This window comes from Perca fluviatilis, chromosome 8 (assembly GCF_010015445.1).
Source record: "Perca fluviatilis chromosome 8, GENO_Pfluv_1.0, whole genome shotgun sequence".
NCBI classification, from domain to species: domain Eukaryota; kingdom Metazoa; phylum Chordata; class Actinopteri; order Perciformes; family Percidae; genus Perca; species Perca fluviatilis.
The window spans coordinates 10642343-10930700 of NC_053119.1; the positions used below are offsets into that span (position 1 = coordinate 10642343).

At 40.7% G+C, this 288358-nt stretch overlaps 9 protein-coding genes across 14 annotated transcripts in view; 2 read left to right on the plus strand and 7 right to left on the minus strand.

The window, feature by feature from the left end:
* Positions 1–1573: 1573 nt before the first annotated feature.
* scamp2 (secretory carrier membrane protein 2) lies at positions 1574–20336 on the minus strand. Of its 2 annotated transcripts, XR_005640086.1 has the most exons (10): positions 20163–20336; positions 12466–12543; positions 12002–12088; positions 10126–10237; positions 9543–9671; positions 7076–7235; positions 6070–6171; positions 5568–5620; positions 3639–3756; positions 1690–1827 (listed from the first exon to the last, which is right to left on the minus strand). XR_005640086.1 is itself a non-coding variant. In XM_039809213.1 (9 exons), exons 1-9 carry the CDS (start codon positions 20217–20219, stop codon positions 1681–1683), a joined length of 990 nt encoding a protein of 329 aa, XP_039665147.1. In that variant the 5' UTR covers positions 20220–20336; the 3' UTR covers positions 1574–1680. The 2 variants fall into 2 exon arrangements, 1 of the variants encoding a protein (XP_039665147.1); XM_039809213.1 differs by lacking the exon at positions 5568–5620 and having other exon boundaries at positions 1574–1827.
* A 2948-nt stretch (positions 20337–23284) lies between these two features.
* Positions 23285–37525, plus strand: mpi (mannose phosphate isomerase). Its single transcript, XM_039809184.1, has 9 exons — positions 23285–23348; positions 24147–24274; positions 26123–26149; positions 26239–26325; positions 31567–31708; positions 32252–32431; positions 33589–33762; positions 36214–36422; positions 36716–37525. The coding sequence occupies exons 1-9, from the start codon at positions 23333–23335 to the stop codon at positions 36932–36934; spliced, it is 1182 nt and encodes a 393-aa protein (XP_039665118.1). The 5' UTR covers positions 23285–23332; the 3' UTR covers positions 36935–37525.
* A 3985-nt stretch (positions 37526–41510) lies between these two features.
* Positions 41511–44276, minus strand: trex4 (three prime repair exonuclease 4). 3 transcript variants are annotated; one of them, XM_039807490.1, is made up of 2 exons: positions 44013–44276; positions 41511–42945 (listed from the first exon to the last, which is right to left on the minus strand). In XM_039807490.1, the coding sequence occupies exons 1-2, from the start codon at positions 44089–44091 to the stop codon at positions 42293–42295; spliced, it is 732 nt and encodes a 243-aa protein (XP_039663424.1). In that variant the 5' UTR covers positions 44092–44276; the 3' UTR covers positions 41511–42292. The 3 variants fall into 3 exon arrangements, with proteins under 3 accessions (XP_039663424.1, XP_039663422.1, XP_039663421.1); XM_039807488.1 differs by lacking the exon at positions 44013–44276 and adding an exon at positions 43541–43641; XM_039807487.1 differs by lacking the exon at positions 44013–44276 and adding an exon at positions 43378–43493.
* A 7265-nt stretch (positions 44277–51541) lies between these two features.
* LOC120563355 (DNA polymerase III subunit epsilon-like) lies at positions 51542–62982 on the minus strand. The gene is made up of 3 exons (XM_039807485.1): positions 62692–62982; positions 56243–56294; positions 51542–52399 (listed from the first exon to the last, which is right to left on the minus strand). Exons 1-3 carry the CDS (start codon positions 62692–62694, stop codon positions 51864–51866), a joined length of 591 nt encoding a protein of 196 aa, XP_039663419.1. The 5' UTR covers positions 62695–62982; the 3' UTR covers positions 51542–51863.
* Positions 62983–63876: 894 nt separating this feature from the next.
* LOC120564603 (DNA polymerase III subunit epsilon-like) lies at positions 63877–72503 on the minus strand. Its single transcript, XM_039809736.1, has 3 exons — positions 70617–72503; positions 68372–68423; positions 63877–65520 (listed from the first exon to the last, which is right to left on the minus strand). Exons 2-3 carry the CDS (start codon positions 68421–68423, stop codon positions 64940–64942), a joined length of 633 nt encoding a protein of 210 aa, XP_039665670.1. The 5' UTR covers positions 70617–72503; the 3' UTR covers positions 63877–64939.
* Positions 72504–74822: 2319 nt separating this feature from the next.
* LOC120564602 (unconventional myosin-IXAa-like) lies at positions 74823–237306 on the minus strand. The gene is given in 44 exon segments (XM_039809735.1): positions 74823–75525; positions 76083–76225; positions 77045–77124; positions 77127–77267; positions 82082–82205; positions 82670–82801; positions 83826–83931; positions 84058–84186; positions 85232–85424; positions 86119–86180; positions 86971–87082; positions 87180–87227; positions 87715–87903; positions 88965–89081; positions 90201–90424; positions 90645–90748; positions 91127–91245; positions 92728–92928; positions 94249–94330; positions 94847–96052; positions 97309–97610; positions 100312–100461; positions 100544–100666; positions 101394–101504; positions 101664–101744; positions 102357–102479; positions 102602–102641; positions 103187–103330; positions 103688–103763; positions 106879–106998; positions 108982–109177; positions 112344–112485; positions 114587–114708; positions 126868–127002; positions 129398–129514; positions 139193–139282; positions 146923–147049; positions 148389–148489; positions 155557–155610; positions 158783–158882; positions 162277–162339; positions 163669–163763; positions 200630–201599; positions 236966–237306. Coding segments are annotated over 43 exon segments (7404 nt in total). The 5' UTR covers positions 201533–201599; positions 236966–237306; the 3' UTR covers positions 74823–75148.
* A 5521-nt stretch (positions 237307–242827) lies between these two features.
* On the plus strand, positions 242828–250772 carry psma4 (proteasome 20S subunit alpha 4). Of its 3 annotated transcripts, none has more exons than XM_039809737.1 (9): positions 242828–242930; positions 243393–243423; positions 244589–244631; positions 244876–245038; positions 245683–245760; positions 245877–245965; positions 247443–247573; positions 248622–248745; positions 250510–250772. In XM_039809737.1, the coding sequence occupies exons 2-9, from the start codon at positions 243421–243423 to the stop codon at positions 250662–250664; spliced, it is 786 nt and encodes a 261-aa protein (XP_039665671.1). In that variant the 5' UTR covers positions 242828–242930; positions 243393–243420; the 3' UTR covers positions 250665–250772. The 3 variants fall into 3 exon arrangements, with proteins under 3 accessions (XP_039665671.1, XP_039665672.1, XP_039665673.1); XM_039809738.1 differs by having other exon boundaries at positions 242854–242934; XM_039809739.1 differs by lacking the exon at positions 242828–242930 and adding an exon at positions 242968–242987.
* Positions 250773–257091: 6319 nt separating this feature from the next.
* oaz2a (ornithine decarboxylase antizyme 2a) lies at positions 257092–270875 on the minus strand. The gene is given in 6 exon segments (XM_039809740.1): positions 257092–259719; positions 260983–261068; positions 261632–261804; positions 263365–263445; positions 263447–263513; positions 270665–270875. Coding segments are annotated over 6 exon segments (648 nt in total). The 5' UTR covers positions 270775–270875; the 3' UTR covers positions 257092–259588.
* Positions 270876–287625: 16750 nt separating this feature from the next.
* Positions 287626–288358, minus strand: part of ppib (peptidylprolyl isomerase B (cyclophilin B)) — a 4824-nt gene continuing 4091 nt past the window's right edge. Inside the window, exon 5 of the mRNA XM_039808193.1 lies at positions 287626–288048. Within this exon, the coding sequence (XP_039664127.1) occupies positions 287926–288048 (123 nt within the window). The 3' untranslated portion in view covers positions 287626–287925. The remainder of the gene's footprint in view (positions 288049–288358) is intronic.

Here is a 288358-nt window from a genome sequence, read left to right on the forward strand (position 1 = left end):
ACTTGAAATTCTTTCCAGAAGTAAAACAATCTATAAGAAAAGGTGAACATGCAATACCGTAGCTGCATACTGGTGATGTTGAGACACTGGTTTTCTTCAAAAGGAAGGTTAAGTGTTAACTTATGGCAAGATTACACCGCTGTAGTAGAAATTTCAAATCAGACACACATCAGGGAAATCTGATTTAGGTCCTGCTTCTCCTGTCAAACCCTGCGACTGTCAAACCTCACTAGAGCTGAATACGGGTACATTTCTACACCGTTAATCTTCATGAAAAATAAACTGTTCCTCCTCTTGCATTCACCGTTAGTCGCGAAATTAATATAATAGGCTCAGCCCATTAAACCAAACTGTATGAATTGGTGTCAGTCTAGCTTTAGTGCATTTTATTAGTAAAATGTTCCATTTTTAATATAATCAGTAATGCTTTGGTTTCCTTAGAAACAACTCTTGAAAGGCAGTTATCAAAGAAGAAGTTGAAGATACTTCATAATGATATTTATGATAAGAAACACATATCTGATGCTTTAATATGTATTAAGTAATAATTTGGCCTCAAGTGAAATCAAATTATATACTCTCTGTATTCTTAATTACAGTAGAAATTAAATTAGCTGTTTACAAGCATGACATGCAAAACACTCTAATTTCCTCTTGGATGTGATCTTTATGTAGAAGCTTTTTCATGTGATACCAAATAACAAAATATACAGTTTTTCCACTTAGTTTTTGACACCACAGCAGTTTTTCAGAAAGATCTTGGCAAAAGTTTGGCTTTAGACAAAAGTCAAAAGGCACATGTTTTAAAAACATAGTACTACAATCTGAAAGTGATGGGGGTCAGTTTGAGTATTTTTTTCTTATTGAATAATTAACCATAGATTTAAATGAATAGTTACAGTAACATCCCAAAGTCTAAGGCCAGACAGATTACAATAAACTGCATGATTTATCGGTTACTTTTCTTCCTTATTAGACTGAAATTTTGTGACACACAAAAGAGATGTTTTGCTGAAATAGGTTCAACATCTTAGAAATGCCTTGGAGACATAACAAAAATGCAGAAACACTTAATCTTATTTATATTAGGCTACAGGATCAGGGTCCAATAGCGATGTGGAGAAACAAAAGTGTACTGCACCGACATGAAGACATGTGATCAGCATGCCAGTACACACACACACACACACACACACGCACACGCTTAGGGTCACATATTACACTGAAGAGCATTGCCAAAAAAGTGCGCACAAAATATACAAAGCCAGGACAAACTGAAATAGCTATCAATCAACTTCATTCATGCTTTCTACCCCAGAATGCACTTGATGTGACTTTCCCCTCAACTGCTTTTTACAAACAGAGCTGACGCAGTCACTTTGCAGGAGACATGCGGAATGTGAGAAGCAAAGTTAACATGGGGAACTACATGTGCATTGATAGTGGGGGTGAAAGGAGGGAGGCTAATAATATAGCCTCACCTAGCTCAAGGTCCATACATTATAAGGTTAGATTATACAGCCTCTGGCTACAGAAGACCAGTTTCACAAAAACTCTCTCAATGAACCTCAACTTCCTGATTCATTTTACCCTTTTTTTTTTTTTTTTACTGAATCATCTAGACCTGATAACATATAGACCATGACCTGTTAAATGGAGCTTCTCTCGGTCTTCCATTAGTTAGTTTCTCTGGAAGGCTCCCTGTGCAGCGGAGGATGCTGCTCCAGCAGCAGCTGTTTGGAAGGTTCTACTGGTGAAGACGCCCTGCGAGAATTCCTGCTGCGCCATGTGGAAACTGGCCCCGGTCCGGCGGTATATGCTGTGGACCTGAAGAGAAAGGAGAATGTGAGCAAATGGCCTCTGAAACCAAACCTTATCTCTATGCTCACATGTTTAGCCACACTGGCAAAATGGCTCTATGAATGGATATATGCTGGTCAGTCCACCACTTTGGTCCAGACTGAGATATCTCAACAACTATCAGAGAGATTGCCATGACATTTTGTAAAGATATTCATGTCCTTCTAAGGATTTAGGATTTGTTTTGGAATAACTTTACTGCCAGCGGGTCAAAACTTCAGTTTGGTAATTACTTTGGTTGGCACCTCCATCACTCTCAGCTGTACTTCGTGTTTAGCGCTAAGGAGCAAATGTTAGCATGCATAAAACATTCTAAGCATTAGCATGTTTTCACATTCTAATTGTGAGCAGGTTAGCATTGAGCTGAAAGCACTGCTGTGCAGAAGTACAGCCAGGGTTTCCCGCAGCACTCTGCAGCTAAGGCGGCCACCTAAGCAACACACGCCTGCCGCCTTAATTACGTCGTCAAATAAAATGTATATGAGCGATATCCGCCGTGTTACTCTGTCCTGTTTTCTCCCTTTCATTCCAAACCACACAGTTGACAACCTGCAAGTGGAGGCGGTGGAGACATAAACGCCATGGGCTGCTGTGGACTTGTCAGTCTCGCAAGCGGTCTCAGGAAAGTGGCTGCATGTGTCCGACAATGCACAGAACATTAACCGGTACAAGCCTACAGCTGTCCGCGGACACGGAGTGCGGAAAATGTGTCAGAGCCTCCCGGACAGGTGAACTGAGACTCCGTTACCTGCTTGTCGGTCAATGGTTAATGATCGGTTAACATTTCATTTCATTGTTCTATCTTTTGGAAGGCTGGCTGCCAAAAATCGCCACTTACAAGCTAATTAATTAGCCTGAGGTAAACGATAGCTATCAGTAAACAGAAGTGACGTGGTGGTTGGCGTCTGGTGTGTGCGCCAGTGTTTGTGTGTGTGTGCGCATGTGCCCGCCCCCTCCCCACAAAGCTCCGACATGCAGACAGAAGAGCAACAGAAGAATGGCAACCCCAACCCACCCTACCACCTTAACTAACAAATTTTCTGCGGGAAACCCTGACCGCATCACAGATCGATCTGCTAGCGTGGCTGTAGACTCTTGTTGTTAAAACTCTGGTGGCTGCACTTCCAACAAGTTGGAGAGAAAATACTGTTCCAATAGTTCCAATATGTTATGGGTTAACCTTTAAACCACTGTTGTTGCTGCTGGAAATGTGTTGCTGTCAGTTTTGGCGACTATTCATAGAGGATGGAGCTGTGACATATCAGCAGGTGTTACAAAACATTTTCTTCTCAAACCAAAAAAAATGACAAAGCAGTTATTTTTTAATGTTTGCTGTGTATACTACTTCTTTATTTCCTCATCTGTGGACTGAAGTTGCAATTCTAACCACTGATGAAGGATTAATGAGTTTAATTTACTGCATGAATTATAATGAATAGCCATTTTATAACAGATACAGTAGGTACAATGTAGAAGCAAAAATAATGTAATCAAACAACTAATAATGTTCAAGTTTTTCTTAAGTATTTGCAACCAAGAACATATACTCAATTCACATAAAATGGTAGGCATGCATCAAAACTCCCTATGCCAAAGTTGTTCTGAGATTTGAATGCAAACCTCAATTTGGGGGTCACAATTCCAGACTTGTATGTTAATATAACAAAAACTAAATCCCCAATCCCTCTCACAAGTAAAAGCACAGATTAATCAAAGGACATAGCTGCTAACCCACACGTTAAAACTGAAAATATGAAGAAAGGAGAATGAAGTCTCACCATCTTGAGCAGGATGACTGACAGCACAGCGCAGATGGTGAAGAGGATGGCCACTATAATCATGATGGCTCCCACGGCTTTGTTTGTACTCATGGCAGTGAAGGCAGTGATCCAACCACTGGAGTCAACAAACAACATTAAGTTTTAGATGATCTCACAAACAACATTGATTAAACTGAAGGTCATTTTCAACAGTCTGAAACATTTGTGTACAGGTACACACAGTGTCCATGTATTCTGGACAAGAGTTGGGTTACATTAAGGGAGAGAAGAAGAATGTGTAGAAGCAGCGTGAAAGAAAAGCCGAGAAGAAGAGGCAGAGTAAAAGGTTGCCAAAAATGGGACATTTCATATCACTTAAGAAACGTAATAATGAACATAATAGAAGTGGTATTATTACAACATAAGTGCATGTTCCAAAAGATCAAATAAAACGCATTTCAAAGTGTGGGTACATTTTCATATTAACATCCTAACAGTGCCTTTGTTGTTCTCAGAGTAGGTTGTTCAAATTGTGCTGCTTTGTGATTTGCATCTCATCTGCAAGGGAAGCACTACAAAACAAGAAAGGGTCCCCTTGACTGTGTCTGTTTTGATATTGTGCGAAGCCAGGACAAAATGAGAAGCATCATTATAAAAAGGGAAAAATGGGAAAATGAAGTGCCAATAGGACACGGGTCATTCTGGAAAGTGCCGTTTTGAAATCAAACGGCGTATTTCAAGTGTACATCACCAAAAGAGTCTCTGCACACTTTACAGGCTAAAATATAACATCAGACACACAACTATGAGGCTTCACATGTAAAATACACACTCATGGGCCCCTGGTTAGCTTACCTGGTAGAGCAGGCGCCAATATATAGAGGTTTACTCCTCGACGCAGCGGCCGCAGGTTCAACTCCGACCTGCGGCCGTTTGCTGCAGGTCATTCCCCTTGTCTCTCCCCTTTCAAGTCTAAGCTGTCCTATCCAAATAAAGGCCTACAAATGCCCCAACAAACCAAAAAATACACACTCATACATAAAGACAGAATCCCAAACACATATGTAAGAATGTTAATATAACATGCCTGTTAGTTAAAAAAGTTCATATATGGGGCGGCCTCTAGCTCACCCAGTAAGTCCTGCAGCGGCGCAGCTTCGAATCTGACCTGCTGCCCTTTGCTGCGTGTCATCCCCCATCTCTCTCCCACTTTCCTATCTATCCACTGTCACTACATAATAAAAGGGAAAAGCCCCAAAACAAATCATCTTAAAAAGTTGATATATTGTAGCAACAATAACTAAATCCCTGTGTTCACAGTGCCCTTGTCTTTGTTGTTTCATGTAGCTAACCATATGCTTGTTTTTTAATTACATGCTTACTTGTGTTTAATTTGTAGATTTCAGGACTTTTGTTATTTCTCTAGGTGAGATTCCTTCTATAATTTTTTTGTGGCATTATAGGCCTTTATTTGATAGGACAGCTTAGGTATGAAAGGGGAGAGAGAGGGGGAATGGCATGCGGCAAAGGGTCGCAGGTCGGAACCGAACAGACGGCTGCTGCGGCAAGGACTGAGCCTCTGCATATGGGCATGCACTCTACCCAGTGAGCTACCCAGGTGTCCCTTAGGAGTTTTCTTAATCTCACCTGCACAATCTTTCTTTTTTTTCCAGTTGTGTTCCTGCTGCCTTGATTTTATTGTGCAAAAATGAATACTAATACTCTGAAAATAATCACCGTAATGATGGTATTAAAAAATTGTTGTTACCATCAGAATGTTTTACCACGTTATATAGTAAACCGGTACACTGGCACATTGTATAAAGCCCATCATTTTACCAATGAACTCGTATTTTCGAAAACCAAAATACAAGTTAATAAAGACAAAGCAAGAAGAGAGTGAGTGTTGGCAGAACGTAGCAGAGACAGAGAGCAGCAGAAACTTACAGAGTAACCAGCAGACAGAGAGGCAGCAGGCTAGAGGCTGAAGGATGAAAAGTCTGTCAGAAGAGATGAAAGAATGCAGAAAATGAGTAAAAGAGAGAGATGACAGTAGCTTATAGGCCAGCTGATTGGCAGGGCTTCTGATACTAAAAAGGCAAGGAACCACAAGTGCACAGAATACTCCTTCAAATCAATCAGGAGTCAATGAGGAAATTGTTATTATCATGTTCAGATGAGCTATTATTTAATTGCAAATGTGCCAATTTGGATGTAAATAAACTCACCATTAATTTTCATGTTTTTTTCTGACGGCGTGTTATTGTGCACACAATTTTTGTTTTACATTTTTTTAAATTGACAAACCACTGTTTATTACAATGTATTTGTTTATGAATCACTATATCAAATTTGGTGGCCAAATCTAACTAAATGACTGGGATTGAGAATTGCCATTATTATGTGAACCCTCCAAATGTCAACATGAAACATACAGTGTGTGACTCACCTGTTGCCCCACTTGGGGATGCCTACAGACTGGATGATGAAGATCACCACTTGGCAGAAAAACACAAAGAAGAAGAAGAAGAAGCTGAAGGAGCTGTCAGTCCTAAAAATGAGAAAACAAACATTTCACTCAAAACATTACAGGTTTGAAAATATCTTTCAAAGGATCGCTGACAATTTCAAAATAAAAGTGACAAAATTATCATCTAATGCATTGATTTGTTATGATTTTTTTCTTCAAGTTACATCTTATGGCAGTCCCTCCCGAAAAATGTGATTATGCGATCGCATAATTCAATGCATAATCAGCCAAAGTCCACATATTTATGCGGGAGCCGCATTTATTCAAATACACCGCACTTTGAGCGCATTAATTGCCGAATTCCGCGCAAAATATGCGGGGCTTGCATGATTTCATAATCCCCCTATTTTCGTTGCAAAAAAGTCACATATCTTAGCAGAAAGTTGAAAAATGTTTCCTTTACTTCACACAAGAGCAGCCATTTTCCCCTGTTGCCATGGGAACGTTATGAAGTGACGTTATGAAGTGACGTTATGAAGTGACGTTATGAAGTGACGTTATGAAGTGACGTTATGAAGTGACGTTATGAAGTGACGTGATTACGCGACGTGAACATCATCAAACTTCCCTTTTTCATCAAACCGCAGTTTTTGCAAGTTCCCGCAATTTCATCACATAAAATTGCATAAATATCCCGCATATGCTTACTGTGCATTAAAGGATAAAACAATAAGCCACAGAGCTTTAATAGAAATGTCCTTAAATAACTTTGTATGTTTTGCTCTTAATTACAGATGAGTGGTTGACATGGAATATAATTATAAGATTTCATCTCACAGTTATCTAGCATTGGTTTGAAGAAACGGGCAAGGTTATTATAATTATTATACTTATTATAGACCGCTACATTAATCGACTGTGGTATTGCAAAGGCCACACATACAGATTTTCAGCCACATGGTGTCATTGATGAAGGGAGACTCACTTGAAGGCCTTGTAGATAGGCCGGTACCAGCAGAGGAAGGAACAGGGAGCAAAGAGGATGAGCCAGAGAATGGAGAGACCAAAATCCACACCATAGGACGTTTCAGTAGTGAAGAAGGCCAAACAGGCCAGCAGGTTGAGGAACAGAGTCACACAGTTGACTGCAGAAACAGTGGAGAGAGACGAGAGTCAATAATAATACTACTAATGTAGCTCAGCGTAAATTCTTTCAGGGAGACTTCAATAACTTTATCACTTTTCTCCTAAACTGATCAGCTGTTTTCGAGAGAGTCGATTTTCAGTTAAACCAATCAGATTCGGCCTCGTATTTCACAAGCCAATCACAGCATGACATACATGTCTTAACCCTTGTGTTGTCTTCCCGTCAACCTTGAAAAAAACTTTTTTTAACACTTACACATTTTCAGCACTTATTTCTATGTCACATATTTTCGGATATAAAACAAAAATTGAAAACGGGTCAATTTTACCTAAAGTCAACACAAGGTTTAAATCTGTTCTCTCCTCTGCGGCTGTCAGTTGTCATTTCAGGCAAGAGTGCGACCCCCCTCCTCCCCTTCCCCCTCCAGGCATCTTCACCCACGGCACTCTCGGTTTTCTTTCTGGCCGACAGCTCTCTTTGACTCCTTCATTCCGGTCTTCGTGCCCCTTTCACCACCACCACCACCAGTGTCTAGACTCCATCGAGGATATGGCTGGGTTTTTTCTAACCCTAAATATATACTTTTTTTACGATGGAGTCTAATCTCCAAAGACTATGTACATTTCATATTTTGCATATGTAACTTACAAATAAATCTTGCATATCTGCAACGAAGTTTCTCCTGATTGAAATATCAACATCTTCTTCATTTATATAGCAGGAATACCTCAATTCGAACCGCTGTAAATACTGATAAACATAACAAAACTTAATAACATTATAGTAATTGTTACTAAGCACTTAAGAAACATAATGTGATATTAAGCAGTACTAATACCATATTGGAGATCTAAAAACAATATGACGTCATAAAGGGTTGAAGTGCTCATATTATGCTCATTTTCAGGTTCATAATTGTATTTAGAGGTTATATCAGAATAGGTTTACATGGTTTAATAAAATACAAAAAAAAGACCATATTTTTGTTGTACTGCACATTGCTGCAGCTCCTCTTTTCACCCTGTTTGTTGAACTCTCTGTTTTAGCTACAGCTACTTCTATTCCATCTTTGTTGGGAGTCGCACATGCGCAGTAGCTAGGTAAGGACTACTAGCCAGTCAGAAGCAGAGTATGAGGGCGTGCCACGCTAGCAGCTAGGTGAGCATTATAACGTGTGTTACAAAGTGACCCACGTTTGTCTCTGAAGTAAAGGCTGGACTACAATAGAGCTGTTTGGAGCAGTTTGTGAACAGTGTTTTCTGTTGGAGATGGTAAGTCCCTTTGGGGTGGACTTTGGGCTTTTTTACTTTGTAAACCTATAACATGCACAAAAACATATATAACACTAAAGGAAAGGGAAAAAGCCAAAAGCATAATATCAGCACTTTAAAAAGGCAGAGAACCCTAAAACTTTCTCATAAACTAAGTGAATAAGGTCAATATTTATAAATCTACATGAGTAAATGAGTAAATAAAACGTAGTATACCGAAATAAAAAAAAAAAAGACTTATTTATGCTTCTGCGTAAAATCTACGCCGTGGCTACGTACGCTGTACGTGGAGACACTGACCTACGCCATAGCCTGACATGCAACTCTTGAAAAATTTAACTTCACGTCGCGGCGATGCACGGCGCTCGGCCGTGGCTTTATAACGTTGCATTTCCCCCGGCTCATTTCCTGGTTCTCCTTCTCCATAAACAACATGAAATCAAGGAGAGGGTTCCCTTTACCTGCTCCAGATTTCCCACCGTGGTCAGGAAGCATGGGGGAGACACTTTGTTACTCACACACACACACACACACACACACACACACACACACACACACACACACACACACACACACACACACACACACACACACACACACACACACACACACACACACACACACACACACACACACACACACACACACACACACACACCTCTGCACAAATCCATAAATCAAGCTTTAGATGTTAAATGCTCCACATCACCAGCAGGTGACAGTATGATCTGCATGCAGAGTGTTTATGTTGGCATTTTTACAGCAGCACTGTTATTACTGAATGACATCCATGATCATAATTCATGTGTACACCAGCCCTGGTTACTGAAAGAAATTATATGTTTTGGTTTTAAAAAATTTCAGAGGATTAAAACACATTAAAGTTTTTAAATGCTGCATAGTGAGATATCTCAGGTTTTGTGCCATTTTCTGTCTACAAAAAGGTAAACATGCCCATACATATAAAAGTATACAACACATAGAATTGCTGCTTACATGTCTGCCATGGTGCACACTCATTTGAATGTACTTACACATCCAGAGATAGTATATCATCTTGCAGACTCTCTGGGACTCTGGGGGGATTTCTTCTGAGAAGTCCTGATAGAAACATGGTTTAATTGGGAAGCTCTTGGGAAGTGGAGGCCAGTTGTTCTCTTTACCTGTCAAGACAAGAGACAACATCGATCCTGTTAGCAAGGAACAGCTTGTCTCTATCTGTGGGGATTTTATTTAAATATTGACACATTCAGATCAGATACAAATAAATAATAAAATTCACATATCAAGTGTGTGGAGGTCATTTTCTTGTCTCCTGATTATTCATACATTCAAAATCTTCTATATATCTTTATATAATATTATAGAGAGAAAGAGAGAGAAATAATACTACACTAAACAGAACAGCAATAACATAAGTAAGTATGCAGACAAACACAGCTGGTAGATTTCCCATGCTGCATGTTAAAAACAGTTTACTTTGCAGCAGCCATTGCAGCAGTGCGATAATTTACAGCATGCGTATGTACATATAGACAGCACTGGCTCTGGACTAACACGCTATGCAGCACTGGAGAGGAGGAGAGGAGAGGAGGGAGGAGAGGAGAGGTTAATGACCTGTGGGGCCTCTGCTCTGTATCTCCTGCTCTCTGCGGTCCAGCTCGGCAGCTTTTCTCTCCAGCTCTTCCTGCTGCCTCAGCAGATTGGCCTGAGCTGCAGCAGCAGTCGCCTGAAGAAGAAGAAGCGGCGTCAGAAACACTTTACTCAACAAACGCATTGAATGTAAAGGAATTTATTATGCTGACATTTAGTGCAGAGACACATCCGCAACTCTCAGGAGTTTCACATTACGTACAAATGGTAGAGATACAACTGGACGGATACAAACTGATTCACTACACATAATTATATTTTACATATTTACATCTATGGAAGACGCGAGCCACTGTAAATTAATTCTCAAGCTGCATGTAGACTTCAACAGCCATTCGGTGTTTACAAAGGCATACATGTATTTTTAAAAGGCCATCATGCTGTATGCAAAACCAAAAATACATATTTATGATCCTCATATCGGATGTCTGACTTGGCAGAAAAAGGAAGGAGACAGGTGTCATCTGTAGTGCTGTTCATGAATATTTATAAGATTACAGTGGAACAAGGAGGCTCATTATAATATTGTGTAAATTGAGTACATGTTTGTGTAGATACCAAACAACGTCAAGTAACACTTGCTATCTGATGAGACAGTACTGGGAGGCAGAATGGATGGTTAGCTCTTAGTCACATCCTGTTATTATAGATATTACAGCCTTGTGTCTAAAAATGAGCAAACTGTTGGCTAAAAGTAACATTCATGCTGATTCTATGCTGTATATCAGATGTTGTTGCGCTCTCTATTCTTATGTCTACGTAAACAACTACTGAGTAAACATGACATTTATTAATAATGCAGTTGTGCCTTGAGCCAAATAGCATACACTGTCTCTCCAGGGGTCTTAAAAACAAGATGTGGTTTGTCTGTTTAGCCTTTTAGAGAGTAATGTCTGACTTTAAATGATTCATGATCTGTGTCATTGTTTAACAACAGGCTTAAAAGACAGCACCAAGATGCATCATCCACTAAGTTTGACAAAAGTTGATTTGGTAGCATCTCAAATATTTCATTTGATGTAAATGTTTGGATGTTTGATTGTAGAGCCCCCATAAGACCCGTTAGTATTGTTTACTTCAAAGTCTCTCAGATTCAAGATATCTTTACGGTCATTTTTAGCAAAATCCGGAGTAAGTAGGAAACGGTACTGGATCGGTCAATAGTGGCTACTAGGGCTGCGTTCTGTTTGTTTTGTGACCTTGTACAATCCTCTCTATGTCCACTATGCATTCTTGTGTGTTAAAGGTAGAGTCTGCAATTCCAATCCAACACATCTTTTGTCAAAATCAGTGAATATCTCCTGACGGTCCGCTAGCTGTTTGTTCTGTGTGTGCGCCGTTTACACACAGCCCTGGCTCCGTGAAAGGGAAACAAACAAAGTGGCTCGGGCCAAGCCACACAACTATTTCATTCGTGTTATGAACGAGACAAGGTAAAGGCCATGGATGTATGAAGAAGAGAAAGTCAGTGGGAGCGAGAGGGCCGGTTAATCTGGCACATGCTAACGTTCTGAAGGTGCGCTGACAGGAGGGGTGTATTGGTTTGGGTGTTGAGTTCAAATATCAACCGTCTTTCTCCAGAACCGCAGATTCCACCTTTAAATCATGTTCTGTACCACCTTTATTTTGTGGAAAACTGAGGCATACAGCTGCACCAACTGTGTGAACATTAACATAGCTGCAATATACATTATATGACACACAAAATAGGAAGAGAACCCAGGGAAGTAGCATCCTGCAAATCTACTTCAGAGCAGTATTTTTCAACTGCAGCAGGTACAGTAAGTGGAGGGTTTGGCAGAGAGAGAGAGTATGCAGTCTCCAGCAATGTGTGACTCACCTGCGGACTGGGCTCTGTAGACGGCTGTAACACAGCAGGCTGGTAGGGAGCGGTGGAGGCTGGAGTGGTATGAGAAGCTAGGTTGTCCTGAAAAACAATAATAGGCAAACAAATGACATGATTGTGAGGAGATGTACAAGGATGAGACAACAAGACCAAGACAAAACAGGAAAATGACAGAACAAGGAAATTAAAAGTGAAGGAGAGTAAATGCAAACAGGAGGATGGGAAGGACAAGAAAAAGAAGAGGAGGAGATTAAAAAGGAAAATGAGTACAAGACCAAAACATACAGGCAAAACAGCAAGTAGGGGATGGCTGCAAGATCAAAAAAAGAGGAGAAAAAATAAAAGACAACGACGGGGTGAAATAAAGAGGGTAACAAAATATAGATTAAAAAGTATAAGAAAAAATAGCGGGGGGGGGGGAACAAGGAGATAAGGAGGACACGTTTTAGAGGTCTTACTGTGGGATGGGCAGGGAAAGGGTTGTACTGGTCCACTGGCTCTATGTTGGAGGTGGTCACTTGTGTGACCGAAGGGTCCTGGAACACAACAAACACGTGTCACTCTTCATCAGTCAGTTCATCACCAAATATATTAGGGCTGGGACGACATGCTTTTGTCCCGATTCGATTCTTTCACGAGATAAGGGTGCCTATTCGATTTGTGTTCCGATTTTCAATTAATTTCCGATTCTAGAAGTATTGCAGTTCGATAGTGTTGAGTATTGTGATTTTCTTTTCCATGTTTAACAAAAACAAAAGTTAAATAATACACTTCTAGAGTCAATATATCATGAGACATTTCTAAAAACTAATTGTTTTCTAAAAAAAGAATGCACATCACATGTCAGTCATTCTGACATTTGTTTCATTTGTAAAGAAGAACATAACATGTTTTTTTCTGCTTTCGGTCTGTTTTGCTGGAAACGGATATGATGTAGTCGCCGTCGGTGGTACCGTTAAAACCAAGGTTTTATAGTTCTTCATTTTTCGTTTGTTTTTATTTTTATTTCGTTTAGAATTTTTGTTTTCAAATTCAGTTTAGTTTTATTTAGTTTTTAAAGCGGTTTGCTAGTTTTGTTTAGTTTTTAGAAAATGCTTACGGTACTTTTACTTTAGTTTTTATTAGTTTTAGTCTTTTTTGTAATATGGGTTATATGTCAGGGACAAGATTCAAAAAGGTCAGAAAATGTTTTGTGTAATAACTCAACAAAAACATCATACAGTTTTAAAAATATGTATTCACAATGTAGTCAATAATAACACCAGTACATAAAATGTACATATGATGAGCACAAATATGTAAACAGTCTACACAAGACGCCACAGTAAGTGCAAAATGTGTAAGTAACGTGTGCCAGGAAAAAAACTAAATAGTCAATAGACTAAAGAAGACAGACATGAACAGGTGTTTTGAACTTTGGTTCGAGTAAAGTGGCGAACTTTTTGAAGTCAAATCGACTCACACAGTTGTGTAGACATCCCCGTATCAATACACATATTAACCCACGCGTCCTCATGCTCATGGTGTTCCTGCGTATTTACTAACCAGCAGCTATCGGGTCGCGGGTGAAAGCCCTCCTGTAGTGTTCTCTGTCCTACGGTTGTCTCCGTCATGCTGCCTGGCCCCTGTACCCATAAATCCATGCGCTGTACCGGGATTAGCTTCTGTTTCGGGGAAAGGGGGCTTTGCGTTCTCCTTTACCTTGTTAATGTAAACTAGGTTTTAGCCTCCTTGTGTGCGCTTCTCAAATATACTTTACGCCATGATGCCAGGCGAGGGGCATGGACTATGTTGTGTTCAATTTGACATGGAATGTCGGAATTTCTGGGTTCACAGTTTTAGTTAGTTATCGTTTTTTTGTAATGCCTCGTTTTTATTTTTACTTCAGTTAACGACAATGTTTTTTCCCCACCCAGTTTTCTTTATTTTGTTCATTTTCGTTAACCTTGGTATGAATAGAACATATTTAGGTGAATCATTGGGAATAAAATTAATAAAAAATATCGATTCTGGGGAAAAGAATCACCCATTTCCCACCCTTAAAATTATACAAATAAACCTGATCAACAAAATGAATTCTAATAATTTTACTTGCTTGACTTCTGTTATACTTTGCTGATTGTCTAGTTCAAAGACGCTAGCACAAAAAAAAGCTTAGCTAAACTGCATATTGGGGGTCATTGTGATTAAGTTTGGGACCTTCCAAGTACAGGACAGTGGGAGTGGTCAGCAGCAGATCACTGCAGTTAAAGAACTGCACTTCTTGGCATTTAAGCGGATACAAAACTCTTTAGCTACACCTTTCAGTTTGTTCAAATGAACTCTAACCTCCAGTCTTGACATTTCACCTTCGCAAATATTTACTGCTGTTTATCTGATCTTCAGAAGAACTCTTCCTTAGAAACTTTCATTTCCTGAAAGACTGATGGTAAACCTAAAAACAATATCAGCCCAGACTATGAAATCTGGTACCATGCATTGACCAAGTCATAAAATCAAGTACAATAACATCCAGCTGTTGCAATAACCTCTCAGGTCCTGATGAAGCACTACCTGGAAAGAACCGTTTCTTTACAGGTATGGTAAACATGAATTAAATCTAGTGTATGATCAACAACGTGACGATTAATTCAGTTGTTTCTAACTGATATGAGAGGCCGGTCTGCCGCACCTGACGAGTTTGAGGGCCAGTTTAAGTTAGTTTAAGACGGACGCAGTTGTCAATTTCCCATCCAGCGCCCACGTCGTTTAAATAGCAAATGCACCTGCACCCATCTTTGCGCCCATGGGTGTGCTGGTCTTACAGGGAGGTGTGTTCAGGTGAATTTTTGGCGTATTGCTATCTTGAGGCAGCGGGAAGTGATCACGCCATTGACCAACAAAAATCTGGTCTAAAGTCAATAGAGCAGCATTTCATTGTTATTTTAACAGCGCATTAGTAAAATGCGCCTAGGCTTGTGCAGAGCGAGAGCACACTATGCTTGTCTCACACACACACACACACACACACACACACACACACACACACAAACTTGCAAAAGATTACAAATAAAAATATTATGTTGCAAATCCGCCATCATAATAGCAATGCGCCAATGTGAGATGACTCTCTGGTTGGTGTATTGCATGTTACGCCCAAAACACACCTATGACTTAATGAAGACACTAAGTACAACCCTTATGAACCATGCGCCCGGCGCACGGCCCTGAGTCTGACAAAAGCAGATTCTGCAAGACTTTGGCCCTCATGAATTCCATGAATTTTCCAAGACATTCCTTGACTAAATCAAAGCACTCCTGTGACCTAACAACCTAGATTTCTAACACTATATGCCAGTTGAACAAGTAAATAAATAGTCCAAGACAAGTTTTAAGAAAAACTACCAAAAATGATCTGGATACAAATGGATTTTCTGCTTTTTTCAATTTTATATCATTGTAAACTGAATATTTTATTTTTATTATTATTATTATTATTATTATTATTATTATTATTATTATTATTATATATAATATTCACTATTTTCTGCCATTTAAAGACTGAACAATGAATTGATTAATTGAGAAAACAACCAATAGATTAATTGATAATAAAAACAACAGTTTGTTGGGACGTTTCTGTTACTATGCCGTTTGGTTAACAAGGGATCGGTGCAGTTTGAAGATCTGGAGTCCAGCCCTGCTATAAGCCATATTCTGGAATACATATAAAGATCCCATGATATCCAAGAAATGTAACGACCGTTTTCCTTCATGAACAACTGATACATCTTACACTTATCTGCATATTTACAGTGGAGCATTTTTAATTACTATTACATTACAGTGCCCAGATTAGAGCTGTGACTGATTAATCAATAAGTCAATCGAGAGAAAATTAATCTGCAACTATTTTGATAATAAATTAATCGTTTTAGTCATTTTTAAGTATAATTTCAAAACATTTGCTGTCTGTTTTACATATCTGATAGTAAACTGAATACCTTTAGGTTGTGACATGTTTGGAATAAAACTTAAATTTTTAATATTTTACCTTGGGCTGTGGAAAATTAGCCTGATTTTTTCAATATTTTCTAATATTTCATAGACTAAACGATTCATGGAGAAAATAATCTGCGGATTAATCAGTAATGAAAAGAACTGTTAGTTTCCGCCATAGCCCAGATAACATCTGTTACTTGATCTGTCATCAGTTGTTTTAATAGGAAAGGCCGCAGAATGGATTGTGGGTATTGTAGGACTTTTGTGAGATTGATATACAGTTAAACTAAAGCACAGCTAAACTAACAACAGTCTGAACCATTTTTAGAATCAGTACGAGTAGACAGAACATGAATCTCACATGATAACCAAACACGTCACTCACTGGACATGTGATTAAAAGAGTGACGTTACTCACTATTGCTTATCTACTCATGACACACCTGTAGACATTCCCAGCAGGAAACAGAGGGATGCCTGAGCAGTTTCATCCCTTAACACTTTTAGAGGGAGCATTCTGGAGAATAAATGTGGCTCAAAAAGCTGTTCAAAAATACAACTAATCACATCCTTGTATTCTATTTATTAACTGCCGACTTGAGATAAGTAAAAAAAAAATGTTGGTGATCACAGCCTGTGGTGATATTCAAAACAGCCTATTATGCAAAATGGGTTTATAACACCACAGTGTGACAGCTGGAAAATATATCTGCTGCGACTGGCGAAAGACTGCTTGCGTCTTGCGATGACACAGCACAGACAGCAATGAATGAAAAAATCTTTCAAACCAAATTGATGACAACAACCAAGCCTCTCTGAAATAAGTACTCGTAGTGCTTTCCATTTACCTCGGAACTCGGAAGACGAAGCTGGGAATGACGTCACAGCCGAGTTGAATGCGTTCCATTTACAAGTCGGATTTTCATTGTTTTCATTAGCTCTAGCCAGGTTAGCCATTGTTAGCAATGCCAGTTTATAACAACGCATTATGCTGTTTTTTTGTGCGTACAAACAGCGTAACATGTCCACAGATAGAAGTTGGACAGGAATGTGTGAGACACAAATAACACAGAAGTGATAATAACTGTGTTACTACAGCTTTCACAACTGTTGATGCTCAGGGGGCACGTTTCCGACTCTGATCTCAGAAAATCCGAGTTCCAAGTACAAATGGAACGCACTATAAGTCAGGACAAGCCAAAACAAGACGCCGCCATGTTGAAAATAACAGCAAAGGAGGTGTGGAGACGCACAGAAAAACACCTCTCCATTGATAATGATGTAAAGTTCTATATTGGTCATGTCTGAAAATGTTACTAATTCTAACCTAAAACAGTGTTAAAGTAAATTTGTGATGAAATCAGCATGAGAGTCTTGACTGATAAGTCTCTGTAGCAGCGAACAGGACTTGCTGTGATAACCATTGATTGCCTAGGTGTGGCTGTTGTACCCATTTCATAACTGCACTTAGAGATTGCTACCAAATAGACTTACAGAGCCAACTATTTTTAGAAGTACATGGTCATAAAACCACGCTGTAGATGACGGGGGGGGGGGGGCACTTTAAGGTCACAAAGGTACACATTTTCAATTACTTTTCAATGTTGCCCTCCTGAAATTCTTTCAAAAGATGGCAGCATATTAACTGTTTTAATGTCACCGCAGACTGCAGGCTTGTAAGAATAATACAACAGCTTGATAGAAAACTGCTACACTACAGCATAGACAACATAATGCAGCTGCTACAAGGTTATTTATTCAGCCACTTCCACACCCAGCAAACAAACTGGACTCCACTGACGTCACAGCCATTGTGCACCTGATATAATAGTGTGACACTGCAAAACTACTGTAAAAGTGACTGCGTTAAGTAATGAAAACTGAAACCATCAGTCTTAATTGTAAAATATAGCCTAGCCTGATATAATTAATTTAATATCAAATTTGTTACACTGTATGTGAGGCCTGGTTGCCCTTAAGCCATTCACTTCTTGTTTTACCATGCAAACTGTATGTGTCTCTGCAACAAGCTGAATTCCTCTACATATTGGCTACAGTGATGTATGTGTGACTAATACTAATAAATACTATTTGTGGTACTTACCATTATGGTTATAGGATGTGCAATGCCTGATAGGGTACTAGTGCAATACTGGTACTCGTATAATATATATATATATGCTAGGTTATATTTGATATGGTATTATGCAATTGGGCTTATTGAGTTAACAGGAAATGTTCAATCATTATCAACATTAAGTGCAATACGAGGGGATGTGTTGTGGGTTCTCTTCTGTCCTTCTGTGATTGTCAGGAAAGGTGGGGGGGGGTATTATGTGAGGTTTATTAGATGTTCATTGAACCATTGGATGGGATAATGTATGATTAGGTTTCTATGTAGGTTAACTGTATGTTTATTGTGTGTTTATGCGCAATGTGTCGCCATTTCATTTCTCTCGAATGCCCAAGATGAATTTCTCCTATAGGACACAACAAAGGCGTATCTTATCTTGTACTTAACAAATGAGGCAATCCTTATTTTAAATGATTGAATTCAGCAAGTGTGTTTAAAAGATATAAACAGGAAATATTATAGCACACAGACCTAATGTGATGCTATAACCTAGATCCGATCTTATCTTACGTACGGTTTTCAAAAGGCACTGTAATCTGATTGTGCGAGTTGCTCAGCGGGCTAACTCATACATTATACACTCTCTATAGTAATTAATGAGTTCACCTTTTCTGTTGCATGTCAACCTCTTCCCACATTTCTGAGGAAGGTCCTTGTGACCAAAATGTCATGCTTCTAACACTCCTATCTAAGCAGTTATAGAGAGGGAGTTTCTCTTCTTGCCGATTTATTTTACTTCAGCTACTTTGTACTACATAAAAAGAAAAAACAGATGGAGTAAATATACAGCTTCATGACTACTACAGAAAAGTAGGCTAACAGCTACAAAGAAAAAACTATTATCCTTGACAAAAAATACATATACCAGACAAGGTTGTCTTGTGTTAGGAAAAAGCAAGGCCAAGAAGATTAAACCTGTGTGTGTAAGTGTGCAAATAATATTAATAATGATGATAATTATCAAAAGATAGCTAATATAGAAATCTTGCTGAAATAAGTTGGAATTTATCAGGCAGAAAAGGTCTATCAAACATACGATGCAGCGGTATTTACAGCATACTTTACGGTAAAAGTACAATCAAGCATTATTGAAGTTTGACATATATTAGAAAATAAAGGTCGCACTTTGCTGCTTCTATGACAACCATTATTTTTTTATTGCGTTTCTCGTAAGTTCCCAAACTTTATGAACGTGCAATATTAAAATCACTTGAGTGCCCCTTTAAAGGCCCATGTTGACACAATGCATCTAACTTGTCTCAAATTTGGAAAGTCTAGAATGCATCCTTCATCCTAATGTGAGGATACATGAAAATATATCCCAAGGAACATTGCGTTTCAAAATACTAAATAAGAAAGACATTACATTATTTGACATTTTTCATCTACATAATGAAACACTTTGTAGGTCAGGAAGCAACAAGTGTTAGATGGCCTACTTCTAAACATTGCTAACAATACTAACTGAACACAGCAGGCCATCCGTTTCAATACATTTTTAGGACATTAAGACAATGAAGTTACAGAGCTTTTTATAGACTGAATAGACTTCTAGGCTACATCCTGTAGGTTAAAAAAATATTTTCAAAGAGCAAACCAGCAGCACCAACAGAGGTACAGTTAGCTTGAAATTGAGTGTCTGTGGGTAATGTAGGTGACATACAGGACTCCAAAAAAATATCAAATCACATCCAACCTATCATGAAAATACACCAATGATACAAATTACTTTCTATGTAGCTATAGTAACAGTTGTAATGTGTAAAAAAGGTTTAGCACATTGCTAGCTGGCTACAGTTTAACTTCCTGCAACTAGCACGAAGAATACCCCGCCCTCTTTTTAACAAGGACCGCTGATTAGTTGAAGGACTGCCAATCATGCCTTCTTTGTCAAATGGCTTTCAAGAGAGCAGAATTAGATCCCTCCCCGACATCCACCCAACAAGTTTCCTGACGTGCTGGCTACCTTTTCACGAATGATATGTCAGCACCAAGGCTCAACTGTGCCTTCCACCTACAAATTAAAAAACACACACTTACATTGAAAGGGTTGTCGTTGGCAGGCTCTGCGAACGGGTTGCTATCAAATCCCGACATTTTGAAAAGGCTGCGGGCCGGTTTGTCCTCTCTGAACAGGGAATAAGCAACAAACTCTTCTACGTCGTTTGAGTTGCCTCTTCTACCACTTCCTCGAATGAAAGTACAGCGCAGGCGCACTCAGCCAGTTGGACAGTGACGTGTATGACACACATACAGTGTTCACGAAGCAAAGCGCGCCACCTATGGATTTCAGTTATATAGTGTAACGTTAAAGCTGCATTCTAAATGTCCCTATGTTTTGCAAAAGGAGGTAACACAATCGTAACTGAGCCTATGGCCCACTGATGAAAGTATTGCAATAGGCCTGCCGCCTATTTATATATTTGCAGTATGAACTGGTGTCTGGCATGACATCTCCCGGAATAAACACGTACAGTTTTTCCCCGTTGTAGGCCTATAGGCTACTTGGGCTACATTTTTATTTTTTTATTATGCACTCAATTCTGAAGTCTTGAAGCTTGTGTATCAACAAAAAGACTCCAGACCATAGAAATATGATATTTTATTTTAAGTGAATGATATTCTATTTCTATGCTCCAGACTGCTAAATTCCCAGCACAATTCCATTGTTTTCACTGAATTACAAATTATAAATCAACCAGGACTGAAATCTTAAGGATTGCCACTTCAATTTAGGTTAAGTGTAAAATGCTTCTTTAAAATGTTACTTTAAAAAACGTGAGTCTTTACAACAAATGTTAAATAATATCCCACCGCCATGTAGCCTAGTTCTTGTAATGAACTGCTTCATAATGAGTTTGCAGAGCGACAGTAGGAACTGGTATTTTGTCAAAGGTCACGATTGAAGATTTTTTTTACATTAACCCTTGGATGCTTATTTGAAAAAAAAGAATATCCAAACATATTTATTTACACATAATTTTACAGATAATAAGGTCAGTTTACTCATCATGAAGATTATTACTATTTATTTATATTTTGTCTTGTTTAGCTCTGGTGAGAGCATTCTTAAGTCTGAGAAAACGATCACCAGGTCTAATGAAAGATGCACTGAGTTGCATAAGTGTAGGATACAGCTATTGATTCATAGGACTAAAGAGTAAGGGTACCTCGACCTTTGATGCAATGATTCTCACCTTCTTTTTAAAATCTGTCTCTCACAAGTCTCTCCACTCATTATGAGTGCAATACTAAATTGCATGAGCAACCCTTTTAGTGAACTGCTAATATGAACAGACATGGTTTTGCTGTTTTTTTTCTCTTTATTGAACACAGTACAAACAACAATGTGAACCAATACAGAAAATAGTACTACTACTAATAATAATAATAACAATACCGTTATAGAACATTCAATACAACATTACATCAGAGGTCTATTTTCAACAGTAAATGTTCCTAAGAATAAATATTAAAATAAAATTATCTATTTTATCCCCAGAGCCAATTTGGTTGCTACATCAGCAGCACAAAGACAGACATAAATACAGCTAGAGGACCTAAAACATTTTATATATATATATATATATATATATATATATATATATATGGTCAAGCACCATCCTATCTAGAACAGCTCTTAGTACCTTATTGTCCCACTAGAGCACTGTGCCCCAGAATGCAGAGTACTTGTGGTAGCTACCTAGAGTCTCTAAAAGTAGACTGGGAACCAGAGCTCCCCTCTGGCTTGGGGGGCAGACACCGTCACCTCATTTAAGAGTAAACTGAAAACTCTCCTCTTTGATAAAGCTTATAGTTAAGAAGTGAGGAGTTGCAGCGTCCGCCTAACCCGGCCCACCTGCTTCTCTTCGTAGTCATCAGATTTATTGATCATATAATCAATAATATAGTGAGAGTAGAGGGAGGCAGACCAATACAGCCTCTCATCAATGTTTTCATTTGTTTCCTTTTGTATGCATCCTGTCCCAGAACTGCTTGTTACTAACCTATCTCTGGGGAGTTTACTCCCCGGAGTCCTTATGTTTCTTCTTCGCAGAGCCATGCTCTGCGATTCCCTGCAACGCCCGGCCGCGTTCTGCTGCGTCCGCCGCATCCACCCATGCTCTACAGCGCCACGTTTCATCCCGCAACGTCCTGCTGTAACATGAACTACAACGACTACCTTCAAAGTCACTGTTCCACTATCTTTAATGTGACTATTTTGCCACTGTTCATCACACCCCCAACCGGCCCGTCAGACACCACCTACCAAGAGTCTGGGTCTGCCGAGGTTTCTTCCTAAAAGGGAGTTTTTCCTCGCCACTGTCGCAATAGCTACTGCTAATGCTTGCTCTTGAGGGAATTACTGTAATTGTTGGGGCTTTGTAAATTATAGTGTGTGGTCTAGACCCACTCTATCTGTAAAGTGTCTCTAGATAACTCTGTTATGATTTGATACTATAAATAAAATTGAATTGAATTGAATTGAATTGAATATATATATATATATATATATATATATATATATATATATATATATATATATATATATATATATATACTACAGCTCCTACATTTGATCCTTGGTCTTTTTTTTGTTTTATGTTATGTGCCTTGTACTGTTTTTGTCTGTAAAATGTACAAACATTTCAATAAATACATGGTTTAAAAAAGAAAGAATAGAAACTATACAAGACCATTAAAGAAAGAATTACAAGAGTCATGGCGTATATAATATGATACCACTATATAATATGATTTAGTAGTGATAACATAAGTTAATAGTTAACATGAAATAAATAGATAAACAAAATATAAAAATGCGCAGCATACATAAATAATAATCAGAATATCAAACATTATGTATTTTTTCTTTGCAATATATAAATACCAATAAATCAAGCTTCTGTACAGCTTTAAGGATTTTTGCGAGCAATATGAAAAAAATACTAATAGTTAAATAGCATAGATTAGACAAAGTTAGTCTTAGTGCCTTATTATTTTTAAGGTCTCTTATATTGTTGCCATATTAATGCAGTTCTTGATCATAATAAACAAGTCCAACCTTTGGTTTGGAGTCCGCCCATTCCTTTTTGTGAATTTTCCTAATAATAAAATTAACTGAGAAAAAAAAAAAAAAAAAAAAAATCTACGAAGTCGCGAGCCGAGTCGTGACGTCACCAACGGGTCTGACAGCCGACGTTGCAGCCATGGAGGAAGTGAGAGGTGAGTGAGCTCTTCTCCTTCATAACTGTTTTAAATCCTCTGTTCCGTCGATAAACATTTAGCTAGCTAATGGTGCAACGCTTTATTTATATTACATGATACCTGATACAGGTTTTTGGCACGATGAGGTTGAACCAAAAAGCTCGTTGTTTAGCATCCACATCAATATTTCAGCCGGCGTTTTGTTCAACGTTAGTGTTTAGAGCAGCACTGTTAGCGCCCCAGTGAAATAACATGTAGATAGGCCGTTTGACGACATATCATATGCAAAACGTTACAGCCATACGCAAGGTATAGCTACATTTTATACAAACCGGGGAACAGACTAGTGCAGCCTCGCAAATGTGAACCTGCTTTACTGTGTGCGTTTCTGTCAATGGACTTTGCATCGTCAGCTGGCAAATAATGAATCCCCGGCGGAATCCGTTTCCCCTGTTTTGCTGTTTTGTAGTGAGGGTACATATAAGGCAGGCTGTACGCGATTATTTCTCCCTGTCAACATATGCCACGCCTAAGTAAACTTCGCAGCTGCTCTGAGCAGCTTTAGCAGACTTTATTCCAAACTGTGTGCTTTGGAATACCTGCTTTCTCCTGTCTCCTACTTACATGGGGTAACAGTGTGATAATGTAATAGGTAGTTAGACAATCAGTGATAGACACACAGACTCAGGTACAAATGATGTAGACCTACACCTGCAAAGTTTAAAAGGGATTAAAGGCCCCTTGATTATACTCCATTCAGTTCTGTATTCACTTTTTGTTTTAAGAATTGCCACACTAAATTTGGTCTCTCCTCAGTGTTTCCTCTGACCTGTGCCGTGCAAAATTATGCGTGGGGGAAGGTCGGGCTGGATAGTGAAGTGGCCAAACTCGTGGTTGGTGGAGATCCAGTAGCTGTTGTAGCGGATGGCAAGCCCTATGCAGAGGTAAGGTCATTACTGGGAAAGGTACTGGTTCAAATCACTAGACTGGTCCTTCAGCAAGACCCTCTGATAGTGGTGTATTTGTATCTGTTTAAGATGACTGGCAAACATACAGATATATAAAATGCATGAACATGTTTTGACTACAAATTGCAGGTTGCAATATAATTCCCCAAAAATTATTTGAAATTAAAATTAAAGGATCCCCATTAGACATTTAGTGTAGCTTGTTAGGATAACTACACTTGTGTGGAGATGGTAACACCCATTGTCAGCATCTTTTCCTTCCATCACTCCTTCCAAATAGGACAAATCAGATGAGCCGTGTGAAACTGGTATCATTTACAGAGTTTAAAATGTTGTGTTATTGTGCAGCGTGTTGGCAAAGAGCCTTGTTCTCTCCATGCCTTTCACAAGTCTTTCTTTATTTAGCTACAACAGCTCTGCAAGGTTTGTCATAAAGGTCATTAGTTCAGGTTATGGCAGTGGTGACATTTTCACGTAGAGTAAGCCACATGTCACATGCCATGGTTGGTTATATAATAGTTCATGCTTATAGTCAGAGGGCGGTATGGATGTCTAATCCTGCATTACAGTATCTGATTTATGAGTCTGCAACATGTTAGGCTAACAGTTTTATCCCTATTATGTTGAATCCCTATTATTACCATAAATGTTAGTTGTGAAATTAGCATGATGCCTGTTTGTCTATACATTTATTCAGTTGCATTCCAGTGTTTTTATTGATTAGATTTGTTTTGCATCCAGGGAATGGACATAACCGAGCAGTGATAACAAGTTTAAACCGTGTGTGCATTGTTATGCAACATGACAGGGTTTATTTAAAAAGCAGCAATATGTTAATACAATAGAACATGATTTAAAAAAACAAGTAATCTGTGGGAATTAAAAAAAAAAAGAGAATCAATGACAATCTGTTGTTAGAAAGGCTACAGGTTTGAGCCTCACTGATGCAGTCAAAAAGTGTGTGTGCTTGAGAGACCGTTTCCTTCATTTACATTTAAGGCATTAGTGTAGCACTAACACAGAGTGAATTACACTCACTGAGATACATTCATATCCTTTAAATACATTGATTTAATGTAAATGTAAAACACCAGGCCTTTCTCTCAGCGGGCCTGGGGATAATTGGGACTCCCTTAGGAACCTTGTTAACCGAGGATAAAAGAGGGAAGTAACAGAACTGCCATGTTTAAAAAAAATAAAATAAAAAAATAGAATAATTATATTATCGAGAATAGAGACCACTGAAGAAATATTAAAGTTCATTTTACTTGAGAACCCAACAAGGAGGCAGTTACAGTACTCACAGCATGAGTACAGAAGTGACCTAACGAAAAGCTCTCTACAGCTGCTTTTTATAATAAATGTAATAAATCATGATACATAGTAGATGTCGTCAATTGTTATCTTGTCAGAGTCGATGACGTCTCCCCTGTCTGGTCTGAGAGGGCATGTATGCCCTCAGGAACACCCCGTGCTTTAGACAAGGACAAGCAATGGCTCCAGTTATCTTGTTTAGAGTATTCAGTATAATATTATTCTATGCAACAGTTTAATAATAACAAGAGAGAAAGTATGTAAATCAAAATTTCTCTAACCATTTTATTTATTCTGGGATTAGTTATACTTACTACTTACAGTATATTAGTTATATATATTAGTTATAATCAGGATTAAGCACTCGTTAAATTTCACATTCACTGTCCAATTTATATTTTTCCAGTTAGATCAGGATTTTCACCCATCAACTTTCCAGTCACAAACTTATTTCTGTAACCTTGGGTCTACTGCCTCAACACACTAACTTGAAAATGCTATCTCTTCCAGCTGTGGATGGGTGCCCACCCAAAAGGGGCCCCCCCCAAAAAAACCCCCCCCCCCCCCCCCCCCCCCCCCCCCCCCGGGCCCCCCCCCCCCCCCCCCCCCCCCCCCCCCCCCCCAAGCCCCCCCCCCCCCCGGGCCAGCTGCCCTTCCTCTTCAAAGTCCTTTCTGTCAACACAGCATTGTCCATACAGGCCCACCCCAACAGAGTGAGTACACAAACGTAAATGCGTAAAATGGCTCAATATTCAGAATTGGGAAATTATTTAGCATGGATTAAAACAGTGCACTGTTTTTTGCGTTTGACTACAGCCGATTCAAATATGAACCAGAAATCATTAATTGTGATAAACTTCACCACTCAAGAATCAGCACGTCCAAATCTCAGAATTAACTATCGGTGGTCGAGGTGGATTATGGGTATTTTGTAGCCCCCACGTTTTCATAAAATGAAATGAAAACAATGATATTTCTGGTTCTGCTGCATCGATTTTAATCGTTGGACTACTCTTAAGACATGTTGCCTTTTTTAAGAGAAGAGGGCTGAGTGATTGGGGAAGCTAATACCTATTTGATTTGCAATGTAATTTGAACTGTCAAAGTATCTTTGTATTATTTCGTATAGTTGCTTAAAATGAGAGGTTCTTTCCCATTAAACAAAATCCACTGTTCAACCAGTAGTTAGTTGGTTCAGTTCAAAGCTTAAACTCTTTATGTTGTGGTCTCTTGAAATGTCTTTTTGGAACTAAGGACACTGAAAGTAGTTGAAGGCAAATTTAATCAGTATTGTTATGAGAGTGCTATGCACAAATCTACGTATGGAAATACTGTATTGAACATGATTTAAATACTGTAGTTTAAGAATGAACCATGAATATGGAGTTATATTCCTATCTTTAATCAAGAGCGCATTCTTTCAATTTGAGATCATTTCTCACTGATATTACGTTCAGATTTTGGAAATAATTTCCCTCAAAACCTTGCTCTCACACTCAAATAGTCACTGCTCGCACTTGGATTTGCTCTGCTTGTGCTCAAAGTTTGCTTTCGCGCTTGGATTTGCTCTGCTTGTGCTCAAACTTTCTACTTGGACTCAGATATGTTGTTGTTTGGACAGATTTCCTGCTCTCAGCTTTGAACCTTCTCCTCGCACTCAGGCTGATTCTGCTCACTTGCGAAGTTTCTGCTCCGCATTTCTCCTCCGGCGCTTGGATTTTTTGTGTGTAATAACCCTATCAAAAGTCAACAACCAATAGAATGCCAGCTGTAGTGTTGACCAATGAAATGATCCCACCCCGTTGAGGGTCGTCGCTTTACTTTGTAGAACGTTGTTGAGGGCGGCTGCACTGTAACCTGACTGTAACCAAGTTTATATATCCCGCGCCCGTTTATAGCTTTATTATAAGTATATGTCAAAATATGTGCACAGAATGGTCGGCGCTTTCACCTGCACCCGTCAGAACCGGGAGAAAGCTTTGAAGTGGGGCCGAGCTATACTGAGTAAGGGTGAGTAACATAACCTTAGCCCTAGCTAGCTAGCTAGCATATGGCGCTAGCATATAGCCTAGCTTGATGTCCAGAAACAAATATATGTTCTTTATTGTATAGCTAGCTAGATTGGAACGACATATGGCCGGACAGTGTGTGTATATGTGATGACCCTACTTTGTATTTTTTCCTCGTTTGGTTAACCATGTTCCTGGGATTTGGCTAATTTCATGTTAGAGCCAGTAGTAAAACATAAACTGTAATATAACTGAAAGAACACAAGAAACTGGATTGTTTGTGTCAGTTTTTGCATCACTGTTGTTTGTTGTTCATCAGAATTTAGTCTTCATTCCTTCATATAACATTAGTTTGAAAATAGATTCATAGCAATCTGTATAAAACGTAATGTTAAGTTCAATTTTATCACTATAATAAAAACAGATCTAGAAATGATATGGTTTCTTATTTGCTCCTTAAATAGCAGTTATTTGTTTAATTGATACAAAGCAAACTGAACTGAAAAAACAAGTATTTTGTTTTACTTTCTTTTCATCCAGGTGGGGCTGAGGGTTTGACCCTGTTGATCTGTGTGTCATATCACCAACCCATGATAGCTAGAATTCACCCTGCTACTCCAGATCTACCTGCTGTATGGCTGGCTACAGACTACAACCATCTGCTCCTGATCTACCTACTGTACGGCTTGCTACAGACTACAACCATCTGCTCCAGATCTACCTACTGTATGACTGGCTACAGACTACAACCATCTGCAAGTTTTGTTTGTAGTGAACATCATCAACAGCTGCACTTAAAGTCTCTTGGGTTCATATGGGACTTGGTTGTTCTCCATACTGCATCAAACACTGTATTATTTTTTTGTGTTATATTAGTACAGACAACAGTAAGTATCATTACTTAATCACAGTATATATTATTCTGGTGTACACTGTTGACTTGACTCCATGCTATTGACTATACTTTAGCTTGCCACCTCAAAACTTTACCTTAATTGCTCTTGTATAGTTAATTTATCTTCTACTAGTTGTACATACCTCCTATTTAATTGAATTATTCTTAATTTGTGTTGCCATACCTGAATCATCCCTCTTGTGAACACTAGGCCTATCTTATCTTTATTCATAACCCTGCTCACAAACTCACCTGAACCTGGGTCATCTGTTTGCCAATATCAATGTTCCTGCTACAGTAAATCCTATAGGCACATTGTACTGCTTCACCGTAGTATGAACCATACACTTTTAAGGTTTTGTGTCAAATATTGTGCAATTTGTTATGAATTACTCATTGTTTTGACAAGGTAAATTAAAGCTATTTACCAAGTGTCAGCTCTGGTAAATTTAATTGTACTGTTTTTTTTTTATAAATGTTATGGAACATGAAAAACAATTTGCCTTGATCAGGGTTTTAATTTGTTGCAAATGTGAACATGGTTTTAATCATCTGTATCTTATTGCTCTGAAAACTACAATGATTTAAGAAATAGCAGTGATACTTATCAACATTTATTGAATTGATTGAATATATGGACAGACATTACAGGCACCTATTCATGTCAACAGAGAAAACAATAATTTTCTCTCTTTTATCACTTTGATTATCAGCTGATGGTGCAGAAAAGGGTGGAAGTCCTTGTAGATCTCTGGCACTTTGAGGACAGACCGATCCAGGAACTCTCCACTGTTGTCTTTGTATAGTATGCTCCTATTAAAGACAGATTCATAGACATAAAAATTTTATTGGTGTATAGCTCGGCTTTAACATCATTACTATCTTACCTTACCTTCTCTGATTTGGTTTTGTGGACATCAGTAATTTTTCCTCTCCCAGGCCTGGTTGTGCACCCTGTGAATTTAAGCAAGAAACATAAGTGTATGTAACATGATTTTACTATTATATTATTATTATTTTTACAATTGCATTATTATCAGACTTGCCAACCTTCTTGGTTTTTGCTACTGCTGCCTGTCCTCTGCACACAGGTGAGTGATGTGCTGACTGGCACAGGTCCATGCACATAGTGCAGCTGTGATGCAGCTCAACGGTACTTAAGTCACACCTGGAAGAAGAGAAACAAACCAACAAAATACTTGTTCTTTCTGCTCAGTTTGCTTTGTATTAATTAAAAAATTACATTTAAGTTGCAAATAAAGCATATCATCTCTAGATCTGTTTTATTAGTGGTGAAATTGTACTTAACAGACTGGGTCCGTGTACTTTTTCGTTCATTTGATTTTCATTTCATAAACAGGTATTAAAAACAAATGGTTATTTGATTTTCGTTTTAAATCATGGGGATCAGACCTCGGGTGCTGGGTCTAATATTCTAATATTAGCTGCTGCAGCTAGCTAGCAGCTAGCTACCAGCCCTGTGAGCTTGGTCCCGCGGTTGGTTCCGGTGCTGACTGACTCTGGTCCGTCTGCAGAGCTGCGTTACCCGCTCTAGCTGACCTTGGGAATCTACCGCGCTTCATGTTATTCATATTTTATTTACTTTGCAGTGATATGCTATGCACTGATGTCAGGCAGGCTTGCTGCTGCTTTTAGTCTGAGCCTGTGAGATAACTAAACTTCCTTTGAATATAACGTGCATATAAATAGACGGAATAAATAAAAGTCCCCGGAAATAAATATAAGTAAAACATATGTATTTAGGCTATTGAACTATAATGACTAATGCCTATATATGTATTGCCTCATTTATGTATTTCATGTTCCATTTCATAGCCATATTTATTATGTAAAGGGGACAAAAATGGGACGATCAATTCGTCAGGAAGTTATAGACTACAGTTTCCCTCAACAGCAGCGGGACATTCTAACGCGTTAACGTGAAAAAGCGCGTGGTAACTTAATGTACCTAAACAATGATCAATCAGATATCAATCAGTTATCAGTCACATAACGTCCATAATAATTGGACTTTGGGTTAGATTTCTTTGACAGTTTTCAGTGGTTATGAGGAGCAATATGAGAGAGAAATTTGGTAATCATTGATCATTGTTTAGGTACATTAAACCACCTCTATTTGTTTCTGGACATCAAGCTAGGCCATATGCTAGCTAGCTAGCTAGGTGCTTAAGTTATGTTACTCACCTTCGTAGTTGTGGACATAACTTCATACGTCCCACTTCAAAGCTTTCTCCCGTTTCGCTGCCGGGTGCAGGTGAAAGTGCGTCGACCATTCTGTGCACATTGTTGACATATACTTATAATAAAGCTATAAACGCGGCGGGGATATATAAACTTGATTACAGTCAGGTTACAGTGCAGCCGCCCTCAACAGACGTTCTAAAGTAAAGTGAGCGCGCACCCTAACGCGGGGTTGGGATCATTTCATTGGTCAACACTACAGCTGGCATTCTATTGGTTGTTGACTTTTGATAGGGTTATAACACACAAAAATCCAAGGCGCAGGAGAAATCCGAGAGCAGAAACTTTGCAAGTGAGCAGAATCAGCCTGAGTGCCGGGAGAAGGTTCAAAGCTGAGAGCAGGAAATCTGTCCAAACAACAACATATCTGAGTCCAAGCAGAAAGTTTGAGTGCAAGCAGAGCAAATCCAGCAGCCCGCACAACTTTGAGCACAAGCAGAGAAAATCAAAGCCGAAGCACAAACTTTGAGCACAAGCAGAGCAAATCCAAGCGAGCAGTGACTATTTGAGTGTGAGAGCAAGGTTTTGAGGGAAATTATTACAAAATCTGAACGTAATATCAGTGAGAAATGCTCTCAAATTGAAAGAATGCGCTCTTGATTAAAGATAGGAATATAACTCCATACATGAATGGCATGCTAATATTTTCCGTATAGTGTATTTGGCCAGTTGGTTTGAACAGTATAACCATTGGCTTTGTGTATGAACGGAATAGAGTTTAGCCTACACGCTTTCTTCCCTCTCTTCCCTTTTTCAGTAACCCTCTTCCTTTTCTGTCATTTGGTCAGGAGTTAGCTGCTCGTCTCCATGCTCAGTTTCCGGAGCACTATCCAGACAACAACCACAAGCCGGAGATGGCCATTGCTCTCACCCGCTTTCAGGGCCTCTGTGGCTTCAGACCAGTGGAGGAGATCCTGGGATTTCTTAAATGTGAGTTTTACAGGTAGTTACTGGGGAAACGATGCTGTTTTATGGTGTTGAAATTAATCAAATAATCGATGCATCGAATCGGGGACATGGACAATGCTGCATCGATAATCGGCAGGATCATAATCGATTATTTCTGTTTACAATTTAATGTAGGCCTAACAACCTTTCTGTTTACATATTCTGTTATGTTTTGCCCTTTCAGGAAGTGCCATGTGCTCAGTGCTGTAGTTTTATGTATCCAATTTATTTAGTATTAGAGCACTGCAGAATGTTTTGTTTTTGAAGCTTGAAAAGCTATGAATTAAATATCCTACATGGCTTTAATAGAAAAATGTATTTGACGCATCATGATGCATCGAGATATCGAATCGAATTGAATCGCTGACATGATAATCATAATCGAAGTGTGTGTGTGTGTGTGTGTGTGTGTGTGTGTGTGTGTGTGTGTGTGTGTGTGTGTGTGTGTGTGTGTGTGTGTGTGTGTGTGTGTGTGTGTGTGTGTGTGTGTGTGTGTGTGTGTGTGCGCGCTTGTGCGTCCATCAGCTGTCCCAGAGTTCCATGCTCTGGTGGGCAACGAGGCAGCAGGCGAGCTGCTGTGCAGCATGGGAGATGCGGTTCATACGAGCCAGGTGCTGAAGAAGTGCTTCACCAGGATGATGAACTGTGAGAAGAAGGTGTTCGTAGATCAGCTCAACATGCTGGTCAAGAGAGTCACAGAAGAGGGTGAGGAGGCGGAGGGATGTAGCTAATGATGGAACTTCTAACGGCAGAAAACAAATGCCAAATCCCTGGTTTTATTCAGTTAGTTTAGTTGGTTAGTCATTAAGCAGTACCAGAGTGCGGAGGTAAATGTGTAGCATTGCATCCAGTGCTTTTCTCTGTTGCACGCGCACAGTCTATTTGACCATGAGAGGATTGCTCAATATGTGGAAACAATCTGGTATTTGATGCATGTGGGTTAGAAAGAGAGATATGCACACCGCCACCAAGTTGTCTTACTGAAGTTCACCTAAAAACTAATACAGAGGAGGGCCAGCATCCTTGCAGGGTTAGAAAATACAGCTGCAAGTTAGGACACTAAAATACCACCAGGAGGCACCAACATCAGACTTTTTTTCTAATCCTACAAATAGGGGGCTTTAAAGGAACACGCCGACTTATTGGGAATTTAGCTTATTCACCGTAACCCCCAGAGTTAGACAAGTCGATACATACCCTTCTCATCTCTGTGCGTGCTGTAAAGCTGTCTGACGGCTCCAGCGGCATCAGCCCATCACAGAACAGGCAGTTGAATGGTTCCAGTAATCCTACTGCTCTGAATAAGTGACAAAATAACGCCAACATGTTCCTATTTACATGTTGGGATTTTTAGAGTCACAGCGTGTACAAAAAACAACGTAACATGAGACACAGCCATCTTCTAACCGTAAAACAAACCGGGAACTATATTCTCAGGCGGAAGAATATAGTACTTGGCGTGAGGTGATATGCTCGCAGCAAGCCTGTCTGAGAATGGCTGTGTCTCATGTTACGTTGTTTTTGTACGCGTCATGACTCTACAAATCACAACATGTAAAGAGGAACATGTTGGCGGTATTTTGTCACTTTGTCCAAGTCAGACAGTAGGCTAGTTGGAACCAGTTACCTGCAGGATCTGTGCGGGCTAAGCTAATGCTGGAGCCGTCAGACAGCCTTACAGCACGCACGGAGATGAGAAGGGTATGTATCGACTTGTCTAACTCTGGGGGTTACGGTGAATAAGCTAAATTCCCAATAAGTCGGCGTGTTCCTTTTTAAAACAAATTTTATAAAAGGCACTGATCTTTTGAAACATGTTTAACTGGCATTATCACACTCGTGGGTGTTTATGACCCGTGCAGGTGCAGCAGGGAAGGACACATCAAGCAGCAACGGGGATATGCTGCTCCGTCTCCACTCCCAGTATCCCGGAGACATCGGCTGCTTCTCCATCTACTTTCTCAACCACATTGTCCTGGATCCAGGCCAGGCCATGTTTCTGGGAGCCAACGAGCCTCACGCTTACCTTTACGGAGGTCAGATGACGCTTTTTGTTTATATTCATGAGATTTAGTGCTATGGATCTTATCCAGGCCGAATGAGTACAATGGTAGAATGTGGCCAAATTCTGTTAGAATAATTTACATTATCAAAGGACAGACGGAACCACTGAAGTTATATCAGTTTTGTTTACTTGCAGGTAGGGTCAGTTTACAGCACTCACAGCATAAGTACAGAAAGTGACTAACATAAACCTAGCTTATTTATGTGTGAAATACAATCATAACAGAATTTGATGTCGTCAATTGTCTACCTTGTCAGTTTAGATGTCCTTTCGTCTATCTGGTCAGACTCGATGGCGTCCCCTTTATCTGGTTAGAGAGACACATGTTCTGTCCTCGGGCCCCAGTCAAGATAGCCAATGACTCCATGTTATCTTGTAGGGGCAAGTAGTTTTATGGTTTCTTACTATGCAAATAGTTTAATTTAACAGAGAGGGAAGAATATTAATCACTATAATATTATTATATGCAAACAGTTTAATAAATAACAGAGAACGTATCATAATTTCCCTAACAAATTCCTACATTGTTGTCACTCCAGCGTCTCTCCGGTGCTGCTGTATGACAGAGAAGCTGCAGTAGTATTAAAGGATAAGGCCGATATTTTTCTTATTGTCAACTAGGGCTGAAACGATTCCTCGAATAACTCGAATAATTCGATTACAAAAAATCCTCGATGCAAAATGACTTGCCTCGCCTCGAAGCTTCGTTAAATCAATGTTACCAACGTTGTATCGCTGACGGACGGTGTTTCCGCACGGAGCATTATTACTGTCGCACAGACGCGGCTCAGTCTGCTGCTCACGACACATGCTAGAGTGTAAATAGCGAGGGGCTAAGAGAAGAGACAGGCTGGAGAAAACGACAGAAAGGGTCCAAAGTTTGGAATCAGTTCAAACGTAATTAAAACTAAAACTCTGTACAGTGTGTCTACTGCAAAAACAAATTAGCTTACCACGATAATAGCACGACGTCAGTGCTTTAGCATCTCAACAGAAAACATGGAGTCTAACTTAATCATCCATTCCACGAAGGGGACCCGACAAAAGTAAATCACAGAGTTGTATGGACGATGAAACTACACTAAACACAACAACTACCACAATCAAAGACAAGAAAATACGTAGTGGTGACCACGATCTGATCTAAAGAGTCTGCGTCTCCCTCTCCCTCTCCCTCTCTCTCTCTCTCTCTCTCTCTCTCTCTCTCTCTCTCTCGAAACAGCTGATCAACGATCTGATAGCATAAGTGTAACAGAGCTGTGTGACATTATAATCAAATATATAAATGAAAATAGGTTGAGTATAACTAATATTTACATATAGGCCTACTGTATATACAGATCAGTCTCACTTGTAAACTTGTAGTTCTGAAAGTTAAGTTGCACAACTTAATGTAATGTTTGTGTATGTTTAATGTATGCCTTAGTTTGAGGATGATATAATTTGAAAAAATAAATCTTTAAAAACAATGTAATATGGCACTTAAATGCACTTAATATGTTTAGTTTTTTGAGAGATCATATTGTAAGCAATGTAGGCAATACAAATGTAGCTTTTTTCCAAAAATGTTGCTTTTTTCCCTAGTTTGGGTTGTTTAAAAACACAAAAAAAGAAATTATCCGATTAATCAATCGATAAAGTGCTAGATTAATCGATTACAAAAAGAATCGATAGCTGCAGCCCTATTGTCAACCGATCCCATGAAGCCAAAAATTGACAATGTGTAAATCCTTTCTGACTTTCCTCCCCTGTCTGGGGCACCCTGTCCCAAGCCAATTGGTACCTACTGAGTACATACATCTTTAAGAGGCTCAGTAATTTTCTAAAACAGCTGGCCACTAGTTTTTAGCAAACATTACTCAAACAGGAGTAAAATGTGCATTTATTTGGGACTATTTTTTAGTTGTGGATTAATATACATTTGGTGCCATGTGCGAATTTCCAGCAGCTGGACAGTGTGTGTGGGATTAAGTCAAAATAAAAAAAGTGTGTGTGTGTGTTAATGAAGAGACATGTTGGCTAGTGTAATGGTGTGGTTCATTCATGTGTTTTTAATGTTTTTGGAGCTGTAAGATTTGTTGTGTTTAGTGGTGGAGTCCACCTTTATCTGGCAGTGTTGCCTTTGCTATCACTGTTCCTGTCCACCTACATGTTCATCCTGCAGTTGTGTGTAAATTCACACCCGCTGTCAAAAGGCATTCTGGGAAATCACTTACGGTACTATAAAAGTAGATAAGGCATGTGGAGGAGAAGAAATAGCTCCTGTAATGCATTTAACCCCACAGGCTGGTCTAAGCTGTATCTAACATTGTAAGAGTATTTGAGAATTGATTTTTTTTTCTCCATTTGAAGCAGGGTAGACTGCCCACTTAGCTTATTTAAAACTTGCTTTCCTTTTCCGTCTATTCCTCCATCCATCTAGACTGTATCGAGTGTATGGCCTGCTCAGACAACACGGTGAGGGCCGGTCTGACACCGAAATACATTGATGTCAACACGCTGTGTGAGATGCTGAACTACAGCCCAGCCCCCGCCAGCTCCAAAATCTTCCCATGTGTCCAGGACGCTTCAGATCCCTGTGTGTCCCTGTACGACCCCCCAGTGCCAGACTTTACTGTAATGAGAATACAGGTACAGTAGGAAACCTCAGCTAACTAAATGATTACCCATTACGAGGCAAAGGTGTAATTAAAAAATGATGTGTCAATATGCAGAGAGGACAGATAAGCTTGCGCTCAGACGCTTTTGGAACTCATATTTGGCACCGAAAGATAAATGATTTTTAGTATTTTTTTCGGTGCCATAAAAGTATCGACGTTCGGTACCCAGCCCTACCCAGGGGTATGATACATTATTATTAGTAATGTCTAATGAAGTTGCATCCAGAAACGTTCTCACCTTGTTCCGTCCCATCTGTCCTGCAGGTCCCAGCCTCGGTGAAGCAGTACACTGTGGCTCCGGTCGACAGCGCCAGCATCCTCCTGGTCATCGAAGGCGACGCCACGGCAACCTCCGCTGCCGCCCTCTCTGACGTCACACTGAGGCGGGGCACTGTCCTGTTTGTCTCAGCCAATGAGAGCGTCTCCCTGCACATCACCTCCCAGTCAGGGATGAACATGTTCCGAGCATGCTGCCTCCTGTAGGCGTGAGTCTGTGTGTGAAAGCTCATACTACCTGTGTTTGGTTTCCTCTGGTTTGAATCAGAAAGGTCTACATTAAGGATTGAGTCATGATGATGATGATGATGATGATGATGATCGCTGTGCACTTTTTAGTAGGTAGTATGTTAAAGGAGCTTTCAAACACATTGTCTGTGCCCGCTGCTCCCCCAAACCTGAATCCACCTGCAGACTGCACTAGTCGCTGCCCAAGTTCTTTCGCTTTAAAAATCCAGCTGTAATCCATTGCTGCTGGATCTTAATTGGTTAGAACTTGTTTACCTGTAGTGGTGCAGTGACTAGGGTTGGGCATTGAGAACCGATTCCTACTTGGAATCGTTTCAACAATTACGATTCCAGTGGAATCGTTTCTTTATTGGAATCGTTTGGAGGATTTGGTCTCAAATCTGATCATAGGTTCCAAATTTAACATACGCAAGTTTAGGTTTCCCTAGTGGCCAGGTGCTTGTTGTGTTGCAGCCACGGAGCACAGTAAGCGGCGCTCTAGTGTGGCATTATTTTACGTTGGAAAAAGCCCGGTAAAACTGCAACCCACCATTGAATCAAAATAAAACTTTCCTCTTATTTGTGAAATAAGCATGTGACCCGTTTCAACTCCACCCCTCAAAGAACCGGAATCGACAATCGATAAGAACCGGAATCGAAAAGAAGAATCGGAATTGGAATCAGAATCGTTAAAATCTAAACGATGCCCAACCCTAGCAATGACATCTTTTTTTAAAAAGCAGAAGATGTGCATATCCCAAATTCTTTATAGGTGCTACACAGAGGACCCATACTAACAATAAAAAGTAAAAGATGTCAACAACACTGAACAGGACCAGATAGAAATAAATAAAAATTGCACATGACACCGTTTCGCCGACTTGACTTGATTATGATGAAGATTGAGAGCCTGAAATGTTGCATGAAAGTTTATTCTTGACCTTGGAAACCGCAGTTGAGAAAAATAACCTCATAAGGTCAGTTTAGTAGCTGTTCTTTAACTGCTCAGAAGAAATGAAAATGTGAAAATCTGCGGTTCCATTATAACAGGGTAAACACTATCTGACGAAAAGCTCTAGAACAGCTAATAATTCAAACTTTTGGTGAAATAGTTTTCCAAAAAAAAAAGAAATCTTCACAACAGAGCAAACTCCATCCACTGATGAGGAGTGTGATTGTTGAAAGCCTGGAAAAGGCTACCAAAATCACCTTAAAATATTGTCAATGTGCATTTTTCTTTGTAATTGGTCCTTCAGTGTTTCTGTAAGTTTTCCTTTTTATTCCTAACACACACTAACAGCTGCATGTTTTTATCCTATTAATATACATTCAAACAGCACTGAAACAGGGTGGGGGATATGTTTACACTGGTGCAGTACACTGCCACTCACTGCTTTGTACAACTACAGTCCAGAGCCACCTTGTTGAGGACTGAGCATGTCTGTTATATGAGCCAGCAGTTAGTCTTTTCACTGGTGCAAACTAACGGTTTCATCATTTTAGATTAGCTTTAACAAGTAATTATCCACCTCTGGGGGGGAAAATACATTGTTAGTATATCAACAGTAGTGTAATACTGAGATGCCTGTGCATGTTTGATTTAAAGCAGTGATACTGGAGAGGGCCTTTTCAATCTTAACTGTCACAGTGAAGTTGACCCTGGAAAGTATCACTGCTGTTAACTGTTACCAGCGCATGTTTACAGTCTGGAAACTTCTCCTCAAAGTAGTAAACAATCATAAAGATAAAAAAACAAAGAGGGCCTCTAACCATGGCCGTCCCAGTAAGCACGACTACATGGGAATCAGAATTGCATATTAATTCAAACTTTAAAAGTCATATATGACTAATGTTGTCCTACTACTGCTGCTTGTTGCATATTTATACAATTTGACCCAAACCTGTTAACACGTCCACATCTTGTACAGTTGTAGAACAAAATGCTGCAATCAATTTAGAGTATTATAAGAGGAAACTTAGTCAGTATTTCCGAGTATTTTAAAACCATTGTTTTTACAGACTTTGCATGTTTTGTTGTTTGTACTGATACTTGACATTACATACTAAGAAATATGAACTCTGAAACAGCGCTGTACGAGGTATTTACCTGAACATTATATCACGAGGTGAGTTAATCGTGACAGTCAAATCTTTTCCAACATATTGCTACAATATTGTAACTAGATTATGTCAGTATGGTGCAAATTTCTCCATAATATTCCAGTTCAAACCAGGGTCCATCTGAATCCAGTCAATCATGGAGTGGATTTTCTTGTTGTAATAATTTGTATGGGTTATCTTGAATTCAATATTTGAGAACCAATGATCTATCTGCCTGCCAGCCTACCAGTGACTAAATATTTACCTTAGTTGACCTGAATGAATGACTAGAGTGAAACGAGCCAACGCTGGTAACGCTTTGACCTACTTCATGACCACGTTAGTGATGGAGGTGGATCTGTAAGCTTGTCCCTAATGAAGATGCACTAAAACATTGTTTGTTTGTTGCTGAAATTGTTCAGAAATGGAAGACTTTTCAAGAGAGGGATGTTTATAGTAAAAATCCAGGGATTTTTTCGATTATAGAACCATTAACTTCCTTTATCTCTAGAATTGTAGAGCCTCCAAATATTTTTGTCAACAAACAACCTACTATTTGCCGTCTTGTCAAAATGGTTTAATTTAGTAAAGTTGTAGAGGTCACTGTTTCAAACATTATCGGATTTAGATTTTTAACTTTTAATTTAACCATCACAGACTTTTGTTACTGATCTTGCTTTGCGTCACCTTTTTAGTTTGAATACTGTACGTCTAGGACTTTGCACAGAATTTATTTTTCCTTTGACTCATGGCCTTCAAATGCACACAAAGCTGAAGGCCACACTGTTTTACCTTCATGGTTTTATTTAACTATAGTGAGAACAATTTTTGGAATATTTCTCTAATGAGGGCATGGTTTAGCATTTTAAAATGGTTTAATATGGTGATGCTGTCGTCTGAGACTGCAGAGAACGTGTATGTAAATGTGATTTAATAAAGCCTGCTTCCATTACTCCTCCATCTCAACTCCTTGTTTTTTGTTGGATCTGTACAGTTTGTTGTTTAAACCAGAGAACTTCAACAGGGGGTCCGGGACCCCTATGGGGTCCTCGGAGTTGCTGCAAGGAGGCCACCAAATCATTGTTTGAAAATATACATTAACATGAATCCAACATATTTGTAAAGCTAAATCTTTTTTTAATTTACACAACATTCATGATAGGCTTACTGGCCTGTAGGTAAGGTAGCCATCCACATATAGAGTTAAGCTCAATGATTCACTGTTCAACATTTTAACATTAAAACATGATGTATAAATATATATATTTATACAGCAATATACAATATTTTGACTGATGTTAATAGCTTAGTATTGTATGCACCATAAAAGGTATATACAGGCTCTAGGCCACCCTACATGTTATTGTAGGTCCATTTCAATATGCAACTCAATTTTATACATTACATTTAGTAGGTGTAAGAAAAAAATCGATACACTTGAGTATCGTGATATTTTATTTTGCAATACTGTATTGATTTTCAAAAACGCTATACTTTAAAAAAAAAATCCCAATATATCGCCTTACACACAGTATAGAAATATATTGCAATATATTGAATCGTGACCCATGTATCGCCAGATTCTTGCCAATACACAGCCCTAATATTTAGTAAGGGGGGGTCCCTGCTCAGTCTCTTTTTCAGCTGAGGGGTCCTTGGCCTAAAAACGTTGAAGACCCTGGTTTAAACCCTAAAGCCCAGTTCAGACCAAAGATTAGACTAGACTAACCTGAAGCCGCCAGATGGATTGCTTCGCATTTGCTCGGCATATCCATCTGCGAACTTTTGGGAAGGGGCGAAAATACTGGTTAGCTGAATGGATAAACCATCTGTCTATAACCACCTATGTTGGTGATAGACGGGCCAAATCAACCAATCAGATCAAACTCTTGCCAAAACCAGTTGGGAGCTTATATATATATATATATATATATATATATATATATATATATATATATATATATATATATATATATATATATATATATATATGCTCCCGCAGAGGCTCAGTCCTCGCCGCGGGGGCCGTGGGTTTGCTTCCAACCTGCGGTCCTTTGCTGCATGTCGTTCCCCCTCTCCCCCTTTTCACGTCTAAACTGTCCTATCAAATAAAGGCCTAAAATGCCCCCAAAAAAAGAAGCAGGTTTACGGAGTTATCTGGATAATTTTGCAGAGTCTAACCTAACACAGTTCCTTTTAGAGTGTAAGAGATTGCCAGATGTCAGGCTTTATCCCAGCAAGCGCTATATAAATTCAATTTATTATTATTATTATTAATGTACATCCGCTGAGCCAGACTAAGAGCTGGGCAATAATTCAACAATATCGCGTGTTGACTTTGAGTAAATGATATCATATTAGGACATTCTTCTTAATATTGTGATATTTATTGATTGAAATATTCACAAATTTATCAAGCACGAACAAGCAATGAAGTATATAATTTGGGACACGCTGTAGAAATGTAACATTTATTTGCACATTAATTTACCTCCAATAAAAATGTTCTTTAGAGCTTATCGAAACCTTGAAGTAAATTCAGAACAGAAGTACATAACATTTTCTCGGTAACAAACCTTTATACATAACCTAGTCACCACTATTACCACACATTGATGACTAAAAATCAAGCTGCCGGGTTGAAAGTGGAATAAGAGAGAAATCTGCACACAATTATATATATATTTTTACCATTTATAACCACAAAAACAGACGTTTGTTAAGGAATACTCTTTATGCCTGTTTGTTATTCCTGAAATAAACAGTGAATGTGTTGATAATGGTGCAATAAATTGAAGTGCATGTTTTTGGAATAATCAAAAAGGGGAGAGATTGAAGTTTACGGATTTTAAACTGACTGACAAGGCCAATCGAGGTAGTCTAGAAGAACTAAACTATTAGGCAAAGTACAAACCCATCTCACCCTGATTTAAGTGCTGCATCAGGCTGAAGTAGTAATGTGTGACTTCCAGATGTGCAGGTATTGTCTTCGTACGTTTCCCTCACCTTTCTAAAGCTTCCATGAACTGTTGCAGGAATAATCCATTTGCGCTGTGGTTGTTTCCCTTTATGCTTCACCAAAGAGGATGTTTGAAGTGATTTTCTCCAGTCAGTTTTTCCATTTGTTCCACCATCAACCATTGTAGTAAGCGGACAGCTTTGGCTCGGTATGCACAGAAACAACAAAAGCCCTCTTTGTTCTTTTGCCATCAAGCAATCCAGTGGGTTTCGTATGTTTTAACTTGTGGCTTTGTCTTCTTTCTTCCCTGTCTGTCTGAAGTTCTCCCACAGGGTGCGCTGTTCTGGCGGCTTACAGGGCACTTTAGATTTAGCAGCTTTGACAGCAGGTTTGTTTTCCATGGTGTCCAGAGTAAACCTATGCCTACAGATCAATTCTGGTGTGGGCTGAAGCACACTAAACAGTGCCTGTAATGCCCGCACATCCTCCAAAGCATCATGGGCCTTGTAGCTCACACCCAGGAGCTCCCTGACCAGGTTCTCCTGTCGAAAACTCTGGAGGCCGCGGTCCTTCAGCATCTCCCGAGCCAGTGGTAGAGTGTCAACACAGCCGGAGACTGCCGACTCAAACTCTGCCCTGAGGTCCAGTTCATCGAGAGCTCGAGCCAACAGCGGACAGTCGAAGCGGCGGATGTTGTGGCCAATGACAAGCGGGCCTCTGAGCATCTGAAGAAAAGCTATAAAGGAGACCAGGACCTCTCGCAGGGAGTTGGTGAGGACCAGTTGTCGATGGAGGTACAATCTCTGTCTGCGGACCCTGAAGCCGGTCACTCTGGCTGCTCCTCGCTGCATTCGACACCGAGGGATGACGTAGAGGTTGAGAGAGTGGCTTCCACTCACTGCAGCCAGCTGGACGATCTCACAACTCTGATCTAGTGAAATGAAACATGACCATTCATATCCAAAACCTTCAGAGGATTTTTTTTTTTTTTCTTCCTGGAGAGGGACACTGGGTGTTAAAGCAGCTAATGTAAAACATGTATGAGATTGTAGGCTGAATTACAAACTGTTAGGTTAGACAGTACTTAATTAACAATAATTAGGCATGGGAGATATGGGTAAAATCATACTATATCATGATGATAGAGCAAATTACAGAGAAAATGAGTTGAGAACATGTTAATGAATAAAGTACCCTCTCTGTTTTTGGCTAATTCAGCAAAAATAAATACCTCACAAATGAAGGTTCTAAACTGAGTTGTCTGCTAAATTGCTCAGAGGGGTCTGACAATGGAGAAAAAAAATAATTAATTAGATAGATAGATAGATAGATAGATAGATAGATAGATAGATACTTCTCTAACCTCCTAGATTCCCCCAGTCCATCTCCTCCCTCCTATCAACCCACTTAGTAAAAAAAATAGATGACATATGCTCTTCATTCTCCACCACTCTTCCTGAAATCATCTTCCCATCCAACACATCCAGTACTCTTTCACCCTTCTATCTCCAAATCAAATTACTTACTTTGATTACCTCCGCCCGCCCAACCACCTGCCCCCTTGATCCTATCCCTTCTCACCTTCTCCAGTCTATATGGACCTTTTTCACAGCAGAACATTTTTGACTTGTCATAGTAGGAAAAGCACAGCTGAAATTGATAACCTTAACGATGGCTCAATCCCATCAAGTGTCCCAGTAAGCTATTTCAGTGAGTCAGCATGCACAATACCAGGACCTCTCCTAAGTGGAATGCAGCCATCATTGTTGTTTTGGAATACACCTGTGCTTTTCCTACTAGGACATGTCAACATGTCTGCCGTCAAAAAGGTCTCCCTTTCCTCACTCATCCCGTCAACATCTCCTTATTATTTACTGGTGTCCAGCGTCTATCCCCCAATACAGGAGTGCACTGTACTGGCAAAACATGGAAGCTTTATACTTATAGCCATACAGTTGTATCTGTAACGAGTCATAGAACAGCAGAAAGTGGTCTTACTCAGTCCAGTTGTCTCCAAGTCAAAGAAAACCAGCGACTGTTGAGACTTTCCAACTCCGTCTGAATCAGATTTTTGCATCCCCCCCACCGCCGCAGCTTCAACGACGTTTCTAAGTCTGACAGCCACAGTGAAGTTTTGTACAATAAGCCAAAGAAAGACACACTCGCAATGCGTAGTTAACTACATAATGGCGTCGGTAAACAGTCGAGTCGTGTTGCGTCTTGTGAAGATTTCTCTTTGTGTATTTAAACTCCCGCGTACATCAAAACTTTCAAAACAAAAGCCTCGTTGAGATATAATAAAAAAAAAAAAAAATAGAACAAGACAAACAAGTTGCAGTGTAGTGCTTAAAAGATGCACTGACCAAACCATATGTAGCTTTAAACTGTACAGTGTATGTTTGTAGCAAATTAAAGTATTATCTTTTTTATTATAAGAGAATTACTTTCTAATTTACTTTCCAGATTTGCGCAAACTCAGAAAAACCCTTTCTTCTTCTGTGAAAAATGAACCAAATACAAGCGTCTCAGGCACAGTTCTGCCCCGCACAGGAAATAGATGGCAACGCAACGAGGTGGTTAAAAATAAATGTGAATGTATATGATATATATATATATAATATTTTTTTTTTTTTTTTTTTTTTTTATTATTTTTTTTTTTTTTTTTTTTTTTTTTTTTTTTTTTTTTTTTTTTTTTTTTTTTTATATATATATATATATATATATATATATATATAATGTGCATTCACCTTTATTTTTATTTTTGTTTATGGCTATATTATTACAGTTTGGTAGGTAAGTTGATATAGCAGCACTGATACTTTCTACATATTTTGTAAGAAAGACTAAGAGCAACCAATACACTTGACTTATTCTTATAATAGTATTAGCACATAGTATGTATTTTACGTTGAAATGTACACGCTTGCAAATCAGCATAAAACATCTACATTTAAAACTAACTTAAACTTTTGATGGGTCAACTTTAACTCACCTCTCTCATCTCATTCCAGATTTCCTCAATTTTCCTAAATGCTGTGTGACAAACCATTGGGGAAAAGTCCTGAAGATTACACATGTACACTGCTGTATGAGCAGTTAATGAAAATAATGATAGCAGAAAAAAAAAAAACTTTTAAACAAAGCACAGCATGCCTTTTGGCTCCATTCCATGTTGGTCTATTAAGGAGAGATTTCCTCCTGTATGGTTGCAAATCGGAATTCAAAAAACACCAAGTTATCTTGAAGAATCGAATGGAAGTTTAATGTTTACTGTGGGGAAATTGTGCTACAATTCACTGGGAAAACAAAAGATACAACAATTGTGAATATGACATATGTTACAGTACTATATTAGACAACAAAGCTGAATAATACAAATTCTTATACAGTATGACAATTACATATCTGTGAGTTTGGGGTGTAAAATGCATTATTTGTCTCAAATCACAAGACATTTATTCTTCCCATCATTTCACTTTCTCCTGAATGTTCAAAATATCAATCTGTCCAAACAAACAAGGACATGATGAGAACAAAACTTGTTATTTTTTGCCTGATTGTTGTTGCTTCTTGTAGCCTTTTCTTTTTTTAAGATTTTTTTTTGGAGGCATTTTAGGCCTTTAATTCCACAGGACAGATGAAGACATGAAAGGGGAGAGAGAAGGGGAATGATATGCAGTAAAGGGCCGCAGGTCGGAGTCAAACCCGCAGCTGGTGCGTCGAGGAGTAAACCTCTATATATGTGCACCTGCTCTACCAACTGAGCTAACCCAGCCACCTTTTTGTAGCCTTTAAAAAAATGCTTAGGTGGAAAAGGTAACTCTTGAAATGTGCCATGTATTGGGACTCCATGAGTTGAACAGCTCCTGCAGCATTGTGGCGTCCTCCACTGCATCATGGGCGTTGTAGGTCTTTCCCAGGAAGTGGCGGACCATATACTCCTGAGAATGACTGCGCAGACCTGGGCTGAGGTTCTTGCTTAGCAGGAAGGTATCCACATACCCAGACACCACCTTCTGGAACTCCTGCCGCAGGGAGAGCTGTCGCAGCACTCTGTTGAGCACAGGTGCATCAAACCGCTTTGCATTGTGGGCTGCCAGCAGCACGGGCCGTCGGAAGGAGCGCAGGAAGTCGATGAAGGAGGTGAGAGCATCAACAAGAGGGATGGTGTTAACAGGAGCCCCGCGGAGAAACAGGCTGTCGTCACTGACGGTGAAGCCCGTCACCTGCCTTGCGCTCTCGGTGAGGGTCTGGCGGGGGAGGGTGTAGACGTTAAAGACCCTCTCTCCACAGACGGCTGACACCTGGATGATGTCACACGCTGTAGTGTCTGAGCAGGGGATGGATTAAAGGAGGATATAAGAAAAAGAAAATATTAAAACATATAGGTTACAATAGGCCAGAGATCTTCAACAGTGGATCCGGGGCCCCTAGGGGGTCCTCAGAGTTACTGCAAGGGTGCCACCAAATTAGTGTAAATTTTTTGAACTATTTTTCCAAAATTGAAATGTCTTAACATGAATCCAACATATTATATATATAAATCAGCCTATTTGTGAACACATTGATGATAGGCTTACTTGCCTACAGATAATGTAGTCCCTGATAGCCACCCACAGATACAGTTATTACTAAGGATTCACTGTGCCACATGTATGTTTAACATTAAAACATGATTTATAAAATCATGCCAACAAATATTTGAATAGCTTAGTATTATATGCACTAAAAAGGTATGCATAAAGGCTTTAGCCCGCCCTATTATTGTAGGCCCAGTTTAATATGCAAGTATGCAGTAGGGGTGCCTGTTCCTTCTCTCTCTCAGTTCAGGGGTCCTTGGTTTAAAAAACATTGAAGACCCCTGCAATAGGCCTTTCATTAAAAATTATAAGTCTTTTTGTCAGCAAAGTGCTCAGTGTTGTGGCTTGTCTGCATTTCTCAGAGATCTACTGACTGTGTGATATACACTAGAGGCCGATATGACAAAATATACCGCGAAGGACTATAACATTTTTTCTAAAATTAAAACAATCAATCAATATTATTTATTTGTCAATCATATAAACATCATATAAAAATACAATTTCAGTGAAATGTAATCTGAAATTGTATTTTTATTGGATTTCACTTAAAGTCAAATGTATATTGCCTTGCGGTAACGCTGACATATTAACACGTTATATCTCATTTGTTTAATCCATACAGTAACAGAACTGTTTTGGTTTTACGGGGGGGTTATGCGCTGGACTATTTCTTGGCCGGTAGCAATGGCTGGATTTTGTTACCTTTGAAACGATCCAGGCTAGCTATTTCCCTCTGTTTCCATTCTTTGTGCTAAAATAAGCAAAGATAAACTAAAATACTGTAGCTGACGTCTTGTTGCACCTTCTACTTCTGAGTCTGAGTTCAGATAAACTAAAAACCTAACATACTCCTTGTTAAGATCGATAGATGTAAGAAGCTGGAATTCTGAGGAAAAGAAACTTTTTTTCTGATATTTCAAACTGAAAAGCAAGATTAAATATAAAAATATATAGTTATGTATAAATAAACTAAATTCAATTTTCTGATAGATATTTTCAATTTGATTAGGCTCCATATGGTGTTTTGTTGTCAAGTGGCCTGAGCTTGTTGGGTATCATTCCTTAAATATAGACAACAATATTAAAAATGTTAACAGCAATGTCTTTATCTAAACATCTTTGATGTAACTGTAATGGTTTCTCTTCACTCAGAGATCAGCTGAAAGAGTGATGTGTGCTTTTTTGGGGGGGTAGGTGGTGCTCTCTGTCTGCCTGTGCAGCCATTGCATGCAAATACTGATTAAACATAATAAAAAAAGTTTTCTGTCATGACATCCTGCTAACTGTGTGGTGGTAAAACCACAGAGTTATTTCACACTTCCACACAAAGTCAAAACCACAGACTCAGGAACTTTGCTTTAAAGTTACAATGAAATCCGTCCTCTGAGCACCTGGTTTCAGCCGCACTGTTGCTTCAAAGTTTCAACACCCACCTAGGGTGATTTTGACAGGCATACTTAACAACCAGGGCTGCAACTAATAAATATTTCCATTATCAATGAATCTGCAACCTTATTTGCGTAATTAATCAATTCATCGTTTGGTCTTATATATGACCACATCATGCACATCAAGTGTTCAAATTTGGTTAGGGTTCCAGAAAAAGAGAGCCTTAATCTTGCCAAGCTTACAGGTGTCTATAGTTAATATTTTAGGATAATGTACTATTTGTATAACGTATGCCAATTTAATCTATATGTTGCAACTTTCCTATGAATCTGTCATGTAGCAGAGGCATCCGGTGGCAGCTACAGAAAAAGCATCACTGGCTGGTTTGTGGTTTAGCAGACATGTCCTGTGCTGTAATCTATTGGTTCAAAGTGTAATGCAGCCAAGTGACGCCCTTTTCTAACCAAGCTTTAACTTTTCAAGACATCATGAACTACAAGACAGATGCATTCGTGAGATTAGAAACCAATAACAATTGAAACTGAAATGCACTCTTATCCTCCAGGTCACATAAAGACTGCAGCTGATGGGTGCCTGTTAACAGGTGGAGCCTTCAGACCAGATTGGTAAAACCAATAATGACATTGGCTTATATCAGTTCAGTTTGTAAGTAGGCATACTGATAAACAATGAAGACACTGCATTTTTGTTAGTTGATTCTATGCCAGATGGAAATAAAAAGAAGATAATGTAGTCATTTTATGTGCCGTCTACACAATGAATGTATTATTCTGACATAACATTCTTAGTAATGAAGGCAACATGAATGGCTCTGGAAAAACTCCAGTACAGTAAGTAGTCTATTTCCAGGATTTTGGGACTGATGAAGTATTAATAGGCAGACAGACATAAAGTTAGGGTTACCTAATCCAGTGGTCTCCAGGTCAAAGAAAACGATGATGTTATGAGCCATCTGCAATTTTTAAAGAAATAGACATTTAAACATGAGCTAATACACCCTAGTCATGTTTATATGCATTAAAAAATAAATAATATTTAAATTAGTAAACTTTCACAATTGAATAGCTATAGCTATTTAAAAGTAAAGTTATGTTGAACATGATAGCTGATAAAGTGACAAATGTTAAAAAACTAAAGGCTGAACTCACCGTAGACAGTGTGATGTTGTGTCAGGTTAATTGCGAGTCAGATTTCATATGAAGTCAGCTGTGTCTCGGTTATTATCTTCATGTAGCGACTCGTTCGGGAGGAGTCAACAGGTGAATCACTGCCACATCATTTCAAAACTGACAGAAACGGAACTCTACTTTCATTTAAGTGGAAAAGAAACTCGATGTATCTAATTTTTTTTAATCTGATGAATCACCTCCCCTGCTCGGTAACGCTGCTGTGGTCGGCTGCTTATCAACAAGGTCTCAGTTCAGTTGCCAAACAAAAGCTATTATCTGGGAGAGTAGAAACTTCCCCGCTGTTCGTTTAGTTTCAGTTCTGACCCGCTGGGTGACGCATAGTTATAACATCGTGGTAGCCGAGCTGTCGCGTGACAACCTATGAGAATTATATAACTATATTATATTATTACATAACTTTAAAAATAAACAGGCCTACAATTTCAAAAATCAACATGAAATATTATGACTAGCCTACATTATAAAAAATAATACGCATAAGCAATATTGTATGCAGTTTTGAAAAAAAAAATTGGCTAAACGTTTAGCCTATTTTTTCCCCAAAATTGAATAGATAATTGATTTTTTTTACATTTTATATTTTTGTTATATATATATATATATATATATATATATATATATATATATATATATATTTTTTTTTTTTTTTAATTTAATTTTTTTTTTTACTTTGGGTCTTGATAGCTTTGAAGTTCCTCAATAAATAGATAAATTTAGAGCTGCCTGTGCAATCCCTCAATTAATCAATATGTTCACTGTAAAATAGGTATATAGTAACATTTAAGGTCACTGATAAACATTTAAATCCATTTTAAATAATTGTAGCTTAAGATAAAACCTATAGCCTAAAAATCGACTGTAAAATGGCAGAGTACCTCAGCCACATGCTACACTTTGTAGAAGAAAATACATCATCTACAAAGTAATAGTTTTAGTTCCTGCTGTTCTGGATGACATTTGGCTCTGTGCTGAGATAAACTACAGGCTGTTAGTGTATCCTGATTTAATTAAGTGTTTATAGCTTTCTGTTGAGAGAGTAGCTATTTTACTTTAATGACAAATCACCTTCTGCTTTGTGAAAGACATGTATTCAACCCTTTTAGTATGTATTGCAGCTGCCTTTACAAAGTATGTACTGTTGCATGCACTGTGCTTCAAATTGGAACATACTTGTTATAACATTGCACCTTGCAACTTTGACCATCTTGCTCCTATATCCATCGCAGGCTTTTGCCAATAAGCTGTTAATAAGCTGTCATCCATCTGTGCTCTCTCTGCGACTCGGCGATGTGACCCAAGGGCGTCGGACTGGGGGGAAAAAGGGGACTGAGTACCCAGGGGGCATGCTGCAAAATGTGACAGCATGCAGCAGTCCACCCTAAGGGACTTACCATTTCCAACAGAAAACACTGTTCACAAACTGCTCTAAACAGCTCTATTGTAGTCCAGCCTTTACTGCCGTGAGGAACGTGCGTCACTTTGTAACACACGTTATAATGCTCACCTAACTGCTAGCGTGGCACTCCCTCATACTCTGCTTCTGACTGGCTAGTAGTGCTGAGTTAGGTACTGCGCATGTGCAACTCCCAACAAAGATGGAACAGAAGTGGGATGTCTCACTCTGTAGCTAAAACAGAGAGCTCAACACACAGGGTGAAAAGAGGAACTGCAGCAATGTGCAGTACAACAAAAACATGGTGTTTTTTGAAAATTAAACCATGTAAACCTATTCTGATATAACCTCTAAATACAATTATGAACCTGAAAATGAGCATAATATGAGCACTTAAAGTCGGATTTTACACTTAGAAAGTCGAGAGAGTGTCCTTGCGAAACCGGACATCACAGTCCAACATGGTATTGGTACTGGTATTGTTGGCAAAGTCCCCCTACCCAGTGAAATATGTTTTTACAGTCAACCTGGTGTGACCTCATTCCCAGTTCTGACCTCCAACTTCTGAGGTAAATGGGATGAAGCATATCTACTTTTACGTGACCAAAAGTATGTACATAGCCCTGTCCACATACTCTTGTGTACTTTTAATGGCTGCGCCATACATCTGCATAAATATGACTGGATGTTACTAGTCCACTGGTAGCCAAATAGCTGATGAATGAGCCAGTGATTGTAATACACAAATGAAGCAGCTGCTGCTAATCACCCAAACAAAGCGTAGGATATGCTCCATTAAAAAGGTACCCTGTAGGATGTGGCAATGGACACACATTCCTGTTGGTGGCAGTAACATTCAAGGAAATGCAAAAAATTTACCAGCAAAGTCAGTAAAGAAACAGACTGCAAGCTAGTGAGTGTGGATGTTAAAAATACAGATTTTAAAATATATATAAAATAATCATCTTTGTTTTATTAGGCGTCAAGGATACACACAATGTGTTTGAGTGAGAAACCGTATATGTATGTCACATACAGTAACAGGGCAACTTGAATTGTGCATCGTATATTGAAATGAAAAGGATCATAAATGTTTGAAGATGTGAAACTGGAAAAGACATTCAAACTACTTTCAAACAAGAAATTTAATCTACCTGTCATTTTCTTCTTAATGTTCACAATATCAGTCTATCCAACCAACCAACCAACCAACCAACCGGAATTACATGATTTAGTTGTTGTGGCCTTATTTTTGTTGTTTTCTGTAGCTTTTTTAAAATTCTTCAGTGGAGAAGGTAACGTCCGCAACATCCCAGCTGCTGGGTTCCCAAAAGTTGAACAGCTTCTCCAGCATCTTGGCGTCCTCCAATGCATCATGGGCATCGTAGTATTCTTCCAGGAAGTAGTCGACCAGAAACTTCTGAGAATACTTGCCCAGACGAGGATAGAAGTTCTCGCTTAGTATTAAGGTATCCACAAACCCAGACACCACCTGCTGGAACCTATGCCAGAGGGAGAACCTTCGCAGCAATCTGCTGAGAATGAGTGCATCAAACCACTTTGCATTGTGGGCCGCCAGCAGCACGGGGCCGCGGAAGTCGCTCAGGAAGTTGATGAAAGACTTGAGAGCCCTAAAGAGAGAGACGGTCCTAACACGTGTTCCATGGAGACACAGCTGGCCACGATTGACGGTGAAGCCCGTCAGCTCGCTGGCGCGCAGCTCGATGGGCCGTCGGGGGAGGGTGTAGACGTTAAATTCGTTCTCTTCGCAAACGGCCGACAGCTGGGTGATGTGACACGATGCAGGGTCTGAGAGCAGAAAAGGGATGGATTAAAGGAGAAACCAACCCAAATCTGGGATACAATATTTTAAATTATAACACCGGTTATGTCCTTGATTGGCGCTTTGCTGGACACTTTTATTATATCTTTCATAATTCAAACAATGCTTGGCTGGAAGTTTTCATTCTTTGATTTTCTTTTACTGCTGGTAACACATTTGCTGCTCATTATCTGACTATAGTCCTGAAGCAACAATGCTGTTATGAATGCACAAAGGATATGTCATTTTACATGTGCGAGTTCTGTCTGATGTAGGCTATTATATGTCATGCAGTATGTAAACACCTTCTCTGCTGTGTGGGTTCAGGTTTAGTTGTCACTTTGTGCAATAAAATGGTTAATTTTATAACAGTGCTGTGCAGAGCCAATGCTGCTGGTTCTGACGGTGCAAATACATTTTAGCCTTAATAGGTTAAAATCGACAGGTTTTTGTCTATATTGTTGTGTACAAAGTTTTTAGACTGAGCTTTGTTGGTTGAGCAACATGTAGACAGTACTGCTATTGCCGTTGTAATGCAGTAGAAATGTCGCTGTTTTTATCAGTTTGTCCTTTTTGCTACTTCTACGTCTGACCCACTCACTTTTGTACTGGCCCGCCCAAAATACTTTTTCTGCCACTGGCTGTATGTATTATTATCAGCTAGAGCGTGCAGTGCATGCTTGACGTCACTGTTTGTAGTACATTATCGCTCAGCAGCGTGGATGCTCACACCATTATAGTTATGGTTATAGTCATTGTTCTTGGTGTGGACGGCCCTTTAAGGCGAGGAACGAGAAGCGAATTGCCTGTATGTGTGAAAACAGCTTTATCTGGCGCATCCGTTTTTTCTGTGTGGAATATATAGCATAATTAGATTATTTTGTCATTCTTTCTTTCAATGGTAGGGGAAACCATAGATATAAAACAATATCTGTTCTATATCTATGGGGGAAACACTGCTATGGACGTTGCCTAGCAACACTTTAGCTGCAGGAACTCTGAGGAACGTAAACTTTATTTCTTGATATTTGAAACAGAAAAGGAAAATTCAAAAATAAGTCATTTTTGTGGAAAAATCTACAGCTAGGCCAGAAGTCTGCAAGTCCTCCACAACACTTAAATCTCTATTTAATCAATATAGACTTCTTCAATAGTCAAAGAAACTGTCCTTCAAAATCTCTCATGTTAAGAGCTTTTTCATACACCCTTGGTTACAGATAATCTGTATGTTACTCCCCAACTCTGGTCTGCAATGTTTTAGTCTGATCCTTTGCCCCCCTTATCTCTGGAATTTCCTAGCAGTCATAATAAAAAAAACGTTTGGCTCAAACATATTTTACAACACTCACTGATTATTATTAGAACAGAAAAAGAATACCAGATCATGGAAGAAAATGAAGGATTGATTTTTTTCAATTTAATTACAAGTGGCATGGAATTCATAATTTAATTTCTTATAATGTATACTCTTTATTGATTTAATTACAATTTACACTGTTGTTATTACCCACTTCAACACAGGCCTGAAATACGCACACACACATTCAGGTCCTATACATGCACTAATGGAGAGATGTCAGAGTGAGTCAGCAGCGACTGCTGAACAGGGGCCCTGAGCGGTTGCTGCCCCAATGTAGAAATTACAATTTATATTTTACATTTATTTAGCTCCTTGCGGGAGGTGAACTGGCATCTCTCCAGCTACCAGCCCACACTCTTGACTTGAACCAGCGACCCTCTGGGTCCCAACCCAACTCCTTACGGACTGAGCTACTACCACCCCCACGTACAACTTGGCGCGTATTAGCTCTTCATATAGATTATAATGTTAACATCTTTGGTGGAGAGAATTTTCAGTGTACTCTCTCATGCTGGGTAAATTGAGAAGGAGGTACCCCAAATCAGTGGCCAACATAACAGCAGTAAGTCACGAGCTGTCTCAGACAAAGTGTTCAACCATCCTGCCTGCCGTCCTTCCTGATTATCAAGGCCATATGAGTTAGATTACACTCCATACACACAAAGAGAAGACACAGAGGAGAAACATACGCACACACCTTAGATAGAGCGATCTGTACTACTGTAGGAACTTCAGAGTTGGGGTGGCATAACATGAACCTATACTTTGTGGTTAACTTGTATTTAGGGATGTCTCGATTTGCTTTTTTGGCCCCCAATCCCGATCCGATTTTTTAAATAATGAATATCTGCCGATACTGAGTACCGATCCAATACTTGTATTTGCTCAGATAATAGAGCTGCACACCGTTTTTTTGTTTACAAAAATAACTAAGTAAACAAACAAACTAAATATGTCTTGAGCTTAACACATTTAGTGCGGCAAATTAGTCTTTTCACCACCAAGGTAAATTCCACATGAGTGTACTTATTGTGGCAATAAAACCTTTTCTGATTCAGATTGTTTTTCTCTCAACACCAAAACAGTTTTCTTTAGGATCCCAGTAAACCCGCAACCAAAAAATAAAGTCTCAAGTTCCCCACTAGACAGTGGAAACTAAATTTAGTGACGCCTCTTGCGCTTAATAGTCAATTTAGATTTTCTTCTTGCGTTAAACTCTGACATCGGCTCCAGGGAATAACAGCCTGTAAACTACCGTAGTTTCCTGGTGGAATTATGGAAGAAGTGTGGAGAATTGATGTACTGGTAATCAGCTTCTGTAAAACGGATGACTAAGAAAGACAGAAGGGCTGGCAAGCTATGAGACACTCTCTGACACTCGCTACAAGCTCATGTAAATGATTGGAGTACGATAATCGAAAAATGCCCACATCAGCTCCGATCCGATACTTGCAATCGAGTTCGGGACATCCCTACTTGTATTGCTTAATCCTAATTTTCTCATTAAATGCTTTTGCATTAGTCATCAGAGTCTCATTAACGTTCTTCAGTCTCCGAGTTAATCTTCTCCTAACATTTCTTCATCAGTGTGAACAGCTGACTGTCGTGCTTTCTCTACAGATCAGCTGACAGAGATGGATCTATTGTGATTTGGATAGGTGGTGCTCTCTCCTTCGCAGCCATTGCATGCACATACTAATGAAACAATAAAAGAGTTTTCTGTCATGACATCCTGATAAATGCGTGATGGTAAAGCGTGAAGCCTCGGAGTCTTTTAACACACAAAATCAAAACCACAGACCCAGGAAGCCACAATAAAATCTGTCCTGCTGTCAGCTTCTGGTTTCAGCCACAATGTTGCTTCAAAGATTCAAGAGCTTTGACAGTAAAGGTAATTTTGACATTTTGACATACTTAACAACCAGGGCTGCAACTAGGCTTGGGCAGTATCTATTTTCCATACCTTTATACCTTAAATAACATTTTACCAGGTTTGTGATTTTTTTCAATTTTATTCAATCTGCATGTTGCAACTTCCATATAAATCTGCCATGTAGCACAGGACAGAAGAACATCATTGGTTAGTTTGTGGTTTGGCAGACATTGCATCTGCATTGCATCTGTATGTGTCATCATATCCTCCTGATTACATAAAGACTCCAGCTGATGCGTGCCTGTTAACAGGTGGAGCCTTCAGAACGGATTGATCAAACAGTTATGATGTTGGCTTTATGATCAGTTCAGTATGTAGGCATACTGACACCCAACAAAGGAAACATTAAAGACACTACAGGTTTATCTAAAAACAAACAGTTGACTCCACGCAAAATGATAAACTGGGTTAATTGAAGATACAAATAAAGGACAGTGTTTTTAGTCACGCTTTTCTACACAATGGTAGAACATTAAATTATTATTTTGACATAGAATTCAGTATTAATAAGACAAACAGACATAAAGTTAGTGTTACCTAATCCAGTGGTCTCCATGTCAAAGAAAACGATGGTTTCGTAATCAGCCATCTGCAAGAATTGAAGAAGAAATTGATTTGAACATGAACTAGTACACGCCTAAGTTATGTCTGATTTGTCTGACAAGGAATTCAAAATAATAATCAAAACAGTAAGCTTTCAAAATTGAATTGCTATATAAAAGGAAATGTTACAGGTGAATGTCATGGATGTACTGTATGGTGAAGGTAGGGTGCACCCTTCCTGTCTGTTGCCATTTTCTGTTGCCAAGAAATGGCTGGCACACTGGTGTGTTTATTTCACACATCATGAGGAAAGTGCAGGCTAAAAGGACTGAAGAATTGATGGTGCCTTATGCAAGTTTAGCAGCTTCTGCATAAATACTAGAGTTGGTGTACCGGATTGTGCAAACCTTTACTTCCTTCCAGAGGAAGTGTGTTGTACTTAGTGTTGTGTGGTAATTATTTTGTTTGGTCTAGTTACCACTGCTTCCCTTTTTATTAGAGTAGTTTTCAGTTAACAATTTGAAACATGGTATTTTGGTCAGGGCTATGAGGAAGGGTATAGGGCTGTACCGAATACCAGTTTTTGATCTTCGAAGCTTCGGTGCTTTTCAACAGCGAATATTCAAAGCTTTGGTGGGGGCCGCAGCGGCGGGGGAAACCAACATTTCCAAACCGCACCTGAAGGCAGCTTTTTTTCACGGTAAAAGAGAGAAGCGAGATGAAGCAACTGCTTTGTTGTTGCAGGTAATCTGTTCGCAATATTTTTAGGGTCTAATATACATTGATTTATGAGTGGATTACAATCCTGTAGGCCACTGCACATCGTAGTATTTGAGTGTGTGCGCAAGCGTATGCCAGAGTGAGGGTACTCGAAAGTGCTCGGTGTGTGTGCACCCACATAGTGAGTGTGTCTGTGGGAGTTTATGTCAGAGCAACGGGGTTTGGAAATACTCTCCCTGAGTGTATGCATATGTGGGTGTGTATGTTAGGGGGATGGAGGAGGTGGAATGGCATACATATTTATATTTAAATCAATATTTATATTTGGATTTATATCAGTTTTTATGATGACTGCCTTGTGTATGTTTTTTATCTGCACCTAGACCACCAGAATGTGGGTTAATACAGTTTACCTTGATTTTGTTAATAGGATTCTAGATGCTCACAGGTATACAGTGCAAAAAATATACTTTATAATATGTAGGTTTATGTTTCTTTTAGACATGACTTACATTTTAGTCATGTCTAAAAATATTATAATAGATGCTCAATTCAAAGCAGATAACCAGAAATGAAATAGCTGAGGCCATATTACTCAAATCTCTGTTTAAACGTTGATTTGCACATAAGTAAAATGCAATAATATAGAATCAAATCAGCTAATACAGCTTAATCAGCTGAATGCAGTATTTCTGAGCTACAGAATTGCTCTTTTTTATTCAGGCTAACGACAAAATATTACCAATCTAATAGCCGAAATAAACGCTGCCTACAAAGAACAATTAACTAATAATTTTCAAGTTAAGGACAGCACTCAGTGCTTGTAAAGCAACACCAACTAGAAAATACATTTCCTGCAGAAAATGTGTGTGAATGCTGAATAGCTAAATTGCTAAAGCTAAACTGGATTAATAGCTTAAATCTGTAAGAAGTTGAAGTAGTGAGAATAGTTGGAAAAGTGGGAATTGTTTTAATTGGTATGACTTCCATTGACAAGTTGAATAACACCACTAATGTAAAAAAGAAGTGGAATAATTAAAGGTTTTTTGAAAAGCTAATGCTAAAGCTAAACTGGATTGCTGGTTAAAATGTGTAAGAAGAAGGTGAAGTTGTAAGAAATGTGGAAAAGTGATAATTGTTTTAATTAATATATCTTTAAAAGTTGAATAATAGCCATATTGTATGAAAGTTGTAGGTGTTACAACAGTGGCAAAGCAGTGGCAAGCGAACTACATATTACTGTCTGTAGTTGCAATTTGACTGTCTGGCAAAAATGCTGCGTCATGCTTACTAATCAGGGGCCACGTTTGTAAAGACAGAGGAGATCCCTTTGATCTCTGATGTTTGTAACAAAGCCGGTCTACGGAAAGCCGTTCCACTCCCTATTCAGCCCCATTGTACCGAATTTGGTTGCAGTTCCACCAGAGTTCCACTGGGGGTGATCGCAGTCCAGTGCAAAATGAATGGGACTCTATGGAGTCCCATTCATTCATATGGAGTCTATGTGGACACTGTTGAGGAGTACAAGTACCTGGGGGTGTACTTAAACAATAAACTGGACTGGACTAGACACGCCGAGGCTGTCTACAAAAAGGGCCAAAGTCGACTCTTTTTCCTGAGGAGGCTGAGGTCCTTTAACATCTGCCGGACAATGCTGAGGATGTTCTATCAGTCTGTTGTGGCCAGTGCTATTTTCTTCGCTGTCACATGCTGGGGCAGTGGGATGAAGGTAGCAGACACCAACAGACTGAACAAACTGATTAGGAGGGCTGGTGATGTCGTGGGGGAGGAGCTGGACACACTGATGACCGTGGCTGAGAGGAGGATGCTGTCCAGGCTTCAGTCCATCTTGGATAATGTCTCCCACCCTCTCTACGACACACTGGCCCAGCAGAGGAGCACCTTCAGCAGAAGACTCCTCTCACCCAGATGCACCACAGAGCGCCACAGGAAATCGTTCCTGCCTGTGGTCATTAAACTTTATAACACCTCCCTCAGAGAGTCACACACCCCCTCTCTGTAATCATCTCATCTCAAACATAGACAATAGACAATCACTTCTCCTTTTTTTTTTCGCACTATAATCATCTCAACAGACAATTCATTTTCTCTTTTTTATTGCACTATTTGCACATTATCGCTGTACATTTCATATTTTATATATTATTACTGTATATTTGTTTTTATTATATATGTTTAAAGTATTGATAATATATGTTGTTTTTATTTGTTGTTTGTATATCTGGAGTGGTAACGAAAATAATTTCCCCCTGGGATTATTAAAGTATTTCTGATTCTGATTCTGATTCTGATTCTGATTCTGGAGCTAGACGGCTAAATGTCTCTTTCGCCCGATTGTCGTTGAGAAACCTCAGATTTGATTGTAGTTTTTGCAAGTTCAACATGGGTTATAGGTCGAAAGTTGAATGAACGAGTACTTATGTCCTTTTGATTTCTTACAGGGGGAGTCGTTGTTGCCCATAACATGCTAGCATTCTGCTAATGAATGCTGATTGGTCAGTGAAGGTCTGATTACGATCGGAGATCCAGCTTGACGCCTCCAAAGCAGAGCCTGAATGTCAGAGTGAATATTTCGGCTTGGTCTTTAAAACATTAGCAAACCTCTTTCTAGCATGTGTAATGACAGGGAGAGCCGAACCTGTCAGCTGTGTTGTCGATGCCTCGAGAGAAAAAAGGAAGCGACTCAGAGCTTGCCGTAAAGCAGTATCTCCGGCTGTATATGTGTATGACGTCATTGACATTTTAAAAAGACTTTAAAAAAATCTAACACCCAGCACTGTGTATTTTCTTTGCCTCCCCTTTCGAATGCAACATTATATCCTGAGAAAAGTGGGTTTTGAGGGGTATAGCTCCATAGAGCCCCATTCATTCTGCACTGGCCTGTGAGCGCCCCCTATATGGAACTCTGGTGGAACTGCAACCAGTTCAGAACCCGGAAGTAACGAGGGAGTGGAACTTCTTCCCTTGTTAGAAATCCTTTGGCAGCACATATGAAAACTGGGCTGGCTTTCTCAATCAGTGACATCACTAGTTGAGAAATTTCATACAGGAATGTGGGCGAGGCATTTTTAGGCAGTTGAGAAAAAGTGTATACAGTTGAATTGCATAGAGTCCCATTCATTCTGCACTGGCCTGTGAGTGTCCCCTATATGGAACTCTGGTGGAACTGCAACCAGTTCAGAAGCCGGAAGTAACGAGGGAGTGGAACTTCTTCCTATATTAGAAATTCTTTGTTTGTAATCAGCTAACAACCTATCACTTGTGTCAGACTGCTGCCATTAAGGGATGTGTGGGCATAGCAGCGATCCAAAAAAGTGGTTTGCTGTGCCTTTGTGTGGAAATGTCAAGGATGATTAAGATGGGCAGCGAATGGAGGAAGATTTGGAACTGTTGTCATTTAATTTTTATAACTTATTTTATGCATGCAGCCACAGCTATTCAAGATTGTACTGCTGCGAGGTGCGTGGAAAGATTCACTCAGAAGGCAGAGTTACTAATTTCCAAGCTAGGTTATTGATAAAAATAGGGCCGATGTGCTGGAAATGCCAGGGCCGTTTTTTGATCCAACCTGGTCTCAGGTTTCGAATCTGTGAAACTGCCACAGATGTTGAGTTAAGGGGCCATGTTCATTTCACGGAATTCTGTGAGACCAGGTTGTTTGATCCCAGTCTGTCACTGCCCACCACGCAATATACACACCCATTATAAACTTCCTGAAAGGAACACTAAACTTAAACTTAATGTTCACAAAAACTGTTAAATATAAACTTCTGAGATAGACCCTAATAGGGGAAGTTTTTGTGAATGGTTCAAGTTGACTGGTGTCTGTAGGTGAAAGTATGAAGTAGGAGATAGATTTTGAAGTAGAAGAGGATTTGAAGCCTGCTCTCATTTTTTTTCAGACTTTAAGGGGCCGTTATTTATGGAATGTACCACCGGAGGAAAATAGGGGAGGCTCATGTCTATTTATTCTTTATTGAGGGGAGGGTCATCCAACATTTTTCAGTCCAGGGGGTCACCCAACTTTTTTATTCATGAAACAGCAAAATTTCAAAGTGGCTTGTTTGGTGCATATTTTTCCATGTAGCTCTCAGTCTCGGCCCCCGCTACCAGATGGGTCTGACCCATGAGTTTGCTGTGGGACAGGGAGAGCTGCCCCCCTGGTGGCTGAAATGAATATAATTGCATTGTTTAAAAAATGAGTGGAATATAATTACGTCTGGCAAGATCAGATATTTTATAAATATCTTAAATAACACAAAACAACTAAATGGTGGTAGGTAATACATCAGATTTCATATACTGTCTGGACATCTTACTGTGACAAGGTTGCAATAAAGGTTTCCTAAATGCCACATTTGATGTCAGCTTACTAATTGATTGCGGGTTTTGTGTAGATTTTGACTTTTATACGTTTATTCCACTTTGTTTAAACGGCGAAGTGGAGGAAGCCTAGTGACGAGTCCATAGCAACCAGTTTGTGTGTTGAATGTTACCCAGAGTGCTTTGCTGAATGGTCTCAATGTTTTATTGTTTTATTTCATGTGAATACTAGTTTAGAGTAAGTAGTTTACCAGGACAGAAGGTATTGATAAATTGTTGGGGGAGGGTCAAACCTTCTTTCCAAATCGTATTGGAGGGTCATAGACAATTTTTTTAACTGGCAAAGGGAGGGTCATGTCTTTTTTGGCTAAAGGTCCCAAAACTTCTCTGGTGACCCCTTAAATAAATAACGAACAGTTCCTAATTGGCGAAGAAAAATGTGTTTAAAGCTTAATATTTTAAAAAGGTATAAATAGCAGAACAAATGTTGAAGAAGTCACATTATGTGCTTAAAGAGCTGAACATTTTGATATTGGAATGTTTACAGAAGTTAGAGGTGACCAAAGAAAGTTGAAGAATGAAGAATCGGATAACTGTGAACGCAGCATTACACCCGGGTTGAACGATTAAACGTACAGTAACGTTACTCTCCGCCATTATACAACAAAGAGAGGCAATGACAAACGAGATTACAGTGCAAACCACAATAAAAAAAAAAAAAGGTATTGTGTAAAACTAACAATAAATATCGGCATTACTTAATGGTAGTTGATTGCACACACTGCAAAACAAACTTAAGACAGGAGCACTGCAACACTAAAATACTACAATATCTTTCTGCAACCGCACTCTCGTCCGAAGCTTTTACGAGCTGAATTTCGAGTGTAGGCTACCGATCCTGTTGATGCTTCTCTAAAAGCCAATTTAACCTGAGACCATCCTTCGTCACAGCTAGGAAATTAAGGGGCTTTCCGTAGCAAGGAAGCTTTATGAAACAGAAAACATACAGAAAACTGTATGAATTGTGGACGGATTTCATCATGTTTAACAGGAATGAACACTGGCGCTTAATGATGAACACTTTTATTAAAAAGGCTGTATCGACAATAGTTCAAATTTTTCATGTGTGTTGCCTGAGCAAGCGCTGGCGCTGTGTAGCCTATCCTATTGAGCCAAACTACAATAAGGGATAGCCTACTCTACATTTCTTTTTAACTTTTTTATAGGCTACTTTAAACCCCCGGTGTCTTCTTTCCCTCATCCCCTGCACATAAACGGGGATGTAACATAAAAGTAAGTCTAGTAAAAGTAAGGCTTTTTTTAAACTAGCTGACAAAGTGAGAATTGTAAAGAAACAGGAAAAAAAAGTCTTAACTCACCATTGACAGTTTGATGTTTTCACTGAGTTCTGTGAAGGATTTAAAATGAAGTTAGCTGTAATAACTCGGTTGTCTTCATGCACCGACTCTTCAGCCCGACAAAAACGGAGCCGCGTTCGTCTGATGAGGAGGCAGCAGCAGTAGCAGGAGGGGGCGGTGACAACACCTTTCTAGCAGTCTTAATTCGCTCTCACAGTTGTTTGTTTGCTTTCACTAACCTTTTCTAGCCTCGTGAGACCGTCGTCTTCGCGAGCTCCAGTTTTCCACCCATCTGGCGTAGTCAAACCCTACTGTCTATGGGTTAAACCATAGACAGTATGTAAGAAGGGTTAACCTTTTCAGGCGGAACAGCCAATCAGAGGGATTGGCTTTTCAGCCGAAGGCCGGCCGTGGCCGAAAAGGCCGGCAGGTCGACGCGCGGCAACGGTGCAGGACACCCACCATATGACACCGCACAAACAGAAGGTCGCTCGCCTCCTTTTGCTTTGGTGAAATATGTATATTGAACCCTTTAAGTACGTACTGCAAAAGTATGTAGCCTACTGTTGCATGCACTATGCATAGCCTACAATTGGATATACTTCATTTTAACATTGCACCTTAAACTTTGACCATCTTGCTCATATATCCATCACAGGCTTTTTTGGCATACTGCATTTGACATACTTTGAATTGGGACATATTAAATAGTATGGTAGTACAGCAATGGGTATAGGAATACACCCAAAGTCTTTAGAGAAATGAAAGTGATACCACATTAGATTGAAAGAAAATACCATCACAACACTAGAGTCACAATAGACAGCAACATCATATTATTGTCTGCAGTATGAGTTCATTATATTGAATGATGCATTTACAGTACACCCAGCTGTTTCTGCTGATGGCAATTGACACGATTGTCCATACCTGACACTGACAAACCAGTTGTTAGTAATAGGCAGACATTTTGACTTGTCATAGTAGGAAAAGCACAGGTGACACTAGTAAAATGTTGATGGCCAACACCCTATAACTGAAGCATAAAGATAAATTAGCCATCATTAGTTTTATCATTTACATCTGTGCATTTATCTATCTATCTATCTATCTATCTATCTATCTATCTATCTATCTATCTATCTATCTATCTATCTATCGCTGCATTCCATTGGCAACAACGTCACACCTGAGTTCCAGTACAAGTCGGAAAAACAAGGGTCTTTATTTATTGCTCTTGTTAGCAATACCAGTTGATAACTCATTTAGTTGTATTTTGCACGTACAAACACCAATAGCAATATGTCTACAGATAGAAGATGGACATTACTTTGTGTATCGCTGACTAAATGAGACACAAATAAGACAGTAGTGCCAATAAACAGTACATTCATACAGCTTTTGATGCAGCCATGTTTGATTGGGATGTCCGGGTTGGTGAAGTCCTCTCGACTTTCTGAGTGGGCAATCCGACTTCAGGGGGTGTTGACATTTCCGACTGGGAACTTAGAAATTCCCACTTCCCAGTTCAACTGGAAAAACCCACATCGATCCATCCCTTGGTGCGTTCCAGTTGAACTGAAAATTCCGAAATGTCAACTGGATCGCCCCCTGAAGTCAGATTTCCCACTTGCAAACCCCAACATCTCAATCCAACATGGTATTGGTACAGGTATTGTTAACAATGGCTAACCTGGCAAAGTCCCCCTACCCCATGAAAGATATTTTAACGACATGTTACTGGAACAGTCAACCTGGTGTGACCTCATTCCCAGTATTGACCTCAGACTTCTGAGGTAAATGGAATGAAGCATATTACATGACCAAAAGTATGTACATAACCCTGTCCACATACTCTTGTGTATTTTACAGTAAAAGGTACCCTGTGGCATATGGCAATTGACACACATTTCTGTTGGTAGCAGTAATATGCAAGGTAATGCGTACATTTGCCAGAAAAGTCAATTAAAAAAAGACTGCAAGCTGAGTGTGGATGTTAAAAATACTGGATTTAAAAATATATATCAAAAATCATCTTTCTTTAAGATACACCTGTGTTTGGGTGAGAAATAGTAAATGTAACCTAACAGGTCACCTTTATTGTAAACTATACATGTTATGCTGAAAAGGAACACGAATGTGTGACGATACTCTACGTGTTGGAAATAGAAAAGACATCCTTTCAAACAAGAAAATTAATCTACCCGTCGTTTTTTTCTCAATGTTCAAAATATCAGTCTGGCCAACCAACCGGGATTACATGATGGAATTAATATTTAAATGGAATATATATATATTTTTTGTAGCTTTTTAAAACAAATTCTTCAGTGAAGAAAGTAACTTCCTTAACGTAGAAGCTGGAGGGACGCCAAGAGATGAACAGCTTCTGCAGCATCGTGGCATTCTTCAATGCATTATAGGCATAGTAGGATTCTCCCAGGAAGTAGTAGACCAGAGACTCCTGATTATGCCTGGGCAGATCAGGAAAGAGCTTCCTGCTTAGTATGAAGGTATCCACAAATCCAGACACCACCCGCTGGAACCTCTGCCAGAGGGAGAACCTTTGCAGCAATCTGCTGAGAATGAGTGCATCAAACCTCTTTGCATTGTGGGCAGCCAGCAGCACGGGGCCGGGGAAGTTGCTTAGATAGTTGATGAAGGAGTTGAGAGCATAAAAAATAGGGACGGTCCCAACAGGTCTTCCGTGTAGACACAGCCGGCCATAAGAGACGGTGAAGCCCGTCAGTCGACGGGCGACTGGATGGATGTCCCGGAAGGGAAAGGTGTAGACATTAAATCTTTTGTCTTTACAGATGGCCGACAACTGGGTGATGTGACAACTTGGAGTGTCTGAAAGAAGAAAAGGGATGGATTAAAGGAAGGAACTGAGAAAAAGGAAATTGAAATTATATTAAGGCTTACTTTTACTAGCTACACAAGATAGGGTATTTTGGTATGAAATGGTTATGTTATCAGAATCAGAAAAAGGTTTATTACCACAATAAGTATACTTATGTGGAATTTGTAATGGTGAAAGGTGCATACATAAACATATCTATATATATTGGGAACCGAAATCAGTTAAGAAGTCTAGCAAGAAATTATGATTTCAATTGTTGATAGATCTCCTGCCTCTATAGACATACATGCATGAGGGAGGCACAGCTCTAATATAGCAGCGTACTAATATAGCAGCCGTGTCAACGTATCACTCCAATAAACAGCAGCAGCCAATGCAGTATCTACGTGTAGATATCTATGGATGTTGCCTAGCAATGCAAGCTGCAGAAATTCTTAAGAAAATAAAACGTTATTTCTTGATATTTAAAACAGCAGTAAGGTTAAAAAATAAGTCATTGCCGTGGAAAAACCTTCATCTGAGCAAGAAATCTTTACGTCCTCCACGTCAAATACAACTTTTCAACAATCAATATACACTTCTTCAATAGTCATTGAAGAATAGTTTTCTATGTCCTTTAAAATCTCGCATTGTAATGGAAATTTTATAATCATGCTTATTTGTAACAAGAAAACATATGAACGCTGATGTATTGAAAAGGTTATCAAGTGCAAAGGGGAAACTGGAGCAGACTACAACGGACAGTTAGGACTGCAGAAAAGATCATCGGTGCCAACCTGGCCTCCATTCATGACTTATACACTTCCAGAGTCAGGAAACGGGCAGGAAACATCTCTGCAGACCCATCTCACCCCGGACCAGCTTCTCCCCTCTGGTAGGCGCTACAGAGCACTGTACGCCAAAACCAACAGACTCAGGAACAGTTTCTTTCCACAAGCCATCACTCTGTTTACTGGTTCCACTTATTATTTATTCATCATTCTCTACTCCAGAGCTGTTCATATTGTAATATAATACTTATATAATAACATAATACATATTTATTCCAGCATCCTTTGCACTATGCTCCATAATTAAAATAATAATAATTTATGATAAGAATTATTTACTCCTGCAGACTTTGCACTCTTCATTGCACTACTGCCTCAACCTGTCTATATTGTTTCTGTTTATAGTGTGTATATATTGTTTGTTTTTGTTGTTTGTTTTGTAGGAGTAAGCACATTGTGAGCATTGTATAATCCAAAGCAAAATTCCTAGTATGTGTCCTCATACCTGGCAAATAAAGCTGATTCTGATTCTGATTCTGCACCTGCTAAATAGACATTATTACACATACTGTGGTTTGACCTAAGGGTCATAGAGACGGCAAAGGTTCAGACTTTAGAAGCGGGATGGTGACGAGACATAAATCACACCTTGACAAGTGCATTCAGACGTTTCCTGCTCTTAAGGCTTCATAAATTTGACCCTTTAGGTGTTCCAGTTTTCTAGGTATCAGAGACCGTTGACCGTTTGGGTTTTTCCTCTTCAAGTGTTCTTTGTTGTCTGTGTATAAAGGAGACTGACTTTCTGCATGTACAGTACAGGCCAAAAGTTTGGACACACCTTCTCATTCAATGCGTTTCCTTTTTATTTTCATGACTATTTACATTGTAGATTCTCACTGAAGGCATCAAAACTATGAATGAACACATATGGAATTATGTACTTAACAAAAAAGTGTGAAATAACTGAAAACATGTCTTATATTTTAGATTCTTCAAAGTAGCCACCCTTTGCTTTTTTATTAATAAGGGAAAAAATTCCACTAATTAACCCTGACAAGGCACACCTGTGAAGGTAAAACCATTTCAGGTGACTACCTCATGAAGCTCATTGAGAGAACACCAAGGGTTTGCAGAGTTATCAAAATCACTTGAGTAAGTGCTGCCTGTACCACTGTCACCACTGGCCACTGGTTACGGTTATCTGGTTGGTACTGCCTAACTCGGCTCTGCAATGTTTTAGTCTGATCTTCTGCCCCCCTTATCTTGTGGTCGTAATGAAAAAATTTGAGGCCTTTACTGCAGTTATTGATTTAAAAAAAAATATCTTACAACACTATGAGTACTAAAATAATACCACATCATGTAAGTAAATGAAGGACTGATTTTTTTCCAATTTGATTACATATGGCGTGGAATGTACAACTTGTTGCGTATTAGCCCTTCACATAGATTACATTGTTAATAAATTGTTAACTTTATGTTAACATCTTTGGTGTGTGGAAGAGAATTTTCACTCTCTCACACTGGGTAAATCGAAACAGTGGTACCCCAGGCACCTACTCTGATAAGAAACCATTCTGCCTGCCTTCCTTCCTGACTGTCAAGGCCATAGGAGTTAAATTACACTCCATACACACACAGAGAAGACACACACACACACACACACACACACACACACACACACACACACACACACACACACACACACACACACACACACACACACACACACACACACACACACACACACACACACACACACACACAGCTTAGATAGGGCAGAATGTACTTGAGAATGTGTACTGGGATATCTGCAATGTGGCTTAGGTGAGCAATGTTTGTGTTTAGAGTCCAATAATATATTTGTATGCGTTGAAAGTTAGAGAAAAGCCTTATTTGGTTATTTTTAATCTTGTACCGTATGTCCAGTTTATGTAGAAATATTACATGATAACATTGACTGTTATCAAATAAGGTAAATCAAAGGTAGCCTTTTATTCAATCTAATTGAAGACACTGTGAATGATAAGTATTAATGAGGAGACAAACATAAACATAAAGTTAGCGTTACCGTATCCAGTGGTCTGCAGGTCAAAGAAAACAATGGTTGCACCATATGCCATCTGCAAGAATTTAAAGAAATAGACATTTGAACATGAACTAAAACACCCAACAGTCATGTCTGATATGTCTGACAAAGCATTCAAAATAATTATCAAAATAGTTAGCTTTGACACTTTAAAGGTAGGGTGTGCCCTTCCTGTGTGTTGCCCCCTGTGTTTTTCTCGTCGGTTAGGGATTGTCTGCCAAACCAGTTTGGGCAAGTTTTTGCAGCTTCTGCATAGTTGGTGTACTGGACTGTGCAAACTTTATAGTGTTGTGTGTTCATTATTTTGTTTTGTTTAGTTAACCGCTGCTTCCTTTTTTATTAGGATAGTTTTCTGTTACAATTTGCAACACTGATTTGATAATACTTGTGATACTTTTATTTTTAGGTTAGGGTTGTTCCTTCAGCAATTACACTGGATGGATGGATAGATAGTACAAAAACATAGGATCTGATGGTATTTTGGTAAGGGCTATGAGGAATGGTAATATATATATATATATATATATATATATGGCCAATACATACATTTATTAGTGGATTATTTTGCTGTTGGATATTCTCAGGGATCATGTAGCCCACTGCACATCGCAGTATGAGTATACGTGCCAGACGTATGTTAGAGTGCGGGTACTTGAAAGAATGAAAGTGCTGTGTGTGCGCGCACATACGTGTGTGTGTGTCTGTGGGAGTGTATATGTCAGAGCGAGGGTTTTGGGAAATGCTTTATTCAAAAAACGAAAAGAATGTAATGTCCGCAACACTGCTTTAAACTCGTTTCGACCCAACTGGGTCTTCTTCAGGCAAGAAGACCCAGTTGGGTCGAAACGTTGCATTTTATATTAAATATGGGAGTTTAAAGCAGTGTTGCGGACATTACATTCTTTTCGTTTTAAGTGCTTTCATTTGTCCTGCACCTGCCAGAAGGTGGGATGTGCACACAATTACTTTTATAAAAAATGCTTTATTCAGCCAGAATAACTGATGTGTCAACTGTGTGAGTGTTTAAGGCTTGTAAAGCAACAACTCCGTTAACATGCAGCATTATGCACTGGTTGAACAATTAGACATAGGCTACAGGCAGTACTAGGGACGTTCTACCAGAAAGGTACATTTCCACTTCTAAAAAAAGTCCTCTGGGAGGCCCGAGTTGGACTCGGTTGACTTGTTCTTATACTGCACTGTAAATTTTATTCTCATCTTGTATCTGTTTTTAATTGTTTTTAACTGCTCTTTAATGTTTTATATAAAGCACTTTGAATTGCCCTGTTGCTGAAATGTGCTATACAAATAAAGCTGCCCTGCCTTACAAAAGTTTCACAAACTAAATTTCGGTCTTCTTCCTGGGTAAACCCTGATGAACTTCCGGAAGTCTTCTGCAAGTCACTCTCAGTTACAACTGAGAAGGGTCTGGTGTCAACCAGGCTAGCGAGCAGGGGCTTTCCATAGAAATGAAACTTTAAAATGTATGAATTGTGGACAGAGTTTTAAACCTTTAGTAATAATGTTTAACAGATATAAACACTGAGTCTGAATTTATAAGGATCGATGAATAGGAAGGAAAATGTAGGCTACAACAGAATTAAATTGTGCAAAAAATAGGCTTACATTTTAGCCTAAATTAATGACAAGATGTGCTGTCCCATTCACCCAAATGTTATTTAAAAAAAAAGGTTTCAGGTCTGTTTACACAAAAGGGTGTGTCATCTCTCCTTAGAATATGATAAGTCCAACAGCTTTTCTGACGTTAAGGCCAGCTGCTCTTCAAATTTTGGCAGCTATTTTGTTCTTTCTTTCTCAAATGGATAGAGTAGCTAATATCTTCAGTATAACATAAATGTAGGTATGTCATGCGTTAGGCTTTTCTTTTTTCAAATGTAGGCCTATGGCAAGAAAACATACAGTATCGTTCAAATTGTAGGCCCTACATGTGTGCTGGTGCTGCCTGAGCGAGCAAGCACTGACGCATCTCCACAGCGCTGTGCAGCCTATCCGTTGAGCCAAATTACAATCCCTTACATCCTTTACTTTGTTATGCTACTTCAAAATTTGAACCTCCATTGTCTTCTTTCTTCCTGGGTTATTTTGTTATTCCCCCTCATCTCCTGTATAGCTACTTAAACGGAGATGTTACATAAAAGTAAAGTTTAGGCTATTTTTTTGCTGAAAAAGTGAGAATTGTAAAAAAAGAAAACATGTCTTAACTCACCTTTGACAGTTTCTGTTTCAACGGAGTTGTGTGAAGGATGTAATATGAAGTCAGCTGTAATAATCTCGGTTGTCTTCGTGCACCGACTCAAACGTAGCAAAACGTTATTTAAACACAAACGGTGCGCGTTCGTCTGTAAAGTGAAAGAGATGAGGAGGCAGCAGCAGCAGTGAGGGGGCGGTGACAACAAGTTAGGCATAAATCTCTCAGTCTATGTGCGCCTGCTCTACCCACTGAGCCAACCCGGCCACAGGGTCCAATGAAGTTTTAACAAAAGATTTAATAAAACAAAATGACATGACAAAAACAAGTTTACCCTTGGTCACATTTAACAGTCCCAAACATCTCCCAGCTCCACAAATATGTTCCCTTGAAGTCGTGGGCAGTTCCTCAAATGAAAACTCTCCCTATTGGTCAGACGTCTCCCAAATTAAGGTGTTATTTCCCAGTCCATGCGTTTTGAGGTTACAAGATCAAAGACTTTACCATTGTGAGTGTCAATTCTATTCAAGCTTACAGGAATAAACATTTCTATAGTTCTAGTCAAGTCTGCACGACAGCAGGGGTCAGCAGTGAGACAAAAGGTTTCTTTCAATATGCTAAATGGCTTACATTGATCTAATCTATCTGAGAGAGAGAGAGAGAGAGAGAGAGAGAGAGAGGAGAGTATGAAACAGAAGGTTATGGATATTAACAGTATTTGATTCAATACTATTTGCCTAACCCGGCTGCAGCATACATGGAATACATAAAAACATAAAAATACATGGTTATCAAAACATCAGCATTGTTTTAACTTTTTTAAACTCAACAATTGTCAAACACATAGTAAAGAAATACAAAAGCTTTCATAATTGATCAGTCAGATATTTAGTCAGGGCTTTAGTCTGGCATTGCCAGACCTTTCTCCAGGGCTTTACATCTGTAGGCCTATACAGATGTTATTTTAAGAATCCTCACATCCCACTTACCAGAAGTCTTTATGTTGCTATAAATACATCAATAACAGTCCAATGTTAGTATACAATAATAGACAATGCATAGTTTATGATCTGTTAAAAAAAGATTAAGACTCTCTGACTACTAAATGCCACCATCAGTCACATAACATGTTAACAGAATAAACCTACAAATCAGACTAAAAAAAAAGAATCAAAATGTCTATAAAACATCATTTTGTTGATTTAACATCTAAACCAATCAGCTCTTAGATCAGATGTGAGAGCCAGGGTTGGGGAAAAGTCCCTGCATGGTTTGATCTAAGACAGTACAATCTTTAAGCTACGACTACGACAAGACAAGCTCTTTCTTCAAAACCCCTGGAATGCTGGCCAGTAACACATCTGAGATTTACAACATCCTGCAAACAGCAACGATCAAGATAATACCCCTTTTCTCCTGAAATGAGCGTAAAACGAAGCAAGCAGGAGAGGCCATCACACCCCAGTGTAAACTGTTAGCACCACTTTGATGATCCCCCCTACCATTGGCCATTATAATAAGAGCCAGTCACCCACAAAGATTAGTAGTTAGATTAGATTTACAGCGCTGTGGAGATCTGGCAATGCAAGACTAGACTAGATTAGTTAGACTTGTATTCCATTGCCTTTAAACTAGGAAGAGTACTGCTAACACATCCACCATCTTTGATAACACTAATGGCATGTGTAGCAGGCTACCATTATACACGTTTCACTCTCAAAACAGAGCTACAATCATACATGCACAATAGATAGATAGCACAATAGAAATTATGCAATTGTTAAATTGTATTAGCATTCAGGAGTTAAACCTGCCTGTTCATTAACAATGAATGTAAACATAACAGGGCACTTTTGATGTCAACTGTACATCTCGTGCTGAAATGTTTGAAGATATAATAATGGGTTGAAAATGACATCCTTTTCAAGTAAAATACACATTTATCTGTGGATTTTTGTCAGGCAAAATATTACTCAACTCATTTGTGTTTGGCTGCAGTTTTGCTTTTTTAATAAGCAGATGAATTCCCCCCATAAAGTCGTTTTTATTACAACCATAAACATGTTTGCATCATTAAAAAAAGAGAAATATAACACAAATTGCACCTTATACATAACCGTGTCCAGAGTGGCGCAGACAAAGAGACACAGCGCTTTTCTTTTTTTCCCGCTTCGTAGCACAAACATGACAGACCGAGTGTGGCATGTTAAAATGTTGCCATGATTAATAGTAGATAATGAAACGTACACAGGATAATATATCCTTTTATAACACCTTTTATAACAGATTCTTTTAAACCAATGTACACCCCAAAAGCATGATCATAAATAGTACATACACTGTGTATAAAAAAGGGAACAAAAACAACCAGAGAAAGCAAAGCATGCCTTCCAGTGACAGGTACATTCACTTTTTTTGAAAATCTTTTTTTTGCCATACTGACAGGCTGGACATGTACACAGACCATCCCATTAAATATCAGCTTAAAGGTATTTGACCAGGAATCAGTTTTGTCCTTTCAGCTAACCTCCGAAACAGCGACGCAAGTCTCCACAACTGCATCAAAACTGAGATCAGCACGGTCTTTAGGGAAACTTCCAGCTTCAAGGAACAATTGATTAACACTGATTGTGTTGGTGAGATCTGAGCAAAGGCGGCTCAAAAGCATCTGATCACAGACGCAGCAAGCAAGGAGAGATATTGCAGCAAAAGTACGGAGACATCATTGCTGTTAAGCTACTGAATAGGGCCATACAACTGATTATTACGCTGACTGTTTACATAGTGTATGGACAGAGACAGAAAGAGAGTAAGAATATTCAGAAACACGTAGACGGTCTGAGTTCGTGGCTACTTGTTTTCGTCTGGTTAACAGGAAGGTTAAATGCTACCTCTCACAGCTAGAGCCGGGAGAGGATGGAAGAGCTACTGTTATGGTAAAAGAGAAGAATAGAGTATTCTGGATGGCTCAGAGGACATTATGGACGGTTTGAGAGTGTGTTTGTGAGTGCATGAGTTCCCCCACTGGTGCAAAAAAAATAAAAAATAAAACTCAAGACTAATTGAACATTTCACAAGTCTGAGTAAGGTAGTGTCACTTGATGGTTGCAGAGACTTTTTTCACCTTTACAAGAACATGTTTTGGGGGGGAAACTCTAGTGTATGTGTGTGCAGAGAAGACTACACATGCACAAAGTGGGAGCTGATACAGTGGCAGGAATTATTCATTCATTCACTCACACATGCATGCACGCACGCACGCACGCACGCACACACGCACACACACGAAAAAATGGCTTTCATCTGAACAAAAAACAAACCATGAAACAATATTGACAACAAAAGCATGACATCTTTGATATCAATTACAACACCTATAATACAGCAATAATATACATTTATATATATGTAAAAAAAAGAAAGAAAATAAATTCAAGTCCTGACGTTGTAACACTGATGTTTCTGGAGAAAAAAAAAAAAACCCAGAAGGGACAACAAAAAGCTTGCAGGCAAAGACAGATACAATACACTTATGGCTGATTGACATTTGACACCTCAGGTAAAGTAAACGTGACACCAGACGCGTAGCACTGTGAGCGCAGATCGACAGCTTTTCCTTCTATTATTATTTGTCAAAAGTATAACCCGAGGACACCCAAAAACTGGCTCTATTCATTGTGAAATAGGAAAAGAGAAAGATAAAAACAGATGACAGTAAGCAGAACAAAACCAGCACGGAAACAAAAGTGGAACCTAAATTCCAGACACTTTGCTTTGCAAAATAGAGAACAGGAAATAGAGATTAATCAACAATGAACGACCCAGGAGCAGCACTGGAGTTTCTTCCTATGTACATTTTTTTCCTCTGTAACATAATAATAATAATTAATAATAATAAGGTTTCATATTTCTGTACAGTCTCTTCAAACTGACGTAGGAAAAAGTGTGATGGAGAAGCATGCAGCCTCTTGGCTGGTGTGTACTGTGTAAACGTAAAAAGCAGACTTAGCTTGGCGCTGGTTACAGACAAAATGTCCGCCAGTTCAGTCAGTACGGCTACATTTCTTCTGGGTTGCTTTATCCACCTGCCCACATGCTAAAAAATCAAGATGGGGCACTATAAGATTTGGCTTTGCAGGTGTGGGTTTTCCTCTCTGTCTCACCAACCGTCCTTCCCTTCTTCTCTCTCTCCTCTGACCAACCCCTGGTGCTCCAGCAGGGGATTTGGGGAGGGTCGATAAACATGGCCGACCATATGTTCTCACTTCACTCTCTCTCTCTTTCATCAGCCCTCTTTCTTTGACCTGTCATTCTGTTCCCATGTCATATTTCCAGTCTCGTCTTCTTTTTATTCCCACAGCGCTCTGCTCTGACGGACCAGGGGAGGAGGGGGGTGGGCACTGAGGAGGGGCAGCAGGCGACACTGGGCGCCAACCTCGCCCCGTGGCCAGCCTCGTTCAACCCTGGACTCTCCCTCCTCCTCTCCCTTCACGTGCACCCTTCCTGCACGCCGACAGGCGGCTTCTGGCGTTTTCCCTCCCTCCTCGGCTTCACACCATGAACTCGTTGCTGCCGTACAGAACCAGCTGCTGGGGGCCCGAGCTGAAGTCAGACTCCCTCCGGTGGCTTCCTGAGGGCTCGCGGGGGGAGCTGCGGCTGAGCCTGAGCCTGTGGCGGGTCTTACCAGCTCCGTGGCTCCCCTCCGCCTCGGCCAACGGGGCCCCCAAACCGCAGGAGGTGAGCAGGGGCCCGGAGGAGGAGGAGCGGAAGCGGTAGTGAGGGGAGGGAGAGCCGGAGGAGAGAGAGGAAGAGGGGTGGTAGGAGGAAATGGTGGAGGTCGAGTCTGCAGAGTCCTGGGAGTCGGGCTGGCGGCGCAAAGCTCGTCTGCCCTTTGCTTCAGACTTTCTGAAGTGGTAAGTGGCGCGCTCTGCGGAGAGAGGGAGCAGCAGAGGTGTTAATAAACACATTACACAACACTTAATCCTGCCCAAGCAATGTTATTGATTAAACTAACCATGCTGACAATATACTGTACAGACACATTTAACCCCTTCAAAAGTGAAAATGTGATTACAACACTTATTCATCATCATCAACATCAACTTTACTGCCAGACTCAAGGTCCATTCAGAAGACACAGACATGACATACAACATACATTAAAAAGAGAAAGATAAACATACAGCATATACAACATACAGCTTTAGTCAATCAATTAACCTTGGCTGACTTATAAACAGTAATCAAGACACAGATGCATCTCTCATAGAAAAGTTGAGTAACTATGGCCACGTTCAGACTGCAGGCCAAAGTTGTTTTTTTTTGCTAATATCTGACTTTTTCATGGCAGTGTAAACAGCCCAAGTCACATGACATCCAATCTTTTTCAGTTCAGCATGCACACACACACACACACACACACACACACACACACACACACACACACACACACACACACACACACGGACGCACAAGCACTCGTACCTATGGGCTCTGAAGTGGCTCCCTCCGTCTCCATGGTGATGTTCTCAGAGCTGTCTGCTGTGCCGATTGATGCTTCAGATTCAGGAGTCTCATCGTCCGACGTCCGCGGCTCCAAGATCAACATCTCATACGTCAGCTCCTCCCTGCCGACACACACACACACACACACACACACACACACACACACACACACACACACACACACACACACACACACACACACACACACACACACACACACACACACACACACACACACACACACACAAATAACAGGTTACAGGCTATCTAAATTATGTTATTTATATTTAAAATTTAGGGGCTTTCCTAATGCGTGCAATTAACAATTTGTACTACAGGCTGACCTTAAGATCCAACTTGGCCTGTGAGCAATCCATACTAAAGATATGAAAAGGTAAATTTTGGCCTGATAAGAGATTATTCTGTATAAAATAGCAAAACATTGCCGGTGCAACACAGATGTCTTCTTACTTGATGGTTTTATTTCTTAAGGTGCATAACAGTGACTACGTTTCGATGTAAGGTTACATCTTCATCAGAGTCCATCAAGTAAGAAGACATATGTGTTGCACCGGCAATATTTTGCTATTTTATACTGTTGTGTCCTGCCTTGGTTGCACCGGATTGTTGTGGTCCTGTAGAAGCGCAGAGAACTCTCCTTTTTACAGGAGATTATTGTGTATTTGTGTGTCCCTGAAGGGATCAATGTAACAGATGCTGAGTAATGACATACTGCGAGAGCCTAAGGGAAGAGAAAGAAAGGTGCTCATTCCTACACAGCTACCAGTTTGCAGTTTTCTGTGTGGCCATGATTGAGGGATCCGCTGAAGTGTCTAACTAATTACTACCTTTCCTGTGCTTTGGTGTACCAACTTTGTGTGACACATTAAACACAACACTTCCAATGTCATCCGAACAGTTCAACCACGGAGACGTCGTACTTTTCTTTCTGCAGACTCTCAATTTGCTCGGTGAGGATTCGCTCTTCCTGCTGCATCGCCAGCTGCTGCGGCTCGTTCTGCCCCGCCTCTGCTGCCTCCTCTCCTCCTCCTCCTCCCCTCCTCCTCCTCCTCCTGTCTCTCCATCCACGACCACAGCGGGCACTCTGGGGCTGAGAGGAGGCGAGGGCGTGTGGGTGCTGCTTTGCCGAACACGGCCTTTGCACTGCAAGTTCACACACAGAGCAAGAGAGTGCGTTAGTGGAGGTTGTAATATATTTTATATTATTTTATTTAATATTAATTAAAAAAAATCTTTTTTTGTTGCTGACAGTGACAGCGATGGAGCACAGACAGCCGACTCACTATAGACACGCTTGGATGTTTTGACCACATACTGGCTACACAGATGATGCATTGGCAACATCACGGCTAAGAAACTATGAGGTCAGCTGATTATTACCATACACATAAACTTTTGCCACACACACACACAAACACAACACACACACCACACACACACACACACACACTAGGCATTACCTTAAGTTTAGCTGTGTTAGGCTGCATGTTAATAAGTTGTGGAGCAGAAACAGAAAGCAAAGAGCAGTCAGTGCTGCTCTCTCAGGGCGCTCACCATATAGGGCTAACCCTGCATCCTTTGCGGAAAGCCACGGTGACAAGTTTGACACCCAAAGCATTTTTGATCTGAATAAATAAATAATTGATCGGTTTCTTGTTCAATACATTCCTTTAAAAAGAATCAAAGCCAATTTGAAAAGTCCAAGTCAAGTTTAGAGTAAATAGAACGGACGTCAAGTGTCAGTGCTCTGTTTCATTATTCATCGAGTCTCTAAGCAATAAACGTGATTGAAGTCATGTGTAGTCCAAGCAGACATTCTCTAAAAACACAAACAACCAAACAAAAAGATTACCTAACACTACTCATGTCTACTGTATTTCATACTGTACTTGAACTCAATAATGCCTGCTGACAGCCACATAACAATACTGAATATAACAATATCACACTGTTTTTACATTAAATGTATATGTAAAATTTGAATTTAGGTAGAAACATACAACAACAATATTAACAAGCAATGTTTATTTTGGGGGGTTATCGCTCGAGGATATTATGAATTATTCCATAACCGTGTTAAGCAACAACGCTGACAACAGTAACAAATACACAAACAGAAGGTCAGACATCCTAAAAAAAGCTACAGACAGACGTGACGAGTACTGTGGCTGGAGGTAACAGACAGTTTGAGTTGACGGATCAGATATGCTGACAGACAGGACAGGACCATGGATGTATAATAACGGACAGGACTGGTGGCGGTGGTGGGCAGACACATGGAGCGAGAGGGGCATACATACCGGGGTGGCAGTGCGGGTTATGCTCATAAACCTAACCGCAATTAGTACAGGTTTCTGGAAGGAGGGGTGGGGGAAGGAAGGAAGGAAGGAAGGAAGGAAGGACAGAATAGGGTTAGGGAACGGTGATAAAGTAAGAATGGATTTGGTGATTTGCAGTTCTAGACATTAAGATTAAAAATGAGCAAAATTTGGTTGAGAAGTGAGTTTTTTAAGACACTTTATTTAAATATATCTGTTTCAGTGGTGGAATGTAACTAAGTATGTTTACTCAAGTACTGTACTTAGTAAAGTACAAGAACCTCAAATTTGTACTTGAATATGTTAATTTTATTCTATTTTATACTTCTACTGCACTACATTTCATAGGCTAATATTGTACTTTGTGCTCCACTATATTTATTTGACAGCTAATATACCTTTTTGGATTAAGATTTTACAAAAAAAAACATGTGATCAGTATATAAAATATGATGGTGTGTTATAGATGGGACTACCCAAAAGTATAGGCTATAAAGCATTTAAAATGAGCTTCACCTCGACAAGCTATAACATTAAAGTAGTTTTTACATCAATAACTACAATGATATAACACTGACAGGGCCCATTCTGACAAATACATATTTTTACTTTTGATTCTTTGAGTACATTTTGTTGATAATGCTTTTGTAGGGAATGCAGAACCTTTACTTGTAGTATTTCTGTAGTGAATTATCACTGTTATTTACTTAAGTAAACGATCCAAACATTTTTTCCACCACTGTATTACCTAACTACATGTTGAGATATAATCTTTGAAAAAAAAAAAAAAAAAACATCACTTTTTGACATAATTTTGCCTAGCTTTAAAGTGATGGTTCGGAGTAGTTTCACCCTAGGGTCCTTTGCACCATGACCTCGAGCCAAACACCCCCCCAGAAGCTTTTTTCACCTGGGTCGAACATTGGGAGCGTTAGCGTAGAGTAGCGTTATCAGCTGAATAGCTTAGCGCAGAGGCTAATGGATCCGAAGTGTCTCTTAACATTACCCAACTAATAATGCCCGAAAGGATACCAAACGTCTACACTAGTACAAATAGGTTATGCACTCATAAAACGATGGATTGTAAAGTTTGTAAGTACACCAGAAGTTTATGAACACTTGCCTGCTCTCTTCTGCTCTCTGCTCTCTGCGCCTGCTGCTGTTACTACCGGGCAGTAAGAGTGCTTAGGGACATCTATAAATTACTACACCGAAAGAGATGCAACAAAAATATTTATTAATTTAATGATTAAATAAGGTAATGTCTCCAAACTTACCTCAATTATTACTTGTCTCCTGCTAGTTATACTACAGCACTTACTTAAAAAATAAGTTAAACTAAAAATATTTTTGTTGCATCTCTTTTCGGTGTAGTAATTTGTAGACGTCCCTAAGCACTCGTCTCACAGCAGCAACAACAACAGCAGAGAGCAGAAGCCAGCAGGCAAGTGTTATTTACATAAACTTCTTGGTGTACACAAACTACGTACTTTCAATCCATCGTTTTATGAGTGCATAACACCTATAATACTAGTGTAGACCTTTGGTATCATTTTGGGCATTATTAGTGGGGTAATGTTAAGAGAACACTTCGATCCATTAGCCTCTGCGCTAAGCTATTCAGCGACACTTGCTACTCCGCTAACGCCCCCCAATGTTAGACCCAGGTGAAAAAAGCTTCTGGGGGGGTGTTTGGCTCGAGGTCATGGTGCAAAGGACCCTAGGGTGAAATTACTCCGAACCATCACTTTAACCAAAATATCTAGACATCTTTTGATCTGCAAATCTTTAAAGCCATGCTTATTGGGATAGTTTAGATACAGCTTGTTGGTAGAGAAAGTGGAGAGGCTTGATATCACCAACAAGTCAGCAGCATCTTGCTGTTACTGTTTCTTTGCCAGAAAGACATATTACAGAGCTAGTAACTTCATTCATTGTTAAAATATATTAATAGGAAGTTACATAATGAGTGTTAGTCACTGCTTCTGCTATTTTGCATGAATAATACAATGGAAAGTTTTCATAATTCTATAGTTGAGAATTGGGGCCCTATCTTGCACCAAGCGCAATTGACTTTGTACACCGACGCATGTATCATTCTTATTTTGCAACCGACGCACAGCAGACTTTTTCCTCCACAGACTCACGTCGGTAAATTAGGGGAAGAACTTACGCTCCCGTTCAGCAAAAAAAGGAGGCGTGTTCCGGCGCAAACGTTCCCTGGTGCTATTTTGCAGTTCCCATTTTTGCTAATCATACATAAATATAAGGAAAAATATGACCTTGTTTTACACAACATTTCCATGAATCATGGATGTGTTGATGACATAAATGAGGAAATATTAGAGGACTTAAGGAGATGTGATGTTGAACTGCATGTGCCGATGCCACTTAACCCAAATGCGCCAGCAGCAGCATGGGAGAGGAGAGACAGAAGAGCTTCATCGTCTATAGTGAGGTAATCCCGGTCTAATGTTGAGACTACATTGCAAAAATATCACCATGCATTCATAACCTCGTGATTCAGTGAGAGGGAGCCCAAAACATCGGAAAGTATGTTTTTGTGACATTTCTTTATTTACATTTTGTCAAATAGAAAAATCAATAGCAAACGTCGGTCTCCTCGGCTGTGAACCGCTCCTGGCGTGCACCCATGGATGTATTAAGAGCATGCGCCTAGTAAATCCGCCATTATAATAGCAATCCGCCATGGAACAAGCGTGCCTGCTTTTAAAGGGAATATGAGATAACTCTCTGATTGGTTTATTGCACGTTACGCCCAAACCACACCTATGAGTAATGTAGCTACATCAGACCAACCAATTTTAGATTTGCGTCGGGTGCAAGAGTCATTTATCCCGCCGGTATAATAGCAACAGCGCCCGAGATCCGCCCACAAAGCTACTTGCGTTTGGCGTTTGATACTTGCGTTTCAGATCGTTAAATTAGGGCCCTTGGTGTGAAAAAAAGCTATAGTATTGCGACAATCATGTTCAGCTGTTTGTTTTTAAATTTGCCCGTTACCTGCGTAGTTATCTATGCTTATTTTCTCTTCTTACTTGTGATTTAAAATTAATTTAAATGTCCAATCTGAGCAACATTACTATTTACTAATTGACAAGTGGCCCATTTTTGTCTTGTATATGGATGTTCTGAACAGAAGACATTTTTTTTGGGAGTTCCTGACAGCCTGTTTCGGCATCTGCTGCGACTGTAAAGTAAGTTAGAAGATAAGAGGAACATGAAGGGTTTAGTCAACATGGTTAAAAATGTTCTTATAAAAGGGAGGGTTGTGGCACACGTGTAGCCTTGATGAGAAGAATTTTAAACATTTATAGTGTCCCCTTGAGTTTTGTCAGCTTTTTGCGTGTGCTACAAAAAAAAACCCACAGCAAAATCTGTTGATGAAAGATGTATGAATGAACTCCTGCCATGGCTGTGTGAAAACCATGGCAGCTGCCCGTGGCGCTGAAAACTGTTGTGTCACCATTTAAATGATGAGTGAGAGGAACAAGTAGGCAAAACATCCATGTCAATGCCAGGCAATAAGGATTATTCACACTTAACATCATGAGTATGTAACTTAGTATAGAAGCCTCGACGGCTGCAGTCAGATGACTGACAGTAGTCTGATCTTACCATGGACTTCCTGATGTGGGTCAGTCTGCTCTTGGCTTTGCTTTCTGCAAACTCCAGACTGCTGATGTCCTTCAGACGAGCTTTGTACTTGCTCATCTGCTCGTTGATGATCAGCTCCACACACCTATAACCCATAGGAGTGATCACTTTAGAATTGAACAGAATACAAATAGAATAGAGCATTGAGTTGCACCAGCTATTCATAAATAAAAGTCTTTTCTGCTCTCCAAGTTTGTCCCTACAGGCCTCTGTATACGCTTGGTGGTGACATTGAAAGCATCACGATATTTGATTCATCACTGTGTGGACAGTTAACTCTAACAGTTAACTGGTTTAAACATGGTCAGCCTCATGTTGCAACACACTTTGAGTGTGAGATCAATAAGAAATAATATACGTAGGTAAAAACAAAAACAATATACCTTAATCTTTACAAAAATAGAAATGAAAACATTTCTATTCTATACACTTTTTTTTAAATCCATAAAACGTTTCTGTTAAGCAGTTATTTTCTTTACAAGACTTATTTAGTGAGCCAAAGAGTTTATTTGGGAAACCACAGAGGATAGTTGAGGACAGTGGACGTACGCCGTGGTCTTGCTGATGTCTTGGACGCTCTGCAGCGGGTCGATGGTGTCGGGGCAGCGAAGGATGCAGGGAGCGAACACGATGGCGAGGGCGTTGGCTGACATCCTGTTAGTCTCCTCCTGGAGGGCGATCCTGAAATACAAACACATACACACACACACACACACACACACACACACACACACACACACACACACACACACACACACACACACACACACACACACACACACACACACACACACACACACACACACACACACACAATATAATCCTGGTAATCCAAATGTGGGCGAGACAGCTAATCCAGCGTGTTTGATAATCAGTGAGAACCTGAAACCACCGCTCAGACACTTTGCTCCCAGGCAAAAACATTATACAGATCAGATATTATTTCTAAACCCATTTATTAGACGCAGGCTGTCTTGCCTGAGGCCGTAGTGAGATAAGATAAGATAGACTTTATTGATGCCACACTGGGGGAATTCACTTGTCACAGCAGCTCAAATGCAAACCAACAAAATAAGAAAAATACACATTAAATATGAATAGAATTGAAAAAAACACAAAAAACATAATAGGAAATACTCTAAGAATAGGGTAATAATGGTAGTATGTACACTATAAACACTTCTTTTATACGCAGGTGGGAATAATATATAGAGATATACAGATGAATATGAAACAGCATATTGTACAGGTCACAGTAGGAGGTACAGAGTAATAAATAAATAACTATGCATAAAGCAGAATATGTTTAAGTGTTGGCTCATTTTGTTGTGCTGATGTAATGCTGGTGTTATCTCATCACTTACCTGATTTTACAAACAAAACGTTTGAGCAGTATATCAAATATGATGCTGTGTTATAGATGGGACTACCCAAAAGTATAACAAGCATTTAAAATGAGCTTCACCTCGACAAGCTATAACATTAAAGTAAGTTTTACATCAATAACTATTGGTCCGGTATTATAATGATATAACACTGACAGGGCCCATTCTGACAAATACATATTTTTACTTTGGATTCTTTGAGTCCTTTTAGTTGATAATGCTTTTGTAGGGAATGCAGAACTTTTACTTGTAGTATTTCTGTAGTAAATTATCACTGTTATTTATTAAAGTAAATGATCTGAACACATCTCATCACTCACCTGACCAGATGGAAGATGAGGCGCTCCAGTGTGCTGAGGTGCGTCCTGCTGAGCTGGTCGATCACCGAATACACCCCGCGGATCACCTCCCGCTTGTCTGGCTGACCTGGAAAGGAAAACAAACACACCCTCAGACCGAGTAGTGTCCTCCCTTCGCATACGAATTCTCAGATGGATGAGCCTCCGGACAGACAAACAGCAGAGCCACTGAAGGGGCTGAATATAAGCTTACCCATGGCCCTGAGGAACTCCTCGTACAGCTCAAAGGTCATGAGAGGGCTGGGCAGGTCACGGAGCCACTGTTTGAGAACGCTGGCAATGACGTGGATGTTGTAGTCATCCAGGTTCACAACGCTCACATCTGGAACACACACAGATACGTTCAGGTGAATCAACTGCTCTGTTTGTGACTGTATATACTTTATTTAGAAGTAGTAGAAGAAGACCTAGTAGTAAGACAAGATTATATTCGTTTTTAGTTTATTTCAGTTTTGACTTTTCAATTTAATTTTTGTTTCAGTTTTTCAGAAAGGTTTAGTTTTTATATATTTAGTTTGTTTACAACAACTTCCGGGTAAAAAAAACTCCTGCGTCCCATACATACAATTTAACAGCGCTGAGCAAACATGGGCAAGGAACAACTGGATATACTCTCATCTCATTCATCTAAAATACATGTGTGATGCTTTCATATGTAAACACTTTGACTTTGACTGACATTAGGTTGGAGACCTAATTTACCTAATTTAAAGGAACACTGTACAGAAAATAAGCACAGCAGAGACGACAGATAGGTCAGACCTCCGTGTTGAACTGTATATCTTTAAACATTACAGTTATGGCTTGAAAGGACAACAGAAATAAACAAGTTTGCTGACTTCACATATCTCAGCAATTCAAATCAACTGCAGTTTGTCTACCCAGAAGCGATTTTTATGTTAGCGCGACATTACAGTTATTCAGTCTATATCGCTATATCGTTTATTTAGAAGTAGTACAGAATACCTATTACTAGAGTAGTAGTATAAGAAGAAGAAAAAGAGGAAGTAGTAAAAGTAATAGTAGAGTCTTAGTAGTAGTAGTACTGCTCATCTTACTTCTATGACTCTCCTGCTACAAAGAAGTAGTAGAAGTAGAAGAACAAGAAAAAGAAGCAGAAGAAAACTAGTAGCATTAGTAGTAGTAGAAGAGAAGAAGAAAAAGAAGAGGTAGAACAACAAAAAGTAGTAGTAGTATATTTACAATATTTGATGACTTCCATTTCAAAATCAGCTACTGCTGTTAACTCTCAAATATCATCACGTTAGCTAACATTGTTTTCACAACAGAAGCACAAAATGAATGAATTAAGAATGACACAGACGATACACAGATACTAAAGCAGAGGATTTTAGGGTCAGTCTCACCTGTGTCCAGCCCCTGGCGGAGTTCTTTGATCTTATTGGTGGAGCCCGACTTCCTGTAGATTCCCTCCGTGTAGAGGCCGTGCATCTCAATGTAGTTGATGAGTTTCTCCACCAGCTGGGGAACCGTTCGCTCCTCGCTGGTTAGACGGGACAACTCCACGCCAAACTGCCGCGACGACAGCTCTGGGTCGTACTAGTTGACACAAACACAGCAACACGTTCCATTAAAGCCTACTGTGTGTAACTTTGTCTGACCAGTGGACTGTGGCCCCTGTAATAACTACAGCATGATAGTGAATGATACAATAGATAAACTCACTCTGTAACTACTTAAACTACTTAGGAGCAAAACCTCTCGAGTGTACTGAATGGAACATAGTTGTGTTTTATGGCTTTTAATGAGAAGAAGTTTTAGTCTTTTTAGATATTGTATATATAAGGTACATATTTCACTTGAAAAAAGTTGACAGCAGAGTTTGCAACTGTAACTCATTAGAGAGTAATAAACAAACAAACACTTTTAGCTAGAAGACCTAAGGACTGAATATAATTAATTTTTTGTGTGTTGACAAAAAAAGCAGCAATTATGGTCCTTGTTGTTATTTAAGTTATTTCTAAATTTTTATTTTTAGGTTTACAGAGTTTACAGAACAACAGTTTAGAGAACATATCTGCGTATTGAATAACTACATCAGAAATCCTAATTAGGTAACATAAAGCCAGAAAGTAAATCAAGTAGGCTAAAACTGAATAACTGCTTTGATTAGTGATACATGATAACTGATGTGCTATGATATCCATATCTATTGTTGTCTTTTTGCATTTTAACACCATTATGATATTACAGCATCATGAAACAAGAAACCTTCAGATAGAAAATCTCCTACCTTTTTACTGCACTTGGTGGTCATCTTAGAGCAGCACTTTCTGTGACAGGCGTAGCGACACACTGCAGACAACAGAAAAACACAATCAGACTGATGGAACTCCTACAATCTCCACACATAAGCAACAACCGCTGCAGTCAGTCACAACCTCAAAGACTAAAATGTAAATGTCGAGGCGGCAGAGAGTTTGGACGTGATGTCTGCTGCTCACTGAAAGTGCAGCTGGAGCTTATAACTAGATAGAAGATGGATTTATGAGGTTTAATCAAATTTTTTAGACACTCAGGGAGACTGCGTGCGTGCGTGCGTGTGTGTGTGTGTGTGTGTGTGTGTGTGTAAAGAGTAGGAAAGGGTGTAATGTGCTATGTGGGTGGAAATAAAAACTACAGACATGGGAGTGCCTGTGGGTAAGTTGGTTAGGAGAACATTAGGAACTGCTGGTGGTGTGTTTATCGGTGTGTGTGTGTGTGTGTGTGTGTGTGTGTGTGTGTGTGTGTGTGTGTGCGTGCGTGTGTGTGTGTGGGGGGCAACCATCCAGTAATGCGGCAAGTCCACGCATCACAACAATGTACAAGTACCGCATTTTCTGTCCTATTTCTTCTTGTGTGTCGATATTTATAAAGTATAAGGTCTAGCTGCAATCTTGCCTATCAATACTCATAGTTATTTCTTTGTGAGCTCTTTGTGTCACCAAAGAAGAGAGACGTATATATCTTTTTGCAAATAAACCAGCATACTGTAGCAGTGTGAAAGCAACCTATCTATTTAAGTGTGTGTGTGTGTGTGTGTGTGTGTGTGTGTGTGTGTGTGTGTGTGTGTGTGTGTGTGTGTGTTCTTGTGTCCAATCCTCACGTTTGCAGACACAGGCTCGGTCCATCATCCAGATGAGGGAGGAGCAGTACTCGCAGTAGGTGGGGATGCTGTACTGTGTGGACTTGAAGATGTGGCCGTTGTGTTCTTCCACCTACAGGGAGGCAGCAGAGACACCAGTCAGCTCAGCTGGTATCATTGCTTTTATTCCAAACACTTTGTTGCAGTATACCATTACATTTACAACTTACAATGTCGGTTTCCTTTTTCCTCGACTTCTTACGTTCACGTTTAGGAGCCTGAAAAGAGACAAATGTTTTACCTTGTGCATTTTGTTTACATCTTGTGAGTTTTGCACATGCCATTAATTGATATATATTGTATTTATATTATTTGCATTGCAAAATGCAGTAAGTAAGTAAAACAGTACATAATGTTCCGGTGGCAAGCGGGGGAAAATGAAAAAAGCCAACCATTGTTCTTTGAACAATTATGATTAAAATTTCATTTAACAGGTAATTTCAATTTTAGATCCCCTTTGACTGCATTTTCCTTTAGCAAAACAATCTCTGGTCTCTCGTATAAGCTCCGCAGAGGAACAATGGACCCTAAATCTCTTGGGAAAATGATCAGAGATTGTCGAGTAGAAAATTCCATCTGCATTTGATAATAAATCTAAATACTTAATATTACCCGCAACCATTATTTGGAATTCAACCTGTAGTTTTTTTTTGTTCATGTCCTGACAGTATTTCTGTCCATCCATCCAGTTTTTAACTTTCTTACCCTGCCGACAGTTCCCTCCATGGGCTTGTACTCAGTCATAAACTCATCCAGGAAGACCTTGAAGGTGTTGACCCACACCTTCACCGGCGATTCGCACCAGTCCCTCTGCTCCAGACGCATGGTCTTCTCCAGGATGTGCTCGAACAGGGCGTAGAGATCCTTGTAACGGATACTCTTCCCATCATCCATCTGGTGGTGAGGGCAAAGGAAGAAAAACATTCAGAATCAGCAGTACTACTATTTGGGTTTCAAATGGAAAATTAATCCTCTAAAACAGTGGTTCTACACCCGGGGGAGTAGGAAGCCCTAAGGGGGTCGCAAGATCATGTCTGGGGGTCGCCAGATGGTTGGTGAGAAAAAAATTCTAAATGAAATTACGTATTCTAGACTGGGGAATGGTTTCTACATTACTGTGTGAGTTCGGTACATTTCATGTGGTATATTCAGAGCTTCATTTGTAAGTCAGCAGGTCCTGGAACACAGAAAGGGGTCTGAAGGCGGGTCAGGGACAGAGAAAAAGTCACAAATGCATCACAAATCCACAGAGCCTGGAGCACATTGGACAATGCTAGGGGCTAGCTGCTAAAACTAAAACTGTAAAGCAAAGCATTATTTGTTCCCATGTATTAATCAGAGCATTCACACAAAAAAATCACTCAAAATTAGTAGTGGGAGGTGAGTAGACACCTGTTGCAGCTCTCTTTCTCTTGTTGTCAAGGGGGGGGGGTCGCAAACACCAACCATATTATTCGGGGGGGGGTCGCGACTTGAAAAGGTTCAGAACCACTGCTCTAAAACATCAGTAAACATTTATTACTCATCTATTCAAATTCAGAATATTTAGCTATGCGGTGCCTCAGTATGTCAGGGTCGCGTTATTATGGATCCCACGTAACTTCTAGGCAAGTCCCGCCCTACGAAGCAGGCCGATTGGTTGGGGTTAGGCATTGACCTCGAGTGGTTAGGGGTCAGGATAGCTGATTGGTCAGGGGATAGGACCTGAACAAATCGGGTTACGTTACTTAGCGTAAGCATGGACGCCTGGGCCAATAGAAGCGTGTGACTGCTATTGAAGGGCGGGTCTTGCCTAGAAGTTTCATGGGTTCCATAATAACGCGTCAGGGTCAATTTCGTATACTTTAGTCCCAGCCTTCCCTGTCTCAACCTTCCTAATGCAGAGCTGAACAGAGATCCTGTGGTGCCTCAAGCAGCTGAGGACAAACGGAGAGAAAAGAGCAGAGAGGACTCACCGCCAGGGCAGTGGAGTAGGAGTTGAAGATGTTGATCCTGAACTCCCTCAGCGCTTTCTTGAAGACGACGTCCACCATGGTGTCCTTCTTACCGTCTTCAGACTCCAGGTCGGCGATCTGAAGGGACAGATGATTTTCAAGTTAACAGCTCAGCTCATGGGAAAAAAAGTCTTGCTCAGCTCAGCAACTGTTTACCAAGACATCTTTTTAAAGTTGTCTTTATAGTGGACGCTGTGCAAGGAAACTTTAGCACACAAATATACAAAATATGAATGTACTATTTTGAATCTGATCCTAGCATCATCTTACTTAATAGTAGTAGTAGTTAAAAGTGTATTAGGACACTATTCACATAACAGACACAGAGAGTGGCTGCATATTCTTCGTGTTACATTTACAACTTTTATACATGAATTATAACATTATCTGGATGACTGAGAGGATTTTATGAGTTTAATTTTATGAAATTCATTTATAAGTGCTCAGCAGCTGTGTGATCTCAACAAGCAACGTTCTGTTAAGCTCAGTTGTGTTGGGGTGGCGCTGGAAATCTCACAGACAGATATCTCAAAACCGGGACGAATTAAACCACAATTATGTCCTTATAATTTGGGGGAACTGACCCTTTAAGATTTAGGGGTTCTATTGTAGGTGTAGAACAATTAAGGAGTGCACCTTTCAACTACACATTCAAGATTACTTTGAACCCTGAGTTTTAGGTAATATGATGCAACACTCTTACAGGACCGGCAGAAACTCACTATACTGTGCGCGCACGCACGCACGCACGCACGCACGCACGCACGCACGCGCGCACTCTTCTCCGGCCGCAGGGAAGAGGACTATAAAGGGTAAGGTGTGGATCACAAGTCTATTGGTGTGGGCTATTAGTAACCTTAGAGCCCCTGACCTGTGACTAGGGTCTGTCTTGTTCTGATTCCCCCACACTCACAGACGGAGTGGGAGGGGACACTCACAGAAAAGACAGTTTATCACGATGAAGAGCTTTGTCATGCACTCAAGAGAGTAGATATGATACGTTTTTTTTGTTGTTGTTGTTAATGTATGTGCCAACACAGTAGAGCAGGGAGCAGAGCATTCACAACTTTACCTTGATGAACCTATTTCACTGCCTTTGCCTTTAATGATATGTTGTTTCCTGCCCTGCCTCCAACACACATGCACACTCAACACACACACACACACACACACACACACACAGGTTTCCCCTCTGACCTTCTTCATGAGGAAGTCGTTCATGCTGCGGTAGTCATGGGCCGAGCTGAGGATGTGCAGTGCGTCGTTTTGCCACTGGGCGGGTTCCAGAGCGATGCTGCTGATCTTCACACTGCGACGCCTCCTCATCTTAGGAGACGGCTCCTTGTTCTCCTTACTGTCCCTGGCCCCCAGGGAGGGAGCTGCCTCCAAATCTGGACTGTGAGGAGGAGAAGAAGGGCCTTCTGGTAGGATGGACACAAAAATGGAGAGATGGTGGATTACTAAAAAAACGATTCTTGTTAATCAAGAAACTTAAATCTGCATTCATTCTTCATAAATCATATTTTACCTTATTAAATAATATTCTATGGTATACTGTATTGTGCTACTCATCATGACTGCTGACCTCCATGTGGAGGGTTAACCAAAACTAAAATATGTCTGCACAGTGACTTTTTATACCATGTGTCTCTGCCGATTCGCTCCTGCTGGCCTGCTTCTCTCTCGACAGTTTCTTCTCGCTGTGCTTCGTCTTACTCCAGAATCGTATCCTTCCTCTCATCCTGCTAAATCACACAACACAATAGATTCATTTAATTTAAGTATACACAAATGTCCACCAAAAACCTGAGGAAAAGTCATGAAAAAAAACCATGTGATCGGAGTTATTTAGGTGGCCCAAGAAATGCATCTCTATGTCACACTGCAGTTACTAAATCACCACAGGTTCAATACGAGGTCAGCCAGCAAAAAACAGAATCGTTTTCAAATTTCCCTGCAACAAACACGCACAGTTGTTCTCTTATTTCATGTGACACTGAACGTGTCAATTTTTCTTCTGCTACAGAAATGTATAAGCTGATTCAAATGTATTTAAAGACTGAAGTTATAAGGTAGATTTTCGGTGTAAAAAGATGGAATTAGAGACTCTCTGCGGATCTTACCTTCCATCCTGACTGGAGGTTTTCCTGAGCACCTCCACCTTGCCCAGGTCTCCTGAAGACATGGTCTTATGGATCTTCTTCTGGTCTTTGTGAGATGGCTGGAGAGCAGATAACGACAACTGGGTGAGAAAAATAAACCATGTTTAGGGTTGAAAAAGGATGCTGGGGCTTTTGGCGACCGCCGCTCCTGTTTAACACAAGTTGGTTACTCTATGTTTGTGCCTTATGGACAGAAATATTACATGTTATGTAGTAATATGTTTATATAATTTGTTCTACAACATAGAGTATAGAATGCATAGTTCCACATCACTGCAGTAAATGTTTGTAAATCATGTAAAAGGAATATTGAGGTTTCTGGTTCTAGTGATGCAACTAAATGCACTGATGTAATAAATCTAGCGGATCTAAAGAGATTGAGTGAAATCAACAATATCACAGAGAATAACGCTGATGTAGAGAGATTGAGAGAAAAACAGAAGTAATGCTTGCAAGATCCTGTTAGAAAACGACGATGTTAGTGAGAAGTCACTGAGCTGGAGTATGCTCCGTCATGCAGGAGCAGCAGACGGCGTGCAGAGCAACACCAGGCGTGTTGTTGTGTTTTCAGGACAGGCCAAAAATATGAGAAGATCTTAATTCACCCTTTTATGAAAAGATCTTCAGTCAGCTCTTCCTGTGAACATCTCTGTTTATTGTTCTTAAAGAGGAAGTAGATACAGGCATGTATTTGAATAGATTTTGAGTTTTAACCTTTAAGTTTTCCTTTAAGTCAACTGCCACACTGTGAGACGTTTTCTTCTTCACCTGTTTATAGATTTCAATTCGATAAGGGTGCCAACAGCAGCAAACTCATCATTTGAGACTGTTGCCAGTGCTTTTAATGACGAAAAATAAAAGCAGCCTCAACTAACAAATACCTTTTCATTCAGAACTAGTGCTAAAACATGAACTCAATTATTAGATTAATTGATCAACAGAATGAATCGCCAACAGTTCTGACAGACAATCATTTAGCTTGTTTATGCACCAAAAACACAACATTCGCTGGTTCCAGCTTCTAAAAAGCAAAGTCCTGCTGCTGTACATCATCATAAAGTGATATATAAAGTTAGGGTTTGGCTGTTATATATAATTGTTATAAAATTGTTTCAGTCCTTACATGTGGCATGTGTGTACTGAAGGAAAACTATGAGATTAAACTCCAAAGTGTTCCAAGTACTCTCGTGTGATGAAAAGGGGAGTGGAGCCTAGAGGTGACAACGTAGATGTCTCAGCTTGGGCTGATTTTCGAACCAACAGCCAGCAGAGCAACGTGCAAAGCGATCGACTACAGACCGGCCACGGTGACGGTCTGGTTGAGTGAAGTGGAGAGAACATCAGTCTGTTTGGTTTCAGACTGCAGCTCAGTAGTCAAACAGTCCAACATGAGTGAACAGTACGGCGACAGTGGGGTTAGCAGTGTTAAAAGGCTCCGCCCCTGCCGCTCAGACAGCTCCACCTGAGAGGAAAGTGGTGGTGGAGGAGGGAGGGGGCCTGAGTGGACAGGAAAAAGTCGATTGCCCGGAGGCCACGGGACCTCCAGAGCCCCGGTGTTTTACCATCTCGGAGTCACTGTGACAGTCAGCCTCGGGGTGGGCGTGTGGGGGAGACAGGGAGGGGGGCAGCGTGTGGGAGTGGGCGGGGATGTAGTATTCATCGTCGTCGTCCGACTGGGTCGCCCCCTCAGAGTTACAGCGGGTGAGGAAGTCGGAGCGCGTCCGGGACATTCGCGCTTTCTTTTTGGGGCCAGGGCGGCCCACCTGCTTCCAGGCAACCACAGGAACATTAGGTCAGCCAGTGTGTGTGTGTGTGTGTGTGTGTGTGTGTGTGTGTGTGTGTGTGTGTGTGTGTGTGTGTGTGTGTGTGTGTGTGTGTGTGAATAAATATGAGATCTTGAATTAACTGAACCTTAGTTGAGCCCTAATACTTTTCTTTTATGATGTAACGACTTCTTACATTTTGCAAAAAATGAACTACTTTAACTACGCATATTGCATTTGATAAAACTTTATTTTCTTAGAGAAGAAATGGACAGGAAGATAAGGCTGTTTGAAGCTCTGCACAGGGTTAGTTAAACATTTTTACGGGTTTATGTTCATATCTATACAGCATATATCTATACAGCAATACCATCTGTAAAAGTGTATCTATGCTTTTTATTCTCTTATTTATCAATCTGTTATGTAGATCTGCTGTATGTCTACGCTGGTTCGACTTCTGTAAGTTTATTTTCGGTATATTTTAAGCACAGAGAGCGGATGAGAAACCAGTTAATTTAAAATCCTTGTATGTGTGACCTTAGGTGGCAAATCAAAGTGAGTCTGATTCTGAGGTTTTAGCATTGAGTGGAATTCATTAGAGGTAAATATTAGAAATGGTAAAAAAATATAATACATTTTCGGGATCGGAAATATACTCAACTTATAATGAGTCATGATTAATCGCACCTGATTAGTGTGCACACACAAACAAACCACGGTGTTAGCGTCAACCATGTCTGTGTGTGTGCGTGTGCGTGTGTGTGTGTGTGTGATGTGTAAAGGCCGTTTTATAGTTCTGCGGAGGGTCCACGCAGAGCTTTCGCCATAGCCTACGTAAGTGGCCTGATGTTTATACTTGTGCGCTGGTGTGTGCGTCAAGCCGGCATGTGTGTGTGTGTGTGTGTGTGTGTGTGAGTGTGTTAGAGTGAGGGAGAAGCGAAAGAGTGACGGCGATTAGCTTCAGAGCGAGTACTGACTCTAGAGCCATAGTGAGAGAAACAAAGCGTCTCCCCTGTGTTTTCTGACCACGGTGGGAAATCTTTAGCAGAAAAAAGTGAACCCTCCCCTTGATTTCACGTTGTTTATGGAGAAGGAGAACCAGGAAATGAGTCTGGGGAAATGCAACGCTACCAAGCCACGGCCGAGCAACGTGCCTTGCTGCGAAGTGTAGTTACATTTTTCGAGAGGGGCATGTCAGGCTACAGCGTAGGGTCCAGCGTAGACGCAGAGGGGTCTGCGGGGGTACGCCATCGATTCGACGCAGAAGCATAAAACGGCCTTAAGGGAGCATGTGAGTGTGTTCTGTTCTGGGTGTCCTACCTCTCTGTTTCTGGATCCAGATTTAGAGTCGTCTCTGAACATGGCCAGAGATCTTTCCTGGTTCACCAAATCCTTATCTGACCTGCAACACAAAACCAGACATTTGTCGACTCTTGTAATAGTAATTGCTGATTATATATTTATTTTCTCCTCTTCCATAACGGAGATTCCTTCTATAAGCCCCTAGTGGTTTTCTTAATCTCACCTGCACAATCTTCATTTTATTACTTTATTTTCTTGTGTTACTATTTCTTTAGATTTTATTGTGCAAAATAAACAAACAAAAAAGTTTAGCAAAATCCCAAATCTACACACACACATATATATATATATATATACATATATATATATATATACACACATATATATACACACACATATATATATATACACACACACATATATATATATATACACACACATATATATATACACACACACACACACACACACATACATTGCTCTTTTCCTGGATTTTGAGATGTTTTAAAAGCACACTTTGTTAACAATTATACTAATAAACAAATAAATCCTGAAGGTAGAATTGTGTGGCTTCCCTAACCTGCAGTCTTTTCCTTCAGTATAAAGGTCCACTTACTTGGAGAAGGGCAGCTTGCGCCTGGGTGGGGAGAACACAGCGTTGGGGGATTTCTCCACCATGTTCACGATCACAGTCTGGCCTGAGCTCTTCTTCTGAGCTTTTGGTGGTTTGGTGTCCAGGACCTGGCTGGGAGCCTCCTGTGCCGGCCGGATCGCCTTCCTCTCCGGCTGACTGGGGAGGACAGCGGGAACACTGGACTTCACTGGACTGGGCTCCAGGAGGATCTGGATGTCCACCTCCGAAGAGCAAATCCCTGATTCTGGACTTGCTCCGTGGGCCGTTGAATACGGGACCTCAGAAGACTTGTCCACTTCAAATACATCACTTTCAGTCTGGGTTGCAAACCCATGAGGCTGTTCCATCTCTGATACCACGTCCGAGCCTGCAACAGGCGTCATTTGGGAACCGGATGATGCTGCTCCAGTTTCAGAAGCTCCTTCTAGGGTTTGGGCTGCCAGCAGCCCCTCCTCCTCCACAGGACTCTCCTTCTGCATACTGATCAACACCACTACAGGCCGCCGAGACGCGGACATCCTTCTCTCTCTGTAAGACTTGCTGGGGCTTTCGAATTTTGGTTCATGAACTGGACTTTGGTCGGAAGCAATATAAAACGTTGCCCTCGGACCCTCCGCCTTGTTTGGCGGCTCCATCGCAGGCTTTTCGTTAAAGTTTGAATCCCTCAGTCCCTCATGTAGTTGGATATCCGCTAATTGGGGATGTTCTTGAGGTTCAGTCGACTGGGAAGCAAAACCTCCAGAGCCTTCAGTCTCCATGTCTTCCACACTGAGCAGTTCAAAACTGCCATGACTGGCTGGAGATCCCCGAGGTGAATGTCTGCGAGGGTCTTCCAGCTGACAGGTGCTGCTGTCTGGGACAGAGTCTTCTTGCAGGCTGGTGCTTCGGACCTTGAGAAGCTCCAAGCTGAACTGAGCCTGCTCCAGCTCTCTCATCCGTCTGCTCTCGCGTTTTGACCGGTTCTTATGGCTCGTCTCGTCTGTGCTCCTACTTCGCTCCGAGTCCTCTTCTTTTTCTATCTCTCCCACATCTAACAGAGCAGGCTTAGAGTCTTCAGACAGTTCTACAGAGAGGTCCTGGACAAAACCTTCCTGTTCTGATGAGGTGAGGTCCTCCATGGTTCCTGCATCCATCTCTGCTGCTGGTGGACTCTCTTGTCTTTCATGCTGCTTCTTTACCTCACTGAACCTGAAGACAATGTCAGTGAATAATACAAATGTGTAATCAACACCAGTCTCCATACAAAACAGGCAGAAAACTGAATATTAAACACACCAACCATGATTTTGCTACAAAAAACACATAGCACCTTTTTTAGTTTCACTTACACCTGAATATTTTTGGCCACTTGGGGAAACAACTGTAAACGCTGCACAACACAGCATTTCATTCTGAGTCATGTGTCTGGACATTTGATGAAAGTTCAATATTGACTCCTTTAGCTCGGTTTTTGGTTTCTACCCACTTCAGGAGGGAACAAATCTGTCTTTTTAGCTGCTAAATGCTCCACTATGTTCACCAGCTAGTGGCTAACTGTGTCTGTCTACTGTCTGCTGCTGAGCAGGTAGTGTACAGTGAGTTTTTAGAGCTTTTTCACTGAAGACAGTTGATGGCTGTGGCTGAAAATCTAATAAAAGTTGTCCTGTTTCCTGCTGCATGAAGATGCTGATCACAATATTTAAACAGCAAACCAAGTCGTCCTGCAACAAGCAAAGCTCAGAATATGCTTCAATAAATAAATAAATAAAAATGGGGAGAAAGTGCACACAAGAGCTGCTGATTGTGCACCAGAGCCCCTTCAAGTAAAAGAAACTGCACCCTCAAACTACAATGTTTGCAACGCAATATTTTTTAAATCAAAATTACACCTAGATTTTTTATTGTTTTTCTAATCCAAGTTTTCAAAAATGTTGATGCCTGATGAAGTCCATAATTCAAATGTTGTCACCTGTCTACCAGGCAGCTGTGCATTAAATAAATAACAATTAATCTAATCTGATTTTCACCCAGTATTGTAACTGAAGTAGGGCTGAACGATTTAGGGAAAAAAATCTAATTCCGATTTTCCTGCCAGATACTGCGATAACAATTCGATATGCAATTTTTATTTAGCTACATATTGCACCTTCTATGATCATGTTAAATAAAGGAATACAAAATAAATGAAAAATACACTGAAAATAGGACATTTCTGTAAACAATCTGTCCCAGCATTTAATTTAGGAAAAAGCTGTAAATATAATAATGAAAAGAGGAATACATTTTTTTTAAATCAAATGTGTTACACCAAACGTGTTACACCAAACATTCAACTAAATATTTCACATTCAATAATCGCAGTCTTTACCATTACCTAATTGCATTCTTTCAAATCGCCATTTCGATTTGATAACAATTAATCGCTCAGCCCTAAACTGAAGTGGTTGCAGATCACTTTCATTCACCTGAGCCGAGCCAGGTGTCCCCTGCCCATCGCCTGTAGCTGCGTCACAGTCCTGTACGCCCGACAGTAGCGGCTCCTCTCCCTGAATCCTCTCCAGGCTGTTTGAACCGTTACAGCTGCCAAAGATCTGCGATGACAGTAATGTCTCCAGCTCCTCTGTATAACGATGGCAGAGTCCCGCCGCTGCAGGAACCTCCTGCGCTCCCTGTAGCTCCTCCAGGCCGCCTGCAGACACACCGCTGCCTCTTCCTCGTCACCCGAGTCCATGGTGGACTCTTTGAGAAGGCACGATCGCCACCATCGCTGCAGAAAGACAGAAAGAAAAGGTAGTAGATCAAAATCTTGTTTTGCTTTTCTTTAAAGTACTCATATTATGCTCATTTTCAGGTTCATAATTGTATTTAGAGGTTGTACCAGAATAGGTTTACATGGTTAATTTTAAAAAAAACACCATATTTTGGTTGTACTGCACATTGCTGCAGCTCCTCTTTTCACCCTGTGTGTTGAGCTCTCTGTTTTAGCTACAGAGTACACACTACACACTTCTATTCCATCTTTGTTGGGAGTCGCACATGCGTAGTACCTAGGTTAGGACTACTAGCCAGTCAGAAGCAGAGTATGAGGGCGTGCCACGCCAGCAGCTAGGTGAGCATTATAACGTGTGTTACAAAAGGCGCTTTTCCATTACATGGTACCTGCTCGGCTCGCCTCGACTCTCGCCTTTTTTGGTTTTCCAATACGAAAACAGGTACAGGTATTTTTTTAGTACCACCTCAGTCGAGGTTCCAAGCGAACTGAGGCGATACCAAAAGGTGACGTCAAAGCGACAGAGGGGGGTGTCCTGAACAAACCCGCCATTTTTAAATAGTTTAGCCAGCTTTTTTTTTGCTGCCTCCAGCTTAATTTGAAACAAAATGTGTCTTCTGGCTGTGGCAACAACAACACACCTTCGACGTTCTGTGTGTGTGTCGCGTTAGGTCACGGCAGTTTACTGCGGCGCTGCTATGATGACCAGCCATGCTGAGGCGTACTAAAAGGTACTAAAATCTGCAATGGAAAACGGACGCACAGTGCGTTGAGTCGAGTCAAGGCGAGTCGAGTTGAGGCGAGTCGAGCAGGTACCATGTCATGGAAAAACGCCAAAAGTGTCGCACGTTTGTCTCTGAAGTAAAGGCTGGACTACAATAGAGCTGTTTGGAGCAGTTTGTGAACAGTGTTTTCTGTTGGAGATGGTAAGTCCCTTTGGGGTGGACTTTGGGCTTTTTCACTTTGTAAACATATAACATGCACAAATAAAGATATACAACACAATAAAGGAAAGGGAAAAAGCCAAAAAGCACAATATGAGCATAAAAGATTTGACCAAAAACATGCCTATTTACTGATTTTCCCTTTTAGTTTTTATATATTTGAAAACTTTGGGCAGCAAATATTGATATTTTTTAAGAGGAAATGGTTTTATTCCCCCTTTCTGACCCTCTAAAAACACCTCACTTCCTGCTGGGTTGCCCTGAAACCTTTTTTAGGCAAGACCCAAAAAAGTAGCAGAGGTTTGAGGAATTTGATATTTCTGTTATTCATGGAATGCATGAAGCATGAAGAACCGATCTGAAAGACATCACTGGAACTTTTGACAAACTCAAACAGGCTAAAAATACCTTGCATCATTTCGGTTAGAGCCTGGAATAACTCCGTTTTCTTCTGATTCAGAAATGTATTAAATGACAGATTGTATTCCTGCCGCGTGCAAACAGAAACTTTATCAACAAGCTACTGAAAACGTTTTTAACTCTTGATTTCTGACTAACTTTCCTAATTAAAAGGACATTTTTATTAATTAAGTATGTGACATTTCAGATACTAATTTTCAGCCTTGAAATAACAATTACGAGACCTCAAATAGATTGAAGCTGGTCGTTTACACTTTATGTTTTACTAAATGTTATCTGTACTGTTATCTGTGCTTCATTGGCTCCTGTTCACTGTTTCACTGTTTCTGGACCGAGCGGGATTGTTTTCTTTCAGCCTGACAAAGATTTGGTCAGCTCCTCTCTGAGGACTCTAGTAATAACATGCAGACAGTGGCCTGAATGCTGTGTTTTCTTCTTGCGTCAATCCTTTCACCGTTTGCTTTCTTTCACTCTCACCCTCTCTCTGTCTCTCTTTTCTTATCTCCTCAGAGATATAACAGTATGGCTCTGTAGTATAACAACATATATTTTCTTTTCTTTTTCAGAATTACTGATTCATCACGGGAGGCTTGTGTCATGTGGACACATCAACAGTTTTGTTGTCATTACTTAGAATTCCTCATTGGGGGGGGGCGGCGACAGAAACTACGCACTATAGCTTTAAGGAGTCACTCCAGACTGAAAAGAACGGTTTTGTTGCACCTGTAGCCACACCCAAACATCACTGCAGCAAGAACAGAACATAATATGTTATATCTTTAATATGTTTTATTTATTTATTATTATTAGTTATCATCATATCATTATTTTAGTTATCATGTTGTTCCAGTATCTTCTGACATGTTTCAAATGGTAGAAATCTCATTTTGGAATGAAAGCCAATCCCTCAAGAAGACATATATGAACTTAATATTACAGAATCAGAGCAATATATAACTAAATAACTAGAGTAATGAGTGGAAACTGTTGTAATGGCAAAAATGGGTGTCATCTCTAATCGAGAGGCTATATTTAGAGAACCCTGTATATGTGGAGTAAATGCACCACTATTAATCACTTAACGTCGAAACAGTCTAAGGGTAAGTAGCTTTAATGAACTACAGAAACTCCTCCTGAAATGTTGGGAGGCAGACACTTGGCTGTTCAGGATTGTTAAATTGATTCGTGATGCACTTACAGCAATCATTTTATAGCTGATCATAATTTGTTATATTGTTTTGACTGCATGGACGAGACTGAAGGAATGGGGATGTAGAATTACTCGACCTTACAACCTCTTAGGCTGAAAACAACTTATTCCCACCACATCTCACCTGTATGACAAAGGCGGCTCTCCTCATGTCAACAAAGTGCTTCCTCTCCAGGACGGCCCTGAAGCGGCGCTGCAGCGTGACGATCCGCCGCAGGACTTCCTGGTGGAGGAGGGTCTGAAGACGCTGACGCTCCGCCTCCCGCAGGAACACCTGCATCACACAGGAACATTTAAATAAGCATGGTACTGGAGCAGAGAAGATGGCACACCAAAGATACATCTACAATCCGTACCATGGTGTTGCCCACTTGATACCCAGCAGGAGGGAGGTGGATCCGTCTGAAAAACTCCCTGATGCCTGACTTGGTTGGGCTCGTGCCTCGAGGCAGAAGCACATGAAAGTGATGCACAAAGTCCTGCAACATGGTGTATGTGTGGTCAGTAAAGCAGTTTTAGATATGCATGAAAAGATAAATACAAAGCAACAATATAATGGCCTTTCAAACATGGAAATCAAAAAGAAAAATGCTTACTATGCTAACAAATAAACAATATGTAACTAGGGCTGAAACTAACGGTTATTTTCATAATCAATTAATCTGCAGATTATTTTCTTGATGAATCGATTAATTGTTTAGTCTATAAAATGTCGGAAAATAGGGAAAAATATCCATCCTAGTTTCTCAAAGTCCAAGGTCTTGTCTTTAAATGTCTCGTTTTGTCCAAAACCCAAATGATAATCAGTATAATATGATATAAACAGAAAAGAGATGGGAATCTTTGGATTTATTAGGCTGAAAACAGCTGTTTCTGCCATTTCTTAAGATTATTTTTTGGGGTATTTTTGGAGAGGGGGGAATGACATGCAGCAAAGGGCCGCAGGTCGGAGTCAAACACGAGCCCGCTGCGTCGAGGAGTAAACCTCTATATATGGGCGCCCGCTCCACCAACTGAGCTACCCAGGCGCCCTCTTTCTGCCATTTCTGCATGAAAAAATACTTTAACAAATAGTCAATTATCAATGTAGTTGTAGATTATTTTTCTATCGATCTACTAATGAATTTGTCAGCTAAACGTTGCAGCACAATATGTAAGAATAATATGGCATTGGCTAATAGATCAGCTGCAGTAGGAGAGGATTACCTGGAAGGTATACTTGATGCTGTATCCTGATTGTCGGATCCGGACGGTTTCCAGCATACCTGTGTATCTGAGCTGTCTGAGCACCAGGCTGTCGTTGAAACGCAACGGCAGCTGACGGAGACAGACAGACAGACAGACAGACAGACAGACAGACAGACAGACAGAGAGAGAGAGAGAGAGAGAGAGAGAGAGAGAGAGAGTGAATATAATGAAACAAGAGTCGGCAGTCAGTCGTTAAATACAGCTTCTCTTAAGTGCAGCAGGAATTACCTTCTCAGCGTTGGAGCGAATACATTTGACAAAGTACGGCTCCGATTGATCAAGAGTCTCCATCAGCTTATTGAGGGACGCCTGCACACACACAAACACACACACAAACAAACCGGTAACGTCACATCCTCATTTAACGTAAAGACAAAGCCAGTGGTGGAAAGTAACATAGAACCATTACTCAAACACTGTACAATGTTGAGGTACTTTACTTGAGAATTTACATTTTATGTACATTAATCTATCAATTAGCATAATACAATACTATAATAAACATGATTCTGAAATGGGGCCATTCTGCATAATGAGTACTTTTACTTTTGGTACTTGAAGTATATTTTGGTATTGCTACTTTTACTTAAGATAAAGATCTGAGTACTACTTCTAACACTGGAAAAACGGCACTTTTATGTTGCAAAATAAGACAACATTTATGATTCAATATTGAACTCTTTATCGCCATTTCAGAACAGTTGATAAGAATTTGTATAAAGTAATGTTAATAGCTCACATCATAATTACTGCTTTTATTCAGGCAATAATATGTATTAAATGTATTAAGTAGTGTTTCAATTTGATATTCTTCTACACTTTAATGCCAGTTTATATTCATTATCTGCTGTTGCTGCGGCTGAGTCCCTAATGTTGTTGTAATCCACTGATCTTCCAGCAGGGGGCGACGGCAGCACTGACCTGGAACTGTGCGCTGATGCTGGGCGGTTTCTTCTTCTTGTGCAGGTGGAGCAGAGACTTGGTGATGCGGTCGTGGAGCGTCACGCTGCTCAGGTAGCGCAGAGACTTCACGTCCAACAAGTGCTGCATTCACAAAACCAGATAATATAAGAAGCTGTGTCTGGGAGCTGATACCTGTTGTATCAATCGGTCTTTGATAACCGTTTCTGAAGATGTTGTTATGCTGTGACGTGTTTGTGTCTTACCTTGGGAAGGCTCGGCTTGCTTTTGACGTTTTTGTTCCTCCTACAGGTGAGAAATATAGTTTTTATGAAAAGATATTAAAAGAAAAATTCAGGGTATGAAACTACCATTTAAAAGAGCACATACATTCATCAAGTTGGGGATAATTTTTGCAGATATTTTTTTTAAATGGATAGGGGTGAACTAGAGATACCCCCCCCATTTTAGTCCACATATGTTTCTTCCTGTGAATACTGTGGCTGTACTACACAACCTACTACACAACCCAAAAAGCAAATGGAAAGCTGGAATCCTGGATCGGCTGTTTCTCATACTCGTTTTCCGTTTCTACCAGCTAATAGAGGTAGCTACACATTGCTGAAAGGGTGTGACAGGGTACATATGCTGGGGGGAAACTCCTAAAAAAGGGAAAAAACTAATTCCCATATCAGGACTAATATTAGACCCTGAGTGATACACACATTTTCATATTCTGATTTTGAATTAATCAGTTCAGACCAACAGATTTGTTTTTTAGACAACAAATCAATAGCAAAATACTGGAGTGTGTGTGTGTGTGTGTGTGTGTGTGTACATGTGTCACTCACAGTAGGATGCCCTGAGCTCTCTCCAGGAGCTTGCTGCTGGTCGAGTTGAGGAAGATCCCGTCTTCTTCCAGGGCGGGACTTCCTGTCGAGGACACGCGACCAGACCTGGAGCTGCGACCGTTACAGCCGACACCAAAGCCATCCCTACAGCAGGCAGGGGGAGGGAAGGAGAGAGACGGAGGGAGGCAAGGAAAGATAGAGAGAGGGAGTGATATTCAGTTAGGTTCGGCAGGACTAATTTGAGACAATGTTAATATCAGAAATACTGTTTATTGCAGTTTTACATTTCGATTTGTCACACTTTTTTTTTATGAAGATTTTCCAAGGACCACACGACACACACAGAAACAAAACAAATGAGATATTTCCCTATCCAAAGTTTTTAGGATAGAGGGTGTTGTACGCTGCGCAGATTTTAAAGCCCCTTGAGGCAAATTTGTGATATGGGGTTGTACGAATAAAATTGACTTGACTCCAATACTTAATTTGGGTGGTACTCACCAGCTGGCCTTCTCATTCAGGGCGTTGGTGCCTTGAAGATCTGACAGAGGTGTGCGGGGATTCTTCCTGGTGATACCTGGACGGCAGGAGAGGAGAATAAGAGACATATGTGATTTAAAGCTCACTGGATTTATGTAGTAATTCATCTCCGACCACAGCATGAAGATCCACCTCTCCCATCACTTCACCTTTACCAACAACCACCACGTTTTCTACAGAGCTTTAACCCATATCATCCCAACAGCCTCCCTCTATCCCTCTCTTATCTGGATATCTACCTTTATCTACAACTAAAGCTACATGTTGCTCTTGTCTTAGACTGGCTTTACTTTTCCACAGTCAGCCCCAAAGGTTTTGTGTGTGTGTGTGTGTGTGTGTGTGTGTGTGTGTGTGTGTGTGAGTGTTTCAGTGGTTTTGGCAGCGGGACATTAATGCCGATGGAGACATTATATATGAAAACAAGCAGCTAATGAGCCGGGGGTTTCCAGTTTACATTTGTGGTTTTCTCTTGTTAAAGTTTAAACTCACTGCTTTTACTATGCCATGACTTATTTTAAAGAACTGAGGTCAACTTTGTAGTCTGTATACTTTAGTAAAGGTGATTCCTGAAGCTGTCAAGATACTAAATGGAATTAAAGGAATAGTTCCACTTTTTGGGAAAAGCGCTTGTTCGCTATCATGCAGAGAGTTACCATCCTTATGATTGTACCATAAATATGAAGTGATGACCAGCAGCCAGATAGCTTAGCTTAGCATAAAAGACTGGAAACAAGGAGAAACCGCCTGACTCTGTACAAAGATAACATCTGACTATCCAGATTCAAAAAAAAGAATGGTTGAAAATGATGCGGCAGAGGTGGAGAAGAGTATTTCAAAAATGCTGTATCCTACATTTCCCATAATGCAACTTGATAGCGTCTTTTTATTAGAAGCAGCACCCCTGGTAAACTCCCAAATCTTTCAAACTCCACGCCATCCCTTTGTGACACAGGATTTCCGTTTATAGTCTCCAAACCCAAGGCGAGATAACCCCTGACGATATCAACAGGGTTATTTTTTTTACATATTTCTCCAGAGCCACAAAAGACATCATACAACTGTTTTTTACAGGCTAAGAAGTATAAACCATGACTAGTGCGCTGGTTTTGATGAAAATCAGTGGAGTTTCCCTTTAGTGAAGGAAACTCTGGGGAATTTCCTTGGAAATTTGAGTTAAATCCCACGGGAGTAATGTATGCATGAAAACAAAGTGCTGTTTTACAACATGAGGACACGTGACAGTGGGAGGTTTGGGCACACGATGACACACTCAGCCGCACATGTACAAACAAATTCGTACACATCTGAAATGTGTGACAAACGACAACCAGAAAATCCGAAGGGTGTCATTAAACCCTGCCGGTTCCCATGAGCCGGATTCATCTGTCTGATCACTCATGCGTGGGAATAAGTCTCTGCTGTTAGGTGAGTCAGTTGGAACAGAGTGCCAAATGATCCAGACGTCTGATTTCTAATATCTTATTAACAGCTGTAATGAAACCAGCTTATTAAGGCTGAAAATCCTCAGCGATCCATTATTCTCAATTTGACCACCAATGCCTTTTTCAATACAGGCTGGAATTCATTTCTTGAAGAGAATGGCTTCTGATTGGAATAAAAAAAAAAAAAAAAAAGAGGACTTCTCGCTTCAGCTCACCTCGATTCAACAGACCTTTATCGACAGGAATCCATCCCATCATAAACCCCATTAACAGTGAACACCTTTCTAATGCGGCCTAAATGAGTTGAGGGTTGAATATCACTCCAAAGTTGAATTAATGTAGCTAAAAATGTAATGTTTAAGTCCAGTTTAAACCATATTAAACCATTCTTCCTTTTTTTTTTAAACGTTTGTTTATTTCCATTTTTATTTTTTGGGGCATTTCTGCCTTTATTTAATAGGAAAGCTGAGATACGGAGGCGAGAAGACATGCAGGAAAACCGTCACAGGTCGGATTCGAACCCTGGACCTTCTGCGTCGAGGAATAAACCTCTGCATATGTGCGCCCGCTCTACCAACTGAGCTTACCGGCCACTATGTTCATTATTTAATTTTCTGTATTTACCCACATTTATCTTGTTTACTTTTATAAGGATTACTTTCCCTGTTGCTGCAATGGTTCTTTGGGCAACTTTCTATTATTTGTGAATATGATAAATAAAGTTAAAACACACACACACACACACACACACACACACACACACACACACACACACACACACACACACACACACACACACACACACACACACACACACACACACACACACACACACACACACACACACACACACAAAACACATAAGTTGAACCTGAAGAAAAGAAACTACTTTCTAAAAGCTCCTAACCTTAATAACTTTAAGAGGGTGCTAATCCTCACCAGTAAACACAATGTATTACTTTTCCAAAGGCATTGTCACTACAACTATCACTGTTGACCCAACAAACATATCAACAGAACTTGAAATAAAATGTCATACATATAGTTAAAGTAAAAAAAACAAAAAAAACAAAAAAAAACTCACTAATCAATTTGTAGGGGAGAGATTATAAAATAGGAATATCTAGTTTATTGGATTGAAGCTAATTATATTTCAAGTGTATTTCAGTTACACTGTTTTTCACCTTCGGAAAACAACTCCGCAGACTAATCCATTTTGAGTAAAACGTCACGTCACGGTCATACAGTGGTTACTTTAATATTTGCCTTCAACCCTTTCACGTCTGTTGTGTGTGCAGATGGCCCATTATTATTTTAAAGGGAACCTTTCCATATTTGATTATCAAAAGGTGAAACTGTTTGCTGCATGTCATTCCCCCACACTCTCTCTCTCCTTTCATGTCTTCAGCTGTCCTGTCAAATAAAGGCCTAAAAATGCCCAAAAACTAATATTAAATTTTTTTTTTTTTTATAAAAACACGGAAACAATGTGTGGAAATCAGCTTGAAGCAAAAAGATTCTGTGTTTTCACAATTTAATTTGTATTCACTGAGACTGGCTGGGACTGACCTGTGGCTGTCTACTTTCTATCAGCAGAAACATAATCTGTTCACTGAGAACAATGTCCTCCTGCGGCAGGAAACAGGAGACCTTTACGATCAGATACAATATGGCGCAGAGTCTTGAGGTAGGCTACTTGGAGTTACTTACTGTATTTCTCGTCTTTGCATCTCTGAAGGATCTCGAGGCTCCTCTGGTGAACCGGGTGGTGAAGGAAACTGAAGCTGTCGACGGTTTTGACAACAGAACAGGAAACTGCTGCATCGTTCCCTAAAACAGAGAGAAGGAGGGCAAAAGGATGAGAAGAAGAGACTTAATGAGGCATCTCCATTTTAGAATAGTTTTATAATTAAAAAAAAGACACAAAACAAGAAAATAAAAATTATGAATAAAAAAAAAGGAGGTGAAAGGAAAAGTGGGGCGAGATGGTGAATTAACAAAAAACAGGAGAAGAAAAGCAGCAGAAACAAAAGGATGACGAGGACGATAAGAATTAGAGAGAGAAGGAACAAAGGGACAAATCCCTCCGAGATAAGTCAGTGGTGACATTTTTGAAACACTGCTCTGTAACACTCCTCCCAGTTTTTGAAAATCAACATTGCAGAAGAAGATCAAAACCTCTCTTCTTCTTCCTCCTTCATCTTCAACAGCAGAAGCACAACTCCAAAACTCTTCACCTCCTCAAACACACGACGTTGTTGTTGGCGCAGTTAGAACGAGAGTTTGGACATCACAGGACGAGCACAGCTTTCTTTACGGTAATTAGCAACACAGTTTACGTGTGTGCTTGGAAGTGTAGAGTGAAAAAGTTAAGATCATCTATTAGTCTATAAACAGTAAACAGTCATGTACTTGGGAGATAAAAAAAAACAATAACTTTTGTAGTTATTCCTGTTTCTGACTAAATGCAAGAGTTATGCATTTTGGGCTCAAACTGAGGTTCAATCATGTAAAATAACATAATCAGGGCTGCAACTCATGCATATTATCATTTGGGGTTATTTCTTTGGTTTACCTGACTGTTTAGTCTACAATGTCAAAAACTAGTCAAACATTGCAGATCCCTTAAATGGTTTGTTTTGTCTGACTAACAGTCCAAAACTCAAATATCTTTCACTTACAATGATATATAAAACAGAGAAAAGAAAACAATCATCACATTTGAGAAGGTACAGAGAACAGCTTTTTTTGCTTTGTGAATTACATAAGCAATGCATTCAATATTAAAACTGTTGATGTGGGTCCACTTATCAATGAATAGACAAATTGTTTAAGCACAAAATATAATAAAATAAATCAAATATAATGTTACAATATAATATGGACATCTGCAAGGGAGGTCATCTAATTTTGGACTAAACAGAAGGTTAGTTTGGTGTTTAGTGATGGGGAAAAAATATTTTTTGATTGTATTTTGTTTTCTTGTGTAGCATGAAGACTTTGCTTCAAAGCGTGATTATTTCTCTTTATCATAAACTATTCATAAAATAGGCATCAATCATTAAAAACAAAAACAAATATTTATGTATTATTTAATGCTGCGTTTCAGACAGTTTTTAGCCCGTAAGTTACGACTTCAAGTCACGACTCACGAGTTGGTAGCGTTCCAGGCAAAGTCACCACAAACCCTTCTTGCTAACGTTGATGTTAGCCATCTAGGTTACTTTATGTTGCCTATTTATGTTATATTTATTTCTACTTATCACTGTTAATAATAATAATAATGGTGTCTGTACAGCATCAACGGGGGTCGCCATTGTTGTTTATGTGTGTGTAATGTCAAAAACCGTAACTGGGAGTACAACCATCTGGTACGAGTTCACGAGTAGTAAGTTACGGGTTTGAATGCCGTTCCAGGGCACTTTCACAGGTAGAAGGTTGTGAAAACACGAGTTACGGGTTGCCTGGAACGCAGCATAAGTGTAACAGTCAAAGCTAACCTGCATCATCAGGACTGTGTGGAAAAAAACTGATTTGATTGACAGTAACTAAGCAACTGTCATCACATTCCAATTCTAATGCTGAATCTTGATTGGTGCACAGAGGTACATGACACCAGCTATTTCTAACTGAAACCAAAAAAACACATAAAATAACCAAAACTAAACTGTGGCAGATCAAAGTGTGTTAATGTATGAACCTCATACTCATAGTAAGAAGCTGATTCAGAATATATGTTTTCAGGGATTTTAACCTTTAAGCTGCTGCCACGTTCAATAGTATATTATATTGGACTTGAAGACCTTTCCTCACCAGTTTTTTTGTGGGTGTGTCTGCGGCCGGCCTCCCTGAAAGCCACCAGGGCTCTGAAGTAGGCTCGCAGCACGGCCCAGCGGAAGGTCGCCATGGGGTCGATTCCCATCAGGCCGCAGATGAAGGCGTTCTTGCTGCTCTTGAGCAAGGCTACGATATCGGGACGCATGTGGTCAGTGTTCTTCTCCCTGAAGTCCTGGATGAAAGAAAGACAAATGTGCATCAAGACAAGCGTTTAGGTACTCCTCTGAGGACTGAGTTTGTATCATTATTAGACACATTGGACAACCATAAACAGTATGTGTCTTTTTTCACTATTGATATTTTCTCATCAAAATGGCAAATTTAGCAGTTTTTGTGTGCATCACAACATCAAAATAGGAAAATCATAAACCCAAACAGAAAATGTTGCCTTGTTCTGGGCCCTTGTTAAAAGCCAGTTGGGAGCACTAATTATTTATTCGAAAATGTTACACTGCTGTTACTCCACAAGTAAAGGATAGAGTTAGATGAGAAGATCTATACCACTCTTATATCTGGTAAATATGAAGCTAAGTAAACAGTTATCTTAGCTTAGCTTAGCATAAAGATTGGAAACAGGGGGAAACAGCTGGCCTGGCTCTGTCCACTGGTAACAACAGGACCTTCCAGCACCTCTAAATCGAGCAATCATGAGTTGATCAGTGAACTTAAAGGGTAACTACAACTACTATTTGTTTTTTTTTCAACCTGGACCGTATTTTCCTATGTTTTTGCATCTAAGTGACTAATGGGAACAACAATCTTTGACATTGGTCCAGTATTAAGCAAGATCGCTGCAGTCGGCAAACAAGCTACATTGTAAGTTAATAGGGCAATTGTCCAGCTTGTATTTACCTTCACAAAAGTTCTCCTTTTGCCCCTGACAGGCTCAGATTAATATTTTAAGTGTCTGACAACATTATGGAAAGGATTTCTAAGGAGGTTGACCTTTCTGTTAAAGAGTAAGATCCTTTTATTAAACATAAAAACATCTGTGAAATTGCTTTTGCTAAACCCACCAGACTCCATGTAAATGAACAGTAATTTTAGCATCGTAAAATACACTTCATTCAAAGTCAACAGAAACAAAATAAAACTATGAAAAGCCATTTCCAACCATCACAACTCTAGTTTTGGTTGAAATAAACACATAGTTTACCAATTTATATGTGAAAATGTGATGGCTCTACACGCTAAAAGTATTGCTTTTTTAAAAGGAGTCTGGTGGGTTTAGTGCTAGCGACTTCAGAGCTGTTTCTGGTTAAACAGAAAGGTCTCAAAGAGGTTGTAAAGGTCTATCTCTGAAGGGATCCTTACCATAATGTTTTCAGACACTTACAATATCAATCTGAGCCTGTCAGTGGCAATTGCCCTATTAACTTACATTGTAGCTTGTTTCGCTGCAGCAAACTCGCTTAATACTGGACCGATGTCAAAGATTGTTGTTCCCATCAGTCACTTACACACAAAAAACATAGGAAAATAGGGTCCAGGTTGAAAAAAACTGTTGTAACCCTTTAAGAGGTGCTGATTGGACAGTTGGCAGATGGTCGATTTTGGACAGAGCCAGGCTAGCAGTTTCCCCCTGTTTCTTAGGCTTTATGCTTAGCTAAACTGTCTGCTGGCATATTTCATTTAATTTACCAGACAGAGATGAAAGTGACATGGATCTTCTTATCTAAATTCCAGCAAGAAAGCACATAAGCATATTTCCCAAAAATGTCAAACTATTCCTTTAATCTCACTATGGAGCTGGGAAAAAAAGGCAAATATCTGAATCATCAGCTTCTGAATGTAATGATCATATATAAAGCAAAGTTAAACAAACTGAAAATATATCATTCATTCATATATAATTTTCCATACACCTTCCACTTCTTCACATTAAATATGAGGTGCAGAAACGCTTAAGCACACAACGTTAACCACCGTCTCTTCTTCAGCCTCATGTGTCTGTAAGCAATTAAACACCTCGACTGAAGCTGCGCTATGATAACAGAGCTGTGAACTATAAACCCTTCAGCATTTTTCTCTCGCCGTATGATTCGAGTCAGCTGTGCGTTCACTACCGAGCCAACGTCAGACACATTTCACGACTGTGGCTCTCGCTACACAATTCACACGAAACAACTCCTTGGCTCTCAGCAGATATGGGATACCTTTCCACGTCCACGATAACCAACAGTTATGGATTTATGATGTACAGTCAAACAACAATATGCTCGCCCCGTTCCAGCACATGTGCTTCTTATCAAAACGCAGCTGGAAAGCGAACACAGAATTTGATTTAGCTGAAAAAATATGTTGACAGAACAACAAGTAGGTCTGCTGCAGAGTTTCATAAAGCTTTAAGTGACTCTTCCTTTATCTGTTCAGAGATTACATTTTTAGACTTTTACCACACACACACACACACACACACACACACACACACACACACACACACACACACACACACACACACACACACACACACACACACACACACACACACACACACACACACACACAGAAAAGTTCTGTTTAATTTACATTTTAGGAATTAGGAAAAGATCCAATCCTGATTTACAATACGCACCACACAATCTTAACTTCTGTTAAAGAGCCCTTTTTTATTTTTTCAAGGAACTGATGGCGAGCATTCACAATTTTGTGAATAAAGACATTCTTTCTTCGCAAAATTGCCGCTAATTGTGACGGAAATGGTTCTTTATTAAGTCACCCAAAGGAAGATCAAATCAGACAACAGTGGATACAATTTGGACATCCGGAGCTCAGTTGTAAAACCCCCAAACAAGTTTCCTAATTTGATTCCAGCCAATGTAGTTTTGGCATCTGCATGGTATCTTGGCTCTTCAAACCAGGTAATAACAAAAGAAAAAGCATCTGAATCAGCATCAATCCTGACTGTGGTTTGCCTCCTTTGCTTGATTTTGTTCGGCTGTGGTTCTAAACATGAGCGACTGCTGGAAAGAGATGTCAACATGTATCTCCTTGTACCCACAGATCCCTGATAGATCCGGGTCTCTTTCTTTTTTTTTTTTTTAAACTGGTTTTAAGCTTCAGTTTTATAAAAGTGTGTTATGTTCTTGAAAGATAATAGACTCACATTTTTGGGTGCCTTGATTCGGTTATTAGAATGTAATAGCATTGTTCTTGTGACAAAAAAATGAATTGAAAAAGTAAACGCTTCACAGATATTCATATATGTTACTAACTTAATGTACTGGAGGATGCTTTACACACACTAACCACATTATAGTACAGTTATAATATCATTTATGTGCATTCTCACATGTAGAAAAGCCCACTTACAGTACTGACACACCCGAGCATCTCACCTTGACTCCGTACTTGACTTTACCAGCGTAGTGTGTGATGATGAAGGCGGGCTCCATGACAGCGGGGAACTCGATGTAGCTGTTTCCTTCATGCTGACGCTTGAACTTGTCCAGCAAGGTCTGATTGGAAGCCTGGGGGAAACTAGAGGAAACATGACTTTAATAAGGCGCAGGTTTAAAACTCAAATGATGGGGACTTAAAAAATAGAAATCAAAAACTCTAAAATGAATCAATGACTTTAGACTTCATGCCCAACAATGCGCCTTTTGTTTGGGAAACTCTTTTTTTAACTTTCATCTACTTTTGACCACAACACAGTGCAAATGTAGCAGCAGATGATTGTCCAACTCCTTTTCCCTCACCCTCCTCACCCTCAGGGATTAAAAACGGTCACAAACTTAACTTAACCAACGTTGCAGCACATCTACTTGCACATTCTTCTTTGGTGTTTTCACCTTTGCTTCATTGACATTTTACCCATTTACTACTAACCTCAACATACCTAAAGGGATATTTCACATCATCTAAAGCTCTCCTCCCTACACCTCTGAAACGCACTGCTGGCTGAGCTATATATCCGCAGGGGTCTTACAGCTTGATGCTGTTACTGTAGAAATGAACCCCCACACTCGCCCCCTATCCTGCAGTAACCTAATCCACTTCTCCAGAGGCCCTGAAGCTCCACTAACTGTGAATGATGAGATCTCTAAGCGTCATTCTTTCTTTCTGTGTAATCATTTAGCATGAAGCTCCTTCCTGTGGCAGCATAAATCCCAGGAGAAACCCTGTCCCCCTTCATTTTTACTTCAGAGATCCCCCTTTGACCCTAATTCTGAAAAGTGGTCCCCCCTGTGTCACACACACACACACACACACACACACACACACACACACACACACACACACACACACACACACACACATATATATATACACAAATATATACACACACACCATTTGGTCCATTCCAAGGATCATTCGATCCAGATGAACCAGCTTTGCTGCTAAGTGGCAAGTAAGATGACAGCTAACATAGATAAATATGGCTGTGTGTGTACCGCCTGATGTGTTTTTATGCGAGTGGTGGTGGTGGTGGGGGGGGGGGGTTTGATTTATGGATGAGAAAGATGCAGAGGCAGAGTGCTGACCTGCAGGAGGAGAGTGTTTCACAACAGAGAAGGGAAAGAAAACGTGATCCAGAGATGCTGGCGGAGGAATAAGAACTTCTGCGTTATGCTTTAGTCAAGCTCTGGTAGAATTCCAAGTGTTGGTATCAATCAAGCTAATGAGGAAAAGTCCTGCACAGGGAGCAGTTTGTCTCCTCGATTCACCAGTCGGGTGCTAAAGAGGCTTGTGCAGGGTGATATCAACAAAGTATGCTACAATGAAATATGTTTTGCTTTCCACAACATTCAGACAAGCTCGGGATGTAAATTATAGCAGGGTTTCTGCAGGTTTTACAGAGTCAAATGGTAGACCTTTATGAATGAAATTTAAGACCTATATCACGACATCAAAGTACAACGAAATGCAGAGTCACAAAAGTACATAACCCTGTATAAAACCCTGTATAAATATGTCTACTATGGCATTGGAAACCTACACAAGGAAAAGACTTAAACTTAAACCTTTTCAAACAATACTCTTCTCTCCAATTGGTTTCCCTCAAAAACTCAAAGCCTCAAACAACCGATAATAATCAAGTGTATTTAAAAAGTACAGGCTTGATTTTTCAAAAAAAATACTCTTTTCTCATGTGCTTATTGTTTAGAGTTCATTTGAAATAGTGGAAATGTTGTCCCGTGGAGCTAGAGTTAAGGTCAGGGGATCACTAAAAACATTGTCTGGGGACCATGAATATCAACAGCGAATTTCATGGAAAGTAAAAAAAACAACCACCAATCATTTGATCTATTGTCAGAGTTCTCAGGGTTTCTTGAAGTGTTTTGTAATGGACTTGCCATGCCTAAGAAATCATTACATTTACGAGCTTATTAGACTTCAGGAAAACATGCAGAGGTGCTAAATCCCACAGCTAATGCCACATATTTAATGGGTGAGATGACTGTTTTAACTGTTATCTAGTACATTGATAACGAGATGAGATGGATTAAGGATCTGTCTGATTCAGCCCAAAGTGTAATTTAGAGGATTCCAACCATAAGTACAAAACCTTCTTTTAAAGTTATACGGCTAACTGCTGCTTCCGAAACTATGAACTCTAATTTAGCAGGTGGCGTACTTGCACTCCTCGTCCAGCAGGTGGAACAGCGCTGTGGGTTTCTTGCTGATGAGGTTGAGGCAGCCGCTGTTGTCGATGTACTCGATGTTGTGCCAGGTGATGCCCTCTGCCCTGTACTCCTCCTGCAGGGGGAAACACAGAGGAAGGAAGACTTTGGGTGAATAAATACGCCACGGGCAAATTAGTTACAAGTTCTGTCAAAGCTGTGACAGAGAAAAGGGCATCATGTTCAGGTTACTTAATAGACGTTCACATACACGACAAAAGTGCTATTGTCATCTAATGTTTACACAGATACCATCTGGGGTCGGTGTCTTTCTTGAGGACATTTTTATTATATGTTCAGCGGAGAGGGCCGTCTTTTCCTTACTTTTTTCAGCGAGAGATTCAAGTTTCAACAACTATCATGTAGTCTATATTCACGACGTTCCACTTCCGGGATTGGTCTGTTGGTTGGTACGGATGTCACTCTTTTCAGCCGGATGTCTGTTACCTACCGTTTTCTTTGTGTTGGAATTCTAAACTCCGGTGGATTCATGAGGTCTATGGTTAACTGCTCCTCAGATCTCTGCAGGGTAAATCCAGACAGCTAGCTAGACTATCTGTCCAATCTGAGTTTTCTGTTGCATGACTAAAACAACCTTTGAACGTACACATGTTCCACCCGAGGCTATTTAGCACCGGGGCTCCGTCCGGCGGTTTAAATAAACGCCAATAAACCAGAGGACGTTATTCTCCCATCCCGGAATGCTGCGTGGACTCGCCACACCCTCCTCCGCAGCGCTGTGGAGGAGGGTCTGGCAATGCAAGACTAGCTATCATGTGACAAAAATGCTCTCCACCAGAGGCACGTGGACTTTTATAACAAAAAGTAAAGTGTGTCTCACAAGCGCCAGAATGTATCATACTTGTGCATACTCTCCACGGTTTAAAAACAAAAAGGCCAACCACTGTTTTTACAGCAAAAAAACCTAAATCCCCACGATGAAAACACCTGGCTACTTGTAGATTCTCAGTAAAACCACAGTCAGCTGGTAACATCTATGCGCCCCCAGGGGCCAATGACAACTGAAGTATATGACCCATGTCCTTTTACTACCCCTATGGGAGAAACCAGTGAGAGACACCAGTTACAATCCCAATGCTAGCTGGGAGGAACAGTGGGGAAAAAGTGGAAGGGGAGGTACTTAGTTAACGTTCTCCTCTCTGTGGAAAGCTACTGCTGAGGTACAGTTGAAGGTATGTAAACAGTTCCTGCAGGTCACAGTGTGTCTTACTGTTGGACTGCTGGAAAAGAGCATGCACACTCAGCAAACCAAAGCACAACACTAAAATGTAAGGGTCAGCAGTGGCGAGGCAGGGAGCCTAGCTGAACAAAAGTAGAAGGGATGGTGTCTGTTTCATGAAAATCAATAACAACAATGATCAAAGCACTTAAAATGGCAGCCTCGAGAAGCTGCAGCATTCTTTACATCCCCCCATACCAAATGATGGAAAGAACAACATACTGCTAATGCTGCTGTTCTTAGAGCGTTGCCAGTAGTTAGATACTGTATAAAGCAGTGGGATCATTACAAACAAAAGCATGTGCAACGTTGACAGTACATTTCTTGCCGCTTTACACTAGGGCTGGGCAATATATCGATATTATATCGATATCGTGATATGAGACTAGATATCGTCTTAGATTTTGGATATCGTAATATCGTGATATGACATAAGTGTTGTCTTTTACTGGTTTTAAAGGCTGCATTACAGTAAAGTGATGTACTTTTCTGAACCTACCAGACTGTTCTAGCTGTTCTATTATTTGCCTTTTCCCCACTTAGACATGATGTCCACATTACTGATGATTATTTATCTAAAATCTAAGTGTGAAGATATTTTGTTAAAGCACCAATTGTCAACCCTAGAATATTGCCGCAATATGGATATCGAGGTATTTGGTCAAGAATATCGTGATATCTGATTTTCTCGATATCGCCCAGCCCTACTTTACACTGATGTTTCTTCAATATAAATGGGACTTTTGTGAAATTTGGTGGAGCAAAGGTTGAAGGGGGTAACAAAAAACAAAGTCTCATCCTATGGGTGCCATGAATATGCCCGCCAACTTCATGAAAATCTACTAAGAAATTCAGATTACCAATTTTCAATTGTTATCATGGACAACGTTATCTTTGAGGGTAATTTGTGACCTTATGCTGGCGGTAGACAAAACCAAGCAAACTTTACATAACAGTTTATTAATAATTCCTTCAGTTTCAATAGGGCATTCGCCGCTGTTGGCGCTCGGGCCCTAATTAAGTACAAAAACAAGGAGATAAAGTGTAAACCACACTTTAAAAGTTATAACTAAATAATGAATTATAAACTAAGAAAAAGCCAAACAAAACAAGTGGGTTTTAAACTGCTATTCCAATTCTGTAGAAATATTAGAAAAATAAAAGGTCAGAGGAGTCAACAAATCATTAGGAATCATCTTTCAGAAACCGTTAACAACAATACCAAATGTCATGGCAATCTAGCCCAAATGTCAAAATATCCTGCTATGGTGAACAGATGAACCTACATCTGCATCCTTAAGGCGTTGGTGTGCTACAAACAAACACGCAGAACAGAAATGTGCATAACCCTAAAATAAGCTGTAAATGTGACAGTTTATTATGTTTAGTTTGTGTGTTAGTATGAGAATATTGTATGTATTTGTGTGTATGCATTTTAAATCTCGCTTTTTGATAACGAAGGAATCAAATGAAAAACATTCTGACAATCAGTTTGAACCCAGTAACTAAAATGGGTTAGGGTTAGTCAAGTCAAGTATTCAAAGCAGAACTGGAAGATCATTTTACACATGCGACATTCGACATCTGTCTTCTCCTCTTTTTTTAGGCTGCTGAATCACTGACGAGGCATTCAGACCATGTGTTTGTTTGGTTTCACTCAGAGGTTGCAGCGGATCCAGCGAAACAAATACGGAGCCATGAAGAATGTTGCGTGCGTGTGCTTTTGTTAAAAACTCATCAAGCCGAGCACTCGCAGATAACTGACTCAGTTTATCTGGCCGGCTTTGTTGTGTCTGAGTGAGTTTTTGAACACTTGTGTTGACTCACAGAGACAATTAGATGCAGCCACACAGATAACTAGATAGACATGCATCCACTCATCAGCCATTTTATTACATGCACACATTTACGTAAACAGCTCGGCCCTGCAGACCGACAACTGCAAAGCTGTGAAGCACGCAGAAAGAAGGTGGTTCAGTTACGGTTCGAGTGGCTGCTGAGTTTCATCATTAAGTGCCAGACATGCCAGGTCCAGAAACTAACAAACAGCTGCTTTATGAGCTCTGATCTCACCAGATGTTATTGTCTGAACTGAAACAGTTAGTTTTTTCGTTTAGCCAATTCATTTATTTTAAATTGATTAATTGTTTCAGCAATTTTTTCAAGCAGAAATAAAATTCCGCTGGTTACAATTACTCAAATGTAAAGATTCTATTCTTTTCTTTTTCCTTCATGATGGGGTATGTGCGTGTGTGTTTGCATGTGTGTGTGTGTTGTGTGTGTGTGTGCATGTGTTTGTGGGGAGGGGAGTGGGGGTGATATTATTGTCTTTGTTTTTATAAAGTGAACCACTTTGTGTTGCTTGACTTTTGTATGAAAAGTGCGACACAAATAAAAATTGATTGATTGAGTAAACTTAATGTTTGGGTTAAATATAATGTGAATCTTTCAATATTTTCTGACATTTATTGACTATTTCTAATCATTAATACAAAATGATTTGTCTATTAAGAAAATAAAAGTGAACTGAAGTCCTAGTTTGAAGACATTTTAGTTATCGCTTCAACCTCTCTAAACTCCTAACTGTTGGTCCTCTAATCCAGTGGCGGAGGGTCCAAAGCATCGCTGGTTTATTCTTTTCCGGCCAGGCTGTTTTTAGAGCAGTCCAATTACAGCACTGATGTAGACTCAAAATGGCGAGTGAATGCAACTAAAGAAATGGTAAAATAGAAAAAGCCGCAGAGCTCTGGACCCTGAGAGCTGACTATTGGAGTTTACAGAGAATGGAGACATTAAATCAAAACACTGCAGCAGATAGGAGAGGTTGGACTTCCCTGAGCTAACAGTAAGACAGTAACAGAATAACATCTCAGAGCACACAACACACTTTCTATTGAAAGTGGTTTTTAGTCCTGTCAGCAGAGATGACAAAGATGAAGCCCAAATTGGAAGACTTTACGTAACAAATACTTATTCTGACAATTCCTGGTTACTATTAAGGCTTGCTTTAAAACTTGGACAGGCTTACGTACAATTTTGAGGTACTTTATTTGAGCAATTCCATTCTATGTTACTTTGTTCTTATACTCCACTATGATTCAGAGGCAAATGTTGTTATTTTTACTCCACTACAACTATTTTAAAGCTTAGTTACTTTGCAGATTCAAATTAATTAGTGCAGTGCTCGTTGAAAATGTGCGTTTGGAACATCTTTGGATTGCTTGGCCTGTGGTATTGCTGCTTGTAGAATTTATCAAAACCAAATTGTACCCCAAAATTACTTACAGAAGGATCCCAAACCACTTCAAATGCAACTCCCCTGCATACCCATCTACTTAATTACTGATTTACCTGACAGAGAATGTTGCCGATTCAGAATGCACAAAATCACAATGAAAATGTGGAGTAATCAGACATTAGTGTCATGGACTCATGGCAGTGTGCTACCCACCTGGCCCGTGATGAGAGCTAAACAGGACATATCTGCGTTAATCACCACCAGAACCGGACTGTTTGTGTGTGTGTGTGGAGAGAGAGAGAGAGAGAGAGAGAGACGGTGTTGTCTTGTGTAGTATGAGCGGATGAAAGATCCGAGTGAGTCACGACTCAAACAGGTTTAGTGCTCACTCAGTGTGTGCATGCAGTGTGAGAGGGGGAGTGGCCAGCGGCAAAAGCCAAAGCTTCTTTTACCGATATATATTTAACGATATCTTTTGCATTTCTAATCCCAAAAAAATTTGGCACTGCACTTACTCGTGCCCGAAGCAAGACACCTGTCAAGTTTGAAATCCACTGAACTAACGGTTCGAGAGATATGCACATAAAACCCAGACAGACAGAGAGACAGACAGACATTCCTGCAATTTATAGATACAAAATATTATCAAGAAATAAATGATGAAGTTTTATGATAGATTACACTATCCAGCAGTATTTAAAGTATAGTTGAAATAAACCTCACCTTTACCAGCTACAACACTAGAGTGACGCTTACACAATAATAATCCAGTCATATTATTCTGATGGGCCTTTCGGCAAAATGAGAGTGCTTTTAGCTTTTTTTTATGCTAATACTGTTCTCTACTCAAGATCCAGGACTTTTACTTGCAACAGAGTATTTGTACACTGTGGTAATAAAGTACTTCTTCCACCACTGACATTCCCTGATGTCCACCATATTTCTAATTAATAATTTCAAGATTCAGTGTACCCAATACTCCCCCAATAATTTGCAAAGCCGTAATAAATTAGGTGCCACTATATCAAGAGAGAGACACAACAGATACACAGACACAGATGTACAAAAAAAAAAGTCAAACCAAAACCAATCTGCGAGCAATAAAAGCTCAAAACCGTCTTGCTGTGCTGAAGAAAGCAGGGAGTTCTGTTGTGGTCGATTTGTGGCTGTCCCTCCAGCCATTAGTCTGCTCTGTGTCTGTTCTCTGCTGGGTAACGCAGCACAGCTTTCAACCAGGCCTGAATTGTGTTGAGCTGTTAAAGGTGAGGGAGGTTTGTTTGTGTTGCTATCTCTCTATTTTTCCTTTCTTTTGTATTTCTCCCTCCCTCAGCACCCTTCTCTCTTGTTATGACAGCAGAGTGTTTTTATTGAGCAGGCAGGAGGAACAGCGGTGCAATCATGAGAGCTGGAGCAAGTTCTGGTGGTTTAAAAAGAGAGAGAAACTGACAAAGACACAGACGCAAGAAGAAGAAATGCTCTGTGAGTTTTGCTTTTTATGATCCGGCTAGAAAGAGTTGGACACTGTCGACCAGCGTGACAGTGGTGTGAAGGAATGAGCTGGACTGATCGGAATAAGGGCGTAGAGTGCGGAAAACCTGCATCAAAACATCAATTTACAGATCTACATAGAATAATCGCTGCTTTATCAGTGTGATCATTAAATACATAGTCTGTGATGTTAATCCAATACACTTTCTGTCAAATTCAGTGTGTGGTGAAAAGAAATCCAGTGTTAATACACAGTCCTGGCTGTGTATATGGAAAACTAACAGAAAGGAGTGCATGAGCCACAAAACACTATTCCAGCCAATCGGCAACAGGGGGCGACAGTTGATGGTAAGGGGGGGGGGAGGCAGCATGTGAATGTGCCGGCCGGCCAGTAGTTATCTGTCCGTGAATCTGGGGGGCGGGGCTTCTGAAGGAAAGGTTGTATAGATAGCCGAAGTCCCGCCCCTTCCGGTGGACCGCATGGGACCTTAACTCGGAAAAAATATGAACGGTAGTGAACGGGGGGAGGCAAATTATTTTTTGATCCCGTTTTAATTGAGCCATGGATTACAAATATGATGTTCGTCAATTTAAAAGATAATTTTTCAACCGAAGAAAGTCTCAGTTAGCTGTAGGTTTGTCGTAGTAACACTTAGTTTTGTGTGAAACCGCTCAGTGAACTACATCTCTCGTCTCACACAATCTACGTCACCTAGCTCGATGCTCAACTTGCTCGCTAGCTAGCTAGCTTAGCTCTGTTCCACAACACGTAACGTTATCGTAACTGATGTGTTTTATCCAGTGAAGTGTTTTCAGCAGATAAGCAAAAGAACACGCAAGATCCTCTGCTCATTTGTTACATCCCCGGTATGATACACACAGACATCGTAGCTTCAGCGAGACGTCATCCATGAGACACTGAAGTGCGTAGTCTTTCAAATTACGTATTTTCACAGTCTTATACTTCAACAGTTTAACAATAAACGGAGACTTTCTTCGGTTGAAATTTTTAAATTGACGAACATCATATTTGTAATCCACGGCTCAATTCAAACGGGATAAAAAAAATAATTATTAGCTCTCCATCTCCCATGGACCGGAAGTAGAAGGGCGTGACTTTGGCTCTCTATTTGTTTGGCAGTTGAGTTCAAATATCAACAATCTTTGCACAGCATCGCTTACTGCACCTTTAATAAAATAAAGAGCACGTTTAGTTACAATCTGGCCATTCCTATTAAACATCCTTTAGAGAAACCCCCAGCACTCATTTCTGCATTTACTGTTGGACAATGAAGTCAATACCAGTGGGCAGCAGGAATCTCCCCTTCTATCAGATGAAGGTAAACCGGCCACGTTTTTTATTTCTTTGCAGATATCTCACGAGTTAAACATGATACCATGTTTGCCTAAGGCGGTGGCTGTCGTGTGTTTTCCTACTTTGATATACCGTCCTCACACAGAAAAGAAATCAAGCACCAATTGGCATGTTGAGTGTAAACACTACACTCAAGAGTCAGACACACATCTCCCTGAGGGTTGAGGTTGGTGTGGTCCGATTAGCTTTGGCTGCTGTTCCAAAGGTAAACACACACGCTGCCGATAAGACCAACTGATTGGTTGGAGGGAAGTGAAGCCCGGAGGAAGGAGAAGAGGAAAATCCCCCTGATGGAAAATCACCTTTCAAAATCAGAATGACGGACAAAAAAAAAGCAGTGGTTCATGCTTGTACAATTTCATTGATTTGGTCTTCACTAGATTATCAGATAAGTTAAGTAAAACTTTCAACTGAATATACAGTATCTTCTCATCCTAGATACCTTTACGACACCTTAAACTGGATTTATAAATATGCTGTAGCCACTGTAGGCTACACCATAGCTGATGTGCACCCCCTTAACGATGCAGATACATATCGGGGCTACAAAGATACTGTGTGGAGACCGCGAAAACAACTTGGGCTGCTTGTGTTTTCTCCAACAAATTTCTGATATTTGTAGATACTGTACTATACAGGTGTTAGTTGAGAGTTAAGAGTGGACTAAACATGAGAAAGTTAAAGGTCCTATGACAGGCTGCTTTTTGGATGCTTTTATATAGGCCTTAGTGGTCCCCTAATACTGTATCTGAAGTCTCTTTCCCGAAATTCAGCCTTGGTGCAGAATTACAGCCACTCTACTTTCCTTAGGATGTGCCATTTCTGTGTCTGTAGCTTTAAATGCTATTGAGGAGGAGAGAGGTGGGGCAAGGTGGAGGGTGGGGGTGTGGCCTTGACCAGCTTGCGGCCACGGTTGTAGTTCTATTTCCTCATGGGTGGGCCAAATTCTCTGGGCAGCTGTGGGCGGCGGGCACAGCAGAGAAAGGGGAGGTAACCTTTCCCCTTATGACCTCATAAGGAGAAGATTCCAGATCGGCCCATCTGAGCTTTCATTTTCTCAAAGGCAGAGCAGGATACCCAGGGCTCGGTTTACACCTATCACCATTTCTAGCCACTGGGGGACCATAGGCAGGCTGGGGGAACGCATATTAATGTTAAAAAACCTCATAAAGTGAAATGTTCATGCCATGGGACCTTTAAAGAAAGTCCCTCCTTTTCAGTAACACATATTTAGATAAACCTTTTCTACTGCAAACCTTCTGCTCACTGAGATCACTGTGAATAAAACAACATGAACAACAATTGCACAGAATAGTCTCATATTTAAAATATTTATATATAAATATTATTAAAGCAACAACAAAAAATGTTTGCAGGCAAGCAGAGGGACCAAGCTGGAGATTCAAAGCAATTTCCTTTTCATTTAGATTTTCTAATAAATTGGTAGTGAACTCACAAGTAACAAAAACTACAGCATCGTGAGTACTGTGTAGTTTGGTGAGTTTATGTAAGCCAGGAATGTTTTCGTATCTTCTAACCGAGTGCCAGCAGTTAAAGGCTCAACATAATGCAACAGATGAGGTGTGGAGCGCTTTCTCTCCGTGTGACGTCAAACTGAGGATAGAGGGGGCCCGTGGCGTGAACTGCACGACTTTATTCAAACAAACACAAATCAGTAGAGATCTGGCAACCCTCGATCGGGGAACTAAACCAACCTGCCTCAGAGGGGCCTCAGAGGGGCCCCACAGCTCAGCGCCACCTCAACTGTTCTGTCAAATAAACTCAGGAGAGGCAGAAAGCCAAAGGTTTGGACGACCCCAGTGATTAAAGGATAATAAACGTGAACTCTGCTGGAACAATATTGGGCACCGTCCTGTGAGGGCGAGTGTTTCAGCAGCACTTTGACACTTATTAATTGAACATAACACAGAAAAAAAAAACTTCAAGTCAAAACAGAGATAGCCTCGATACCACCTGCTGTCACAGAGTGACTGACTAACACAAAAAGTCAACAATTTACAGAACCAAAATGACATTGTGTAGGATGTCTTTCAATTACCTCTGTTCGGCCCCTGATTGAAACACAATCTTAAACATCGGGATTTGATTCAGCACAATGCAGTTTGTGTAAACCCGAACTGGCTTATACAAGTCTGTGTTGGACAAACAAAATAACACAAATTATTTCCATAAGTGTTACTGTCTCTGAAAAAGGCATGACCAGGTTAAGTGTGCGGGGATTGACTAAAATGAAGATCTGTCCATTGACAGATACAGCTGCATTCAGTACTTGTCTTTTCAAACAATATCACCAATCAACACAATCATTTATTGTTTCAAAGAATCCAGTGGATTGTACATTAGATATTTAAATAAGCAGCATATGATTCTGTTGTTAGGGTATCTCTTCAATGTCCAGCCGGGGACAACAGATAAAAAGCTCCTGTCTCATTTACAGTTTACACCATGGGATATGGTTATACTGTACATGTATGCATGTATGCATGTATGCATATATATAGTTTTTGTATGTTTTTTTAATAGACATTTATTTCCAATGTTCAGCATTGGTTGATTAGACTGACTGTAATTTAATTTCTATATTTTTATGGATGAATAATAAATAAATAAACAGGACACATAAAAGAAGTTTTGTACTTTAATCTAAGAAGTAGTTTTTTGAAGTTTTTCAGCAAGAGCGCTTAATTTCTTCATAAATACTGTATATATTTTAAGAATTTGTTTCTATTGTCAAGCTTCGATCAGTTATTTTAACTTTTTCCTTGTATGACCACCAGCTTCAGTGGAAAATCTAGATGTAAAATTAAAGCCCCAGGGTGCTTAACTGTAAATTTGAGTCTAACCTTGTTAGTACATGTTACATTTTGCTGTGTGTGTGTGTGTGTGTGTGTGTGTGTGTGTGTGTGTGTGTGTGTGTGTGTGTGTAGACCCTGAGGGCTAACTGTCAGAAACAGATAACAGAACCATTAGTGCATCAGCAGTCTGTGATCTTCATTGAGGCTGAAGGGACAAGATTGCGCTCGTTTACTCAAACATTGCTCTTTTTTCCACTCCGTTCCTCTTCTCATTCAGCCCACAGCGATGGGCCCGCCTGCTAAGTTGCCACGACCTATCAGGACTCCGTATAAGGGAGACAAAAGCCGACAGCTTCTGTGACACAGTACAACTGATTAAGAGATTCTCTCTCTCTCTCTCTCTCTCTCCCTCTCTCTCTCTCTCTCTCTCTCTTTTTATGTATATGATAGTTAAGTGGTTTGGCAGTGTGTATCTGAATAAATGAGCATAATGAATACATAACAAAGCTGGTCAGGGATTAGTGGTTCAGTAATAGTCCTTCTGAGTGGAAGAGAGAGAGGGTATTTATGACGCTGACATCTCTCTGATCACCACAGCAATTACGAGGAGAAACAGTGATGAAATTACACCAGAAGAGAAGTAAACAAAAGGGAGAGTGGGGCTATTCGAAAGAGTAAACAAAAACAAACAAATCCAGTCAGAGAAAATGTACAAACAGCTAAAAGGGTTGGCCGGTGCTAGCAGCATTTAGCTGTCAGGAAACATGCAGCTCTGCTTGACTTCTGCACTCTAACCCAGCCCGTCAGCCTCTTCTGGTCATGCAGCACTTTTCCTCTGACCTTTTACTTTAATGGATGTGCGTGCTAACTTAACCTAGCTACATAATTACAGCTGCTTGGACTGTAATGTCAGGGGGAACGTGGCTGTCCAGCACAAAGCGATCATACAGTATAAGGGAATATACAACTTGCAAAGACTGGTTGCTTGCATAAGTGAACAGTCTGGAGCCACTGCTAATGAATATTTGTGTATGATAAAATGGGGGTTTCCAAGCCAAGCAGCCAAGCACTAAATATGACTGAAAGTTTAACTAGATCACTTTACCTAGTAGCTTGCAATTATGCATGTGACAATTCTGCTACTGAAAAAATGTATGTTTCTTACAGTATATTCATTGTTACTATAACCATATATTATAGGGTTGGCCCCTCAGAATGAAGAGTCTTGTTGAGGGTTGCTAAGGCTACCAACCTACACATTATCAACCTGTAGCGATTGTCAGAAAGCATTATGTTAAATGTAGAGGTGAAATATATATAATAAATACTAAATGCAGGTTGAGGGGTTGAGAAATCATTTGAAGCCTTAATCATAAAATACATAGCAGTGAGGAAGCCACATTTTCAGTTTTCATTGAAAAGCTTGAAAGACAACTGTCACAGATCATTTTTAGGATTGCACTCTGTCAATAAAAGCAAAAATACTTTCTATCTCCCTTAAGTAAAAATGTTGAAGGCTAACTCCTGTCCTCAGCTTTTATTTAAAGTGCTAGAGATCAGATCAAACAACCAAGATGTGTGACAAACAGTATTCTCAGAAAACATGGACAGCATTACAAAAGCAGCTCCTCTCTCTCACAGGGTGTTAAACCATATTGTACTGCGCTCAGAGCTCTCCACTGAAGAGGAAGTCATCTATTTTCACCAGTTTGACGTAACAGCAGAGTCAGTCAGGAGGGCCTATTCATTCCTCCATCAGTTGGCCCATCAATCAAAAGCATAAGGGCGTGTTTAGAGGTGTGTAACAGCAACAATAATGTGACGCCATTGCATCAACTCACACCATCACGATACCAAGACACACTGTAGCAGATCACGTATGAATGTTTGAGTGTTGCCAACATCGCCATAGAGGCAGTAAAACACAAACGGCAATGAGGTGTTATCAGCAGCTGCAACAATAATAATTGTCTGGATGGTGGAGAGGGAGAGGAGAGCAAGAGGAGAGGAGAGGAAGAGAAGAGGGAGAGGAGAGGAGAGGAGAAGAGGAGAGAGGAGAGGAGGAGATAACACTATACCTGCTCTAATTTGAAGATGTGTTGGTTGAAGTAGTGCTGCAGTCGTTCGTTGGCGAAGTTGATGCAGAACTGTTCAAAGCTGTTGTTCTCATAATCCTCAAAACCAAATATGTCCAGGACTCCTATCGACAGAATCTGTTGAAAAATACAGACAGTTTAGTTTCTTCAGGATATGAAAAAATATGCTCTGGTAACAAAGTGAACATCAGTACAAATGTTTGATTCTTTATTATTATTTAGAGCTATTTACTTATATTGTGTTTCTTTGTTAAAACACATTCTCTAAAGCTCCAGTGACTCCGTTGCCCCCTAAGTGTTAGTAAGATTCATGACATCATAGATTATTATTATGCACCATCTGAAGGAGGCGTCCACTCAAAGCCTTTCATTAAGAAATGGACTGTAAAAGCTGTTTCCAATTTAATTTAATTTAATTCAGCAGTGTTTTATTTCTCTCTGAAGGGCAATTTTTTAAAAACCTACATGAGCACACATACATAGAGCTGCATATTTAAACTGTTATCTGTACATAAGAACAATGACCTTGACAGAAAGTGCAACCTCATCGACCCCCTGACAGAGCAGAGTGAGGACAAACACACACACACACACACACACACACACACACAGATGGTGTCAGTGCCAAGGGAGGCACACACACCGCAGTTGGACAGCATAGGACCAAAGGGGGTAAACCGAGCTGAGGGGAACTTGATGCCATCTGCCCAAATGTTTTTGGCACACAAACACACACACACACACACACACACACACACACACACACACACACACACACACACACACACACACACACACACACACACACACACACACACACACACACACACACACACACACACACACACACACACACACACACACACACACACACACACACACACAAATGATCTGTTTTCTAATCCTTTAGATGCTTCCACAGGGTTTGACTTGCCAGCTGCCACTCCAACACACACACACACACACAAACACACACACACACACACACACACACACACACACACACACACACACACACACAAATTCCACTATGTGGGTATGTATACACACACATAGTGGAATTTTCATATCACATCACTCCCTGCTTTTGAGAGGATGCCAAAAAGCAGGGAATCAAGTCTTCACAGACAGGTAGACAGACCGAAAGGCAGGCAGGCAGACAGTCAGACAGAAGCAGGATGAAGAGCATGACTCGTGAGGAAAAGGTGAGAAAAGACAAAAAACAAAGGGAAGACATGACCAGAATGTACAGTATGTATGTTTGCAAATTTTGAAAAGACTTCCATGATTGGCTCTCAAAGGGCCACTTTTTCCAAAAGAGATGAATTTGGTTTTTGCCGCTCATTTTTTGTATTGGAAAAGGAATTGACCTCTGCCTTTTTTTCTTGCACAAAATTGAGAATTAATAAAAAAAATAAAATAAAAAAGAAATGTCCTTCATGCATAAAATAGACCTTTTTCACAGTAGACTTTTTAACTTGTCATATATAGAAAGGCACAGGTGTATTCAATACTGTTAACAATGTGTATCAGGGGCGCCCAGATAGCTCAGTTGGTAGAGCAGGCGCCCATATATAGAGGTTTAATCCTCAACGCAGCGGGCCCGGGTTCGACTCCGACCTGCGGCCCTTTGCTGCATGTCATTCCCCCTCTCTCACCCCTTTCACGTCTTCATCTGTCCTGTCAAAAATAAAGGCTAAAAATGCCCAAAAAAACTATGTGTATCAGTCAGCATACACAGTAATTTAGTAAAGCTAAATGACCTGCAGCCCTAATTAATATCATTATTTACACATGTGGTTTTCCTCATATACTGTATTTTACTATACTACCATCATACTGTATGTTACCATGACAATTACAGCTGTAATGCCCAAAAAGTATGCAGCATACAAATGCAGAGATGTGCGAAACATGTCTCCGGCTTTAATTTGTTTACGATGAAATTGGAATTTAGTATGAAATCAATAAAACTAAAAACAACTAATTATGAGCTTGTGGTACAAATTGTTTTAAAACTCATCAACAGTACCTTTAAAAAAAGATATGGTTTTGATATACATTAATATGTTTTACTTAGTTTTGTTATTGTTTGTTTTAGTTTAGTTCTGTTATACATACTTTTTAAGTGTGTATTTGTTTCCATGTCATCTGTTAGTGTTGAATTGCAGTGTTACATACCTCTTTTGAACAATTAACAAGATGCCAATATGTTGTTTATGTTATTGGTTTCATAAAGTCTGGGGGGGGGGATGCAAGGAAATATCAGGCTCCCGGAAAGGTATTAGATAGGTGGTTTCTGTAGTTTATCAGCGTTTTAAGCCCCCAACGTCTCTAGGCACTAGGATTAGGCATTATTAGGCAATGGTTAGGGTTAGGGTTAGAGTTTTGTGCCTTGAAGTCAATGGTCGCAGCGCTGCCTGGAAGGACACATTGGGGGCTTAAAACACCATCAAGCGTTTTGTATATGAGCACATAGAATAAGTGTGTGTGTGTGGGTTTTCATTCCTACCTTTGACTTGTCCTCCAGGTCCTTGTTGTTTAGCAGAGCATGGTTGGTCCTGAACACAATCCAGTCAAACAGCGCGCTGTACAGTGACTTAGCCATGGAGTCCCTCACCGTGCCCGCCTACACACACACACACACACACACACACACACACACACACACACACACACAAAAAACACACGCCACACACACACACACACACACACACACACACACACACACACACACATACAGAGAGAACATGTCAGCTTCCTCCTGATCAAAAACATATGGATTTCTAAATCTGGAACAGGAGCCAATACTGTTTTATTACTTTCACTCCCAGCCTCACTAAAGTACAGTAACTCTCCACTGCTGCTTATTTTTATTTCACAGTGGTGGTAGTGTTTCTGTGGTGCCCCTTATGTGTTATGAATACAGAGAGAACACTTATGCAAACAGTAAAACATTTTCTACTTGTGTGCTGGTCTTTTTCTTAACGGCATAACGCAAAGTCATTCTGCAGCACGGCTCTGGACGACAGAAATCTGACGACTTCCCTATATCAAACCCTGCAAATCAAACACCTGCCAACTGCAGCAGCTTAGCAGCAGCTTAGGTAGCAATGAGACAACACAACAGTAATGTTCCCGCTCTCTTCTCTGGAACCGGATCAGTGTCATATTAAATGTGTAAGGTGGGCTGAGAAGAGGTCTAATGAACTGCTCTCACAGGAAGTAGCTGAGTCATCGGATGGGACTGACAGAGAGAACAATAAGATCCAGAAACCACAAGGTTTCAGAAATGCTATGGTGAACAATGACTCAATGGATAGCGTTTTAAATCAATATTTCAGACCAGGCCACTATAGAAATATAGTTTCATAGTATTGCCGTCAAATAATTAATCAGTAGACTGACAGGAAATGAATCGCCAACAATCGTTAGGTCATTTATTTTAAATGACTGTGAATTTAATATATTTGGTCTTTAGACTGAAGGTTGGACAAAACAAGCAATTTAAAGAGACATCGCCATGGGCTCTGGGAAACTGTGATGGACATTTCTTTTTTTACTAGGCTATTTTCTGACATTCTATTGACTAAAGGAAATTAATTAATTGATAATGATAAATAATGGTTAGCTGCCTTTTGACCCATATACACCTAGTCAAACACTGTGAAATCCTAAAGGAGTAGTTAGACATTTTAGCGCAATAGCTCATTTGCTTTCTTACTAGAATTAGATGAAGAAGATCAATGCAGTCTCATATCTGTATACTAAATTTAAAGCTAGGGCCAGGAGGCGGTTAGCTTAACTTAGCATAAAGACTGGAAGCAGGGGGAAACAGCTAGCCTGGCTCTGTTTAAATTAAAATAAATAATCTGTCTTCTAGCATCTCCAAATTTGACTAATCAACATGCTATTTCTAAGTTGTTTTACAGTTAGCTTTGGTGCATGTGTTTTATTACCTTTGGACAGAGCCAGGCTAGCGGTTTCCTCTTGCTTCCAGTCTTGATGCTAGGCTAAGCTAATCACCCGCTGGCTCCACCTTCATATTTAGCTTATACTTACAGACATGAGAGTGGTAGCCATCCTCTCATCCATATATCTACATTACGTTTATTAGGAAACAAACAACACTAGTGTAACACTAGGCTGTTTAAATAACAGTCAACTAGCATTAAGTACCAACAATGCAAACTGTCTGAAACTTTGCAACTGTAATATAGAGAGATACCAGAGAGCCACAGTAATACCACAAAGACATCTTAGGCTGTTGTTATTAATAAATTGTTTATAACAACAGACACTTTGTATTCAGAGGGTAAACACGGAGCCTGTGTTAAAGCTCCCAGACTGCTCACAACTCTGAGTTATTGTTCTTATGTTCGGGAGTCTTGCTGTGCAAAGTGCTGTAGTATTTTAGGTGTTTTCAGTCAGGAGCCAGAGCCTTAAGTGCCTCCAGACCTGCAGATCACTATTTGGACAACTTTTTCTTCATGGATTGCTTTTTGATCCATAAAAAACAGCACTGCCAAGAGGAGCCATTATTACGCCTCAACAAGCCAAAGAGCAAATATGTTCTCTCCTTAGACATGATGAAAGGCATGCTAAGCTAACATAAGCAGACTTAAATGGAGTATTGGACACCACAGCACATTCTTTGGCAGCAAGAAGTGTTATGATTGAATGGGGAGTGGAACAAGACAAAAAACTATTTTCAGAACCCCGAAATAGTTGAGACCCCAATAATCCAATCAGAGTAGATTTGATTAAGCAGAGGTTGAAAACAAATAGTACTACTAATACTCTACTTCATCAAACACTTAACTGGTTGACTTGTTAACCACAGAAAGGTAAGGTTGCAACTTTGGCACCTAGGTGTCTTAATGTCAAAATGATCTTTTCCTTCACTTTTCTCTACAATGAACTTAGCGTCATCATGACATCTAACGCCTATCAATACCAACATGCCTGACGCACACCCAGCCTGGTTCCAGTCCAGTTCTCAGATTTGTTTACTGTGGATTTTGTCCCATATCACTTACATTGAAACTGATTTGGGAATGGATCTCTTAACGGCCGGTATAAACAGGAGGAATGATTGCATTAAACAAAACCTGTTGCAATGATGTGGGCACCTGACTATTGTTTTGAAACAGAGTTGAACATTTCTTTTAACTATCCTTTAATTAATTTGCCTGGTTAAATAATGATTGAACTTAAAATATCACCGACAGCATACACTGTGTTACAACCCTGGCTCAGAGGGACGCAAGTTCAGACAAACCAAATTTGCAAGAGGAAGTTGGTCTGATGCTTCCTGAAACAATGAACAAAAACAGGCACACAGAATCACACTACAAGGACATCAAAAGGGAATAAACCTGAGTCTTGAATCAGCTACACAACAGAGACCTTTGCGGGACACTGTGAACCCGATTAAGCTTAGAAAACGCCGCCTGCCGAGGCCACATGCGGCCAACAGCCGTGATGAAGCAAAACCATGCATTTTAAAAGCTGCCTCTTCCCTCTTGCATTTTTTATTGTTTAGGATATTTTTAACAAGCAGGCTTGTGACGTCCCTGCTCCCACAAAGTTATGTAAGATTGTTATGAATAATACAACGTTTGATAAGAAGCGTCACGATTTGAATGCTTCAGCAGGAACTCGAGGGATTGGCAGATGAGATGTGAACATTTGACATGCTCACTGAGCATGAATTGTCTCTGTGTTTGCCATGTCATTTAATTATTCACCACAATGGGACCAGTTACAAACTAGGAGGGAACATGGCTGGAAGCAAATGGGTTGAAAATGTTTTACTGGAGGGCCACCCAAGAAACTGACAAAATAATTAGCAGGACTCAGAGACTTTTGAAAAGTGTAACGGTCTTGGCTGTTAAACCAGGTCTTAGCTGGTGTTTGTGATTATAAGGTTCTGCCGAGGGGAAGTTGTTGTTCTCTTTCTTTCCATTTCTTTATTTCTCCTGAAAACCATAGGAGGTGTGAAACACCAGCATGAGCTCACGCTGCACGTGGCCTGCTAGCTTCCTCGCTGCAGGATGTTTTGTGTTAGCGCGTGTTTCACCACAATATGCCAATCTGCATGTGTTTTTAATTTGTATTTATGGAGTTGTTGTTTTTGTCTATCAGTGTAAATTGCATACATTTTACAATCCCTCAGCAATGGCAGATTGCCTCTACGCTCTCTATGAGGCTTTGACAACTTTGAAACAGCAGAACCTTTTACATGAATGAGTGTCTCATTGCTAACCCCTCACTTCCCCTTCCCCATGCCTGTCTTCAAACAGGAAGAAGGAAGTGGTGGAGTCAGATTATCTGGAGCCACATCAAAAATGTCAAAGTCAGATATAGATCACACTTTATCTTGACTGACAGGGGCTCACACACATATGCACCTTAACAGACACACACATTCATGCAATCATGATCTCACAGATGCAAACTCTTGTCTCACTTCTCCAGACCTGAAATAAACGCTGTGTCTAAACCCGAGCTAAACCACAGAGGTCGAGACTACTAGCGCCCAGCGTGGCTGGAATCTATAATTCCCCATCATTTTTCAATAAATGTTATCAATGATAACTTGATAATAGCTGTTTTTAAAGTGAGATTACACTACGCTAGAACTTTGGTTTGTAAAGATTTGTGGCCTAATATAAGTCCCTATATTGTTATTGGTTTCAGTTTTATTTCTCTCTCCATTCATGCTTAATGCACTGTGAAATACAGTAGGTCTCAACATTTTTTTACTTTTTATACTTTATATAACAAGATGCCAACAACACGCTCACAACAACTATGTTATCATGCTGATTCTTAGCAGATATGTTTACCATTTTAATGTTGTGTATGCTAACATTTGCTAATTAGCACTTACCACAAAGCACAGCTGAGGCCATTTCTGTGCTAAATGTGTGATTTGAGCTGAATGGAAAAAGAAAGAAAGAAAACAATCCTAGATTTCCCAATCACACAGCATCACTGATAATACAAACCTAAATATTTTTTCTGCGTTTTCTGAATTAAGCATTAGTAGCCTTAAATACAATCTTCAACCATAAGCTGCATGATGGCTTATTTTTTAGAAATATGTCTGTTTAAATCTGAGGACCTGTGTGAAGCCGGTTGTCTTGACCTGAACAAAATGATACGATTAGGGGAAACGTGAAAAATAATCGAAGGCTGGATTCAAAAGAAACATCATGCATTTTCATGACCCATTCATGTTTGACTTTATTGTTTTAAAGGATTAGTTTGGATTCTCCAAAGTCACACAGTAACACAAACTAAATAACTGATCTAGGCAGCAGTAGACCAGCAACTCCTGTGTTCTGTGAAGCAAAATTACTGTTTTTGTCAAAGGAGTCTGGTGCGATATAAGGGCTTCAGTTCCCCATCAGAAAGGACTGTCTGATAGCAAGGTAAAAGATATATCGTGCATATTGCGTACACTTAAACTTATACACTCACCTAAAGGATTATTAGGAACACCATACTAATACTGTGTTTGACCCTATCCCATCAATATGGGTCAACATTTCTAAAGAATGACTTCCAACACTTGGTTGAATCAATGCCACGAAGAATTAAGGCAGTTCTGAAGGCAAAAGGGATCCCCCACACCATTACACCCCCACCACCACCAGCCTGCCCAGTGGTAACAAGGCATGATGGATCCATGTTCTCATTCTGTTTACGCCTAATTCTGACTCTACCATCTGAATGTCTCAACAGAAATCGAGAGTCATCAGACCAGGCAACATTTTTCCAGTCTTCAACTGTCCAATTTTGGTGCGCTCTTGCAAATTATAGCCTAATTTTCCTATTTTAAGTGGAGATGAGTGGTACTCGGTGGGGTCTTCTGCTGGTGTAGCCTATCCGCCTCAAGGTTGTGCGTGTTGTGGCTTCACAAATGCTTTGCTGCATACGTCGGTTGTAACGAGAGGTTATTTGAGTCAATTGATCTTCTATCAGCTTGAATCACTCGGCCCATTCTCTTCTGACCTCTAGTATCAACAAGGCATTTTGGCCCCCCAGGACTGCAGCATACTGGAGGTTTTTTTCAGACCATTCTTTGTAAACCCTAGAAATGGTTGTGTGTGAAAATCCCAGTAACTGAGCAGATTGTGAAATACTCAGACCAGCCCGTCTGGCACCAACAACCATGCCACGCTCAAAGTTGCTTAGATCACCTTTTGTTCCCATTCAGTCTGGAGTTCAAGAGATTGTCTAGACCTGGACGACACCCCTAAATGCATTGAAGCAGCTGCAATGTGATTGGTTGATTAGATAATCGCATTAACGAGAAATCTTACAGGTGTTCCTAATAATCTTTAAGGTGAGTGTATTTGCCCCCGTCCACAGCAGTACATTGCCTAGCTTCTGTCGGTACTCCTGCGTGCTTCTCCAAAACTGGGGGCGTGTGCCGACCGCCATCTTCTGTAGCTAATACACTGACTATGGATAAGTACCTCATACAACCCAACTTCCAAAAATCCAAACTATCCCTTCTACAAACTCCAGATGCTGACCTCCTTATAAGTTGCCAAGCACAGTTTCTCTGCTTGAAATGGGAATTACTTTTACTCTCATTATTACTCTGGAACCAAAACCAAGCAATACATAAGTGAATTCCACGTGACTCAACCAGGGCCCATCCAGTAAATTTAGGGATCTTACTGGCTATAGTTCGGAACATACCAACCTCTACTCTGCAGCACACCAAGGTTCAGCAGGTCACACGGCAAAATCTCCCCTTCTCAATTGTGGGTGGATGAGACAGCTGCCCAGCACACTTTCTCAACATTTCTTATCCAAGTAGGAAGAAATAATTTGTCAGAAGAACCGGTAACATTTGCCAGGTTCTTTTTTCCACATTTCCTTTGTATAAAAACAGGCGTGTTATGGATTCCACAGGTGGCCTCAACTCGCTCCCACGGCCCCGCAGTCCGATCAGGGCAGGGCCTCACTGACGGTGTTCTCGTTGTGTATGTGTGTGTGTGTGTGTGTTGTGTGTGTGTAGGTGCGTGTGCGTGCGTGTGCGTGTGTGTGCTTTGTTAGGACCAATTTGACTGTTAGACATCAGACATTTTTCACTTCAAATGGCTGTTTGAGGTTAGAGACTTGTTTTAAAGGTTAGCGTTAGTAATGGCTGGGGTTAGGCATATACTGTAGCTGATGGTTAAGATTAGGGTTAGTGGCTAGGGAATGCATTATGTAAATGAGGGTGCTGGCAAGAGGAGAAATACAAATTTGCGGGTGAGTGTGGTAAGGATTCCTTACCTCAATGTCTGTTAGCTTGACTTAAAGTGCTTATAATCAATATTGTTGTATTATATGTATTTTTACCTGACTCTACAGTGCCCCTCAGCTCTAAAGCGTTCACAGCATCTTTCAGCTCTTTATTCGATTTTAACAGCCCGCAACTTTACTGTTTGGGTTCTCTCTCACTGCTCTTATCAGTGTTGTTTCAAGATGCATTAAGCTTTAGCGGCAGAGCTCTTTAAACCCACTGTATGCTATCTGACCAGGACCAGACAAAGTTTACATATACTTATACAGTATTTCCCTCAGGAGTTAATGGAGACCAAAACAGAGCTAAAAGTAGAATTTAAAAAAACAACAACATAGAATAGCATCTGTTTTTAGAGCAAGAGACTGAAAGATAAAGAGCTTTGTCTATTAAGATTGAAAAGGGCTATCTAAGAGCAGTCCATTTACAGCTGCATTCTGCTGCCCCCAAATAGAAATAAAAATCAGTTGCATGTTCAACTTCGGAGAGATATACTGTATGTTAAAGGACAGTTCCGGCGCAAAACGAACCTAGGGGTTATTAACTGATGTGTATCTACTCTGTCGCTCTCTGGGACATGTTTTCATGCTAATCGAATGAGTTTGGAGCTTTGACGAGGCTACCGCGGATCGCTGGTTAGCTTACAATGCTAGTATTTGGGGCATGTGGACACTCAAATTAAATCGTTATTTAATACCACTAAAAAGGCTCGAAATATCACCACACCATAACGTTAGCATAATGAGGGTCCCTAAATGTGAACCGAAGCATTGACAACATTGTAAGTGTACAGATAGTTTATTAAAAAGATAGATTATAAAGACAGTCGCGTTCATGTTTACTTGCGGGAGCCATCTTCTTTTTGTCCACCGAAGTCGATTTACGAGTCGTTTTGCGGAGTTACAAACCGGAAGTTGCAAAAAGAACGCCCCTGAGGTCGTATATACGACTCGTCAAGTCGTCTGAACTCAGAGGACCCCGAGTTCACTTTCAAAGATGGCTACGTCGTGCATCACACGTAGTAAACGTGGTTTTCTACAATTTTAAGCACTTTTGTCTTTGTTGTAACCAAATGAAGAAGTCGTACACATAGCACTGTATACTGCTACCTATAGGCATGTTGCTACAGTCTTATTAGGAGTTAAATACCGCCTAATTAGTTATTTTGTAGCTTGTGCAGCTGAAATTGGCTAGAGACGCTCGGTTGCTATATGACAACAATGGCCGAGTCTTGAGCAGAAAGCAGAGCAGTAGCCTACCCGCGGTTATTCGTTTTTCGACACGGATGTGACGTCACACTCGAGCTACTAGTCGCGATTACAAGACAAAAAGAACGCACCATGAGTCTGAGAGTCCCATACTGTCTATGGAGATTGCACGGCGTTCGACTAGTCATGACTGGTTTCCAACATGGCTCCCGCAAGTAAACATGAACGCGATAATCTATCTTTTTAATAAACTATCTGTACACTTACAATGTTGTCAATGCTTTGGTTCACATTTAGAGACCCTAATTATGCTAACGTTATGGTGTGGTGATATTTCGAGCCTTTTTAGTGGTATTAAATAACGATTTAATTTGAGTGTCCCCATGCCCCAAATACTAGCATTGTAAGCTAACCAGCGGTCCGCGGTAGCCTCGTCAAAGCTCCAAACTCATTCGATTAGCATGAAAACATGTACCAGAGAGCGACAGAGTAGGTACACATCAGTTAATAACCCCTAGGTTCGTTTTGCGCCGGAATTGTCCTTTAACAGACCGTTCTCTTCTCTTAGAGCACACATTTGGGGATATTCCATTATGCTATTCTATGATTTATGATCTTTCCCTTTCCCTCGGTCAATAAGGGACTTTCAAAGATTGAAAGGTCGCTGCCTAATTCTCTCCATCGCTTTCTTATCGATTTGCTTCTTGCTCCTTTCAAGATAAGACCACCTTGTGAAGGATAGTAGGGAACTTCCATGGCATGACATCAGATGCTGTAGGACTGGGTTTATCATAGCAGCTGCCTGTGTCCATGATTAAGTTTTAAATGACACTGTCTGACCCTCTGTTTTACAAAAAAGGGAATGACTGACGGGGAAATAGAGAGACAGAGACAAACAGAGACAGACTCAGGATCTGGCTTTTGGCCTCTGTACTGTATATTCCAGTGGAGGTTGCACATTCCTGAGACCAGACCACATGACTGGAAGGATGGGGGGGGGGGTTGAGAGAGGGAGCAACCATTGTTGGGCTAAACTAACCCGTAGATCAGATGAGGGAGGTGGAGCCGAGCAGGGTAACAGACTATGTATGTGTAGCATTTCCTTCCACAGACAAAAGGCCCTACAGACATGAGCAGAAGGCTGGACCAAATTCAATTCTATGCTAAAGCATCAAAGGCTTTCGGGACGGAGAGATAAACGAAAACCAGGGAATATTATTAGATTCACTGGCACAGTGAGAGAAGTCTATCTAGGTCAACTGAGGCATCCTGGAGGTACATTTTGTCCAGAGGGCTGTACAGATGGGGTTAAGTCGCCCTGTTCCTTGACAGGAAACAGGAAGTTGCAAAGGAAGAGACCTATATCAAAAGAGCCTTAGAAAGAAGCGGTGGGGGCTGGGGAAGTGCCACAACAAGCTCCCCAGACAAGCTCCACAACATGCACACACAAACACAGACTCTCGCTTACAGCTGACGCACTTCATACCAAAACATTTGGCTAGCGTATGCTTTCTTAAGCCACACCTCTACTGCCACCCTCACACAGGCCCTTTTGAACATTAGTAGCATACTATAAAAAAGTGTTTACATTCTCCCTTAGTGTTTAGCATCTTCTGGGTTTCATTAAAAGTGTGCTGGCAGTAAGGAACCAGACAGGCTCACAGGGGGTTTTACCAGTAATAGGTTATCAATTTTAGAAGGTCAGATAAAGTTTGTGCGTTTGAGGTGGATAGGTGTCACATTTTGATGTGGTGCAGTATGTGGAAGTTGTGGTCACTGAAGAAGTCACCTCAGCAAGTTTGTAGGGCACGATGAGCCTCTCTCCGACGGTCACCGTCTTCCTGGTGGTCAGCGCCTCCAGCAGCATCTCCTCTCTGACCTGAAGAGGACAAGATCAAAATCAGAGTTAGGTGTCACTTAGAGCTCTTACAACATTGTAAGCATTATACAGGGCCCCTGATCATATTAAATGTTGAAGCTGAAGAGAGCTGTAAAGGTATAGACACATAAAGCCGACGGCTGACCGTTGACAGAAAACCCAGTCGATATGATCCCTCGTGTCCCCGAGGTCCAAAAAACTGCCACAGAACAGACCAAAAAGACGAGACGTAATACATCTCTATAACAGCAGGCGGCGCTAATCTGTAATGTTGCCCAAGAAATGAAAACCGGCAGCTGATTGGACGAACGCGTCACATGGGTTTGTTTTCTCCGGAAATTCAAAGCCTGACTGTCATGGCCAAGGGGGTAAGCTTCGCTTCAGAACTCGAACCTCCGATGGCGCCATTTTGTTGCTACAAAGGTATCACCTCCTGTTAGCATTCCACTGACCGCCATTTTTTTTTTTTTTTACGTCACTTGACTGCGAATAACTTTACATCTGAAGCGTTTAAAGACTATTTGTCCGTTGTTTAGTTCTAAAGAAACACGACAATGTATAAAAGGCTCCATTACCTTGTACCTCACGTTATGGCTCCATAGCAGATGTTTTTGTAAAAATAGGCTAACGATTGTGTCATAACCAAGTGACTTACTGTCGCACAGTAGAGGAATTACCGTATAGTACAGGAGAAGCTTGCAGGCAGTTTCGACTTACATTAGCTGTTTAGGTCTAATTACTAATGTTAACTAGCATGTTAGTTAGCAATAATTAGCCTGTGCTTGTGTTATCTCCTTACATATACCTACGCTCTCCGTCTCTGTAAGATTGGGAATGATTGAGATTTCTCTTGGCACGGCTACCAGAAGACTTACTAGAGCAACTATTGGTCCATTATATATATGTCAATGGTCATGGCGACGTCCGAACATGGCCGCCATGACCATTGACATATATATAATGGACCAATAGACCCCGTTGCTCTGGACGGAGACCAGTGAAGGCTATTAGAAGCACTTTTCCGGTGATCACTAGCTTTACGGCGCAGCCTCCAACTGAGAGAGACAACGTAAATGTGACGTGACCATGACCGAACATGTCAGTTCGGCCAAAATGAACGCCGACAGCCCCTCAGACGGACGACGGCACGGGACACACTGAACAGATTTGAGTCACTGACCTCGCCAGACTGTCCCACGACCGATAATCAGCCTGGTGTGTCAGCGCCCTAAGAATTATTTTTGGGGGATTTTATTTAACGTATACGTGATGAAGTAATGGTAATAATAAAAGGATGATAACATGCAGTAATGGTACAGTCCAATAATGTCAAAGGGCATCATTCTATTAAAGGTTTCTCAATGAATTTAATATAGCACTTCCAGAAAGCTGGAGAGCTCACAAGAGACAGATTCTAAAGAAGAATTATTGAAGATTTAAGCAGCAGAAACCGATATATCAAGACATTTAGTTCCTTGTATGGGTCAGGCTCCAAAAAACGCAAAATTCTACATTTCCCATAATGCAACAGACCTTTTTGTCAGACCAACCACGCCTGATAAATACAACACACTGTATGTCAAACTACAAAAACCCCATTTGTAATGCAGGCTTTACATACACTGTTTTCACAGAGTAAGTACTGTAGCACTATACATGACTTGTGAAGGGACCTTTTCTTTTAAACGTTCCTCTTTACACTCTTCATTCTTTTTTAGGCCAAGGACCCCTTAGCTGAAAGAGAGACGGAGCAGGGACCCCCTACTACATATATTGTATAAAACTGAGTTACAATAGTCTATATCCTTGACGTTCCACTTCCGGGATTGCTTGTTGCCACCGGAAAATTCGCCAGATTTCACTCATTTAGGGCAGATATCCGTTGCTATCCGGGCATCCTTTGTGTTAGCATTTTAAACTCCGGTCGATTTATGAGGACTATGGTTAACCTTTTCTCAGATCTCTGCAGGGTAAATCCAGACAGCTACCTAGACTATCTGTCCAATCTGAGTTTTCTGTTGCATTACTAAAACAACTTTTAAATGTACACATGTTCCACCAAAACAAGTTCCATCCGAGCCTATTTTGCAGCGGCACCGCAGCTTTTCTCCAGTGCTTAGCACCGCCCAAGACGATTGTGATCAAAGAAATGCCAATAAACCAGAGCACGTTTTCCTCCCATTGCTGAATGCTGTGTGGAGTAGCCAGACCCTCCTCCAGCGCGGGTTGGAGGAGGGTCTGGCAAAGCGAGACTAGGCTTACAATAATGTGTAGGGCGGCCTAGAGCCTTTATACATACCTTTTAACAATACTAATACTAAAAATAATAATTGTTGACATATTCATTAAACATCATGTTTCAACGCATTCTCACTGTGGATGGCTACCTTACGGCTACCTTCGCTGTAGGCCAGTAAGCCTATCATCAATGTTGTGTAAATTAACAAAAAGATGCATCTTTACTGTGACGGCTCCTAGGCCTCAAAACCTATTAAGTCCCTTTGGTTGCTGGGATCTGGGGATTGGCTAATAATGACTGACACCTGGATGAACTGATTGCTCACATGTCCATAAATAGGAGTGCCTGGGCAATCATTTTTCCTCTTTCCCTCCTCAAGGTTGCTTGGTTTGTTTGGACTTTGGGTTGAGTTACTTTTAAGTTCTAACATTGCTAAAACTACACACATCCATATACTACAAACATTAATGATAAACTGTGGCCGGGTTGGGTCAGTGGTAAAGCAGGTGCACATGTACTGAGAGGTTTATGCCTCGACGCAGACGTCCAGGATTCGAATCCCCTGCACTTCTTCCCCCTCTCTCTCCCCTTTCTCACCTAGCTGTCCTGTCAAAAATTAAAAGGGGGAAAAGCCCAAAATAATAAAAAAAAAACATTAATGATAAACTGATAGCACGTTTACCTTTGTTTATTTAAATAAATTAAGTTTGGTTGCAGTTTATCAGTAACCCAGCAATCAAAGGGTAATAGGTTAATAGGTCTTGATGCATAGGAGCCGTCACATTACAAATAATGGTTTGCAAAGATCTCTGGTTTAAACCAAGGTAATTATTTACTTAATATATCTAGTTGTATATTGCAGACATTCCCATTTGGTTATTTCATCTATAGTATAAGCTGTTTCTCAACTGACTTTCCAGAAAATCTCATAATATACATGGTGACAGAAGATTTTTTATCCATATCCTTCATCCCTAATTGACCCTTCAATCTACTAATCTGATGCTCATAATAACTCTGCTGTTTCTAACTAACACAGCTGCCAAGATTAACACGTAAACACTACTCTCTGCCCTCACACACAGTACAATACGATGTGTCCCACTGGGAGAAGCAGATGTACACACACACACACACACACACACACACACACACACACACACACACACACACACACACACACACACACACACACACACACACACACACACACACACACACACACACACACACACCACACAACCCACAAACACAAACAAACACAAACAAACACAAACAAACAAACCGCAGCTGATGTATAAAAGGCAAGGGTGTTAATGTTATAGTTAATACCATTATGGATATAGTTTTTCAACTGGCTTTGTGAAGGCTTTGACATAAACAGAGAAGTGTGTGTGTGTGTGTGTGTGTGTCTGTGTGTGGGGGCGTGGGGGGGGCCACATAATCAGACTTCATTTCACACTGCCTGGTAATCCCTCGACTGAGAGCAAAGCCTATTCTGTAGCCTGGTGATTGGTCTTTAGCCGGTACATTTCCATGTATTAGTCGCTTGGTAACAGGCTTGCTGCTCCGTCTATGATTACAGCTCTAATACCATAATACTCAGAAGTTTGTAAGCAAGTTTGGGTTCAGTGATTCTGTTCTCAAATTAACCATTTCTTTTTTCTGGGACATGAATACCTCGATTCCCATTCTAGGTTAGTAATCTTTGTGGTCTAATGCTATTGATGCCTTGTCCCTACATTTTCGCTATATGCTACAAACAACAAGACATTCTGAAGAAGATCATAAGACATATTTTAAGACACCTACACTCTTTTTAAAGTGACATTATTATATAGTTTTCAGTTTAAATAGCCGTTACCAGAGTTATCTAACATGTACTATAGTTAATTAATGGTCTGGCAGGTAGTAAAACTGTACGGTACAGTACAGACATTGCCATATTGTTGACTGAAACCTGTCCGACATAGCAACAGTAACTACCAGTGGGGGTAATGGGTGCTTGGATTTGGTCAATAGGGCTGTTAGTTGTTCTCACTCTGCCACCTCCTTCGTATTTAGTTGATAAAGTCAACCACCAACTGGTTTTGATGTTCAATAATGCAAGAAGCAGTTTTTGTAAATGTTTTGCTTCTTCTACTCTAAAATATACTTAGTTCGAGTCCGCCCTGTGAGGATTTCCTGCATGTCTTCCCCCTCTCTCTCCCCTTTCTCACCTAGCTGTCCTATCCATTAAAGGCGGAAAAGCCTCAAAAAATAATCTTTAAAATATACTTAAACGCTTGAAGAAAAATAGCACTGCATGGTTACTGGTAAGGAAAATAAAACAAAAATCTGACAGGACTTTATCAAAATGTATTGGCCTATGTCAGATTGTGATGAATAACCAAAATTATTTTGGCCTCAGGGTCCAAAACTGTGTTTCAACATACTGTTTTTAAGCATTAAAATACCATCATCAAATTCAGGCTTTAGTGGGCTTTGTTCTCACAGTAAGCTACTCTCTCAGGACCAATTACCACTTTGCACAGGAATGTTTCTGGTTAGGTCAAATCACTCAACTCTACAGCTCAGAGGATCCAGTCTGTCAGTCGTCATCCAGCCTCTATGAGCTCTACTTCCTCTTCCAGTTCCACCTCCACAGGAAACAGGAAGTCCTGAAGTTTCATTCCTAATCATTCATCTCGTCTACACTTGTGCCAATCAGTTCTTCTCCATAGAGGACCTTCACATGAGTGTACCACAGTAATAGTGAGAGCGGTGGTTCACATCCCATCCTGTCTGTCTATGTTGTTTTACATATCAAAGCGAAGGACGGACTAATTCCAACATTTGTTATTCATGCAATCCTCAAACTTGAAGCCATTCCAGCCTCGATGACTCAAACTAAACTGCATTTAGCAAACCTCAAGAACCTATTTCAGCCCATTAGCAGACTCTCTTATGCAAAGGGTCTCAGAATAAAGTCGTGCATCAACAATACAACCTAAGTGCTAAGTACTTTTGATGGTGCCTGTCTGGGCTGTACATCCATCCATTTTCTTAGCATCAAGTTAATTAAATTTTAAAAGAACTTCGAAGGCGCTTGCGGTGAAAATCATAATAAACACATGCTGTGCTGTCAAGTAACAATGAACTAAAAGGCAACACTGTACCTTTATAGCTAATTTCCCAATATCTTTCACCAATAAATGTCAGAAAACTGTACAATTATTTACTGGAAAACATTATTTATTTATTTATTTATTTTTTAACATTTACTGCATGCAACCAATAAAACCATCACATATTTATTAATTATCCGCCCCCTCCCTCCACTCCTCACATTAAGTAACACTTATTTCCCATTGGTTGACTCCTCTTTTGTCCCACTGAAACATTAGGTCGCAGCAGGAATGTTGCCAAATTACAGAGAGCCCTGAAAATGCTGTATCAATGTGACTCTTTGTTTGTTTGATTTCATTAAGATGTTTTTTGTTCTCGGTTTCTTTCTTCTTCCCTTTAAGAATGTTTTATACGTCCCTGGGGACAAACAGCCATTGCACCAACTCACAGACATCCAAATAAACTTGAACTTAAAACACTAACCCCGAGCATGTGGCCAACATGTGACTGCCACTCTGGACCTCTGGAGAGTAAAAGAGACCAGTCTGGATGTTATAGAGGAACCCTGGCAGTCAAAACATCCCCGCTGTGCTGTTGACAGGAGTCTCCGGCACACTTCGGACCTTGTTTTGTCAGCGACTCAACAAGCACATCCGCCTAATCGTTGAAGTTTGTAACAGTGACTGGGGAGTGCCACCATCACTCAATCCCAAGGCAAATCAGAACAGCATGTGGATGTTTGAGCTGTCCTTACAGTGCACACTGAGGAGTGTGTGTGTGTATGGTCTGCACTCAGTGTCAAGAATGAACTCAAATTCAGCACATCATAAATTTGTATACGCTGCGTGGCAGGTTAACCCATGCCAGGAAATGTTTTCCATGTCTGTAAGAGGCCAAAGCAGTCTAAACCTACAGACCAGACTGATTAGTGTCTGTTGGATAATTACTACAGTGTCTAGATTGAGGTCAGGAAAATGTACAGTACGTATAGATCAAAGCCTCAGAAACTGCTTTTCAGTTTAGTTTTTGCTTGTGCATACAACAAATAATACAACAAAAATGAGGTTATAAAAATACATTCAATTAAATGAAAGAAAAAGAGGAATTATGAACCAGCATTAGACTTTCCACAATGCGCCGATACTGTAGTCTATAAAGCAGCTTTATTTCCACAATCGGAATATTGTTGCTGAAACCATAGGTCGCCTGAACTTCATCTGACCTTTATTTACAGAAACAAAGTGCTGCCGCTGCGCAAACTAATCTGCTTGCAATTACCGTATGTGGTTAGACAAGTAGTGACTGTATTGTGCAAGCAAGGATGTGATTGGACAAGCACTGACCATCCATAAGTGACTGATGGATACAGCTGACAGGCAAAACAAGTGCTTTACAAAACCATTTCACCTCAAAATTAAGGAAAAAAAGGTTGTTAATAAGTAAGCCATGCATGATCCACAAATGATCCTTTAAAAATAAACATTGGTAAAGCTTGTCTTGGTGTCGGATATGTATTTATTATCATTATCGTATGATTTACCAACGCAGGAGGTATTGAGACAACAACAAGGACCTGTTGTTCCTGGTGGCAAAGCTCGCCTACGCAACAGCACGGCAGCACAAGAGGTCTGGAAATAGCCTGAACACAAACAGTACTTTGTGGAAGCACTAGATGGTTGGACAGCTCTTTGGGACCTGAAGCACCTCTTAACTTCTGCTGTCACCACAAGCTGTGCTCGTATGCAGAGAGCCCTCAGCTCTCTAAAAGGCTTTATAAAGCCCACATGGGGGGGAGGGGTAAACTCTGGCAACACGAAACACGATTTTTTTCACAGTGTTTAAAAAAATACACAGCAAAAGGAAAACCCATTCGCGCAAATGGATGCTACTTGTTTTTGAAAGTTCACTAAGTCCTTGGAGTTTTAAGTATCTCCAGTGGGCATGTAATGGAATAACTTTGGGAGACGAAATGGCAAAGAAAGTATTTAGGGAGAATAAACAAACCCTGTGGTAAAGCCCTGCTTCAACTCTGCATTTTTATTATCCTTCAAAGTATTTAAAGTATTGCATTTCAGCATAAAGTCAGTGAGACAAAAAGTACTGTATTTTCTGACCCGGACATGTCATATTTAGATGCTTTGACTTTCAGATGAAAAGGGGGTTTATCATTAAAACTGAATTATATCTCGCAAAAATATTTTTTGCCACACACAATTTGTTTATGTGTTTGAACCTTACTAATAGCCGACACATGAGCTTCAACACAATGAAAAGGCTGCATGGTGCTGCTCACCTCTAGCAGCTCCGAGACAATGGGCAGGACCTCTGGGTTGCAGATGTCGATGGAATCGTCCCTGTAGGTCTTCTTCTTGTAGCGGATGTTTCCCAGGTGGAGGATTGCTGACAGCAGGGAGAAGATCCTAAAGAAAAAGAAAGGCACTTATTGTTAAGATATTTACATTATTTGGGGCAACTAAGCTTTGGTCTTAATGAGCATGTTTTACAGTGAATGAAAGAGTTTCTGTGCTAATAGATTCTTGACCAGGAGACCTTGTCATTGTGTGACATTTCTGCTATGGGATGGTCTCTCTATTACAGCAAACTGACTCTTACTAAATGAATCTGTTGAAATGTTTATCTTTAAATACTTCTCGAACAAGATGTCAGTTTTACTTGTAATCTCTGACGAAAGCTGTAATTTTCTAAGAACCTGAATTTACAAAGCTTCCTGACTGATGCCTGTTTGCTTACAAAAGGTTAAGAAACGTGCAATGACCTCAGCCAATCTATTCTCCTATACACTATAAAGGTTTAAAGGAGGAGTTTGACATTTTGGGAAATATGGTTATTTGCTTTTTTGCCGAGTGTCAGATGAGAAGATCGGGACCACTCTTATGTCTGTTCCTTAAAGGTCCCATGGCATGAACATTTCACTTTATGAGGTTTTTTAACATTAATATGTGTTCCCCAGCCTGCCTATGGTCCCCCAGTGGCTAGAAATGGTGATAGGTGTAAACCGAGCCCTGGGTATCCTGCTCTGCCTTTGAGCTCAGATGGGCCGATCTGGAATCTTCTCCTTATGCTGTCATAAGGAGCAAGGTTACCTCCCCTTTCTCTGCTTTGCCCCCCCCAGAGAATTTGGCCCACCCATGAGAGAGAGACATCATGGCTTTCAAACAAGCAAAGTGGCAGTTGGTCAATGCCACACCCCCACCCTCCACCTTGCCCCCTCTCCCCCCCCTCTCCTCCTCAATAGCATTTAAAGCTACAGACACAGAAATGGCACATACTAAGGACTGGGGCTCTAGTGGCTGTAATTCTGCACCAAGGCTGAATTTTGGGAAAGAGACTTCAGTTACAGTATTAGGGGACCACTAAGTTCTATGTACAGTAAAAGCATCCAAAAAGCAGCATGTCATGGGACCTTTAAGAAAAAAAAAAAAAAAAAAACTGGCAGCAAACTATAACTTTAAATCTAGGAAAGACAATATAAAAAAAACTAAAGTAAACTAGAGGCATGTTTTGTGAGAACATCAGATGAAGAGTAGGAGTACTTACGGAGGGATCGGTTTATTTAAGTTCACTAATGTTTCCATCCCTAAACCACATCTGCTGAGCTGATATGTTTCCATAAAAATGTAATACAATAAATGTCTGCACATTCACTGCACTTAAAACAGTCAAACGATTTTAACAGACAGGGCTGAGGTTCTTATTCATACAAAATAACAAATGTATACGTCCTGCAGCTCATCTTACTGTTTGCGTGTGGTGGGTAGGAAGCCGACCATCTCCATAGCCAGCTGCAGCCGCTCAAAGTCATGTTTCAGATCCTCTCCTTCCACTGTGAAGCAGTCCTGCTGGTGTCAGGTGGAAACACACAACCACAGAAAAAAAGAGGAAGACAGAGATAAACATCAGCATCCCAGAAGATTTTTTAAAATCAATAAACCCTTACACACTTAACGAATACCTGTTGATAACGATTAATACTATTCCATTAAAGTTAGTGAAGACTTGGCACACTAATGGATGTATCTATTTAAGCTACATGTATGTATCTATTGTACAAGTGTCCTGCAAGAATATACCTTATTGTGTGTGTGTATATATGTGTGTGTGACTGAGCAGGGTTTCCCCACAGTATTTCATATGCTTCACTTTGACTGAAACAAAGATGGCCTCTGCATACATCAGAGGAAGTTATTGAACCTGAAAATGAAATAATTTATAAAGGATATCATTAAATTAGAGGTAAAAACTAAGTAATTGTTTTGCAAGTCACAAGTAAATATCAAGTCTTGGCTATGAAGTCCCAAGTCAAGACCAACATGGCCCAAGTCAAGTCCAAGCCCTAAACTTTGTGTTTTTTAGTCCTGACATCGTCATGTGCCCTTCACCAAATAGAATGGCTTTTTTTTTTCTTTAACAAGAAATAATAAGTGCTTTTCAAAATATTTGTAATTATGACTTTCAGATACATTGTCCAAAATATAAAACCAAACTGACTGAGGTGTGTGTCTTGTTATTCCTGTGATACTGTCCTTTCCTTGATCGGCTGCAGTCGGATTGATTAAAAGAACAGGAAAATCAAGTTTTTTTTTGTTCCTTTGAATCATTTTATTTATAACATAATTCTCAATCGTTGGGCCTCAGGGGAATGTCAAGTCATTCAAAGTCAAAAGGTTAAAGTCCAAGTGAAGTAACTGGTATTGAAATCAAAGTCGAGTCTTTTGAATTTTGTCAGGCCGAGTCTAAAGTCATTCGATTTATGACTCAAGTCCACACGCCGCTCCTCTGGCAGCAAAGGCCAAATCTTTAATGGACCACCATGTAGAAACTAAAGTGATTACAGGGGACTAAATGTTGTCATGGTTGTCTGACTCAGCTCAGCAGATGACTCATTATTCAATCAAATCATACATTCGCTTTGAAGTGATTAATTAAAGCAGCAAGTAGTGATGTCAGAAAAGAAACTAATTCTATTTGGGTGGAGGAATCGGCGGATCGATCCAAATATCGATAATATCGATACCAACGTTGGTGTTGATATTGATCAATAAGTGTAATGAGATCGATACTTTACTTTCAGTTTCTCTCAAGTATGCACCGCTGCGGCTTCATCAGAGAGGCGACCTGTCTGTCTGTTTGTGTAAGCTGCTTTCAGGCGCTCCTGTCACAGCGCAGAGCAGGCACACACTTTGCTCCTCCTCCCCCCTCTTGTGATTTGATGTTGTCACGTGACTCAGCGGCGCCAGGCAAACAAGCAAACAAGGCTCGGTGGCGGCGGCGGCCAGCAGCACACACACACACAAGCAGGACAGAGATGGAGCAGAAGAATGGCAGAGGGGAAGAGGAGCGCTGTGTGGCTATATTTTCAGGCCAAAAATGAAACAACGGCAAGCTGTATAATTTGCAGTGGCTGTAAGATACAGTGTTAACACAACAAATGTATACAAGCATATGAAAATTCTGTCCTGGGTTTTAACTTATTAATAATCCAAAGGAAAAATCCCCCCCAAAAATTTTGCAATTTGATGATGCATCCACCTTAATTATTAAAAGGTATCGGTATCGTAGTGGTTTTGGCAATACTGGCCCTGTATTTACTTGGTATCAGATTGATACCAAATTTTGCATAATCGTACACCACTAACTGTGAGACACTTATATAATATGGTGATAGCAAAGGAGGGAGAGAACGAGGATGGGTTTGTGTACAACGACTGTGTGCATGTGTGTCTTCAGGCCCTCCGGTCGGTCAGCATGCCTCTGCTCCGGCAGCGAGCCTCTCTCAGGCTGTAATTAGCACATACCACGGTGACCAGCCAGCGAGAGAAGACACAGGAACCCATAATCCACACTCTGGATTGCCTCTTCTACGCTTTAACATTCAACACTCCTCTGCCTCTCCATTGTTTTCCTTTGGCTCAGAACTTGTCAGGAACTGCAGAGGCAACAATGGACTTATTTCTCCAGCGAGCTTCTCCAATTGCAACAAAAGGGTTTTTGAGGCTTCTCGATCTATGGCGAGACCCGGGAAAAGCTAGTTTTCAAATTGCCGGGTATGTTAGACCTCAGCGCCAAGCAGCACAATGTGATATGTTGAAGGAAGTTGAGAAAATAAAGAGATCAATTTTGGCCAGTTGAGAGGGAATACTTTGGTCGAAAACCAAAACCTTAGCTATTGGTACTACTTGAGTGCAGCAAAGAGATGATTAAGAAACAATCTGTTCTTCATGCTTATTTTAAACAAAGAATCTTTTCTCACTCACAACTTAAAATTGCAATGTTATGCCAGTTGCAACACTCCTGGTGCAGGCGTACACCAAATTGAGTCAAGTCAGAAGCCCAGCTTGCTGACGCAGCACATGGAGCTTTTTAACAGATTGCTCAAGGATCCAGTTAAAAGTTATGTGCATCCAGTTGAGGCTTTCCTGTTACTTACCATGACTTATTCATGACTTATGTTGTCAAGACACCGGGTAGATTTTGCGCCAAAAGCAGCATGCCACCCCGTCACTAGACATTCCACACGACCAAAAACCATAGACAACCAAACAGGCACAAAATGCAAAACCCACAGCGGCTCAGAACCAAACACCCAACTGCACACATAAAATGCAAACATCCAGAAAATGTTTGGTCTTTGGGATCTTTAGTCACAAACTTAATTTAGTTTTTTTTTTATTTTTTTTTTTTATAAAATCACATTAGTTTATTTTCTATTTTCGGCTCCAGACGTTACATCTGGAATCTGTACACATCACTGTTTGAAACACTGGGTGCCCTGCATATTGACCAATGGTGGAGGTCAAGGGTTAAAAAGGCCCAAAGGGCTGGTCAGATACTCAGACAGCAGCTGTCAAGAGCTGCTGAGCTTTCTCTATCTGTGTGTGTGTGTGTGTGTGTGTGTGTGTGTGTGTGTGTGTGTGTGTGTGTGTGTGTGTGTGTGTTTGTCAAGACAGTGACATCATCTCCTTGGACGCTGGGGTCACAGACTGATGAGGTCATTGACTGACCCTTGAGGGAGACAGTGTGTCAGCAAACAGTGAGACGGGACGGTTGTGTAAGGAAATAAAATGAGAGAGAGGAGCTGAGGGATAACGCAGTACAGAGAGAGAGACATAGTCAGTGAAGTTAAAGGAATAGTTCAACATTTTTGGAAATACACTTTTTTCTGTTCCTTTGCAAGAGTGAGATAAGAAAATAGGAGACACAGAAAATAGTAAATGGTCTTTGTTACATTTTTGCTTATGTATTAGTAGACAAACTAAATACTAAATATAGTGTGTGAATAAGGCAGCGTTAGAGTTGTTAGTAGTTTTTTACTTTAGACTGAACCGGGCTAGCTGTCTTTCTGCTAAGCTAGGCTAAACACATCCTGACTCTAGCTCACGCATTAATGTCAAATTTCTTATCTCACTCTTGGAAAGAAAGCAAAAAAAAGGTTATTAAAATGCTGAAGGACAGTTGACTGAAAATCTCTCTGTTGACTATTGGATATTAACCCCCCATAGGCTGTGTCTGATAAAAAACATGAATGAAAACATAATCAAAATTTCCAAAGGAACTTCTCAAATCACTCCTGTAGCATAATCTACTCCTCCAGCGTTGCTCTACAAGTTCAGTATGTTCCAAACAATCTTCACTTTGTCTATAAATTGCTTAATATGCTACTTCCAGAGATTGTTCTGCAGGAGGGATTTGAGAAATATCCATAGACAATTGTTTATGATGATTCTGGGTTACCATTGGAATCTATTGTCAAAACTTTAGAGCCCCTTTTCAAGCATACAGGAGGGGAGTAGTTGATATTCAAAAGACAGATTTTTGGCGAAGTACTCCTTTAACTGTTTGAATGTGAAGCAGGACATAAGTACTAAAAAAAAGAAAGAGAGAGTGTCCAATAGACAAGGCGTATATATACAAACCGACTCTCATGTCAAGTGTTTGCTCGCCGGAAAAGTCAAAGTTAACATAATCTCCTATTGGGAGATACTGAATCCCTTAACCACACACAACAAATCCCACTGACCAAACATTACTCACTTCAGGTGGAGACTGGCAAGACAGTGGCAGGCTCAAAGACTGGTGAAACGGCAAACACACACTTACACAAAATAGACCACACACATTAGGAGGGAAGTTTCAGGACATGAAGCCTATTCATCACTATTAAAACCGTCTCACAGAACGAACAGCACGTAAGGAATGATTCTATAAATAAATGGGAACTAGGTAACTAGAAAAAAATGGCTGGTGTGACTTGAGTCTTAGATCCTGGTTGATTACAGTTTAGGGAAGTTAACTAACAGAATTTGCTGCCATCTGATCTTTATCGTCTTTTGATAATACAAGTTATTGTCTAGCTTCAAAATTAGTTTCCCCTGTACATATTATTGTCGTAATATTTAAGCTATAAGCCGTATGAAGGCGCCTGCGCATGTGGCAACACCGTTAGTTAGTTTGGTCACTGATTTACAATGTTTTAACGTTTGCTTTTAACCCCAACCAAACAGGTTTAGGTGACGTAAATAGTGATAGATAACATGAAGTTAAAAGACGTTCTTTTAATAATAAAATCAAAACATGTAGATACAAGAATGCTTTTATTCCTCAAGCCATCAGCCTGTATAACATGCATCTTAATCAAAAGGTCTCTTAGCTGGTCACTTTTGCACTTTTATATCAGATTTGGGGCCCTATCTTGCCACCGGCGCGGCGCCGCACAAAGCCTGACGCAAGTGTCTTTGCTAGTTGAAGACCGACGCAGTTGTCAATTTCCCGTCCAGCGCCCACGTCGTTTAAATAGCAAATGCACCTGCACCCATCTTTGCGCCCATGGGTGTGCTGGTCTTACAGGGAGGTGTGTTCAGGTGCATTCTTGGCGTATTGCTATCTTGTGGCAGCGGGAAGTGATCACGCCACTGACCAACAAAAACCTGGTCTAAAGTCAATAGCGCAGCATTTCATTGTTATTTTAACAGCGCATTAGTAAAATGCGCCTAGGCTCGTGCACAGTGCGTGCACACTATGCTTGTTACACACACACACACACACACACACACAGGAAAGCTTAGCAGCACACAAACATTCAAAAGATTACAAATAAAAATATTGCGGTGCAAATCTGCCATCATAATAGCAATGCGCCAAGGTACTAACGCGCCTGGCTTTTAAAGGGAATGGGAGATGACACTCTGATTGGTTTATTGCATGTTAACGCCCAAAACACACCTATGAATTAATGAAGACACCAAGTACAACCCTTATGAACCATGCGCCCGGCGCACAGAGCCTTTTTTCAGCCGTCAAACTAGCAAAAGTGGATTTGGACACGCCCTAAACGCACCTGCGCCAGGCGCTTCACACTGTGTGCTTAGATCGTTAAAATAGGGCCCTTGATTTTACTGTTGTAGATTGACTGTTTTTATTTGACTTTATTGTTCATTCCGTCTCAATGTCATCAAATGTGTTTAATTATGATGATGTTGTGGTCTTGCTGTGTTTGCTATTTTGTTGTTTTTAATGTGGACTTCATGGCGCTGGAGCACTGGACCAAACACATTTCCCTGTGTGGGATAATAAAGTTGATCTGAATCTGAAATGAATGAATTAATGAATTAAACCCTGTTGTAGATACTATTTATGGTCAGCCTCTTTTCTTCCAGCATTGGCAGTTTAATGTATTTACATTCTTTAATTACCTCTTAATATAGTCATTTTCATTGTTAGTGGCGAGGTCCACCATTCCCGTGCTGGATTATGTTACATATCGACTCATAAGTGTAATCCAGTATTTGTAATTTTATCTTATTGATCTACTGTTCTCTCTCATACACCCTTATAATAGCTGTATTAAATTACTGCTAATGCAAAACCAACGTTTCTTACTGCTGCTCTTTCACAATAAAAGTATTCAACTGGAAAAACACTGGGGGAGGAGATTATAACTTTTAATAACAAAGTTTGACGGCCCTTGTTTTTTTTTTATTGTTCTCAAATATCTGTATTGGTAAATCCCCACTGACTTACATTAGAAATGCAAAGAAAGATTACATTCTTAAAATCAGAAATGGTTAATTGATTTCTCTGCATCGGTCAGTGTCTGTATGACAAAAATACATTTATATATAAACCGCTATATATTTCATGTTCGTCCCTTAAATTTAGCAGTGTGCTATTGGATGTTGCTATTATCATTTAACTGTTCAAAATGCATACGTTTTTGTACTCTACAACTATGATCCTGCAGTGTTAAAGGGTGTGTCACATAAGAAATGTAAATGTAGCAATGAATGTATAAATCCTGAACCTTCCCTTTAAAGATGGTTTCCAGGTTTGACGTCATCTCGCAATCTCCCAAAAGCAAAAGCATCCACAGCCAAACATTAGATTAAAGGGATTCCTTTATGTTTGAGTTGTATTTGGTTATTCAGCATATATCTATACAGTCATGTTCCATGGATTCAAAAAAGAAATTAGGAATTTAAGAGCCCCATTTCTTCTAGAATAAAAGTTCCCTTAACTTACAAAGGAGATGTCTCTTTTTAAATTACACAAAATCTTGTCTCTGATATAATTTTTAAAACAAGGCACTTACAGTAAATTACCTATTAGTTCATTTTGCTATTAACCGTTTTTCAGTGTTAAATACCTCACTTTAAATGAGATTAGTATAGACTAAATGTGTGACACCTTCAAAAGTACAAAAATATCTTGAGACAAATACAGTAAAGTCATTACATTAAAAGGTATCCCTTTAATCATTTTCATTACCGAGCTCGACCAGCTGAGGTCAGTTCAGGTCGCCTCCGTCAAGAGAGAGAAAGAAACCAAGACTGGCACCAAAAAACCAGAGAACCACGACACACCCAATGAGCACAGACGTACACAAACAACTTGTCATCCACATGATACTGACCAGATCGCTCTCATAGTAATTGTCCCAGTGGAGTTTGTGCGATTTCTTTGTCATCTGGAAGCAAGGCAGAGCGGGTTAAGAAGGCAGGAATTACACATAATAATACGCACACTTAAAGGGACTGAGAAAGATGACACATGCTGTTAATATGTGGAGGGAAAATGACTAATCCTCCACACTCTAACACACACACACACACACACACACACACACACACAATCCAGAGCTGCAATAATTGAATCCATGATCAGGGATGGCGGAGGATAGAACTGGTTTCAATTTCAGAAAGTGCACAGTCTCAATCAGTGGGTGAAAACTCTATCTTAGCAATGACGTTACTGATTTTCTTTTAAGTATTCAGGTATCTTACTCAAGTAAAAGTAGCAATACAATGTAAAAATAATCAATTACAAGTTACAAATTATCCTCAAAATCTTACTTAAGCAAAAGTACAGTAAGTATTATCAGTATTAAAAAATTCAGCCCAATTTTTTTTCTCATTGTTATCAGTTTCACTGTTTACTATTAAAGCAACACTATGTAACTTTTAGCCCTATAGGTTGTCTCACTGGAACTACAACTTGCGCTACCCGACGCGAGTTGTAGTTCCAATGAGACAACCTGTAGGGGGACGGTCCCCCTACAGGTTGTCTCACTGGAACTACAGCTGCAGATAAGTTACATAGTGTTGCTTTAAGTTACTGCTAATGTTATCCCAATCTTTTGTACTGCCGCTATAAGCCGCACATTCATTTTAAATCCTGTTTGTGGCCACCAGTCCAATATTCACTCTCTTCTATCCCTGATTTTGGTCTCTACCCACTTCTGAGGGAAATATCTGGCTCTTTTGCTGCTAAATGTTCCACTGTTCACCAGCTAGTTGGCAAATTTGTCAGCTGTTTGGTTGTGAGCAGGTAGTGAACAGTTGGCTTTTAAAGCTTTTCCCGCTGAAACCAGCACAGTAAAGTTGTGGACCGGCCAGCTAACGAGCTGAAATTTGCTAGAAAGCTCCGTAAAGCAGAGTGTGATAATTCTCTGTTGATTCATTACAATGAGTGATTCCTTTGACATTGTCCTATTCTTTTCACATTCTCATTTACATTATTATAAAATTATAGATGTTTGAAGGACTGCAGTACTTGAATAAATGAACTCAGTTATGATCCACCACTGAGAGACTGACAGGCAGATAGACAAAGAGAAAGATGAACCGCAGAGAACAAAATCTATCTCTGAGAGAGAAGAGAGTTAAAAATGGATAATCATTTTGATCCTCTGTGACACAATGTGTGTCAGGAGTGTGTGTGTGTGTGTGTGTGTGTGTCCCTGATAAACAGCGGGCTTGCTGCGTGTGCATACACGCTCAGACAAGTGTGTGTGTGCACACAAACGCGCGACCGCCGGCGCCCTCTGCACGAGACCAAGTCCGCGCCAGATTAACTCCAGAGTATTGTTGTTGCCATGGAAACAGAGCTGCATAGTAACAGGCAGCAGAAGATGAGGATGTGGGGTGTTGTTGTGGGGGTTAGGGAGGGGAAAAAAACTGCTTTTTACTTTTTGGGTCGCCAAAAGAGATGAACAAAGGAGGGTTTTTTGTTGCCTCCCCAGTGTACTGCCATAGGAAGAGAAAATATGAATCCTCACACATCTGCTGCCAACGAACACAGCTGTACTGCAAAAGATGCACACATATGGGGGCTTTTGGCATGAACACAAGCACGTAAACACATCCAGCCACACACACACACACACACACACACACACACACACACACACACACACACACACACACACACACACACACACACACACACACACACACACACACACACACACACACACACACACACACACACACACACACACACACACACACACACACACACACGGTTGAAATTATTTTGGGGCTGATGCATTCAATGCTTCAGAGCATTAAGAAGTGATCCAGTTATGATAAATGAGTAAATAAGATGCAACAGAGAGACAAGGATGGAAGAGAGATGCTGACATTTTCTATCATCATCTTCAGAGTCTCCATCAATCTCTCTACGTGGTGCCTCGAAGCTTCATTTTTCAATAATAACAATCTTTTCTTGCATTTGGGATGAATGTTCCCCATTTGTGAAGAGAGAAAATGGTGATTACCACGTCAAATGAATTCTTCGTAGCGCAGTTAAATTGAAACATCACATTGGGCCTCATGATAAAAACATTTACCGGTACTCATTCATTTTATGTGGCATTTATGCGTGATTTCAGATAAGTTATGACATTGACCAATTTCCTGGCATTTAGAATTTTCTCTTAGGTGTGCACGAAATCTACTAGTGGTCCAAAACTGTTGTACGAGTCGTGTGCAGGTAGTCTGCCTTTCTTCACAAGGAAAAAAAACACTTGTTTGAATAAAAAGATCTTAATGTCTTAATCTGAATAAATTGAGACCAAAATTAACTAAAGGGTCACAATGAGGCACAGGGTTTCCTACACATTACAAATCAGATCTCTTAAACCAACACTAAAGCACTTTTCCTCTTCGGTCCCCCTACAGGTTGGAAGTGGAATTGTCCATTACCGGTGTCGTAATGTCTCATTATGTCTCATTAGAACTACAGATCCGCTACCCCATCATTACGACAGCGGTAATGGACAATTCCGCTTCCAACCTGTAGGGGGACCGAAGCGGAAAAGTGCTTTGGTGTTGCTTTAAAATATTTGTATATCCGTACAAATTATAATTTTGCCCTAAAACTTGCTGACATGAAATGGCTTTTGATTCAATAAGTGATTGTTTAACGTCTTTCGTAAGTGCTGATAAATGACACACGCCACCACGCTGGATCATTGATGTCAAGACAAGCAATTATAAGATCAGGGTCTTTTTTTCTTTGTGCTTTATTCTGACTTTGTGGCATATTTTGAGGCATTATTATTGCATATAGCATAAATAAATCCAGGTGGACTTTGTCTGTTTGTAATTTTATATGCACTAAATTCTGTGTTCTGGGCGCCTGGGTAGCTCAGTTGGTAGAGCGTGCGTCCATATATAGAGGTTTACTCCTCAACGCAGCGGCCGCGTGTTCGACTCAGACCTGCGACCCTTTGCTGTATGTCATTCCCCCTCTCTCTCCCCTTTCATGTCTTCAGCTGGCCTATAAAAATAAAAGGTCCAAAAAAATAATCTTAAAAAAAAATTCTGTGTTCTCTGCATTGGTGTGTGTGTGCGGACCTGGTTGAGGTAGTGGTATTCCTCAGGTTTGAGCAGGTGGAAGGACTTCCTCTCTTCTTCACTGGCTCCGGCCAACAGGTAGTAGAAAACATGGTAGTTCCTACAGACACACACATACACATGTCAAGTTAGATGGTAGGATTCTACAGCACCTTTCATGTATTGATTTCTTGAATAATTTTAAATTCCCACAGTGAACTGCTGCTGTCCTCCCTCAGAGGACAGCGGCTGAGATGACGCTTGGGGGAGGAGACTCCATTCAAAGCTTTGGAGTAGAGTACAGGGAAACATTTTCCACCTGCAGGCTATTTCACAACCTAAACCTGCAGCATGTAACAAATAAGTCAAACCTTTCGACCAACGGGCTCACATTTCAAGACATTCAAAGTAGCAGTGTGGCGTGTGGGCTGGAGGTAAGGAGCTGTGCCTCTGTGACAAAAGGTCAACACACCGAGACGTAATTCTGTTACAGCTGGAAACAAGCTTCACTTTTCTGTACAGGCAACCCTAGTGACCGTTGGAGTGGTGGAAAGTTAAAAAGTTCAGAGAGGATATTAAAGAATCCCGATGTGTAATTGGCGGATGGGTAGAAGGATGTTTTTTTTTATTGAAACTAACATGTAGTACGAGTACTGCTTTAATGTTATTACGCTACTATATATTTTTTCATAACTGACACGGTTACTGCTGTTGATACAGCCACTTTGGGCTGTGCAATAGGACCGCAAATTATCTTTGAGGTAATGTCTTCTATCATGACAAATGAAAGCTGATGTTACGTAATCCTTGTGAAGATACTCAAACTAGATTTTTTTTCTTCTGTATCTCCATCTACTACAAACATTTAGGTAAATCATTAAATAAACACTAAAAAATAACTCTTAATGAACATATACTGGTAATGACCATTGAATGAGCTACCAAAAAAAGTTGCCTAGCTTGCTGGCTAGCTTAAGCCATAACAGTAAACACTAACATTGACACACGCAGATCAGGTTTCTTGATGATTACAGTCTTTTCAAGGCAAAGGGCACTCGTTATTTCCCCTGAACACAGCCATTACTGGATAAGGATACAAAACTAAAACCAGTGCCCCTGACCCTAAAAAGAGTTGTGCTGACCTGCCTTGACTTACATGGCTTGACCTTAGGCAGTGTTTTACAACTATCAATAGAGCCATGCTAGCTGTGCCCCCGCTTCCATTATTTGTGCTGAGCTAAGATCATATATATCGCACAGATGAGAAAGTTTGATCAATCCTTTCATCTAACTCTTGGCAAGAAAACTGAATTAATACATTTCCAAAATTGCCGAATTATTCCTTTAACATGTTTTGGGGTTTTATTTTATTTTTTCTGAAAACCTGGACGGCTCACATAAAACAAAATTAGGCTGGTGACTGTTAATGGTATTGGTACATTTCCAGTATGCTACCCAGCCCTATAGCTACGACTGCTACTGTTAATGATCCACAGTTAGTGAAGCTAATAACACAATATATGAACAAACTACTGTAATACCTAAAACAATACTACTAATAACGTAATAACAGAACCACGGTTGCTGAATACAGTAACAGCCCTTCACTTGCACCGAGTACTATCAAAGTCATAAAGCCTGACAGCATCCCTGGAAAGCTCAGCTAGTTTTTATTATCTTACTCTGAGGTCGTACAGAGGCAACCTGTCATGAGACTGGAGTTAAGATTTAAGATTGTTTGCAGTTCATCATCAGCCCGCCTGCTCCCCCACCTCTCAGCTTCAGGTCTAAGCCGACTGGGGGGTCCTGTCTTTAGTTTCTACCCTATCAATATGGCCGCCAGGGCCTGTCATCAGGATGAAATAGAAAACCCGGGCCATTCAGGGTTAGAGGGATTAGATGACCGGTGAAGGGTTTTACATAGTTTTTTCCTTCCCTCACAAAGCTATTATACTGCTGGGCCCTGTGATATTTGTTTTTATTATTGCTGCCTGGGAGAGAGGAGCGATACAGGGACAGAGCCAGTCGATAAGAGACGGTGTGTGTTGAGAGGAAGAATTTAAGGGATGTGGGCACAGGTGGAAATTCCTATTCATGTGTTTATGTACAGTGTGTGTGTGTGTGTGTGTGTGTGTGTGTGTGTGTGTGTGTGTGTGTGTGTGTGTGTGTGTGTGTGTGTGTGTGTGTGTGTGTGTGTGTGTGTGTGTGTGTGTGTGTTTTTTGTTTCTGCTGGAGAACAGACAGTGTTTCTGTTACACTAAACTGGACACATAACTGATTTCTGAGAAATATCTGAAAATCTATTTTCTCATTCTCCCAAAATTGTTTTGATATATAATTAGTATTAATAAACAATCATGTCCTGTGTGCATGAATGACCAAACTTAAAAGGAAACTTGATAGTTTGCAGTGTTAACTTAGAAAGCAAAGGGCGGAGGATAGCCGATATTTATCCTCAGCTTGCAGAGGAAATGAAGCCAATTATAGTATCGAGTTTCTTAGACAACGAACATTTCCGTGCAGAGATATGGATTTTGACATATTATCTCGCAAACAAGTGGCAATTTGGCTTTCAGTGTTTCTAATTTTTCTCCTTCTTTCTTATTTATGGCTGCACCACTCTTCGTTAAAGGTCCCATGACATGGTGCTCTTTGGATGCTTTTATATAGGCCTTAGTGGTCCCCTAATACTGTATCTGAAGTCTCTTTCCCGAAATTCAGCCTTGGTGCAGAATTACAGCCACTAGAGCCAGTCCCACAATGAGCTTTCCTTAGACCAACTGCCACTTTGCTCGTTTGAAAGCCATGATGTCTCTCTCTCATGGGTGAGCCAAATTCTCTGGGTGGGCCATACAGAGAAAGGGGAGGTAACTTTGCTCCTTATGACCTCATAAGGAGAAGATTCCAGATCGGCCCATCTGAGCTTTCATTTTCTCAAAGGCAGAGCAGGATACCCAGGGCTCAGTTTACACCTATCGCCATTTCTAGCCACTGGGGGACCATAGGCAGGCTGGGGGAATGCCTATTAATGTTAAAAAACCTCATAAAGTGACATTTTCATGCCATGGGACCTTTAAGTTTCATTATTTTCAGCTTTTAGAGATTTCTACTGAAATAACTTGTAATCCAAAATGGCTTTCTGCTGCAATAAGATGTTGTTAACATGATCTTTAGTTGATCACTTTTCAAACAGTGAGTAGAAATTGAAAAGTGGGCAGCTGATTATGCACCAGAGCACCAAGGTTAAAAAAAACTAGAGAGTGCATGCAATAATCCAAATTAATGGGGGAGCCTGGGACAAACCTTAGCATGTGAGCATTTTAGAAATGTGTTAACTAATTGACAATAACCTGATAAAACACTGTGGTTAGTGTAGTTAGTGACAATATGTCAACACAAAATCTGTCAGCGATGTCCCAGTGATTAAATGATCAGTACACAGTCTAATACATTCAGAGGTATCATCCACATTCCCTGCTGTCAGTCTGATCTCTACTTCCTGTGTCTCAACTCACCTCTCATTGTGCTCCTGGTAAACCAGGCGGGATTTCTCCAGCAGGTACTTCTCCACATAGGCTCTGAGAATCAAACATACACACAGGCACATAAAGGTCAAAAGAGCCACGAAATCAAAAAAATCAGCTGATGTTAAGTTACCAACATACAGGGAAGAAAGTTGAGTTGCTGATTCGTGTAATTAAAGATATTAAAGCGCCCATATTATGCTCATTTTCAGGTTCATAATTGTATTTAGAGGTTGTACCAGAATAGGTTTATGTGGTTTAATTTTCAAAAAACACCATATTTTTGTTGTACTGCACATTGCTGCAGCTCCTCCTTTCACCCTGTGTGTTGAGCTCTCTGTTTTAGCTACAGAGTGAGACATCCCACTTCTGTTCCATCTTTGTTGGGAGTCGCACATGTGCAGTAAGTACTACCAGCCAGTCAGAAGCAGAGTATGAGGGCGTGCCATGCTAGCAGCTAGGTGAGTTATAAAGTGTTATAACATGTGTTACAAAGTGACCCACGTTTGTCTCTGAAGTAAAGGCTGGACTACAACAGAGCTGTTTGGAGCAGTTTGTGAACAGTGTTTTCTGTTGGAGATGGTAAGTCCCTTTGGGGTGGACTTTGGGCTTTTTCACTTTGTAAACCTATAACATGCACAAAAACATATATAATACTAAAGGAAAGAGAAAAAGCATTATATGAGCACTTTAAGAAACAGGAAAACTTCAGAGAAGAGGACATACAAACAGACTAAAGGGGATATTAGTTATCAAATGCTATGCATTTTTAATAATTTGTGAAATTAAAACGTATTAACTACTCTGTCTGGGGATATCCTAATCACTGATAATTCTGTTTCCTTTCTTACATGAGGAAATTAAGTACTATGAATAGCAGTTATAAATTAACAATCTATGTTTAATCATATTGTTAACTGAGGTATCACAGATAGATTAGATACTGTAACATAGGGTGGCAAAACACAACATATAAATTATATTAATCACCAGTTTTTTTTAACGAAATTATTAGATGATAAAATATTAAGCAATAGTTACATTACATGACATTTAGCTGATGCTTTTATCCAAAGCGACTTCCAATTAAGTGCTTTCAACCTAGAAGGTGCAAACTCCAGACAACAAGTAGTAAGTGCAAGTACATTAGCTTTAAATACGCAAAACTACAAAGAGCCATATGAAAGTGCAGCTTCAATGTTTATCCGAGGTGTAATAGTTAAATTACCATTTGGAAGTGATTGAGTGTTACAACTCCACCAAACAGCATTTGTAAATGTGTGACTCATGCATGCATGCGTTTTATTTGTGGGTGTGTGTCCGTGTGTGTGTGTGTGTGTGTGTGTGTGTGTGTGTGTGTGTGCGTCCATGTGTCTCTCTCACCCTCTGACGGTGCCACTCTCCTGGTAGTTGACCTGGATGAACTTGCCGAAGCGGCTGGAGTTGTTGTTGTGGGCCGTCTTAGCGTTCCCGAAGGCCTGAGGAGAAAATGGAAACATATCAGCATGTAGACAGGTGATAACTGACAGGTACAGGTGTGTGTTGTTCTCCTTTCATTCTTTATGTACAGTAGTGACACAGAAGGATAAACTGCTTATCAAAAAGTTATAGCAAATAAAGAAGGGTTTTGGGTCTACAGGGTCTTAAAAATGCTCTATTTCTACAGGCAAACTTTATGATGGGAACTGAACTCTGATCCAAAGTGAAAAAATGTATAAGGAGTTGAGGGAGCTACCAATCACAGAACTGTAACAGAGGTCATGAGGCTCAGCAAGGGGCCAACAAGAGGCGCGTGCACACACACACACACACACACACACACACACACACACACACACACACACACACACACACACACACACACACACACACACACACACACACACACACACACACACACAAAACTGCCAAATTCCTTTAAAGGCAAACACACTGCAGAGCTGAAAACAGACACAGTCACTACTCGTGGGAGTTTGTGGGTATTTCTACACACAAACTCACACGCACACACACACTCCATCATTAGAGGCCCCTGGAGGACTCATTCATGTTCTTATTGGGTGTCTCATGAGCCCCAGTGGAGTTGGTTAGTGAGAAGAGAGGAAAGAATGAGGCGAGGAGAGTCAAAAGAAGTGGATAGACAAATAAGAAAAAATGGAGACTTTGAGGAGAAAGCGAATAGGCTAAAGAAGAAAGAAAAAAGTGGGAGGAGAGGCAATGATGGTTGATAAAAGGAATGAAGGACTGCAGCAAAGAGGAGAAGACAAAAACAATGTGATGACAAGAAAGGAAATGAGGATGGGATAAAAGATGAAACAAAAATTTGATCAGGAAAAGGAGATGATAGGAAAGACGGAAATTAAAAATGTGATAAAGTGAAAGAAGAAGACGAGAAACTTGAGAAAGAAAGCAGGAAAAGCGTGAGACATTAGAGAAACATATTTTCTATTTCAGCACTACAGTTCACAGAAGCAGGGGTGAAATTTCAGGCTTATGCAATCAGTATTTTGGAATTATGATAAATGACCAGCAGAAGGTGGGGGAGAGGGGGGAGAGGCGTGGGCATCAGGTAATTGAGGCTGCTGGGTAATTACCACAGCTCTGGAATAACACCGTTTAATACAAGTAAAATCCTGTTCCTGAATCAGGCTTTGATCTCTGTGACGATTCATTTTAAATCTCCCCCAACGCCACCGACCTGACACACATTTAACAAGCCAATCAGAGCAAAGAATAAAGGAATTAAAGAACCAATCCAACTGCTATACGGTTCATCTTTTTCTCTCTCTCTCAGTGTTTCTCCTTCCCTACAACACCATACAAACTCCTTCTCCTTAAAATACATCCATCTTTTCTTTTCTTTTCTCCACCAGATCCCTATTGAGCCTTTATAAAGAAAAGTCCATGGGTTGAGACACAAAAACCAACCACAGAAGAAGAGTGGACTGGCAGCGAGATCTCCCTCAATTCAAAATGTAAATCGAAACTGCAATTTACTTGATAATGATAGATCTTTCATCCTCAATAATCTACTGGAAATAAGAGACGTTTTGTGGCAAAATGTTTCCAGTTTTGAGTTTTAGAGGAAAATCCACTTCCTGAAATGATTGAGTGAAATGAGCACCAGCTCTAATGGAAACTGTCAATGGCAATCAAACCACCGCTGGCAAGAGAAATACACTGGGTATGTTTGTGTGTGAGTGCAGGAAGATGTATGTACTGTTTGAGCTTATAATTCATGCATGTGTGACATGTGTGTGGACGCATGCGGCATGCTGTGTGTAGATGTGCTTTCTGTGGGTGTGTGTGTGAGACAGAGATTAATGAGCAAGGCGGCACTGTCTGGATGATTTAGTGGTGAACTCTGCTTCATGGTCAACGCCTGCTGTGACCACAGCACAGGAAAACACACACTGTGAATCAGTGATTGCTCTTTGGTGTGTGTGTGTGTGTGTGTGTGTGTGTGTGTGTGTGTGTGTGTGTCTTGTTGGGAGCGAAACAGGGTCAAGTTCAAGGTAATTACTGGGTAACCAAGGCTATAATATAGCTGATATAGTCATGTAATTATTCAGATTAGATTTTTGCTGAATCATATTGTTTCCTTTGTGCCCAGATGTAATTCAGTCAAGTCAATTCCGAAGGTGGTTTTTTGTCAAAATGTACTTAACTTGTTTAACACGTAAAGAAACTCGACTCTATTTTCTACACATAGATGTACAAAAATGCATCGTCCATTTTTCTATTCTCCAAAACTAACTAATGTTTTAACACAATGCTTGGCTTTGTTAGGATCTTGGTCTAAATTAATGACGGAAATAAACATACTGTAGCAAAATGTGACTCCATGTTTGTTCCCTTTATAAAAAAACAACAACATGCAGCCTTGAAGGAAACATCCAAGAACAAGGAACACTGACTGGATACATTTGCTGTTCCCACAGACTTAATTTGAATTTGAAATTCAACGTGACTCAATACAAACTGAATTAACCCCAGCCTTCACTGCATAGCCTGTGGTGCCATGTGCAGTCCTAACCAATGTAAGTGTGTTAAAAACAGCTCGCCACATCGTCCACTTACACAAATCAAAGACACAGCGCTAAACCGGCCATATGTTAGATTTTAATGTTGATGTGCTGACCCCAAGGCTTAATCCTGCTCTGACTGTGTGTATACTGTATGTGTGTATCTCTATGTCTAAGCCCAACACTGGCTCCATACTGTATGCTAATGTATGCTTATTCACCGACTTTGTCCCCGAGGGCTCTTCCACGCTGTCACATTATGTTAGCCATTTGTTTCCTCCACCGCTGCAGAAAAGCCCGGCTCCTCAGCCTCAGAGAAAGCGAGCAGTGGTGCTGCTATTTCAGAAAAGGACTTAGCGTGTTAAGTGTTGAGTGGGCAAGATGAGAGCTAGCCTGTTAATTAGCATGTCAAGACCTTCTTCAAAGCAGTGGCTAAAATCAGCTTAAATACTAATGCTAATAACCCGGTGTTTCTCTCTCTCTCTATTGTTTTGTCTTTTTCACCAGTACAGCTGCAGAGTTTCCCTTAACACTCTCAAAAACCATTTGGTGACCTAGATTATGAAAAACAAGTGGAGACTTGCCAACACCACTGCTGGGCTAGCTTCCATGTGCTAGTTTCTTCTATGTAGTGCTGAGTGGTTCAAATTATTGATGCTGGCTACAGCGCTCTGATGGCCAGGTGAAGGTGACTGCTTGTTTCAGCAGGAAGCTTTTTGTGAATATGGATATATAAGGAGGCAATTGACTTTATGTGGGGGACCTTACAGCCCACATCATGTTTTTGGTAGTCTCACTTTGCCAGACCTTCCTCCACAGCGCTGCGAAGGAGGGTCTGGCTAGTCCAAACAGCATGCCAGGATGGGAGAAAAACGTTCTTTGGCTTATTGGCCTTCCTTTAAACCAATCACAACCGTCATGGCCGGCGCTAAGCACCGGGAAAAGCCACGGTGCCGCTGCAAAATAGCCTCGGGAAGGAGGAACATGTGGACGTTCAAAAGTTGTTTCAGTCATGCAACAGAAAACTCAGATTGGACAGATAGTCTGGCTAGCTGTCTGGATTTACCCTGCAGAGATCTGAGGAGCAGTTAACCATAGTCCTCAGAAATCCACCGGAGTTTAAAATTCCAACACAAAGAAAATGGAAGGTAACGGACATCCGGTTGAAAAGAGTGACATCCGGCGGAACTTCCGACGGCAACGGAGCAAGTGGATATAGATTATGTTTTTGGTAGACTGGCCCCTTATTGATCAGACCAACTGGTTGCTGGGTAATGTAAACATGGCCACCAGTATTCTATATTATATCCTTGACTTCAGTGGGTTGTTTGGTAATGTTTTATTTCACCCCTTTATTTGGGGTGATCTATATTAATTATTTGGGATATTATTGTGTTGTGGGACTTCATGCTTCACAGAGAACTCCCCGTCCCCTCAAATACACTGCAGACTCTCTCCCCCCAGGCTATTTAAAGGGCCAGTTCACCCAATTACCCATTACTATTAAAACAACTATTTTCTCAAAAGCCTCTCATGGTATCTATCATGTTTTTTCTTGTCCAGGTTTTTTGTAGGTGAATGGAATTAAATGTGTGATGCTCTCAGAATCAGTGCCCAATACAAAAGAGCTAAAAAAAAAAAAATGTCTGTGGTCTACAATTTTCATGAAAAAATATTTTCAGCTGGAGAAAAATGTCCTTATGAAATTGTCCACAGTTGAAATCTGCATCTCCACCAACCACCACAAAAATAGTGGAAAGTGGCCAACCTTGCTTGACTTTAGTGTACACTATGTTGAGTGACAGTTCATTAATTTAACATGACACAGACATAGCTATGATTCACTGCACTGTGAATCTTAGCAGTATACATTAGAACACATCGCCCATGATCTTTACTTGCTGCAGAGACAGTATTGTGTTCGGCCGGGGCAGTTCCAAGCAGTAGGTTATTTTTGTTTGAATTGCCGCATGTTAATTTGGTTACACTTTACTTTAAGGTATCTACATAAGAGTGACATGACACTGTCATGAACGTGTCATAAACATTATAAACAAGTCATAAACCTTTATGACATAACGCTTCTTTTAGTAAGTGTCATTCGGGTTTTGTCATGACAAGTTATGGTTAGGGTTAGGGTTAGGGTTCATGTGTCATGACTGTGTCATGTGTTCATGACAGTGTCATGTCACTCAGTGTCATGTCACTAATAAATACTCTTATAGATACTAGATACCTTTAAGTAAAGTGTTACCTAATTTTGCTTTAAAACCAGCAGGTGGGCAGAAGTCGTGCTCAACCTTCTTCCTCCGCTTGAAACCCCGTTTTCCCCAAAATTAAACCAGAAACCAGCGCTCTGCATCCAGCCTGTGGGTATCCAGCAGCAGTGCACGGCAGCACTGCTACACAGTCTGTACAGTGTGCCAGTCAAGCTTATACCACACGCTAAAAGATTTAGTTAGCAGATACAGTAAATGCCATCACTTACATAGACACATACACTTGGTGAGAGACACTAACCCCCATTTACTGCTTCATTAAACAACTATAAGATAACAGGAGTCGACTGCCAAGTTACACTGCTGATACGCATGCCAAACTGTGCTCTTGACAGCTTCATCACCGGTGTGGTTGTCTGTTGTATTGTATTGTTTGTTTGCTGTATATTGTTTGCGGAGCCTTTTGTCTGAAGACACTTTTCTACCCCCTGTGGGGATAGACAATAAAGCTTTTTGAATTGAATCTGAATTTGAATTAAAACAGCAATATGGCGGCTAAGACTGCCTAAACTCGGTTATCTACAGCCTTCTTCTCGGTTGATGTTTTTGACACTAGTGTTGAAATAATACCTACGTTTATGTAGTAATAGCAAAACAATGTTTTTTTAAATACCTCGCTTGAAGAATATACATGTTTTCTAGAAAACTCTTTTTTCTTTCAATTAAGAAATGAAATGTGTTAAATGGAGTGGTTTAATGTTTTCTAAAGACAAGGAGCCAAAATTATTATTTTTTTTCAAAATTATGATTTATATCAGGAACTACCTGGTCAAAGATGAAGTAAACACTATTACAAACCACAGATTCAATGCCAGCTTTCAATAATGAACTGTTTCAGTTACCTAATACTCAGCCCTCAGTATGTGATGATTAAAGAAGTATGACCTAATGAGGTGGTTCTCAAGCTACGGGTTGGGACCCCACTGGGGCTCACAAGATACATCTCAGGCGTCGGGTCATGATTGGAAAAATTATTGAAGATGAAGAAAAAAAAAAAACATTTTTGCTACACAAGATTACGTTCTTTCTTTTAATTTACCGACCTTCAAATTTTATCTTTTGAAAAGTTGGAGTTTAATTGGGTTCCACAAAAAAATAAACCAGATCTATTCTGCTGTACATACTATTTACTGGTTTTTGTAATAATTTCATTTGTAATGTTCTTTTTGTGTATTATTTTGTATATATCACAGTTAAGATGCTAAACTGCATTTAGTTGTACTGGCTCTGTGTACAATGATTATAAAGTGGAATCTAATCTAATCTAGGCAGTCGTGATGTAATGCGTTTGCTTTTGTCTCGGTTCATTGTTTGCCCTTTTATGCTAAAACAAGCAACGCTCATCAAGAAAAAAAAAAACTCTACACGCTACTGGAGTCAGAGTATACTTTGTTTTGGAGGCAAACCTGAGTTCAGGTGAACTGAGAAAGACTAAAAACATACAGGGCCAGAGAGATGTCAATGCCACTCATGTTGTACCACCACCTTTGAGATGGACTCGCTGTTAAACAACATCTGGAGCAGCAGAAATGCCTTTAAAACAATATTTCAGAATGATTTCATGCTGTGTAGATTTCCCCGGAGGGCCGTCTGAGTCTGCTTTTAGACCAAAAGTTCTTTTTTTTTTTGCTTCCACATTCACAGGAGCTCCCAGCAAGATGACATCACATTGCATTCCTCCGCGAGCAGGTGCAGATTGGCTTCACAAGGCATGCTGGGAAAACAGAGCGTGTGTGTTTCTGTGTGTGTGTGTGCATGGTTTGGAGTAGATATAGTGGCAGTTTTTCCTCTAGGTGTGCGGTCAGGCTTGACAAAACACACTCCAGCAGGAAAGCAGGTGCTGAAGAGCTTCATATTACAGCAAGCTGTAACATTCATAAGATTTGACAAATGACAACGTTGTGTGAGTGTGAGTGTGAGTGTGAGTATTTGCATTCAGCTCAAGTGCGTTGCCTCCTTAATCGGTTTGAGAGTGAGTTTGTAAACTGCGATCACATGCGTCTGGATGCTCAAAAGCCATCATTAACTGGACTAACTGGTGTCTGTCACAAACAGCTGGGAGGTTGACTCATACAGTAACTGCAGGTTAAAATGCTCGATCTTCTGCAGGAAGAGGGAGGAAGGATAGGTGGTTTTGCGTTTTCATCACTGCCAAAATGCCCTTCAGCCAGGCCCTAAGCTCGGGCTGCAAATGACAATTATTTTTCATTATGGATTGAATAATGCCCATCAGAAGTTCACAGAGACAAAGTTGATGTCTTCAAATTTTTGTATTTTATCACAATGATACAAAACCAGGCAAAGCTTTGATATTGTAAGTAAACGATTTGTTTAAAAAAAAAGATTCATTTTTGTCAATCAGTTAATTGATTAATTTACTTATCATTTTAGCACCACCCTAAAATAAAGATACATCAATATATAAAACTACACTGGTAGCACTTTGACATTGTTATTACTGCTAATAATTAGTTTATTGTAGGATTGTTATGAGATGTAATATGGGTTTATGAGTTTTGTTTTATGTGCACGTCAAAGAAAAAATAAGTGAAACATCACTGTACTTTTATTAAACTACCTAATAGCCAATTCTGAAAAATCTTTTGTGGCCAAACTGTACCATGGGTTTTGCAAAAAAATAAATAAAAAAGGCACCCCTTCACTAAACCCCCACCTAGCCTACTCCAAGAGACAAAGTACTACAAATGACCCTGACCTCTTGACAAAATGCACAAGAGGGGGGTGTCTGCGGATCCTACAACAAAGCTAATAAAGTCTCATCTTTATGACTTGCTTTTAACTTTCTCTTTTCCCATTACTGTGTCACTCCCCGGACTCGTTCCCCCCCTCGCTCTCTTTCTCTGGTTCTTTTCTTTCCTTTACTTGAGACATATGGGATGGTACCTTTCTAGGAAAAATGGAAAGAAGGGAGGGAAAAGGAAGTGAGAACAAGAACGAGCAAGGTTACATAATCCTGACAGGTCACACTGAAGGGGCCTCCTCATAACAGCCAGCATGTGTGGAAAGGAGTCGAGTTAGTTTGGGTGACGGAGAAACACAGAAATTAACTTCAGTATTTGGGTATGGCCTGGAAATATGCACACATTCAAGCAAAACGTGACTAATATCTATGAGTCAACATCAATCACTTCCTTCCTTCCTCCAGGCTTTTGTAAAAGACCATTACCTTATTATTTCCTGTTTAAACAGTAACTTACCTCTAGTGGCTGAACATTCAGTATAGTCACTTAAACATACACAAACACAAAATGATTTCTCCTGTTGTTTACTAGCTACATCGGTACATATACAAAGATGCTTATCTGCCTTTAAAAACCGTAAGAAAAAGTTGAAGACATATGTGCAAATATTCAAATTTTCTCAGCACTAAACTCCAGATTTAGGGGAACAATTTGACATTTATGCTTATTTTTTTTCTTGACAAGAGTAAGATGAGAAGATTGATACAACCTTCATGCCTGTACACTAAATATGAAGCTACTTCTTTTGTAAGTTATTCCTGTACAGGAACGTCACATTTCCCCTGAATGAGCTAATATTTAATTAGAGATGCACCGATAGACCGGCCGGTGACCGGAATTGGTTTCAGGTGCTCGGCCATGACCGGCGACCGGCAATATGCCGATTTCATGCCGGTCAACGCTACAATTAACTGACAACATAAGTTATACGATTTACAGTTCTCAAGGACGCACGCACACATGGACGCGACAGCACAGTCTCTTTTTCCTATCTCTCAACTTTTCCGCTGTGTGTCACGCGTACCCGCTCGCGGTGTGAAGCGCGTGTCCGTGCTATTCTCGTACATGTAGGGAACCTCGTGAATTAACCTGCAACATGTCAGCTGTCTGGGAATTCTTCAGCGTGTGTGCAGAAGATAACAAGTTTGCGATATGCAACACCTGCAAGGAAAAAGTAGGGCGTGGCGGGATGACACCAAAAACCCAAATCACATTTTTTTAGTTGGATATTGGATGTAAAAAGAAGGAAATGGTTCTAACATTGCACTTTAGATGTGTGTGTATTTCCCACACCAGGAGTAATTTATATAGTTCTATTTTATAGTGATCCATTATCTGTTCAAAAAATGTTCTATGTTCTGTGCAAAATGTTCTATTAAAGAAAAAATATTTGTGTGTGCTGTAAAGTGGTTAGAAAAAATTAAATCGGAATCGGCTAAAATCGGTATCGGCTGGCCTAACTCAAAGAAAATCGGAATCGGCCAAGAAAGTTGCATCGGTGCGTCTATATATTTAATTGATCGCTTTGAGTTGCTGTCTGCCTGCTCGCTTTAATCAATTGTTATTGTAAATAAATGCTCCATGTTATTGTAGATTATAGTGCATTATCAAGTGTCTCTCATTTCTGCAACTACATTTCCCCTTAAAGGTGCACTATGAGTTCCTGCATGACGTCACTTCTGTTGACGTTCCAAGTAAATACCAAACAAAACAGAGCAAGCTCGCCCCTCCCCCCATGTTTCCGTCATGCCTAACTGCCTAACTGTCACTAACCCCCACCCCCTCCCCCAACCATCTTGTCGGTGATTGGCTGGAACGAGTTTGTTGTATTTTGGTGCACAGCCTGTCCCCCTAGTGCTTGTTTGACGTTTACGACCCCTGTGTTGTCTCCAGAGACCGGGCTTTTTCACAGTGTATTCAGAGGGCAGGCCGCTAGCGGATCAAGGAGAGGTGTCTACGATTTGAGACAAAAATGAAATGGCGCTGAAACCATGCAGGGACTCCTAGTGCACCTTTAATGGACAACTAATGTTGATCCTAAATAAGGGATAGATGGTAAATATCCTGTATATTAAGTATAATGTCATAATCATTTTGATCCCAGCCAGAGTTGACTCTCTTTGGTTTCAGCTTTCCGAAGAACCTGCTTCCTCGTTGCTCTCCATTTGGGTGTAGTTATGGCTAATAGTGCTCTGCTATTACGTGACACACTAGGACGAAGGTTGGTTTCATGTAGTGAGAGGAAACAGTTAATGTCACAGCCTAAAGAGATTTGGTGCTTGACGTGAAAAACCCTGCCCTGCGACTATCATCCAGTTGAGTAAATATTCAGTATTTATTGCCTTGACCACAAGAAGGTTTAAAACTGGGCAAGCTAATATGGGCCTGTGGATTCGCTAAAAGGGAATACAAGACACGTTCTGAATATGAGGTTGTAATTAAGTTCCAGTACAACAAAATATTGAATACACTTTGGAGAGAACTAACAGCGCTAAAGTGGCATCAAATTAGTTAAAGAACATATGTGAACAAATTGATTTGCATCCAAGCTCTTATGATTTTGCATGAAAAAGTAGAATATAATATATAATAGTAGTCATTTGTCCTGGCTCCAGAGGAAATATTGGCACTTTCCAAATAGAACAAACTGTACAAAGACAGTATAGTCTCTCTGCATATACTGCACATTCAGAAAGAGGCTAAAGAGAGCTTTCTGTATGTCTGAAGAACAGTGTTTCTGTACATATACAGGATGTGCCTGCATGATTATACAGCATTAGTCATCTGCAGCTCTACATTCTTGTCTGTTGTAGCTTTGTCAGGGTCATCCTTTAAACAGGGGCCCATTACCTCATCAACACAAATGCAAGGACACACTTCTGCAGTGTCACGCACACACACACACACACACGCAAACACACACACACCGAGTCCAGGAAGACACAGAGTAATACATGACACACACACAAATCTTCTGTACTTATGAGGACCCTTACTGACGTACATCTTCTACCGGCAGTAAAGGCAGAAAATGTTGTATTCTCTTATGGCGTTTTCACACATACCTCGTTTGGTCCGGACTTTCGGACTTTTTAAGTTTGATCCGAACCAAAATTACAGGTGTGAAACCTCCCCCGGACCACGGTCCAGATCAAAAGGCCAAATTTTGGTCCGATAAAAAGAGGTGGTCTCCGTCCGGACCAAACTGAACCATGGTCCGGTTCGTTTATAGTGTGAAAGCATTTTTCGGACCAAATACAAGAAGCTCTGGCAGGCTCTCCTCGTGTTACAAGACCGGGGAAGCTCCTTTAAGGTGCTTAGTGAGAGAGAGTGACGGTGAATGCGCTCAGAGCAGACAGCTGTCGGCTATCAGAGCAGAGAACACATCAGCAGTTTATTTGTTAAGTGGTGGTAAATGTACAGTGTAGGTTTCAGTTTGTCTCTGAATAAAGAAAGTTCCCGTGTCTGCCTTCTCAACATCGCAACCAAACAAAAAGACCCGCGGCAGCACGGGGAGAGCAGCAGTCAGTTGGAAAAACTCTGACACAGAGAGAGGAGACGAGAGGACGGGGAAGCCCGTCAACAAACCAATCAGTTAGAAGTATCTGGACACGCAGCTCACGTATGTGATGACGGCAGGACGTAGGTTTGTCACGTATAGATCTTTAGTGTGCTTGCATAACTGCAGTGGGAAACCAAAACTTACCGGATCAAATGTATACAATGTAACAAAAAAAATTAACCTTGGTCCGGACTTTCATGTGTGAAAACGCCCTTAATTAAAAAAATATATATATATGGAAGAGTATGTACAATATCAGCAGCATCATCATCAGATTTACAAAATTCTAATTTCCATTTGACTTTGACATTTTTCTGCTGTCTTTATTTTATAGTAAACTATAGAGACAGACAGGGAACATGGGGGAGAGACACGTCATGGCATGCAAAAAAAGTTCCCCAATTGAATTTGTGGTTATGTGGTATGCATCATGGACCACACGCCACTGAAACTAATTCTAACCTTAACCCCAAAACCAAGTCTTAAACCCCCAACTGCTCTTTGAAGAAGTGAGGAATGTGAAAAATGTCCTCACTTTCCAAATGTCAATGTCTCAGCCTCAAGGTCTAAAACTCTAATTATTCTTCACAAAGACACACACACACACACACACACACACAATCGCCTCTTCACTGTCTTGCTCAAAGGCACTATGGGTAGCTGAGGCCAGTTCATGTCCCCAGCTTGTTAAATGCAAGTCCCAGGCAGCCAAACACATCTGTACACGTGTTGAGAAAACGACAACTCACATCTTTCTCTCACACACAATAACACAACCGCACACATTTTCTCTCTCGCTCCATAAATGGCTGCTGTCACTACAGTGCTGGGCCACATCTGGATCCCATTGGCCTCAGGAAGGGTTGAACACAGAGGCCCAATAAAAGCCTCCTTCCACTGGACAGGACTGTCAACAGGCCCTCTACCACTGTCGGTGAGGAGGTGAAGAGAGGGAGGGAAGGAGGTAGGGGGTGATAAAGAGAGAGGGAAGAGAAGAAGGACAGGCAAAGAGAAATAAAGGGAGACGTAAGAAGTGCAAAGTGGTAGAAGAAGGAGAAGGGAGATGGAGGGGGGAAAACTGAGAAAGGAAGGGATCGAGGAGGAGGAGGAAAAAGATGAAGACCAAGGAGAGACAGACACCGAAAGGTAAAAAGAGATGCACATGGGGATTTTCTAAAATTTTAGCACAATAGAACATCTACTCCTTTTACGAGACTTGATTTAAGAGAACATGGTGCATAATTAATCGTAAAATGCTATTTGCACTAGACTAGACTTTCTGGTGGGGTGCAGTGACTTCCTGAAGTCTTGATGTCACCTTGATAGAGCCAGGTTAGCCGTTAGCCCTTGTTTCCTGTCTTTATGCTGAGCTAAACTAACCAGCTATTGTCTGCAGCTTTGTATTCATCGTACAGATTTGAGAGAGTTTCCCATCTTTTCATCTCAATCTTGGCAAGAAAACAACTAAGCATATTTCCCAAAATGTTGCCAATGAATGAATTTGTCTCCTCTGATCCAGGGTCATCGAAACACCGAAACATTGTGGTTACGTACATTCACATTTTTTATGCTTTATTTTATGGGCTTTCTGTTGGAATGGAGGCATCCAAACTTAACATTTATTTTGTTTTTTTTCCTTTTATTTCTGGCATCTCCACTCAGATTTTCTAGCGGAAAAATGAACAAAACAAAGTCCATAAAAACAGCTGGGTGGAAATCTACAGAGACAGAGAAATATAGGTCTGTATTCAACTCCACCTGATGAACTCAACCAGCTTTGAACAACTGGCTCCAGATCAGTGTGTGTGTGTGTGTGTGTGTGTGTGTGTGTGTGTGTGTGTGTGTGTGTGTGTGTGTGTGTGTGTGTGTGTGTGTGTGTGTGTGTGTCAGTCCAGCAGTACCATATAAGCTTCATGTTGTCTGCCAAAGTAGTAAAAATACACACCTCTTAAGAAACATTAAGATGCCTAATCAACCCCAAACCACCTCCGATTCGATCCAGTGTTCTAACGCACCACAGCTTCGCAGCTTTTTGCAAATCCTAAGAGTTTCTGGGAGTGTGCTCGGCCCTGGCCGCGAGCCTGTAACGCTGCGCAGTGTGACTGACAGAAAATGTAAGTCAGCTTGCGAGCTGGTGTGAGAAAATCCCACGAGTGACTGTGTTGAAGTGTTAATCCCTTGAGAGCTGGACTCCTACATGCTGCAGTGTGTGTGTGTGTCTGTGTGTGTGTGTGTGTGTGTGTGTGTGTGTGTGTGCAGCAGTGAGAGATGATTAATTTAGGGATTTGGGTGGGAGGAGTGTGTGTGTGTGTGTGTGTGTGTGTGTGTGTGTGTGTGTGTGTGTGTGTGTGTGTGTGTGTGTGTGTGTGTGTGTGTGTGTGTGTGTGTAGTGTGGTTTCTCTACACAGTGCATTTATGTTTGGATGTTGTGATGGAGGACTATAAAGGCTGTAAAGAGCAGTATATTTGTGCTACCTGTAACTGTATTACACATAAGTATCTTCTGATTATCATCTGAGTCTGCATTTACTGTATTGTCATCGGCTGAAAAACTTGCATTTCAAATGTTTGGGATTTCCTTAAGGTATAGCGATTTAACAAATCCGTACGATCCGAGAAACTCATCCATCTTTCTGTTAAATAAAAGTCTGCTTTGGCCTGTCTACAAAACTAAAAACAAGACCAAGACATTTCCATCACACCTGACAGCAGCCATTTCTGCAATGTAATTTTGCATTCAGGGAGGAGAATCAGCCGATTTCTAGTATTTGTCCGTGTGTTAGTGTGCACATGCTTGTGCTTTGTTTACTTTGTTTTGCAGAGGAAGGGAACACTGGTTAGAACCTCAGGCGTTTCCTCTCTCTCATCTTCTCTTCCTCCTCCACTACACTCTAAAAATTTACTTCATTAACTCAGTTCCACAGGCCTTAGAGAGCTCATTGTTGCTGTTTATTTCCTTCACAGCAGTGCCATCTCAAATTACTATGGTTTATAAAATATACAAAGGGGGATTTAGGCTCTTATGCAACATAAAACATTAAATACATCTGAAGAGTAACTCAGATATGCACTACAGACATTTACGGGCACTGTATATAGTACTCAAACTCTGGCTTTAGAAGGCATTCAAACCGAAAACAGCCCTGTGTTAAAACAGCATTGGTGGGGGTGTGTTGTTTAATGTACCAGTAAGATAATGGAATACTATCCAGGTAGTCCAGATGGAGTAACAGATTATTGTGTGTAAAGGTTTATCAGACCCAAAACACTGCACAATAATACGTCAAAAATTCGGAGAAGTTATAATGGCTGCAATTGTTTTATCTTTTGTCACGTTGATGGTAGAAAGTAACATGAATTTGTGCTTGCATGTCATTGTAATTCCCATTTCCTTGTGTGACTTTCCCCAGCTGACCCTCTAAGCATTACATTTGGCTAAAAAACGTTGGCTTATGTGCTCTCCGTGTCTCCCCGAGCTCAAAGGCGATTTGGGAAAAAATGCTGAGAAATCATTCGAGGTATGATGAAGCCCTTTTGCAAAGACAGGATACATTAATAAGAGCCCCAGCATCAACATGTGCTGTAGCCAGTGTGAGACGGAGATGGATTAGTGCAGAGAACCTCATCCATCATGTCAGGACTGTTGTGTCGGAAAGGTCAAAAATGATGTGAGAAGATTGCCACTTCAGTCAGAACAGCAGAGTCCTTCTCTTATCTTCGGTTGTGGGCTCTAAATGCATTTCTACAACAAGAACCTCAAATCACTCTCGTACCCCTGAATCACAACACCCTTCAACAGCAGGAAGACCGTCTTCATCCCCTCACTGACTCGATTGAAGAGAAAAAAACGTAAACGCACACAGACGGTGAGATGAGGATCCACGTATACTTTATGTAACTGTTCTAAGGTTGACATTTCTCACCCTTCAGTCTGCTGACAACTTAGATGAACAAGTATGTTTGAGTCTGGCAAAGCCAACTTCACGTCCGTCCAGCAAAAACACAAAATTGATGTTTAAGTTCAATCTAAAAGGAGCTGGATGGGAATCAGTAAGTGGGTTAAGAAGGGACTAATAAGGCAATAATACATTTGTGCTGCTGTGGGAGTATAAACAGGACTAAGACTCTACAGACATGCTAGCAGCTCTTTGAGGCTGTACTAAGTAGTGGCATTGAACTATTTTGTCTACTTCATATTGTATTAACTGCATGGACTGATTTAATGCCATTGCCACTATCTGTGCTTGTCTGTTTGTGTGCCACTTTTTTGTATGTTTTAACCTTTTTAGTTTCGGCTTGCTGTTATTATTGATGTAATGTAATTGATTTTAATATGTTAATAATTGTATTTTAGGATGCCTATCGTCAGCTGGCTGGGGACTACAGCTGGAAATTAGCCGTTGAGGCTAAAGCTGCTCCTTTTACTGTATAGTTCATTAAAGGGGACTGTCCACGACATTATAAACTAATAAACTAAACTAAACTTGTTCATCGCATCGATGCATCGCGATGCAGACCTGGCCGATTCTGCATCGATGTAGTGACAGACCATAATCAAATATTGCCTACTGATGTTACTTGTTCATTTTCCGCTCGCTGCTTTTTTGTTTCTGCCTTTTAACTCCACTACATTCAGGAAATGTCTTTTTTTTTTTATATTATTTTTTTTTTTTTGACAGGACAGATGAAGACATGAAAGAGGAGAGAGAGGGGGGAATGACATGCAGCAAAGGGCCGCAGGTCAGAGTCGAACACGGGCCCGCTGCGTCGAGGAGTAAACCTCTATATATGGGCGCCCACTCTACCAACTGAGCTACCCAGGTGCCCAGGAAATGTCTTTTTTAAGAGCAGATACAATGAAAGGGGAAGTTCATATATATCTGACTGCTTGAATTTGATGATGAAAACCATGTGTAGCAATATATAAAAAATATTGAGGAGGTGACGCAATGTGATGCATCGGAATATCAAATCAATTTTAATTGTTGACAGAATAATCGTAATCAAATTGGATGGTGAGACCAGTGAAGATTCACACCACTAGCACTAAGGCACAGTGGTGCTTTAACCATCTTAGTTTATCTTGTTAGCATGCTTACATTTGCTAATTAGCACTAAACATAAGCATTGGACAACTTCAAATTTTAAAGATTTGGACAACTGCACAACATTTCATGGCAATCCACCCCAACAGTTGTCAACACATTTCACCAAAATTGTCAGCCTGACATGAAAAGTCGAGACTGAAATATCTCAACAACTATCGGATGGATTGTCATGAGATTTTTAAAAGACATTCAGGATCCTACAAGTGTTAGACGGACAGACCAACTAACCTTGCCAGCCACAAACCCATGTCGCTAGAATGGCTAAAAACATCATCTTTAGGACTAAACACTCGGAATAGTAGCTTTAAGCTGTGCTGCTTTAGATATTCAGGTCAGATCTTTCTGGAGACAAGCTCAATGCCTCTTCTAAAATACAACTTTGAAATTTATGACATAAACACAGGGGATTTATAGCTATTTAAGCCAACAAGTCCAGTTTCCAGTTTGGCCATTTCCATGTCCAAACCATATTTCACAATGTCCAAAAAATACAAATAAATAACTCCAGCTTTCAGAAAAATGGCAGGTCTTGTGGAATTATCATCTGATCTCTCCGCTCATGGATGGGGTATTATGTTACCAAAGTGCCAGGGGAAGGAAGAGTGGGGAAGTTGAATTAGTGCTCTGTACGACAGTGGATTTGGCAAACTAATTCAATCAAGGAGGATGGCATTTCCTCTTGTCTTATCTCTGTCTGTCGGGGGAAGGAAACATCGAAAGGAGGTGAAGCCATCTAAAGCGAGGCGCTCTCATCTTCCTGTGAGATTTCCTCTTTGTCTATTCAGAAAATACCTCGAGTTTTCTCTGGAAATTGAGCAGCCATTCATTCTTTTTTCTTCTATCTTTACCTCTCAAGTTATTCTAATAATATGCCCCTCTACCACTCTTTTTTTTTTTCTAATAATATGCCCCTCGACCACTCTTTTTTTTTTTTTGCCTCTTTTGGCGGCCTTCACTTCTACCTCGCTCCCCTACTTCCATGCTTCATTATCTTCTACTTCTCTCTATCTCATCTCTTATCGTGTTTCCTCCTCTTACCCGGCGAGGTTCAGACTTCAGGACGTTGCTTCACTCTGCGATACAAGCAGCGAGATCTATTTTTACATCAGCCGGCAGCCAGTGATGCAAAAGAATGCACGGCGCCAAAGTGAAGAGTACAGCCGGCCACTGGAGCGCTCACCGCATGTAATCCCAAAACCAACACACACATGTACTACACACTCACACAAAGGAACACACACAGTCGCAGAGTGAAAAACCCCCGGTCCTCACACCAAACTCACACTGTTCATTTAAAGTAAATCCACGTTTAACATAAAAAATGAGTGTCTCATGATCCTGCAATGATAGCAGCATGGCATCTATGTTCATCTCAACACAGCAATCAAGCATGGGCACGATCAGATGGATGTTGAAGCATGTTAAACAGGCATGTATTGTTCTCTCTACACAACATATCGCATATCACAGTTGCAGACTGTGGAGGTGGCCGTGGTCTGCAATCAGCTACAGTGGAAAGATGTGGGGGGATCGATCAGGAGAGCAGCGCCAGGTTAGTTCATTGTCTCAGCTAATGGTTGTACCAATTGAACTCTCCCTTTAAAGTTTGCATGGATACAACCCATCCACTTTCAGTGGAGTTCAAGCCGCTCCCTTCTGGTCGTAGATATAGATACCTTAAAGTCAGAACCCAACCGAGCAAAAAACTCATTCATTCCCATGAGAATAACCCAATTAAATAAGATGTGGGGAGGGGTATGACTGGAGGAGGAATATATGTGAAGTAGTAGTTTAATTTATTTATGACATTAGGCCTTTTAGGGAAGTGCAACATACTCCTTTTTATTGTATTCCATTTATTGATGTGTGTATGTTATGTGTCAGATAAATAGTGCTGTAGATGTCTGGTTCAATGTTTGTGTTGTGGATTATGTGTCAATATGCCTGTACTGTACAACAAATTGCCTATCAGGGACATTCAAGTTTTCTAAGTCTAAGTTATATTCAGTATCGGGCTGGACCTTCAGGTGACAGCCACACACCACAGAGACAGGACTGGACCGTGAGAGATCGTTTTGTTGGTTCTTTGTTAAAACGTTGTGAGCAACGGGGCCGTGTGCCTGCCAGTAGCTGAGCAGACGGAGGCGCACGGTTGGTAGTTATAACATTGTGTTGAAAAGTGTGAGCAGTCAAAAATAAAAACTGTCGGCTCCCCCTTCTCTCGCTTTGTATAAAACAGTGGTTGGGCGTACTTCCTGGACATAGTTATGCTCGAGCTCTCTACAGCAAGGATTAACAAAGCCAAGTCATCGACTCTAAACCTGTGGAGAAACACAGCAGCACAGGTATCAGTCCTAATGACCTCAGCATCACAAGAAGTAGAGGAGAGTGACTAGGCACGGTGTGATTTCGGTTTTCTTGTATTTTGGTTTGTTTTGTTTTCCTTGAGACCGCAGAGGGTGGGGGGTGGGTGAGGGTTTTGGGTCCTGTTCAATTGTATTTGTTTGTTCTGTATGTTGTGTGTTCAAAAATATAATATAAAAAAAACTGTCGCCTATAAATTGTCCGTCTGGGTTGTGATCTGCACTGAGGGTAACCCACGGTGGGAGTCAAGACCATTTGTGATTACACCCAAACTTAACATATTTTTATTGTGTTAAAAAGTGACTCCTCCTTTTAAAGAAAGCATCAAGAGCATAAAAACATCCAAACTCTGGTGCCTGCGAGTGATCAGCTTGAATCAATATTTTTCAATTGCAAAATGTACATAGTTCAAAGTAGGACAATGTCTCTTACAAGCTTACAATGTTGCATGGACTCATTAATAAACGATCTGTAAGGCCTAAAGTAACGCAATAATCAGCTTTCCCAAGTCTACCTCCTCAAATCCCTCTCACATACGATTACAACGTCAGAAGAAATCCTGAAGATAATCAGACTGAATAGCCGTTTTCACTTCATTATTCTACTTAAATCGCTGAAAAACCGAGATTCTGGCAACGATTTCGGGGTCTGGAACCAGGCTAGAAATGTAGTGATGGTCATTAATGAGAAAATCTTTTTTTACGATATTTACCAAGAAAAACAACTTGAACGAGACCTCTTTATACGTTTTCGTTAAGAGATGAAGACGGCACAAAATTACAAAGACTTTTTTCATAAGGTCTTGTTTTGTCACATCGTCTCGTCTTCGTCATGGAAAGAAAAGAAAACGCTGTTAACGAACATATTGTGTCATAGTTTTTGTTCATTAATTTGACATCAGGCTTAATCTGGTTAAGATCACATTATAGAGAGTGTTCACATTTAAAAATGGTTATTGTGAACAAAGGAAGTGTCCTCTCCATCAATCAGTATTTGCACCCATGTGGAATTTCTGCATCAGCAGAATCTCACACGTTTTGTAATACTGAAAATGACCACTATGCACATTTCTGCACACCCTTAGTGAGTGAGGTCCACTGACTTTAGAGTGACAGTCCTCTATCGTCCTGTTTGACCTTTGCCCCCAAGAGTACTGTGAGCGCTGCGGCTGTTAGGATGAAGCCGGATTTGTGTAGCGTTTACTGGGAGGAAGCGGTAAATGGCGCAGACTGCAGCAGACCTGGCCTATTAAACACCTTAAAAGGATCTTTACGGAAGTCAGAGCTCCGAGGGCACTCAGACACACTTCTTCATACTATGTTTACAAGGTGAACAAGCTGCTGAGGGAGTCATAGGCGATAGAGAATTGCTTTGCCCCTGGAGGAAGTGTTCCTGCTGCACTGCTTTACTTCTGAGGATGGAGGAGACGGCCTTCAAGAAGAATAAAATCCGTCTGCACTACCAGCCTCATCTCGATTTCCCTAAACCCCCGAAAGTGGGGCACTTGGGAGCTCGCTCGCTTGAAAATGACTCTCTCGCTCTCTATTATTTAAGCGAGGATTTCATCCTCCTTCTCTCATCTCTCCCTCCTCCTCGTCCTCTCTTCCTTTACTCTCCGCTTTCTCCGTTATCCTCCCCCCTTTTCTTTTATCTCCCTCCTTCCCCTTATGTGCCTCCAGTGCTGTAGTCGGGTGGGTGGGATGGAGAGAAGATGAAGGCAGAGCTGCAACAGAGCGCTTTCATCTTCTCTCTGCAGGGCTGAGGGGGACGACACAGCGAGTGGCTGCAGTGATACAGCAGAAGCAGCGCATCGGTACTGTACACCTCAGACATATTTTATAGATATATTTTACCCATCAGTTGTATCATTTTACTTAGCAGGGCATTGCAGAGACATGACGTGACTCAATTTTACAACAACCAGGTCCGCTGCTTCCTGCTTTAACGTTGACCAACCACATGATTTGTTTAGTATTTCAGTACTGTGCAACATTGGCCGAAGGCAAAATTATCCTAAAATTGAACTACATGGATATCTCATTTTGCAACAGGATACGATAGCTACAGTAGCTTTTCTCGCATCGTCCACTGGACAAGGACGAGGGACTTGTGAGCTATCTAAAAGAGGAAAAGATAGTATTGATTAATGAAAGGACCGTGGAGGGGTTTAGCAAGTGAAAGCGTAGAGACATGAAAGGAAAGAGGAAGATGGTAAATAACCAGTTTGCTGCAGGAAAGAGCGGGGATGAGAAGAGATGGTGCAGATTAGGGGTGGCCGATATATATCGTCTACGATAATATCGTCATTGTTGTGTTAACGATGTGCAAATTGACATTATCGAGTATTTAAATTACTTAGAAAAAAACACTTCAAAACACGCATTGGAACGCTACACATTCACTAATGTCAACAAAGATGACGGCGCGCGATTGTGCAGTGGCTACTAGCTCTCCTGTCGGTGTATATTTAAACAAGTACAGCCACACTGACCTAATCAATATAGAACTACGATACAACACAGCCGTTAGGAGAGCCTTCCAGGCGGCTCATAACATCCCGGAGGACATAGCCAGACCGGGCGCTCCGTGGATTGTTGTAGCACACCGAGCTAGCTACCGGCAGGATCGAGACAAGAACTCCGGCAAGACCAGAGGCGGAGGACTGCATTTTTGTGCATAATGAATGGAGTAGCAACCGCAGGATCGTTGCCCAGCACTGCTGACCTGACCTGGAAGCCCTGTTGGTAATATACAGGCCATTTTATTAACCACGAAAACAGCACACTGACGTCTACATTGCCCCCGATGCTAACGTTAGCCTAAGTTTGGCTCACTGCTAACCATAGTGCACAAATTGCAGTGGGGGGAGAGGGGGGAGAAAATATTGTAGCAGGGGACATAAACAAGGCGTCCTTAAAGTCTGTACTCCCCAGCTTTTTCCCAGCATGTAGATTGTGTTACTAGAGGGAAGAACACACTAGACCATGTATACTCTAACATGAAGGAAGCATACAGAACTGCGTCTCTCCCTCACCTGGGCCAGTCAGGTCACATCCAACCATTCCTGATCACAGCATACATCCCGGTCAGAAGGACAAACCTGGCCTGACACTGCTCTATCTCAGCTCCAGGACTGCTTCCAATAAGGACATGGTTGTGTGCAATATGTTACAGAACAGAAATCTTTGTTTATTGTTATGATTTCACCTTGCTTGTATGCTGCACAATTTACATTACAGCAGAGGTGTACAACTGAATGTTTACTCAGAGTTCGATGTTCATACAGTAGTTCAATTAGTATTTTGTATGTCTTTGAATTGTTTTTACTTGAATACTTACATTTTAAAGAAAATAAGATTGTGCCCATTATTATCATCAGTGATTAAGTAACTCAGACTTTTAAAAACACATTTTTAAAGGATATCGTCTTAATTAGCGTTATCGTCAAAATTATCAAGATATTATTTTTTGTCCATATCGCCCACCCCTAGGGCAGATATAAACATTAACATGAATTTCTTGGCCAGGTGAGCTCAGTGCATCAAATGGTTCAGTCACACACACACACACACACACACACACACACACACACACACACACACACACACACACACACACACACACACACACACACACACACACACACACACACACACACACACACACACACACACACACACACACACACACACACACACACACACACACACACAATGAAATGCCAAACTGAACCAAAGCGTCAGCTGTCAGGTTCAGTCTGGGAACAAGTTCAAACTTCCACCAACCACTCCCCGTCTTTTCATTCACCCACTCTCTCTCACACTCAGCAGGCCACACTCTCAATGGGCACATCTGCACCATATATCCCATCATTCATTTACCCAAACAACAGCCCACTTTGCTTTTAATGGCTAGACTGAACGTGACTGTACTTCATTTGGTTACTGGTTTTGGGGGGTCTGCTATGTTTAAGTGCATTTCAACAGAGACCTGTTGAAACATGATGGATGAGACTTCATGTGTAAAGTTATGTTTTGTGAAAGTGTACAAAAGACAGTGATTAGGACTTCTTTTGTCAGTGATCCCAATAAACAGCGGCACACAAAGATGTTCACAAACAAAGACAGAAGCAAAGCAGTGCGGGCTGCACACAGACCAATGATGACTTCATGCCTGTCTGATAACGTGACTATTACACAACTTGCACGGCAGCTGAACCAAATCCCACTTCACTGAGTGTGCAGTTTGACTAAAAACACAGTTACGATTGCAGTTATCTCGCAGCTCTTTCTTTATACACAGACGTCTCTGTAAACGGTTTTCATTAGAACTACTTCCTGCTGATGAAATAGTCCTCATGAAAACTGTTTATCAGTGTTGTAATCAAGACCACCTAAACCGAGACCAAGTCATCAGCAAGACCAGAGTGTATCGAAACCAAGACCAACACTTTGAGGGGTTGAGACCGAGACAAGACCGAGACCAAGGCAGGGCGAGACCCAATCAAGACCAGAACAAACAACTAAAACATACAGTATATACACAACTAGCTAATATGTAGAGCAAATACTTGGGTGAGGGGTGAATAGATTTCTGAAGAGTTTTGGTACAGAGGCAGATTGATAACTTTAGCTAGCTATCTTCACTAGCATCACTTAGACTTGAAATTAGTCAAGTTATTGGTTGCATTTGAAGCAGGAAGTTTTACATCCAATCCCAGTAATGATGTTAACACATAAATCATACGATACACGGGCAATTTAGTGATGTCCCTGAAGTTGGGGTCTTGACCGGTCTTGAAATAAAATCCAGAGTTCATCCGAGACAGAGACAAGGCAGAGTAAAAACGTGGTCGATTCTGAGACGAGACCTTCGAAAAGTGGTCTTGAGAAAACACGGTCTCGAGTACTACAACGCTGCGGTTTATAGAGTCACAGGGATGCAGATTCTGGTAAGAGATGTTGCTGTTCAATGTCTTGTTGTTCGGTCAGTCTAAATGGCTGCTCATATTTAGTGTACAGACATGAGATGGTATCATGGTGGGTCTGATTCAGGTCAGCAGGTGATTTATTGATCGATCCCATTGAAATAGAAATGGTCAATAAATTGTATGCAATCAAAGCACTTTCCTTGACTATTACATGAATTAGTCTGATGCAGAGTTTGACGGAACTGTACCAATCATCTTGAAGATGAGATAATGAAAATAAAAACAGTGAAATGATTTGTGCACAGCTTCCTTGCCTCTCTTTTGTCATTGTGTTTTGAAAATGCTATTTACTGTATGTATATGCCCACCAATTTGAAAAAAAAGTGCTATTTTATACAATTTCGGAAATCTCTCCTTCCTGATGTTTGGTCGTCTGTGCGACACCATATGCTGCTGTCATGCACCAAGGCTACCAATTAGTCTGAAGCCAACCTTCCTCAGTAACTCTCAAACAAAAGCAGAATTTGCTTTCTTTAGAAACTTAAAATAATTCTTCAAAGGGTGGATCACAACCGCAGAATACAGAGGGAAAGGTAATGAGTAACTTTGTGTGCGTTTGAGACTAAATGAGGAAGGCACAAAACAAGACAGATGTAAATTTGAACAACACTGAAAGCTTTCTAGGAATGAAAATTAAATTCCAAACATAAAAACTCTTTGAAGATGAAAAATACAGACGCTGTGAACACAAATTATAACAGACGACGACCCTTCCTGTTTTGATAGATGATGCTTAATTAGATTTCAATTTGATTGATGACAGTCTAGTTAACAGGTTCAAATAGACGAGATCACTAACGCAGATCTACTTAGCTCAATTGCTCCCCATCATTCCAGATGGCCCTGTGTCCAACTAGGACTCCTAATGTCTGTAATCTCATCTGTGTCTGATTGCTGTGACACCACGTAAGCAGGCTCAGATTGAATCAGGCCCATTTGGACTATCAATTTCCTGTCGCGAGCCTTTCACTAAATCTAGTGGGTGGAGTTGTGTGGAGTCAGCAAGAAAATAAGAAAAAGTGACACGAGGAAAGGATGAAATGTGGCTACTTCTTTCACTGTCAGAGCACAGAAACATTGCATTACTTTAAAATGATATTACAATTATTAAGGTCACTGCGCAAAAGAAAAATAAATATTTTACTATATCAAAGAAGTAATACCCATATATGCCGGAAAATTTTGTTTATCATGCTTTTATTTTACACGGCAAAAAGGGAATTTTCTTTAATGGACTGATGCATTAAAGTTCAAAACGTCTCAATTGAAACTGCCATGGTGATAACAAAGACTCCGCATAACTCCGATAACAGAGATAAGAAACTGAGCTTCAGAGTATGTCAGCATGTGATCTTTAAGATTAATGTATCGCACGAAAATCAAAATTAAAGACAGACTTCTGTGACTTCCGAGTGAACAACACCAGAATCCCTAATGTCACTGAGAGACACAAAGGTCTGGACAGGAATCAGATTTAGAAACCATCAATCTCGATTCAAGCCAATTCTGTTACAGTCAGATAAGACACAAGGTTTAAATTAGGCTTCTTGAAGAATGTTTGACTTTTGTCAAAGTAATCTATTTTGCATTTGATTCCTGCTGTGTGCCATTGTTTTGACACCACTGTATTACATATTTGGTTCATACTCCATACTACTGTATGATCTGAAATATCAATATGAATCTTGAATAATGATTTCACTAAGAGAAACAGTTCTACGGTCTTACATAAAAACGTGTTTGTTTCTCAGAGAGAGACGTTAAACATTGCTCAAAGTAATAGCGAGTATATGAGACATAAAATAAGCAACAGATTAAGAAGTTACGACTGAACGAATACTTTCCTGGGCTGCAGAGAGGAGCAGCGAGAGTAGAAAACTTGGCCGCTGATATCACATTGAACCCTGTCCAGGTCAACTATACAACCAGTGTTTGAGTACACTGTGTACAGCTGTCTGCGGGGATAAATGCACACTGTACTGAGCTTCCTGAGAGAGGAAAGCGAGAATGCTCCAGAGAAAGACAGAATGAGAAGGAGATGGGGATAATCCAGCGAACAGATGTTTGGGGGCGCATCGAAGAGCACTCTCTGCCCAGAGGATACGGATTATAGGGATGGAAGTGCTAACAGGAACATAGAGGCGGGGACGAACCAAAAAAAACAAAAAACCCCCCCCCCCCCCCCCGAGGGAAAAGGGGGGGGGGAAACCAAAAAAAAAAAAAACCACTCCCCCGGGGGGAGGGGAGGGGGGGAAAGGAAAGGGAAAAGGGGGGGAGAAGAAAAAGAGGGGGAAACACCCCCCCAAAAGCCCCAAACAGATGAATGTTAATAGCCATGAACCATTGATTGCTTTGCTGAGAGGAAGAATACAGTGTAAAAAAGTGCTGTGCAATAAAACCAGTCTTGATAGCAGAGAGCTTTTGGTTGTCTCATTGTGATTTAAAGACCAAGGACACACTCAGTCGTGGGTGAACATCTCCTATTCCGCTGCTGCTGGGAGCTCTGACTGCTAACACGCCCTGACAGGCAAATCTCCTCTGCACAGAGGTTAGCATGCGTATGCACATGCACACACACACGTGCACACACACACACACGTGCGCACACACACGTGCACACACACACACACGTGCACACACACACACACACACACACACACACACACACACACACACACACACACACACACACACACAGCAGCGTTGCCCTCATTCAAGTGCAAATAAAAGCATGCCTCAAGTGAAGGCGTTTTGCCAACCTGCCAGCCACGTCACAGGCATTACGGTGTCCAGTGGGTTCAGTAAGAGTGTCTATACAGTATGCATGGGCTACGTGGATTGAAAGCTTTAAAGTGAGTAGTTGCTCCAATCTCAGGGTCATGGGTGCTGGGCAGCTTCTCAAGCCCTTACACACTTAATGATACACAGGTCTTTGAACACACACTTTTAAAAACCAGAGGGCCAAGGCACTACCTGGAGCCATCTATCAGCCACAGGAGACAGGTCTTGTCCCTGAGGGCCTGGTTAAGAGCAGGGGAGGGTGGGGGGGGGGACATCTGGATGGGAACCATCTGGTGAAGGGGAGGGGGGGGGTGTCTGCTCGGCCACTAATGCAGCAGGCAGGCGGGTCTGCTGGCCACACCACCCGAACAAAGACAGGCTGTAATCTGGCCCCCGCGGCCCCCCAGGAGCCCTCAGTCTGTCTGCCTACAGATAGAGCACCACACAGCTGGGGTCAGTCTCAAAGCCACAGTCTGTCTTCAGGAGGATTTAAGGTACGGATGTACGCTTGTCATTCAAGAGCAGGGTTCACCTCTAGTCATGTCTGAAACAGGGAAGAGCTGCCGTTACTGCGCAAATGATAACAAATATATAAAAAAGGTTATGGTAAAACAATAAGTCTAAAGAATGAGAAAAGATTTTCAATTTAAGTCTTTTCAGGGTCAGTCATTAAAGATGTTTCCATTTATTGGACATAAGAGAGAAAAACACTGCAGGCCAGTTGTCAGTTCGCTGAGGTAAAAACGAAAGTCCTACTTGGTAGAAAAGTCTTGTGCAGTCAACTACAGCCAATGTGTCCATCAACCACTGCGGACCTTGAATTAGACAAGACCTTAAATCATTTACTGGATGAGTTTACAAAATTTTGAAATAAAAAAGGGCCGTTTCAAATGGAGAGCATGAGGTTTCTGGATTAACCTTTTTTTTGTTCAGATTTATGAGTCTGTGTGAAAGTCTGTCCAGCTCACATCAAAAACCAGGATGATTGAAATGTGTCTTTTCCTCCAGACTCATCTTCCCCTGACAATTTAGCAGTCTCTCTTTATATTGCTGATGATCCAACATGATGTCAAGGATCTTTATTTTCACCACCACAAACAGCCTGATAACGTCTGAGCTATAGAGGGCTCCTGAGGGACTTGAAGAGAGCCAGATGCTGAAGGCCAAGTCTGATCTGTCAGACTTATTGTGTATTCTACAGTACATTTATACACTACTTCCATTTCTATGCTGCCCTTAGTCAGATTACCTGTTAGGGGCAGGGGCCTCATGTATAAACGTTGCGTACGCACGAAAAGCTTGCGTACGCTGGTTTTCACGGACACTTTGTGATGTATAAAAAAATGAACTTGACGTGAGAATGTGCGGGCCATCACGCAAACTGTTGAGCAGTCGTGAGAATGTGCGGGCTGTCCGCAAAGTCTTTTCTGGCTCTGTAACGTGGCGAATTCTAAACATTAGAAAATAAAGTTTCCACTACAGTTACTGGCATACATCTGTGACGTTGTCTATGAAATATATATCCGCTGATTCTCCATAAAAGTTTGATCATATTATGTGGAAATTGTTTCACATCTTTCACCCTATCAACTGTTTAATTCGCAGGCTAATTAATCTCTGTTAAACATGAGGACGGGAAATAAATGATAAATCCTCTTAGAAAATACTTTCAGTCATCCTCTGTATTTCCCATAGATGAAATATCTTACTGGCAACAAAAAGATCGGCACGGAAAATGCAATAGTGTCGGTGAGTCTTTAGTTGCTGAGGCTCAGGACATCCATGGCGCACAGGAGCCGGGACGCACGGATCCATCTCCCCAGTGTAGGCTATTAAGTGAACAAGGTGTACCCGGTCCACCAAACACTGGTCCGTCTTGACTGTCTTAATTTTGCACATATTTCTGTTACTGTAGTCCTATTTACTATTTCATTATTTCATCCATGTGTGGCGCAGCGGATCCATGCGCACTGTCACCTGCCGTGGAGACGCTGGCCTCACTAACCTCTCCTCCTCTGAGTCAGGTCTCCCTCGCGCTAGACTCAGTTTCACTGAGCCTACTAACACGTAGAAAATTAATGGCATTACATCAGTGAGTTCAAACTGCTTATAGTGCGTAATTTGGAATTACACTGAGATGCATGTTGTTCTGTAACTGGTGTGGTGCTGCCGCTATTCTCTTGATTTTTTTTTTATTCTGCCATGGTTTGGTGTATTCACAGCTCGGTCAGCATTTGCCACTCTGGGCATTTTCTTTTATTGCTTATCCGAGACGACAAACCTCCAAACAGAACTTTTTTTTCTCGCCTCCACCTCTGCGATCAGCACCTCAACCTCAGTCGGTGAAGTTTTTTTTTTCGTCTGCAGCGGGATAACCCGACAAATAATGACGTCGGGGGCGCATTCATAGTAATTTCCATATTCATTTATGGGAGGAGGCAAGGGGGGTCGGTCACTCATTCATGTGCGCTCAATTTCACGTTGATGTGGGAATATTTCTGTGCTTAGGTACTTTTCAAGTTTTGGCCGTATGCCATCTTCTGGTATGAAACCTGCGCAGTCTTTTATACATGAGGCCCCAGGTCATCAAGAGATGGTGACAAAAACCTCCAAACTTGTCTCATACAGGTTAGCTTTACCTGTCAAAGTCACAACAAAGGTTATCATCTAGCGGTAATACCCACAAATCTCTGTCACACACACACACAACTGTCTGCAAACACTCTGCATGACTGGTAAAATGTCTGACTTGATGTTTGATTGAGGTGTCCAAGACCAGGCGTTTTTTTCAAACATATGATATTTAAAGGAAAAAGCTGGTGATATTCTATATATTTGTTATTGTCAACATATCCCATGAAAAGACCAAACACAACAACATGTACAGTAGGTTTATCTCTCAATACTTATCGACTGAAGACGTAAATCTTTAAGAACGGGTCATGAATACATTTCATTATTAAAAGGCTACATTTCTAAAATAGCCGGGCATTGTAGTTTTTAGCAAACGTTATTCAAACTGGAGTAAATAGCACTTTTTTTGGGGACTATTTTCAGTGGCGGATTACTACACATTTGGTGCTCTAGTGAGTATTTACTGCAGCAGGACAGTGTATGTGGGATTTAATCAAAATAATCCAAAGTGGCCATTTTCATGGTAATGCAGCAACATGCCACCCTGTGCCACAGTGGCTCATTAATGGGTTTTTTTGGACAACAATTGAGCTCTATGGCACAGAGGAATAAACTACAGTAAATTAGGCTTTGGCTAAAAAGACAGTGCTTGTTAGTAGGATCAGTTAATCTTTGGTTTCTGTCTTTTCGTGGGATTTGCTGACAATATAAAAAATACAGAATATCCCCGCACTTCCTTTAATCACTGCAAAATGGGTGAAGTTGACTTTTGAGTTCACATAAAACGTTTAGCACAATTAACTTTAGGCATTTCCTGTAAGTTTCATCTTGAGTTATCAAACTCAGTCAAATTTCCCCTGGTGTATGTATATATAGTTGTCTGAAACTCAGTAACGTGCAGTGTTGAGACTGGGGACAAAAAAAGAGCACCTGAGATCACCTGACTGCACAACAACAACCAGACACAAACGACCTCAGAAGTCAAGTCCTTCCCATCAGCCCGCCAGCTGTCTTCCAGTCAGCACTATCCTGCTACAGTCATATCTCTACTGTCGCCTGGCTCTCAAAGCAGCTCACATTACACACTGCTGCAGTTACTGGCCATCTGCGGTGCGTTATTAAAAGCTTTTCCATGACAAGAAATGATTCCAGCAGGCGATCAGAGCATATAGAGAACTGTTAGCTGATACCGCTGGCGTGATGTAATGCTGACCGTCATTGTTTCGCCATGTGGCTGCACCGCTGTATTTCTGAGACGTGGTCACACACACACACACACACACACACACACACACACACACACACACACAAACACACAAACACACAAACACACAAACACACAAACACACACAAAAGGCTGCACTGTAGCCAAAAGGTCATGAGACTGATCCCTGCAGCGGCCGAAGTGTCCATAAAGAGCAAAGGGTCGTCGATCAACACAATAAAGCTCTATGTGCTCGGTCAGAGTGACTCAGCTTACCGTTAAGGGGTTCAATGGGGAAAAAGGAGGCTGCTTTTCCTTTAAAGTATGGGGAAGATGAAACGAGTCCAGTAGCTGTCATCAGCTGGCAGGTTGTGTGCATGCAAATGTCTGTGTGGATGTGTTTGTATATGCAGCAGGGTACTGTAAGTGCTTCAGGTTAAACATGCTCTTAAAAATGAAAAGTAGGGGGGTATGCGTTATGACTAAAATCAATATCAGGATATTAATACAGTAAGTGGAGCTGAAACGATTAATCGATTGACAGAAAAACTACAATGACTGAAAATTGTTTAAGTAATTTTCAAGGAAAAACACCAAAACATTTCTCAGCTTCAGCTTCTAAATTGTGAGGATTTGCAGCGGGGTTTTTTTTGTCTTAGATGACAAAACAAGCAATTTGAACTTTGGGCTTCAGAAAATTGTTATAGAAACATTTTCACTATGTGTAACCAAACATCCATTTACCCATCATACCTACTTTGCCTTTTTGGACTGCCGGGAGGGGGCTGGAGCCCATCCCAGCTCACATTTTGCAAGAGGCGCGGTGCACCCTGGACAGCATGCCAGTCAATCCCAGGGTTTAGACCAAACAATGAACCAAGAAAATGAATGGCAGCTTAATCGATAAATAAAAATTGCTACTTGCAGCCCTGTTAACAGGAATATTTTCTTCTATTATATCACAATGTCATTACACAACATGATATGGTGTTTAATGCAATAAATAGTAATCCAGTGTTTTGCATTAGATCAGTCTGAACTTTATCACGCATGTAAAACAAAAAAAACAAAACTTATTTTTCTTACTTTTCCTTCATTCATTTGGGCGACATCATTTATTAAAATCATTACATGATGCTGCAATGATATGTATCATAATATTCTACTTTAATTTAATATACAGTAAAATAATACTGAATTATCACCAAGCCCACACCAGTGTTTCCTATTTGGTTTAGAAAAAAAAAAAATTCTAAATTGTCACATCTTCGTCAGTGGAGGGAGAATCCTGGAAGTTTTGGAGCAGACAGTCTACGGACGAAAATAGTTTCTTAATTTAGTATAAACAGAGCTGAGAGGGATTCCAGCAATGGAAATGAACTTAAAACGAAAACTACTAACTAAAACTAAAGCATCAATTCAGGGTTTGTGTGCCATTATGGAAAATAAATGTGTTTTCTAATTGTTTATTAAGAATATTTGGCAAAAAGCACCAAATTGGAGTAAAAGTCAGATCACGGACATGAAAATAAACTCAAAAGTAAGTGACCTCCTTACACTGTTGTGCATCTGTGCTCACGTCCGTGTGTTTGGAGCTGCCCGTTTCTGCTTTGAGCTTCTTATGTGTCGAGTTATGCTGTGTTTATGAACGTATTTGCTCGTGTCCCCTGTTGTGTAGGAGTGCGAGTCCTCCACACTGGTTCAACGGATGACTAAAATAGCCTTCGCCTGCAATGCTGTTGACCTTGCGCTTCACAGTAACACGACGTGAAGCGCAGGGCTGATGGCCACGCTGGATCCAACGGGAGAGGAGAGGTCGACAGATGCAGAGGTCAAGAAGGAACTCAGGCTGGATCAAGCTTTTCCATTTTATTCTTACCACCAGTCTCACCAAAAAGCTTATTTTCTTTTATTTCCCCTGAGCAGAAAGAAGCTTTCACTGTTTAGAGTTCAAATTGAGCGAAGGAAAATAATCCCTGCCTCAAAGCACACCCCGCGGTGCTATTTAAGATCAGCTTATCACGTTTAAATGTTGTCTATCACATGTGGAAAGCACAATAGAATTGATTTTAAAATATTTATAAAAAGGTTTAAAAACTAATATTTCACTTGCGTGCAGGTTCCCCTCCCTCTATCCATTCATGCAGTTGGCAGTAAGCTTCTTAAGTGAATTCAAAAAGAATGACTGATCTGAGTCTACAGGGACTTACACAAATGTTCTTAAATCGAGGCCCAACCACAGCATCTCCTGCCAGCGAGACCTAGTTCATCCTGAGAAATGTTTTCATTTTAATTCCAGACCTTCATTCTTGACACTGGGACAAAGTCGGGACGTCTTATTTCAGTCTTTTGCTTGTTGACAAAAATACAGTTGACACAAACTGTCCTTGTTTTCTACCAATGTGCCAAGTAGCTACATTCTTGGTTTTGCCACAGTTCTCTCTGTTTTCACATTGCTTTGTTTCTCTCTAGGTTATCTTGATTGTAAATTTGTTTTTTGTAAGGCAAACATTATCACAATGGAAGTGTTTGTACAAGTTTAGATCTCTTTGTACTTCTTCTCAGCTATACATTATCAGTGCTACAGTATCTGCTTTTACTTCGCAAGCAATTTTGATGATCATGTCAACACAATATTTTAGGGCTGCAACTACCAATTATTTTCATTATTGTTTAATCTGTGCATGATATCCTTAATTAACTGATTAATTGAGAACCCAGGATTACATCTTCAAATTGCTTGTTTTGTCTAACTGTCCGAAACCCAAAGACATTCATTTACAATGATGTAAAACAAAGAGAAGATGCAAATCATCACATTGGAAGAGTGGGAACTAGTCGCTTTTGCTTGAAAAATGACTGAAACGATTAATCGATAATTACCATATTGATCACGGACAATATAGTGCCTGAGTTAGGGGCTAAGTAGTCCCCACATGGTTTAGAGCAGTGTTGATTCAACTTCATGATCATTTTGGCAGGAACTCTATTAAACTGCATTAGTGAACCAGCAACTGAGTGTATAATGAGTAATTGATAAAAAAAATGTAATAACTTGCCCAACGCTGTATCTTGAGTTAAATATCTGCATATAGACAACAAGCAGACCAATTCACAGGCATTTGGAGGGAGGATGGGAGTAGATGAAGGGATCATAGCATCAGGAACAACATCAGGGAAACAACAAAATGGCCAGAATTAATACTTCTTTAAGATTAGCATGCATTTGAAATCCATCCAATTAGGTCTTGCTGACCTCATACGGTCAGGCTGACTCTGCCTCAGGCGACATTCAAACTCTCACAAAGCTTCAGTGCAGCAGTGGCAGCATCTGACCGAAGCAAATGGTTCTGTAATTGGCTATACAACTTGTGGAAACCAAAGTATTTGGCTGGTTCAACACAGCAGCCTTTTTTTCTTGGCCAGCGGTAAACTTTTTACCCCAGAGAGCCGCTTCTCAAAGAAACACGTCAGGCCCCGGGGCATTCACAGCAGCCCATAATGCCTCTGCATCCAGCTGTTGTTCATGGGATGCACACAATGCATTCATGTGGACATCGTGTTCAGATGTCAGAGAGTGTTGGAAAAGCTACAGCACACAGGAGAACAGTTTATGTTATGTGTTGTTTATGGTGTGTAAGCAGCTGGACGGTGAGAGTCACAAGTTCATACAGTGTGATGTCGTCACTTTGGCATGTGTGGTTACATATTTGTCTTAATATCAAATTATCCCATGTATAAAATGAGCTTTTTAAAAACTACTTGGCAAAATAATACATATTCTATCTAACTATTCTATCTTTTAGTGAAAATCTAAATTACATCCAATTACATTCTTCCTGAAAAGTTGCATATCTTTGGTAATTATTCCATGCTACTGTAAACATATTCTGTGTATTATGGTAAATTCCAACTAATATAGCTGCAACTAACACAAATGTGTCTCTAGAAAAACTCTTACTAAGCTCTCCCATTTTTGACAAACAAAAAACATGATGTTCACTGTTGGGATTTCAGATCACTGAAGCATTTTCCGATACTAAACTCTTTCCTACGTCTAGCAAATTATCAACAACAGCAAACAAAAAAACTGAAAACCAGAAATCAAAGATGGACTTTTCCTGTTCTTATAACTCCCTTTGCTTGTTCGTGTCTGACTGCGCACCTTGTTTCTCACACCTCGGTCTGACAGGTGATTGATGGGGAAGTGATTACATGGGACACAGTCAAGCTCCCACACACAAGCCACCAAACAGTATCCAGTTCCTCAGAGAGTCTTGTTCCTCTATCTGTGTTATTATCAAAAACAAGCCTCTCAGTCGTCCCAGCGCCGTCGCCTCTGGCCCCTGAGCTCTGACAGGTATTCAGTCACAAGCATCAAATCATCACCTGCAGAGAAGTGCAACTGTACCCGTATGACAGTCGGGTTCAACCACAGCTATGTGGTGAAGCCACACCGCCAAAATACCAGTGATTTTCTACACATGTAATACATCCTTTATTTTGCAAGGGGATTCTTAGGATGTATGGAATAGTATAAAGCAGTAGTTGCATGCAAACTGTCTGCCTCCAAAGCTCCTATTTTGCAGGACATTTTAAAACAAAATGACGTTGTAAACACGAAAGCAGCTGCAGTTACAAGTTTCTTCCCCGGAAGCAGCGAGGAGGTCTAAAAGGTGATTCATGATTTCCAGATGACAAAGCTTACAACTGCCTGGTTTTACTGTACAGACTTCCACATGGGACGCACATGGAGTCAACATGCACAGCTGCGTGTTGACATGACATCCCCATGCGTCCTGACAGGAAGCCGTGTGCTGCAGAACAAAATGGCTGCCAGTAAACAACACATTATTGGGAGCTCACTAAGTCATATTTATAAGACTGAAGAGAACATGTTGCCATGAATAGACCTTCCCAAAACACGACATTCCCAATGAAATTCCATAATCCATTATTGATTTATAATCCAGGGCGGATTAGGCGACATTCCATTAGGTTTTTTTTCTCCCATCAATGCAGAGATTGGAGTAGACACCCAGTTTCTGGGTCAAATAATATACATAAGAGTCATATGTGGTAAAGCCGGGGCTGAATATAGGGTTCCCTGCAGATCGAGGCATTCTAGTTTCAGAAGGACATTTCTATAATCCATTTCATGCCTCATCTCATGAGCTGACATTCCAACGCTGGAAAAATAACCTGCTGACTTCTCTTCAGATTTCATGAGGCTTTTGTCACTTGCTTTGTGTCTAATTCACAACATATGAATCCCATTCAGCTTGGCTTGAGCTTGCTGCTATAGTAAGTCGGACATTTTTCACTAAACAACTAAACATGAATGAGACAATTATAGAATATTCCAGTCAAAAATTAAGTAGTCCCCATGGCTATAGCGCTACAAGTCTTGGTCTCAAGTTTATACGTTTCTTGATCTTTACTTGAGCCTTGAACTTGATTAGTTTGTGTCTTTGTCTTGCTATGAAACAACCGTTACCATCTTAAAAGGTCTACACTTGACATGTTCAGAGAACCTTAAAAGCTATCTGAACAATCAAGCTACAACATAGACTCCATTAGTAGCTCATGCGAAGAACATCGCCGTTTGGTGTTAGGGGTTAACTTTTGGCTCTTTTCCACCAAATGGTCCCAGTAACTAAAGATCCCCAGGAACTAAACTCAGGAACTAAATCAGAACCATGCAAGTTATCTTTGCACATTCCTGCCCCCCACATTTGCCTTCGTGGGTGACATTTAGACACAAGTTCCTCTCGATCAAACTACAGCTAAAGTTCCTGATTTTAAACGTTTGTGGGTTTCCGAGAACGTTTCTACAGTGGAAAAGGGCTATAAGACTCAACTGAGGTGGTCTTATGGCCATACCAGACAGTCAGGGACAATTCACTCAAAGCACAACAATACATACAACAAGACTGAAAGGTTCATCATTCATCGTCAGATATCATTCTTATCAAAGACTTGGAAGCAAGCATCTCTATTTGTTTCGGAGATGTTGCTTTTGGCATCTAAAAAAGGTGGAAATGCAGATCCACAAGCAGCAAAATCAAATCCTCTTTTCCTTTGTCATAACCAAATTTCATGAAAATCTATTGTTAGAATTTCGAGCTTCTTCTAGGGGTGTAAATCACAGGTTTTATCACGATACAATATTATATTAATTCTTTGGACAATGATACGATATTTTCTGATATGTCACGATACAGTCGATTCAAATTGATTTAATTTAGGGGCCTGCGATCGAAATGAGACAATATCGTATGCCCATTTACACACAGTTACCTTTACAGCAACTCAAAAAAGCAACTAAAATATGATTTGACAATTTTATTACTGAGCTCTTCCAGACATTGGAAAACAAAACAAGCTATTTGTTTTAACAAAAAGAATGAATATAAAGTGGGAATCTAAAATAAAGGGGAATCTTACAGACGATATGTATCAATGTTGTTACTTTGCATCGGTAATATTGGATCGTCGATCATTGAATCGATATATCGATCCAGATCGATGTATCGTTACACCCCTACTATCTTCCTGACAAACCGACAAACCAACACGAGCACATCCTCTGTAACATCTGTTCAATACTGCAGGTGCTGTCAAGAGTTCCTTACCTCCAACACAGGCCCCGCTCCCAGGATGATCTGCTCCACCCCGCTGGCGAATCCCTTCTGGCTGAGTGCAGTCAGGTGATGAATGAGGAAGTTGGTGCTCTGGGTTTTCCCAGACCCGCTCTCACCAGAAATGACTATGCACTGGTTCCTCCGTCGCTGTAGCATGGCGTGATACGCCACATCCGCCACAGCATAAATGTGGGGCTCCAGCTTCCCCAGTGTGTGGTTGTCGTACAATTTGACATATTTAGGATTGTAGATTGGCAGGAACTGAAAGGGGTTAATCACAATAAGAATACTCCCGATGTAAGTGTAGATCTTCTCCTGGCGGAAACGTGCCCGAAGGCTTTCCAAAATGGCGCGCTCTGTTAGCTCCGGGAGAGTGCAGAGGTCGGACGGAGGGTCGCTCCCTGCAGGCTGGGGGAGGAAACCCCGCTCCACCATGCGGCGGCGCTCCTCAGTCACCCGCAGCCACATCTGCAGGCTGCCGCCATAATGAATAGATCCATCCAGGTTCTTTTCCCGCAGGAGGAAGCGGTAGTCGTCGCCACTGCCCAGTCCGCTGCGGTTCTCCAGGGCGCTCCGTGGCCACAGCATCATACGCTGAACAGGGCAGTCGCCGGGGTTCAGGATCCATTCCTCCCCGCCAAACTCTTTCACCTCAGCCAACACGTAGCATTTGGTACGATCCAGGCGCAACCGCTCGATGAGGCACTCGATGGCTTCAGCAGCTGTGGTGTTCTTGCGGGCGCCGACGGGGCAGTAGATGGTGCCCTCAGCCAGGGTGCCCGGGTAGACTCGCAGGGTGAACTCCTGGTCCTCCAGGCGCCGCCGCATGCTGCCACTAGCCGTGGCCATATTGGCGCTGCTGGCGTAGCTGCAGCCGCCATCTTGTAAGCTCATGGTGGCGCAGCAGGTCCCATCAGCACAGCGCTCTCTGGGCCCGGAGGACTGACTCAGGACATCCCAACTGGAGGAGGACAGAGACGGAGACAGAAGAGATGGAAGAGGTTAAACACGGCAGCAAGGCAGCAAAGCAACACAACAACAAGGGTTCAAAGGAGAAATTAGTGGTTTCAGTCATCACTTTATGTCCTCGGGCATTTCCAGTACATTGAGTCAGAACAGGGTCAGTAGAGTCATGGCGATTTCATCTGTCCCATGACAGAGTAGGTCGACTCAATAGGCTTTCTGTTTTGGTCGGTAAAGGGAACTATTATCACAGACGCCACAAAAGAGGAGCATGAGACCGAGTCAAAGAGGGAGACAAGAACTGATAGCTATTCAAAACAATGAGGAACAGTAGCTGCTTCATGAATTTAAAGGCTAGTGGCCAGGCCAGCTTATCAGAGCCACATACCCTGTGTGTGTGTGTGTGTGTGTGTGTGTGTGTGTGTGTGTGTGTGTGTGTGTGTGTGTGTGTGTGTGTGTGTGTGTGTGTGTGTGTGTGTGTGTGTGTGTGTGTGATAATCCAAGGGCTCTAGCCGTGTGCCAAGATTAACAGCTGCCACCTTCCACACAAAAGTGGCTGTAATGAGAGCACAATGGTTTAATTCACCACTTCTCTGTTGATAGTGAACAGAGCACTCAATTTTCTCTCTCACACAAACACACACACACACACACACACACACACACACACACACACACACACACACACACACACACACAGTCCATTGTCATAGATTACAAAGCCTCAAACGTGATGTTGAAAAAATATATATATATATAAACTGTAAATGATGATAAATATGCTGATGATTATGGGACAGAGATCAACTACTACAACTATACGATAACTATATTATACTTATATGTTTAAATTGACGTTTGGTGTTATTAAATTGATGCTAAAAATGTATTAGTTGTACTGAACTGTATGGTAGCTAAGAAAAAAGTGTTATTCAGTTGCTTAATACAAATACTGCCAAATCAGACCAAAGTTCAATATAAGCAATTATTTTACAAGCTAATTATTCAGATGAGTCAGAGTAATGTTTGCAGCATTAAGAGTTCCAAACATGATTTTAATTTACTTATTTAAAGTACTTTTTTGGATGAAATTCTTTAAAGTCTAATTTAATTAGGTCTCTTGTATCACAAAACAATTATATATTATAGAGTTTTGTGTCAAAACTAAATCTGCATACCCGCACAAATATATAAGTAATGTCAATCAAAGAACAGCGGGTAATGGAGACACTAGCAGGGTTTTCTTAATTCAATTATTATTATTTGCTGATAGGAATATCATCATTATCTATTACTCTGACATCGCATTGTCAGATGGTTTTAATATTGTTTGCCAAATCTGGGAATTGAAGCTTATTATTATATTTTCTAAGATTATAAGTAAATGCAGAAAATCTACAAGAGTGACAATTTAGTTTTTCTGGACTCCAGTCTCTATAGAAATACAAAATACCAGAAAACCAAAATGTAGAAACAAGACCTCAATTTAAATGTAGGCCAAAAAAAAAAGACCACAGCCGTGAAAGCTTTACTGATCTCTGCCAGTTGCTCTTGCTTGTTTAATTTACCGATCCCTGCACTTCATCATCTCTTTGGCTGTTTATTGGGAATCATAATGCAAAGGCAGGACAAGGCATTCCAAATGACGATGCTGCCATTTAAACAACAAACAATTTTACACAATTTCTGACAAAACCACGGTTATTATTTAGATGAGAACATGTACCACTGCCCTTTTAGGCTCTCTAAATTCCCTCCCCTGGATGATTTTTAATTTCCTTCAATGGCTCTCTCAGCTAAGTGCATGCGCTAGACAGATAGATACAGGAAGAGGAAGGAGAGGATGAGCCAGCCAGTCGTCCCTTGAGCGCCCCAGACAGACCCTCCTCTCCCTCCTGCCGTCTGGAGTGATCCTGACCACCTACAGCAGTCTGCAGCAACCCGCCACCAGACAGAGACAGAGAGAGAGAGAGGGAGGAAATAACCAGCTGGGTGTCTGTAAGAAACAAAGAGGTGAACTGTAAGGGAGGAAAGACGGAGCAGAGGCAGAGACGACAGAGCTGAGAAACGGACAGAAATGAGAGAGAGTACACAAGATTCAAAACAAGATTCCCCCCCCCCCCAAATGCAGTCACTTGAGACGCCAACGAGCTGTTCAAAAGAGTAACAGGTCAGAGTTTCAAGTCTATTATGCAATGGGAAGGGAGGGGGGGGGGTGTTATATGTATGTTCTGTTACCTGTAACATACTGCTGGTTGTGCATGTGTGTTGAATAAAAACATTTTTTCACAAAAAAAGTCTATTATGCAGAAATGTAAATACATTCTACAGTATTCATGGTCCGTTTGTGCTGTCTGGTGGGGTCCTTTTTGATATTTCTGGGGCTCGTACAAATAAGAACCAAACAAATGAACAAACGGACACTGAAGGAAAGCTACTCGGGCAAATCTGTGTTCCCAGACTGCAGATCAAAATGGGATCAGTAGTGTGAGACACTGGATTGATTGATTAACAAAAGAAATAAACTAAAGTGAATTGAGAATTCACACTACGAGTGCATCCACACTTTTTGTTGAGATCTCCGCCCACGTTGAAACATCAAAACAACAGGAACATTTCTTCTTATTTTTCTTCTTCCTGCTCTTTCAGGTGGCAAACAACCAAATTGTGCATCACAGACAACATGTAAGAGGTGGAACAGACACAGCCTAGCGACCGTGCCACAGTAACCCACAGTCCACAAAAGTAAAAGTAAAAAGAGTGAAATCCATAACATCAGCTCAACAGTAAATTAAAGATGCATTATGGAGTTTTCTTGTAAACTAAGAAAAGTCATGTTTACTATCACCAAAACACATTGTGTGTATGCTTAAGGTCTAACAAACATGTTTTTAATGCCAATTTTAAAAGTATTTTAAATCAAGCTTTGTTTACATCCATGATAACTAGCTTACAGTCTTCTTTCCTGCATTTGTTGCCGCATTGATGCATTTTTTGCCACTTTACCACCACAGTGGTAGATCAGTGGAATACTGTAAGACCATGGGCAGGACTGTGTATCGTGTTACCCACATGCATTGGGCAAACAAAAGGGGACACACCCATAGATGCTATGTATGAGCAATATTAGCCTCTAGCATTTTGATAGCTTGGTTAGTACTGAACTGATCTCAATAAGGCGCCACAGTCCCGTCTTGTGTCTGAGCTGGCTTACATCATCACTTTCTAAACGCTCTGTGTATCCACATTCCACCAGCTGGCCTTTTTTGGTTTGATATAAATATACAGTTACTGAAACCAGCTGTTCTAGCCTTCATTCAGCTCTGCAGTTGGCTCATCCTTATCACTTCTCTGGAGCTGGCTGGTCTCAGCTGTCAGTCTAACTCAGTGAGTCATTAAGCTGGAAGTTAGTGACTTATGACTGTCGTCCTCGTGTCACCGCTAAAACGTTAGCCGCTAGGGAAAGACAGGCTGCTTTCACAAGAACGGATGACAGATACAGTAGCATGGGAGAGAGTGGACAGTCTGTGAGTGAGAGTGTGGGTTTAAGTAAGTACCAACCGTCTATATTTCTTCCCACTGGACCAGACACTATCAAAAATACCTAAGAATAATGTTTATTAATAACTGTTTATTATGCATTTTCAAATATAACTCTAACCCGGGGGATAAAATGTAAGAATTACAAAATATCTAAAATTATAATTCACAGTTGGTCTAAGCAAATCTTCCCTAAAAAATGAGCTTGGATCAACAAAATTATGCAGACCTACTTTACATTTTGTAGTTAATGTTGGTTCTGAACTGCCAGGACACTTACAATTCTGTACAAATAAAACATGTGAAATCCACCATGACACAATGTGGCTATATAGCCTTTTTCCTATCACAGATTGATATAGAGTAGTACACTGTGTAAACAGCAGGTTTCTGGTAGGTTTTCCTTTCCTGGACAAATCTGTTTTGGACAGAAGGTAATATGGTTTATTATATTTCCAGCAGAAGCAAAAGTAATTTGTTTGTAATGAACAGAAAAATACCTTGGTAGAAAAAATATCAACATAAAACTAAGAAAAAGACATTACCGTACAGTAAGTCACCATGATACACAAATTATCTCAGAGAAATACCATTCATAAACACCACAGATGTCACCAAAATAAAAGGATACTGTGGATTACCAGTTTAAAGGATAGGAGGGCAATCTAAATCCCTACTTCGGGTAATGATGTTTTTTCCCAAAAAAAACCAAATATACAGCAAGTTTAATTCTTCCCTTGCCTGCCTTGTTGCCTCGAAAGCTACAGTATGGCCCCCTCCGTCCTCCGCTGCAGCAGCGCGGCAAATCACTGGACTGTCTGTTGAGACTTTATGAACCAGCGAGCTGGACAGCAGGAGACATCAGGAGTAGCTGGAAGGCTGTGTTGCACCGTATGAAGGATCAGGGCTGGGGACTGATGGATGGTCTTTTAGGGGCAAAGTTACGAGTGAGGAGCAAAGGTTTTATACCAGCTGAGGCTCTGACAAATCACATGTGGAGCTACGAAGTTGGCCGCCGAATTGCTGCATGCGGTGAGGTCATTCAGGCAGGAACTGGACGGCTATTAGACACCAAGTACAATGGGCCGACGTGACCTTAATACTGAATGTTCAGCATTTGAAGCGACAGAGTTTGAGGATGATGGATGAAGACGGAAAGTGATATAAGTCAGGCTCAGCGAGGAAGAGAGGAGATAAGATGAGGTGAGAAGAGAGAGAAAGCTGTGGAAAGAAGATGAACAAAAGAGGTGGCGAAGTAGAGGAGGCTAAACGCCTGTTACGTCTTGTTTTGATACGGTTGAATTTGCAGTGCTGACAGCATGTGGAGATAAGGCCGCAAGCTGACGTGGTGGAGGAATGAGCTCGTGCTTTAAATTGGAGAGAGAGTGAAAGAGTAGAGGACGTCTTAATGAGAGCGTGCCAGTCATTTGACTGGAGGACAGGTTCAGCCCCGGGTCACGCCCATTCAGAGCCATCACTCAGGTGCTAATGTTAGAAAACAGAGCTCCTTCCGTGTAGGCATTAATATTTAAAGAGAAAGAGTCAGACAGAGAAATTTTACTTACTTACTTATTTTATTTATACTGTAAAGATGCATTTGATGCTCTGAAATTTGATCTGAAAGGGTAATTCATTAAAGTGATGGTTCGGAGTAATTTCACCCTAGGGTCCTTTGCACCATGACCTCGAGCCAAACACCCCCCCCAGAAGCTTTTTTCACATGGGTCTAACATTGGGAGAGTTAGCGTAGAGTAGCGTTATCAGCTGAATAGCTTAGCGCAGGGGCTAATGGACCCACGTTTGTATCTCGTAAATGACCCCACTAATAATGCCCGAAATGATACCAAACTTCTACACTAGTACAAATAGGTTATGCACTCATAAAACGATGGATTGGAAAGTTTGTAAGTACACCAGAAGTTTATGAACACTTGCCTGCTCTCTTCTGCTCTCTGTTGCTGCTGCTGCTACCTGCAGTTAGACGAGTGCTTAGGGCCGTCTACAAATTACTACACTGAAAAGAGATACAACAAAAATATTTATTAATTTAATGATTAAATAAGGTAATGTCTCCAAACTTACCTCAATTATTGTCTCCTGCTAGTTATACTACAGCACTTACTTTAAAAAATAAGTTAAATTAATAAATATTTTTGTTGCATCTCTTTTCGGTGTTGTAATTTGTAGACGGCCCTAAGCACTCGTCTTACAGCAGCAAAAAAAACAGCAAAAAAAAAAAAAAAAAAAAAAATTTTTTTAAAAAAAATTTTAATATAAAATTTTTGCATAACCTATTTGTACTAGTGTAGACGTTTGGTATCATTTCGGGCATTATTAGTGGGGTCATTTCCGAGATACAAACGTGGGTCCATTAGCCCCTGCGCTAAGCTATTCAGCTGATAACGCTACTCTACGCTAACTCTCCCAATGTTAGACCCAGGTGAAAAAAGCTGTTTGGCTCGAGGTCATGGTGCAAAGGACCCTAGGGTGAAATTACTCCGAACCATCACTTTAACTACAACTTCCCAGAATTGCCGTCTCTCCCCAACAAAGCCTGCAAGTCTACATTGTGGTTGCATTTGTCCATTAGATGCTGTATTAGAAGTGCATTAAATGCATTTATGTTTTTCTTTATTTGTTCAGGAACTATCAGGCAGCATTTGCAGTCAGCATCAATAAATGTTACAACTTGTGTACATCTTCATCCACACAGTCAGAGCGCACCAATTCTTTAGATGAGGTGGAAACTAGGCTAACAGGATTGTGATAAATGGACTTTTAGTCTTGTTTATGCTTTTATAAAAGACTTAAGACTTGCATTTTAGTGACTCGCAAAGTTCTCTTCTATCCACTGATTGTGTACAGACCCTTTTCTCTCTGATGAAGAGGTGTGTTTGTCATCTTTAATACTCCTACATTTGTACATCTCCAGATCGTTCTTTGGCAAAGAAAGACAATAAAAACTGATATCTTACAGCAGCAGTGCAGCAAACATGCAGTAAATTACCCCGCGTCTATAACAAATGCATTAGAGGAGACGGGGAGTCTTTAGGATCATATAAAAAAGTAGGGAAAGCTGCCAGAGCCAGGCACACATCCAAGATATTAAATACAGATGAGAAGCCCAACTTGTCCTGCAGGTCTTCAAGAGTCTGGCTGGTAAACAGTAACACCCCCTCCTCTCCCACAGTCGGTTCTCACCAGCATAACAGCAATAAACGGCAAACTTCAGCATTCCTGCTCACATACACAACACTGCTCACATACACACATAAACACACACAAGTTCACTTAACTTTAAATCTCTCGACACAGAATGGGTGTTTTCCTCCCCAGTCGCAAAAACTGAGGGTTGTACTGTACTACTGATGATTTCATTAGTAGTTACACGGTTAATTTGAGCTGTGACTAACACAGAGTTATTCTTGTGTACCTCCACATACACTCGCTACCGCCCCTGATCACTCATCAGTGAAGATCATTTAAGGATTACAGGCATATGTCAAACTCCCCGTGGGTTTACTCCTCACTAGTGGCTGCTGCTGATCTACAGTAGCTAGTGGAGCTTACTTCTATCTCTCTCACACACACACACACACACACACACACACACACACACACACACACACACACACACACACACACACACACACACACACACACACACACACACACACACACACACACACACACACACACACACACACAAAGCATCAGCTCAGACGAACGCCACACCTTGTGGTCACACATGTGGATTCAAAACTAAGAAAGATGTGTGTGTGATTTGCATGCAGCTGGCATCGTGGAAGCCTAGAATTCACCTGGAGTTTTGACTCATTTGTCTCATTTGTGTACAGTATTTTTCAATCCTAACATATTCCGGGATTTTCGAAATTAAAAACAAAAATAAAGCAGCCGTATCTGTACAGTAGGTTTAGAAGGTTCTCTGACTTATTGGGCTCTTGAAACCTTTTGTAGAACATTTATTCTCATTGGGTTAGGGTTAGTTTTTCCCCTCTCCATTGATATCTACAAGTGCCCTTTAGCAACATACACAATCCGGCCCAAAACTGTTCCAGTAGATTTGCTTATATAAGAGCCTCAGTGTGCTTTAAACAAAAGTGCTTATCGGATCATCGAACAGCATCTAAAACAACTCCACCCACCCCACTAAACCTTTCTGATGTTGGCATAAGGGGGGCGTTTTCCAAATTTTCAGAAATTGACAATCCCATTCACTGGGTGCAGGATGCATGCAGGATTTGAACTTGACTTGAACTATATCCGTTACTTTTCAGGTGTATGACCGAGTACAACATCATGATTGTCTTTGAAGAGAGATTGTCTGAAAGTGGATGCTGTTATCTCCATTTGTTCAATTCATTGCATCCCACCCCTCACTGTGATGACTCTATGATGGCTTTTTTACCCTCAAAACAGGTTTTACCTTCAGACGTGGGGTCGGACAACCTAGTTTGTTTAAAACACACTGAGCCATTAAGATGGTGCTTCTACTGCAGCATTTACTACTGCCAGTGTGAATGTGTTACTGGAAAACACAGAATGTGTTCAGGCAATTTTCCCTGAAAAGGTAAAAAAAGAAGCTAAATAGTAAATGCCTTGTGTGTGCCCTGTGTGTGTGTGTGTGTGTGTGTGTGTGTGTGTGTGTGTGTGTGTGTGTGTGTGTGTGTGTGTGTGTGTGTGTGTGTGTGTGTGTGTGTGGTGTGTGTGTGTGTGAATTTCAGCAGTGCTACAGGAACTGAGCCCACACAGTCACAAACATCTGCCAGAAACTCATGCACAGAGACAGAGTGCCGAGTCATTCAGTGTGACGCTGTGTGTGTGTGTGTGTGTGTGTGTGTGTGTGTGTGTGTGTGTGTGTGTGTGTGTGTGTGTGTGTGTGTGTGTGTGTGTGTGTGTGTGCGTGTGTGTGTAAAAGAAAAAAAAAATGCATGTGCTTCTGCACTGACAAAGATGCTAGCACAACACTCAGGGCAGCAGTTTTTTCAGATTTCTTTCCCATCATACTCTACAACTCAGCTTGGTTAGAGGCTGCAATACCTTTAGCTGTAGTGCTTCTTCTCTTCTAGTTGTAAGTATTTTGAGCAATTTGTATAAGAGGGGATACAATGACAAAATAAAAGGAGAAGAAGAGGTGAGGGTGAAGAAGAAGAGGAAACAGGAAGAGGAAGTAGAGAAGAGCCACTTCCCCATCCTCTGCACTATTACATTCCCCCATGGGGAATGACATCTCCTCAATGTACTATCACGCACACGCACACGCACACAAATGGAGCATCAATGTCAGAAAAAGACCACTGTGGGGAGCTGTATTGATTGAAGACCCCCTCTTAACTACAATCAGACATCATCTGAGCATCTCTGTTGCCGTGGTTACAGGCTGATCGAAATAAATTAGTGCCTTGTGCATCTTTTATCCTCTCAATGTGATATTACTGTGTTTTCTGTGTAGAATGTTGCACTACTGTTATAGAGTGCGGATCAGGACGCATTTTTCTGTCCAAGCCCGGCCCACATCCGACAGGCATTAAGATATTTGTGTCGGAGCCCGACCCGAGCCCGACACAGTTAAAATCTTGGTTTTTTTCCTCATACTAATGACACATGTGTTTGTTTGTGTGAAAAGCCCGCTTTTATTAAGCAACTGTAGGAAGGCATTCAGAAATGTCAACAGATGAGCGCATCAGCGCACACGGGGCAACAAGCGCACGTTAACACAGGCACGCACCTACATAATAAGCTTTTTTAAATTTAAAATGTTCAATGCCTTATCGCGCTGATGTGACCGAGCCCGACCCGAACCCGAACGTCATTTCTAAATATCTGTCCGAACTCGGTTCGGGTATCCTTCCTCTATACTGTTACGCTATGTTTTTGTCAAGGATCATAATAGAAATAGGTTGTTTTTGTTGTTTTGGAGTTAACAGTTTTTATTATTGTGTTTTTCTACTTCCCAAATCCCTCTTTCCCTTTCAATTCCTTCTTTTCATGCTACATAACCAGCTGCAGATCGTGCAGCAGTTAAAGTAGCACAGATGGGGGGTTTTTTTGGCCACTTGAGGACAGCAGAAAAACCTAAAACATCTGTGGGCCCTAAAACCAAAACAATGAGCTGAAAGACGACATGACACTACGTAGGAAACAGTGGTGGTAATTCTCTGTGAGTGTGTCTATTTCATATAAAATGGAGTCAACAAAAGAGGGGCAAGCAACATTTTCAAAACAAAATATCTTATTTAAAAAAAACATTCTTCACAGGGTTTTACAGAGCTGAAGGTATAATTAAAATGTAAGCATGCCCTTTCAGCACCAAATTAAATGTTTTGATTCTTTTTTGCTTCTTTTGTAATTTTATTAATGATGAAATGCATTATATCATTAGTTCTATCATTTGAGATATAAATGCCATGGCCAAAATGTTACTGCAACCCCTTATGTGCTAAAACTGTATTATTTATAGAATACTAAAAATCATGTGAATTTAGTCATATACAGATTTTTATGTGTATCATAAATTCTTATATCGGCTTATGAATGTGAGCAAGCTGCACTGCACAAACAAAAGAGAGAGAGTTTTATGTGGCTCTATTCTTTCTCAGTTAGCTCAGGATGCAGCTAACCAACCCCCGGGCGACACAGATGACTCTGTAAGTGATGAACAGCGAGTGGTTATTGATCCGAGCCTGTGTGCAGAGACAAAATGTCGACCTCGCCTGCATGGTGGTGGGGTGTGTCCTGCGAGCCTTCTGTCTGAGCATGAACGTGACCGACAGGAAGTGAGTCTGAGACAGACAGCCTGTGGTTTGCTTCTATGTGCATCATGTTATTTAATGTGACCACATGAAAAAACAGATGATGCATCTTGTATTTGAGTGATAAGACAGACTTATTGGTTGGTACATTAAAGGGATACGCCACCGTTTGTTGAAATAGGGCTTATCACGGTCTCCCCTAGCTGTATATGGGCCAATGCATTTTTGCCAACGCAAACGGCAATGCAACACCGGCAGCGCCCCCGCTAGTTAGCTTAGCGTAGTGAATGGAATCCTGTGTTGCCGGTTAGCATGTTGTGAGTTAAAGTGAGCCAACAAAAGACAAAAACAACCTAATTACTTGCACTGAGACAAAAAATGCATTGGCCCACCTATCTACAGCCAGGGTAGACCGTGATAAGCACTATTTCAACAAACGGTGGCGTATTCCTTAAACAAAACTGCTAGTACTAAGGTCAAAACTACAAAACCAATGATACAGGTTTGATAGGTTGAGGGTTAATTAATTATTTTACACAGGAAGAGTAGAGCAGGTAAAAGAGGTGTTTAGTGTGTAGCAAAGTTTGTGTTTCAGCAGTTTTTGTGATTCACTTATTGTTGTTATTGCACAGGACGAATATTCATTCTGAATTGGTTTCCTGATTTCCAGAGATATTTATGCAAAAGAGGAGTCATGTTGCTGACAAGACTAACCATGCTAATGGCTCTGTGAGGCTTTACTTAAGCACAGCAGTGCTTTGAGCTAAATGCTTATGTCAGCATGCTAACATGCTCACAATGACAATGCTAACAAGCTTATTTATCATGTTCGCCACCTTAGTTTAGATGGGTTAGCATGCATAGCATTAGCACTAAACACAGCAGCTAAGCCTGATGGGAGTGTCAGTTTTGCAGGAATTTAGAAATAAACCAAATATATGAAATTTAATGTCAATGCCACAAAGAGCTGTTGAGATATTTCAGTTCCAGACCAAAGTGGTGGACTGACCGACAGAACAACACGTCGCTAGCGTGGTTAAAAACCATCATGCCTTGTCTACTGGACCAATAAATGCAACTACAAATGTAAAACAATAACCTTGAATATATGTTGGTCAAATATTCTGTGCAGGGATACATGTTGTAATTGAAACAACTGACTTAGTTTCAAAATGTGAAACTTATACCAACTTTTCATATAAATTACACCCAAACTCGATGTGCCAGCGTAGTTCACCTGGTTGAGCGTGCACCCCATGTATAGAGGCTCAGTCCTTGCCGCAGCGGCTGCAGGTTAGATGCGGCCCTTTGCTGCATGCCATTCCCCGTCTCTCTCCCCCTTTCCTCTCTTCAGCTCTCCTGTCTAATTAAGGCCTAAAAAGCCCCATAAAAAGAAAAAAATCTTAAATTACGCCCAAACTCTCTTGCTGTAACTGTGCAGAATAAACGTAGTTGTGAGTCTGAGCCAAGGACAAGTTTGGCCTACATTTCTCTCCCACAACCTGAGCAAGGCCAACAGAAAACACCCCCACCCATGTGCTCCAGAATAAGAGGTGATCTGCCCGCAGCTTTGGCTCTCAAGGTGCGGTCAGCTGAACACTATCCAGAGGAGCTATTGCTGAGTAACTACTGGACACCGCAGAGCTGTGGAAAATGAAAGAGGAGAATTTAAAAGGCCGGGCAGGAACAACAACAGACACGCTTAATAACGCACAGGCCCGCTTCATCGTGAGCGAGGAAACCTGCGTCTGAAATGTCAACAGAACGACCACAGACGTACCAGCAGCTTTCCCTCTAACCGCTGCGCAGTTAACCAACATCAACAGTCCTACTTTGCAAATGATGCTACCAAAACCAATCGAACCCCCCAGGGTCACAGTGTCACTAATGGCTCCATCATCCTCATTGATCCTCCAGTTCCCACCTCTGTTTCCCGTTGGTCCTGCAGCTCTATGCTCTTGCAACGATCAATATCTGCCTCTCCGTTTTGTGCATTAGATGTCCACATTGTTCATTTTCAAATAATCAATGCCGTGATAAACTCTGATTTTTATTTCTGCTGCAGAGCTCCAAAATTCTAGAGGATGGAGCAAGTTAGGCTAAATTATTTGACATCGATGTGATACATTTCCATCAAATCACGTGCAAATATAAGAATATTTGAGAATGTACAGTACAACAAAGCTTATTTTATACAGCATACTCACTCTAAGCTGCCCTGGTTTTGACGGTCAGAGATGTAAAATGTCTGGACCAATGAAATGCCCAAAAATGATGCAATCCTCTTTTAACCCTTAATTTAAAAAAGCTTTTTTCCCCCCTTTCCGCTACTTTCCAATCATACCCAAAGGGGCTCAGGCTGAGTAATGTTTGTGGACTTCCTCATGCATAATTTCTGCGCTGTAATGAATAGCGGGGCCGTGGCGTTTTGGGAAGATCAAAGCAAAGCAAGTCTGGCCTTAATAATGGCCCTCACAGCACTGGACCAGGAAGAACCAAACATGTCACGACAGGCAGGATGCAAATATGCGTTTGAATTGACAACATGGGATTATGCTTTTTGATGCAGATGCAAAACTTTGCTCCCCATGCTACAGGCTTTTGTGACTTTTGCTGAATGCAGTTTGAAATACACAGTCATGTATACAGAGCAGCGTGACAGGTAAAGTGATTGTTTATTCTGGACACTTGGCTACTTTCTCTCTGCAGGCCTGTCACTTTTGGTTCACGTCAACAGCCTGCCACACCTTGATTGTGGACGGACAAAACAGGTCAGGAGCTAATACGTGCATATGTTTGATCGTTTGAGTGTGTGTGTGTGTGTGTGTGTATATATATATATATATATATATATATATGTATATATATATATATATATATATATAATATATATATATATATATGTATATATATATATATATATATATATATATATATATATATATATATATATATAAACGCAGTTCCAGTCCTTGCAGACAGAGCCAAATGGTTTTGAGCTGTAGAGGTCTGCAGCACTTCATATGAAAGTGGCCTGAAACACGACACTGGTCGCCGCACAGCCAGAAAAAGGGTGCTAAAAGAATTACCAGTGGCATGTCTTTTAAACAAGGAATGGTATTGGACAATCAGCAGGGGATGTCAAACTGCATGTTTGCGTTCAAATTTTGAGCTCTGCCTTTGACAATGGCTCTTAAATTTCTGAAGAAGCACTGGAATCTAAAATGACATATCGTCTGCTGGAGTCTTTCTCAGGCTTTTATTCCCTTTGATCATCTTTAGGACCTTAAAAGAATAAGACTTGCAACACTCATCTTTTCAATCCTAACAACAATTCCCCTAAAGAGACTAGATTGATGAATACGATGAATTCATTCCATAAATAAGAAGAGCTTCAATAGCAACTAACTGCTATATAGTATACTAAATAACTGCTGTATATATAGTATATTCCTCTCAGCTCGTTAACACTGAAATATTGATTAAGAGAGCTGGAAAGAGCAGAGCGAGTAAGCCTTGATGCCAATTTGTCTCTGCGGGCCACTGCAAAACAAAACAATTCTCTGCAGAAAAACAGCCTTTTGCTCATCGACCGCCATTATTAAAGAGATGTCGGTAAAACTGTTGACGCCTCCAACTGCAAACAAGGTCAATTATTACTCTTTGTACTATGAATCTTTAAATCAAGATGAAAAGCTTTTATGCATAAGACGGCATCTCAATGTCATAGACATGACATGACAGGCAGGAGGGTTCAGTGAAGAAAACACATGCAGCGGGAAGCACAACACAGATGAAACAATAGCCAATACAGGAAGTAGTGCGCCCTTTATGTGGCGGTGGAGGTCAGGGAGGTGGATGGACGTAACAGCATCCGAGCTTCATACAGGAGACCAGAGTTCATGACCCATTGCAGACCAACATCTAAAAGGGACACTTTTCCATTACATGGTACCTACTCGACTCGCCTTTTTTGGTTTTCCATTATGAAAAAAAAAGTACCTGGTACCTGCTAACAGGTACCTTTTTTTAGTACCACCTCAGTCGAGGTTCCAAGTGAGCTGAGGCGATACCAAAAGGTGATGTGAAAGCGACAGAGGGGGGTCTCCTGAACAAACCCGCCATTTTGAAATAGTTTAGCCAGCTGTGTTTTTTTTATTTTTTTGCTGCCTCCAGCTTCATTTGAAACAAAATGTGTCTTCTGGCTGTGGCAACAACAACACACCTTCGACGTTTTGTGTGTGTGTGTGTGTGTGTGTGTGTGTGTGTGTGTGTGTGTGTGTGTGTGTGTGTGTGTGTGTGTGTGTGTGTGTGTGTGTGTGTGTGTGTGTGTGTGTGTGTGTGTGTGTGTGTGTGTGTGTGTGTTTTTGTTTGTGTTTGTTTGGGGTTGGGGGGGTACCAGCAATGATGACAGTACTAAAATCTGCAATGGAAAACGCACACAGTGCAAGTCGAGTAGAGTCGAGGCGAGTCGAGCAGGTACCATGTAATGGAAAAATGCCATAATGGACGCTTTATTTTTGGCTGATGATGATTATGTTTCAATTATCCTATTAAGAAATCTGTAAAATGGCAGGATGTACATTAGGCATGTGGAGGTACGGATATGAAAGCACGTTGTGTCCTTGATTGGAAACAACTGATGAAGAAGACAAGAGGCTCCGGTCATGGACTCCCGAGACACAAGACCAACCATGGCAACATGGTTGTTAAGGAGTGATGTCATTCAAGTGACAGGAAGAGGCTACGTTATGTTCTCCATGGTCAGCAATAACAGAGGGAGGAAGAGCGAAGACAAAAGGTCAGAGATCCATAAGGTCGACCCACTTAGCAAACCACCGACTTCAGTGAAACACCACATACAGCTTTAATTAATTTAAAGAGCATTTTACTAAACAAGTTGGTTACAAAATGTTTTGCAGGGCAAGATGGACCAAGAGAGATACAGATAAACAAATGTATTAGGTGAAATATGCCTGGTGAAAGACCCATGTCCAATACATTCACTTGGGGGCTGAAGGAATTTCTAAGCCCAGTGTTTAATATTATTGTCGTCTGGGCCTTAATCCAACCTGAGGCAGAGTTCATGTTTGTAAAAGAGAGAAGGGGGGGCGAGGGGGGTCATCCACAAATCTGAGATCCCTGGACAAAAATAACATGTTTGAGCTCTGACAAGCTCTGTTCACAGACTTGGAAACACTTCACTCAAACGCTAAGGTGGACCTCTGACTCTGGACACAAAGTCACTTGTTGCAGGACAGTTGCAAAAAAAATGCGGTGTTTCATTAAGAGAAACTGATAACTGTACACGGTCCACTGGTACTACAGTTTCCAAGAAATGCCAGTTTGACATTTTCATTTGTTTTCTGAGGAAAAGCCTGTATTGTGTGCTTCGACCCCACCTGCTGTGTGTGTACCAGACCTTGTATTTTAGCAGTTCCAACCAGGCTGGACACAGTAACAATGCAAGGGCTTTGCTGCCGTACATTCATTGGCAGCCGCTCATCTCTCTCTCTCTCTCTCTCTCTCTCTCTCTCTCTCTCTCTCTCTCTCTCTCTCTCTCTCTCTAGATTATCTTGGTTCTCAGTTTTCATTTGGCTGCATCAGCGCACCTCCCTCTTACCCTGAAATCCAAAAGGAAACGAGTCTCTAATTAGGGAAAGAGGAAGATGCTTCAAGGTCCTCTTTTCGTACTGGTGGAACATGACCCGAGGAGAAAACAAGGCACTGTGGTCGCTTTCACTTCCACCTCAGAGTTTTCTGCCACAGAGCTCTCTGCATTGCTTTGGCCTCCTCCACATGAATCATTTCCTGTGATGGCCAGTTTAAATACGCAGACCAGCAAAAGATTAGCACATCCTACCTTTTATTCTCCACTGTCTCTGGTCTGCCTGAGCACTGGACATTCAATTATGAGAAACCTGAGAGTCTGAACGTGCAGGATGGCCTAAATTACCTACAAGCCTCCTCTACAAGCTGCATTGTTGTCTTTGCTGCTGCAGTGCTCTGAGCAGGTCACACAGACGGGGGAGGGAGGAAAGAAAATAAAAGCAGAAGAGACAACTGTCAAGTGCAGATCTGAGTAGTGAGGCTGTGGTGCAAGGCCAGGTAATAACGGGCTCTGCAGGCTGCACGACTGGTTCAACCCTTCATTATAGCACGCGGGCCTTCTCCACATGAGACTACCTTTGGGGAGAAACATAAACTGAGGCTTTATTTCAGATGTCAAAGACAACACAGCCATGAAATGTACAGTACAGGAAATAATCAGCACACTGAAAGACCACAGCTTACCAAATAGTTTCAGAAAAAATACCCAAACAAAACCCCACCCCTCAGGCAAAACATACTCATTTCCAAAGCCACCCCCCAATTTGTCTTTTGCTTCTTCTTTTTTTTTTTCCTTTTTTTTTTTACAGGCCAGAACATTTCAGTTTCCAAGCAAGCATTTCCTGCAGAAGCAACTATAGGAAATTTAAGGTGTTTACTAAGTTAGTGGAGCTTTCCTTAATCCTTAGTGATGCTATTCATCAATAAAAACAAGATATACCGACATACAGTACCTCACACTATTTGGTCCGCTGTTCTGTTTTAAATATTGCAGGAAATGTAGTACAAAGCAGTGAGATGTTAGATGAAGAGCTGCAGATAACGTGCTCGTACTACATCATCAAAATAAACAACTTTCCCTGACCACTGTTGACCATCGCAGAAATCTGGGCCTAATTCTTCAACGCAGCGCTGCTGAAGTCCTGCAAACGACATCATGGACATGATGGCCAAAACTGACACATGTACATGTTGTCAATAGTGCGGCTGCTACTTATGTTTATAATCTTTATCAATTAACCTGCAGAATATTTTCTGGATTAATGGCTCATCATCTGATCTATAAAATGTTGAATAATGGGGCGCCTGGGTAGCTCACCCATATATAGAGGGTTCACTCCTCGACGCAGTGGCCGCGGGTTCGACTCCGACCTGCGGCCCTTTGCTGCATGTCATTCCCCCTCTCTCTCTCTCCTTTCATGTCTTCAGTGTTCCTGGAGCCCAAGGTGACATGTTCAACCTGCTTTATAGTCCATCATAGACAAATAAGAAAAGCAATGAATATCTACATTGGAAAGACTGAAACCAGTGATTTTTTTAGGCATTTCAACTTAAATTTCCGTGCATTGACTAACTGACTAAATGTTTCAGCTCTAGTTTCCAGTGACACGTTGTCCTAAATGAAACGATATCAGTGTATACATTTGCAGCAAGTGTCATTATGCAATTACATTTTGGCAAGAAAGCACATTGTTTAGAGTAGAGTACTGTTCAGCTGGAAGAAATAGTGAAAATGACCTGTCCCTAATACTTCAAGTTAATTCAATAACAAATATGTCCTGAACAACTACAGTTTCAGGGTAACAGGAGTGGAGCTTATAGCTGAATTTGGAGCTGATAGCGATGCTCATCTTCTCTCTGCGGTCAAGTGATTATGTTATTAAGTAAAGACCTCTGGCACTGAACGCTCCACTGCATCCTATCATTGAAAACTGGGAGGAAAATGGCGCTAAAAGAGACGGACGGCTGCAGCGGCGGTGTTCTGTTCTGAGCCTGAAGGCTAAGAGGAGGACACAAAAGGCTCTTTGGCAAAGATGACTCCAAACAGGGTCATAAATCAAGGTCTAACCTCAACAAGATCAGCAGTGCTGGCTACTCACTCAAACCTCAAATGTGTTTTGCGGGAGTCCATCCAAAAGATTCATGTAAAGAACTGCATGAGCATACATACACAATATTCTCAAATGATGTCCTCTGAAGACACAGTAACTTTGAGATTTGTAGGCCTGTGTGACAAAACCTTTTTGGCATCAAATGAAACAAATATTAAGATCCGGCATCAAATGCTGTTTCATATTCATACTCTTTTCTTTTTCTTTTTTTTTTTACTTATTCTTTGATAAAAGACTTTATGATTTAAGTTATATTTTTGCCAAGTTCTTTTGCAGCTCCTTTGATGTTTCACGAGTGATAGTTTGGCTACTTTTTCTAAAAGGAATAATTTAAAATTTTTAGGGAAAAAAGGTTCAATTCATGTAACTGAAAAAAATTTGAGTGGCATTGGTACAGAAACTTTGGTATCATATCGGCAATACCCAGCCCCAAAAGAACTGCTGTTAAAGCAGCTCAACTGAGGTGAAATGAGCATCTACTGAGCCACAGAAACCATTAAAGAACATCTGACTTTGCTTATCCTGAAACCAGATAACTGGCCCAATGATTATGCCTGGTCCTGGGGTAACCATGGCAACAGCCCTGGCTCAGTCACCCTCTCTGCCCTCCCAGTCCAATCCTGCATAGGTTAGATATGACCATCATACAGAGGAAATGAATCCTCTGAGTTTATATCATAGAAAACAGAGACGGTGTGTAAAAAACTCACAGCTATACACTCTCGACTCAACTTCAGACTGCAGCTCATCCTCCAAACAACTCAAAGGGTGTTTTTAAAACCTGCATGTCGCCTGTAGACCAAATGTCTGTTTTCTGTCAGCTAGGGATAGGGGGTAAAATAGCCAAAGTGAAAAGGAGTATGGAAAGGCACAAAAAAAAAAGGAAAGTGGTGTCAAATTCTTCGTCTGTGCTTGCCAAATCCCGCTGGATGATGTCAAAGATGCTCAAATACATGTTTAATGCAGTAATAAGGCTTCATGGCCAAAAGCTATTTCTGCTTAACATTTAGACGCATCACATTCATGATGACATTTTAAAGAGCAAAGCTTTTTTAGAGACGACCGTTGGCCACCAGTCTGCTTTCTGCTCAGAGTGCCCTGAGGAAAGATGCAAGCTTTGTACGAGTGTGTGAGTGTGTGTGTGTGTGTGGGGCGGGTATCAATGACGTGGATTAGGTACACTCCATTTAGTCTCAAGAATGCAGCTGATAGGCCAAACACATCTCCCACTAGAACGAGCCTCAGGGCACGTTTAAAAAAAACAGGGTGGGACCTAAAGCGCACACACACACACACACACACACACACACACACACACACACACACACACACACACACACACACACACACACACACACACACACACACACACACACACACACACACACACACACACACACACACACACACACACACACACACACACACACACAATCATCATCCAAACGCAGTGTCATGTCTTCTCAGCCATTAACACAAACACAGAGCTCTATACTCAATAGCTACATTTTCACACACATGACCACGCTGGGATGAATAATACAAAAGACATGTGTGTGAATCCGCTCTGGTAACAGAAAAGAAGATAACATTCTCATCAATAAATCAAGTAGGGACGGGATGGGGTAATGGAGAGGAAGTCTGCTTCGCCATGAGGGCCTCTCAGTGAACTGGCAAACTTTGCGCATGTGGAACAAGCTGCATAAAGAAAGAGGAAGTCTACTGTCAGTAAAGGTGATCAAATGCAAGAAAAAAACAAACATATTTTAACGTGGATGTGTGAACTCCAACAACACATTACTGTTTTTAGAGAGAGCAAGGAAAGAAAAGTGACGAATAACTGCATTAAGTTAGATATTCGCTGGTAGTAGATTTACTTACTGTATCAACTGTATCAGACGAGTTGAGTGTGAAAGACAGACGCTCTACCTTTCCTTTAAAGAACCACAAACACTTAACACACACAAACACACACACACACACACACACACACACACACACAAAAGATAAATACAGCCACAGAGTGCACCAAATGAGTCACAATGTGCTGCAGCAACAACTAGTGATGAAAATGTGATGAAACGTCACATCAACAAGAGACATGAACAAGCAACAGACGGAGCCATCAGGTCCAGTTTTTACTTCATGCTTTTGTTTAAATGTGCAAACCATCAAGACAGTGTTTCCTATACTGCCATATATACATCCGTCTTGTATGTCATTATTCCTGTTTAGGTGCAGCGCCTATCCCAGCATGCACTGCGTGAGGCATGGTGCGGACAAAAACTCACACGGGCACACAACGTATCAATGCTTTGAGAGCGTAGACTGTATAAACTTGGTCGAGGGGCATCTATCTAAAACTCTTCTAAAGTCACAGTTAAAAGCACAATGTGTCATTTTCTGCCGTGAGGGTTCTCTCAATCAAAACAATAACAAAAGAAAGTTTGGGGACGTTGTGAAGGAGCATAGGATCATGAGAGTTATTGTCCTCCACCACCACTGCCGTCATAGCAGTCAGTTCTCCCAGTTAGGATTCCTCCGTTGTTCATTGGTCCTTCCCAAAACAAACGAACCAGGTGATTGAAACCGGAAAAAAAACACTGAATGAAGCGGTTTCATGTTAAAAATCGGTTTCTCCGATATTGTTCAGCGGACAAAAGGACGTCCCAAAGAGGCTGGGAGCCAGCTGCATGCTAACGTTTGCTTAGCTGGTTTCCCTGATGACTTTAGATCCAGACGCCGATGACTAAAACCCTTCATCCAGTTAAAATATACAGTTAAAAACATTGTAAAAAATGGGGCTTAAAACTGGATGAAATGCCAATTCATTACAGCTTCTGGCAGACAACCACAACGCTGACATGCTAAAAGGATAAGACGCCATTGACAGGCAACCAAACGTAACTGACCGTTACCTTTTTTTAAATGACAGATTTCTCTGGGTCTGAACATTGTTGAAAACATTTTGGATAATGTAAGTATACAACTCAACACAATATACAACAGTTTTTAGACATTTCAGTGCATAAAAGTTACATTATTAAACCTTTAAATGGCAGTTTATTCTAATACAACTGTATGATCATTTTGGAGGAATTTGTTTGTGGTGCTGTTGAACTGTATTGCACTGTACTGACAGGTGTTGCTGTTATTTTGTCCACAACATTTATATCAAAGCGGGTAGGCTAAATAATAGAAAAACCTCTCAAACTGTTTGAGCAAACACTGACATTATAACATTCATGAAGGGAGGATTTATAATAGGACTGTTGTAGATTGCATTAGTGTTAGCTATGTGTACCTAATAAACTGGCAACTGAGTGTATTTTACCGTTAACGTTGTCACTTACACACATTTGTTATCAATTCAATAGACTACATTTAATTGTACTGTCAACATGCTCCGTTTCTTTTCTGTATCCTATTAATTTGTCGGTGGAACGGCCCAGTTTTCCCCACATGGATCATTTCATCTTGCGCGCACCGCACACACACACACACACACACACACACACACACACAGACATGTGTCCAACACATTGTTGGCAAAAAACAAATCACGGTGAAGAACTGGCAACACACACACACACACACATCTTGAAAACAAAAGGCACATCTAATCACACACACACACGGCAATCTAGACATGTAGCACAGACGCCGTCTCCCCTCCCCCCTCCATCCCTCCTTCCTTCCAGCCACCAAATCCACTTAGAGGCCAGTGTATGTGAGTTGCTGATTGTTTTCTCTCTGGCGGCACCTGCTCTGCCTCCCTCCTCTGTCTCCACCACCTAATCAACTGCCCGTCAGGCGGGGATGGACTGAAGAGGTGGGAGATTTAAATTTCCTTCAGTAATCAACATGGAATCTTTTCATTTGAAGCCTATACACTAGGGTAATGAATATAGGATTTGAAGTAAGGATCCAATAGATTTAAAAGGAAATTAAATATTCTTATTTGAACAAGGGTAAAGAACATTCAACAACAAAAGATGCCAATGGAAAAAAAAAATGAAAAAAAGAATTCAGTATGTTTGGGCTGAAACAGGAGAAATAAATCATTGACGCTTAAGACGTCTTTTCGCTTATATGACCTCGTGTTTTCTCACAAGACCAAATGTGGGAAACCTTGGTGTGTGTGGTATAGTAATGACGCTAGAGGGTTTTACCAAATGATGAATGAAAAGAAAAAAAAAGAAAAAACGTGATGACACACATCCATTTCCAATAATTGTCAAGTGGGGAGGTAAATCAGCTTAAAAGGCCACGATGGAGGCTGCCATCTCATTTTCACAAGCCAGTATATGCACTAAATAGGATTGTGTTTAATACAAGGATACACACACACACACACACACACACACACACACACACACACACACACACACACACACACACACACACACACACACACACACACACACACACACACACACACACACACACACACACACACACACACACACTTAAACCACATCTAAACCAGCAGTAAAGAAATAACAACAACTGTCTTCAGGTTCTCTAATGAGAGGATTCACTTCTTTTCTCTGTTTTTATCTCATTGTAAATTTTATAATCTGGGGTTTTGGGACTGTTGGTCAGACAAAAAGAAAGGCATTTAAGGACATCCGCTCTGGTTTCTAGAATTTGTGAAGGGCATTTTTCACGATTTTATAGATTAATTGATCATGCAAAAAATCGTTCTACCTGCAATTAATACTAATCTTTGTAGTAACATTTTTGTTGAGACTGCGTCAGAGAGGTGTTGAAATATATTTATGGTCGTAATGGCTGTAAGGTGTCATTTCAAAGCAGTGTTTCCTTTAGGATTTTTTTTTAGCAGTGGGGGCAGGTCCGGTCCACCCCCCCCATGAAACGGAACTGACACTTCGCTGCAACACAAACAAATATATGTATTCACCTCTCTCGCTTAAAATAGCAAGCAATGCAGCAACAAAAAACTACAAATGTGTAAATTCTTTTTGAATAACACCTTTTTGATATAGTGTGAAAATGTAACATTAACGGAGAGTGGATACATCAGCCCAACCCTATTATATATTGCAGGCCCTCTTTGTGTTGCTTACACAGCATCCGACATAAAGAAACAACAGGAATTATTAATGAATAGAAGATAATTTCACTGATAATGCATGATTTTAATATGGACTGAGAGACAAAGTCTGATCTCTTAGGAGGCAGTGTGTGTGTGTGTGTGTGTGTGGAGCGTGCCATGACTCAAAGACCCTTCATTCACACTCATGTAGTCACAGCAGGCCAGCTTTCACACCCTGCTCCAACTAAATTAAACCCCACTGTGCTCACCTTGACCTAAGTACAACACACACACACACACACACACACACACACACACACACACACACACACACACACACACACACACACACACACACACACACACACACACACACACACACACACACACACACATTTTTCCTTTCACCAATATTCCTTCTCTCTCTCAGCACTGTGACAACAGCCAACCACATCACAGTTACTCTGAAGCAACAAGCCAATCGCCCGCCTCTCTTCGTTTGTCTCTGACCAATGAGAGTGCTCGCGCGTGCGGCTCGTTTCCCACGAGCAGCTTTCATCATTGTTCCAGATGAGACCGTGGTGCTGCAGCCTCAGAGGGAACAGAGAGATTTTCATAAACACAACGGCTGTAAAAGATGACTGGGACTCCCTGATGGACACATAAAGCACATTTTCCCTGTAGCTCCTCATTCATTATCTATTCATTCTATTATATCCACTGTACATCCTCAACTGCTCCTTTAAGATGTTTGTTATCAGTTTCTATTGTTCCATGTTCCATTGTGTTTGTTTACATATCTTGTATGTTTCTGTTGCCAAGCTCTTCGTTTCTTTATGTCTGGATACATAAACGTGGCCATTTGTTTCTATTAGGGCTTTAACTAACAATTATTTTCATTATCGATTGATTTGCCAATTATTTTTCTCAATTTAAAAAATAGTAAAAGAAAAAAAAAAAAAAAAAAAGACCCTCACAACATATTGAGATGTTGCGTTTTGTTCAACCAACAGTCCAAAACCCAAATATTCCAAAGAGCAAAACAACAGCGATACCACTGAAGATTTTGCCAGAAAAATGTGAGGAAAACTGTAAAGCAGTATCCCTCCTACCTGAACAGAAAATATGCCTCTTTTCTTTAGGTTTGACCGAGTCTGGTACAAGAGAAATATTACTGATTCTAACAGAAATATAACAAGAATCTTTCTTACCTGAAGCTGCTTCTCAGTTAACAAAAAGAGAAAAACACCTCTGTGAAGCTCACCAGCAGTGACCCTTATTGTTACCAACTAGCTGCTTATTCCAGAGTGAGTGAGTGAGTGAGTGAGTCTGGCTCCTAGCAACTGCTGCCTGTCAGGGACGGTTGAAGAGGTATGTAGCCAGTATAGACCACATAGATGAAAGAATGAATGACCGATCTGTAGAAGCGAAAGCTTTGAATCCCTGCAGAGAACGTGTGTATGTGGGTACCTACTGATTCCTTCATTAACATGCGCATATTATATGACGATGAAAGCCAGAATAACACAAACGATGTAGAAAACACAGCTGCTCTAGGTATTTTTTGTTATGCTTGTTGAGTGTTTATGGACCCAAATCAGCTAATAAGGATCCTAATAGACTATAGTGAACGATGCGGACTGTTGCTAAGCTGCTTTAGGGCTACAGCTAATGATAGTATTTTATTTTCAACTAATGTGTTGATTATTTTCCAAATTACTTGATAGATTTAGTCGAGAAAAGGTAAAATCGTCAAAAGATAAATCCATCATCAAAACCTTGGCCATTTATTTTCTTTTGATCGGCTAATTGATTAATCTGCTAATAGTTTCAGCTCTAAAATACTTCATTAAAATATAAAGATGATAAAAACAGAAAGGAAGAGCCTGGAAAACAGCTTAATGAAAACATGGCTTCTGCAAGTGTTTTTATGTCGTTGTTATGACGAGTTTATGGAGCCCATCAAGACCGAAATGGGCTATAGAGGATTCTTATATAGACCGATACTGACTGCAACAATTATTATTATCGTCAAACGTTAAATCTTCAAAATTGCTATTTGCCATCACTGCCTGACCACTATATATACCAACCATATATACCAAAATAAATATATATAACACCTACTTATATACACATATATATACACACATATATATATATATATACCATATATATACATATATATATATATATACATATACATATATATATATATATATATACATATATACATACATACATATATACATACATACATATATATACATATACATATATATATATATATACATATATATATATATATACATATATACATACATACATATATACATACATACATATATATACATATATACATACATATATACACACACACACACACACACATACAGACATACATACATACATACATATTCTGTGGGTCTTTATTGTTATGGTAAGTGTTTATGGAACCCAACAAGACAAAGACATCATCATCATCTCTTAAGAAGATTAAAAAAAAAAAAAAAGATATGTAGTTGATTGGAGAATATATTATTTATAATAAAAAAAAAAAAAGGATAGTGTTTGTTTTGTGCTACATGTGAGATACTACACCCACATTTACGTAACTGAGATGAGATAAAAGTGGGTTATTTACATTTTAGGCAAATTAGCTGCCACTGTGAGAGAAAACTAACCAAGTTCAATGTCCTGCAGACAGGACCTCCAAACCACAATCAATATTGTCTTCTTGGGAGGACAGTGACAAAATTATTAATAAGACAGCCAAGAAGACGTCATTAAAGTCAAAATCTGCAGTGTCCGATCTACATATGCTGTGACTTTGAGCCAGTGAACCACCGGCTCCTACCTGCTATATTCGTATTGTGGCGTCCCAGTTTAGAGTCAAGCACCAAAATAGGACAGACTGCAGGACAGAGCAACTTTCAGACAACCTTGGCAGAATGACTAAGCTTTTAGGGCCAGAAAACAGAGAGAGAGAGAGGAAGAAATGGAAAGAGGAAGAGCCCTGCAAGAAAACGTGAACAAAAGGGAACAGAAGGCTGGAAATGAATGGGGATGGGTGTCATTAGAATTTAACACATTTTGGTACTAATACCAAAGACATACTTCTTTGATACCTTACTCTGGAGGTGTAGAAACATGTGTTTGTTTATTAAACAGCCATACAAGAACTGAAATTAGGGCTGCAGCTAAGGACTGTGTTCGATAAATCTGCAGGATACTTTTTCAAATAATTGTGCGGTCTATAAAAATGTCCAAAAATGTGAAAGATGTCCGTCAAAGCCTGAGGTGACATCTTCAAATGTCTAATTTTGCCCATAACCAACACTCTAAAAGCCAAAAGACATTCAGTTTACTATCATATAAAAACAGAGAAAATCAGCACATATTCACAACTGGGAAAGTAGAACACGGTAATGTTTTTAGAAGAAAATGACTAACAATTAATCGGTATAAAATTGGCAAAATGGTGACTTTAAATCGGGGAAATACCTAATCAAAGAATATGTAACAAGACCTGACGAGCATTCAACACTTTGACAGTTTCTGATGCTATCTATATATAATAAAGTATTGAGGTTTGATGCACAGCTGCACCTACACATGAACAGACGTAGTAGAGCAGAAGTGTTGAGAGATCAGACTTCATTTGGTGCTTCATCAAACCGAGTGCCACACCCAAGTGCTCTGGTCGCAGGCTGCTTTGTTCTGGCCACTACGGTCTCTCTTTCTGTCTCACACACACACACACACACACACACACACACACACACACACACACACACACACACACACACACACACACACACACACACACACACACACACACACACACACACACACACACACACACACACACACACACACACACACACACACACACACACACACACACACACTGGCAGACAGTAAGTCACACGCTCGTCTTGCCCTGCCTGTCGTTTCGTGCATGTATTCAAATTCCTCTCGCGTGTGTCTGCTACCAGCACTCTTCAGCAGGGCGTCATTTGGCTATGACTCCCAACCCGCAGCCAGTCCACGGTGACTGAAACCAGACGCTGCAAAGACGGCACAAATATGAGACAAGCGCTTATTAAAAGACAGCAATTAAGCTTTCAGGGGAAGTGACACGAGCGCTGAATAACTCAGCCTCCTGAGTCTGCAGGCACACTGTCAAAAATGTTTAAGAACTGAACCACAGATACGAGTGAGATGTGACATTATCGGCTGCCTCCGAACCCCAAAATGACACGTTGCTAATTGCAGAGGGGCGAGAGTTTTTCTTACTACTGATTTACCCTCGCAGGCGGGATTTTTTTTTTTTTTTCACAGGCAGAGTCTGGCTGGCTTTAGGGGATAGTGGCTGGCTGAGCTAGATCTGTCAATCTGAGCAACAGCTCCATCAATCTGCTGGCAACACGGTGAGACAAACAATGCAACATCAGCAGCAACAGCAGCAGAGCTAAAACACGCACTTTAAGTGGACGTACAAGGCACACACTTTTGGGCTTGTCTATGACTGTTTTCCATCATGTTTTCCACAAACAACTATTTACAGCTGATTGCAGCCTCACGGTAACCCTCTATTGAAATAAATTTGATATTTTCCAGTACAATTTCTGCATCTCATCCTCTAAGCCTCCCTCCTCAAACTGACACACTGCGACAGTCATGGTTTGGCTCCTGGATGCGCTCGCTCGTCTCTTCTAAACTGAATAAAAAAACATCTTGCTTCCTGATAAATGAGATATTTTATGATTGCTGTAGGGAAATTCCATTTGTCTGCTGCCGGAGACCTCTGAGTGCAGGGTCAGCTGTAACACAGTGACCTCGAGGCTTTTAGGGAATTCAGGGAACTGATCAAAGACGCTTCAGAAGGGCAGATGACTACTGGCTTAAATGCTTGCACTGGGGTCATGTGGATCATGTGGATGGCCTCTCTGAGCACTAAACCACCCAGAAGTCGACAAAACGAGGGAGATAAAACAGAAATAATTAAAAGGGGAATTTGGGTTTCATATAACTTGGGTCTTATTTTTGTCCTTTTGGCCATCGGCCCTATCGGTGAGGATTACACTGACAATCATACAGGTTTGAAACAGGGTAATACAGGGTTATCTTAGGTTATTCGGAACAAAAGAAAACCAAGTTGAATGCTAAAGTTATAACCCAAACTGTCTGTTGTCAGAAATCAGAGTTCACAGACCTGTGCACTTCCTTTCGGCATAACCTCCATACAGTGATCAGGGCCTGTCTAGTAAGATCTGGAGAGATGGGTGAGAGATGGGTGATTCATAGTCTGGATTAATGGAAGTACATTGCCAGGATATGCCTGACAAGACTTTTCCCCTTCACAACAAGAACAACCTACAAGCCAGCAAGCTAGCAGTTACATGCTGAAAAATGTAAGTTTTGACAAAAATGTGGATCTTGCTTGGTTCTTTCGCTGTATGATTGTTAAGGTTTACAAAGAATATGTTTACTGCATTTATCTATCTAATGTTTTGAGACCAACTGGCAGGATTTGCCCTTGACAAAGTACACACGGCGATCCACTGGTAAGAGCAAATTACGTTTTTACCATGTATCCAGCTAATTTAAATAGCTCACATCACTGTATTGTGTGAACAGTTAATTTAATATTGTATGTGGTGTTTCCCTTTGGGGGGTGCAAATGTTCCACCAAAACAAGTTCCTTCCCAAGTCGATTTTGCAGAGCCGCCGTCGCTGTGACCGGAGCTTAGCGCTGCCCGAGTGTTTTTCTTCTTCTATCCCAACATGTATGAGTGGTGTTAGCCAGACTTTACTCCAACAGCGCTGTGGAGAGAAGTCTGGCAATGCGAGACTGGGTGATTCCTAACGCCAATGATTGCAGAGTCTGGGTTACAACTTTTGCAGCACCACTGAAAGTTAGTTAAAACATCAAATGCTCTTTAAAATCCCAAAGAGACACAACATACAAAAGCTAAAAGCACTGTCCTGATCGGCAGAGAGGGCCTGTTGGCTAGTTGATTTAAAAGGAATCTCTCAACATGAATGAATGCCTATATACACTACTTCTCGTAATCATCCCTGCTCCCTGCTCCCTGTCAAACTCTCTCTTCCAGCGTCTCCATCTGTGATCAGCCAAGCAGGACGGAGGGGAGCGTGGCGATGCTGCTGGCTGCTCTTTGCCCCGGGCAGTGCCAGGGGACTGATCCATGCCCTCACCAGCTGCTGCCTGTTACAAGAAGCACTATCAAGTGCTCCGACTCCCAACGTCAAAAAAAACTAACTTCAGCAACAAAAAGACATCTGCACGAAGAGAAATCTTTTTTGATGCTGTGTTTATGCCTAAAGAAGCTATAGAGCGAGGTTAAATGAATAATACAAAGACATGTGAGAAACGATAATGGATGCAGAAATTCACACAGGACCTGGCTTTGAACAGCTGAGGGAACAACAAACAGCAGCGCCCTGCGAAGAATCAAACCATGCTGGAATCAAAAGGACTTCTGCTATCGCGCTAACATCTGCGCCAGTGACACATTTTATACTATAACTGCTTTGAAGGAGACTGTGGAAAAAGTGAAAGTGATTCTAATATTGTTGGACAGCCGCACAAGAGAGAGGTAGGATTTCTTGCCGGCAGTCGTTTTTTGTTTTGGACATAGTTTCTTTGAGTGTTATTCTTTAAAGAATATGTGAAACCCAACAAGGAGAATGTGTTCTTGAATTAACCTTGACTGTGGGGGGAGGCGAATGAAAAGGAGCACGTCTGTGTGATGTTATCCTTGTCTAATTCAGACTGTGGTGTGGTCAATATGATGGACTTCGCTTAAACACTTAAAGACTCGGAGCATCAACACGGTGTCAAATCACTTTCACTTTTCATGTCACATGAGTGTCACAGAGGTCAGCAGGTCAGCGGGGCGGCCCCGACTAGCAGCGTATGCAGGATCCTTTTCAGATGTTAAAAAGGACTGATTCTTTCTCAAGTGCGTGCGTGCTAAAGTGCGTTTGTAAGAAGCAATAAAGAACACGTCCAATCCCAGAGTACATGAGAAACATCCATAAAATGAACATGTAAAAGCGGCTAATGTGTGGCCGGGACTACAGGTGGAAATTAGCAATTGTTGCTATAACCTGGCCCAAGACATATTCTCTTGTTTAACAAGTTTAATGTTTATTTGTGCATTGTCCCGGTTTCAAATAAATCAATTTCCATTCCATCAGTGGGTAGAGTAGGCACACATATGTTTAGAGGTTTATGCCTCGACGCAGAAGTCCAGGGTTCGACTCCGACCTGTGACGATTTCCTGCATGTCTCTCCCTTCTCTCTCTCTCCCCTCTTTCTCACCAGTCCTGTCCATTAAAATAATCTTCAAAAAAAAAAAAAAAAAAAAGGCGGCTAATGTTATAATTTGCATTCCTGGGGAAATCTTGTTTGGAGTAGGGTTGTCACGATACTGGAATTATTTTTTTCATACCTTGAAAAATATCGATATTTGATACCATTTGGGATACCACAGAGATAATCTATGGGCTTGCTTGTATCCTTTGCCTTTTCCAAGTATTTTCAAACAGCACTCCTGCTGTTTTCCTTGTCAACCAAAACCAGTCACAGAAGCTCTGCACTTGCCATCTTTAATGACCCAACACCATAACAAAACCTGCAAATGACTGTATTCGACCAGAGCAAATCAGAGCGATGAGAAGACCGCAGTAAGTGAGAGGAGGCTGGCATTTTTTTTTTGTCAACAAATCCCATGAAAAGACCAAAACCAACGATGGGTTTGTCAGACATGCCAATTACTTCACTGATAGTGGCTTCAATTTTCCAGAATGCATTGCAGCCAGATGACCAGTTGTTGTTGTTTTTTTAATTAAGGCTGAGACTTTTCTTCTCTCACCCTCACAATCACTACATCTTCACCCAAACGACACACAGAACCCACAGCTCAATGCAACCAGATAAAGCTCTGTCTCTAGGAGGTGTTGAAAAGCATTCTGGGAAATCACTAACTGCAGTATAAGCAGATGATGAGGGAAAATGAAACTGAAAAGTAAATTATAAAACTTCTAATGTGTATTTAACATCACAGATGAGTGATATAACGGCCTACAAAGTAATGAAGGCTTTCCTTCAAAATAATTAAAAAAAAAAAAAAAAAATTGTTGTGATCTTAGGTGCAGCTACAACTTGTTAAAAAGGTTTGAAGGAGATGTATGTGCTTGGTCCCCAAATTTGTTTTATGGAAAAACACTACTGGGATATTGTCAGACTTTAATTTTGTGCAGATGTTCTCTGACAAACGCCAGCGGCAACAATCGAAACCTGACTACTTTACCGTAGTGTCTTTTTAAGTCCTCTTGTCTATCCGGACAAAGCTGATGAAGATGCTATTTAAGACATCTCACTCACACACACACACACACACACACACGGTTAGAGATGCATATAGCCGCACTGACATGGTATGTAAGGCATTGACCTCATCCTGGTATTGTCTTACATGAAGCCCTGAGCACTGCAGCAGCAGGTTTGAGCGTGATGGGACTGCTCAAGCAAGGACACTGGGATCCAGTGGCAACAACAACAAAGCCATTTTTCGTAAAGCCATCAATTCACAAGGTCAGACTAAACAGAAATGTGGGTCAGTGGGCTTGTGGATTGAAATGATTTTCTGCAGTTTACAGTAGATGGACTGAGAGTCTTTAAGCCCCTCCCTAAGTCTGCTGATGAGCTTATCTTCATGATCTAATACGGACTTCATCATCAGAGCTTGTAGATTACGATAAATATGTGAGAAAAGTGATTGGATGTCAGTTTGTATAAAAAAAAAGGTCATCTACGAGTTGTTTTGCCATTAAAAAAAATAAAGAGGCCACGTCCGTGTGAGGACGGTGTGGTACATAAATGTAGCGCTTGATTCGCTCAAAAAGTGTTGCCTCTGAACACAACCCAGCCAGCAATTACGCCACAACATAATTGAGAAAACAATTTAGAACTATATGAACTTAAATTCTAGAAGACAGGGTCGGCTATTTCAACTAAGGTTGCGTCCACATCTGAATCCGTTCAAACAAGCTCATTTTGTTTAGGTGATTCCCAGTCAGCTTCCAATCATACTTAAAGCAGAAATTTCTTTTGTAATAGTAGACATGCGATTTTAGCATGACTTCAACGGTTAAATTACAATTAAATCCATGTGCTGATCATCAACTGTCAAGTAAGTGATCTTTTAAGTCGCCTATATAATGTATTTCATTTGGCAACTGGGATTGCAGAGACTTTACCTGATGAATCAGAAAGTGAAAAGAGCTTAAAACAGCCATTTCTCATTAAAAATGGAGTGAAATTTAGTAATCCCTAGCTATTCCCCCATAATATTACAGTACAAAACACATCTTTTCCAGCCTGTTTCTACCTGTTTTCTTCATTGAAAGGCTACAATATATCATTTTTGTCTTGATCCAGATCAAACAAACCAAACTGCAGGTGTGAAAGCACTAAAGAGAAGAACCTCTCCCACCCTCTGATCTGCTCAGTCACATCAATGCACCAAAGTGAATCAAATTACGTGAACCTGCAAAGGGTTTAAACTCTGGCTTGGAATGAGTGACCACTTCTTAAATATCTTATTCTATTCTGTTAACTATTCCATTCTATTCTTTTCACAAATACTTTCCACACTATATCACCTCATTAAATGTCAGTTCTCCCATTAACTCTCAGTGGAGCAGCTCCGGCCATCTGGGACATGGACGGAGCATTGTTTTTTCCTCTTTCTGGATAAAGAGTGTGTATGGAAAACAGGCCCGAGTGGTTCAGATGGACAGCCTATGATGTTGAAGGAGCAGCAACCAAAAAATGAAATGAAATGCCTACTCCAGAAGTATCGATAGTGTCTTTTAGAAACAGCTTTAGAAAAAGAGGCTTTCATTTCATATTAATTATTTAAATGAATGAAATTCCTCTTCAAGTACCCTTATCCTTGCGTGTGATTGATGTTGTGATGTTTATATTGCCTGTGACTGGATAGAAACAGTCACAGTGGATGCTTTATTCTGCCGTGACATCTTCATCTGTCACACACGTTTTAAAATGAAGCGATTCGGAGTTGATTTTCGAGCTGCTCCGCTTCGGTCACAAAGCATGTTCGCTGGGCAGCTGGAGCTGTCAAAGCAATGTTTTCAGTCCTGCTCTCAAGAGCTTTGCCACTTACGTAATAACCTGAATGAAATGTTAATGTCAGCAAAGTTGACATCACATTAAGGGAATTCTTCTCCTGACTGAATCAGCAGCCGGGGGAGTCAGACTGCACATCACCTGCATGATGTGGGAAGCACTTGTCGGTTCTGGCATTTCACAATAATGCACCTGTAAGGACTTCCCTGCGGCATTTCATGAACATTGCACATGCATGTCACAGGCAGCCACGGCTCCTCGGTGCTCTGGCAGAAGGGAGGAGGAGGGTGGGTCACCTCTCCATGCTTTTAGGCTGGTGGACAGAGACCTCAGGGGAACTGCTGGTCTGGTCTGGTCTGGTCTGGTCTGTCCGAGGCCATGAAGGCCTGTTTTAACATGTCTCGCTGACTAAACACAACCTAACCCAACAGAAGCCTGGGTAACAAAGCTACTTTGTTTGTTCCTGCTTTACGGATTCTCAAAACTCTAAACTTAGTGATGGTATGAAATTCACATAAAAAGATACCAAATAGGTAAAGCCACCTGATCTAATGCTAGTAATGCTCTTATTCTGTGGATTTAACCATGCCATTATGTCTTTACCTACCCCAGGCTATTTCTCCTCATTCTCTACATTATATTAAAACACTTTATTTTGTAAAGCAATTTGGAACGCAATGGTTTTCTGTTTTAAAGCCTACATGTAAAGGCTTCATTATTTATGCTCTGTATAAATAAACATTAACATAACATGTTTTCACTCAAAACAGTCTAGCCAAATCTTAACAAGAGCTGCAACTGCCAACTATTGACAGTGTTGGTTTATCGGTTGATTTTCTACCAGAATAATAAATTCCATTGTTTGGTCAATACAACAGTAGAGATGCCCAAACTGACATCTTCAATCTGCTTGTTTTGTCCGACAAACAGTCCAAAACCAAAATATATTTAGTTTAATATCATACACGACTAAGCAAGCCAGCATATATTCACATTTAAGGAGTTGATACCAGTAAATGTTTGGCCTTTTTTTTTTTTTTTTTAACCTAAAAATGACTTAAGTTGCAGATACATTTTCTGCCTATCGAGTCATCGAATACTTGACTAATCAATTCAGCTCTAACCATGACAATGTAAAGATGCACATTTTAGTTATAGGACAATAGTGTGTATTAGTTTGTCTGTGGCGGTTTGTTATGATCAAGAGAAGATCACGCAGTAGCCTTTTCACCAAACTACAGTAACCTCCATCCATTGCAACACACTGAACATCCTGGTGTCCAGCTGTAAGAAAAAAAAAAAATGCCTCAGCCATGCCCATGCCCCATCAGGCCCCATCAGGCAGCAGCAGTGTGATGTAAGCAGCCCTAAAGTCGTCTCACACACATGACGAAAAATGTCACAACCGTCCGTCACAGCTCTCAACACAACATAGCAGTGTAGTAATGGGACACACACACAAAAAGCTCTGCAGCCTTTACAGCGCAATTCAAAGCTCCAACGTCCCTCTGCGACAGTGAACCCAACCAGCACCGCTCTAGTCGGATGGTTCGAGCTCCACAGTCTAATCATCCGTTTATACCAGTGCGTCACGTTTATTGCTGCGGCCGCTGCACCGTGTCAAGACGCCACAGACACAAACTGCAGCCCAGATGTGGCGTCCAGCATACACCAGGCAACATCTGTAACTGCACATTTACGCATTATGTAAGAAAACACCGTGACATTTATCCGAGGCGGCGGCGGCGGCGGCGGCAGAGGTGGCGATGGAGGGGTGAGGTGAGGAGGGAGGAGGGGGGGGAGACTAGAGCCCTGGGTGCGTACAGGGGCAGCGGGAGTTTTTTTTTTTACCATGTCGGTCCGTTTCTTTCATAACCATACATGTTACGTGGTCTGAGATTACATTTGAATGGGGCGCAGGAGGCTGCAGCTGATGTTAAATTGACAGACAGACAGAGAGAGAGACAGACAGACAGACAGCGAGCTTTGACATTACCCACACCGAGCTCTGTTGGTCCCGTTTTACTGACAGCTACATGTAAATGTAAATAATGTAAGGACTTAAAAAGGGGGGAAATGGGGGCTTACCTTCTCCACTGTGACTTCAGTCCGCTGCTCCGTAAACCTCCCCGCTATAAAGCCTCTTTTTCTGACGAGGAAGAGCAGCCTCCTGTCCAACAACTCAGGCTGGTTTTACCGCAGGGAAACGCTGTCGTGCTTAACAGTCCGCAGCCCGTATCCCGCTGCACGAATCTCCAAATGTGCTGTAGATATGACCTGTTTCTTTCTGTTTTCCTTCTCTGTGTGTGCGTGTCGTAGTCCTGAGAGCTTCTGTTTGGAGTCCTCTCGTCACGTCGTCCTCCCACAGCTCCCCTCTCTCTGCTCTCTCTCCTTTTTCTTCTCGTCTACAATCGCTTGCCCTGTCGTACCGAGCGTGCACTCGCACTGCGCGTCCACGTAAGGCCGGTATAGGGTGGGAGCTGGGCTGCATCACAATGTTATCGGTGGGTGGGATTTGGGAGCACCCTCCTGTGTGAAATAACAGTAATTGTTTTCAAGTGAATTGACAAATCAATTAAGATTTTTTTTTTTTTTTTGTAAACAGAGTGATCATGTAGGATTTGATAGCAAGCATTGTCGCTCAGCACGAGTGTGGGGTGTGGCCAAAACTGTGGACACCCCCATCCTCAACACACACACACACACACACACACACACACACACACACACACACACACACACACACACACACACACACACACACAAAGATGCATGGAGGAACCATAGAGGGAAGAACCAGAATGTAAATATTGATGGCAATGTTGGTTGGTCGGTTAGCAACCACTTTGATAAAACTAATGTAACCCAATTACTATTGGATGGATTGCTAAGATAAGATAGACTTCATTGACCCCACACTAGAGAAATTCCCATAAAATTGAAATGAAATGAAATGATGAATGAATGAATAATATTTTGTACAATCATTCATGCTCCCCAGAGGATGACACTTTTTTTTTTTTAAGATTATTTTTTGGGCATCCTAGGCCTTTAGTTGTCCCCTTTCAACTCTTGAGCTGTCCTGTCAGCTTAAGAGTTGAAAGGGGAGAAAGTGGGGGAATGACATGCAGCAAAGGGCTGCAGGTTGGAATCAAACCCTCGGCTGCTGCGGCAAATACTGAGCCTCTGTTCATGTGGCGCACGCTCAACCAGGTGAGCTTCCCTGGCGCTCCATGATGACACCTTTTAATGTTGGTGATCCCCAGATGTTTTGATGGCGTTTTGGTGCCAGTATTCATGGTCCCAACAGGACTTTTATGGAGTAATTATGTGACTTAATTATAAGAATGTGTAACAGGTTATTTCCTCTTTGAGACGTGTTGACAACAAGCTCCCTGTGAGTCAATACTCCCCTTACACAACACACCTCCTTGTTAAAGTGGATTTGTCAGTTGAAAGGTCAGTGTTGTTTCATTTTCGTTATCACCGTGGGGGTGTTCAGTGAAATTCAACTCTTTTTGAGGTGCATAGAAATAACACACTTTGTTGGATCTAATAAGAGAAGATTCAGCAGCAGACCTCAGTTAAACTGCTCCAGGGCTGCTTACTCTCAACAGACAATACCTCTGCTAGCAGGTGATTGACACTCTTTACCATCAAGTGTGTATGAGGGAAACCGATTACACACACTCCGGTGGCGGGTTTGAAAACATCCCACCTGTTTTTCATGGGATCGGTTTCCAGTCTGGTGACATATTTACCAGCCAGACATTTTGAAAAGGAAATCCTCCCTTCGGCCCTGAAAGTTGGAATCCAACTCCACGTCGAGGGGCCCTCGGCGTGCACATTCAGGCCAGCGTCAGCGTCCAAAATGACAGGAGCTTCTCATAAAATAACAGAGACAGTAGCTGAGGGTAGAGGGTGGGCTGCTGGAGACAATAGACTGGAAAGGTTGAAAAAGTGGAGAACATAGCCAGCTCTTCTGTCAACTGGGAAACCGAGATGGGATGGGAAAAAAAAAAACTTGAAAACAGAGACAACAAGAGTGTGACATTTGGACATTTTTTAAATTGTGAAATCCCAGCGGAAATCCCAGCGGAAATCCCAGCGGAAATCCACGTGCAAAAGTGGGTGTCAATACATTGTGCCATTTCAAATTTTAATATATTTGGCCCTTAAACTGCTCTTGAGCTGTCTTTGTCCCCAATGAACCCAACCTAAATTACATTAATCACTTACATCCAGAAATAGCAATATTATTCTTTAGGGTTGAGAAACTCATGCCCCACCTGACACATGACACATTCAGTCCGATACCTGTCTCAGTTCCCAGCAATGAATCCTTGGAAATGCCACAACTTCACAATTCCCAGCTAGTTATTGTTCAGCGTCACAGTTTCCTAATTAATGTATGTCTCATGATAAAGCTGGGAAGACTTTTTGACTCATGAAACCACAAACAAAAATAGAACTGACAAAAAGTAGATTCACTAGGCACAGTCTTTGCTTGATATTTTCTTGGTCATGTAGGAAATAACACACATGGACCAACTGATCCTTTCCCAGATTCAAAACACCAAGTGGATAAAGACTGACTATCTTTTACATGTCGTTTTGATTTATATAAACAGTATAAACGACATTCACTTAAAGCCCGAGACACACCAAGCCGATAATCGGCCGTAGGACAGTCTGGGGAGGTCAGTGACTCAAGTCTGTTCGGTGTGTCCCGTGCCGTCGCCCGTTGGAGGAGCTGTCGGCCTTCATTTTGGCCGACCTGACATGTTCAGTCGGAGGCAGGGCAGCCGGGACTCATCCGGAAATGGCGAGCGGAATGAACGTGACTAGAGTCTCTCAAAATCTGACCAAAATCTTTTAAACTGACATTTGTTGAGCTGAAATGACAGATTCAGCAACTGCATGGCCTATTTCTCACTTAAAATGTTTTCAGAAACATGTTTCAGTGAACTATTTTAGTACAATATGAGATCGTATTCTGAACGGCCGCCATGACAGTCTGGCTTTGAATTTCCAGAGAAAACAAACCCATGTGACGCGTTTGTCCAATCAGCTGCTGGTTTTCATTTCTTGGGCAACAATACAGAGTAGTGCCACCTGCTGCTATGGAGACGTATAACATTTCTCAAGTCGGTGTCGCCTCAGTGTGTTCCGAGGCAGTTTTTTGGACCTCGGGGACCCGACTGATCTTTCCGACTGGCTTTTCTGTCGACGGGCGGCTGTCTGGTTGATGTGTCTTGGCTATTAAAGGTGCTCTAAGTGATGTGACGCGTTTTTTAGGCTACGTGGGGCAGGTTGGCGCGGTTTGTTTTTGTTGCCGTTTGTGGAGCCTGGGCTGTCTTCAGAGACCGCGTTTTTTTACAGTGTGTTCAGGGGGACAGGCAGCTGGCGGCTAGTGAGGAGATGTTTTCTGTATGTGACGAAAAATGTTGTAGCCTAAAAAACGCGACACATCACTTAGAGCACCTTTAAGATGAAGATAATGTTATGAAGATAGAAACATGTGGCTCAGTGGTAGAGCGGTCGCCTGCAATCGGAAGGTTGGTGGTTCGATCCCTTACCTTGCAGTCCCACGTCGAAGTGTCCTTGGGCAAGACGCTGAACCCTGAGTTGCCCCCGGTGCCCCCCATCGGAGTGTGAATGTTGTACGGCAGTGTGTGAATGTTGAATGGTTCCTGTATTATGTACTTTTACTAAAGTGCTGACATTAAGACTAGAAGACTAAGTACCTTGTTAGCATTATCTGGGCGCCTAAAATGCTACTGTTATAAGAGTTAACAGTGATGCTACTGGCTGGTGTAGTTTTATGGTGAAAGTTAGCTTCAGCTAGAGAGCTAAAAAGGTGGTTCGTGTTACACTAGCTACAGTCCTCTTGATGCACGTAAAAGTGAAATTTTGCAGGGAGAGAGAGAGAAAGAGAGAGTGTGTGTGTGTGTGTGTGTGTGTGTGTGTGTGTGTGTGTGTGTGTGTGGCCGTGCGTGCGTGCGTGCGTGCGTTTGTGTGTAAATGTTTGTTTTATCTGTGGATCCATGCCAGTCTCCTATATTTCACTTGGGGGCTGGCTGGGCACCTTTTGCCACTGCAGTGAGTTTTATAGAGGCCAATAAAAAATCCCTTTTGAAGCTGGCCTCAAGCACTGGCAGCTAAATAACGTTATAAATGTTGTAAATTATAATTACAACATAAGCCCCGTTAGTGATAACAGACAATTAGAGGCCAGAGGAGATGGATAGTTCACATCCATCACTCAGCCGTAAGCCTGGATGTCAAAACAATGTGGGAGATTACTCCTGAGAAGTCATAGGATAGATGTTTTGGGTTCAGCTCAAATCTTAAAAAGTACAGTCTACAGTGAGAACAATGTGAGTGCTGTGTCAGAGGCCCTTAAAAGATAAATATGGTGAAGTAGCTATAAACTCAGTCTTCATGCAGATCCAGGAGGATCTTTGAGCCAGCTCTGCAGCGGGGGTGTACTAAACAAATCAAAACACAGTATCCTCCTCATCACTGAATAAACAGTGCGGTGTTATGGGTTGTTTATTGAGGTGTTGCAGCTGCAACACGCTACATCCCTGCGCCAATCCTCAGAGAACAATGTGAGGATGTGATTATTTTTGATAATCTCAAGGTAAGCGGCCAGGCTGTGGCAACGCTCGGCTGTATAACCGAGAGGAAAACCTCAAACAAGAAACAAAGAGGTTTGTTCTACAATGCTACAGAACTCTATGTCTTTTCGACTCATTCGACCATTGTGATTTTTTCGAAAATATAAAGTATCCAATTTGTAGAATGAACCAAGTTTTGACAAAACAAGCTTGAGGTGTCAAAGTCTATTTAGTAGCTGTCCTGGATCATCACATTATCTTCAGGTGGCGTTTTCCAGATGTCAGGAAATTGCAGATGTTGACGTTTCTATTTTGAGAAAATATGTATTCAGGTCTGAGCAGGATTTGGAAAAAAGTCAGCAGACTGACTTGGCTGGCAGCAGAGATGTCAGAGATGTGTCATTATTTCATTAGAATCATGACGTGTGCTTCGTTTGATGTTGAATGAAAATGATTGGAACAAGCATTGGAAACCCCCCTCTTCAGTTTCAGTAGCAACTCATTCATTATCATAACCAGAAATCCTACTCTCTACCCAAGCCTTTTTTGAACCTATACTCAGTTCATAAAGCACTCAGTTTAACGTTTATTTCAGGATAAGTGACAGCAGTGAAAACATTTTGATTGGAATAAATAATAGGAAAATCCAAGCACTGAGCACACTGTCCAGTTGAAAAGCGACCACACAAGCACTATCACAGCCAAACCAGAGAGGTCAGAGGTCAGAGGTTACAAAGAATAAAGAAGGTTACAAAGAAACTCCAAAGAGCTGATTCACTGCTTAGACATACAATCAACTTTGCTCAGCAACTTTAAGAACTTTTACACTGAAGATGATTGACTGGTCAGTTTTATAAAGTCATGGATATTTCCAGATGGAGTGCAGTAAATCCCGGTTCGGAGTGAAAGTAAATGGAGGGGGGGCCCCCTGGTGGTGAAAACGATTAGTTACACAAATACACAGCCTGCTCTTTAATAGGTTTTGCTTAACCTAAATAGGAAAGGAAAGTAGATACCAATCAAAACTAAAACTTCAGTCACAGGTTATAAATGTAAATATCAATAACTTTAGTTAGCATGTATCCAGCCGTATTGGGTATGCAGACTTTATATGGTAATTACCAGGTTTTATTCCCAATCTTTTGGACAAAATAATGAATTCCTCCATTGTATGTATGAGGGCTTAGGTTGTGTACAAAACATAGTTTCAATGTCAGCATTAGTGGCTGGTGATATGTAGAAAGTTTCAAAAGTAGTTTGGATGGAGAGAAGATAATAGAAAACTGTAGCTAACTGTTAAAATGTAGCACCTCTTTCATTTTTCCTGTCATGCAGCAGAGCAAAAATAGGCGCGCCTATATGCCGTCGACACAGCGCCTTGGCATTCTGTGATGTCATCAAAACGCGCCCTACAGAAAGCTCTTTAAGCGGTAGGTAAGCGTGTTTATTTTTTATGAATACAGAGCATAGCGCTGTAATGTTTGAAGGTAACGTGTTTATTCTTGCTCCATGTGTGTAAGGTTTACAGAAAGACTGAGTCGCGTGCTCATGGTCAAAGCATCAATCAGCGGTGGATCAAATTCTGTTGATTCATCTCCGTTCATGTCAACGGTTTAACGACAGCCAAAGATGAGGCTTTTACTTACACTCTGAGCTAACCTCGTAAACCTGAACAACCTGAGATAATATAAGAGTTCAACACCAACCTCAGTCTGCGATCAGTACTAGTTAGCTAGCTAGCTGTTGGACACGATAGACGTCAGCGACTCTTAGTTTTATCCCTTTCACTTTCACAACGAGCCACAGATGACCAAGCAAATATCTTCTTAATGTGTCAACGTTAACGTCTTCATTAGGACAGTCCGATGAACTTTGCATTTGTTTTCCCACAGTGGAAGAGTTTGACTGCAGTCGGCAAAAATGGTGAGTTAACTCTCGTGTTTTATGCTGATTTGTATTAAATGATGTGTTGCTTGGATTCTTTTTCTCTAGCTACTTCGTTGTGAGATCAAAACAAAGCATGTCTGCAGCCAGTCATCTCCTTGACGAGAGGTGTAGTTTAATAACTACTGATGTTCTCAGTGGTCTGCCTTCAGAAGCTCCCCGTGGTCTGTTGATGGGGTCTGGGCTTTGTGAATGAAGGATTAAAAAAAAACGTTTCAGTTATTATTTGTCCATTAGGTAGCCTGGGATTGTACTCATTGATAAAACAGAAAATGTGTAGTTCCTTGAAAGACCTTGGTCCTTGTCACACAGATTTAAGGAAACACTATCAGTGTCTCAGTAAGGTGTTAGGCCAGTGGTTTCCAAACTTGTTCATGTCAAGGACCCCTAAACTGACAAAAATAAGACCACAGTCCCCACATTTGATAAGATGTTTTCCCATGGGCCCCCATCTTATAGGAGTTTTGCTTTTAACGTTAGAATCTAATGTTAAAAGCGAAAATCCTAAAGGTGTATGATACCCATGACCAAAATAGTGGTACGTTCTGTCATTGTGTTACTTATGGAGATTCCCCTTTGTGCTGGGGACCCCTTGGAACCCCCTCAGTTTATTGGAGGAAGCCTTTACAGAAAGATTTTCGTTGATTCATTGTATTTCTCTACTCAGTCATGTGTTACTCCTCTCTATAGTTCATTGAGGATTTTAATTGTACCCTGAAATGCAGTTTAAAAAACAAACCAATTTAATGATGGTATGTTTTGGCTGCAGATTGCAGGGTTATCTATCATACAAGCCACTTTTCAGATACCAGTTCTGATCTGCCAGTCTACTAGCTACTGAAACACATGTAACACTTCTGTTTCCAAGGAGCCATTTCATCAACAAGCAGATTTAATAATATTCTGGTCAGCATGCAGTTGCTTCATTTACAGCCACAAGAATAAGCCGAAACAGAACTCTATGCTTTAAGTACACATTTACCTTTTTAGTCTAAGGTGTAAGATATTTATAAGAGAAATCTTACTTATTGTCTTTTGGAGTAGCCCCAACAAAATTGTCTTAATTACTTGTAGCTCTGTGGTCTGTAACCTGTAAGTTTGAAGTAAGTTCCAATTAGCTTTCATGTGTTTTATTTCCTTTTAGTCCCGTCGATATGATTCAAGAACTACTATCTTCTCACCGGAGGGTAAGAGCTCTTAAATAATGTAACTGATGAGGCTGCAAATTCACTGCGTGAACGCTCAGTTTCTTTAATTAGTTTTTTTTATTTTAGTTCAACCTCTTTTTTTTAAAGATTCTTTTCAACCATATAACATAACTTTTATAACTCTTGTAAAAACCAGGAGCATGCATCTTCGTTTGTAATGCCTTTCCTTTTTAGTGCTCTGTGCTTGCGTCCTCATCCTGACAGCGCTGTGTGTCATTTGCAGGGCGTCTGTATCAGGTTGAGTATGCCATGGAAGCCATCGGCCACGCCGGCACCTGTCTGGGAATTTTAGCCAATGACGGAGTGCTGCTGGCTGCTGAGAGGAGGAACATTCACAAGCTGCTGGATGAAGTGTTTTTCTCAGAGAAAATCTACAAGCTGAACGAGTGAGTTACTTCTGCTACAGCCTTATTGTCATTTTTAATGGTATTGGTTGGCAGTGTGCAAATGTTTAGTTAGTTTACAGATCTACAACTGGTTAGTCATTCCTGATTGTAGGAGCCACATATTGTATGTTGTTTATGGTCTCATTTATATTATTTATTGATTATTATATTGTGTACTTATATTGTAGGTGCTGGGTGTTTTCATTGCGGAAGTGATAACATATTTGTTTGCTTCACCTGTTCACCTGGCTTTCTTGGGCTTTGACAGAGAGGGAGTGAGCCTGGGAGCGAACACTTTCTGTTGACTAATGCACTTATTTCGACTCCCAAAATAACTTTACATTTGGTAACTGCAGTGCTAATTGTATTTTACGTGTGGAGGAATAAATCATTGCAATACAATCTCAAGCGTGTCACAGTGTGTTTATGCATCTCTCAGTGTTTAGTCCCTCGCGGCGGCACTTTGTTGGACTGCTTACAGCCGCAACACTGACTTTCATCAACCTACATTTTAGGCAGGGGCCTATTTCTTAACAGCTTGCATTAGTCAGTGATTGGCATAAACATAGATTAGATTATCAAATTTACCCAGGGACTAAATCACTATTTTTGCAGTGATCCTACATCTTCCCATTTCCTTGCAGAGACATGGCGTGCAGCGTTGCAGGAATCACATCAGATGCCAACGTACTGACCAATGAGCTGAGGCTTATAGCCCAGAGGTAAGCTCCGACACTGAGGCTCGGCAGTCAGGAATTCGATCTTCCTAATTTCTGCTGCAGCCAAATGCCTCTCGCGGGACAAAATACAAAAACGATGTGCTAATCTGTTGTTGCAGGTACCTGCTGCAGTACCAGGAGCCAATCCCCTGCGAGCAGCTGGTCACAGCTTTGTGTGACATCAAGCAGGCCTACACGCAGTTTGGAGGTACAGTGCGGCACCACACAGTTCTGTCATAGCAGGAGACGGTTGTTTCCTCCACATGCAGAGTCTACATCCTGATTAGAGCTTAAAATATTATTTTAAAGATCTAGGCCAAATTATGCCTTTTAGAATTTTTTCAGTTTGAGTATTTGGCCAACTTTTATTTTTCCCCGTTGGTCTTCAACTCGTAAACCATTGACCATCAGCAACCCACAGCCTCACACATTTAAACAAACCGGTGTGTGCACATAAATATGCTTAGCTGGAAAGTTGCCCCGGAAGTAGAACCCTATCCAGTTAGCTGCATTAACTTATCCTGGATGCTAATTTCTGTACTTTATGGTCCGACTCAGAGCAAGCATTTGAAATGATTAATGTAAAATGAACGTTTATTTGGAGAACTGTAGGAGTCCTGAGCTGCTGGCCGTGATAAACCGTTTTGATTCAGATTATAAAATCGTTAGTTTGATTTGAGAAGATTGTTCTTCTCTACTTTTCTCTTTTGCATCTTATCAACAACCTTTACTCAAATAAGAGTTCTGAATTAACAGACATGTTAGTGCTGTAATATGGGATTCTAAAAACTAAATAATTAAAATCAATTTGATTGTACATAAATAATTGTGGAGTATTCTTTGTACTCTTCGCTACATTTGAAATAAACCACTGGGACTCGGACTAATGTAATTTATTATTATTATAATATATATTTAAGTATTGTCATATTAAAATAACTACTAAAATAAATTAACTACGGTTCAAAAGTATTTAGTTTCTAAAAATCAAAGTTTGGAACACCACAGACACTTCACCTGAATCATTGACTACGTTTACTTGCACATAATATTCCGGTTTTTGCCCTTATTCCGAAAAAGACGATATTCTGACTAAGCTGTTTACATGGCTAATGAAAGTAAGTATTCCACTAATCTTCCGGTTTACATGTCGCCGTGCAAAACAGGATTTTTTTCAGAGTTTACCAGCGGCGGCGGACTTGTTGGACCGTGTGAACACAGCGTCCCTCTTTCATTCCTTCAAGCAGCTTCTTGAAAAGGTCGGCGTAGCGAAGTTTGCGCATATCCAAAAACCTGTTGATATCCAAGTCTTTGATGATGTTTAAAAGTAGCTGTGTTTCTCCTTCTTATCGGGTCCGCAGCCTTGCAAACTGTTGGCTGGTTGGTTTGTTTACAGCAACCATAGCAACGCACAGAGCTGACCATAAGCCGCAAACAGGCAAGAGGCCGTAAACTGCGGTAAAAACCCAGATTGAGACGCATATTCCAAATGTGCTGTCTACATGTCCAAAGAATGCCTCTAAAACCTGAATAATTCTGGAATATCCCACATGTCTTAATCGGAAAATACTATATTCGGAAAAAGGCCTTATTCACAATATCCAACCGGAATATGCTGTTATAATAGTGGAATATTGGTGTGCATGTAAACGTTATGGAGCCACTGTATGTGTGTGTTCTCACAGGAAAGCGTCCCTTTGGAGTCTCGCTGCTCTACATGGGCTGGGACAAACACTACGGCTTCCAGCTCTACCAGAGTGACCCCAGTGGAAACTACGGAGGCTGGAAGGCCACCTGCATCGGGAACAACAGTGCTGTAAGTCTCACAGGAGCATCATTTAAAACGGGTGGAATTATAAAGGAAACCAATATGTGTGGAATCTGAATATTTGGATTTGGGTACCCAATTCGATGCTTTTTAGGCACCGACCAAATTGCTTCTATAGTATCAAGTATCCAAAACAAGATCCAATAATGCTGCTGATTGGCTGTCTATTACACGTCGTTAAGGCAGGCAGGAAAAACTATGTTAACGCACAAAGACGGGGTCACATAGTAGGAGCTGAAAAATAAATAAAATGATTTGTGCCGTAATGTTGCAATTTCTTTTTTGTTAAAATGGATTTTATAAAATTGGTATCGAAAAATGTATCATTCAGGAATCGGTATCAAAGTAACGTTATTGGTATTGGTATTGGTATTGGTGTCGGTACCGGTATACCGATACACCTAGCCCTACCGTGCAGATGTGTTCACACAAAAGAGATGAATTTAACTGCTGTTCCACACAGTGACTCTGGAGGGCGCAGCTGCACAGATTTTTGAGAATGAAAAGGGCTGGACCCTCAAAATAAACAGACATGCTGTGGCCTACTTAATCATGACTCTTGGGGGGCAGCTACTGTAATTGTGTAAGTCCTGATTCATGGTGGCTCTCCACAGGGCTGCACCTAAAGCATTGTGGGTAACCGAGCCTCCTCGGAGCATTTTGTGAACACTTCTGTCCAAGAGACCTTTCGGTACCCTGAGTGTTTAGTTTGGATGTCTCCAGTGAGGAAACGCAGCACCTGTTCCTGACAGCGTTAGCGTTGTGCTCCACACAGCGAGCCGTTCAGGAGCAGATATGAGATTTGGCTGCCGGTAATCGTCTGAGAGAAGAGAACGAACTGAGGTTTAAATGCAATCTTCACAATTGACAAAAAGACGACAATTTTGCAACCCTCCTACGTTCTCCTAAATTCTGCAGCACTAACGAGAAGCGTGTGTGTGTGTGCGTGTGTGTGTGCGTGTGCGTGTGCGTGTGTGTGTGTGTGTGAGAGTGATTTTTACTTTTGTCTCTCTTGTTTTTCTTCGCTAATTCCCAGGCGGCCGTCTCCATGCTGAAGCAGGACTTCAAAGAGGGAGAGATGACACTCTCCGCAGCCCTTGCTCTCGCCGTTAAAGTTCTCAATAAAACCATGGACGTCAGTAAGCTGTCTGCAGAGAAAGGTGCACATTTGAGTAGTTAGATGTACAGATGTTGACTATTAAAAGGCATAATATGTATTGAGCATCCCTAACTGTAAACACAGAGTTCAAAGTTGGGCCCTCCTCTCCAGCTCAGCGGCCAGAGAGAGAGAGCACAGCAGTGGTCGAGCGAGCTAGGGAATAAATGAAGAGAGGGAGCTGAATAAAGCCGTGAATCAGAGGATACAAGAACTATTTTCACGGCGGATATGTTCTAAAGCACAAATAAACCCAAAAACACTGCAGGAAAGTACTGCATTGCCAGGTTATAAGTGAATGCAGATCTTCATCATGGAAGTTTGTGTGTCTGTTATTAAACCTGTGCGCCGTTAATATGAGACACTGAAAAACAAAAACGATGCTCATGTCCTGTTTCAGTATTAGGCAAGTCAGCTTTATTTGTATGTAGCACATTTCAGCAACAGGGCAATTCAAAGTGCTTCACATAAAACATTAAAGAGCAGTTGAAAACGATTTAAAAATGAATAATGGATAAAATATGAGAATAAGATTCACAGTGCAATTATAAGAAATTAACAATTATTTAAAGAAAGGCAACATCAAAAAGAAAGGTCTTCAGCCTTGATTTAAAAGGACAGAGTTGCGGCGGACCTGCAGTTTTTTGGGAGTTAGTTCCAGATATGTGGAGCATAAAAACTGAACGCTGCTTCCCCCTGTTTAGTTCGGACTCTGGGGACAGCAAGCAGACCTGTCCCAGACCACCTGAGAGGTCTGGGTGGGTCGTAGTGCAGCAGCTGATCAGAAATGTATTTTGGCCCTAAACCGTTTAATGATTTCTAAACCCAGTGTAAAGACTTCAGAACTGGAGTGATGTGATCCACTTTCTTGGTCTTTTATTAATAAAAGATAACCAATCAGCTGCAAGACATTAATGTGACTACTGTAAACAAATAAGGGCCAATAGTGGAGGCTTTTAGACATTATCTGTATCTCTCTACAGAAAGTGTGTTCTTAAGGGACAAAGTTTGAGACACATGGACGCAGTCATCAAATGACGGCAGGACCTGAAAATAAAGGGGTTTTCCATGTGGTTTTATTTGTTTACCTTGGCTATACATAACAATGGGCGAGTCCACATGTGACCGTGAGATAGCTGACTATCTGGTCAGCCTGTTTTTGTGGCAGGTCTAATCGGAAAGCATATCCTGATTTTATCTAAGCTGCCTGTTATTGGTTTTTAATTTCTTCTTTAATTTTGTTTTTCAGTGTAGAAATTTTAGATGTAAACCACAGGTGTACATAATACATTATCTTCCTCTGCGATATTTAACCATACTTTAGGTGCTTCTCATGTCGCTTAAATTTCCTCCTTGACTCCTCCACTTGCCGCCCTTCCTCGCGAGCGAATCATCGAAAGAGAGGAAACGAGCAAATGTGTTTTTAGAGGGATGAGACGTGCTTTCCTCTGAAGCGTCACATGAATACGTCCGCTGTTTGGGCGGAGTAGGCAACTCTTTCCGCTACGCGGCTTCCGGGAAGGCTGCTCTCGTGTATCCTCGCCTATAGCTCCTCGATGATCCCTCCTCGATGCTCGCTCCTCGCTCCTGAAATAAGAGCTTTGAGAAGAGACCTTAAGCTTGGACAGAACAACTTCCGCTTCAGCCGAGGACCGAAGGAGTCGAGGAGTTATCAAATAACTGACATGAGATGCAGCTAATAAAAGCTCAAGTTTTTCAGCAGCTGCTTCCTTACCGTCTGTCTGTTTTTTTTTTTTTATTGTTTCAGTGGAGATCGCCACTCTGACCCGCGAGAACGGCAAGACCTGCATCAAAGTGCTGAAGGTGAAGGAAGTGGACGAGCTGATCAAGAAGCACGAAGCAGAGGAGGCCAAAGCCGAGAAGGACAAGAAAGAGAAGGAGCAGAAAGAGAAGGACAAGTAATCTCTCTGCCCTACACTTTGTTGAGTTTTGTGTGTGAGAATGAATGGGAGTTTTGAGGTATGTTTGCATTTGTGTTTCTTAAAATAAATCCAGATGGTGAAATATTAACTTGTTTTGTTATCGTCTTAATCCGTTTCAAATGAACTCATGTACATGCTCAATTTGTAGCGTTGTGGCTGAAACGTGTTCAAAATGCTTTATTCTGCTTTATTTATGGTCAAAACTAGTATTATTACTTTTCAAATGGGAAGTGATCGAACTACAACTGGGAAGAAAAAAGCCGTGTCAACAAAAAGTTTAAAAGTGACCTATCCCTTCCACGATTTATATGGATTCACAGTTGAGATCAACATGGAATTAGAGCTAAATGTGTTTCTGTTCTAGGGCTGAGCAGATGGTCCTAATGTATTCTGCATGAATTGTGTAATGCATACTTAAACTGTTATGAAATAGGAGACCACGATTACACAATAATAAATATGTTCATATGTTTCAGTGGGCGTGCTGGATGTTTTCTAGCCTTGTTGTAAAAACGGGAAGTTTCTTTTAACTTCTCGTTTTAGCACCCCAGCACCCCCTGCCAAAAATATTTCCCCGCACCTCTGGGATGTGGACAACTGCCGAATGTGTAAATAAGCAGCTGTTCACAAAGTGAATATCAACTTAAGGTGCTGAAACAGTGCATTCAGGAAGTATTCAGACCCCTTAGACCCCTTAAAGGTCCCATGGCATGAAAATTTCACTTTATGAGGTTTTTTAACATTAATATGAGTTCCCCCAGCCTGCCTATGGTCCCCCAGTGGCTAGAAATGGTGATAGGTGTAAACCGAGCCCTGGGTATCCTGCTCTGCCTTTGAGAAAATGAAAGCTCAGATGGGCTGATCTGGAATCTTCTCCTTATGAGGTCATAAGGTTACCTCCCCTTTCTCTGCTTTGCCCGCCCAGAGAATTTGGCCCACCCATGAGAGAGAGACATGATGGCTTTCAAACAAGCAAAGTAGCAGTTGGTCAAGGCCACACCCCCACCCTCCACCTTGCCACTCCCACTCTCCTCCTCAATAGCTACAGACACAGAAATGGCACATACTAAGTAAAGCTCATTGTAGGACTGGCTCTAGTGGCTGTAGTTCTGCACCAAAGCTGAATTTTCAGATACAGTATAGGGGACCACTAAGGTCTATATAAAAGCATCCAAAGAGCACCATGTCATGGGACCTTTAACTTTACATTTTGTTAAAACAGGATTTTAGAATTTTTTTGCAAACTTATTAAAAAGGGGAAAAAAACTGAAATATCACATTGACTTAAGTATTCAGACCTTAGCTTATTTAGTTGAAGCACCTTTGGCAGAGACAACTGCCTCGGCTCTTCTTGACTTTGGCAGCAGGATGGATTTGGGAAATTTCTGGCGTTATTCTCTGCAGATCCTCTCGAGCTCCGTCGGTCGGGCAGGATGGGGACCGTCGGTGGACCGTCGGTGGACAGCCATTTTCAGTTCTCTGGAGATGTTTGATTGGGTTCAAGTCCAGGCTCTGGCTGGGTCACTTAAAGACATCTGTAAGCCACTCTTGCGTTGTCTTGGCTAAGGGTCCTTGTCCTGCTTAGGCCCAGTCTGAGGGCCTAAGCACTCTGGACTAGGTTTTCGTTGACGATGTCTTTGTAAATTTGCTCCGTTCAGCTTTCCGCTCAACCCTGACCAGTGCCAGATGCTGAAAGACACCCCCTGCTGGCAGCATGGTGGCCCAATGATTAGCACTGTGGCTTCACAGCAAGAAGGTGCTGGGTTCGAATCCAGGTCATTCTGGGCCGTTCTGTGTGGAGTTTGTATGTTCTCCCCGTGTGTGCGTAGGTGTGCTCCGATTTCCTCCATCATCAAAAAAACATGTACTAGGTTCTCCAGTCAGTGCTTGATCAAGGCACTGGCTCAGATCTGGAGTTGGGGAGGCGCTGTAAATGGCTGCCCACTGCTCCCTTGAGGGATGGGTTAAATGCAGAGAATGAATTTCGCTATGTTTATGTGACAATAAAGTACCTTTACACCACCATGCTTCACTGTTGGGATGGTATTGCGAGCAGTGCTTGGTTTCCTCCAGACAAGACACGTTTAGGCCCTTCAATCTTGGTTTAATCAGACCAGAAAGTCTTGTTTCTCACAGCCTGAGATTCCTTTAGGTGCTTCCATGTGTCTTTCACTGAGGACAGGCTTCCATCTAGCCATTTTTCCATAAAGCTATGATCAGTGCAGTATTGGTTTGTAAGTTTCTTCCATCTCCACACCGGTTCTCTGGAGCTCAGCCAGAGTGAAAATCGAGTTCTTGGTCGCCTCTCTTAAGTCCCTTCTGCCCCGATTGCTCAGTTTGGTCAGGTTGCCAGCTCTAGGAAGAGTCCTGGTTGTTCCAAATGTATTCCATTTAAGATGTATGGAGGCCACTGTGCTCCTGGGAACCTAAAATGCAGCAGAATTTGTTTTGTAGCCTTCCCCAGATCTGTGCCTTGACACAATCCTGTCTCTGATCTCTGCATGTGGGCAGGTACTTTTTGGTCTGATGTGAATTATCAGCCGTGAGACCTTGTTCAGACAGGTGTGTGTTTTTTCCAAATCATGTCCAATCAATTAAATGTACCACAGGTGGACTCTGATCAACGTGTAGAAACGTCTCAAAGGTTGAGCCGGCTAACCAAACTTTCTTCTGTCTCCCAAGCAGATGTAATTTAGAGTCGTCATTAAGTAACAAAACAATGGGGTCAGTAGGAGTTCGACATCCTATCACATCAGATATTACTGATGTTGTTTTATTCCAAAATGCATGCACCTGTTCACACTCCCAGACCATGTGCAGGAAAGTTCCAGTTTGTTCAGGTTGGCAGAACGTGCAATAGGGAGTAGGAATGTCTTTAGAGACGTATCTCTTTTGAGGAGTCCAAAATGTCCTGTGACATATGTTGAAGTGGATCTGCTGATGATTTGGGTTCTTGGAACAGTAGGAAATGTTGTCCCAAACTGACTCCCAATTAATTGCGTTCCTCTCCGGGCTCAGCTCTCGCTCCCATTTCCTCGCTATTGGGAGTTCCCCTACGGATACCTGCATCAGTTTAGCGCAAATATAAGAAGGATGTCCTCAAACCTAGCTCTTAGGTCTTCAAAAGTCAACATACCTTTTTCATTGAATAACTGGTTTACAGTATGAATGCCTCTGTCACTACAGACAAGCGTCTGAATACTTTCTGAATGCGCTGTGGATGTAATATTGAAAAGCTCCTGAACTGCTGCTAAATATGGTGAGATAATTTAGTTATATGCTGTTTCTGAGTTCAAGAATACCAGTAAAAAACATCTCCATCTTCTCATAAAGATCTTGTGATACGATCCAAACCACCAGAACAAATAGCCACTAAATAGACGTGGGGAGATTATTTTGTCAGCAGTGGTTACATCTGGACACTATTGGATAATAATCACAGAAAAGTAGGTTTTCATTAAAGCATGTTACATTTGATTTGATCTTCAGTGAAGTCTGCAGCAGAGGGGAGTATCTTTAGAGCGGATTAGCTATCGACTGGCTGCTTTTAACTCTGCTAACCGGATGCTGGAAACTGAGATGTGAGGACATACATAGGCAGTTTCTGAGAACTGCCATGCTGTGAGAGTGGAGCTGATGTGGTAACCGCTTATCAGCCTCAATCTGAGGTGAGTTTATATAAAATCAACAAGATTAAGGCCACCAGGGGACTATCTACCCTCTTCGGGGGATGAGTGACACAGCTCGATTGCCTGACTTCAGATTTTCAATGCGCTGTTGTGGCAGTGGGGGAAGGCCCCAAACAGCAGGGGGTCCTTCTGACAGAAAGATGAATTAATCTTACAGAGGGGTGCAGAGACACATTTTATAGGTGACAACAGTTTGTAGCATCCCTAGTGGTCAAATATCAACAATAACTGAAGGGAATGTCCTAGATCACGTGTGTCAAACTCAAGGCCCGCGGGCCAAATCCGGCCCCTCGCACATTCTGATCCGGCCCGCATATCAATCTAGGTTCACAATACATTTTGGCCCACCTAGTTGTGCGCCAAAACCAAAAACATGGGAAACTGTTTTTCAACTTGCAATTACGTGACACTCAAAGCAGAATTTGGCAAATTTGCCGACTTTGAGACTCAGAAATTCCTACAGAACCAGAGAGTTTGCATATTCCGAATGTGAAAGAGCTTGCTGTGAGTCAGCTGTGTGGTAGCCTACTTCGAAAATGTAATCATTGTTTTTGCTTGATTTGTTTTTCAGGGCTTTACCAAACTGTAAGTGAGAAGACTATATGAGACATGCAATAATTGAGTCAAAGATATTTGACTTTTTCGATGAAATAAAAGCAATAAACTCTACATGTCTGGCCCTTGATGTGCTTCTCGTTTTCCAGTGTAAATGTAAAGTTTTTATATAGCGCTTTTCTAGTCTTAACCACTACTCAAAGCGCTTTAACATAGTACAGGAACCATTCACCATTCACACACATTCATATACTGTGGCCGAGGCTGCCGTACAAGGTGCCACCTGCTCATCAGATAAACATTTACACACATTTACACTCCGATGGCGCAGCATCGGGGGCAACTCAGGGTTCAGTGTCTTGCCCAAGGACACTTCGGCATGGAACTGCAGGTCCAGGAATCGAACCACCAACCACCTTCCCATTGGCAGGCGACCTCTCTACCACTTAGCCACAGCCGGCCCTAGCGAAATTGAGTTTGACACCCCTGTCCTAGATGCTCTTGAAGTGTCGAGGTTAAGTTGTGGCTTTTGAGGTTTTGTCTTCTTTTGTTGGTAATGACACGGTCCCAAATTGATAACTGCCACTGTCAATTTAGAAAGAATGACAATATTTTAGAAAAACACAACAATGAAACTGAAAAGACAACGAAACAAAAAAAACGTTTCTGACTACTAGTAGCTATGGAGCACTGTTTTTATGAGCGGGGCCCTGTTTTGTTTGGATTCTGCCAGCAAAAGCAGCGAAAAAGGCTGCCAGCAAGAAAATATTGATGTAAACAATGTAGGTTTTAAAATATTGTTGACAATCCACTTGGCAAATGTTTTATTTGAGAATAAATGCATTCAACATGTTTGTTACACAAGTTGCTCTTTGGTCAGAAACGGTAATAAACATACATGTCTGTTTACAAGAAAACTCAACAAGGGCACATTCAAATGTGGTTTATATAATTTTGTGCACGTGCTTGTTTTTTTTCTGTAATGTTGTGCTGTAATGTTGCAATACTCGTGTATTTTGCGCCTGCAGTTTAAAGCCCTTAGCACAGACTGGATGTATTTTCTCCTTTGGGAGGGGAAAACAAAAGGTTTAAAAGCAGGTTGCTGCTGTATTAGAGACACCGATATAGCACAGCTGAGCCCATCCTGGCCCGGACACTGAAAATAGATCTCTAGATCAACTGACTTGGGAGGTTGTTGCAGTCTTTGGCGAGAAACCAACAGGGAGCTGTAATGTGCAGTGAGCTGAGCTGGTTGGAGATTAGCGCCGGAGTCAGCGATCGGCTAAAACAGAGCTTCCCATAGCAACTGTTCATGAAGAAGAAGAAAAAAAAACCAAAAAAACTTTCACTTCCTCAAATTGGCCTCATCGTTGCTGCTCTACTTCAATGTTTTCATTTCATTTCATTTTATTTATATAGCACAAGTAAACACAACAGAAGTTGACCACTGGGCTTCACATAACAAGAGTCAGATAAGAAAATGGAATAAAACATCCTTCAGACAACAGAAAGACATAAATAAAAAATAAGAATTTAAAGAAATGCACGCTCCAAGAGATAAAACTTTAGTTTGAGTTTAAACTCATATAAGGAGGACAGCGATCTCAAGGAGACGGGGAGGCTATTCCACAGCTTAGGACCAACAACAGCGAAAGCACGGTCCCCTCTTGACTTTAGTCGCGAGCGTGGCTGGGACAGATTATAGTTGCTCGAGGACCGTAGACACCTACCAGGTACATTCAGATCTAACAGTTCAGATAAATAAGCTGGTGCAAGACCATTTAAAGATTTAAAGACAAACAGCATTATTTTCATATCAACTCTGTTGCGCACCGGCAGCCAGTTAAGAGACAATAAAATAGGAGTGATATGTTCATGTTTGCGAAACCCAGTCAGGAATCTGGCGGCTGCATTTTGGACCATTTGAAGCCATTGAAGTTTTATCTCATATCATATCTTAATGTGGCTGCCATGGTGTTGTGCCTGTGTAATTGCAGTTATTTTGTGGCTTCTCAGTTTTAAAACCTTGGCTTGCTTCCTCGGTTGTTCCCTCTGCATGTTTGCTATCGCTCAACACTTGCAGTTACTGTCTTGAAAAACACACAACTATTCAAACAAAGCCCCACAGCAAGAAAACATGTGACAGCTGTACACAACAGAAAACACCCATTTAGATAACCTTTATTGTTTTTGCCCCCCCCCAAGACATAAAATTCCAAAGTATACAAGTGTGGATTGTCATTGAATGGTTATTGAAACTATGTCACTGAGAACAAAAAAATAAATCCCTAAACTATCACAGTAAACATTTGAGAAATATACATACATAAAAATATACCTCTGAGAAAATCCATATATTGACATTTCCTAACAGCTCATTGCCAGGGCTCAGTCAGATGCAATGAAGACTCATATGATCTGAACACATGCAGAAGAAAAAGGCCCCCACCGCATCCCATCACCAATATGGAACAGACTACGATCATGTTTATTTTAGGTGTTACAGGTAGTATGGCTGCCATGGGGAATGTAGGTTAATATTGCATTACATACATACCATACTAGGTTTAAATAAGCTGAATATTGAAAGAGGATTTCAATCGACAGCATGTTACAGACAGAATGGATTCTTTGGCGTTTTTTTTTTTTCATTAAGATTACTTCAAACCACCAAAAAAAAAAAAAAACTGCACAAGATTCCTCCGGGGTTTTTTTAAAACTCCAATTGCATATATGGTAATCACAAGTGCTCCTGTTGTACATCTACAATAAACTCTTCCTCACACAGGTTTGAATCTGCATGGGATGAAATATGGAAAAAAATGGACACATCTCAGTAAGACTCGAGTAAAAAAATATTAACATTGCACTCTCCTCTTTAGGCACAAAAAGCCTCGTTTCAATCGAGCTTTCAACTGGTGTGGGGCAGTACTGCTGACTCTACAGGACTGAATGAAGCTTCACTAGCCCCAGTTTGTGCCTACATTTATCTTAAATTGTATAGTTTTGTATTTTCATACATAACGTGTTTCTTGTACAGAGCAAGCAAGGACCTAATGTCATTTCCAGCTACCTGAATAGGAAACTTATGTTATCAAATGGTTATAAGAGCATTTGAAGATCCTGGAAACACCTTCAGATAACACAATTAGTGTTGGGCTTTTGCAACAGGTTATATATTTAACCCTCATGTTGTCCTCGGGTGAAATCTGACCCGTTTTTAAACAAAAATGTATATAAATCGGAAAATATGGGATGTCGAAATAAGCACCAAAAATGTAGAAAAAAAAAAAAAAAAAAAAAAACACGTTGGGAAAAGCAACAAAAACGATGAAAAAAAAAAAAAAAAAAAAAAACACCAGATGAAAACGTCAAAAACTAGTGTTTTTTTCATGGTCGACGGGAAAACAACACAAGGGTCAAAAGACAAAATAGGAGGGTGTGTAATGAGAATACATGGGGCACAAACTGGGGCTAAAGCTTATCTAGTTTCATACATCATGTATACATTTTAATGCAATGTAACAGTAAGTGGCGCTTCTTTTTAAGCCTGACCATCTCACACTAACAATTATTCAGCTTATGATCTTTGAAAACAAAAACAAACTCTTACCCGTTTGTTTCTTTGTAAGGAGCAAAGAGAAAAGCGAGGCCGTCCCCCTCTATAGCTCGTCAATAACTCCGAGTCAGCCTGACAGGTTGATTATTGCGCAGAGGAGTAGGAGAGAAGGCGTTTTTCTCAGCCAGCTGGCAGCTACCCTTTTGTGACATTCAACATACAGGCTGCTTCTTAGCTTTGACACGTCGGGAGAGACAGTGTCAAAGGGTTAAACAGGGCATTTCCACATCTATGGCTAGAGTGATTTTTAGGCTAAATAAAGCTAACAAAAAAAATAAAATAAAAAAACACTCTAGAGCCAACAACCCTAGAGTGATTGATGTGCTGGAATGATGCCTTATATCAGGAAGAAGTGTAAAGAAATGCTTACATGTGCTTTAATGTTAAATGTAACAGATCAGGCTTTCACCCATCCATATTATAATGAAAAAATACATTTTATTGACCATACCAAACCCATAATTTCCTCTTTTCTCAACCAAACACATCTTACATGATATAAAGCACACAAAAACAATCCAAAGTCTCTTTTGTTTTTTTATAAAAAGGTTGATGCTGTCAGAGGAGAGATGTGCTGAATTTTAATGTAAAACACCACCTTCCCCTGAATGTCAAACTGTCTGTTTGTCTTGTTGGCAGCACAAAAAAAAAAAAAATAAAAAAAATGATGTGGCCAAGAGAGAAACAACTACGCAGAAAAAAAAAAAAGAAAAAAGCCAAAATCCCAAGATGCATGTGATGGCTTAGTTCAAAGTATGCCACTCCCCGTTTATCCAATCTGCAAATATCCTCGAGGAAAGGGGGAAGGAGGGGGGTTGTCTGCCTCACATGGACATCCTACCACTCCCAAACAACCCCCTTTGAATCACAAGTCTATGGAAAAAATAAAATAAAACTGGTGACACCTTCCTGGTTTATGACAGAGCAAGAGCCAAGGCCGGTTCGATTGCTTGAGGAAGAAAACGGGTAGAAGGCGCGTTTCTATAGGGGGAGGGAGGAGGCAAGGGTGGGAGAGGGAGGTGTCAGGAGACGGTGTGGCAGTCACTCCTCGTCTGAGCTGCTGTTGTCCAAAGAGTAAACCATAAAGGCCAGATCAGGCCGGGCCGGTACCATGGGGTGGCCTGGCTTCACAATCTCAAAGCCCATGTAGTGGAACGTCTTGATAATGGACACTGGCGAGGAAACAAGAAGAGTGTTCAACTGGAGTCACCTGAATGACACACACACACACACACACACACACACACACACACACACACACACACACACACACACACACACACACACACACACACACACACACACACACACACACACACACACACACACACACACACACACACACACACACACACACACACACACACACACACCTCTCTCTTTGGATGCTTTTATATAGGCCTTAGTGGTCCCCTAATACTGTATCTGAAGTGAGTTTACCAGACCTTGGTAGCCCTTTCCTTGTTTACGTGAGGCTATCTGCTAGCTGCTTCTAGCACAGTAAAAACAAATCTCTGACCAAGCTGCATTGTGGGTAATGTAGGAGCCAGATTAAGTAAGCAGAATGTGTGGAATAAGAAAGAAGATATCTCTAGCTGATTGTGATCCTTTAACTCTCCATCATGAGTTTAATAGTGTTAAAAGAGTGCAATGCTACATCCGTGGAGTGTTCTTTTAAGACCACAACAACGAGCTGAAAGACACTAAAAGGTTGCAACTGCAGAGTCTGGCGATAATTCTCTGTGGGTTTGTATTCATTTGACCCATTGTTAAAGGTCCAATGACATGGTGCTCTTTGGATGCTTTTATATAGACCTTAATGGTCCCCTAACACTGTATCTGAAGTCTCTTTTATATAGACCTTAGTGGTCCCCTAATACTGTATCTGAAGTCTCTTTTATATAGACCTTAGTGGTCCCCTAATACTGTATCTGAAGTCTCTTTTATATAGACCTTAGTGGTCCCCTAATACTGTATCTGAAGTCTCTTTCCCGAAATTCAGACTTGGTGCAGAATTACAGCCACTAGAGCCCCAGTCCCACAATAAGCTTTCCTTAGTATGTGCCATTTCTCCTTATGACCTCATAAGGAGAAGATCCAGATCAGCCCATCTGAGCTTTCATTTTCTCAAAAGGCAGAGCAGGATACCCAGGGCTCGGTTTACACATCGACATTTCTAGCCACTGGGGGACCATAGGCAGGCTGGGGGAACTCAAATTAATGTAAAAAAAAAAAAAAAAAAAACTCAAAGTGAAATTTTTATGCCATGGGACCTTTAAGTTACAGTTAAAGTTGAATCTGATGCTTTGTGATTTTGGGAGGAATACCTTTCTGGAACTATTTATTTAGCCAACAACAGCTGGGAGCAGCTTCTTCTTTTGGCAGTAAATTTGTAACAAAACAAAAACCCGTTAGAAAATAATAAGAGCTCTTACATCGATCCTCTCTGTTTTTATGGAACCACAGGAACACGTAGTTAACTTTGAGCTTCTCTTCTGCAAACTCCAGCAGAGCAGTTAGCCTGAGGACGACATGAACACACACACAGAGAGAGAGAGAGAGAGAGAGAGAGAGAGAGAGAGAGAGAGAGAGAGAGAGAGAGAGAGAGAGAGAGAGAGAGAGAGAGAGAGAGAGAGAGAGAGAGAGAGAGAGAGAACAAGGTTTTTATTTTTATGTTTTTTCTTCTCTTTACATAAGTGCTGCAACTTTACATAACATTGCAGAGACTGCGACTGCAAAGCCGGCCGCTGCAGGCAAGGTTACTCTGCTTTGGCATTGATTAAAGCCAAACACAAAGTCAGGCAATGTAAACAGAAATGTATTAGCCTCCATTTTAATTTGAGACACATTGATAGCCTTACAAACATGACTACAGCCTCTCCTGTACAGTTTAGACCCATATGGTGTGCAGACTTCCACTAAGACTTGACACGGTTATTTTTAGTTTAACCAGTCATTTCTGATACTGGAGTGAAACAACTGATCTTGACAAAAGTCGATTGGTTGATTTCTGTAAAACACATCTTGCACTCAACAAGATCATTAAGGAATAGTGCCCAAAGGGGGTTCTTAATACATCCTTACCCCTCTTTGCTCCCCTCCACTAGCTGCCCGGCAGGGATCTCCAGGAAGAGGCTGTCTCCTGATAGAACCGTATCCCAAAAGGCAGAGCGGCGCTCATTCAGCTGGTAGTGGAAGCGGAGAAAAGAGGGGTTTCCACTCGCTGGAGTTGCCTGTGTCACCGTTAACTTCTCATCCTGGATTATGACAGGGAGGACAGAAAAAAAAAAACATTTAGTTTACTGATCCAATTTTAATTTATTTATTTATTTATTTTTCAGCATTTATGAGAATATTCTTTTTCAAACTGGAGAGAGATTTGGCTGAATGGTCTACAAACATAGGACCTTTAAAGACCCAATCTATAGTAGACATATAGTCACATACATACTTGATTACAACTTAAAATACAGACATGTTTACCCTTCTATAATATCAGAAAACATAATGCAGTTAATATTGTCTCAATTGGCAGTGATAGCAGGTGAAGAACTGTTGAGAGCTTACATCTTAACCAGCGATAGTACCCCATTGTTACCCACTACACCACTGGGCTCTTTAAACTTTAAAAATCAGAGAACAAAAAAAATGGAAGGTTGTGTGAAGATGGCCTTTCTGCTTCTGAGAGCAGCTCTGAAGTGAAAGGAGTCAAAGAGGAAGGGTTTGTGGTCGGTATCTTAAAGAAGCAGCACTGAATCCTGTCTGCATTAGACAACTCGTGTTTGGTCAAAAACACTTCTGCCTTTATTAACTCATTGAGCTATACTAGTCTTCAGATCATTTGTCAGACATGATTTTGTAATGACAGGTTAGCATGAGTTCTAGATCAAAAGCAGAAAATGAATGTGTACCCTGTTGCCTTATCCATTATTTATCCCTGCAGCAGCTCTTGCACTAGATTGTTTGCTGATATACTGCAAATAATTGGTTGTGATGTTGTCTTAGTCACTCTGGAAGAAGTATCATAGATCCAACTGTCATGCAAAGGTTTGTAAATATGTATAATGTATCCAAGAGTTGTTTGACCAAATTTGAAAGTTTTTTTTTGCTCGCTGAGGACAGATGAGAACGTTAATGACATTTGTGACTGATCTGTCTGATCCTAAACCTCTAATCCCCAGGGATTCTGTGTGTGTGTGTGTGTGTGTGTGTGTGTGTGTGTGTGTGTGTGTGTGTGTGTGTGTGTGTGTGTGTGTGTGTACGCAATAAATTGTTCTGTTAAAAATCTATATTATTCTACCCTCTGATGTTATCTCTTCGTGAATAAACTCATTACTATATACTTTGAGCCCAACAAGAAAACTCATGCATTAAATCCACTGCAGGTGCAGATGATGAGCAGGAGAGAAGAATTTTTAAGCTTAAAAAAAAAAACCCTTTATAACAAGTTAAATGTGACACTTATGGGCCCCATATTTGCTTGTTAACTCACCAACCAAGATATCACTGCAATTCAGTCAGAAGCATGTACAGGGTTCAAAATTAACTTTTTGTCCACTAGCCAAATGGCTAGTAAATGTTACATGACCATTATTTTTTTGGCTGGTGAGTAAAGCAAATCTACCAGCCAATTGCATATTTTACCAGCATTTGGCTGGTGCTAATTTCTGAACCCTGCGCTTTCCCACTGTTTTGTAAGCAGCACTTTGTATTATGGGTCCAGATGTTGCGTAGTTATAGGTTTCTGTCCCAGATGCAGATGTCAGCAGGAAGCTTTACAGCTCTCTGTGTAGTTGTGTGAAGTCTAGGACGGTCACCTTGTGTAGTAGCACGCCGAGAGAGTGATCCCTGACAGTCCCTCGCCCACCCGGGATCTTCAGTTGTGGGTGAGGGGCATCAGGAACACCACAGAGGCCCCGGAGACTGAGGGATGGAGCAGGGCAGCCGAGACCCCGATAACCAGGAACTGAAAGGAGAAAGATTAAAACTGTTAGAACTTCAGCTTTTGTCCTGTACCTCCTCTATATTAAAAAAAAAAAAAATAATAATTAAATATCCTTCTACACACGGTCACTTCAAGGGGTGTCGGACTGGGGGTGGAATACTGGAGTACCCAGGGCCCTCATGTGAGAAGGGCCAAAAAAGATGTTAGAATGAATAGCTGTGGTGGTGGGGAGGGGCCCATAGAGAATGGCTTTCTACAGGGCCAAGAATTTTGTGCTACGCCCCTGTCACTTCCAATAATCATCTTCAAACTCTGCACCTATTAGTAGTGCTGTTTGCAATGATGACAGTATTGACATCACTTGCAAGACAAACCGTTCCATTAAACAAATACGCATTAGAATTATACCGGGAGGCAAATGTAGGCCACTTAACTGCTATTCAATAGTTTGCTTAAAAGTAAAATAAAAGGAGTTGGCAGTTTAACACAACAAACAGAGCACCAACAAAGAAGGGAACGAAGACGACAAGGGAAGTAACATGAATGTAAACTCTGCACAACACAATTAAAAGTTTGAAAAAGTATTTTTGATACTGAGGAATGAGGAAGAGGAAGAAAACGCATTCGACACTGCGTCTGTTTGTTAGACCTCTTTTGTACGTTTACAAGAAAAGTCCAGAGGGCATCTCTAATCCTTAGTGTTAACAGCATGACTAATCCTGCTCTATTACTGATGTAAACCTCTCAGCTTGTTACCTCACTCACACAACCCCATTTAAACTTCATTAAGCATGTCCCTGTAATAAGTAAATAGAAAAGCACCTGCGGCAACATGCCACATATAGGATAGCCAGAGGGATTTACCAGAACGCTGTTTGTTGTTGGTTCAAACATCTATTCTAACCAAAGACTGTAAAATAATGGATGAAGCTTCCGGGCCTGAAAAGTGAAGCCAATGCGGTAGTGCCTTAAACCTGCACTTTATCCAATTTCCGGCAGGGGGAAACTCCAATGGTTGAACAAAGAAAAATCAGTTTCAAGCCATTTCTATAGAAGTCTAAATAACCCTACTTCTCACTTGATTTATTACCTCAATAAAACATTTTCCTAACGAGTTCATGGCCTCAATCGCTACTTTCAGGTGTTCTTCAATACCGTTTTGTAAATTATGGTCCCATTTATTTTTAAAATAACCGATAAAGCAGGGGATGCTTTAGGGACATGGCTAAACACCAACGTGTCAATCACGACAGGGGCTTAGCAATGCATATCCATGGCACTGTGTACATTAAAATAGCTGTGAACTTGTTTTTGGGTGTTGTCCATGTTTTAATCTTAAACGTTTACCCTATCACTGTGCGTCTGCCAACCAAGCTAGCTAGCTACTGCTAGCGTTAGCTGGTAACTTAAAAGTTGAAAAAAAGTTTGAAGTTTTTCTGAACTGCCCTATGCAGATGAACGGCACCAGTACCCAGGGTTCCGCGTTTACCAGCTGGTGAATCTGCAACTTTTCTGCCTTTACCGATAAGCCACTACAACCATAAACCTCATAAATCACTGGCATGGCCGCATCAATTCTCCCCAGCTCCACCCCCTCGTCAAAAACTGACGCATCCGGTTGCAAAATACCAAGACGGTGACGCCCGTATCGCCAAACTAAAGGCTTCCAAAACGGCAGTCCATAAACCAATGGGTGACGTCATGGATGTTACGTCCACTCATTTTACAGTCTATGATAACTTGGGGTCCTCCAGTTTGACTTTATTCTGATGAGAAATATTGTAATGTTTGCCTCAGACAGAAGATCTGCCAGACAAGTTTCTACTTCGAAGAAGTATCACACTGACTGGAAATTGGTGGCATTTAACATGAGACTTCCGTGGACTAGTTAGTCAGGTCCTGTTGGTTTTATATATAGATTTTCGCATATTTCTCCAACCCTGTGACCACAATTCAAACAAATGACGTGGGCCAACTCCAGCAAGTTTTAGTTCACTGACACATAGTTTAACATGAAAGCCTACGATTTAGAACTGGATTTGAAGAGTTCCTGACGGGTTGTGCGTGTGGAAGAAGGCATGCACCATGAACAAGCACGTGATCTGTAAACACCTCTGCAAATAGCTTGCGAGGCTTTTGGGAACACACATCTCTGGCGTTTTGAGTTACAGTCATGCATCTCAAACCAGACATAATGGCAGCTGGACAACACTGCCAGATGGGCCTGGACATGAAGGCTGAAGATTCTCATGTTGTCAAATTTACCTTCCCCAGCTTGCCTCAGTTTTGCCCCGAGGGATTCTAGCACCTTTAATGAAACCCGAAATGATAGACAAACTTTTGTCTGAAACTGCATCAGCAAGACAGACATGTTTTTGAGTGACTATTGACATCACCGAGTTATGTACCTCAGTAAAACATCAGATACATGCATCTCGGTTTGTTCCCTGAACACTAGACAGGTAACCCGGACAGCTTGATCTGCATAGCTACAACCCAAGAGAGAGAGCAACGGAAAACAAAGCTCATTATGCCTGGCCTGTTTACTTTGCAGCAGAAACTGCACTTCTTGGTTCTTAACTTCGCAAGGTTGAGATGTGAAAATGATGGAAACCACTGGTTTAATCTAGAACAAAGCATCAGATTTGAGATAAAAAAAAATAAATAAAAAATGTGTGCGTAAAAGTAACCAGTAACTACATTGTTAGATAAATGTAGTGGAGTAAAAAGCACATGAAGGGAATATTTCCCTCTGAAATGTAGTAGATTAGATGTAGCACAAATACCTTAAAAATTGTAATTAAGTGTAGTACTTGAGTAACAAAATTACAAACTATAAACCAAATTAACATGTGTAACGATTCAGCTAGATGTTTAGGTTATACCTGCTGGGTACTGCTGCTTTCTGTGTGTTGTAACCTCAACCTTTCATGAATCTCTTTTAGTTTTTCCTTGTGTTTTTACAGTAAGTTAAATTAGTGGAATCCATTTTTATTTTGTTGTATGGTTTTGAATATTGTAGTTACTGTGTCAACTTTTCGTGTGTGTGTGTGTGTTTAAATAAAAAATGTTAAATTATAGAAAAATCTATACGAATCTCCTCTAAAAACAGTTTAGACTGCCAAGAGATGCTCCTCATTTACTCCATAGAAAGGAAAGCGATACAGACTGCATCAGGGACGACAGGTAGGACGCAGATGGAGGAAGAGATTAGCCCTCTTGCCAAGATGTCAAGACCTGCTTCTCTTTTCATCATCCCTTCCCAGAAACAGACAGGAGAGCCTGTCCTTGGTGGAAATGCCACCTTGTTTTGAAAGGCAACACTTTCGTCTTCTGACATTTCAGCCACACTAGCCCTCCTCACTCCCCACACACATACCATGATGCCTCTCCAGCTATAGAGCTGCAGCCTTAAGTCCCCAATAGGTCACCCTACAAACATATATAGGTTACGCTTTTATAGAATGTCGACTTGAAATGGACTCAACTTGAATGTGCACCACTCACAACTCTGGACTGTATTAATATGCTGGTGAGGATTTAATCACCTGTGTGTTGCAGGGAGACTCAAAGATGCCAAGTGCGTCATCGTCCGATTCGGCTAGGAGTGGTGGAGGCATGAGTGTGTATGCAAGAGGAACATTTTATTTTTTAAGGATGAATGCTTTCACTGCCAGTGTGCTCTTCCTGAGCTCGGAGTTGTTTTGAGAACTGATTCAGGTGAATTGTTTGAGGGGGTGAACAGCCCGAGTTGGCTGGCTGGCTGCTGAGGCAGAGTTTTAACCGACAGCCAAGAAATACACAACTCAACCAAAACAGGAAGTGCTCTGGCAGGTCCTCCAAGAATGCTGAAACACACAAACCCAACTTCTAACACTATAATTACCAGCTTCACAATGAAAAAAAGACACACTTTAACCCAGATTTTCAACATAAACAAGTTTGTCAGGCCCAAAAATGGTTTAGGTCGGAGACATAAACAACACCATGCAGTAAAGTAAACAGGAGAGTCCTCAGACCTCTTCCGACCCCTGGACGTTTGGCAGAGCAGCGTGTCGGAAAAGATGTCGTGACAGAAACAGGAAAGGCACACATGCTCGGAGTGTGGATGGATGTATCCCTGTCAAAACACGTTGCACTGACCCCTGGACCCAAACTTTCGCTGTGCATGGTCAGACACACAGAAGGCAACAAACACAACCAAACTTGCCTAAAAAACCCAGCCAGCATAAAGCAGGCTATTCAAATAAGCAAAGTCTTAAAGCAAATAACAAAAGTGAGCATGTCTGACTGTGAAGTGCAATAAACAAGTAAAACATAAGTAAACGTTTTAAAAAAAAAAAAAAAAAGGAAGGATTGCCACTTTGGGAGACTAGAATAGTTATACCTTCATATAATTATAATGAAACTAAATAAATAGAAGCCCCATCAATTAAGAATGCAACAAAAAGGCAGCATTAATATGTAGTACACAGCAATTTTAAAAAGGTCCCATGGCATGAAAATTTCACTTTATGAGGTTTTTTAACATTAATATGCATTCCCCCAGGCTGCCTATGGTCCCCCAGTGGCTAGAAATGGTGATAGGTGTAAACCAAGCCCTGGGTATCCTGCTCTGCCTTTGAGAAAATGAAAACTCAGATGGGCCGATCTGGAATCTTCTCCTTATGAGGTCATAAGGAGCAAGGTTACCTCCCCTTTCTCTGCTTTGCCCGCCCAGAGAATTTGGCCCACCCATGAGAGAGACATCATGGCTTTCAAACAAGCAAAGTGGCAGTTGGTCAAGGCCTTACCCCCACCCTCCACCTTGCCCCCCCCCCCTCTCTCTCCTCCTCAATAGCTACAGACACAGACATGGCACATACTAAGGAAAGCTCATTGTGGGACTGGCTCTAGTGGCTGTAATTCTGCACCAAGGCTGAATTTCAGGAAAGAGACTTCAGATACAGTATTAGGGGACCACTAAGGTCTATGTAAAAGCAGCCAAAGAGCACCATGTCATTGGACCTTTAAAAACATCCTTTACACAGACATTTGCCCCACCCAAAATTTCAGGCTGAATGTAGTTCATTACATCCAAAACCTGCATCAGTGTAATTCAGCACAGGCTGTCACTAGAGGCACAGTTTGGTAAACCTGTGGCAACAATAAATAAGCGTATGACACCAAATGACGACCGAGCAAAGCAGAGTCATAATTGACCATCTTATTAACGCAGCATTTGAGCCTGCATGCCTATCACCTCGCCTGCTGCGAAAACATTAGCTTTGACAGGAAACAAAATCAATCTATTCATCAAAGAACAAAGATGGTGTCAAGCAGAGGAACAATTGGTTGGGTGTGTCCAGCACAAAACTATCTGTGGTGGCATTTGTGCCTTAAATGTCTTGGCTGCCATTCTGCATTTCAGATACCTTTGATTAAAACCGGTTGGCACAATGAATGTTTAGGTTTCGTTACAGAAAATTCAACAGCGCTCAGATCCAGAATCTTCCAGAAACCACAGCAACCACTAACAAGAACGGTCTGCCAGTCACTTAAAGGGGGACTTAGTTACACTCAGGTAGGTCAGGTCTGATAATCCAGCTGTTTTTGACCGAACGCACCCCTGTAAGCCTCTCACACACAAAAACAGAATCCATTGATGCTTGATGAACCAGTAGAGGGGAGGGGGTTATACAACCAGGCTGATGTAGGCCAGTTGATGCCTTCAGCTGACATGGCAGTAACATAGCTAATAGAGCCACTGCTCACAGCATCAATTAACTTCTTCCTCTCTGTATCAGATGATAAAACCCACAGGACAAAAACATAACTTTGTTTTTGTAAAGAGAAAACACAATACACTATGATTTATCCATGCAATTGCACATCAAATTATGAATCTTAGGTCTACCTTATTATCACTTCTCACATAAACCAGGACTGCATTAGTAAGACATATTACTACCACCATGACACCAGCTCCCTATATGACTACTATGGTGACACTAGTACAACAGCATCATTTTTTATTTTTTTTAGTGAAGGTATGGCACTACCTTCAGTACACCATGTACAGTGGTAGAAAAGCCTACCCCATTTTACAACTGTAAAATGTATAAGGTATGTGTTTATGAAATATCATTAAACTTTACTTTTTTCAATAGTGACAGTGGTATTAGCCTGAACAAGCTGTTTCTTCACTTCAACTTACAGTCCAGAACTCAAAAGATATTTCATTTCCAATGACATTTTTGATTTATCAATTACTTTGTTGTCAATTGCTTTTTTGACTATCAACCAATCCATTGATCGACTAATCATTTCCGCACTATCATTAGTGGGAATGTAATTTCTCCAGTAGGCTTAGCAGTCTCTTTAGTGTTGAAGTAAGAGTAATCAATTCATCATTTACGTTATTTATTAAGCAAAGCTGTGTAACATTTGCCTTTTCTAGTTACTTGTATGCAAGTACCTGCAACTTTTCTCGGTTTGATAGATTTGTAAATAATAAAATGTAATATATTTGGGCCATTGAACGGATATAACGATTAATCAAGTATTCGATTAAAATAATCAACAGATTAATCAATAGTTAAACTAATTTTTGGTTGCAGCCCCATGTCTTACAGTATTTGAACAGTGAAACAACTTTCAGTTTCACTTAAGATAATAAAAGTCTCATACTTGCGATGTAATGGGGGATTTAAAAATAAATAAATAAATTAAAAAAACGTATCCTGGCTGGGGTATAAGTGAGCCTCGCAGCCCTCCAGGGCCTCCACATCCACCACTAAAACAAGTAATAATTAATTTCCCTTTAACTATGCATGTTATGTTCATGGATGCTTTTTTGCTGTGGTGTACACTCGGAGAGAAATATTACCAAATAATATTTAGTACATCTCTCTGGATATTCCTAAAAATCATCCGCAGCGAGTTAGAAAAAAACATCGTATAAAACAGTTGTTCATCTTGAGGTCAGTCTGCAAACATAAAACGAGCAGCGCATGTTTATGTCATGTCTGTTTAAAGCGTCCGGTCAGAGCGTCCTGTCCTTTTTTCGGTGTTGTTTTCTTGCTATTTTGCGAGCTAACGTTAGCTAAAACTAAAGTAAATTCAAACTATTTCAACAAGCACAACTCTATACAGGTTTAACAACCAAACAAACAATATTAGCATCCTCCTACCTTTCCTCTGTGTTCAGCATGATAGCTTCGAGGAAACACGAGTCTTTAGGTCCTTTCTTACAACTAAAACAATTACTATTCGATAAAAACTCGACAGAAAATTTCACCATCCGTAAATTAAGGCAAATCCTTGTTGCGGTAGGTGTATCTAGTGTAATTGTTTGTGGGAGAGATCGTAGCTACTCCTACGCATTGCTCTGCAGCAGCACACGACTGCGGGTCACAGCGCATGAAGGGGGGATTTATAGCTAGAGCAAGGCATCATGGGTAATCCATATCAGGCTGGTTTCATAAGCCTCATGAGAAAGTAAACAAACTGACAAAACAGTTAAAACATATAATTATCAATCCCCGCAGAATTTATGTAATGATCATGTTTTATGTTAAGTGTACTGCAACTTTATTTCAACTAAATTGTAGTTTTAATTAGATTAATGTAATATTCCAATAAACATAGGCTACCAGTGTTGGAAAGTACTACATAAGTACAATTTTGAGGTACTTGTACTTTACTTGAGTATTTCCATTTTCTGCAACCTTAACATGTACTCCACTAGATTTTAGAGGCAAAGATTTCACTTTTTACTTTACTAGTCTACATTTGTTTGATAATTTGAGTTACTTTGCAGGTTCAGATCAGATAAACAATACAAAATACAGTCAACAATCATCAATTAAATACATGATGATGATGATTATGTATGCATGCATCAATAATCATAACCCAATATTAAAGGTCCAATATATAATATATTTACTGTAATAAATCCCGAAATGACCCCAATGCGTCATCAGATATTGAGGAAACATGCTAAGTTTAAATTCTATCTTTTCTGACAACAATGCTAATTCCAGTAATTTCTCCTTTTGAATTTTCCGTTTCGTGACGGAATTTCTGTTTGTGTTTTGACCTGTCTGACCATCAACTGCCCAATTTGTCAGCCAGGCCGGGATGCCAGATATACCTGTAAACACGCAAACCCAGCGCGCTACAGCTGTAATGTTAGTTCAGCCATGAAAGCGGTAAACAAACATACAGGATCAACGAAGATAGATTCTACCTGACCTAAAAAAACGGCATGTTTCTAACAGTTGCATGACCAGAAAAAAGCTGGTCAAATCTCTAATAGATGCCGAAGGTAAATAAATAAAAATACTGAGTAATTCTCTCAGTCTAGCTGACTTAGAGCACATTTGCCATGATAACACTGTCCTCACTTATAGTTAAACAAATTCTAAACTCAAACAGTTACTGCTGTTGGTGTTTTTGTGATGTGATTACTTGAAATGTCTGCTGAAGATCTGAGAAAGTGGAGGCCACATTAGAAGAAGACAAACATGTGTGACAATGACAGAAAGAAAAAGCAAACACTAGCAGACCTAATATTAAACACGATTGTGGCAATACATATTTTCCCATTTCTTGATGAAGGTAATAGTTTATAATCACACTTTCAGCAGATTAGGATGTCTGGATTTCGGGACCCTCAAAACTGCTCCAGGGCCTAGTCCTAGCAGTACAGCAGGCCTACTGCATGTCCCTAGTGTGAACCTCAGCACCCTGGGAGAGAGGGCTTTCAGCTACACCGCCCCCAAGCTGTGGAATTCACTGGCAGACCACATCAGACACTGTGACTCAATTACTGACTTTATAAACAGACTTAAAACACATCTTTTCAAGATGGCTTATGGACTGACTGACAATTTTTTATTTTTTATTTTTTATTTTTTATTTTTTATTTTTTATTTTTTATTTTTTATTTTTATTTATTTTTTTTTTTTTTATTTTTTTTTTTTATAAAAAAAAGTATTTAGATTTTTATTTGTTGCATTATTATTATTATTATTATTATTATTATTATTATTATTATTATTATTATTATTACTATTACTATGGTTTACCTTGACCTCTCCGAAGAAAAGCCTGTAGGGATCAACGTGAACTAGGGAGAGAGCTAAAACAAGCTTAAGTCTCTCCTTGGAAGTGACCACAGAGTCCTGCTCTTCCTCTAAAACTGTCTGTCTGTCCTTCACAGTGGTCATTTTGGCCCAGACTCTCAGCCTGAATGTGAACATAGACAGAGTTATGTAAGGAGGAACGGAAAAGAGTCCCTGTGCCAACCAGATTATCAGATTAGTAACAAGATAGCAGCCCAGCTACCTGATCCTGGCACATCACAGCATGTAGGCGGTCCATCTTTGCTTGGGTAAGCAGGGGACACGGGGGTCATTGCCACCCGCAAGCCACTATGAAACAGCATCCTCATCATGATGTAACAGTGAGTGAAACCAGCCGAGGGAGTCTGTGTCCAGTAAAGGACAGCAGTAGTGTCAAAAACTTTACAGCAAGTTTAATCAGATTTAGTTCTAGTCTAGATGATCCACATCTCAACTAATGATGTTGTAATCATTAAAGATTAAGCTGTAATTAGTTTACATTTCTTTATCTTCATCGCCTGCGCTGTGAAATTTGCTCACGATAATTAAGGATAATGTTTATTTCCAGGATTCACCACCTCAGGATTTCACCACCTCACTGTGTTAACGTCATGAGAAGAGGCAGCGTCCCAAACAATCACACAAGGATGAGAACCTAACAAATTAGACATAAGGGGATGTCTTTCAGTTAGGAGACGTGGTTGGTTTGAATTCTCAAACCAATAACTGCCCTTGAGCAAGACATATAACCTCAGCTGCTCTACAAAGGCAATTGCTGATTTAGAGCGAGAGAAAGCTGTAAGGGTAGGTCAGTCTCTCGGGGCAAATGCTAAATATTTGAAAGTTGAGGCAACATCACAGTCAATTGATGCTTTTCTGAAGCAAACAAAATCAGCAGCATAGAAGTTATCTGGGCACATACATTTGTGACAAAACAGACAAACAATAAAATAAAATAATATAATAATTTCCAAAAAAAAGTTTTCTTTCCAAAGGACAGAACAAGTCCCTTTGTTTTACTGTTTGAAGCAGCGGCAGCAGACAACAAGCAATCTGAGCTGAAGCTTTAGCTCAGGTGGAAACTGAGCATCTTTAGTTTCCAGGACAAACTGTCCCTCAGCTGCCCTTCGTGACCTCCAGCGCAGCGTCCCAGAGTCGCACATGAGATGCTGGCAGAAAAAGAAAAAGATCTCTCGTGTTTCATCCTGTCGCCTCGACGCTGTATGGGACTGACACTCGATCGTGTGAACGGCACAAGACACTTTATCTCTGCTTTAAAGATGAAATATTCAGAAGAAGCTCGTGAGGAACGAGACATCCATCCAGATGCTGGTATTAGAAATGGGCCTGGAGGAGGTGTGACATTCCATTAGCCTAATACCATTTCTGTGTAAGCATGCTACATGTTTTTTTAAGTAAATATATGAAGTGCGGAGAAATGCCACTAAACAAAAACTACATTCATACTGCAGGCTGTAGCGCTCAAGTCAGTTTTTTGCGGTCGATTGCGGTCATTTTGTCCGTATGTCCAAAGCTATATGGAGTCTGTTTGAATGAATTTCCAAGCTAGGATGACATTCATCCTCAAATGAACCACTAACTTCCTCAACACAGTCTGCCAGGGAAAGGAACATTTATCTCCAGTCAATTTACTTCATGTTCAAAGAGCTCTTTGCAGGTTTTTTTTTTTTCTTAATTTGATTGCTGCTGATTTAGTAATGCCTATTTAATGTTACAGAGAAATACTTGGGATTTGAAACAGTGGGGTCAAAAACCTGGGAGCCGGTAGCACCAGCTGTTTGTAAGTTCAAACTTATAGCCATAGTTTTAACGCAAGTGTTTACTGTTGAGATTGAAGTTTCTTTTAACAATACAGGTTGCACCACACCAGTATTTAGATAAGTTGTTACTAAATATTTACGCATACTGCCAGGTGTAACTGTCATGGAACCCACTGCAGTTCTAGGCAAGACCCGCCCTTCATTAGCATTCGCGTGCTACGATCGGCACGGGGTTACCCCCGCACAAGGTAATGGAACCGGGCTGCTTCGTAGGGCGGGTTTTGCCAAGAAGCCAGGTGGGATCCATAATAATGCGTCACGTAGCTAACCGAACCAACTGAAAAAGCTAACGTTAGCTGTTCTAATATATGACCCGTTTAGTAGTAAAAGAGTCATAAGAACACAATCAACATATCTGACCTGAACCCTTATAAATTCTGTTCAATATTAATTTTAATCTACATTTTCATAAAACTAACACAACATACAAGCACAAATTCTTATGCCAATAACATTTGCCTAAAAAACGTCAGTTAGGTTAGCTTACATTTAATTGGACATTTGCCACTTCTAAACTGTGTGAATACTGCTTACTCTGAGACACACTTATGCAAACATAAATAAAATAAAAAAGTAATACCTAGATTTGAGATTTTCTGCCTTTATAGTTTTTGGAAGTTTTGCTGCTAGGCCCCAGGTAGCTCACAGGGTAGAGCGCATAGGCTACTGTTAACTCAGAGTCTTTACCGCCTGGGGTTGGAGTCTGGCCCAGGGCCCTTTGCTACAGGGCTTCACCTTTCCTCTGTCACTACAGTATCTAAGATTTTGGAAAACATCTTACCTGTCCTGAAAAATTTAAATATCACATTTCCTTGTATAACTTGTGTGTAGGGTTAGGCAGGTTGGGTTAGGGTTAGGCTTGTCTGTGTTCTATGACAATTCCTGAACAAACTCTTGATCTAAAGTTTCCATTGTTCCTCTCTGACGGTGTCCAATATTCTGTGTGGGGAAAGGTTAATATACTTGTGCAGGTAATCCCAACAAACACAAGAACACACTAAACTTCATGTCCAGAAGTCCTATATTTTCCCGCTTTCTGTTTTAATGTCTAAATATATCGACAACTGTGCTGGACTTGACTAAAATAGTTGTTGTGGATAAGAGCAGCCCATCGCTCTTTGCCATATCGTCAGTGGAAGTCGATGATGATGATTGTTGTGGGCGAGGTCCTAGTCAACAATGGAGCCAAGCGTGTAGGCGTCCACAGGAAGGACAAGGTGTCTGCTTTTGTTCTTCAGATGATTTGAGGTTGTTTACATGTACTTAGTCACATGGTGGACGCTGTTACACAGAGCAAAGAGTGTGTTGTTTTGGGGGCTGATCTACAGGGTGCTTGTACAGTATACTGAATGTGGCTTTCCGCTCCAACTGCTACCCCACATCCTGAAATAATAATGCAAATCCTCACTATACACGATGTCCTGATACTTGAACCAAATTGGGAGACGTGCTTTTAAGTTTTTGCCTAACTTGATCAGACAGATTGCTTCTTTTATTAATGGTGTATAATATGTGATGGGCGTCGTTGAATTTTTTTCACTGGCCTGTAATTACACCAATTCAGTGTGCCGATCGTCATCCTTCATCTTGTTCTTATTCTTGTTACGTGTGAATGATAATCACAACCCAAATGCAGACAGACTGTCAGAGACCAAGCAGTAAAGCAATGAGGAAAAACAGGAGTTTGTTGAAAAGCGGGTTTTTATTTAAAATTAAAAAATACAAAAACCAATATAAACCAAGAACTTAAGATGTAGGCCTATAACAGAGGTCAACACAATATAATTATAACAGACCACGCTACAAACTCAACAAAAATGATCCCCTTGATTGAGGGAAAAACAGGGGACATATATACCCACATGGCCAAACCAAATTACACACACGGGGAAAACTAAAATGGACATAATTGCAACTAATACAAATACACCCAACCTAAACCTAAATCCCCCCTCCAGCATGGTAGTCGATGGTACGGCCCAATTGACAGGCCATAGTATATAACAGTCCTTCACCCTTGGCCATACCTTTTCTGTACTGGGAAGGACCTCACCACCAGCATGGTAACAAAGATTAAAAAAAAAATATAAATAAGATTAATAGAACAGAAAACCTTACAAAGTAGGAAGGAGTGCACTCCATTTAAACCATGTAAAGCTAAAGGAAATAAATGTGGATTATGAATTAACCAAACAGTGTAATGTTTTTGTTTGTTTTGATGCCTGAATTGTTTGGGGTGTGGCTGACTGCACAATAAATGAATGTGTACTATGTGAATTTGCATGGGGTGAAATTGTGTACCATACTACCATTGCTGGCTGCTCTGCGTCTGTGTGTGGCCTAGGCCATCACACAGACGCAGAGCCAGGAGTGTGAATGAAACCAGGTTTATTAGAAAGTACTCAAGTAGCAAGTCCAGGTTTCCAAGGGGAAAGCAGGTCAGGGGAATTCGAGAAGAGGCCGGATGCGGGGAATGGTGGTGGTTCAGTTCAGTGTATGGTAGAAAAACAGTTGTCAGTATAGTCCCACGCGATGTGCGGCATGAGTGGAAAAGGAAGCCCGTACATGAAGCAGAGGTTGATTGAGGCAGAAGAAATCTGTGACCCATCACAATGGGTTACAATGGGTATACTTTGACTTCGTGGGAAAAATCGAACCCAGGCCAACGCCTTACTAAAAACTATATAAGAAGAGCGTTCTTTTCACTGTTTGCTGTTACTGGTCATTTAAGACCATTGCATGAAAAATGACAGATTTAGGAACATTAAAAAGTTATATAGTCATTTTAAGGAGTAACGTTAGCTACAGGCTAACTCGCAGTTGTTTTTTAGGATAACTAGCAAACAAGGAAATGTTTTGTTAAATGAAAGCTGCACTGTTTTATAGAACATTGCAGAGGCTAATGGTTGCAGAGTGGTGGAGGAAATATCGGTCCAGTCCCGTCGCTCCCACAAGTGTCACCTTGTTTTCCTCAGGAAGTTGCCCTCACATGATAATAACTCAACACGTGCAGAGTTTGAGCCATGCTGTACTCTCTCTGCGGTCATACTCAGCACCTCTTATAAGCTGATTGTCTCACTGTGTAATGCGGCTCTCCAGGAGTTTGTCTCTCAGGTAGAGCTGCCTGTCCTGCAGCTGATCTGATCTTCAGACACATAATCTCTGTCTCACCACAATTAATTCAATCAATTAATGAACGTCTGCAGCAATAATCAGTTACAGGCAGTTTGGACAGGGTAAGCTTTAAGGGACTCTAATTTACTTCCAACAAATGATCTGAGACTCTACCGTATGTCTGTCGGCGTTTGGTGTTTTTTGCCCCCAACGTCCCCTTCCAGGCAGCGCGGCAATGGTTATGTTTAGTTGCCTGGAAGGCGCCGTTAGAGGCAAAAACTACCATCAAGCGTGGTATCTTAGGCGACATTAAATCCGATTGTGATATTATTTTAGGTCAATATTTTTTCAATAAAACAAAACATTTAAATCAAACAGAGGCTATTATTTATGGCATGAGACCATCATGTGGAGATGTATCATGTAACAGAAAATATAACTGAGTTAAATGAATAAATATATTTATTGAAAAAAGTAAAATTTTAAGGGGTAAGCTCATACCTTAATTGTGAATTTCAACGGGATCAACAAAATTCTTATTATCCATAATATTGCATCATCATTTTTTGTTGATTATATTTTGTATTAATAATCTCTGAATCTCCAAAGGAACTACTAATTAAAGGCATTAGATCAATTTAGTGGCATAAAAAGTACAATATTTTCCTCCGATTTGTGACGTTTAAAGTAGCAGAAAATGGAAATGCTTATAAGATAAGTACAAGTACTTCAAAATTGTACTTAAGTACACTACTTGAGTAACGTTACGTATGACGTTACTTTCCACCATTGTCAAGTTGGAAGTTAGATGTTTCATAAGAATTGTAAATAATGGACCCAAGCAAGAGAAGCTATTGCTGTAACAACAGCTAATGGGGACGACAACAGGAAAACCAAGGGCTGGCATCATCCACGACAGAAGGCATGTTCACTTATTTGTATGAACTCCCCACCTGTTAAACCAGTTGTCCCATAGAACAGTAGCAGTGTTTTGAATGAATGGCTCACTATCAGACTGGATATGCTGATTCCAACAGAGCTACTCTGTTCTAAAAGAAGCCTAGCATGTTGCCCCTCAGCTCTGCGCTTTATTGCATAAGTCCTGCTGTCCCATGTCCTTCCACCATCCTGTATATGTGCACCACAGAGGAACGATCTGAAAGGACCGTGAAGACTTTTAGTGTTAATATCACAAGTTATAGTATCTTCCTTCAGTATGTGCACCCATAAATGTTAAATTAAAATGCACTTACTTTTGCTCCTTCATGAATACATATAGACTTGATTTTCTTTATTTCTCTCAACACACAAATAAATCAAAATGATTGAAAATCTGGCACCAGGTCCATAGCTTGAGGAGCTATAGTAAGAATGAATTTTTTTATACTCTTACAGAACCCCCCCCTCAATTAGCTAGTCTGCATAACCCAGTGCAACTGCTATCACCCAGCTACATGAGACGAGCAGGAATGCAGCAGCACTTTTATTGTCTCTAGCGGAGCACTTAACAGTGTCCCCACGCCACAGCTTTTATCTTGTGCCCAAAAATATGCATCCAAGCCGGGGACTTTAATTAGCCAAGTACCCTGGACTGAGTGTACAGAGCATTAAGGCCACCTGGTCTGCACAGAGCAAGCGGAAAGCTATTATCCCCTGTGATTTTTACTTATTAACTACACTTTCATTTTAATCCTAAGGCTGAGATGAAAGATGATGTAAAGAAGATGAGGTAAAGATGGATTTTACAGCCTTAAGACAATTTCTTTAAAGTGAAAAATGCAGTATGGTTAAAGGTTTTGAAGACTTTCTAGTTTTGGTGGCTCAACAATATATGGTACAATAAGCTGTAAGCAAGCACAAACAAGGGCTATTTATGTACTAAAGTATTTCCATAATCTATAGCAAATAGAGAAAAATAGTCAAAATATTTAATAAGTAATGCTATTTTTGGGATTAAAGAACATTTTTTAACAAAGTGAAGTGAATATTTTCCCTTTTCAGGCTTCATTTGAATGAAGTTTAGAAGCCTGAAGAGTTTAAATGCTAATATTTACTTATTAGCACCAATTCAAAGGCTAAGGCTGGTGGGAATGTCATTAGTTTCGCAGGTATTCTGTCATAAACCAAATTATTGAACAAATGTCAATTTTGACCTGATGATCAGGAGATCGGCAACGTCAGTAGGCTGAGTCCTCTGGGTACTATGAATGTCTGAACAAAAACAGCTGTTGTGATATTTCTGTCTGGACCAAAGTGGTGAGCCCCAAACCGCTGGCGGGGCTAAAAAAGCAAAGATTAAAGAAAATCTACAAAGAACAAAATCACTTTAGCAGATTGATCTATTCTTGTTCTTTCCTATCTTGTCCATCATTTTGTGACCCCTCAGAATTCTCTGGAAACCACTTAAGGGGTCTTGACCCCCAGGTTGGAAACCACCGTCTTACTGTATTAGAGAGGAAGCGCTGTGCTGCTCTCTAACCTCTAACCCTGACCTAACTCCTTCTCTTTTCTGGAGAAAATGTGACTTTTTCACTGATTATGAAGATATTTCCTATTTTTCGGTCCTTATAAGTACATTAATGTCTCACAAGGTTAAAGCATGCGCACGCACACAACTTAGATTTACTGGTGATGAGCTTCAGAGAAGACACGTGCTCTTTCACGTAATTCTCATTTAAGACAATAGAAACCCAGCAGAGCTGGCCTAAATTAGCACGCACTCTCAGTGGCCTTGTTGCACCGTCTTCCTGTTCAGAGCGGTGAGCAAGCAGTAACTCTGGAGGAAGGGCAGGAGATCGTGGGAACCTGGCATGTCACTGCCGCCTCGGCCACGTCCAGAAAGAAAGCTCCTTCCAGAGAACAACATGACAAACTCTGCAAGCAGCAAAGGAGGGGGAAAGAATCTGAGAGAGGAAACTGGAGAACAATGAAGAAATGGTTGTGACACCACACGCTCGGCTATAGGTCTGGGTGGGAACCCAAAAGTCTGTTGTACTGGAGTCAGAGCCCGACTTTCTAAAACTCATTGACAAAAACACAAGGCCCAGTTCCCACAGCGACCTTTCCCACGCTGCTGCTCATATTGTATATTTATACTTCTCTTGTCGAACTGTTTCCCCTCTGATTTGTACACTGCATGTTTGTGTTTCCTTATCTTTGTGGACGTGCTTCGGCTGTTGTTATGTTGAACTTGATCCCGGCTTTATTCAGGCCTTTCAGAGGTTTCTTTTAAGCTGTTAGTTGTACTGTTTTGTGAGTATGCATCGGTCGCTTTCCTTCTAAACAGACTTGTTTGACCTGTTTGTTTGTATTTTTACATGATTGTTTCATATTCCTGATATTTCAAGTATGTCAGCATAACAAGTTTGGGAAGTTAAAGTATGTGGCTGTTAACATGCTATATGTTTTCTTATGGTCTACAAAACCCCATGAAAAGACCAAAACCAACAATGAATTGATTAAAATATTGCCAAACCATGAAGTCCATGCAACTCTCTGCACACATCTGAGATAGGTTTGTATTCGGGGCATTGATAATAAATTGCAAAAGCACTGAGAAGGCCCCCAGGCGCACAGCAAGCACCTTCAGTAATATGAAATCCTGCCAAACACAGTAGCCGGGCGAGTACAGTGACGACTTCAGACGTATTCTGCAGAGGCCGGAAGCTGCCATGACATCCATCTCTGCAGCACTCCACCATACAGGTCTTTGCTATAAAGAGAGTGAGAGAGGCTGAAAGGAACCAGAGCTCACGTGACAAAGATACAAATGTCAACACAGCAATGATGCAAAACGCAAAGAAAGACAACACTGAAGCCTCTCAGTGTCCTGGAGCAGCCAATGTTTGGGCTTGAACTCCGTCGTCAAAAATGTGTAGAGACCTGGACATCGCAGTTTGCACAATTTAAAGATTTAAAAGGGACATTTAATATATTTTAAAGCAGCATTGATCATCTTTTTTGGGGGGGGGGGTAAAACTCCAGAATTAGCCAAAAGTCATACACACCTTTTTAAGTTGTTAGCAAGCAACTATTTAGCTATTTACATATTCAGCAGATATGGAGCAACATTACCATTAATATGGAGTTTTGTTTGTTGCCAAGCAACAAATATACTGTAAGTCTGATTTTCACTCTTATTTTAGCTCTGCTTTGGTCTCCACCGACTCCTGAGGGGAAAAAAGCTAAATGCTCCACCATGTTTTACCACTAACTATGTCTGTCTGCTGTTTGGTGCTGGGCAGATAGTGTACAGTTGGTTTTCAGAACTTTTCGCTAAAAACAGCAACCAGAACGAGGTTGATCAATGAGGTTGAATCATGTTCAGTGTTGTGGGCCCTTAAAGGGGAGCTGTTTTTTGGCTGCAGAGGGAGACATCTGATAATTTGCCTCAAGTGATGTCAATTGAAGCAGCATTAGTTGGGCTGAAGACTACAAGTTTGAAAATGAAATAAATCTTGGTGTGTGAAATTAGAAAGAAGTGAGTTTACCAGACCTTGGTAGCCCTTTCCTTGTTTACGTAGCTGCCTCTAGCACAGTAAAAACAAATCTCTGACCAAGCTGCATTGTGGGTAATGTAGGAGCCAGATTAAGTAAGCACAATGTGTGGAATAAGAAAGAAGATATCTCTAGCTGATTGTGATCCTTTAACTCTCCATCATGAGTTTAATAGTGTTAAAAGAGTGCAATGCTACATCCGTGGAGTGTTCTTTTAAGACCACAACAACAAGCTGAAAGACACTAAAAGGTTGCAACTGCAGAGTCTGGCGATAATTCTCTGTGGGTTTGTATTCATTTGACCCATTGTTAAAGGTCCAATGACATGGTGCTCTTTGGATGCTTTTATATAGACCTTAATGGTCCCCTAACACTGTATCTGAAGTCTCTTTTATATAGACCTTAGTGGTCCCCTAATACTGTATCTGAAGTCTCTTTTATATAGACCTTAGTGGTCCCCTAATACTGTATCTGAAGTCTCTTTTATATAGACCTTAGTGGTCCCCTAATACTGTATCTGAAGTCTCTTTTATATAGACCTTAGTGGTCCCCTAATACTGTATCTGAAGTCTCTTTCCCGAAATTCAGACTTGGTGCAGAATTACAGCCACTAGAGCCAGTCCCACAATTTCCTTAGTATGTGCCAATTCTGTCTGTAGCTATTGAGGAGGAGAGAGAGAGGGGGCAAGGTGGAGAGTGGGGGTGTGGCCTAAAAATAAATAAATAAATAAAGTGACATTTTCATGCCATGGGACCTTTAATATAACAACATTGTTTGTGCAGCTTTAAGTTAACACAAAATCATAACTTAACTTAATAAGAGGTCTGACTACTTTTTGAAGGCCTATTCTGGACCTTGCAAGAATCCATCTTCTCGTTAAGTGATCACATTATATTATCTTGGGGGGGCAGATGCACCTGTTCTGTATCAGCTACATTCAGAGTGAAGAGACAAACATAACAATATGCTCCGCTGGTCCCTGACAGGAGGGCAGGATGTGGACGTTCGGTCCTCCAGTGTGACAGAATACCTCCGAGCTCCGTGTTGTGATTCTCTCCAGTGTTCTTTTAATCTCGTTGACAAAGCCTCTTGCAGGAAGCTATGCCAGATATGTCCGGCTTTTCCAGCAAAGCCCGTAAGTGAAGAATAACACTGTTTCACCGGACAATCCCCAATCGCCACAAACAAGGCCAAACCGAACAACAGAGGGTTTAAGCAAGCTGCGGTTGTGCCTACTCCAGGGAATTCCTTCCATATTTTCCTTCTGGTGAGTCACTCGATGCCTGAGTGAATCTGGGCAAAACAAGAACTTCTGGTCACAGACATGCTTTCTGTATCTCATCAAAACGTATTTTTTCTTGGTTGGGTTGTTGTTGCCTCAATCACTTATTACATGCATTTAACATGCATTGCAAAGACTAATACTGAGTCATTTAAAGTTGTAAAACACTTGAGGTACAGTAGAAGATCCATTTTTACAAATTACATCACAGCTCATCAAAGCAAAAAGTGGGTTATATATTTTAACTCTGATCATAGTGTTAACACACTCCTCTTTAATTATGCAACTTCCGATGAAAGCGGATTCTCTCAATTCTCTCACTCAGTCCATCCATAAAAAGATGGTTCCCATGGAGTCTTCTGCCAACTTAACACAATTTTTCTTCACACCATTATAGTGGTCTGGGTCAAATCTGAAGCTCAACAGTCTGCCACAATTAGCAGACTGCCTAATATATATATATATATATATATATATATATATATATATATATATATATATATATATATATATATATATATAGTACAGGCCAAAAGTTTGGACACACCTTCTCATTCAATGTGTTTCTTTATTTTCATGACTATTTACATTGTAGATTCTCACTGAAGGCATCAAAACTATGAATGAACACATATGGAATTATGTACTTAACAAAAAAGTGTGAAATAACTGAAAATATGTCTTATATTTTAGATTCTTCAAAGTAGCCACCCTTTGCTGTTTTTTGATAGCGCTGCAAACCCTTGGTGTTCTCTCAATGAGCTTCATGTTGTAGTCACCTGAAATGGTTTTCACTTCACAGGTGTGCTTTGTCAGGGTTAATTAGTGGAATTTTTTCCCTTATTAATAAAAAAGCAAAGGGTGGCTACTTTGAAGAATCTAAAATATATTACATGTTTTCAGTTATTTCACACTTTTTTGTTAAGTACATAATTCCATATGTGTTCATTCATAGTTTTGATGCCTTCTGTGAAAATCTACAATGTAAATAGTCATGAAAATAAAAAGGAAACGCATTGAATGAGAAGGTTTGTCCAAACTTTTGGCCTGTACTGTATGTATATATATATATAGATAGATATATATACAACCTGAGACTTAATTCAGAATTATCATTTGAAAAAAAATACATTTATACATTTATGGTCTTTACTCCAGTAATTCTGAACAGAAGGGCATTAGCAAAAGTCTCTTCAGATCCTTTGCATTTCCAACAACCTGAATCGTCTCTGAGCTTAAATTGAATCTACAACCATAAACCTGCAGGATTGAAAGCAAACACCCGCCTCTATTTACATCTCAAGCGAAGACTAAAGAAACAAACAGATCCCTAAACAAACAGATGAGTGAAAAACCTCTCAGATTATCTTCTGTCCGCCAACAAGTTGACAAAAGCAGATGAGGTCAGTTATGTTTAGGAATACCGTTCCCTTACCCAGCACTGTTCCCATGGCCTCTGCATGTTTCCAGACACTGCTTCTAAAAGTGGCTACATGGGAATAAATGACATTATATGACAAATGTATCTGGGGCAGCCAAAGAGAGTAGCAGGGTAACCTATTATAAATAGTCTAGTTTTTGTGGTGTAAGAGACCCAAATGTAGAGTTATGTCCCTGATCATTATACAGAGATAGCTAAAAGTTTTATAATTTATTCCCAAATGGCTACTACACTCTGGCATAAAGACATTTAATGCACTGCTTCAGTGTTGTAGTCGAGTGACCTACTGTTGAGTTCAAGTCAAGTCTCGAGTCCCTATTGTTCGAGTCCGAGTAACCAAAGATATGTCCAAGTCGAGTCACCATTACCTGAGTCTGAGTCCGAGTCGAGTCACAAGTCCAGAGAATAGTGACTCAATCACTGGCATAAAACAGTTATAGACTAAATATATATCAATAACTTATATCAAATATTTTATGACCTATTACACTTCAAAGTAGTCAGAAACTTCATCCAACTTCTGAGTGCTATATCATGAATGCTCAAGTCCAAGTGGAGTCAGGATCCCAGAGCCAGAGTCCGAGCCCAGTACTCCATCACTGCACTGCTTATTCACAAAAATGAGTTCTGTATTTATGCACTTCACTGTGTCAGTCTGTCAGGCCAGTTGTCACTATAATCCATAATCTACTGCTTGTTATGACTCAGAAAACATCCAGTCAAGCAGAACGTAATGAAGCTTTTTGTTTAAAAATTCTCAAAGCTCCAAATGGGAGTGGTTTTTGCCACATGAGCATCAGGAAGATCAGACAATCACAGGAAGGTGTGTCTAAAGTCTATTTTTTTTCTTTCTGTAATTGACAACATTAACCAGTGTCCTGCTGCAGTAAAAATCTACCCTTCGTTGTAGAAGATGAAGCAGAGGCAAATACTGATGATTCTTCTGTAAACGACTTTCTTTCCCTTAGAGATGTGTGGTAGAAGTGGAAGAAACAAAGTGGAAAACCAGAAGAGTCATTTTATGTCCTCGACAATCATGACTGTACCACAGAAATGCACAGTTCCTCATTTCATTGCACTTAAATGACATGTAAAACCGCAAACATGGACTGCCTCTGTTCTGCTGTGCAGCGGAGATCTCTGGTGTGAGGGAGCCCTCTGCAGTTCAGACAGACACTTTAAAGCACGTGTCAAACTCAAGGCCCGCGGGCCAAATCCGGCCCCTCGCCAAACTTGATCCGGCCGGCATATCAATTAAGGTTCACAACAAATTCTGGCCCGACTAGTTGTGCACCAAACCAAAATGACGGGAAACTGTTTTCAAACTATAATTACGCTGCACTCAAAGCAGATTTAGGCAGATTTGGCGACTTTGAGCCTTCAGAAATTCGAGTTTTCATAATCAGTCTGTGAAACAGGTTGCTGTGAGGTAGCCTGCTTTTAAAAATGTAATCACTGTTTTGCTTGATTTGCTAAATTCTACGATGACTAAGGAACCTTTTTAGGGCTTTATGTCGACCAAACTGTAAGTGAGAAGACTATAAGAGACATGCAACAATACAGTCAAAGATATTTGACTTTTTCGGTTAAATAAAAGCATGTCAATAAACTAAACATGGGTGGCCCTTGATGTGATTCTCATTTCCAGTGTGGCCCTTAGTGAAGTGGAGTTTGACACCCCTGCTTTAAATAATATTTAAAAGCCTGCCATGTTTAGTCCAGAGGTGTGTTTTAGAGCGTCTTCTGCAAAATAAGGATGTATATATGTATATATATATATATATATATAATGTTTTAGTTAGTAAAAGTAGCAACAGTGGTGGAAAGTAACTGAGTACTGTACAGAAAGCTTTGAGGTACTTTTACTTTGACTATTTCGATTATATGCTATGTTATACATCTATTCCACCACATTTCAGAGGCAAATATTGTATACTTCACTAAATGTATCTGGCCGCTGGAATTACTTTACAGATTGAGATTTTACAAACAAAACATTTGATCAATTAATAAAATATTGTACTTTGCTATAGACTAAATTAAACTATCCTACAGTATATCAAGTAGATGTGCTCCACCTCCACCAGCTGTAACATTAAAATGCTGCTCATCGGTTAAAGCATCTGCAATATTATGCCAATTATATATACATATATAAAAATGTCATAACTATCTGAAAAGGGACCATTCTGCCTAAAAAGAACTTTTACTTTAATACTTTACCCTGTCCTCTCTTAGTTTGATTTTCACTTATTGCCATACCCAAATGGAAAGGCTTGCAACAGAAGAATTAAAAGGCCCAAATGCATGTGGCTTCATTTGAAAACTAAATTCTTTATCACATATTTAAAGTACCATTGTTGCATTAATGTGGCAGTTGGTAAAGGTTAATTACTGCCGGGTAGTTTCATCTATAGCAATATTAAAGAACATACAAGAACATCAAAATTGTACTAAAGTACCGTACTTGGTAACTGCACGTAGTTCCTTTCCACCACTGGTCAGGGCAGCCAATAATTATTTCTACAAGGTTTCCTCCTTTTTGTAGAAATCCATGCAAAATAAGAATTTTTTTTAATCAAAATGGGATAGCAACATCTGAGTAAATAGCTCCCCTAGTGGTCAAAAGAAGAGTGAGCATACAGTGTATATAATGTATGTAAACAAGATGTAGAGTGATTTGAGGGTTCTCACGGGGCATATAACCAGTTTCTAACGCTCATCCTCATTTTGTCTAAATATAATATTTATATTAAACACTTGAAACTTTAACAAGTAAAGCCCAAACTTAAATGTATATGGTGCTAGGGATACCCAGGTGTAATGAAATTCACTCTGCATTTTAACAAAAATTGAAACCTTTTATTTCAGATTTCATTTTTTTTACAAAAACATCCAACAGTTAAGTGCACCTTGGAATGCTAGTTGGTAAATGGACCCAGAGTGTCGTTACGATTGCTTGGTGTTAATGCTCTTCTGGTGCTTTTAAGACAGCAGACCCCCCCCCAAAACCCCTTCTCTTGGACCACAGGGCTGTTAGTGACAAATCAAGGTGGCCTGCACGCTCGCTTGCGCTCTCTCTCCTTCTTCTCCTTCTCCTTCTCCTTCTTCTTCTCCCCAGTCCTGTTCTTTCTCAGCAGCACTCTTCTACTCCTTGGCCACTGCAAATGGCTTCTCCACTGTGATTACGCCACAATCGTGGATGACAACATCTTTAAGAGGCTTATCACGGCCATCTGTCTTTGTGCCTTCGATCTTCTGCACCACATCCTGGAAGGTAGAAAAAAAATAAAAAAAAAAGGTTCTTACAATGGTTCAGCACCATCACAATCTCATTTACGTTTTATAACAAAGGCTTTATCCAACATTAGTGGTGACAGAAGTATTCAGATCATTTACTTAAGTAAAACTATGTAAAAATACACTCTACAAAAAAAAAAAAAAATATTACATAGGTAAAATGAAGTATCATCAGTAAAAGGACTTTAATACGTCAAAAGTACTCCTTATAGAGAATAGTCCCTTTTTAATGTTGTCTCATTATACAGTACATAATGTTGGATTATTAATGTACATGCAT

Excerpts from the sequence above, each read along its gene's own strand:
- LOC120563355 (XM_039807485.1), bottom strand. Across the intron at positions 52,400-56,242 it reads CATGGAGACCACTGGATTAG|ACCCTGCATCGTGTCACATC; the intron begins GTAACACTAACT and ends TTCTGCTCTCAG.
- mpi (XM_039809184.1), top strand. Across the intron at positions 26,150-26,238 it reads TGGGTGCCCACCCAAAAGGG|CCCCCCCCCCCCCCGGGCCA; the intron begins GCCCCCCCCAAA and ends CCCCCCCCCAAG. Across the intron at positions 26,326-31,566 it reads TACAGGCCCACCCCAACAGA|GAGTTAGCTGCTCGTCTCCA; the intron begins GTGAGTACACAA and ends TCATTTGGTCAG.
- scamp2 (XM_039809213.1), bottom strand. The coding sequence starts at position 20,219 with ATGTCGGGATTTGATAGCAACCCGTTCGCAGAGCCTGCCAACGACAAC. Across the intron at positions 12,544-20,162 it reads CCAACGACAACCCTTTCAAT|GACCCTTCGGTCACACAAGT; the intron begins GTAAGTGTGTGT and ends GTTGTGTTCCAG. Across the intron at positions 3,757-6,069 it reads ATCCCCAAGTGGGGCAACAG|TGGTTGGATCACTGCCTTCA; the intron begins GTGAGTCACACA and ends TGTTGACTCCAG.
- psma4 (XM_039809737.1), top strand. Across the intron at positions 245,761-245,876 it reads CTGAGGCTTATAGCCCAGAG|GTACCTGCTGCAGTACCAGG; the intron begins GTAAGCTCCGAC and ends CTGTTGTTGCAG. Across the intron at positions 248,746-250,509 it reads TAAGCTGTCTGCAGAGAAAG|TGGAGATCGCCACTCTGACC; the intron begins GTGCACATTTGA and ends TTATTGTTTCAG.
- LOC120564603 (XM_039809736.1), bottom strand. The coding sequence starts at position 68,423 with ATGGCATATGGTGCAACCATTGTTTTCTTTGACCTGCAGACCACTGGA. Across the intron at positions 65,521-68,371 it reads CCTGCAGACCACTGGATACG|ACACTCCAAGTTGTCACATC; the intron begins GTAACGCTAACT and ends TTCTTCTTTCAG.
- trex4 (XM_039807487.1), bottom strand. The coding sequence starts at position 43,480 with ATGATTTCAGGAAGAGTGGTGGAGAATGAAGAGCATATGTCATCTATT. Across the intron at positions 42,946-43,377 it reads GGACTGGGGGAATCTAGGAG|ATCAGAGTTGTGAGATCGTC; the intron begins GTTAGAGAAGTA and ends TCATTTCACTAG.